This window comes from Nuphar pumila, chromosome 1 (assembly GCF_984573655.1).
Source record: "Nuphar pumila chromosome 1, dmNupPumi1.hap1.1, whole genome shotgun sequence".
Classification (NCBI taxonomy): domain Eukaryota; kingdom Viridiplantae; phylum Streptophyta; class Magnoliopsida; order Nymphaeales; family Nymphaeaceae; genus Nuphar; species Nuphar pumila.
Window position 1 is genome coordinate 151,037,481 of NC_143249.1, and position 288,358 is coordinate 151,325,838.

Sequence of the window (288,358 nt, forward strand, 5' to 3'; positions counted from 1 at the left end):
CATCATCTTTGCCATCATCTTCTGAAATAGGCCGTACATAACGGGATCAACATCATCCCCTTTGTTCTGACTCTGTCCTCTGGATGCCCGAGGAGAATCCATTCCTTCTATTTTGCTGTCGTTGTGCTGAGGAATTATTTCCTTTCCAGTTCTGGTTTGGACCATTCTGACAATGCCAATGTTTTCTGTGGAACAAAGGAAAGGTTAGAATGTGAAAAAATATTTTTTTTTAAAACAAAATTTTGAGAGAAGAAAAGAATGGAGGACTTGGCAGACAATTTTAAAAGGTTATCCCATTACTAGGGATTGGGTCATCACAAGATTTACGACAATTGTGTCATCATTTTCATGACAACTGAAAATTGTGTCTTGTTACCTAGGCGAGGTCGTCAACCATGATAAAATATATTGAAGAAGAATAAGAGAGACATTTAAAAAGAATGCCCCATTACCAGGGATGAGGCCGTCACAAGAACCACGACCATTTATGCTATAAAATGAGTAAAAGAATAAAATTTGGCCCAAAACGCTTTTCAGTGGAACAAAAAGAAAACTTTGTTGATAATAGATTCAAAGACAAAGAGAGGGTGGACAGACAGTTTGCCACCACTCTTGATATTCAGTAGTTTGAACACCCCAAATTTTTTAAAATTTTGTAAATATTCCCTTTTTTTTTTCCTCTGGTCTCTATTTTCTGAGTGAATCGAGTCATTTTCACTCAAAATTCCAGTTTATTTCTCAGATTTACTGGAATCAAATCCATTTTCTATGTCTAACTCGATTTGGGATCCAGATCCAGTGTCAAAATCCGAATCTGAGCCCTGTTAGACAACTTTTCAAGATTTGAATTACAAAAATATCAAAATAATTTCTGAAAGGCTCAGACAGTCCATCTGATATCCATTTGGATCCACTGCTTTGTATTTCTTGATTCAAGGTTCAAAGCTTGAATATTTCCTCAAAATCCAGATCTGAACCCATTTTTTAAAGAAATCTTCAAAATTTCAAACCCAAATTCTCAGAAAACACTTCTTTTGTAAATATTTTTAAAAATTTCACAAAATTTGTTTAAAATCTTTTAGTTTTTAGAGTTTTATTTCAAAAACACAAAAAAATATAGAAAATATGAAGAAAAGAACAAAAAATAAAAAAAAAATACAAAAGAATGGGTTAAAACCCCCTTTTTGAAAACCATCTTTTTGCTTAAAAACCACCTTTTAGAAAACTTCTTCAAAGGAGCCCTTCTTCCAAATTTTCCTTAAAATTTTTGGACCTGGGCAGAGAAATCCTTAACGGCCTCTTCTTCCTTCTCTCCCGATCATGGTCTCTCTCTCTCTCTCTCTCTCTCTCTCTCTCTCTCTCTCTCTCTCTCTCTCCCGGAAGCTCTCGATCAATCCACCCTCCATCGGCTGCTTCCTTTAGGCCTCATCCGCCCATCACCAACTGTCTGCCTTCTTCTTCTCTCCCGTTTATCTCCAATGGCTTCTCTCTCGATCACGAGCTCTTTCTCTCTCGCTTGCTCGATCCACCATTCGATCGACATCCATCAGCCTCAACCATCGATACCTAACTACCCCTTCTCGATCCTTCTAAGGCTTATAAAAACAAAGCATCGGGGAAGGGGAGAGGATCAAATTTTTTTTGTTAACCACATCCATTAGATCGGTTTTCCACCCCATCTCCCTCGAGTCAATCGTCTTCAATTCTCTCTTGCATTTTCCCTCTCCTTTTGGTGCTCTCCAATCAGCAGGAAGATCCATCTGCCCCTGGTACCTCCCTTTAGATCAATCGAAGGTCGACCACCATTCAGGAGAATCACGGTAAGTGATCGTCATCTCTCCCCTTCTTTGATGTTCTGTAAAAAATTTCCTTTACAGTATTCCTTCTTTTCGTTCCTCTTCATTTATTTTTTTATTTATGAAAAGCACTAGTGGTGGCATCGACCTGCATATAGTAGGACTGATCCCCTTATCGCTACAGCAATGGAATAGCTTCGTTCCAACATGATTTATTTTCATCTTCTTTTGTATTTTACGTTTTTGTGTATTTCAATTTATAGTTTATTTTGGGTTTATGTTCTTTCCTTTGTTTTACTACGATTTCCTGTTTGCATCTGAACTTCTGATTCCTTTTAGATAATTGGCTAGTATTTTGATTCAATTTTCTGTTTATATCTGTTGATTTTCGATCCCCACCTTGCCTATGATTCAATCTCTGGTTTGCAAAACATTGCCTCATTCTCGTTTGCTTATGTGTTTTCCCTGCATCGTTATTGCAATTTCATTGTACTTGCATATCGTTTCTTTTGCTTCTCAACCATTATATGCATATTCTGCACGATGGATCAATAAATTCATGTCATGTTGTTGTATGGTTCCTCTGCGCCTTCACCATCTCATTAGCTATACCCTTGTGTTAACACCACAACATCCGATACTCAGCATAACATGGCATTTCCCAACAGCACTTAAATCAACATGGCATTAGATCTCCCACTGAGCGATGGTGTTTGAATCCTAACAGGAGATTGCTGAGAGGTTTGAAGAGAGGTAGATGTCGTCTATAGTTCAGAGACTTAGTAGATGTTGTTGGTCTTCGATATATTGAAAGATATAGCCCTGATAACAAATCCTGGACTCCTGAATTTCTCTAGATCTTATCCAAGTTCGATAAAATTTGGAAGGAAGGGTTGTATCTTTAGTGAATATACCTTGACCCTTGCTGCTAAAGGATTTTTAAGGCACACTTGAGATTCAAGGTTACACAATATCAAATTCGGACCACCTATGCAAAAGCCACTCATCGTAAGTCGGTTTGTGGGCATTGATGCTGAAAGGGGAATCCCTTGATCTGTTAATACCATCTTGGGATTATTGTGAAAATATCAGAAAGCCTGATACAAGGTAAATCCATGGCACAATGAATGGCCATCTTGCAGAGAATTGATTTATCGATTGACCCTGTAGTGTTGGATATCCTTTGTTTGTGCAACGAACTTCCTGTTTGTGCAATGGATTTATAATGCTGGCTCCTTTCTGTCCATCTCCTCTGAAATCTAGCATGTTTTGTTTATAAATAAATTGTTTGATCTAATGTGAATCCCTGCTTTGCGGTGAGGTTTTATCTTGTTATCATGATTCGCCATAAAGACGTGGGTACTGCTGCTGCGGATCAAACCCATCTGTTGTTAATGCTGCTTACTATAGCTTCATACTGTAAACACCCCAAATTTTCACCCTCATCCAGTGTTTGTCCATTTCATAAGTCATTACAGATCATTGCATGTCATTGCATGTATTCTGCATAGCATTGCATGTCATTGCATAGCATTGCAGGTCATTGCATCTCATTTTCGAGATCCAGCACTCCTATTTCAAAACATTCAATCCAGATTTGAATTTTAAAGCTTTTATTTCAAAATCAATTTCAAAACCTGGGTTTTTATTCAATACTCTGTCATTTTCCAACCCCAGGACTTTATATTTCGAAATATTTTCTCAAGGAAACAATCTGGATTCATTTCAAATTCAAATTTTAATCGATTTCAATTTATAGATGAAACCCATTGAGGTGGTGTCGCTTCTGAATTCCTCTATTCATCAAATTTCTCAAAATTTTGAAAGTTTCAGTCCTATCAGGACTCTGTCTTAGAGTCCTGATCCGGTCAAGAGTCTGTATTGAAGTCTGTTTTACTTCCATTTTTAATCTTTTTCGTTTGTTTTCGAAATTTAGGTCATTTTACAGAGTCCAGTTAGTTCAGGATTCTATTTTAGAGTTCGGTCGAGTTAGGAATCTAACCCTGACTGTGTTTTCTGACTTATTTCATCATTTCTTGATAAAATCTTTTGAAAATTCTTTCATTTGGCTGTTAAAATTTAAAATTTCAGAGTCCTAAGAGTTCAGGACTCTAACCCGGAGTTCCAGTTCGCATGAGACCCTATTTTCAAAAATCTTGAATTTCAAATGTCAATTTTAAGCCTTTTTCAAAGCCATTTTCAGTGTTTATTTCAAAATTTCTAAAACTCGATGTGGGCCCACTCAGTTGGCACCATATCCAGAGGAATTCTAATTCAGTTAGGATCCTATATCATTTCAAAAATTTTAATTTCAAAGTTTGCTTTTGAAAAGCTTTTGAAAACTCCTTCAATTTCAAGTTTTAAAATCGTTTTTTTTTTTGAAAAACTCAAGTAGGGCCCACTCGGGGTGGTGCCATATTCGAGTCAGTCCGGGCTAGACTAGGGTTAGTGGATGTCTTGGTTAGTGTTAGAGGTTTAGAAGAGTCAAAACCATTTTGAAAAAAACTCATTTTGAAAGTTAGTTTTTAAAACTAGTGTTTTTAAAGGTTTTTAAAGGTTTTTTTAAAAAAGCCAAATGTAGAAAATGCCAAGTGGCATTACATTTGGGGATTTTTTAGGAGAGTCTAGGGGTTAATTAGGTATTAAATAGGATAATTTAGGCTAGGGGTAGGATAGTCTTTACACCCCAAAATCGCCCCCCTTAGAAGAGTCCAATTTTTTTAAAACATTTAATTTTTAACCTAATTTTTTTTTATAAATAGAAGGCTATAGGGGGTCGATTTTCCCAATTGGCTTTCCTTTGGATTCTTGGAGCTTCTCTCTCCTCTCCAGCCCTTACTCCATTGCAGCAACCTCAAGGTAACTATTTTCTCTAATTTTTAGTTTTTATTTAATTTTTTTCATTGTTTTAAACATGATTTAGCCATTAGTACCATCATCTTCATAGATTAAACCATGGATTCAACCTCAAGAACCATCAAGAATCAGCAAGAACGATCCAAGAAGGTGATCCAACCCTGTTTTGGGTGATTTACAGAGATTTTAATCCATTAGAATTGATTTTAATATGATTCTTTGCATTAATAACCAATAAAATATATGATTTGCCCTTTTTAATGGGTTAAATCTATGTTTTAAAGGTGATATCAAATTCCAGCCATTGATTCCCTGTTTTTATTTTATTTTCATGGTTTCTTCATGTTTGTTTTACGTTATATAGCATAGAAATAATTTTTATTTACTGTTTTATGGTTTATTTTATTTATTTACATTAGTTAATGCATGGTTTTTTAAGTTTCTTAAATTTCTGTGTGTTCTAGGTTTAGAACAGTAAAGATGATGTTATTTCGGATGGAAGCACTTATTGTTTATTTCTGATTTTTTTATATGTGGTGCATGCATGAGTTATTGAGTTACTGTAGAAAAATCAGAGGTTTTGGATCTCGGGAACCCTGTCAAAAAAATCAGACATCAAATCGGGTTTTTAAAGTTTTAAAATCGTGGTTAAAATCAAGAAGGTAACTTGCTGTTATGATATTTCTCTCATTTTATATCCGATTTTAGATCTGTAAAGTGCTATGGATTCACATTGAGTAGATCTGTCTTCTGTGAAATTTTAGGATTTTTTAATCACTGTTTAGTATTTTTCCCATTTTAGAGAATCTGTTTTTAATTTTAAAACTCGTTAGGGTTTACCAAAACCCTAATCAGACTTGTGTTAGTCATAAATCCCAAACCACAGATCCGATTTTAGATCTGTAAAAAGTGAGTATTATTATTTTTCTATCTACTATTCACCATTAAAATTTCAGATATTTTTGTTTAGAATTTCTATTTATGTCTGTATTTTCAATCTGGAATAGCTGTTTTAATCCCTGTTAAGTGTGATATATTTTAGCTCAGATTGCCGGAAGGGTTTCTCACTAACCGCAGATGATTTTTCCGATATGTAAATTGGGAAATCTCTGTTTTCCTTCCTAGTTAGTCTCTGTAAAATTTCATAAATTTCCATGGAGATTTGACCCCTGGTTCAGGTCTTGGATTGAGACTGGTTGGTGAATTAGGTCAAAAATAGCATATTTTTAGGGTTTAATGCAATTTTCGGATTAATTTAATGTCAAAAAATTATTTTTATAATTCCAATTCGACATTAGGGTTATAACAAGTGCAGGTACCAATTTTTATGGATTTTGGAATCCATTTGATGGCTGAATTAAGCAAATTGCAAAACCAGGTTCCTGAAAGATCCAAAAACACTGCAAAAATCACAAAATTTGTGATATTATTGGATTTTCGTGCATAAGCATATATTTTTAGGGTTTAATCATGTTCATAATCATATTAGGATGCTTTAGGTTTAATTGTGTGCTCATTTGATTTCATTTAGTGCATAAAACCTAAGTTTTTACCAAAATCTATTTCTAAAAACCCTGATTTCAAGGCCATAGTCTTGCTATCGGGGGCAATTTGGTCATTTGACCTAAATTTCGAAATCCCTAACCCTAATTTCATATTTTTAATCATGTCATAGCATATTTGGTTTGAGTTTATTCTATTCAAATTTCAAAATTTGCATTTTATCAAAATATCTTTCTAAAAACCCTAATTTCAAGGCCATAGTCTTGTTATTAGGGGTATTTTGGTCATTTTGACCCCAATTTCGAAATTCCATATCTTCTCTTTCATATTTATTCAATTTTATTTCATACTTTATCATTTTTATTTAAGGGAATCAAGGAAGAGGCTTATATCTAGCAAAATCCAACAATTTCCTGATATTGTTGGATAAATCTAGAAAAGCCAACATATATTCATTAACCAAGTTCTCTAGTTTTGCAGGTACATTGAAGACTTTATTTTTCATGTATTTAAATTTCAATAGTGATGTAATTTGTAATTAAACTTTGGAATAAGAATTTATATTTCCTGCTTAGCTTAGGTTGCATTGCATATAGTTTATTTTCTTTTATAATGTTAATGTGTGATAGATGATGATTCATGCATATTCAAACTCACTATGGTCTACACGAATGGCACATGCACAAGCTTTTATGAAGTTTATAAACTTGGTGGAATTTGTATTTATGGCCATAGTCAGAATATGAATGATACTTAGATTTATGATCTTCACATTAGCCACATTCAGCCTACACTCTTAGGCTAACTTCAAAAATGCACTGCATTTCTCAAAAATACAAAAAGTATTTCTCAATTCCTCAAAATCATATTCATTCATTTCATGCATTTGCCAATTCCAATTCAAATTTCAATTCAAAGAAGTTCATTTTCTCAAAATCTCCTAAGTCTTATAGCAAAATCAATTTTCCCAAAGACATTGAATTTCAAAGGATATTTCAAGTATTTCCCAAGTTCCAAATTCAAATTTTCTAAGTTAGAATTTCAATTTCCAAGTTTGAATTAAGAGAAACCAAGTCTCTCAGAATCGATTTTCACCAAATGTCAAGGATTCCTCAAAATCGATTTTTATTTCTCTCAGAAGTATATTTCAAATCCCATTTCACGATTTCTCATGTGATATCATTTCCAAGATTTACATTTTCTAAAAATTTCAATCATTCAAAGCAAACATCATGTTTTCAAATATGCATTTTCGGAAAATTCATAGCACATGCCTGATTCTTTGTGCATTTAGAAATTAGAATATGATTTAGACAAGTTGAATAGAGTAGAGCATAAGATTGATCCTTGGTTTAATTACCCCTGTTAAAGGTGGCAAGAACGGTTGAACCTCGTACCGACAGGCGAGTCCCATTCAGCGGAATTTTCCCGCATTTTAAAAACGGAGGCGAGTTATTTTCAAAAACTTTTTCAAAGGTCAGTTTGATTTGCAAAAGTAAAAATTTTGCGATGATAACAGGTTTGGCGACCGTGATGGGACCTGTCTTTGCCTGATCAATTTAATGCTCTACTTAGTTCAATTTGTCAAAATCGATTTCCATGGAATATCAGCTTTGCTTTATGATATCATGTGAACCTAGGAGCCTAGACTTGAACCCAGCTGACATGGAATGCATATAGACTAGGTATGGTTTGGTAGGACCATATTGAGGAGAATTATTCATGCTCACATAGACTTAGGTCTAATACAACACTCCTCAATTTAGGAATTGTATGAAAACAATGTTTGCTTCTTCAAATATTTCAAAATTCTATCTCTTTAGGTTTTAGAGCCTTCTGATTTGATTGCATGTGCTCATGTTTTCAAAAATCACCCCACCTATATTGTCCCGGTCTTCACGTTGCTGGGCTCTCTTCCAGAACCATAGTTCGGGACAGAGCCTCACAACTGGGCCACCTATTTGGGTGAAAACCCCCCTGCCACGTACCAAGGGCCATAGTCCAACGTATATCGGCAGGTGCTCAAGGATGTTGGAAAACTTGAACCTAGAACCGAAGAAATTGATTTTATGCCACGTACATCGAGCCTTGGCTTGAGTATATAGGCATAACTGGATTGGATACAGATGATCTGAGCCTTAGAGTTAGGATTAAGGTCCCACAAGCCATTTCAAAATTTGTGCATCTAGAGTCAGCTTTTAGGGAATGCTGTTTATGCATACTTGTTTATGCAGAATTTGATTGAATATGTTATTTCCTTTTTATTTTCCATATTTTTCCCAATTTTCTAAAAATACTGGACGATTTTCTCAAAATTCCCCAATCTATGTCCATGTACTGTCCATGTTTTAAATCTTGGACGATTTTCCAAAATACTTCATTTTCCATTTATCTCTTCATATTTCATCAAACCCTGGACGATTTTCCAAATTTCCCTTCATTTCCTTCAAAACTCCAGGTGGTTTCCCATCTTTCCTGTCTTCTGGATCTCGAATTTCCTACTTTATTTTTATCCTGCCTGCATTTTCCTTAAAATTCCTGTATTTTCCAAGTCTTACTCCAATTTCCATGTCTTCCAGTCCGATGGTATCCAGTCAGCTTGATTCAGTCTTCCCTGAGGGTCACATCTCCTACGAGGTGCAACAAAGTCTTCCTGAACATCGAGTCCTCAGCACCGGATCCTTCTTTCCCCGGTGGTATTATTCATGGTTCAAGAACTTCTCTCGTATGTTTCCGGACCATCTGGACGAGTGTGGATTGGAACTGGCGTCCGCAGTGGGAAAGCAAACAGTCAACGGCAACTTGATTCATGCACTAGCAGAGCGGTGGAATCCGAGCACTTCTACCTTCTGGTTCCCATGGGGCGAGATGACGGTACTGATGGATGAATTTTCAGAGATTATGGGATTGCCCGAGCCAGTCGATCAGCCTGGAGATCCATTGGAGAAACAGTTTCTGATTAATGTTAAGGGTCTGGACCCTAAGGATGCCTTAGCTCGCATGACAGGACGCAAGTCTTGGCCATTGATTGAAGAAGATGGGAATGAATACGTGGACCTGCTCAAAATCTACAGACAGCATGGGACATTTGTGGAAGTCAGCTCGTTGTCCAGGACAGCTCGAGAGAGAATTCAGCACGCGATGGTTCTGTGCACTGTGGGATTGGCTTTCTTTCCCGACGGACGAAATTACATGGATATCAGAATAGTTCAGCTTCTAAGGAGATGGGGAAGTCGACAGACCAGCCGCCTCTCAACAGCCATGGCCGCACTCGCCTTTCTATACCGAGGGTTGACTCATTTCGCACTCGGAGAATCCATTCTAGTCAAAGGGTGCACCTATGCCTTGCAGTCTTGGTTCCTCCGACATGTGCCAGTCCGAGCCAGTTCCTTCAGATACAATGGTGAAAAGCTTCTTCCAGTTGCGCGATACCGGTTCTTGATCGACAACCTTCAGGAGGAAGAAGTCGTATGGGACTACTTTGATCGTCAGGAATCACCTCCCAGATACACTTATACTTATGGCAAGCGATTCAGACTACTTGGCCCGTTCTTCTGCGCATACTATCATCCCGAGCGGTGTGTCAGGCAGTTCTCTTAGAGGCAGAAGCACGTAGAGATTCGTCCACTAGCGGGGGTTCTGCCAGAATTCGATCTCGCATCAGATCAGTGGTCCGGAGCATACCATTCTGCCAGACATGGCTGGGATTCCTTTGTCAGTCTTACTATTTTTCCTGGTCCTCGTGTGTCTTCTGATTTTGTAGAGTGGTGGAAAATTGTTCGTCCCCCTCCCCTCTGTCAAGTGTATTATTGATAAAATCATGTTTTTCCCCTCAATAAAATTCTTTTACATTTCACTTTGGTTTGACGACCTCGCCTAGGTAATAAGGCATATTTTCAGTTGTTTATCTTGCAAAGAATAGCAACGCAATTGTCGTAATCCCAGCGACGACTCAATCCCTAGTAATGGGATATTATTTCAATTGTCTACCAAAATTCTCAACAAATATTTTCTTCCAAACCAAATTTCCTTCAGAAGCCTAACCATCAGTTCTGCCCTGCAGAGAGCATCAACAACATCCAAGAGAACATTTGCAATACCCGATGGTCAATACAAGATCCAGAAAGAAAACCACATCAGTTGAAGGTGTCGCATATTCAGTAGCTTCAGAAGAAGAGATGGACTCACCTCGATCAATCCAGAGTCAGGGTCAGCAGGCGGATGATGGCATCGATCCCCAAATGTATATCATGTTCAAAAAGATGATGACCAAGATGCTGGCAGAGCAAGCTGAGGCCAGTACTGAGCAAATTCAAACTAAACAGAAAGATAAGGGTCAGGCCGTCAAGAATGTGAAGATCAGCAAAAAGCAGAGTCGTCACGAGGAAATATCTGATGAGTCAGAATCAGCTGACGATGCTGACAAGGAATGTGAAAATAAATATGAATTCAGAAGGTCAACTCAAGGTCAGGGGTCAACTTACAAATCCAAGAATCAGTCTGTTGACGACCCTACGCAGTCACAACTGAAAGATGTGATGAAAATGGTTAAGGATCTGCAGGCCCGCGACAAGGGCAAGAAAATCTTCACCAGCGAAGACTTCTATGATGGATTGGATGGGGATGATGATCTCGATAACCTCCCCAAGAAATTCATTAAGTTTGATGGTTCGGGTGACCCAAAGGCGCATCTCGCCCTTTTCTTTGCAGAGTGTTCCAAGTTCAGGAGGAATAACAGCGCCTTATTTCTTTGTTTCCCTCGCAGTTTGGAGGGTATTGCAGCAAAATGGTATTCAGAGCATATTAATCCCATAGAGCTGAAAGAGTTTGATAAAGTGGTCAATTTGTTTATTGAGCGTTTTTTATTCAACGCTGAGGCACTCCCGACCCTCAGCCACCTCTGTGGTCTGAAACAGAGAGAAAATGAAAAGGCCCGAGATTTTATCCACCGCTGGAGGTCAGCTTGTAATAAAATGAGAGATCCCATATCAGAGGGGCATGCTTTGTCATTAATTCTAAGCAATTTCTCGCAGCCTCTGAAAGGCCTCATCTCCACCGCACCATCCAGAACCTTTATTGAATTAACAGAGCGAGCCGAATGACTCGAATTAAGTCTGGAGAATGGCTTCTATGAAGGTTTCACTTTCACCAAGAACAACGGCCAGAACGAGTCAAAGAAGAAGACTCACTTTACTAATTCTGTCAATAATAATAAATGGAATCATCGCAAGGGGCAGAATAGAGACTTCTGTTATGGGGCAGGAGGTTCAAACAGGAATGATCAGAAAGGGAAGTCGATCCCGCAATTCAATAATCCGCTTCAGCTGGAGCAGGGACCAAAACCCCGAGAAAAAGTGAAGCATGAATGATGGAGCTATGACAGAAAATTCACTCCATTAGATCAATCACTCGAGATTGTGCTCGAGTACATGTTGACCAAGGAGATGGTCAAGTTGCCAAGGCTGGCCGAACCTCCCGTTCCTATGGGAAAATTCAAAGACCAATTCTGCAAGTTCCACAGAACAGTGGGGCACAATACTGAGAACTGCTTTGTTCTGAAGAATATTGTTCAGGACCTTATTGATAAAAATCTTCTGGTAGAAGGCACGGAAGATGAAAATATAGATATTCTAAAAGAGCCATTTCCTCGTCATTCTACAGTAGTCATCACCGAACAGTCGTTTCAACCACAGGAGCATATCAGGCCATGCTCTGAAAATGACATGCAAGCTCAGCATCAAGTCCTGGTATTGCAGCAGGCTCGGGCCAAGGCCCAGAAGATGGACCTTATTTCAGCTTTCGGCAAATTGAAAGTGTCTGACAAGTCCGCTGGGATATCTCTCGAGGTAGCCAGAAGTATGCCATGGCTCCCTAAGCATCTCATTAAGTCCACCACAAAGAAAAGTGAGACATCAACTCTAAAGCCTATTACAGCATTATCAAATGTCTCAATTTTGGACTTAACTCAAGCCTCCGCCAAGCATCAGCAGGTGTTGAATGATCTACTACAAAAGATCAAGGTGAAACCAAGCACAACTCTTGAAGACATGGCCCATATAGTCAATCAGGCCATGACTAATGCTCTAGTTACTTTCTCCGATGAGGATCCCCCTAAACCTCATGTATTTCACAACAATGCCTTGTATGTTGTGGTTCGAACCAGAGGAATGACAGTTCCTCATGTGCTGATCGATGGAGGCAGCAACCTCAATATATGTCCGGAAATGACCGCCAAAGCTTTGGGCATAAAAGAAGAAGAATACATTCCATATCCAATCAACATTTATGGGTTTGACAATCATGGCCAAACAGCGAAAGGAAAAATATTCCTAGAGATCTTCATTGACTACTCGGTCCATTCAATTCTCTTTCACGTGGTCAATGTGTCGCCCACTTATAATATACTTCTCGGGAGACCATGGATCCACAACACAAACGCAGTACCGTCTACTCTGCATCAATGCATCAAGTGGTCAAAAGGTGGTATGATCACGACAGTCTTAGGCAAAGATCCGGAGCAGAGGCTAGCACAGCCCATGGTTCCCAGGCCCTCTTTCACTACTGATATCCCTAGCATTAGGGGTATTGAAGAGGTCAGCTTCGAAGAGGATTCAGGAATAATGCAGACGGCAGAGCAGCCCGAGCATACAGTGGCTGCGACCCGATGGGGAGGTCCACAGTTCTTTAAGATTGGAGGACGAATTGATTACAGCACTCTTAAGGGTCATCCCCTATTCTCCCAATTTATGAAGGCTAAAAAAGGATTTGATTTACTAGTAAAGCATGGCTACCAGCCTTTTCGAGGCCTAGGCAAAAATGAAGATGGTCGTCTTGAACCAGTGATTCCTCAGCACTGCCCTAAAAGAGCCGGATTGGGCTTTAATGGTCGAAGGTCTCAGAAAGGGACTGTTTTCATTAAGGGAGCACATTAGAAGAATTCCTTTGTCTTTCTTTTTCTATTCTGTTATCGGGATGATATCCCATTTCATTTTCATCATTGTCATTTTGATTAATTCTATCTTTCAATAAAGTTGCCAGTTTCCTTTGTCTATCTTGGTGCCATTTGTCTCTTTGTTCCTCAGTATTAAATCTTCACAAAATTGAAATCATTTTGCTCTTTTATCTTTCCAATTATTTTCAATAAAAGCAATTTATTTCATGATGAGCAATTTCCCTAAATCAATTTATCCTCCAATTTTCAGAATGTCTTCCCGATCTATCAAGAAGCTCGTCTTTAATCCAAAAGCTTGTTCGAAATCAGCAGTAATTCATCAGGTCAGAATAAGAGCAGAATGTAGTCAAACTGCAAAGCAGTCAGAAGAACCTGCAGAGTTCGATTCAGCTCTTCAGGAACTGCCAGAATTTGCATCGATTCAGAGGCAAGATGAGCCATCATCCTTAGTTCAAGATCCGACTGAGGATATCAATATCGGATCAGAAGACGATCCTAGAATTCTCAAAATTGGCAGTGGTTTGAGCCCAGGAGAGAAAGAAAGGCTCACTAATTTCCTCAAGCAGCATGAAGAAGTATTCGCATGGACTTATGAGGATATGCCAGGTTTAGATCCGAAATTGGTGGAACATCGCCTTGTCTTGAAGCCTGAGGCGAAACCAGTCAAGCAAAAGTTGAGAAAAATGGATCCTCGAATCAAGCAACAGGTCAAGGAAGGACTTGAGGATCTGCTTAAAGCAGGATTCATTCGAGCAATTGATTACCCGGATTGGTTGGCGAATATCGTAGCAGTTCCTAAGAAGAATGGGAAAGTGTGAATCTGTATCGACTTCCGTGATCTCAATAAAGCCACTCCGAAGGATGACTACCCGCTCCCAAACATTGATCTCCTAGTCGATAGCACAGCCGGGCATGCTATGTTTTCCTTTATGGATGGATACTCTGGATATAATCAAATCAAGTTGGCCGCTCGTGACCAATCCAAAACATCCTTTACCACGCCATGGGGCACTTTCTGTTATACAGTCATGCCTTTTGGGCTCAAGAATGCTGGAGCCACTTATCAGCGCGCTATGGCCGTTATATTCCATGATCAGATGCACAAAATCATGGATGCATATGTTGATGATATTCTAGTAAAATCCAAAGAAGAGGAAGATCACATCGAAGCTCTCAGTCAAGTTTTCAAGCGGCTCATTCTTTACAAGCTAAGACTCAATCCACAAAAATGTGTTTTTGGAGTCGAATCTGGCAAGTTGCTAGGCTTCTTAGTCAGCAAGAAGGGGATAGAGATGGATCCTGCTAAGGCCAAGGCTATCATTGGCATGCCGCCTCCGACTAATCTCAAAGAATTGCGTAGCCTTCAAGGACGCATGCAATCAATTCGGCGATTCATTTCTAATTTGGCCATGAGATGTGAGCCTTTCAATCATTTGCTCAGAAAAGGAGTGAAGTTTGAATGGGGACCAGAGTGTCAGCAATCGTTCGAACGCATCAAGAAATATCTTCTCAATCCTCCTGTTTTAAAGCCGTCAGAATTAGGGAAACCCCTATTGCTATACATTTCAGTTAATCAAGTTGCTTGCGGCGGATTCTTGGCACAATACGAAGAAGGCAGCTTGATAGAACATGCCATTTACTATGTGAGCAAGACCTTTATTGATTACGAGAAGAAATACTCTCAGATAGAGAAGACATGTTTAGCTCTGGTATGGATGTGTCAGAAATTGAGACATTATCTATTGGCGTCTGAAGTCAAGATTCTATCCAAATTAAATCCTCTCAAGTACGTTCTTGAACAACCATTTCTCAGCGGACGGATCGCCAAATGGCAAGTCCTATTAATGCAATACGACTTGCAATATGTCTCTCAGCAATCTATTAAAGGCCAAGCAATTGCAGACCAATTAGCAGATTTTCCTCTAGCAGAGGATGTTAAAGCTGAGGATGATTTCCTCGATGAGCGGATCTGCAATATTCAACAATCCCCAATTTGGAATTTATTCTTCGACGGTTCCAAGAATATGGCAGGCATAGGAATCAGAATTCTGCTAATTACACCAGAGAAGGAGATGATTCCCTTTTCTCTTAAACTGGATTTTCAGTGCACTCATAATATGGCCGAGTATGAAGCTTTGATACAAGGTCTGAAAATTCTACAGGACTTCAATGTCAAAAGAGTACATGCTTATGGCGATTCTTTGTTAATCGTCAATCAAGTTCTGGCCGAATGGCAAGTGAAAGATCAGAAACTACTTCCTTACCAGAAGATTGTCTCAGCTCTTGCCAACAAATTCGAAGAATTCCAAGTTTTTCATATCAAAAGAGATTTCAATCAAGTTGCAGACAGTTTAGCCAATCTGGGATCCATCATGTCTTTCAGGAGTGGAGAATCTTGTCGCTCATTTGAAATTGGCAGACTTGATCAACCCGCTTTCGTTCCAGTAGAGCAGATAAACCAGGCTGAGCAGAAGAAGAAGCCTTGGTATCATGATATCAAAAATTTCATTAAAACTGGCGAATTTTCTCCAGAATTATCAAAGAGAGAGCAACAAGCAATTCAACGCATGTCTGCTCGATATTTTATTCTTGCCAACGTCCTTTATCGTCGTGGATTCAGTTCTGAATATTCCAGATGTTTGGACGAAGAAGAAGCCAAAGAAGTCGTGCAAGAAGCACATGAAGGCATTTGCGGTGGCCATGTTGGCTATCAGACTCTCGTCAAACAAATCATCCGAGCAGGATATTATTGGAGAACTATGCAACAAGATTGCTATCGTTTTGTAAAGAAGTGCATTCAATGTCAGATGCATGCGCCTTCCATTCATGCGCCAGCGACATACTTGCAATCTGTCGTCTCGCCATGGCCATTTTCCATGTGGGCTTTCGATGTTGTAGGCCCCATCACTCCTTCAGCCTCCAATGGTTATAAATATTTTCTTGCCGCAATAGAATATTTTACTAAATGGGTAGAAGCAGTCACTCTACGCACAGTAGAAGGTCGGCATGTGGTTTCTTTCATCCATAAGAATATCCTTTGCCGCTTCAGTATACCGCATGATATTGTGTCGGATAATGGCAGTCATTTCAAGAATGAGAGAATGAGGACATTCTGCTCAAAATTCATCATCATTTTTCCGCTCCTTATTATCCTCAAGGGAATGGTCAGGCAGAGGCCACCAACAAGATTCTGATTCGAATCCTGAAGCGAACTTTAGAAACGGGCCGTGACTGGCATGAAAAGATTCATGACGCATTATGGGCATACAGAACCACCATTCGAACTCCAACGAATGCTACTCCGTCAGAACTTGTCTACGGAACTGAAGTAGTACTGCCTCTACATGTTCAGAAACCTGCTCTGAAATTTGCATCACTTCTAGAATTACCTCTTGATCAGTATCAGCAACAGTGACTGGTACAGCTTGATTTGCTTGATGAAAGAAGGCTCAGAGCAGCAGAGCATGCTCAATCCTATCGCCAGAGGATAGCCCGACAATATGCAAAATCTGTCATTAAGAGAAAATTTTGGGTCAATGATCTAGTGCTCAGATCAACAACTTATCTCAGGCATCGCCCGGGTGGCAAATGGTCGCCAAATTGGGAAGGTCCTTATGTTGTCAAAGAGGCACTACCTCGCAATTCATATCGACTCATCAATGCTGATGGAATAGAATTACCAGATCCCATCAATGCTCGACATTTGAAAAAATTCTATACTTGAACAATTCTCTATTCTTTGTAATCCTTCCAAATTTTCTTCAATAATGATCAAAATTCTTTTCCCAGTTACACTGGGGCATTTTAAAATTTTGTTTTTATCTACAAATATTCTGTATGCAGGCAGGATAAACAAATCTCTCATTTCACGCACTTGTGCACGCCTGTGCACCCATTTACATTCATTTGCATTTGCATGCATTCATTCACATTCGTCTGCATCAATTTGCATTAGCATCGATTACCCATTCAGGATAAGGGATAAATCCTGAGACCCCGACAGTTGTCTGAGTCGTCGTGAGGGTGAAGACTGAAAATTTTCCATCAAAATCAATTAGTAATTCTTCAGGATCCAGTGTTCGTGCTGGTAATTTTTCAAAAATCCAGTGTTCGTGCTGGTAAACTTTCAAAAATCCAGTGTTCGTGCTGGTAAACTTTCAAAATCCAGTGTTCGTGTTGGTAAATTTCCAAAACCCAGCGCTCGTACTGGTAACCTTTTAAAATCCAACGCTCGTACTGGTAACCATTTAAAATCCAGCGCTCGTACTGGTAACCTTTTAAAATCCAACGCTCGTACTGGAAATCTTTCAAAATCCAGCGCTCGTACTAGTAATCTTCCAAAATCCAGTATCCAAACTGGTACATTTTTAAACCAGTATGCATACAGGTATCTTTTCAAAATCGAGCACTCGTGTCATGTCAGTCGACCTCTTGAGTTCAGTCCTCGTGCTGATCACTCATCAAATTCCCAATTTCTAAATTTCCAATTTCCAATTTCCAATTATCAATTTCCAAATTTCAAATTTCCAATTTCCAATTTCCAATTTCAAATATCAAATTTCAAAATTCCAATTTCCAAAATTTGACCCTTTTGAGTCACCCAATACCAATTTCAATCATTTTCTCTTGCGAGAGACCCTTTGTATAGGGAGAGTTCGAGGGAGCTCGCTCTTTTCGCATGCTATCCAATTCGTTCACTTAGCTCCTTTTCAGGGAGAGTTTGAAGGGACTCGTGTCTTTGTGAACCGTTTGCAAAACAAAATTCCAAATTTCACAGAAGGAACCCTTTTTATAGGGAGAGACTCGACGGAGACTTGTTTTCCTTGTGGCCCCCATAATTTCAGACTAGGCCATTTCATCATGAAGGACCCTTTTTTCAGGGAGAGTGTGATGAACTCGTTCCTTCATGACCAATTTACCAACCTCACCAATTCCGGCCCCCTTTCCATAAGAGAAGCCTAATGTTAAGAAGTTTTGATGAAAGCTTAATTTCTCTTCGAAAGTTCGTTTTGCAAACACCTCCTCTTCAGGGAAGAGAGGAGTAATTCCCAATTCCAATTTCTAAATCTTCTCCTTTGGGGAAAGGAGAAGAGAGTTTTTGTCAGAGATGTGTTGCGTTGTGCTTCAAATGCTCGATTTCACAAAAGGATTTCAAGAAAGTTTTGCCAATTTGTCCTTAAATATTTGTTGATTTCAAAAATCTTTATTGCACAAAATTATTACTTCAAAATACCTCCATTATTACTTCCGAAAGGGTAATGCTTTCGCGAAAAAGGATTCAAAGTTCAAAATCTTTCTATTGGCCAACCAAAAGGATGAAGAATAAATTCTCGATATGGCCAGCAAAGAGAATTCAATGTTGTTGCAAAGCCATGAGTGATTGATATTGATCGCAGTCAATGGCACATTTTTAAAGACCATTCTTGAAAAATAAAGTAGTCGAAATATCCTGGATGATACAGAAAAATCCACTCAATTTTCATATCTCCTCAATCACCTAAGCTGCAATTAAATATCTGCAAAAGGGATCTCTCAATTGTCGTCAAGATGAAGGCGAATTAAGCGAGTCGACCCCCGGGGCCAAAGAAGATTTGGATCATCTTCAAGATGACGGAGTTTGTGACGGATCCTTCCAGGGAAAGTTCAGATCACCGTCGAGATGAAGGCGAGTGTGATGAGCCTACCGACAAACCCTAAAAGATATTTGATTCCAGCTATCATCAAGAGATTCCCAACCAATGAGCCAATAACTATCAAGATAATCCCTGAGAGAAAAGAAGGATCGGAACATCTCTGAGATGAAGGAGTTTGTGACGTACCCTTCCTAAGAAAAAAAGAGAGAAAAGTCAGGACATCTCCAGAATGAAGGATGATGTAATTCTCGAAAAATCCAAAAGAGCTCCAATCTGCTAAAAAAAAAAAGAGTGCAGAAAGATCATCATGAGAAAAGAATCCCAGGATATCAGACTGCCAAATTTATCAAGAATTTTCTTTAATTTTGTGAAATTCTTTTATCAATATTCTTTCACCAATAGCTCTCGCAATATCAAGAATATTTTCTTTCTCGTCCATATCAAGGAAATTGATAGCTTCCTTGAAAGAAAGCCAATCGCAAGCAATTTGAATTCGAATCTTGATTCTACAGAGTTAAGCTCAGTCGGAGGTAATACTTCAGGTAGAAAAGAGGAAATACTTTCAAAACAATGCGCATCACTTTCAATTATTTTGAATCAACAATAATTTTCAACATTTTGACAATATTTTCTAGCTATCCTGGCGTGAAGCGAGAGCTTGAGGTTCATCTTTGGCACATCCTGACATCAGTTGTTATCCCTTTTAGGACTTGAAAATGGGAGTTTTCAAGATTCCTTCCCTTCTTTGGTATAATCTGAGCGCACAGGCTCTCAGATTCGCACACTTCCCTGTGTCCCCACTGTCCCACCATAGACAGTCCAATTTCGGCTTGAGGTTAAGCCACCAATTCCAGCAAAAGGCAATTTCAAAAGTTAATTAGTCTCAGCAATGAGGCGCCCAAAATCAATCCCTTTTCAAACTTTAGGGACTCCAATTTCCTTCCTTTTGCAAAACCCTTATCGGATTCATTGTGCGGAAATCCGAAGGTTCCATCACGGTCTCTTCTTTCGAGGATTCCGTTCATTTTCTGCCCGATCAGGTTAAGGGTACAAACCTGAGCCTCCTTTGATGAGGTATTTCATTTTCTGCCCAATCAGGATAAGGGTACAAACCTGGGCCTCCTTTGATGAGGTATTTCATTTTCTGCCCAATCAGGTTAAGGGTATAAACCTGAGCCTCATTTGATGAGGTATTTCATTTTCAACCCGATCAGGTTAAGGGTACAAACCTGAGCCTCCTTTGATGAGGTATTTCATTTTCAACCCAATCAGGTTAAGGGTATAAACCTGAGCCTCCTTTGATGAGGTATTTCATTTTCAACTCAATCAGGTTAAGGGTATAAACCTGAGCCTCCTTTGATGAGGTATTTCATTTTCAACCCGATCAGGTTAAGGGTACAAACCTGAGCCTCCTTTGATGAGGTATTCTATTTTCATTTTCCGGTCAGGTTAAGGGTCAAACCTGAGCTTCGTTTCTACACGAGGTATTTTCTGTCCCATCCAGATTAAGGGCAAAACCTGAATCTCACTTCTTTTCGAAGTAAAATTTTCTCCTTATTCTTCATTTCATATCTATCATCATCAGTTGAACTAATTCTTTCATACCCAGTCAGATTCATCTAACTGGGGCATTTTTATGATCCAAATTTGGTGTGTTTTCTTTGCCACTAAGCTCGGCTTTCAACCGGCTTAGCAGCAAAGAGGGGCATCTGTAAACACCCCAAATTTTCACCCTCATCCAGTGTTTGTCCATTTCATAAGTCATTACAGATCATTGCATGTCATTGCATGTATTCTGCATAGCATTGCAGGTCATTGCATCTCATTTTCGAGATCTAGCACTTCTATTTCAAAACATTCAATCCAGATTTGAATTTTAAAGCTTTTATTTCAAAATCAATTTCAAAACCTGGGTTTTTATTCAATACTCTGTCATTTCCAACCCCAGGACTTTATATTTCGAAATATTTTCTCAAGGAAACAATCTGGATTCATTTCAAATTCAAATTTTAATCGATTTCAATTTACAGATGAAACCCATTGAGGTGGTGTCGCTTCTGAATTCCTCTATTCATCAAATTTCTCAAAATTTTGAAAGTTTCAGTCCGATCAGGACTCTATCTCAGAGTCCTGATCCGGTCAGGAGTCTGTATTGAAGTCTGTTTTACTTCCATTTTGAATCTTTTTCGTTTGTTTTCGAAATTTAGGTCATTTTACAGAGTCCAGTTAGTTCAGGATTCTATTTTAGAGTTCGGTCGAGTTAGGAATCTAACCCTGACTGTGTTTTCTGACTTATTTCATCATTTCTTGATAAAATCTTTTGAAAATTCTTTCATTTGGCTGTTAAAATTTAAAATTTCAGAGTCCTAAGAGTTCAGGACTCTAACTCGGAGTTCCAGTTCGCATGAGACCCTATTTTCAAAAATCTTGAATTTCAAATGTCAATTTTAACCCTTTTTCAAAGACATTTTCAGTGTTTATTTCAAAATTTCTAAAACTCGATGTGGGCCCACTCAGTTGGCACCATATCCAGAGGAATTCTAATTCAGTTAGGATCCTATATCATTTCAAAAAATTTAATTTCAAAGTTTGCTTTTGAAAAGCTTTTGAAAACTCCTTCAATTTCAAGTTTTAAAATCATTTTTTTTTGAAAAACTCAAGTAGGGCCCACTCGGGGTGGTGCCATATTCGAGTCAGTCCGGGCTAGACTAGGGTTAGTGGATGTCTTGGTTAGTGTTAGAGGTTTAGAAGAGTCAAAATCATTTTGAAAAAAACTCATTTTGAAAGTTAGTTTTTAAAACTAGTGTTTTTAAAGGTTTTTAAAGGTTTTTTTAAAAAAGCCAAATGTAGAAAATGCCAAGTGGCATTACATTTGGGGATTTTTTATGAGAGTCTAGGGGTTAATTAGGTATTAAATAGGATAATTTAGGCTAGGGGTAGGATAGTCTTTACACCCCAAAATCGCCCCCCTTAGAAGAGTCCAATTTTTTTAAAACATTTAATTTTTAACCTAAATTTTTTTTATAAATAGAAGGCTATAGGGGGTCGATTTTCCCAATTGGCTTTCCTTTGGATTCTTAGAGCTTCTCTCTCCTCTCCAGCCCATCCTCCATTGCAGCAACCTCAAGGTAACTATTTTCTCTAATTTTTAGTTTTTATTTAATTTTTTTCATTATTTTAAACATGATTTAGCCATTGGTACCATCATCTTCATGGATTAAACCATGGTTTCAACCTCAAGAACCATCAAGAATCAGCAAGAACGATCCAAGAAGGTGATCCAACTCTGTTTTGGGTGATTTATAGAGATTTTAATCCATTAGAATTGATTTTAATATGATTCTTTGCATTAATAACCAATAAAATATATGATTTGCCCTTTTTAATGGGTTAAATCTATGTTTTAAAAGTGATATCAAATTTCAGCCATTGATTCCCTGTTTTTATTTTATTTTCATGGTCTATTCATGTTTGTTTTACGTTCTATAGCATAGAAATAATTTTTATTTACTGTTTTATGGTTTATTTTATTTATTTACATTAGTTAATGCATGGTTTTTTCAGTTTCTTAAATTTCTGTGTGTTCTAGGTTTAGAACAGTAAACTATCGTCGGATATATCTATGTTCAAACACGCAGTATATGCGTTTTCAAAATGGTATCTCGCCCTAGTTCTTGGTTGAGCCCTTCAGAACACTTCGGTGTTCACCCGCTCGCCTCGTAACTATCGTTGGATACGGATCTAGGTGTATATCTGCTGATTCTGCCGACGCGTCCTATATCGCACAGGCTATGTAATTTACCTTTGCCGTCGCGTCGTATGATGCCAAGGCTCCCTGTTTTCTGCACTTCCGATTACTGTATTTCCGATTATGCATTTACTTACGCCGTCGCGTCGAACGATGCCAAGGCTCCTACTTTCTGCAATGTATTTACTTACGCCATCGCGTCGAATGATGCCAAGGCTTCTGCTTTGTTATATATGTAGAATATTTCATTCAGTTACACACCTTGAACAATAGTATATGCATTTCTTTACACCGCCGTTGTATAAAGCACAGGCTTCTGCTTATACTACATATATGGCGCATAAATGAGCGTTCAAATGGAGATCAACTCCAAATCGCCAATGCGATTCCCTGACTGTTCTTCGTTCAAGATTCTGCTTGACGAATGAAGCCCTTATTGGAAAGGCTTCGCTTTTTGGCAAAATGCTCTTTACGTAAAGACTAAGTCAATTACGTATGGCCTGGCTATGGCCAAGGGTTTCTGCAACCTTGATGGATGCAAAGTACGCACAACGGTGCGCATCCATTTCCCGAATTAAGCGTGGCGATTTCCTACCAAAGAAGGGAGATGCCGCTGAAATGGATAAAAGAAAAGCATGCTTTCTCCGTAAAAGAGAGGAAGTGCTGCTGAAATTTCTGAAGAAGCTAAGAATAGCTCAGAAAGAACATAGCAGGATACTCTGACATATAGCAGAGTGCTACCCAGTTCATGGTTTGCCCTCTACAACGTAGAAGGGTTCGTCGCACCACTGCCGGTAGAGCAGGGGAGGTGCTGACGAAATGGTCGGCAGAAGAGCTGCCGGAACCAATGGAATGGCATAATGATGTCCGTTGATGGAACGATGCCAGATTGGCTCATATCCTTGTGCCTGCAAGGGCACCTTGCTCGTAAGGGCCGTTGAGCCGGAGTAGAGGTTGCGCCTTGGCTAGGTTTGTACTCGTCGCGTAAAAATACGCCGAGTAGCCGATCTATTTAGATCGAGTCATATGCATGCTCATTGAGAACGGTTACACAACAAGACTCGTAATGGCCGAAGAGCCAGAGTGTGTTGTTTCCACCCAAAGAGGTGTGATGCTCGTGGTGGCCGAAGTGCCAAGAGCGGTGTTCTGCATGCATATGAATAAGACTTAAGGTCGCACATACCCCGCGGTTGAAAATCGTGTTAGGGGTACCCCCTCAGTAATGACTGTGTTGGGGCGGACTGAATGGGGTCGGGTACACACTCCCGTAGTGCTGAAAGCACGGGCTGCCTAAATGGCATGCAGATTCTGTCTAAGTAATTGTAAGACTGGCAGACCCCTTCAGGAATTATGCTCACTGTGGAATGACAGTGATGGTACAGCCTTAAGTGACATGTATTTTACTTTGGACCTGATAGAGTCCATGATGGCCTCAGTCACTCATGGGTTTTGGGGTCGTGGTTATCCTTAAGATCTAAGGATTGAACCCAACTACCGCAAGTAGAGGATGCATCCGAATATGGGCCTAGTAGGGTTCTCCCAGTTGAAACACACTGCCCTACTATGGATAGGGTCAACAGGCCTCTGGGGTATCTAAAATACATAAAATAATCAACCCCCAGAACGTCGCGTTGATGCCCGGACAATAGCTCTACCTGCGTACCAAAGGCGGGAGCGGTTAATTATCAAACAATGCATTAGTTCTAGGTACAGCGATGCTTTGAATGTATGAGTGGATGACGTGTTGAGTCAGTCCTGCATAACCTTTGTGAAGGTGTCATGTTTGGTATACTACTGGACCGACTGGGCGAAGACCCGTGTTGTATCCGCACGACTAAGCGAAACTCGAGGAGTTGTCCTTAGATGCGTGGGATACGGATGTGCCAAGTATGAAGACTTGAGCTAGACATCACTTTGAGACCCGAAAGAGGTCGTGGCTAAGTCGTGGAGACTTAAGCAGTTATTCAAATCACAGCCCTGAAAAGGCTTGCTCTAAGTCATGAAGACTCGAGCGGATGTTCAACTCATAGCCCTGAGGAGGCTCTTGCGATATACGCTAGGTCTTGGAGGCTTGAGCATCGTTATTGCGCATTGCGACCCTAAGTGGTCATTACCGTACTTGAGTTGAATGGATGTATGACTGTATGCTTACCAGACCATCTGTGGTTCTGACCCCGTTTTATGGGGATTTCAGGTGTTGTACCTACGTGGCGATATGCGGAGCAAGGCGGCATCGAGTTCCAGGGTTTCTCTAGACAGAGTTGTACTGCTTCCTTTTTATTGAACCTACACTGCTTTTTCTAAGCAGTAGTGTTGTAATAAACATGTGGTTTTAGATAAAATGGAACACTTTGGTGGTCAATGAGTTGCTTGGCCACATACCTGCAACGTGCTCGGAGTTTTCTAAAACTGACGACTCATTATCGTCTGATTCCGCTGCTAAAAGCTTTTGTAAGTTCCGCTGCAAAGAAAAAAAAAATTCATGAAAATTTTTAACTTAGCTTTGTTTTGGAAATCCGGGGCGTTACAGAATTGGTATCAGAGCATGAGTCTGAGAAACCTGGTTCAAGATCCGTCATGGTCCCGATATCGCACTGTAAGTATATGTTTTTATACTTTGGTTCTGATCTGGGTGCATCTTTGTATAGATGCAACTCATGACTCGCGTGGATACTGCTATCGCTGCAAGGTCATGCACGATGAGTGGATATGCCCGTATGAAGTCCAAGACTGCCAATACTGTGGCGAGGATGGGCATTCCGCCAACGAATGCCAAAGGAAATATACCGCCGATATAGGTCGGCGGGCATCAAAGGGTCTCAAGGATGAGACCTCGCGTGTCAGTGGACCGCATCACTCTAGTGTTGGGAGCAACCATACCCGAACATCTTCTGATGAATTACCAAGGTTGAGGGATTTTGATTTGAACTTCCCTGCGGAGGTCTATCACTCGCCAAGCTACCATCCGGCATCACATACGCCGAGCTTAAACGGCAGGAACAAAAGAGGGGATTCTTTCTGTTCGCCAATCATTATTCCAGACTCCCAGAGTCTTGATTTTGCTGACTGGGAAAGTGGACTGGAGTCCCTCATATATCCCCAATATTCGCTTGATAGTGCAGAAGTGCCGCCCAAGCCAAAGCTAGTAGTGCCTGCACCAAGGCCATGTGGCAATAGATGGACCTTTTGGAGTTCGTCTTCATCAAAGAAATCCAAGTCTTAAAGAGACTGGTGATGTTTTGGAGTCAGTAGACTCATGTATGTAGTTTCTCAATGCCTAAAGTCTGCCAGTGCGGCATGACGTTTTGTTTAAGGCGATGCTTGTGTAAATGTGATGTATATTAAGTAAATAAAGCTTTTACTTCCTCATATACATCGAGAAACTAAAAACAAGTGCTTGTGTGTGCATAGATAAATGGCTCCTACGACGAGGAGAACCATACCAAGCGAGGAGTCCCATACGCAAGGATTCCTGTTGGAGACACTCAACAACCTGGTTACCGCCATCCGTGAAACGAGGCCAGAACCAGTCGCACCACGAAACGAGCACCTGGGAGGAGTGACTTATGAGAAGTTTCTCAAGCTTGACCCGCCAATTTTTATTGGCAGAGTCGATCTTGAGCTCGCGGAGAGTTGGATCGAAGAGACACCTTCTCAGTACTGGGAGTACCAGCCTGTTGAGTCTCTCGGTGGAAAAATCCAACGACCAACCCCTTGAGAGTTTGGAAGTGGTACGGGAGTTTCCCAATGTATTTCCTGAGGAATTGCCAGGACTTCCACCACTTCGTGAGGTTGAATTTGGAATTCAATCCTTACCTGGAACAGCGCCGATATCCAAAGCCCTGTATCGAATGGCGCCAGCTGAACTCAGTGAGTTGAAGTGTCAGTTGGAAGAACTGATGGAACAAGGGTTCATCCGACCGAGTGTGTCACCGTGGGGAGCCCCAGTGCTGTTTGTAAAGAAGAAGGATGGATCCCTTCGGTTATGCATCGATTATCGGATGCTTAACCAGGCAACTGTAAAAAATAAGTACCCGTTGCCTCGGATTGAGGACTTATTCGATCAACTCAGAACAACGAGGGTGTTCTCCAAGATCGACCTCAGGTCTGGGTACCATCAGCTCAGAGTAAAGGAAGAGGATATACCCAAGACAGCCTTCAGAACGAGATACGGCCATTATGAGTTCGTAGTAATGCCCTTCAGACTCACTAATGCGCCTGCTGCCTTTATGGATCTAATGAACCGGATATTCAGACCATATTTGGATAGCTTTGTCATCATCTTTATTGATGACATTCTCGTATATTCTGAGAACAAGAAACAACACGTTGAGCACTTGAAAATCGTCTTGAAAACCCTTCAAGATAACCAACTCTATGCTAAGTTTTCAAAATGTGAATTCTGGCTAGACAAAGTGATGTTCCTTGGTCATGTGATCTCGAAAGATGGAATCGCAGTAGATCCTGCGAAGGTAGAAGCTGTGATGGACTGGAAGCAGCCAGAAAATATTACTGAGGTCCGTAGCTTCCTTGGACTTGCCGGATATTATCGGAAGTTCATACAAAACTTCTCCCGAATCGCCGTACCCATGACGAAATTACTAAAAAAGGGAGTCAAGTTTGAATGGACTGACCAGTGTAAGGAGTGCTTTGAGGTTCTCAAACAGAGGCTTACCACTGCCCCTGTCCTTACCTTACCGTCTGGTCAGGGAGGCTTCGTGGCTTATACCGATGCCTCGGGAACAGGTTTGGGTTGTGTGTTGATGGAGCATGGCAAAGTAATCGCCTATGCGTCACGACAGTTGAGGGTCCATGAGAAAAACTATCCAACCCACGATCTTGAGCTTGCCGCGGTAGTGTTCGCACTTAAAATTTGGCGACACTACCTTTATGGAGAGAAATTTGAGGTCATGTCGGACCATAAAAGCCTAAAATACCTCTTTTCTCAAAAAGAACTCAATATGCGGCAACGGCGATGGCTGGAATTCCTCAAAGACTATGAATTCACGCTTTCCTATCACCCTGGAAAGGCGAATGTTGTAGCAGATACCCTTAGTCGCAAGACTGTTGGCACTCTGGCCAACCTAACCGGACAATGGAAGTTGATGGAGGATTTCGTCAACTGGAAGCCATTTTTGGCTGATTCTAGCCGAATCCAAATGTCATGTTTGACGATCCACATTGAGTTCCTCGATCGCATCGTAGCCGAACAGTTCAAGGATCCCCAGTACTTGGAATTGAAAGCTCGTGCTGAAAAAGATGACACTTTCTTCCATTTGAAAGAAGATGGAGGAATATGGATGGAAGAAAGGATTTGGGTTCCAAATAACCCTGAGCTAAGACAGGAAGTACTCCAGGAGGCTCATAATAGCAAGTACACCATTCACCCTGGAGGTACGAAGATGTTCCGAGATTTGCAGAGGAAGTACTGGTGGAAGGGTATGAAGCGTGATGTGGCTACATTTGTCTCGAAGTGTTTGATCTGCCAGCAAGTTAAGATCGAACATCAGCGACCTGGTGGAAAGATGCAACGGATCGAGATTCCAGAATGGAAATGGGAAGGCATTACGATGGATTTCATCGTTGGATTGCCTCGATCCAAGAGACAACACGATTCGATATGGGTGATCGTGGACAGACTCACCAAGTCTGCTCACTTCCTGCCAATCAACACTCGATACTCAACTGAACGATTGGCAGAGATCTACATTCGGGAAATCGTTAGACTCCATGGAGTGCCGATTTCGATCATATCCGATCGTGACCCGAAGTTCACCTCTCACTTTTGGGAGCAGCTTCAGAAAGCCCTGGGGACGAAACTCGAGTTCAGTACAACATTCCATCCCCAAACAGATGGGCAATCAGAACGAATCATACAGACTCTTGAAGATATGCTAAGAGCCTGTATGCTGGAATGGAAAGGTGATTGGGATTCCCACCTAGCGTTGGCTGAATTTGCTTATAATAATAGCCATCACGCTAGCATTGGGATGGCGCCGTATGAAGCCTTGTATGGACGACCCTGTAGATCACCAATCCATTGGGGTGAAGTGGGTGAGCGAACCTTGGATTCGCCCATTGTGTTGCAGCATTATACTGAGCAAGTCCACATGATCAGAAAGAAGCTACTGACTGCTCAGAGTCGACAGAAGAGCTACGCCGATCAGCGGCGTAGGGAACTCACTTTTGCGGTTGGAGATAAGGTTTTTATCAAGGTCTCTCCAACCAAGAGTGTGTTTCGTTTTGGAAAGAAGGGGAAGCTCAGCCCCAGATTCGTTGGTCCCTTCGAAGTTTTGAGCCGAATCAGAGAGACTGCCTACCGAGTAGCATTGCCACCACAATACGCGCAAATATATGATGTATTTCACGTATCAATGCTTCGAAAGTACGTTCATGATCCTTCTCACGTCATTCAACATGAAGACATTGACATCCGAGAAGATATGACGGTAGAAGAAAGGCCAGTGGAGATCATGGACCGACGGGAGCAAGTGCTAAGAACGAAGGTCATCCCACTTGTTAAAGTGAGGTGGCAGCATCATGGAATCGATGATTGCACTTGGGAGCCTGAATCGGATATGCGGGATAAATATCCTGAACTCTTCACCTTGTACTCTTAGCTGAATTTCGCGGACGAAATTCCTTTAAGGGGGTAATGATGTAAGACCCGCAATTTTTCAGAAAATATCTGAATAAAATTCATGAGGCATTTACCGGTAAAAATAGCATTTCTTCTCAGAATGCAAAACAAATCAATTCCTGCGAGCCAATTATACTTAGGATATTCGTCGAATCGCGAATATATGCTCAAACACTCTAGAAGCCATAAGTTCCTACCTGAATGAAATCAAAGGATTCCTGCGAGCCAACTTTCTTAGTTACGTCAATACGAAGGGAATGGCGTACTCAGAATTTTTCAGAAAAAAATCGCCGGAAACCCGAAATTCTTGTGGGACCCACGGAAATATTGGTGGGACCCACAGAAATATTCCTCAGAAAATATCTGGTGGGACCCACAAAAATATCCCATGGAATATCCAAGTGGGCCCCACACCAAGGAACCTCTTGGAATTAAAAAGAAGCCAAGGGGGCAAGGGGGGGATAAAAATTCCCAAGAGGAGGTGGGCTTGGGCTATAAATAGCCCTCCCCACTCTCTCTCTTCTCATAAAAATCGACCCCCTCTCTCTCTCTCTCTCTTGCCTTCTCTCTCTCTCCTAAACCTCCCCTACCTAGCCTAGCCCACCTGAGCCCACCTGACCTGGTCTGAGTCTGCCTGACTTAGCCTGAGCCTGCCTGACCTGGTCCTAACCCACCTGACCTGGGTCTGAACCCACTTGACCTGGTCCAAACCCAGTTGACTTGACTTGAACCTAGTTGGGTTTAAAGTCAAAGTCAAAGTCCTTTTTAGTCCTGATTCCGGTTTGGGTTTCTGAACCCAGACTTAGCCTACTTGAGCTGAGTTCGAACCTGCTGAACCCAGTTGACTTGGATCGAACCCTGTCTGGTTCAAACCACTTAGGTTGAGTAGCTTGACCTGCTCTACCTCTTTCTCAACTAAGTCAGCTTCATCTGACTTAGTCTGACCTCTCGAAGGAAGGCTCGAAGCCAAAGAAGCAACCCGGAGCCGTTTCTTCCACGATTTGAAGTAAGTTCGCTTCGTTGATCCATCTCTCTCAAGTATTTGACTGTTTGTATATAGAATATACTTTTTGAAGTAGTATCTTGCTTTAGTTCTTGATTGAGCCCTTTTTGGACACTTCGGTGTTCACCCGCTCGTCTCGTAACTATCGTCGGACATATCTATGTTCAAACACGCAGTATATGCGTTTTCAAAATGGTATCTCGCCCTAGTTCTTGGTTGAGCCCTTCAGAACACTTCGGTGTTCACCCGCTCGCCTCGTAACTATCGTTGGATACGAATCTAGGTGTATATCTGCTGATTCTGCCGACGCGTTCTATATCGCACAGGCTATGTAATTTACCTTTGTCGTCGCGTCGTATGATGCCAAGGCTCCCTGTTTTCTGCACTTCCGATTACTGCACTTCCGATTATGCATTTACTTACGCCGTCGCGTCGAACGATGCCAAGGCTCCTACTTTCTGCAATGTATTTACTTACGCCGTCGCGTCGAATGATGCCAAGGCTTCTACTTTGTTATATATGTAGAATATTTCGTTCAGTTACACACCCTGAACAATAGTATATGCATTTCTTTACGCCGCCGCTGTATAAAGCACAAGCTTCTGCTTATACTACATATATGGCGCATAAATGAGCGTTCAAATGGAGATCAACTCCAAATCGCCAATGTGATTCCCTGACCGCTCTTCGTTCAATATTCTGCTTGACGAATGAAGCCCCTATTAGAAAGGCTTCGCTTTTTGGCAAAATGCTCTTTACGTAAAGACTAAGTCAATTACGTATGGCCTGGCTATGGCCAAGGGTTCCTGCAACCTTGATGGATGCAAAGTACGACAACGGTGCGCATCCATTTTCCGAATTAGGTGTTCTGCATGCATATGAATAAGACTTAAGGTCGCACATACCCCGCGGTTGAAAATCGTGTTAGGGGTACACCCTCAGTAATGACTGTGTTGGGGCGGACTGAATGGGGTCGGATACACACTCCCGTAGTGCTGAAAGCACGGGCTGCCTAAATGGCATGCAGATTTTGTCTAAGTAATTATAAGACTGGCAGACCCCTTCAGGAATTATGCTCACTGTGGAATGACAGTGATGGTACAGCCTTAAGTGACATGTATTTTACTTTGGACCTGATAGAGTCCACGATGGCCTCAGTCACTCATGGGTTTTGGGGTCGTGGTTATCCTTAAGATCTAAGGATTGAACCCAACTACTGCAGGTAGAGGATGCATCCGAATATGGGCCTAGTAGGGTTCTCCCACTTGAAACACACTGCCCTACTATGGATAGGGTCAACAGGCCTCTGGGGTATCTAAAATACATAGAATAATCAACCCCCAAAACGTCGCGTTGATGCCCGGACAATAGCTCTACCTGCGTACCAAAGGCGGGAGCGGTTAATTATCAAACAATGCATTAGTTCTAGGTACAGCGATGCTTTGAATGTATGAGTGGATGACGTGTTGAGTCAGTCCTGCATAACCTTTGTGAAGGTGTCATGTTCGGTATACTACTGGACCGACTGGGCGAAGACTCGTGTTGTATCCGCACGACTAAGCGAAACTCGAGGAGTTGTCCTTAGATGCGTGGGATACGGATGTGCCAAGTATGAAGACTTGAGCTAGACATCACTTTGAGACCCGAAAGAGGTCATGGCTAAGTCGTGGAGACTTAAGCGGTTATTCAAATCACAGCCCTGAAAAGGCTTGCTCTAAGTCATGAAGACTCGAGCGGATGTTCAACTCATAGCCTTGAGAAGGCTCTTGCGATATACACTAGGTCTTGGGGGCTTGAGCGTCGTTATTGCGCATTGCGACCCTAAGTGATCATTACCGTACTTGAGTTGAATGGATGTATGACTGTATGCTTACCAGACCATCAGTGGTTCTGACCCCGTTTTATGGGGATTTCAGGTGTTGTACCTACGTGGTGATATGCGGAGCAAGGCGGCATCGAGTTCCAGGGTTTCTCTAGACAGAGTTGTACTGCTTCCTTTTTATTGAACCTACACTGCTTTTTCTAAGCAGTAGTGTTGTAATAAACATGTGGTTTTAGATAAAATGGAACACTTTGGTGGTCAATGAGTTGCTTGGCCACATACCTGCAACGTGCTCGGAGTTTTCTAAAACTGACGACTCATTATCGTCTGATTCCGCTGCTAAAAGCTTTTGTAAGTTCCGCTGCAAAGAAAAAAAAAAAAGAAATTCATGAAAAATTTTAACTTAGCTTTGTTTTGGAAATCCGGGGCGTTATAATGAAAGTTTTAGAAGCTCCTGTAAAGTCAGCCCCCAAGTCAAAGGGAACTCCTGACTTCTTCAAGCAAATCATCAAACCCAGGCCGGAAGGTACAAGTCAGAAGCCTCTGACCACTCTATCCAATGTTTCCATCTTTGACTTGGCCAAGAATTCTAGCAAGCACCAGCGAGTACTGGATGATTTACTCCGGAAAATCAAAGTTAAGCCCAGTACCACTTCGTAAGACATGGCACAGATAGTGAATTCGGCCATGACCAATGCACCGATCACTTTCTCGGATGAGGACCTCCCAAAGCCTCATTCATTTCACAATAATGCTTTGTACATTGTCGTTCGAGTCAGGGGAATGACGGTACCCCATGTACTGGTCGATGGAGGCAGTAGCCTCAACATATGTCCCGAGATGACCTCAAAGGCATTAGGGATCAAGGATGAAGAATATATTCCAGATCCCATCACTATCTACGGGTTTGACAACCATGGTCAAACGACAAAAGGCAAGATATTTCTGGAAGTGTTTATCAACTATTCGGTGCATTCAATACTTTTCCACGTAGTTAATGTGCCACCCACCTACAACTTGCTGCTCGGAAGGACGTGGATTCATAATGCAAATGCAGTGCCTTCCACCCTACATCAATGTGTGAAGTGGTCAAAAGGTGGAATGATTACCACAATACTGGGAGAAGACCCCGAAGAAAGACTCCCGCAGCCCATGATTCCTCAGCCATCATTCAATGCGGATATTCCCAACATCAGGGAAAGTGAAGAGATCAATCTCGGAGAGAATCGAGAAATACTTCAGACATCATCAGAACCATCTCTGCACACGGTAGCCATGACCCGATGGAGAGGTCCTCAATTCTTCAAGGTCGGAGGCCGGATCAACTACAGTACCATTAAGGATCACCCGTTGTTTCCACAATTCATGAAGGCAAGAAAGGGATTTGATTTGCTTCTGAAACACGGTTATCAACCCTTCAAGGGACTCGGCAAAAATGAAGATGGCCGCATCGAGCCAATGATCCAGAAGCATCGTCCCCACAGAGCAGGACTGGGGTTCTCCAGCGAAAGCTCGCCAAAGAAGACGGTTTTTGTCAAAGGGGCACAATAAAGACCATTTGTTATTTCTTTCTATTCTTTTCAAAATAAATGTCTCATTTTATCAAATATCATTGATAAATTCAATTAATAAAATTCCAAGTTTCTTTGTCTATCTGGATGCCATTTATCCCCTTCTGTCTATATCTTCATTATAATTTTAAATACCATTTTATGCATAAGTCCTCTTCAAATGATTGCTTGTCTCGCGATAGGCCAATTTTATCTGAACCAAATCTCTTATCCAAATTTTCAGAATGACTTCTCGGACAATTAAGAAGCTCGTTCTCAATCCCATGGCTTTTCAGAAGTTGGAAACAATTCACAGAGTCAAAGCAAGCACCGAAGATGGCCAGATTGCAAAGCGATCAGATGATTGTGCAGAATATGATCAGTCTCTTCAGGAGTTACCAGAGTTCACCGCAGTTCAGAAGCAGGACGAACCATCTCCTCTAGTACAAGATCCGACTGAAGATGTCAATATCGGTTCAGAGGAAAATCCCAAAATTCTCCAGATTGGAACCAGTCTGAGTCCGGAAGAAAAGGAAAGGCTCATTAAATTTCTCAAGCAACATGAGGAAGTGTTCGCATGGACATATGAAGACATGCCGGGCTTAGACCCGAAACTAGTCAAACACCGTCTTGTTCTGAAGCCAGATGCTAAACCAGTTAAGCAGAAGCTGAGAAAAATGGATCCAAGAATAGAACAGCAGGTCAAAGAAGGACACGAAGATTTGCTCAAAGCAGGGTTTATTCGAGCTATTGACTACCCAGATTGGTTAGCCAATATCGTCATTGTCACAAAGAAAAGTGGCAAAGTAAGGATCTGCATAGACTTCAGAGACCTCAACAAGGCAACTCTGAAGGATGACTATCCACTTCCAAGCATCGATCTTCTAGTCGATAGCACGGCAGGACATGCTATGTTCTCTTTCATGGATGGATATTCCGGCTACAATCAGATTAAGTTAGCCGCCCACGACCAATCAAAAACTTCCTTCACCACGCCTTGGGGTACTTTCTGCTATACAGTTATGCCTTTTGGGCTCAAGAATGTCGAAGCAACGTATCAACGAGCAATGGCCGTTATCTTTCACGATCAGATGCGCAAAATCATGGATGCGTATGTTGATGATATCCTCGTGAAATCTAAAGAGGAAGAAGATCACCTCAAAGTGTTTGATCAAGTCTTTAAGCGACTTATTCTTTATAAGTTAAGGCTTAACCCGTAAAAGTGTGTTTTTGGAGTCGAATCAGGCAAACTGTTGGGATTTCTGATCAGCAAAAAGGGGATTGAAGTTGACCCAGCCAAAGCAAAGGCTATCATTGATATGCCACCCCTGAAAAATCTCAAAGAGTTGCGTAGCCTTAAGGGACGCATGCAATCAATTCGGTGGTTTATTTCCAACTTGGCGATGAGATGTGAGCCCTTCAACCACTTACTCAGAAAAGGAGTAAAGTTTGAATGGGGACCAGAGTGTCAGCAATCGTTTGATCGAATCAAGAAGTATCTTCTCAATCCTCCTATCTTGAAGCCGCCTGAATTGGGAAAACCTCTTCTGTTATACATCTCAGTCAATCAAGTCGCATGCGGCGGATTCTTGGCGCAATACAAAGAAGGCAGCCTGATAGAGCACGCCATCTATTATGTGAGTAAGACTTTCATAGATTATGAAAAGAGATACTCCCAAATAGAGAAGACCTGCCTAGCTCTGGTGTGGATGTGTCAGAAGCTAAGACACTACCTGCTAGCATCGGAAGTCAAAATCTTGTCCAAGCTCAATCCTCTCAAATATATCTTGAAGCAACCTTTTCTCAGCGGACGAGTCGCAAAATGGCAAGTCTTACTAATGCAGTACGACTTAGAATATGTTTCGCAGCAATCAATTAAAGGACAAGCAATTGCAGATCAATTGGCAGATTTTCCTTTGGCAGAAAAGGTGAAAGCCGAAGATGATTTCCCAGATGAGCAAATATGCAATATCCAGCAACATCCAATCTGGAATTTATTTTTCGACGATTCTAAGAATATGGCCGGAATAGGCATTGGAATCTTATTAATCACTTCTGAGAAAGAGATGATTCCATTTTCTCTCAAGTTAGATTTTCAATGTACCCACAATATGGCTGAATATGAAGCCCTGATTCAAGGTCTAAAGATTCTACTAGATTTCAATGTTAAGAGAGTGCATGCCTATGGCGACTCATTACTCGTCGTCAATCAAGTTCGAGCCAAATGGCAAGTCAAAGATCAAAAGCTATTTCTTTATCAGAAGATCGTTTCAACTCTTGTCAGCAAGTTTGAAGAATTTTAGCTCTTCCATATCAAGAGAGATTTTAATCAAGTGGTCGATAGTCTAGCCAGTTTAGGCTCCATTATGGCATTCAGAAATGGAAAATCCTGTCGCTCCTTCGAAATTGGCAGACTTGACCAACCTGCTTTCCTTCCAGCGGAACAGGTAAACCAGGCTGAGCAAAGGAAGAAGCCTTGGTATTACAATATCAAAACTTTCGTAGAAACTGGAGAATTTCCCTAGAACTCTCGAAGAAAGAGCAGCGAGCAATCCAGCGTATGTCTACTCGATACTTCATTTTGGCCAATGTCCTCTATCGTCGAGGATTCAGTTCAGAATATTCCAGATGTTTAGATGAAGACGAAGCCAAAGAAGTCGTGCGAGAAGCACACGAAGGCATTTGTGGTGGTCACATCGGCTACCAAACCCTTGTCAAGCAGATCATCAGAGCAGGTTATTATTGGAAAACTATGCAGCAAGACTGTTATCATTATGTGAAGAAGTGTGTGCAATGCCAAATGCATGCACCTTCTATTCATGCTCCGGCAACTTATTTACAGTTTGTTGTCTCTCCATGGCCATTTTCTATGTGGGCCTTCGATGTCGTAGGTCCCATCACTCCCTCAGCTTCAAATGGCCACAAATACTTCCTTGCCGCAACAGAATATTTCACCAAGTGGGTAGAAGCCATCACTCTTCGCACAGTTGAAGGCCGACACGTGGTCTCTTTTATTCACAAGAGCATCCTTTGCCGTTTCGGCATCCCGCATGACATCGTGTCAGATAATGGCAGTCATTTTAAGAATGAAAAGATGAAGACATTTTGCTCAAAGTTCAAGATCTATCATCATTTCTCTGCTCCGTATTATCCTCAAGGGAATGGTCAGGCAGAAGCTATCAATAAGATTTTAATTCGAATCTTGTAGCGAACTGTAGAAACAGGTCGTGACTGGCATGAAAAGATCCACGATGCATTATGGGCCTACCGGACCACTATTCGTACACCAACGAATGCTACTCCATCAGAATTGGTCTATGGAACAGAAGTAGTATTGTCGCTGCATGTTCAAAAACCCGCTTTGAAATTTGCATCACTGCTAGAATTACCTCTTGATCAATACCAGCAGCAACGACTGGTACAGTTAGACTTACTCGACGAGAGAAGGCTAAAAGCAGCAGAACATGCTCAATCCTATCGCCAGAGAGTAGCCAGGCAATACGCAAAGTCAGTCATCGAAAGAAGATTCAAAGTCAATGAGTTAGTGCTTCGATCCACAGCTTATCTCAAGCACCATCCTGGCAGTAAATGGTTGACAAATTGGGAAGGTCCATATGTCGTCAAAGAAGCATTACCCCGCAACTCATATCGGCTCATCAATGTCGATGGGGTAGAATCGCCAGATCCCATTAATGCTCGACACTTAAAAAAGTTTTATACGTGAAGCAATTATTCCTCCTTTGTAATCTTCCCGTTTTTTTCAAATAATGATCAAACTTTCTTTCCCAGTTACACTGGGGCATTTTAAAAATTTTTGTTCTATATGCAGGCAGGATAAACAAATTCCTCATTTCACACACTTGTGCATTCATATGCATCAATTCATATTCATTTGCATTCAACTGCATTAACAACAATCTGGTCAGTATTGGGATTTCAACAAACAGTCCCATCACAATTCCTAATGATTCAAAATTGGAAGATAATCACCAATACTGAACCAAAGCCCATCGATCGAACTGGTATTATTTCAAAATCCAGTGTTCAAACTGGTACATTTTCAAAATCCAACTTTTTGGAAAATCGAGTTCCGACTCAGGTTTTTACTCAAATTATCCTCCTTTGTTGATCCGGGTTCTGACTCGAGATCTCTTTATTTACTCGAGTCCTGACTCGAGCTCTTCATTCTCTTTGTTGATCCGGGTTCCGGCTCGTGATCTCTATATTTTATTCGAGCTCTGACTCAAACTCATTATTCTCCTTTGTTAATTCCAACCATTTCAATTATCAGGGTCTGTCAATTGCTCGAATTTGATATTTTGCCCTCCAAATTCTAATTTAAATCTTCAAATTAGGCAATTCTCCAATTCAGACCTTCGAGTCACTCAATTTCCAATTTTCGACCTTCGGGTCAATCAATTTCCAATTTTTGACCTTCGGGTCAATCAATTTCCAATTTTCGACCTTCGGGTCAATCAATTTCCAATTTTCGACCTTCGGGTCACCCAATTTCCAAATTTCGACCTTTGGATCACTCAATCTCCAAATTCTGACCTTCGAGTCACACAATTTCGACCTTTCGGTCAACCAATTCTCAATTTCGACCGTCAGGTCATCCAATTTCGACCTTCGGGTCATTCAATTTTCAACAACCAATTTTCCAATTTCCAATTTCGACCTTTGGGTCAATCAATCTCAATATCCAATCTCAATCATTTTCTCTTGTGAGAGACCCTTTTTAGGGAGAGTTCGAGGGAGATCGTTCTTTTCGCATGCTATCCAATTCGTTCACTTAGCCCCTTTTCAGGGAGAGTTTGAAGGGACTCACGTCTTTGTGAACCGTTTGCAAAACAATTTCCAATTTCACACAACACTTTTAAAAGGGAGAGGCTCGATGGAGACTCGCTTTTCTTGTGACCCCCCCAAATCTCTACTAGGCCATTTCGTCATGAAGGACCCTCTTTGCAGGGAGAGTGTGATAAACTCGTTCCTTTCATAGCCCAATTTTCAGACCTCACTATTATCGGCCCCCTTTCCATAAGAGAAGCCCTAATCTTAGGGAGCTTTGACGAAAGCTTAATTTCTCTTCGAAAGTCCGTTTTGCAAACACCTCCTCTTCAGGGAAGAGAGGAGTATTTTCCATTTCCCATTCAGGTAAGGGTTAAACCTGAGTCTCTCTTTTTGGGGAAAAAGAGAGGAGAATTTTCGTCACGGATGTATCGAGCCAGACTTCAAATACTCACTTTCACCAAGGATTTCAAGAAAACTTTGTCAATTTGTCAATCAAATTATTTGTTGATTTCAGAATCTTTATGAATCTTTACCTCAATTTACCTTCAGTATTACTTCCAAAAGAGTGAAGCTTTTGCGAAAAGAGATCCAAAATTCAAATTCTTTCTATTGGCCAACCAAAAGGATGAAGGATAAATCCTCGATATGGCCAGAAAAGAAGATTCAATGTTAGTGAAAAGTCATGGATGATTGACATTGATCGCAGTCAATGGCACATCTTTAAAGATTATTCTTGTAAAATGAGGCAGTGGAAATATCCTGAGTGCTAGAAAAGAGAGCATTTATCCAAGCCCTGTCTCCTCCAAATCACCTAAGCTGCAATTAAATATCTGCAAAAGGGATCTCTCACCTGTCGTCAAGATGAAGGCGAATTAGGCGAGTAGACCCCCGGGGCCAAAGAAGATTCGAAACATCTCCAAGATGACGGAGTTTGTGACGGATCCTTCTAGGGAAAGTCCAAAGCACTGTCGAGATGAAGACAGATGCGATGAACCTCTCGACAATCCCTAAAAGATACTTAATTTCAGCTATCATCCAAAGATCTCCAAACCCATCGTCCAAGAAGGATCAAAACATCTCCAAGTTGAAGGAGTTTGTGACGTACCCTCCCAAAAGAGAGAAAGAGAGAAAAAAAGAAAAAGAGAAAAAGTAAGAACATCTCCAAAATGAAGGAGAATGTAGCCAAAACCCAAGAGAGCCAAAAGAGTGCAGCAAGATTATCATGAGAGAAGCTCCCAGGATATCAAACTGCCACATTTATCAAAAATATTCTTTAAATTTGTGAAATTCTATTATCAATATCCTTTCATCAATTGCTTTCATAATATTAAATTCTCACTTTCCTGTTCATATCAAGGAAATTGATATCTTCCTTGAAGAAGGTCAATCGCAAGCAATTTGGATTTCCAATCTCGATTCTACGAAGTGAACCTTGTTTGGAGGTAATGCTTTAGGTGGAAGAGAGAGAATATCTTTGCAACAATGTGCAACATTTTCAAAAACTTTGAATCAACAACAAAATTCTCAATATTTTGACAATATTTTCTAGCTATCTTGACGTGAAGTGAGAGCTTGATATCTGTCTTTGATACATCCTGACACCAATTTTAAATCCCTCCTAAGGACTTGATTCCTTCACTTCTTTGAGAGCATAAACTCTCAGATTTGCACACTTCCCTGTGTCCCCACTGTCCCACCATAGACAGTCCCATTTCGGTTCGAGGTCGAACCACCAATCATTTTCCTGCAAAAGGCAATTTCAAAAGCTATTTAGTCTCAGCAATGAGACACCCAAAATCAATCCCTTTTCAAGCTTTAGGGACCCCATTTTCCTTCCTTTTGCAAAACCTCTGTCGGATTTATTATGCAAAATCTGAAGGTTCCATCATGGTCTCTTCTTTCGAGGAATCCATTCCATTTTCCGCCCAATCAGGATAAGGGTACAAACCTGAGCCTCATTCAAAGAGGTATTTCATTTTCCGCCCAATCAGGATAAGGGTACAAACCTGAGCCTCATTCAAAGAGGTATTTCATTTTCCGCCCGATCAGGATAAGGGTACAAACCTGAGCCTCCGTCGATGAGGTATTCCATTTTCTGCCAGATCAGGATAAGGGTACAAACCTGAGCCTCCGTCGATGAGGTATTCCATTTTCCTCCCGATCAGGATAAGGGTACAAACCTGAGCCTCATTCAAAGAGGTATTTCATTTTCCGCCCAATCAGGATAAGGGTACAAACCTGAGCCTCCGTCGATGAGGTATTCCATTTTCCGCACGATCAGGATAAGGGTATAAACCTGAGCCTCATCCAAAGAGGTATTCCATTTTCCGCCCGATCAGGATAAGGGTACAAACCTGAGTCTCATTTCGATGAGATATTCCATTCCCCAATCAGGTTAAGGGGCAAACCTGAGCTTCGTTCCATACGAGGTATTTCTGTCTCATCCAGGTTAAGGGCATAAACCTGAATTTCACTCTCATAGAATGAGTCTTTTCTCTTCATTTTTCGCTTCATATCTACCATCTTCCTCGGGCTAATTTCTTCATACCTAGTCAGATCCTTCTAACTGGGGCATTTTATATATAGCCCAAATTTGGTGTTTTTTTCTTTGCCACTAAGCTCGGCCACAAGCCGGCTTAGTAGCAAAGAGGGGCATCTGTAAACACCCCAAATTTTCACTCACCTTCCTGATATATCCATCAATCATCATATTTCAGTTCTTCAGAAGCAATGAAGGGCAAAATGGTCATTTTCCAAGATTGAACCTTGCAGAAAGCCCTAAATTCCATTCTCGAGTCTCAAAACCTCTCTATTTAGACTCAGAGACATCTTCAAATTATAAATCCTCCAAATCTCATGCTTAACCAGAAGTCAGAATTTTCAAATCCAAATTCAGAGTGACAACTTTGTAGGACATGTCTTTGCATAACATCGCATGAGCATTTCATATCACTACACTGCACAGCATGTCATTTCGAGGTCCAGAACTCTCGATTTCAAAATTGTCAATCCAGATTTGATTTCTAAACTTTTCAAAATAGATTTTAAAACCCTGGGTTTTCAAAATTATCAATTCTTCCCATTTTACCCCCAAGACCCCGAGATTACGAAAAATTTTCTCAAGAAAACAATCTGGATGGTTTTGACATTTTTAAAATTTTGCCAGTTGAAAAGGAAGGGACACAATTTCAAAATTCATAAGATCTTATTTCAAACTTTTACAAAAAGGCTCCGAATTTCCCTACTTCTTTCAAAATTTTGCCCTGAAGAACCATTTTCTTCCAAGTTTTGAAATCAAGCCAAATTTTGCTTCGTGTTTTTCCAAAACCAACCTACTATTATGAAAATTTCAAAAAAAATCCATTTGTGTTCCTATTTCAAATAAAGGACGTGGGACCCGCCTCGAGGTGGTGTCACACTCAAATTCTCAAAATTTTCTCTTATTTCCAAAATAGTGCCCATTCGAAAGTAGCACCGATTTATAAAACCTTGCTTTTAACTCAGTAAAATAATTAGTGGGCCCACGTAGGTGGCACCCCACTAAGACTCTTTGCCAAAAGAAAGAATTTTTTTTATTTATTGAGGTGGCACTACCAAACCAAAATCCATTTTTTTTTATTACTTTTCAGCCCCCAAAGAAAGCCACCGTGAAACCCTACCAAGATTTTCGTTCTTTACCTAAGTTTTTTTTTTATATATATACACTTCTGGAGAAAAGGATCCGCCCCACCCTTTTCAAATGGCGACATTTTTTGAATTTTTTTCAAAAGTTAGTTCTTTTTAAAACTTATCAAAACCTTGCACAACGGAGCCCGAGCTTTGGGCTGAAAAGGCGGAACCTCTTTTTTAAAAAGAGGGCTTAGGCCACCCGAAAAGAGGAGCTTGGATTTTTCCCTAACCCTTCAGCGCCCCCTTCTTCACGGATTCCCCTCTCGGCTAGCAGGAGAAGACGAACCCTATTTTGGAGGTCTCCCATCAGCCGGCAGGAAGCCAACGACTGCTTCCCCTTATCTCTGGAATCCTTCTGCTATCTCCCTCCATCAGGCCTCGTTCCCCTCACGGTTACTTGCTGTCGTCCTCTCTCCATGCAACACTCAGGGAGTTCGATCTAGTTGGGAGCAAAACAGAGGAAGAACCCTTTCTGTGCAATCCAGACTCGCCGAAGGTGCCATTACTTTCCTCTGGACATTCCTTATTGTCATCAAAGCAGTATTTTGCATTATCAATCTGCAGGCAGCAACAATTGATACGCATCATGCGATAGAAATGTCTCAACCCCTTTTCTTTTCTTTTTTCTACTGGCTACACCCCCTCCATCGTGTCCTTTTTTTTTGTTTTTTTTAATCCCTTTATCAGCAGCCTTGTTCTTCATTCATTTGTTCTTTAACAGCATGATATTATAACTCTGCACATTTTGCTTAAATTTGATGTGTTTCATAATCTCATAGGCTACTCAAACATCGGTATTCATATCCCTTTTGGTCGGCCGTTGAGCATCATCGATCTGCCCTGCTCACGTCTGTGGTTTGAGGGGGAGCATCAGATCTAATTTGCTGCATAATTGCAATCCTGTTCTGACTATCAGACCGACCTGTCTAAAAAAAAAAAAAGGGGCCTTGACTGACACCTGCAAATCTGCAAGCCATCTGTAGTGTATCATCAGATCGATCTACTCTGATCATGGCCTACATTTTCTTAAGTTTCTCTCAAGTCATCACCACACTCTCCTTGGTTAACATTCTCTCTTTGTATACCTTCTTTCCCCTGCACTTGCTACATACTCATTCTCCATGGTCATTTGCACATCTTTAATCATTTTTCCATTACACACCACCATCCGTGCACAGCATTTGCCCCACTTTCAATCCACATGTTTATTCACAGCGTGTATTTGCTCATTCATCATATTCTAGCACTGCATCTCTACATTAAATATTCTAATTTCCCATACATTGTACATGTACATGAGCTTTCCCACAGGTTGTGCATTGTCGTTGCTACCTCCTTTGCATCCTATCATCTATTTGTATTGCATTTCGATGGCTAACTACATTGCATGTCCTTGAGTGTTAACTCCATTACACTGCAACTCCATGAGTGCATCCATCTTACTTGTTCACTACTATGTAGAGCCGGTGAAACAAACTCTTCACCCTTTTCATGATCCGATATCAACGTTGATACTGAAAAGATGTCATCTTATGCTTACCTGGATAATATCCCTGGTTAAATAAACTGCTTACAAGATGTGATGAATAACCTGGCTTTGGAGGTCGGGCATAAGCATTTTAGATACTTTTCTTAACGCCTGTGTAAAACAGCAAAGGGGTATAGTCAGTTCCAGATTTTTTTTTTCTCTTTTTTTTTTTAGTTAGGATCAAGTAATGGGAATCTCATGACATCCAGTGGCTACATTGTTTGAGAAGTTGGGATCGAATGAAGAGGATTCAGAATTTAATGAAATTAAAAGAATGGGGTAACCTGTAGAGGAGCTTCCACTGTAGCAATGCAGTAGCTAACACATCCTGCATATCACCACTACACGAGTATGTTCATTTCCATACTCCTGTATCAACCACCACCTTCTATATTTCATAATGCCCATTAGTTGAAGTTTCAATAGTTTGTCATTGTATATATCCCTAGCATATTGTTTGAGGTCTTAGGGGTACACAGTTATATATATCTTATAACATGTGCACCCGAATTTCGATATGTACATCTGCTTATACATTCACTATATGCTGATATCTCTACATGTACATTAAAGTTTGATCATATAGACTGCGGCTGCAGATGTACACATATATTTTCATTTCAATAGGACATGCATTCATTTAGGAGAGTCTATATGTAACCTCTTAGGCATCCCCTCATAAAACATAAGCATTGGCATTCAACTGATTTCATTTCCCCCTAGTTTGAATAAGCATAGTATATAGGCCACACTTATGAAAAATTTAGCTAACTTAAGCATTGTAAGGCATATAGTCATTTTCATATGCATTTCATTCATGCTTTAGATATTATATTAATATATATATTTCCACTATAGTTCATGTATAATCATCTATAGGCAGAATTTTTTAATTTCTTGAATGTATATTTTTTTTTCTTTTCTTCTTTCTCTTTTTCTTTTTGTGCTAACTCACTTTTGCAGGAAAAACTTGAAGAATGCTGACTATTTTAATTCTATACTTCTTTTATTCATTTTGCCTTATGTCAAAAATTTAATAATTCAATTTTGAATAATATTTACTTTTACTGCTTAGATTAGGCTGCATCTCATATAGTTTGATTTCAGTAATATCCTGATTCTATGATGCCTATATCTCAATTTTTCAAAATTCACCGTGGATGAACACGAATGGCACATGCACCGACTCTTAGAGAGTTGATGAACTCGGTGGAGTCCATATTTACGGCCCTAGTCGGAATATGGATGAGACCCAGATCCATCATCTTTCTAGCAGTTACATTGAGCCTACACTCTTAGGCTATCTTAAAAATGCACATCATATTTTCAAACTTTCAAAATATTGTGAATTAACTCAAGAAAACTCTGAACATATTCATGGCCACAGTCAAAATATGTGAAAGGCTTTACTTTGGCTTAATCCACATTTTTCCAACAAAATTTTCAGAAATCTTTTCAAAGTGCATTCATTCATTCAAATCATTTGCATCATCTTTTTTTTTTCTCATGATTTTCTCAAGAAATTTTCACTTCATGGAATCGATTTCTCAAGAAACTATGATGATATTCGGAGTTGGATTTCCCAAATCAAAGTTTTCCCGTGATTTTCCCTGAAAATATTATTTTCTTAAAACCCTCTCAAAAGGAATTTCTCATCTTTCTCAAGAATCCAAGTTGATTTTCAGACATTTCAAAAGGCAATACTCTTAGGAATTCAATTTCCTAAGTTTTGAATTTCCTTCTCCAAAGATTTTTTCTATAAATCTTCTATCATTTTCTTAAGAAAATTCTCAAAGTCCGAGTTTTCCCGACAAGTGTTTTCCTTTTCAAATGTTCATCTTTTCTTAAGAATTCTTCCCATTTCCCTGAGAGTCTCATTTCTTCATGGTTTTCCAAATCTTTATAAACCTTCTCGATATTTCAAATCTTCTTCGTCTGAGTTTCCTGAGAGATTGATTTCCATCTTTTTCCTGAGAAATGCCTTTCAACTCCAAATGTTTTCTAAGCATGCATCATAGTTTTCCAACTCATGTTTTACCAAATCTCATAGCACATGCCTGAATTCTCTATGCATTTAGGATAGAACATAATTTCGATAAATTTACTAAGTCAAGCACAATTTTGGTCCTTGGTTTGATTACCCCTGTTAAAGGTGGCAGGAATGGTCGAACCTCGTACCGATAGACCGAGCCCCATCCTATGGATTTTCCCGCAATTTTCAAAACGGAGGCGAGTATTTCAAAACAATTTTCCAAAATCCTGTCAAGTTTGAAGCGCGAAAGCGTTTCCTTCTCTCTTCCGCAAGGAAGGGAAGACGGGGAAAAATTTCGCGACGATAATAGTTGGTAGCCATGTTTCATCAGAAGATCAAATCCCTTCTTGGCTTTTTCGAACTGAGAAAACAGAGGATGATCCTTGAGAGAAGCACAATTGAGGCGCCCTCCGAGCTTGTAGAAGTGAGGTCCTCGCCACTGAACCACTGTTGTAACATTCTCTGTTGGCTGGACTTCTTTCAGCTTGAGCATATTGTGAACACCCCCAAATTTTTTAAAAACTTTTTAAATATTCCCTTCTTGCCCCTAAATTCATTTTTTAGCAAAATGAGTCATTTTTAAATCTAAATTCTAGTTCATTTCTCAAGTTTTATTGAAATTAAATTCATTCTATATGTTTAAATTGATTTCGGATCTGGATCCATTGTCTATATCCAAATCTGAGTCTCATTGTCTAATTTTTAAAATTAAAATTATAGAAAATATAAAAAATAACCTTTAAATAGCTCGGACAGTCCATTCGACATCCGTTTGGATCCATCACATTGTATTTCTCGATTCGAGTGTCGAAACTCGAACATTTTCTCAAAACCTGGGTCAAAACTCCTTTTTCTGAAGAAATTCTCTCGAAATGGACTAAAATTCTCAGAAAAATACTTTTGTAAATATTTCTCAGAAAAATAAAAAAATTTAGTGTTTAAAACTTTGTTTTCTTTTAAAACCTTAGTTTTCTACTACAAAAATACAAAAAAAAATGGAAAAGCAATATGAAAATCAAAAATTGAGGAAAAGCAAATAGTTTTTAAAACTTGAAAATGGAAATTTTGCCAAAAACCTCATTTTGAGCCATTTTATAAAAATCTTAAAAAAAGGGGAATCCTTCTTTTGGAAATTTGAGAAAGGGGAAACGGCCACCTCCCGCATGATCCTCCCTCTCATTCCTACCCTCCATCTTCAACAACTTCTTCTCTGGGCCTTCCATCTTCAACCAATCTCCCGCACAAACTCTCGATTTCCCCTTTAAGAAGAAACCTCTGAGGCTCTTCAATGGATCCATGATTCACCTCTCCATCCGGCATCCTCTTCTTCATTTTTCTTCCCTTCTTCTATTTTTCTCTTTTGGGTTTCCTCTGGATTGGTTGAAGGAAGCATTCTCCACAGAGCAAGGCCACGGTATCATCAAGTTTTCATCAGCATCTCCTTCCCCCTTTCTTCAGAACCTCTGCAAATTAGGTAAGTTTTCCTCCCCTTTTTCTGATTTTTCCCTTTATTTTGCGGATCTACCATTGACGCATCATTGATGGTGTCGGTTTGCTTATCGCAATACCGACCCACCAAGTGCTACAGCCATAGGAATCAAGCGATTCCAACATTTTTTTCTTTCCTTCTTTGTTTTGATTTGTGGTTTTATTTTGAGTTACATTTTCAATATTCTGTGTTCTGCCTTACTATGTTTAAACTTCTGTATAAATTTTCGCTTTGAATCATGCCCTCCCTCTGTTCGCTACCTGTAGAGCCCTATCACTAAGGAATAATTGGAATCTCAAGTTTAGAAGCCACCCGATTGGTCTCGAATATAGTATTTATGGAGTCAGCTGCTCCTGTTAGGACATGCTGAAGGCTAAAGTCATCATAAATCAGCCTTAAAATTGATCCCAGGATGGAATAATGTCTCACGGTGCAGTCTTTCATGTTAAATTCACATCTGCATCCATCTTAAAGGTATGGCTAACTTCCATCAGACGCTCTCAACTTCAGTCAGGAGCAAGAGCCTCGAATGACTTTAGATATGGATCCCAAGTTCTCAATTGGATTTGTAGAGAATCACGAGTGCTCTCGAGCAATAAAGCAAAATCTCATTGAGCCAATGTCATTGAATTCTCCCTAGGTTCCCATAATTTTAATTTTCTTTTTGCTTTATTATATTTTTTTTTTCTCTTTGGCTCTGTTGTTTGTTCCCATCAAAGAAGCTCCCATCATAAAACATCGGCTGCTGTAAGTATATATATATATATATATTTTTATTTCTTGCTTTTCTATCATTTCTGTTTTTACTTTGATCGACTATCAATGGCCTCCTCATAACTTTGAGTTGCCCATTGTTAAATCTGTGTCTGTGCAGCATTGCTGGAACGTGAATCACTTTCTTTCCCTGCCATAGTTCATCTTTTTTTTTTTCCTTTCTTTTCACCTATAACTTCATCTGGTATAGCCTGCTATCTGGTAAGTTCTTAATCTTTTTGTTTTACACGTTCAATTTATGTTTTAAATCCCAACATACATTTGATGCTCAGTTTTAGTACAATGCTTTGTTTACCATGAAATCAACCAAGAGATGGTTGAGAAAGTGCTGGGTTTACTGGCATCCATAGTAAGATCTACTCAAACCCCTCCCATCTAGAAAGTTCTTCATACAGGTTTGTAAAACTGAGCATCAGGGATTCAGTGTTTTTGACTCTCTAAAGAGCCTGTATAATGCTGAAAGGAGAGAAAAGAAACAGGTCTTGATCAAAATTTACTAAAAAATTCTCTTGAGAATACAGAGACATGGTTACATTAAACATATTTTTGAGGGTGTTGAGGACAATAAAGCAGAACCAGCTGATTGCGGGAGTGAATAAAAACATCAGACAAGCGTGGAGAGATCAACTTTAGGTCTTTGATAATACAGAAGCATAGTTCATTCATTTGCATCACGTTAAAAACATCAATCATGGGAAGCATTGTCTGTTCGTTTATAAACAGCATAACCCAAATGGTTTTGCATCTGTTATCCCCCCCCCTTCATCACTTTCATCCATTGGCAAACTATGCTAATTTGTCTTCACTCATCTTCCAAACACTTTACACACACACTCAATGCATGTTCACATATATTCCCCTCTATACTCAGCATTCCTCTGTACGTATCCACAATCACCCTCTATTGCCTCTTTCAATACTTTTATCATCAGCAGCCACTTTCCCTGTTCATCATCTAACTATCCATCCTCTGTAGATATTTCTCCTGCCCAGCTATTACCTGTCACCATTGCTGCACTTGTCTCCAGCCATCACCCATTTCCACAAAATTGAAATCCCATCCACTCACTTATTTGTTAACCCAGCATTTGTCACTCTTCACACCCCTTGTAATGCCCTCCATTTTGCATCACACACCACTCTGTTATCCTGTAATCCATTCCATTTTTTTATCACCCAACGTACAGCAACATACCTGCCACTGCTGCACTTGCAGCAGCTTCTTGTTGCGTTCCATCAATACCTCTATCTCCATTACATATTTTCATTAACCCCTTTGCAACAGCATTGCGTTTACCCACTCAATACCCACTTTTATCTGCAAATCAATCCCCTGTGCATTGCTACAACAACATAACCCTCCATTTCATCCATTAGCACTTCACCTAATCATTGGTGTCACTCTACTTCATTCTCAAACACCATTATCCTGTGCATAGCCTCCATTCCTACCTGCAGAAACCCAATCATCATTGCTGTCACACACTGCTTACAGCAGCATTTCTTATCCATTGCCTTTCCAGCTTCCAGTTTCCCATTTCCTAACACATGTCTCCTTCACATATATTTACAGCAATGCTCATCACTTGCTGTAAAAAGTGTTCCTTACAGCAAGTGTTAAGAGTTGCTGAAAGTTTTTTTTTTGTTTTTTTACTTACAGTAATAAACTTGTCTAAACTGCCCCTTTCTCACCTCACATTCTCACTACCCCAACGTCCATTCATAATATTCATGTTTACCTATAGTTGCACCTATAGCCACTACAGTATGCCTTGTATTTGTGCTATAACACCATCTGCTGCTACACTTTTTTTTTTTTTTTTAGCTATCCACGTTTACCTATCTCCAATCCCTTTCAGCAATATATCTTCCCCCTACAGCAGCATATTTCACTTACCACCTAAGCACCATTCCACCCATTAGATTTTTTTTTTTTTTATGCTGATTTGATATGGCATCATCTCCCATTACAGCAAAGTTCTCACTTGCTGTACCTACACTGTTGACCCCTATCAGCCACCTCTCCACCATATCTCCCACAGCTCCATTAACTTCATCACTTCCCCTTCCTCTATTTTAGCACTTCAGTTTCAACATTGTTGTGCCCCCCCCACCTGCTGAAATACATTTGCAGTACTGTCCCCTGTATACCAGCTCCACACCTTGATTATACTTGCTGTTGCCACAGCCACAACACCATCTTCCCCTTGCATCTATATCCACTATATTGCAGCACTTCACCAATCACCTCTCATACCATCTGTAGTACCTCTTCTCCATTCACAGCTTCATTTGTCATATCATTTGGGCATTTACACCACTCATTTCACCAGAACATAACATTCACATCCTGCAACCCTTCATTTGCTACTGCACCTTCAACCCCTTCCATTTGCCTAGCTTCTCATGTCTCCATTTGTTTGACATTAGCACTTGCCATCTTCATGTTTACCTCACCAATACCATCATGCATATATGTATTTCACTAGCTGTATACTTGTAAATCCCCCTTTTGTAAATTAGTATTCTAAGGTATATGTTGGTATGGCATCTCTATCAGTATAAAGTGCGCACGTGGGTGTTTGAGTAGTTATGTTTTAGATTCAGAATGATGTAAACTACTTCTTATGTATATCTTTCGTCTTGTACTAACCCTGTTTTTTTTTCAGGAAAAATTATGCAATGTTATCCTCCTTCTGAGATTAGAAATTTTGTAATTGCAATGCAATTCGATGTAATAGATAGATCTTAATGAGAATTGTCATCTTGTTCTGCATTAGAATAGAATACATGAGCATAAACTTACTTGTTTGATATCATTTTTACTTTTATTTCTCAAATTCTCACAAATAGCTACACGAATGGCACGTGCACCATTTCGTAAGAGGTAAATTAATCCTAAGTTTATGATTTACATCAACGGCCATAGTCGGGATGTAAACAAGACTTAGGATTTTTATCTTTTACGAAATAACACTGGATCCATACTGGATCCGTTTTCAAAATTTATCATATTTTCCTTAAATATTTTCTTCTTTTATCAGAATTTAACTTAAAATTAATTCAAAATATATACCAATGACCATAGTCAGGGTATATTGAGAGTTAATTTCATTTTAAATTCTATAAAAGCACCAAATGTATTTCATTCTTCTCTTGAATTTAAAATATAGATTATTATATAATACATTCAATGACCATAGTCAAGGATGTATTATGTCTTCAATCTTGTTTTAATTCATTTAAAGAATGAAATAGCTTTTCAAAATTCAATTTCAAAGATTCTTTAAATTCATCATATAGGATAGGATTGCATCATATTTTCAAAATTTCCTTTTCAAAATTACAAGTGATTCTTCTTCTTCATTTCTCAGATCAAATCTTATTCAAATCCAATTCCATCTCATTTCAAGATTCAATTTCAAAGTCCAATTTGACTTTGAAATTCCAAAATCATCTTTATATTCAAACTTCAAATTTCCAAATTCAAAACAGATTTCAAAGTTCAAATTGACTTTAAAATTCCAAATTCATTTTATATTCAAAACTCCAATCAAAGTTCAATTTAACTTTGAGATTCGTGATTCATCTTCTGAACTTAACTCCAAATCCATTTTAGAATCCAGAATCCAACACTCATATTGGGTCTCAGACTTCAGATCCAATTCCTCCTAAGGATCCAGACTCCAATTTCACTTTGGGTCTTAGACTTCAGATCCAATTTCCTTATAGGATCCATAATCCAATTTCACCTTGGATCTCAGACTTCAGATCCAAATCCATCTTCGAATCCAGAGTCCAACTCTACATTGGATCTCAGACTTCAGATCCAAAATCCATCTTAGGATCAGGAACCCAATTCTACATTAGGATCTTAGACTTCAGACCCAAATCCATTCTACGATTCAGAACTCAAGTCCATCTTGGATTCCAAATCTCGGATCCCATTCTATTTAGGATCCTGAATCCAATTCCAAATTCTAGATTTCAATTCCATTTTTGGATCTGATCTGAATCCATTTCTATTCTTAAATACCATTTGATTTTCTCAGTCCATTCCAATTTCAAACTTCAAAATATAAATTCAATTCCATCTCAAGTATTCATTTCCTTTTTTAAATTCAAGTTCAAATTCAAAGTCTATTTCTGACTTTGAAACTTCATTTTCAAAGCTTTCAGTCATTCTTTCTCATTTATTCTCCCAACTCTGACTTACTTCAAAAACTTAGAACTTCTCTAATCTATCTCAAGTTCTAAAGTTAAATTCAACCATTTCTTCACTCTATTATCAAGTTCATCTCAGAATACTTGGAAATTTTCAAAAACATCTTTCAAAAGGAGCATACGTTCTTGCATTGCACAAGCATGATTTTTTGTGCATTTAAAGTTAGAATAAATTGTTAGATTATATTTAGGCAAAGCAAAAGGCATAAATTCGATCATTGGTTCGATTACCCCTGGTAAAGGCGCCAAGAACGGTCGAACCTCGTACCGACGAGCGAATCCCGTCTCTCCATCTTTCCCGCAAATTTTCAAAATGGAGGCAAGTTAAATTTCTAAATATTTTCAAATTAAGGTCAAGTGAGACCACGCAAAAAAAGTTCCTCTCTTCTTTTCTTTCTTTTCTTTTTTTTCTTCTCTCTTTCTTTTCTTTCTTTTATTCTTATCCCTTCAAAAAGGAGGAGAATAGAGGTTAGAAAAGGAAAGGAGAAGGAAGAGAGAGAGACCACAAAGAGAGGAAAAATTTTGCGATGACCACACATATCCAGACTTTCACTAAGATTGATTTCATTAACTTCCCGGATGCTTGGGATGTCAGCGGTGAAAGTAGGACAGGGAATCATCGGCTGCAGGAGTCTCTCCTCCGGATCTTCTCCCAGAACTGTGGTGATCATGCCTCCCTTCGACCATTTGATGCACTGGTGAAGGGTACAGGGGACGACATTGGCATTGCGGATCCAAGTGCGCCCTAGCATAAGATTGTATGTGGGTGGCACATTAACCATGTGAAATAACACTGTATGCACTGAGTAGTTGATGAAAATCTCAAGGAAAATCTTCCCTTTGGTTGTCTGCCCATGGTTGTCAAAGTCGTAGATTGTTATGGGATCCGGGACATATTCTTCTTCTCTTAGGCCCAGGGCCTTGGTTGTCATCTCCAAACAGATGTTGAGGTTGCTACCTTCGTCAACGAGCACATGTGGGACAATCATGCCCCTGGTCCACACCACTATGTAAAGAGCATTGTTGTGGAATGTATGAGGTTTTAGCAAATCCTTATCCGAAAAGGTTATTGGTACATTCGTCATGGCTTGGTTGACTATCTGCACCATGTCCTGTGAAGTTGTGTTGGGTTTGACTTTGATTTTTCTTAGTAGGTCATCCAAAACTTGCTGATGTTCCGGGGAGGCATGGGCCAAATCCAAAATGAAAATGTTTGATAGAGTCGTAATCGGTTTCTGAACTGACTCAGCACCTTTGCCCTTCTTGGAAGCTGACTTGATGAAGCGCTTTGGAAATCTAGGAGTCTGTTTGGCAACTTCTGCTGCTGCCTCTGTTGACTCACTAACTGCCTTCTTCTTGCTAAGAACTGAGATGATATCCACCCTCTTGGTGGAAGGTTGTGCTTGGCACAACACTAGGACCCGATGTTGATCCTGAATGTCCTAGCTGAAACATGGTTGAATATTGTTCTGAAGGAAAGTTGCTTATTCTGAAATGACTGAAGCTAAATGTTTTGGGAAAGGCTTGGACAAGATCTCAGGTTGCTCTTCATCCTCAATTAACAAGTTTTTGTCGATGCAATCATGGATTATGTTTTTTAGGACAAAATAGTGTTCCGTGTCATGTCCCATGGTTCGGTGAAATTTACAGAATTTCTCTTTCCACTTAGCCATAACAACTGGAGGATCAACCACCTTAGGGAGTTTGACCATCCCTTTTGACAACATATATTCAAGGATATCCTCGCGGGATTGCTCTAGAGCGGTGAACTCTCTGTCATAACTCCAACCATCGTGCTTTGGTTTCATTTGCTATTTTTCTTCAGGCTGTGGCACTAGCTGAACAGGCTGCGGCTTGACAAATTTTCCCTTCTGGGCTGTAGAGTTTGTTCTTTCAGCCTTAGAACTTCCTTAGTTTTTTCTTGTTTTTCTTGCCGCTTGCACCGCTGCTACTGCCTGAGATGTCTGCGGAGTAGGTAAAATGTGCCTTCTTCTTCTGCTCAGGGTTACCTCGAACAAGAGGATAACCTTCGTAAAGTCCATTTTCTAATCCCATTTCGAGCCATTCTGCTCGCTCAATTAGCTTGATGAATGACTTCATAGGAGAAGTGGAGATGAGACTCCTCAGAGGTTGGGAAACGTTATTGAGGATGATTTGCAAGGCATGCTCCTCTGGAATGAGAACTTTCATCTTGTTACAAATGCTTCTCCACCTGTGGATGAACTCTTCTGCTCTCTCGCTCTCATTTTGCTTCAGATTATACAAATGGTTGAGAGTGGGCGAGGCCTCAACATTAAACATGAAGCGCTCGATGAACAAGTTTACTACTTTATCAAACTCTCGTAGTTCGATAGGGTTGATGTAGTCTACATACCTCCTGGCTGTTGTGCGAGAAGCAGATGAACAAAGCCCTGTTGTCTTTTCTGAAGCGGCCGCATTCTGCATAGAACATGGCCAAGTGAGCTTTTAGATTGCCCGTTCCATCAAATTTGAGGAATTTACGAGGAAGATTCTCCAGATTATCATCCCCGTCGAGTCTATCGTAGAAATCTTTGTCAGTATAGGTCTGCTTGCCCTTACTCTTGGCTTGAATATCTTTGACTGCTCGAGTCACTTCCCTCAATTTCTCGCGCATTAGATCCTCTGCTGGGATCCTAAATTTGGGCTTGTTTATTGATTCAGGCTCTTCAGTAGCCATCTTCATGAACTATCGTGGAGGATTCTGACTGAAGACAAACTGCTCTTCCTCCTCTGACTCTTCTTCCTCTACTAATTTAGTACTTTCAGAAGTATTATCTGGCTGAACCTTCTTTCTGAAGATTCTGACCTGCTTTTTCACAACCTTCTTCTTCAGTTTGCTTTTAGGAATTGCCTTTTTCATACTGGCTTCGGCTTGCTCCAACATCATCTTTGCCATCATCTTCTGAAATAGGCCGTACATAACGGGATCAACATCATCCCCTTTGTTCTGACTCTGTCCTCTGGATGCCCGAGGAGAATCCATTCCTTCTATTTTGCTGTCGTTGTGCTGAGGAATTGTTTCCTTTCCAGTTCTGGTTTGGACCATTTTGACAATGCCAATGTTTTCTGTGGAACAAAGGAAAGGTTAGAATGTGAAAAAATATTTTTTTTTAAAACAAAATTTTGAGAGAAGAAAAGAATGGAGGACTTGGCAGACAATTTTAAAAGGTTATCCCATTACTAGGGATTGGGTCATCACAAGATTTACGACAATTGTGTCGTCATTTTCATGACAACTGAAAATTGTTTCTTGTTACCTAGGCGAGGTCATCAACCATGATAAAATATATTGAAGAAGAATAAGAGAGACATTTAAAAAGAATGCCCCATTACCAGGGATGAGGCCGTCACAAGAACCACAAACATTTATGCTATAAAATGAGTAAAAGAATAAAATTTGGCCCAAAACGCTTTTCAGTGGAACAAAAAGAAAACTTTGTTGATAATAGATTCAAAGACAAAGAGAGGGTGGACAGACAGTTTGCCACCACTCTTGATATTCAGTAGTTTGAACACCCCAAATTTTTTAAAATTTTGTAAATATTCCCTTTTTTTTCCTCTGGTCTCTATTTTCTGAGTGAATCGAGTCATTTTCACTCAAAATTCCAGTTTATTTCTCAGATTTACTGGAATCAAATCCATTTTCTATGTCTGACTCGATTTGGGATCCAGATCCAGTGTCAAAATCCGAATCTGAGCCCTGTTAGACAACTTTTCAAGATTTGAATTACAAAAATATCAAAATAATTTCTGAAAGGCTCAGACAGTCCATCTGATATCCATTTGGATCCACTGCTTTGTATTTCTTGATTCAAGGTTCAAAGCTTGAATATTTCCTCAAAATCCAGATCTGAACCCATTTTTTAAAGAAATCTTCAAAATTTCAAACCCAAATTCTCAGAAAACACTTCTTTTGTAAATATTTTTAAAAATTTCACAAAATTTGTTTAAAATCTTTTAGTTTTTAGAGTTTTATTTCAAAAACACAAAAAAATATAGAAAATATGAAGAAAAGAACAAAAAATAAAAAAAAAATACAAAAGAATGGGTTAAAACCCCCTTTTTGAAAACCATCTTTTTGCTTCAAAACCACCTTTTAGAAAACTTCTTGAAAGGAGCCCTTCTTCCAAATTTTCCTTAAAATTTCTGGACCTGGGCAGAGAAATCCTTAACGGCCTCTTCTTCCTTCTCTCCCGATCATGGTCTCTCTCTCTCTCTCTCTCTCTCTCTCTCTCTCTCTCTCTCTCTCTCTCTCTCTCTCTCTCCCGGAAGCTCTGGATCAATCCACCCTCCATCGGCTGCTTCCTTTAGGCCTCATCCGCCCATCACCAACTGTCTGCCTTCTTCTTCTCTCCCGTTTATCTTCAATGGCTTCTCTCTCGATCACGAGCTCTTTCTCTCTCGCTTGCTCGATCCACCATTCGATCGACATCCATCAGCCTCAACCATCGATACCTAACTACCCCTTCTCGATCCTTCTAAGGCTTATAAAAACAAAGCATCGGGGAAGGGGAGAGGATCAAATTTTTTTTGTTAACCACATCCATTAGATCGGTTTTCCACCCCATCTCCCTCGAGTCAATCGTCTTCAATTCTCTCCTGCATTTTCCCTCTCCTTTTGGTGCTCTCCAATCAGCAGGAAGATCCATCTGCCCCTGGTACCTCCCTTTAGATCAATCGAAGGTCGACCACCATTCAGGAGAATCACGGTAAGTGATCGTCATCTCTCCCCTTCTTTGATGTTCTGTAAAAAATTTCCTTTACAGTATTCCTTCTTTTCGTTCCTCTTCATTTATTTTTTTATTTATGAAAAGCACTAGTGGTGGCATCGACCTGCATATAGTAGGACTGATCCCCTTATCGCTACAGCAATGGAATAGCTTCGTTCCAACATGATTTATTTTCATCTTCTTTTGTATTTTACGTTTTTGTGTATTTCAATCTATAGTTTATTTTGGGTTTATGTTCTTTCCTTTGTTTTACTACGATTTCCTGTTTGCATCTGAACTTCTGATTCCTTTTAGATAATTGGCTAGTATTTTGATTCAATTTTCTGTTTATATCTGTTGATTTTCGATCCCCACCTTGCCTATGATTCAATCTCTGGTTTGCAAAACATTGCCTCATTCTCGTTTGCTTATGTGTTTTCCCTGCATCGTTATTGCAATTTCATTGTACTTGCATATCGTTTCTTTTGCTTCTCAACCATTATATGCATATTTTGCACGATGGATCAATAAATTCATGTCATGTTGTTGTATGGTTCCTCTGCGCCTTCACCATCTCATTAGCTATAACCTTGTGTTAACACCACAACATCCGATACTCAGCATAACATGGCATTTCCCAACAGCACTTAAATCAACATGGCATTAGATCTCCCACTGGGCGATGGTGTTTGAATCCTAACAGGAGATTGCTGAGAGGTTTGAAGAGAGGTAGATGTCGTCTATAGTTCAGAGACTTAGTAGATGTTGTTGGTCTTCGATATATTGAAAGATATAGCCCTGATAACAAATCCTGGACTCCTGAATTTCTCTAGATCTTATCCAAGTTCGATAAAATTTGGAAGGAAGGGTTGTATCTTTAGTGAATATACCTTGACCCTTGCTGCTAAAGGATTTTTAAGGCACACTTGAGATTCAAGGTTACACAATATCAAATTCGGACCACCTATGCAAAAGCCACTCATCGTAAGTCGGTTTGTGGGCATTGATGCTGAAAGGGGAATCCCTTGATCTGTTAATACCATCTTGGGATTATTGTGAAAATATCAGAAAGCCTGATACAAGGTAAATCCATGGCACAATGAATGGCCATCTTGCAGAGAATTGATTTATCGATTGACCCTGTAGTGTTGGATATCCTTTGTTTGTGCAACGAACTTCCTGTTTGTGCAATGGATTTATAATGCTGGCTCCTTTCTGTCCATCTCCTCTGAAATCTAGCATGTTTTGTTTATAAATAAATTGTTTGATCTAATGTGAATCCCTGCTTTGCGGTGAGGTTTTATCTTGTTATCATGATTCGCCATAAAGACGTGGGTACTGCTGCTGCGGATCAAACCCATCTGTTGTTAATGCTGCTTACTATAGCTTCATACTGTAAACACCCCAAATTTTCACCCTCATCCAATGTTTGTCCATTTCATAAGTCATTACAGATCATTGCATGTCATTGCATGTATTCTGCATAGCATTGCATGTCATTGCATAGCATTGCAGGTCATTGCATCTCATTTTCGAGATCCAGCACTCCTATTTCAAAACATTCAATCCAGATTTGAATTTTAAAGCTTTTATTTCAAAATCAATTTCAAAACCTGGGTTTTTATTCAATACTCTGTCATTTTCCAACCCCAGGACTTTATATTTCGAAATATTTTCTCAAGGAAATAATCTGGATTCATTTCAAATTCAAATTTTAATCGATTTCAATTTACAGATGAAACCCATTGAGGTGGTGTCGCTTCTGAATTCCTCTATTCATCAAATTTCTCAAAATTTTGAAAGTTTCAGTCCGATCAGGACTCTGTCTCAGAGTCCTGATCCGGTCAGGAGTCTGTATTGAAGTATGTTTTACTTCCATTTTTAATCTTTTTCGTTTGTTTTCGAAATTTAGGTCATTTTATAGAGTCCAGTTAGTTCAGGATTCTATTTTAGAGTTCGGTCGAGTTAGAAATCTAACCCTGACTGTGTTTTCTGACTTATTTCATCATTTCTTGATAAAATCTTTTGAAAATTCTTTCATTTGGCTGTTAAAATTTAAAATTTCAGAGTCCTAAGAGTTCAGGACTCTAACCCCGAGTTCCAGTTCGCATGAGACCCTATTTTCAAAAATCTTGAATTTCAAATGTCAATTTTAACCCTTTTTCAAAGCCATTTTCAGTGTTTATTTCAAAATTTCTAAAACTCGATGTGGGCCCACTCAGTTGGCACCATATCCAGAGGAATTCTAATTCAGTTAGGATCCTATATCATTTCAAAAATTTTAATTTCAAAGTTTGCTTTTGAAAAGCTTTTGAAAACTCCTTCAATTTCAAGTTTTAAAATCGTTCTTTTTTTTTAAAACTCAAGTAGGGCCCACTCGGGGTGGTGCCATATTCGAGTCAGTCCAGGCTAGACTAGGGTTAGTGGATGTCTTGGTTAGTGTTAGAGGTTTAGAAGAGTCAAAACCATTTTGAAAAAAACTCATTTTGAAAGTTAGTTTTTAAAACTAGTGTTTTTAAAGGTTTTTAAAGGTTTTTTTAAAAAAGCCAAATGTAGAAAATGCCAAGTGGAATTACATTTGGGGATTTTTTAGGAGAGTCTAGGGGTTAATTAGGTATTAAATAGGATAATTTAGGCTAGGGGTAGGATAGTCTTTACACCCCAAAATTGCCCCCCTTAGAAGAGTCCAATTTTTTTAAAACATTTAATTTTTAACCTAAATTTTTTTTATAAATAGAAGGCTATAGGGGGTCGATTTTCCCAATTGGCTTTCCTTTGGATTCTTGGAGCTTCTCTCACCTCTCCAGCCCTTCCTCCATTGCAGCAACCTCAAGGTAACTATTTTCTCTAATTTTTAGTTTTTATTTAATTTTTTTCATTGTTTTAAACATGATTTAACCATTAGTACCATCATCTTCATGGATTAAACCATGGATTCAACCTCAAGAACCATCAAGAATCAGCAAGAACAATCCAAGAAGGTGATTCAACCCTGTTTTGGGTGATTTACAGAGATTTTAATCCATTAGAATTGATTTTAATATGATTCTTTGCATTAATAACCAATAAAATATATGATTTGCCCTTTTTAATGGGTTAAATCTATGTTTTAAAGGTGATATCAAATTCCAGCCATTGATTCCCTGTTTTTATTTTATTTTCATGGTTTATTCATATTTGTTTTACGTTCTATAGCATAGAAATAATTTTTATTTACTGTTTTATGGTTTATTTTATTTATTTACATTAGTTAATGCATGGTTTTTTAAGTTTCTTAAATTTCTGTGTGTTCTAGGTTTAGAGCAGTAAAGATGATGTTATTTCGGATGAAAGCACTCATTGTTTATTTCTGATTTTTTTATATGTGGTGCATGCATGAGTTATTGAGTTACTTTAGAAAAATCAGAGGTTTTGGATCTCGGGAACCCTGTCAAAAAAATCAGACATAAAATCGAGTTTTTAAAGTTTTAAAATCGTGGTTAAAATCAAGAAGGTAACTTGCTGTTATGATATTTCTCTCATCTTATATCCGATTTTAGATCTGTAAAGTGATATGGATTCACATTGAGTAGATCTGTCTTCTGTGAAATTTTAGGATTTTTTGATCACTGTTTAGTATTTTTCCCATTTTAGAGAATCTGTTTTTAATTTTAAAACTCGTTAGGGTTTACCAAAACCCTAATCAGACTTGTGTTAGTCATAAATCCCAAACCACAGATCCGATTTTAGATCTGTAAAAAGTGAGTATTGTTATTTTTCTATCTACTGTTCACCATTAAAATTTCAGAGACTTTTGTTTAGAATTGCTATTTATGTCTGTATTTTCAATCTGGAATAGCTGTTTTAATCCATGTTAAGAGTGATATATTTTAGCTCAGATTGCCGGAAGGGTTTCTCACTAACCGGAGATGATTTTTCCAATATGTAAATTGGGAAATCTCTGTTTTCCTTCCTAGTTAGTCTCTGTAAAATTTCATAAATTTACATGGAGATTTGACCCCTGGTTCAGGTCTTGGATTGAGACTGGTTGGTGAATTAGGTCAAAAATAGCATATTTTTAGGGTTTAATGCAATTTTCGGATTAATTTAATGTCAAAAAATTATTTTTATAATTCCAATTCGACATTAGGGTTATAACAAGTGCAGGTACCAATTTTTATGGATTTTGGAATCCATTTGATGGCTGAATTAAGCAAATTGCAAAACCGGGTTCCTGAAAGATCCAAAAACACTGCAAAAATCACAAAATTTGTGATATTATTGAATTTTCGTGCATAAGCATATATTTTTAGGGTTTAATCATGTTCATAATCATATTAGGATGCTTTAGGTTTAATTTTGTGCTCATTTGATTTCATTTAGTGCATAAAACCTAAGTTTTTACCAAAATCTATTTCTAAAAACCCTGATTTCAAGGCCATAGTCTTGCTATCGGGGGCAATTTGGTCATTTGACATAAATTTCGAAATCCCTAACCCTAATTTCATATTTTTAATCATGTCATAGCATATTTGGTTTGAGTTTATTCTATTCAAATTTCAAAATTTGCATTTTATCAAAATATCTTTCTAAAAACCCTAATTTCAAGGCCATAGTCTTGTTATTAGGGGTATTTTGGTCATTTTGACCCCAATTTCGAAATTTCATATCTTCTCTTTCATATTTATTCAATTTTATTTTATACTTTATCATTTTTATTTAAGGGAATCAAGGAAGAGGCTTATATCTAGCAAAATCCAACAATTTCCTGATATTGTTGGATAAATCTAGAAAAGCCAACATATATTCATTAACCAAGTTCTCTAGTTTTGCAGGTACATTAAAGACTTTATTTTTCATGTATTTAAATTTCAATAGTGATGTAATTTGTAATTAAACTTTGGAATAAGAATTTACATTTCCTGCTTAGCTTAGGTTGCATTGCATATAGTTTATTTTCTTTTATAATGTTAATGTGTGATGGATGATGATTCATGCATATTCAAACTCACTATGGTCTACACGAATGGCACATGCACTAGCTTTTATGAAGTTTATAAACGCAAAAAGTATTTCTCAATTCCTCAAAATCATATTCATTCATTTCATGCATTTGCCAATTCCAATTCAAATTTCAATTCAAAGAAGTTCATTTTCTCAAAATCTCCTAAGTCTTATAGCAAAATCGATTTTCCCAAAGACATTGAATTTCAAAGGATATTTCAAGTATTTCCCAAGTTCCAAATTCAAATTTTCTAAGTTAGAATTTCAATTTCCAAGTTTGAATTAAGAGAAACCAAGTCTCTCAGAATCGATTTTCACCAAATGTCAAGGATTCCTCAAAATCGATTTTTATTTCTCTCAGAAGTATATTTCAAATCCCATTTCACGATTTCTCATGTGATATCATTTCCAAGATTTACATTTTCTAAAAATTTCAATCATTCAAAGCAAACATCATGTTTTCAAATATGCATTTTCGGAAAATTCATAGCACATGCCTGATTCTTTGTGCATTTAGAAATTAGAATATGATTTAGACAAGTTGAATAGAGTAGAGCATAAGATTGATCCTTGGTTCAATTACCCCTGTTAAAGGTGGCAGGAACGGTTGAACCTCGTACCGACAGGCGAGTCCCATTCAGCGGAATTTTCCCGCATTTTAAAAACGGAGGCGAGTTATTTTCAAAAACTTTTTCAAAGGTCAGTTTGATTTGCAAAAGTAAAAATTTTGCGATGATAAAAGGTTTGGCGACCGTGATGGGACCTGTCTTTGCCTGATCAATTTAATGCTCTACTTAGTTCAATTTGTCAAAATCGATTTCCATGGAATATCAGCTTTGCTTTATGATATCATGTGAACCTAGGAGCCTAGACTTGAACCCAGCTGACATGGAATGCATATAGACTAGGTATGGTTTGGTAGGACCATATTGAGGAGAATTATTCATGCTCACATAGACTTAGGTCTAATACAACACTCCTCAATTTAGGAATTGTATGAAAACAATGTTTGCTTCTTCAAATATTTCAAAATTCTATCTCTTTAGGTTTTAGAGCCTTCTGATTTGATTGCATGTGCTCATGTTTTCAAAAATCACCCCACCTATATTGTCCCGGTCTTCACGTTGCTGGGCTCTCTTCCAGAACCATAGTTCGGGACAGAGCCTCACAACTGGGCCACCTATTTGGGTGAAAACCCCCCTGCCACGTACCAAGGGCCATAGTCCAACGTATATCGGCAGGTGCTCAAGGATGTTGGAAAACTTGAACCTAGAACCGAAGAAATTGATTTTATGCCACGTACATCGAGCCTTGGCTTGAGTATATAGGCATAACTGGATTGGATACAGATGATCTGAGCCTTAGAGTTAGGATTAAGGTCCCACAAGCCATTTCAAAATTTGTGCATCTAGAGTCAGCTTTTAGGGAATGCTGTTTATGCATACTTGTTTATGCAGAATTTGATTGAATATGTTATTTCCTTTTTATTTTCCATATTTTTCCCAATTTTCTAAAAATACTGGACGATTTTCTCAAAATTCCCCAATCTATGTCCATGTACTGTCCATGTTTTAAATCTTGGACGATTTTCCAAAATACTTCATTTTCCATTTATCTCTTCATATTTCATCAAACCCTGGATGATTTTCCAAATTTCCCTTCATTTCCTTCAAAACTCCAGGTGGTTTCCCATCTTTCCTGTCTTCTGGATCTCGAATTTCCTACTTTATTTTTATCCTGCCTGCATTTTCCTCAAAATTCCTGTATTTTCCAAGTCTTACTCCAATTTCCATGTCTTCCAGTCCGATGGTATCCAGTCAGCTTGATTCAATCTTCCCTGAGGGTCACATCTCCTACGAGGTGCAACAAAGTCTTCCCGAACATCGAGTCCTCAGCACCGGATCCTTCTTTCCCCGGTGGTATTATTCATGGTTCAAGAACTTCTCTCATATGTTTTCGGACCATCTGGACGAGTGTGGATTGGAACTGGCGTCCGCAGTGGGAAAGCAAACAGTCAACGACAACTTGATTCATGCACTAGCAGAGCGGTGGAATCCGAGCACTTCTACCTTCTCGTTCCCGTGGGGCGAGATGACGGTACTGATGGATGAATTTTCAGAGATTATGGGATTGCCCGAGCCAGTCGGTCAGCCTGGAGATCCATTGGAGAAACAGTTTCTGATTAATGTTAAGGGTCTGGACCCTAAGGATGCCTTAGCTCGCATGACAGGATGCAAGTCTTGGCCATTGATTGAAGAAGATGGGAATGAATACGTGGACCTGCTCAAAATCTACAGACAGCATGGGACATTTGTGGAAGTCAGCTCGTTGTCCAGGACAGCTCGAGAGAGAATTCAGCACGCGATGGTTCTGTGCACTGTGGGATTGGCTTTCTTTCCCGACGGACGAAATTACATGGATATCAGAATAGTTCAGCTTCTAAGGAGATGGGGAAGTCGACAGACCAGCCGCCTCTCAACAGCCATGGCCGCACTCGCCTTTCTATACCGAGGGTTGACTCGTTTCGCACTCGGAGAATCCATTCTAGTCGAAGGGTGCACCTATGCCTTGCAGTCTTGGTTCCTCCGACATGTGCCAGTCCGAGCCAGTTCCTTCAGATACAATCGTGAAAAGCTTCTTCCAGTTGCGCGATACCGGTTCTTGATCGACAACCTTCAGGAGGAAGAAGTCGTATGGGACTACTTTGATCGTCAGGAATCACCTCCCAGATACACTTATACTTATGGCAAGCGATTCAGACTACTTGGCCCGTTCTTCTGCGCATACTATCATCCCGAGCGGTATGTCAGGCAGTTCTCTCAGAGGCAGAAGCACGTAGAGATTCGTCCACTAGCGGGGGTTCTGCCAGAATTCGATCTCGCATCAAATCAGTGGTCCGGAGCATACCATTCTGCCAGACATGGCTGGGATTCCTTTGTCAGTCTTACTATTTTTCCTGGTTCTCGTGTGTCTTCTGATTTTGTAGAGTGGTGGAAAATTGTTCGTCCCCCTCCCCTCTGTCAAGTGTATTATTGATAAAATCATGTTTTTCCCCTCAATAAAATTCTTTTACATTTCACTTTGGTTTGACGACCTCGCCTAGGTAACAAGGCATATTTTCAGTTGTTTATCTTGCAAAGAATAGCAACGCAATTGTCGTAATCCCAGCGACGACTCAATCCCTAGTAATGAGATATTATTTCAATTGTCTACCAAAATTCTCAACAAATATTTTCTTCCAAACCAAATTTCCTTCAGAAGCCTAACCATCAGTTCTGCCCTGCAGAGAGCATCAACAACATCCAAGAGAACATTTGCAATACCCGATGGTCAATACAAGATCCAGAAAGAAAACCACATCAGTTGAAGGTGTCCCATATTCAGTAGCTTCAGAAGAAGAGATGGACTCACCTCGATCAATCCAGAGTGAGGGTCAGCAGGCGGATGATGGCATCGATCCCCAAATGTATATCATGTTCAAAAAGATGATAACCAAGATGCTGGTAGAGCAAGCTGAGGCCAGTACTGAGCAAATTCAAACTAAACAGAAAGATAAGGGTCAGGCCGTCAAGAATCTGAAGATCAGCAAAAAGCAGAGTCGTCATGAGGAAATATCTGATGAGTCAGAATCAGCTGACGATGCTGACAAGGAATGTGAAAATAAATATGAATTCAGAAGGTCGACTCAGGGTCAGGGGTCAGCTTACAAATCCAAGAATCAGTCTGTTGACGACCCTACGCAGTCACAACTGAAAGATGTGATGAAAATGGTTAAGGATCTGCAGGCCCGCGACAAGGGCAAGAAAATCTTCACCAGCGAAGACTTCCATGATGGATTGGATGGGGATGATGATCTCGATAACCTCCCCAAGAAATTCATTAAGTTTGATGGTTCGGGTGACCCAAAGGCGCACCTCGCCCTTTTCTTTGCAGAGTGTTCCAAGTTCAGGAGGAATAACAGGGCCTTATTTCTTTGTTTCCCTCGCAGTTTGGAGGGTATTGCAGCAAAATGGTATTCAGAGCATATTAATCCCATAGAGCTGAAAGAGTTTGATAAAGTGGTCAATTTGTTTATTGAGCGTTTTTTATTCAACGCTGAGGCACTCCCGACCCTCAGCCACCTCTGTGGCCTGAAACAGAGAGAAAATGAAAAGGCCCGAGATTTTATCCACCGCTGGAGGTCAGCTTGTAATAAAATGAGAGATCCCATATCAGAGGGGCATGCTTTGTCATTAATTCTAAGCAATTTCTCGCAGCCTCTGAAAGGCCTCATCTCCACCGCACCATCCAGAACCTTTATTGAATTAACAGAGCGAGCCGAATGGCTCGAATTAAGTCTGGAGAATGGCTTCTATGAAGGTTTCACTTTCACCAAGAACAGCGGCCAGAACGAGTCAAAGAAGAAGACTCACTTTACTAATTCTGTCAATAATAATAAATGGAATCATCGCAAGGGGCAGAATAGAGACTTCTGTTATGGGGCAGGAGGTTCAAACAGGAATGATCAGAAAGGGAAGTCGATCCCGCAATTCAATAAGCCGCTTCAGCTGGAGCAGGGACCAAAACCCCGAGAAAAAGTGAAGCATGAAGGATGGAGCTATGACAGGAAATTCACTCCATTAGATCAATCACTCGAGATTGTGCTCGAGTACATGTTGACCAAGGAGATGGTCAAGTTGCCAAGGCTGGCCGATCCTCCCGTTCCTATGGGAAAATTCAAAGACCAATTCTGCAAGTTCCACAGAACAGTGGGGCACAATACTGAGAACTACTTTGTTCTGAAGAATATTGTTCAGGACCTTATTGATAAAAATCTTCTGGTAGAAGGCGCGGAAGATGAAAATATAGATATTCTAAAAGAGCCATTTCCTCGTCATTCTATAGTAGTCATCACCGAACAGTCGTTTCAACCACAGGAGCATATCAGGCCATGCTTTGAAAATGACATGCAAGCTCAGCATCAAGTCCTGGTATTGCAGCAGGCTCGGGCCAAGGCCCAGAAGATGGACCTTATTTCAGCTTTCGGCAAATTGAAAGTGTCTGACAAGTCCGCTGGGATATCTCCCGAGGTAGCCAGAAGTATGCCATGGCTCCCTAAGCATCTCATTAAGTCCACCACAAAGAAAAGCGAGACATCAACTCTAAAGCCTATTACAGCATTATCAAATGTCTCAATTTTGGACTTAACTCAAGCCTCCGCCAAGCATCAGCAGGTGTTGAATGATCTGCTACAAAAGATCAAGGTGAAACCAAGCACAACTCTTGAAGACATGGCCCATATAGTCAATCAGGCCATGACTAATGCTCCAGTTACTTTCTCTGATGAGGATCTCCCTAAACCTCATGTATTTCACAACAATGCATTGTATGTTGTGGTTCAAACCAGAGGAATGACAGTTCCTCATGTGCTGATCGATGGAGGCAGCAGCCTCAATATATGTCCGGAAATGACCGCCAAAGCTTTGGGCATAAAAGAAGAAGAATACATTCCATATCCAATCACCATTTATGGGTTTGACAATCATGGCCAAACAGCGAAAGGAAAAATATTCCTAGAGATCTTCATTGACTACTCGGTCCATTCAATTCTCTTTCACGTGGTCAATGTGCCGCCCACTTATAATCTACTTCTCGGGAGACCATGGATCCACAACACAAACGCAGTACCGTCTACTCTGCATCAATGCATCAAGTGGTCAAAAGGTGGTATGATCACGACAGTCTTAGGCGAAGATCCGGAGCAGAGGCTAGCACAGCCCATGGTTCCCAGGCCCTCTTTCACTACTGATATCCCTAGCATTAGGGGTATTGAAGAGGTCAGCTTCGAAGAGGATTCAGGAATAATGCAGACGGCAGAGCAGCCCGAGCATACAGTGGCTGCGACCCGATGGGGAGGTCCACAGTTCTTCAAGATTGGAGGACGAATTGATTACAACACTCTTAAGAGTCATCCCCTATTCTCCCAATTTATGAAGGCTAAAAAAGGATTTGATTTACTAGTAAAGCATGGCTACCAGCCTTTTCGAGGCCTAGGCAAAAATGAAGATGGTCGTCTTGAACCAGTGATTCCTCAGCACTGCCCTAAAAGAGCCGGATTGGGCTTTAATGGTCGAAGGTCTCAGAAAGGGACTGTTTTCATTAAGGGAGCACATTAGAAGAATTCCTTTGTCTTTCTTTTTCTATTCTGTTATCGGGATGATATCCCATTTCATTTTCATCATTGTCATTTTGATTAATTCTATCTTTCAATAAAGTTGCCAGTTTCCTTTGTCTATCTTGGTGCCATTTGTCTCTTTGTTCCTCAGTATTAAATCTTCACAAAATTGAAATCATTTTGCTCTTTTATCTTTCCAATTATTTTCAATAAAAGCAATTTATTTCATGATGAGCAATTTCCCTAAATCAATTTATCCTCCAATTTTCAGAATGTCTTCCCGATCTATCAAGAAGCTCGTCTTTAATCCAAAAGCTTGTTCGAAATCAGCAGTAATTCATCAGGTCAAAATAAGAGCAGAATGTAGTCAAACTGCAAAGCAGTCAGAAGAACCTGCAGAGTTCGATTCAGCTCTTCAGAAACTGCCAGAATTTGCATCGATTCAGAGGCAAGATGAGCCATCATCCTTAGTTCAAGATCCGACTGAGGATATCAATATCGGATCAGAAGACGATCCTAGAATTCTCAAAATTGGCAGTGGTTTGAGCCCAGGAGAGAAAGAAAGGCTCACTAATTTCCTCAAGCAGCATGAAGAAGTATTCGCATGGACTTATGAGGATATGCCAGGTTTAGATCCGAAATTGGTGGAACATCGCCTTGTTTTGAAGCCTAAGGCGAAACCAGTCAAGCAGAAGTTGAGAAAAATGGATCCTCGAATCAAGCAACAGGTCAAGGAAGGACTTGAGGATCTGCTTAAAGCAGGATTCATTCGAGCAATTGATTACCCGGATTGGTTGGCGAATATCGTAGCAGTTCCTAAGAAGAATGGGAAAGTGCGAATCTGTATCGACTTCCGTGATCTCAATAAAGCCACTCCGAAGGATGACTACCCGCTCCCAAACATTGATCTCCTAGTCGATAGCACAACCGGGCATGCTATGTTTTCCTTTATGGATGGATACTCCGGATATAATCAAATCAAGTTGGCCGCTCGTGACCAATCCAAAACATCCTTTACCACGCCAGGAGGCACTTTCTGTTATACAGTCATGCCTTTTGGGCTCAAGAATGCTGGAGCCACTTATCAGCGCGCTATGGCCGTTATATTCCATGATCAGATGCACAAAATCATGGATGCATATGTTGATGATATTCTAGTAAAATCCAAAGAAGAGGAAGATCACATCGAAGCTCTCAATCAAGTTTTCAAGCGCCTCATTCTTTACAAGCTAAGACTCAATCCACAAAAATGTGTTTTTGGAGTCGAATCTGGCAAGTTGCTAGGCTTCTTAGTCAGCAAGAAGGGGATAGAGATGGATCCTGCTAAGGCCAAGGCTATCATTGGCATGCCGCCTCCGACTAATCTCAAAGAATTGCGTAGCCTTCAAGGACGCATGCAATCAATTCGGCGATTCATTTCTAATTTGGCCATGAGATGTGATCCTTTCAATCATTTGCTTAGAAAAGGAGTGAAGTTTGAATGGGGACCAGAGTGTCAGCAATCGTTCGAACGCATCAAGAAATATCTTCTCAATCCTCCTGTTTTAAAGCCGCCAGAATTAGGGAAACCCCTATTGCTATACATTTCAGTTAATCAAGTTGCTTGCGGCGGATTCTTGGCACAATACGAAGAAGGCAGCTTGATAGAACATGCCATTTACTATGTGAGCAAGACCTTTATTGATTACGAGAAGAAATACTCTCAGATAGAGAAGACATGTTTAGCTCTGGTATGGATGTGTCAGAAATTGAGACATTATCTATTGGCGTCTGAAGTCAAGATTCTATCCAAATTAAATCCTCTCAAGTACATTCTTGAACAACCATTTCTCAGCGGACGGATCGCCAAATGGCAAGTCCTATTAATGCAATACGACTTGCAATATGTCTCTCAGCAATCTATCAAAGGCCAAGCAATTGCAGACCAATTAGCAGATTTTCCTCTAGCAGAGGATGTTAAAGCTGAGGATGATTTCCCCGATGAGCGGATCTGCAATATTCAACAATCCCCAATTTGGAATTTATTCTTCGACGGTTCCAAGAATATGGCAGGCATAGGAATCAGAATTCTGCTAATTACACCAGAGAAGGAGATGATTCTCTTTTCTCTTAAACTGGATTTTCAGTGCACTCATAATATGGCCGAGTATGAAGCTTTGATACAAGGTCTGAAAATTCTACAGGACTTCAATGTCAAAAGAGTGCATGCTTATGGCGATTCTTTGTTAATCGTCAATCAAGTTCTGGCCGAATGGCAAGTGAAAGATAAGAAACTACTTCCTTACCAGAAGATTGTCTCAGCTCTTGCCAACAAATTCGAAGAATTCCAAGTTTTTCATATCAAAAGAGATTTCAATCAAGTTGCAGACAGTTTAGCCAATCTGGGATCCATCATGTCTTTCAGGAGTGGAGAATCTTGTCGCTCATTTGAAATTGGCAGACTTGATCAACCCGCTTTCGTTCCAGTAGAGCAGATAAACCAAGCTGAGCAGAAGAAGAAGCCTTGGTATCAAGATATCAAAAATTTCATTTAAACTGGCGAATTTCCTCCAGAATTATCAAAGAGAGAGCAGCAAGCAATTCAATGCATGTCTGCTCGATATTTTATTCTTGTCGACGTCCTTTATCGTCGTGGATTCAGTTCTGAATATTCCAGATGTTTGGACGAAGAAGAAGCCAAAGAAGTCGTGCAAGAAGCACATGAAGGCATTTGCGGTGGCCATGTTGGCTATCAGACTCTCGTCAAACAAATCATCCGAGCAGGATATTATTGGAGAACTATGCAACAAGATTGCTATCGTTTTGTAAAGAAGTGCGTTCAATGTCAGATGCATGCGCCTTCCATTCATGCACCAGCGACATACTTGCAATATGTCGTCTCGCCATGGCCATTTTCCATGTGGGCTTTCGATGTTGTAGGCCCCATCACTCCTTCAGCCTCCAATGGTCATAAATATTTTCTTGCCGCAACAGAATATTTTACTAAATGGGTAGAAGCAGTCACTCTACGCACAGTAGAAGGTCGGCATGTGGTTTCTTTCATCCATAAGAATATCCTTTGCCACTTCGGTATACCGCATGATATTGTGTCGGATAATGGCAATCATTTCAAGAATGAGAGAATGAGGACATTCTGCTCAAAATTCAGAATTCATCATCATTTTTCCGCTCCTTATTATCCTCAAGGGAATGGTCAGGCAAAGGCCACCAACAAGATTCTGATTCGAATCTTGGAGCAAACTTTAGAAACGGGCCGTGACTGGCATGAAAAGATTCATGACGCATTATGGGCATACAGAACCACCATTCGAACTCCAACGAATGCTACTCCGTCAGAACTTGTCTACGAAACTGAAGTAGTACTGCCTCTACATGTTCAGAAACCTGCTCTGAAATTTGCATCACTTCTAGAATTACCTCTTGATCAGTATCAGCAACAGTGACTGGTACAACTTGATTTGCTTGATGAAAGAAGGCTCAGAGCAGCAGAGCATGCTCAATCCTATCGCCAGAGGATAGCCCGACAATATGCAAAATCTGTCATTGAGAGAAAATTTCGGGTCAATGATCTAGTGCTCAGATCAACAACTTATCTCAGGCATCGCCCGGGTGGCAAATGGTCGCCAAATTGGGAAGGTCCTTATGTTGTCAAAGAGGCACTACCTCGCAATTCATATCGACTCATCAATGCTGATGGAATAGAATTACCAGATCCCATCAATGCTCGACATTTGAAAAAATTTTATACTTGAACAATTCTCTATTCTTTGTAATCCTTCCAAATTTTCTTCAATAATGATCAAAATTCTTTTCCCAGTTACACTGGGGCATTTTAAAATTTTGTTTTTATCTACAAATATTCCGTATGCAGGCAGGATAAACAAATCTCTCATTTCACGCACTTGTGCACGCCTGTGCACCCATTTACATTCATTTGCATTTGCATGCATTCATTCGCATTCGTCTGCATCAATTTGCAGTAGCATCAATTACCCATTCAGGATAAGGGATAAATCCTGAGACCCCGACAGTTGTCCGAGTCGTTGTGAGGGTGAAGACTGAAAATTTTCCATCAAAATCAATTAGTAATTCTTCAGGATCCAGTGTTCGTGCTGGTAATTTTTCAAAAATCCAGTGTTCGTGCTGGTAAACTTTCAAAAATCCAGTGTTCGTGCTGGTAAACTTTCAAAATCCAGTGTTCGTGTTGGTAAATTTCCAAAAACCCAGCGCTCGTACTGGTAACCATTTAAAATCCAGCGCTCGTACTGGTAACCATTTAAAATCCAGCGCTCGTACTGGTAACCTTTTAAAATCCAACGCTCGTACTGGAAATCTTTCAAAATCCAGCGCTCGTACTAGTAATCTTCCAAAATCCAGTATCCAAACTGGTACATTTTTAAACCAGTATGCATACAGGTATCTTTTCAAAATCGAGCACTCGTGTCATGTCAGTCGACCTCTTGAGTTCAGTCCTCGTGCTGATCACTCATCAAATTCCCAATTTCTAAATTTCCAATTTCCAATTTCCAATTTCCAATTATCAATTTCCAAATTTCAAATTTCCAATTTCCAATTTCCAATTTCAAATATCAAATATCAAATTTCAAAATTCCAATTTCCAAAATTTGACCCTTTTGAGTCACCCAATACCAATTTCAATCATTTTCTCTTGCGAGAGACCCTTTGTATAGGGAGAGTTCGAGGGAGCTCGCTCTTTTCGCATGCTATCCAATTCGTTCACTTAGCTCCTTTTCAGGGAGAGTTTGAAGGGACTCGTGTCTTTGTGAACCGTTTGCAAAACAAAATTCCAAATTTCACAGAAGGAACCCTTTTTATAGGGAGAGACTCGACGGAGACTTGTTTTCCTTGTGGCCCCCATAATTTCAGACTAGGCCATTTCATCATGAAGGACCCTTTTTTCAGGGAGAGTGTGATGAACTCGTTCCTTCATGACCAATTTACCAACCTCACCAATTCCGGCCCCCTTTCCATAAGAGAAGCCTAATGTTAAGAAGTTTTGATGAAAGCTTAATTTCTCTTCGAAAGTTCGTTTTGCAAACACCTCCTCTTCAGGGAAGAGAGGAGTAATTCCCAATTCCAATTTCTAAATCTTCTCCTTTGGGGAAAGGAGAAGAGAGTTTTTGTCAGAGATGTGTTGCGTTGTGCTTCAAATGCTCGATTTCACAAAAGGATTTCAAAAAAGTTTTGCCAATTTGTCCTTAAATATTTGTTGATTTCAAAAATCTTTATTGCACAAAATTATTACTTCAGAATACCTCCATTATTACTTCCGAAAGGGTAATGCTTTCGCGAAAAAGGATTCAAAGTTCAAAATCTTTCTATTGGCCAACCAAAAGGATGAAGAATAAATCTTCGATATGGCCAGCAAAGAGAATTCAATGTTGTTGCAAAGCCATGAGTGATTGATAATGATCGCAGTCAATGGCACATTTTTAAAGACCATTCTTGAAAAATAAAGTAGTCGAAATATCCTGGGTGATACAGAAAAATCCACTCAATTTTCATATCTCCTCAATCACCTAAGCTGCAATTAAATATCTGCAAAAGGGATCTCTCAATTGTCGTCAAGATGAAGGCGAATTAAGCGAGTCGACCCCCGGGGCCAAAGAAGATTTGGATCATCTCCAAGATGACGGAGTTTGTGACGGATCCTTCCAGGGAAAGTTCAGATCACCGTCGAGATGAAGGCGAGTGTGATGAGCCTACCGACAAACCCTAAAAGATATTTGATTTCAGCTATCATCAAGAGATTCCCAACCAATGAGCCAATAACTATCAAGATAATCTCTGAGAGAAAAGAAGGATCGGAACATCTCTGAGATGAAGGAGTTTGTGACGTACCCTTCCTAAGAAAAAAAGAGAGAAAAGTCAGGACATCTCCAGAATGAAGGATGATGTAATTCTCAAAAAATCCAAGAGAGCTCCAATCTGCTAAAAAAAAAAAGAGTGCGGAAAGATCATCATGAGAAAAGAATCCCAGGATATCAGACTGCCAAATTTATCAAGAATTTTCTTTAATTTTGTGAAATTCTTTTATCAATATTCTTTCACCAATAGCTCTCGCAATATCAAGAATATTTTCTTTCTCGTCCATATCAAGGAAATTGATAGCTTCCTTGAAAGAAAGCCAATCGCAAGCAATTTGAATTCGAATCTTGATTCTACGGAGTTAAGCTCAGTCGGAGGTAATACTTCAGGTAGAAAAGAGGAAATACTTTCAAAACAATGCGCATCACTTTCAATTATTTTGAATCAACAATAATTTTCAACATTTTGACAATATTTTCTAGCTATCCTGGCGTGAAGCGAGAGCTTGAGGTTCATCTTTGGCACATCCTGACATCAGTTGTTATCCCTTTTAGGACTTGAAAACGGGAGTTTTCAAGATTCCTTCCCTTCTTTGGTATAATCTGAGCGCACAGGCTCTCAGATTCGCACACTTCCCTGTGTCCCCACTGTCCCACCATAGACAGTCCAATTTCGGCTTGAGGTTAAGCCACCAATTCCAGCAAAAGGCAATTTCAAAAGTTAATTAGTCTCAGCAATGAGGCGCCCAAAATCAATCCCTTTTCAAACTTTAGGGACCCCAATTTCCTTCCTTTTGCAAAACCCCTATCGGATTCATTGTCCGGAAATCCGAAGGTTCCATCACGGTCTCTTCTTTCGAGGATTCCGTTCATTTTCTGCCCGATCAGGTTAAGGGTACAAACCTGAGCCTCCTTTGATGAGGTATTTCATTTTCTGCCCAATCAGGATAAGGGTACAAACCTGGGCCTCCTTTGATGAGGTATTTCATTTTCTGCCCAATCAGGTTAAGGGTACAAACCTGAGCCTCATTTGATGAGGTATTTCATTTTCAACCCGATCAGGTTAAGGGTACAAACCTGAGCCTCCTTTGATGAGGTATTTCATTTTCAACCCAATCAGGTTAAGGGTATAAACCTGAGCCTCCTTTGATGAGGTATTTCATTTTCAACCCAATCAGGTTAAGGGTATAAACCTGAGCCTCCTTTGATGAGGTATTTCATTTTCAACCCGATCAGGTTAAGGGTACAAACTTGAGCCTCCTTTGATGAGGTATTCCATTTTCATTTCCCGGTCAGGTTAAGGGTCAAACCTGAGCTTCGTTTCTACACGAGGTATTTTCTGTCCCATCCAGGTTAAGGGCAAAATCTGAATCTCACTTCTTTTCGAAGTAAAATTTTCTCCTTATTCTTTATTTCATATCTATCATCATCACTTGAACTAATTCTTTCATACCCAGTCAGATTCATCTAACTGGGGCATTTTTATGATCCAAATTTGGTGTGTTTTCTTTGCCACTAAGCTCGGCTTTCAACCGGCTTAGCAGCAAAGAGGGGCATCTGTAAACACCCCAAATTTTCACCCTCATCCAGTGTTTGTCCATTTCATAAGTCATTACAGATCATTGCATGTCATTGCATGTATTCTGCATAGCATTGCATGTCATTGCATGTCATTGCATCTCATTTTCGAGATCCAGCACTCCTATTTCAAAACATTCAATCCAGATTTGAATTTTAAAGCTTTTATTTCAAAATCAATTTCAAAACCTGGGTTTTTATTCAATACTCTGTCATTTTCCAACCCCAGGACTTTATATTTCAAAATATTTTATCAAGGAAACAATCTGGATTCATTTCAAATTCAAATTTTAATCGATTTCAATTTACAGATGAAACTCATTGAGGTGGTGTCGCTTCTGAATTCCTCTATTCATCAAATTTCTCAAAATTTTGAAAGTTTCATTCCGATCAAGACTCTATCTCAGAGTCCTGATCCGGTCAGGAGTCTGTATTGAAGTCTGTTTTACTTCCATTTTTAATCTTTTTCGTTTGTTTTCGAAATTTAGGTCATTTTACAGAGTCCAGTTAGTTCAGGATTCTATTTTAGAGTTCGGTCGAGTTAGGAATCTAACCCTGACTGTGTTTTCTGACTTATTTCATCATTTCTTGATAAAATCTTTTGAAAATTCTTTCATTTGGCTGTTAAAATTTAAAATTTCAGAGTCCTAAGAGTTCAGGACTCTAACTCGGAGTTTCAGTTCGCATGAGACCCTATTTTCAAAAATCTTGAATTTCAAATGTCAATTTTAACCCTTTTTCAAAGCCTTTTTCAGTGTTTATTTCAAAATTTCTAAAACTCGATGTGGGCCCACTCAGTTGGCACCATATCCAGAGGAATTCTAATTCAGTTAGGATCCTATATCATTTCAAAAATTTTAATTTCAAAGTTTGCTTTTGAAAAGCTTTTGAAAACTCCTTCAATTTCAAGTTTTAAAATCATTTTTTTTTTTTAAAAACTCAAGTAGGGCCCACTCGGGGTGGTGCCATATTCGAGTCAGTCCGGGCTAGACTAGGGTTAGTGGATGTCTTGGTTAGTGTTAGAGGTTTAGAAGAGTCAAAACCATTTTGAAAAAAACTCATTTTGAAAGTTAGTTTTTAAAACTAGTGTTTTTAAAGGTTTTTAAAGGTTTTTTTAAAAAAGCCAAATGTAGAAAATGCCAAGTGGCATTACATTTGGGGATTTTTTAGGAGAGTCTAGGGGTTAATTAGGTATTAAATAGGATAATTTAGGCTAGGGGTAGGATAGTCTTTACACCCCAAAATCGCCCCCCTTAGAAGAGTCCAATTTTTTTAAAACATTTAATTTTTAACCTAAATTTTTTTTATAAATAGAAGGCTATAGGGGGTCGATTTTCCCAATTGGCTTTCCTTTGGATTCTTAGAGCTTCTCTCTCCTCTCCAGCCCTTCCTCCATTACAGCAACCTCAAGGTAACTATTTTCTCTAATTTTTAGTTTTTATTTAATTTTTTTCATTGTTTTAAACATGATTTAGCCATTGGTACCATCATCTTCATGGATTAAACCATGGATTCAACCTCAAGAACCATCAAGAATCAGCAAGAACGATCCAAGAAGGTGATCCAACCCTGTTTTGGGTGATTTACAGAGATTTTAATCCATTAGAATTGATTTTAATATGATTCTTTGTATTAATAACCAATAAAATATATGATTTGCCCTTTTTAATGGGTTAAATCTATGTTTTAAAAGTGATATCAAATTCCAGCCATTGATTCCCTGTTTTTATTTTATTTTCATGGTTTATTCATGTTTGTTTTACGTTCTATAGCATAGAAATAATTTTTATTTACTGTTTTATGGTTTATTTTATTTATTTACATTAGTTAATGCATGGTTTTTTAAGTTTCTTAAATTTCTGTGTGTTCTAGGTTTAGAACAGTAAAGATGATGTTATTTCGGATGGAAGCGCTCATTGTTTATTTCTGATTTTTTTATATGTGGTGCATGCATGAGTTATTGAGTTACTGTAGAAAAATAAGAGGTTTTGGATCTAGGGAACCCAGTCAAAAAAATCAGACATCAAATCGGGTTTTTAAAGTTTTAAAATCGTGGTTAAAATCAAGAAGGTAACTTACTGTTATGATATTTCTCTCATCTTATATCCGATTTTAGATCTGTAAAGTGATATGGATTCACATTGAGTAGATCTGTCTTCTGTGACATTTTCGGATTTTTTGATCACTGTTTAGTATTTTTCCTCTTTTAGAGAATCTGTTTTTAATTTTAAAACTCGTTAGGGTTTACCAAAACCCTAATCAGACTTGTGTTAGTCATAAATCCCAAACCACAGATCCGATTTTAGATCTGTAAAAAGTGAGTATTGTTATTTTTCTATCTAATGTTCACCATTAAAATTTCAGAGACTTTTGTTTAGAATTGCTATTTATGTCTGTATTTTCAATCTAGAATAGCTGTTTTAATCCCTGTTAAGAGTGATATATTTTAGCTCAGATTGCCGGAAGGGTTTCTCACTAACCGAAGATGATTTTTCCGATCTGTAAATTGGGAAATCTCTGTTTTTCTTACTAGTTAGTCTCTGTAAAATGTCATAAATTTACATGGAGATTTGACCCCTGGTTCAGGTCTTGGATTGAGACTGGTTGGTGAATTAGGTCAAAAATAGCATATTTTTAGGGTTTAATGCAATTTTCGGATTAATTTAATGTCAAAAAATTATTTTTATAATTCCAATTCGACATTAGGGTTATAACAAATGCAGGTACCAATTTTTATGGATTTTGGAATCCTTTTGATGGCTGAATTAAGCAAATTGCAAAACCGGGTTCCTGAAAGATCCAAAAACACTGCAAAAATCACAAAATTTGTGATATTATTGGATTTTCGTGCATAAGCATATATTTTTAGGGTTTAATCATGTTCATAATCATATTAGGATGGTTTAGGTTTAATTTTGTGCTTATTTGATTTCATTTAGTGCATAAAACCTAAGTTTTTACCAAAATCTATTTCTAAAAACCCTGATTTCAAGGCCATAGTCTTGCTATCGGGGGCAATTTAGTCATTTGACCTAAATTTTGAAATCCCTAACCCTAATTTCATATTTTTAATCATGTCATAGCATATTTGGTTTGAGTTTATTCCATTCAAATTTCAAAATTTTCATTTTATCAAAATATCTTTCTAAAAACCCTAATTTCAAGGCCATAGTCTTGTTATTAGGGGTATTTTGGTCATTTTGACCCCAATTTCGAAATTCCATATCTTATCTTTCATATTTATTCAATTTTATTTCATACTTTATCATTTTTATTTAAGGGAATCAAGGAAGAGGCTTATATCTAGCAAAATCCAACAATTTCCTGATATTGTTGGATAAATCTAGAAAAGCCAACATATATTCATTAACCAAGTTCTCTAGTTTTGCAGGTACATTGAAGACTTTATTTTTCATGTATTTAAATTTCAATAGTGATGTAATTTGTAATTAAACTTTGGAATAAGAATTTACATTTCCTGCTTAGCTTAGGTTGCATTGCATATAGTTTATTTTCTTTTATAATGTTAATGTGTGATGGATGATGATTCATGCATATTCAAACTCACTATGGTCTACACGAATGGCACATGCACTAGCTTTTATGAAGTTTATAAACTTGGTGGAATTTGTATTTATGGCCATAGTCAGAATATGAATGATACTTAGATTTATGATCTTCACATTAGCCACATTCAGCTTACACTCTTAGGCTAACTTCAAAAATGCACTGCATTTCTCAAAAATACAAAAAGTATTTCTCAATTCCTCAAAATCATATTCATTCATTTCATGCATTTGCCAATTCCAATTCAAATTTCAATTCAAAGAAGTTCATTTTCTCAAAATCTCCTGAGTCTTATAGCAAAATCGATTTTCCCAAAGACATTGAATTTCAAAGGATATTTCAAGTATTTCCCAAGTTCCAAATTCAAATTTTCTAAGTTAGAATTTCAATTTCCAAGTTTGAATTAAGAGAAACCAAGTCTCTCAGAATCGATTTTCACCAAATGTCAAGGATTCCTCAAAATCGATTTTTATTTCTCTCAGAAGTATATTTCAAATCCCATTTCACGATTTCTCATGTGATATCATTTCCAAGATTTATATTTTCTAAAAATTTCAATCATTCAAAGCAAACATCATGTTTTCAAATATGCATTTTCGGAAAATTCATAGCACATGCCTGATTCTTTGTGCATTTAGAAATTAGAATATGATTTAGACAAGTTGAATAGAGTAGAGCATAAGATTGATCCTTGGTTCAATTACCCCTGTTAAAGGTGGCAGGAACGGTTGAACCTCGTACCGACAGGCGAGTCCCATTCAGCGGAATTTTCCCGCATTTTAAAAACGGAGGCGAGTTATTTTCAAAAACTTTTTCAAAGGTCAGTTTGATTTGCAAAAGTAAAAATTTTGCGATGATAACAGGTTTGGCGACCGTGATGGGACCTGTCTTTGCCTGATCAATTTAATGCTCTACTTAGTTCAATTTGTCAAAATCGATTTCCATGGAATATCAGCTTTGCTTTATGATATCATGTAAACCTAGGAGCCTAGACTTGAACCCAGCTGACATGGAATGCATATAGACTAGGTATGGTTTGGTAGGACCATATTGAGGAGAATTATTCATGCTCACATAGACTTAGGTCTAATACAACACTCCTCAATTTAGGAATTGTATGAAAACAATGTTTGCTTCTTCAAATATTTCAAAATTCTATCTCTTTAGGTTTTAGAGCCTTTTGATTTGATTGCATGTGCTCATGTTTTCAAAAATCACCCCACCTATATTGTCCCGGTCTTCACGTTGTTGGGCTCTCTTTCAGAACCATAGTTCGGGACAGAGCCTCACAACTGGGCCACCTATTTGGGTGAAAACCCCCCTGCCACGTACCAAGGGCCATAGTCCAACGTATATCGGCAGGTGCTCAAGGATGTTGGAAAACTTGAACCTAGAACCGAAGAAATTGATTTTATGCCACGTACATCGAGCCTTGGCTTGAGTATATAGGCATAACTGGATTGGATACAGATGATCTGAGCCTTAGAGTTAGGATTAAGGTCCCACAAGCCATTTCAAAATTTGTGCATCTAGAGTCAGCTTTTAGGGAATGTTGTTTATGCATACTTGTTTATGCAGAATTTGATTGAATATGTTATTTCCTTTTTATTTTCCATATTTTTCCCAATTTTCTAAAAATACTGGATGATTTTCTCAAAATTCCCCAATCTATGTCCATGTACTGTCCATGTTTTAAATCTTGGACGATTTTCCAAAATACTTCATTTTCCATTTATCTCTTCATATTTCATCAAACCCTGGATGATTTTCCAAATTTCCCTTCATTTCCTTCAAAACTCCAGGTGGTTTCCCATCTTTCCTGTCTTCTGGATCTCGAATTTCCTACTTTATTTTTATCCTGCCTGCATTTTCCTCAAAATTCCTGTATTTTCCAAGTCTTACTCCAATTTCCATGTCTTCCAGTCCGATGGTATCCAGTCAGCTTGATTCAGTCTTCCCTGAGGGTCACATCTCCTACGAGGTGCAACAAAGTCTTCCCGAACATCGAGTCCTCAGCACCGGATCCTTCTTTCCCCGGTGGTATTATTCATGGTTCAAGAACTTCTCTCGTATGTTTTTGGACCATCTGGACGAGTGTGGATTGGAACTGGCGTCCGCAGTGGGAAAGCAAACAGTCAACGACAACTTGATTCATGCACTAGCAGAGCGGTGGAATCCGAGCACTTCTACCTTCTGGTTCCCGTGGGGCGAGATGACGGTACTGATGGATGAATTTTCAGAGATTATGGGATTGCCCGAGCCAGTCGGTCAGCCTGGAGATCCATTGGAGAAACAGTTTCTGATTAATGTTAAGGGTCTGGACCCTAAGGATGCCTTAGCTCGCATGACAGGATGCAAGTCTTGGCCATTGATTGAAGAAGATGGGAATGAATACGTGGACCTGCTCAAAATCTACAGACAGCATGGGACATTTGTGGAAGTCAGCTCGTTGTCCAGGACAGCTCGAGAGAGAATTCAGCACGCGATGGTTCTGTGCACTGTGGGATTGGCTTTCTTTCCCGACGGACGAAATTACATGGATATCAGAATAGTTCAGCTTCTAAGGAGATGGGGAAGTCGACAGACCAGCCGCCTCTCAACAGCCATGGCCGCACTCGCCTTTCTATACCGAGGGTTGACTCGTTTCGCACTCGGAGAATCCATTCTAGTCGAAGGGTGCACCTATGCCTTGCAGTCTTGGTTCCTCCGACATGTGCCAGTCCGAGCCAGTTCCTTCAGATACAATGGTGAAAAGCTTCTTCCAGTTGCGCGATACCGGTTCTTGATCGACAACCTTCAGGAGGAAGAAGTCGTATGGGACTACTTTGATCGTCAGGAATCACCTCCCAGATACACTTATACTTATGGCAAGCGATTCAGACTACTTGGCCCGTTCTTCTGCGCATACTATCATCCCGAGCGGTGTGTCAGGCAGTTCTCTCAGAGGCAGAAGCACGTAGAGATTCGTCCACTAGCGGGGGTTCTGCCAGAATTCGATCTCGCATCAGATCAGTGGTCCGGAGCATACCATTCTGCCAGACATGGCTGGGATTCCTTTGTCAGTCTTACTATTTTTCCTGGTCCTCGTGTGTCTTCTGATTTTGTAGAGTGGTGGAAAATTGTTCGTCCCCCTCCCCTCTGTCAAGTGTATTATTGATAAAATCATGTTTTTCCCCTCAATAAAATTCTTTTACATTTCACTTTGGTTTGATGACCTCGCCTAGGTAACAAGGCATATTTTCAGTTGTTTATCTTGCAAAGAATAGCAACGCAATTGTCATAATCCCAGCGACGACTCAATCCCTAGTAATGGGATATTATTTCAATTGTCTACCAAAATTCTCAACAAATATTTTCTTCCAAACCAAATTTCCTTCAGAAGCCTAACCATCAGTTCTGCCCTGCAGAGAGCATCAACAACATCCAAGAGAACATTTGCAATACCCGATGGTCAATACAAGATCCAGAAAGAAAACCACATCAGTTGAAGGTGTCGCATATTCAGTAGCTTCAGAAGAAGAGATGGACTCACCTCGATCAATCCAGAGTCAGGGTCAGCAGGCGGATGATGGCATCGATCCCCAAATGTATATCATGTTCAAAAAGATGATGACCAAGATGCTGGCAGAGCAAGCTGAGGCCAGTACTGAGCAAATTCAAACTAAACAGAAAGATAAGGGTCAGGCCATCAAGAATGTGAAGATCAGCAAAAAGCAGAGTCGTCACGAGGAAATATCTGATGAGTCAGAATCAGCTGACGATGCTGACAAGGAATGTGAAAATAATTATGAATTCAGAAGGTCGACTCAGGGTCAGGGGTCAGCTTACAAATCCAAGAATCAGTCTGTTGACGACCCTACGCAGTCACAACTGAAAGATGTGATGAAAATGGTTAAGGATCTGCAGGCCCGCGACAAGGGCAAGAAAATCTTCACCAGCGAAGACTTCCATGATGGATTGGATGGGGATGATGATCTCGATAACCTCCCCAAGAAATTCATTAAGTTTGATGGTTCGGGTGACCCAAAGGCGCACCTCGCCCTTTTCTTTGCAGAGTGTTCCAAGTTCAGGAGGAATAACAGGGCCTTATTTCTTTGTTTCCCTCGCAGTTTGGAGGGTATTGCAGCAAAATGGTATTCAGAGCATATTAATCCGATAGAGCTGAAAGAGTTTGATAAAGTGGTCAATTTGTTTATTGAGCGTTTTTTATTCAACGCTGAGGCACTCCCGACCCTCAGCCACCTCTGTGGCCTGAAACAGAGAGAAAATGAAAAGGCCCGAGATTTTATCCACCGCTGGAGGTCAGCTTGTAATAAAATGAGAGATCCCATATCAGAGGGGCATGCTTTGTCATTAATTCTAAGCAATTTCTCGCAGCCTCTGAAAGGCCTCATCTCCACCGCACCATCCAGAACCTTTATTGAATTAACAGAGCGAGCCGAATGGCTCGAATTAAGTCTGGAGAATGGCTTCTATGAAGGTTTCACTTTCACCAAGAACAGCGGCCAGAATGAGTCAAAGAAGAAGACTCACTTTACTAATTCTGTCAATAATAATAAATGGAATCATCGCAAGGGGCATAATAGAGACTTCTGTTATGGGGCAGGAGGTTCAAACAGGAATGATCAGAAAGGGAAGTCGATCCCGCAATTCAATAAGCCGCTTCAGCTGGAGCAGGGACCAAAACCCCGAGAAAAAGTGAAGCATGAAGGATGGAGCTATGACAGGAAATTCACTCCATTAGATCAATCACTCGAGATTGTGCTCGAGTACATGTTGACCAAGGAGATGATCAAGTTGCCAAGGCTGGCCGATCCTCCCGTTCCTATGGGAAAATTCAAAGACCAATTCTGCAAGTTCCACAGAACAGTAGGGCACAATACTGAGAACTACTTTGTTCTGAAGAATATTGTTCAGGACCTTATTGATAAAAATCTTCTGGTAGAAGGCGCGGAAGATGAAAATATAGATATTCTAAAAGAGCCATTTCCTCGTCATTCTATAGTAGTCATCACCGAACAGTCGTTTCAACCACAGGAGCATATCAGGCCATGCTCTGAAAATGACATGCAAGCTCAGCATCAAGTCCTGGTATTGCAGCAGGCTCGGGCCAAGGCCCAGAAGATGGACCTTATTTCAGCTTTCGGCAAATTGAAAGTGTCTGACAAGTCCGCTGGGATATCTCCCGAGGTAGCCAGAAGTATGCCATGGCTCCCTAAGCATCTCATTAAGTCCACCACAAAGAAAAGCGAGACATCAACTCTAAAGCCTATTACAGCATTTTCAAATGTCTCAATTTTGGACTTAACTCAAGCCTCCGCCAAGCATCAGCAGATGTTGAATGATCTGCTACAAAAGATCAAGGTGAAACCAAGCACAACTCTTGAAGACATGGCCCATATAGTCAATCAGGCCATGACTAATGCTCCAGTTACTTTCTCTGATGAGGATCTCCCTAAACCTCATGTATTTCACAACAATGCCTTGTATGTTGTGGTTCAAACCAGAGAAATGACAGTTCCTCATGTGCTGATCGATGGAGGCAGCAGCCTCAATATATGTCCGGAAATGACCGCCAAAGCTTTGGGCATAAAAGAAGAAGAATACATTCCATATCCAATCACCATTTATGGGTTTGACAATCATGGCCAAACAGCGAAAGGAAAAATATTCCTAGAGATCTTCATTGACTACTCGGTCCATTCAATTCTCTTTCACGTGGTCAATGTGCCGCCCACTTATAATCTACTTCTCGGGAGACCATGGATCCACAACACAAACGCAGTACCGTCTACTCTGCATCAATGCATCAAGTGGTCAAAAGGTGGTATGATCACGACAGTCTTAGGCGAAGATCCGGAGCAGAGGCTAGCACAGCCCATGGTTCCCAGGCCCTCTTTCACTACTGATATCCCTAGCATTAGGGGTATTGAAGAGGTCAGCTTCGAAGAGGATTCAGAAATAATGCAGACGGCAGAGCAGCCCGAGCATACAGTGGCTGCGACCCGATGGGGAGGTCCACAGTTCTTCAAGATTGGAGGACGAATTGATTACAGCACTCTTAAGGGTCATCCCCTATTCTCCCAATTTATGAAGGCTAAAAAAGGATTTGATTTACTAGTAAAGCATGGCTACCAGCCTTTTCGAGGCCTAGGCAAAAATGAAGATGGTCGTCTTGAACCAGTGATTCCTCAGCACTGCCCTAAAAGAGCCAGATTGGGCTTTAATGGTCGAAGGTCTCAGAAAGGGACTGTTTTCATTAAGGGAGCACATTAGAAGAATTCCTTTGTCTTTCTTTTTCTATTTTGTTATCGGGATGATATCCCATTTCATTTTCATCATTGTCATTTTGATTAATTCTATCTTTCAATAAAGTTGCCAGTTTCCTTTGTCTATCTTGGTGCCATTTGTCTCTTTGTTCCTCAGTATTAAATCTTCACAAAATTGAAATCATTTTGCTCTTTTATCTTTCTAATTATTTTCAATAAAAGCAATTTATTTCATGATGAGCAATTTCCCTAAATCAATTTATCCTCCAATTTTCAGATTGTCTTCCCGATCTATCAAGAAGCTCGTCTTTAATACAAAAGCTTGTTCGAAATCAGCAGTAACTCATCAGGTCAGAATAAGAGCAGAATGTAGTCAAACTGCAAAGCAGTCAGAAGAACCTGCAGAGTTCGATTCAGCTCTTCAGGAACTGCCAGAATTTGCATCGATTCAGAGGCAAGATGAGCCATCATCCTTAGTTCAAGATCCGACTGAGGATATCAATATCGGATCAGAAGACGATCCTAGAATTCTCAAAATTGGCAGTGGTTTGAGCCCAGGAGAGAAAGAAAGGCTCACTAATTTCCTCAAGCAGCATGAAGAAGTATTCGCATGGACTTATGAGGATATGCCAGGTTTAGATCCGAAATTGGTGGAACATCGCCTTGTTTTGAAGCCTAAGGCGAAACCAGTCAAGCAGAAGTTGAGAAAAATGGATCCTCGAATCAAGCAACAGGTCAAGGAAGGACTTGAGGATCTGCTTAAAGCAGGATTCATTCGAGCAATTGATTACCCGGATTGGTTGGCGAATATCGTAGCAGTTCCTAAGAAGAATGGGAAAGTGCGAATCTGTATCGACTTCCGTGATCTCAATAAAGCCACTCTGAAGGATGACTACCCGCTCCCAAACATTGATCTCCTAGTCGATAGCACAGCCGGGCATGCTATGTTTTCCTTTATGGATGGATACTCCGGATATAATCAAATCAAGTTGGCCGCTCGTGACCAATCCAAAACATCCTTTACCACGCCATGAGGCACTTTCTGTTATACAGTCATGCCTTTTGGGCTCAAGAATGCTGGAGCCACTTATCAGCGCGCTATGGCCGTTATATTCCATGATCAGATGCACAAAATCATGGATGCATATGTTGATGATATTCTAGTAAAATCCAAAGAAGAGGAAGATCACATCGAAGCTCTCAATCAAGTTTTCAAGCGGCTCATTCTTTACAAGCTAAGACTCAATCCACAAAAATGTGTTTTTGGAGTCGAATCTGGCAAGTTGCTAGGCTTCTTAGTCAGCAAGAAGGGGATAGAGATGGATCCTGCTAAGGCCAAGGCTATCATTGGCATGCCGCCTCCGACTAATCTCAAAGAATTGCGTAGCCTTCAAGGACGCATGCAATCAATTCGGCGATTCATTTCTAATTTGGCCATGAGATGTGAGCCTTTCAATCATTTGCTCAGAAAAGGAGTGAAGTTTGAATGGGGACCAGAGTGTCAGCAATCGTTCGAACGCATCAAGAAATATCTTCTCAATCCTCCTGTTTTAAAGCCGCCAGAATTAGGGAAACCCCTATTGCTATACATTTCAGTTAATCAAGTTGCTTGCGGCGGATTCTTGGCACAATACGAAGAAGGCAGCTTGATAGAACATGCCATTTACTATGTGAGCAAGACCTTTATTGATTACGAGAAGAAATACTCTCAGATAGAGAAGACATGTTTAGCTCTGGTATGGATGTGTCAGAAATTGAGACATTATCTATTGGCGTCTGAAGTCAAGATTCTATCCAAATTAAATCCTCTCAAGTATATTCTTGAACAACCATTTCTCAGCGGACGGATCGCCAAATGGCAAGTCCTATTAATGCAATACGACTTGCAATATGTCTCTCAGCAATCTATCAAAGGCCAAGCAATTGCAGACCAATTAGCAGATTTTCCTCTAGCAGAGGATGTTAAAGCTGAGGATGATTTCCCCGATGAGCGGATCTGCAATATTCAACAATCCCCAATTTGGAATTTATTCTTCGACGGTTCCAAGAATATGGCAGGCATAGGAATCAGAATTCTGCTAATTACACCAGAGAAGGAGATGATTCTCTTTTCTCTTAAACTGGATTTTCAGTGCACTCATAATATGGCCGAGTATGAAGCTTTGATACAAGGTCTGAAAATTCTACAGGACTTCAATGTCAAAAGAGTGCATGCTTATGGCGATTCTTTGTTAATCGTCAATCAAGTTCTGGCCGAATGGCAAGTGAAAGATAAGAAACTACTTCCTTACCAGAAGATTGTCTCAGCTCTTGCCAACAAATTCGAAGAATTCCAAGTTTTTCATATCAAAAGAGATTTCAATCAAGTTGCAGACAGTTTAGCCAATCTGGGATCCATCATGTCTTTCAGGAGTGGAGAATCTTGTCGCTCATTTGAAATTGGCAGACTTGATCAACCCGCTTTCGTTCCAGTAGAGCAGATAAACCAAGCTGAGCAGAAGAAGAAGCCTTGGTATCATGATATCAAAAATTTCATTTAAACTGGCGAATTTCCTCCAGAATTATCAAAGAGAGCAGCAAGCAATTCAACATATGTCTGCTCGATATTTTATTCTTGCCGACGTCCTTTATCGTCGTGGATTCAGTTCAGAATATTCCAGATGTTTGGACAAAGAAGAAACCAAAGAAGTCGTGCAAGAAGCACATGAAGGCATTTGCGGTGGCCATGTTGGCTATCAGACTCTCGTCAAACAAATCATCCGAGCAGGATATTATTGGAGAACTATGCAACAAGATTGCTATCGTTTTGTAAAGAAGTGCGTTCAATGTCAGATGCATGCGCCTTCCATTCATGCGCCAGCGACATACTTGCAATCTGTCGTCTCGCCATGGCCATTTTTCATGTGGGCTTTCGATGTTGTAGGCCCCATCACTCCTTCAGCCTCCAATGGTCATAAATATTTTCTTGCCGCAACAGAATATTTTACTAAATGGGTAGAAGCAGTCACTCTACGCACAGTAGAAGGTCGGCATGTGGTTTCTTTCATCCATAAGAATATCCTTTGCCGCTTCGGTATACCGCATGATATTGTGTCGGATAATGGTAGTCATTTCAAGAATGAGAGAATGAGGACATTCTGCTCAAAATTCAGAATTCATCATCATTTTTCCGCTCCTTATTATCCTCAAGGGAATGGTCAGGCAGAGGCCACCAACAAGATTCTGATTCGAATCCTGGAGCGAACTTTAGAAACGGGCCGTGACTGGCATGAAAAGATTCATGGCGCATACAGAACCACCATTCGAACTCCAACGAATGCTACTCCGTCAGAACTTGTTTACGGAACTGAAGTAGTACTGCCTCTACATGTTCAGAAACCTGCTCTGAAATTTGCATCACTTCTAGAATTACCTCTTGATCAGTATCAGCAACAGTGACTGGTACAGCTTGATTTGCTTGATGAAAGAAGGCTCAGAGCAGCAGAGCATGCTCAATCCTATCGCCAGAGGATAGCCCGACAATATGCAAAATCTGTCATTGAGAGAAAATTTCGGGTCAATGATCTAGTGCTCAGATCAACAACTTATCTCAGGCATCGCCCGGGTGGCAAATGGTCGCCAAATTGGGAAGGTCCTTATGTTGTCAAAGAGGCACTACCTCGCAATTCATATCGACTTATCAATGCTGATGGAATAGAATTACCAGATCCCATCAATGCTCGACATTTGAAAAAATTTTATACTTGAACAATTCTCTATTCTTTGTAATCCTTCCAAATTTTCTTCAATAATGATCAAAATTCTTTTCCCAGTTACACTGGGGCATTTTAAAATTTTGTTTTTATCTACAAATATTCCGTATGCAGGCAGGATAAACAAATCTCTCATTTCACGCACTTGTGCACGCCTGTGCACCCATTTACATTCATTTGCATTTGCATGCATTCATTCGCATTCGTCTGCATCAATTTGCATTAGCATCGATTACCCATTCAGGATAAGGGATAAATCCTGAGACCCCGACAGTTGTCCGAGTCGTCGTGAGGGTGAAGACTGAAAATTTTCCATCAAAATCAATTAGTAATTCTTCAGGATCTAGTGTTCGTGCTGGTAATTTTTCAAAAATCCAGTGTTCGTGCTGGTAAACTTTCAAAAAACCAGTGTTCGTGCTGGTAAACTTTCAAAATCCAGTGTTCGTGTTGGTAAATTTTCAAAACCCAGCGCTCGTACTGGTAACCATTTAAAATCCAGCGCTCGTACTGGTAACCATTTAAAATCCAGCGCTCGTACTGGTAACCTTTTAAAATCCAACGCTCCTACTGGAAATCTTTCAAAATCCAGCGCTCGTACTAGTAATCTTCCAAAATCCAGTATCCAAACTGGTACATTTTTAAACCAGTATGCATACAGGTATCTTTTCAAAATCGAGCACTCGTGTCATGTCAGTCGACCTCTTGAGTTCAGTCCTCGTGCTGATCACTCATTAAATTCCCAATTTCTAAATTTCCAATTTCTAATTTCCAATTTCCAATTTCCAATTTCCAATTATCAATTTCCAAATTTCCAATTTCCAATTTCCAATTTCAAATATCAAATATCAAATTTCAAAATTCCAATTTCCAAAATTTGACCCTTTGAGTCACCCAATACCAATTTCAATCATTTTCTCTTGCGAGAGACCCTTTGTATAGGGAGAGTTCGAGGAAGCTCGCTCTTTTCGCATGCTATCCAATTCGTTCACTTAGCCCCTTTTCAGGGAGAGTTTGAAGGGACTCGTGTCTTTGTGAACCGTTTGCAAAACAAAATTCCAAATTTCACACAAGGAACCCTTTTTATAGGGAGAGACTCGACGGAGACTTGTTTTCCTTGTGGCCCCCATAATTTCAGACTAGGCCATATCATCATGAAGGACCCTTTTTTCAGGGAGAGTGTGATGAACTCGTTCCTTCATGACCAATTTACCAACCTCACCAATTCCGGCCCCCTTTCCATAAGAGAAGCCTAATGTTAGGAAGTTTTGACGAAAGCTTAATTTCTCTTCGAAAGTTCATTTTGCAAACACCTCCTCTTCAGGGAAGAGAGGAGTAATTCCCAATTCCAATTTCTGAATCTTCTCTTTTGGGGAAAGGAGAAGAGAGTTTTTGTCAGAGATGTGTTGCGTTGTGCTTCAAATGCTCGATTTCACAAAAGGATTTCAAGAAAGTTTTGCCAATTTGTCCTTAAATATTTGTTGATTTCAAAAATCTTTATTGCACAAAATTATTACTTCAGAATACCTCCATTATTACTTCCGAAAGGGTAATGCTTTCGCGAAAAAGGATTCAAAGTTTAAAATCTTTCTATTGGCCAACCAAAAGGATGAAGAATAAATCCTCGATATGGCCAGCAAAGAGAATTCAATGTTGTTGCAAAGCCATGAGTGATTGATATTGATCGCAGTCAATGGCACATTTTTAAAGACCATTCTTGAAAAATAAAGTAGTCGAAATATCCTAAGTGATACAGAAAAATCCACTCAATTTTTATATCTCCTCAATCACCTAAGCTGCAATTAAATATCTGCAAAAGGGATCTCTCAATTGTCGTCAAGATGAAGGCGAATTAAGTGAGTCGACCCCCGGGGCCAAAGAAGATTTGGATCATCTCCAAGATGACGGAGTTTGTGACGGATCCTTCCAGGGAAAGTTCAGATCACCGTCGAGATGAAGGCGAGTGTGATGAGCCTACCGACAAACCCTAAAAGATATTTGATTTCAGCTATCATCAAGAGATTCCCAACCAATGAGCCAATAACTATCAAGATAATCCCTAAGAGAAAAGAAGGATCGGAACATCTCTGAGATGAAGGAGTTTGTGACGTACCCTTCCTAAGAAAAAAAGAGAGAAAAGTCAGGACATCTCCAGAATGAAGGATGATGTAATTCTCGAAAAATCCAAGAGAGCTCCAATCTGCTAAAAAAAAAAAGAGTGCAGAAAGATCATCATGAGAAAAGAATCCCAGGATATCAGACTGCCAAATTTATCAAGAATTTTCTTTAATTTTGTGAAATTCTTTTATCAATATTCTTTCACCAATAGCTCTCGCAATATCAAGAATATTTTCTTTCTCGTCCATATCAAGGAAATTGATAGCTTCCTTGAAAGAAAGCCAATCGCAAGCAATTTGAATTCGAATCTTGATTCTATGGAGTTAAGCTCAGTCAGAGGTAATACTTCAGGTAGAAAAGAGGAAATACTTTCAAAACAATGCGCATCACTTTCAATTATTTTGAATCAACAATGATTTTCAACATTTTGACAATATTTTCTAGCTATCCTGGCGTGAAGCGAGAGCTTGAGGTTCATCTTTGGCACATCCTGACATCAGTTGTTATCCCTTTTAGGACTTGAAAATGGGAGTTTTCAAGATTCCTTCCCTTCTTTGGTATAATCTGAGCGCACAGGCTCTCAGATTCGCACACTTCCCTGTGTCCCCACTGTCCCACCATAGACAGTCCAATTTCGGCTTGAGGTTAAGCCACCAATTCCAGCAAAAGGCAATTTCAAAAGTTAATTAGTCTCAGCAATGAGGCGCCCAAAATCAATCCCTTTTCAAACTTTAGGGACCCCAATTTCCTTCCTTTTGCAAAACCCCTATCGGATTCATTGTGCGGAAATCTGAAGGTTCCATCACGGTCTCTTTTTTCGAGGATTCCGTTCATTTTCTGCCCGATCAGGTTAAGGGTACAAACCTGAGCCTCCTTTGATGAGGTATTTCATTTTCTGCCCAATCAGGATAAGGGTACAAACCTGGGCCTCCTTTGATGAGGTATTTCATTTTCTGCCCAATCAGGTTAAGGGTACAAACCTGAGCCTCATTTGATGAGGTATTTCATTTTCAACCCGATCAGGTTAAGGGTACAAACCTGAGCCTCCTTTGATGAGGTATTTCATTTTCAACCCAATCAGGTTAAGGGTATAAACCTGAGCCTCCTTTGATGAGGTATTTCATTTTCAACCCAATCAGGTTAAGGGTATAAACCTGAGCCTCCTTTGATGAGGTATTTCATTTTCAACCCGATCAGGTTAAGGGTACAAACCTGAGCCTCCTTTGATGAGGTATTCCATTTTCATTTCCCGGTCAGGTTAAGGGTCAAACCTGAGCTTTATTTCTACACGAGGTATTTTCTGTCCCATCCAGGTTAAGGGCAAAACCTGAATCTCACTTCTTTTCGAAGTAAAAATTTCTCCTTATTCTTCATTTCATATCTATCATCATCACTTGAACTAATTCTTTCATACCCAGTCAGATTCATCTAACTGGGGCATTTTTATGATCCAAATTTGGTGTGTTTTCTTTGCCACTAAGCTCGGCTTTCAACCGGCTTAGCAGCAAAGAGGGGCATCTGTAAACATTCCAAATTTTCACCCTCATCCAGTGTTTGTCCATTTCATAAGTCATTACAGATCATTGCATGTCATTGCATGTATTCTACATAGCATTGCATGTCATTGCATAGCATTGCAGGTCATTGCATCTCATTTTCGAGATCCAGCACTCCTATTTCAAAACATTCAATCCAGATTTGAATTTTAAAGCTTTTATTTCAAAATCAATTTCAAAACCTGGGTTTTTATTCAATACTCTGTCATTTTCCAACCCCAGGACTTTATATTTCGAAATATTTTCTCAAGGAAACAATCTGGATTCATTTCAAATTCAAATTTTAATCGATTTCAATTTACAGATGAAACTCATTGAGGTGGTGTCGCTTCTGAATTCCTCTATTCATCAAATTTCTCAAAATTTTGAAAGTTTCAGTCCGATCAGGACTCTATCTCAGAGTCCTGATCCGGTCAGGAGTCTGTATTGAAGTCTGTTTTACTTCCATTTTTAATCTTTTTCGTTTGTTTTCGAAATTTAGGTCATTTTACAGAGTCCAGTTAGTTCAGGATTCTATTTTAGAGTTCGGTCGAGTTAGGAATCTAACCCTGACTGTGTTTTCTGACTTATTTCATCATTTCTTGATAAAATCTTTTGAAAATTCTTTCATTTGGCTGTTAAAATTTAAAATTTCAGAGTCCTAAGAGTTCAGGACTCTAACTCGGAGTTCCAGTTCGCATGAGACCCTATTTTCAAAAATCTTGAATTTCAAATATCAATTTTAACCCTTTTTCAAAGCCATTTTCAGTGTTTATTTCAAAATTTCTAAAACTCGATGTGGGCCCACTCAGTTGGCACCATATCCAGAGGAATTCTAATTCAGTTAGGATCCTATATCATTTCAAAAATTTTAATTTCAAAGTTTGCTTTTGAAAAGCTTTTGAAAACTCCTTCAATTTCAAGTTTTAAAATCACTTTTTTTTTTGAAAAACTCAAGTAGGGCCCACTTGGGGTGGTGCCATATTCGAGTCAGTCCGGGCTAGACTAGGGTTAGTGGATGTCTTGGTTAGTGTTAGAGGTTTAGAAGAGTCAAAACCATTTTGAAAAAAACTCATTTTGAAAGTTAGTTTTTAAAACTAGTGTTTTTAAAGGTTTTTTTAAAAAAGCCAAATGTAGAAAATGCCAAGTGGCATTACATTTGGGGATTTTTTAGGAGAGTCTAGGGGTTAATTAGGTATTAAATAGGATAATTTAGGCTAGGGGTAGGATAGTCTTTACACCCCAAAATCGCCCCCCTTAGAAGAGTCCAATTTTTTTAAAACATTTAATTTTTAACCTAAATTTTTTTTATAAATAGAAGGCTATAGGGGGTTGATTTTCCCAATTGGCTTTCCTTTGGATTCTTAGAGCTTCTCTCTCCTCTCCAGCCCTTCCTCCATTGCAGCAACCTCAAGGTAACTATTTTCTCTAATTTTTAGTTTTTATTTAATTTTTTTCATTGTTTTAAACATGATTTAACCATTAGTACCATCATCTTCATGGATTAAACCATGGATTCAACCTCAAGAACCATCAAGAATCAGCAAGAACGATCCAAGAAGGTGATCCAACCCTGTTTTGGGTGATTTACAGAGATTTTAATCCATTAGAATTGATTTTAATATGATTCTTTGTATTAATAACCAATAAAATATATGATTTGCCCTTTTTAATGGGTTAAATCTATGTTTTAAAAGTGATATCAAATTCCAGCCATTGATTCCCTGTTTTTATTTTATTTTCATGGTTTATTCATGTTTGTTTTACGTTCTATAGCATAGAAATAATTTTTATTTACTGTTTTATGGTTTATTTTATTTATTTACATTAGTTAATGCATGGTTTTTTAAGTTTCTTAAATTTCTGTGTGTTCTAGGTTTAGAACAGTAAAGATGATGTTATTTCGGATGGAAGCGCTCATTGTTTATTTCTGATTTTTTTATATGTGGTGCATGCATGAGTTATTAAGTTACTGTAGAAAAATCAGAGGTTTTGGATCTCGGAAACCCAGTCAAAAAAATCAGACATCAAATCGGGTTTTTAAAGTTTTAAAATCGTGGTTAAAATCAAGAAGGTAACTTGCTGTTATGATATTTCTCTCATCTTATATCCGATTTTAGATCTGTAAAGTGATATGGATTCACATTGAGTAGATCTGTCTTCTGTGACACTTTCGGATTTTTTGATCACTGTTTAGTATTTTTCCCTTTTTAGAGAATCTGTTTTTAATTTTAAAACTCGTTAGGGTTTACCAAAACCCTAATCAGACTTGTGTTAGTCATAAATCCCAAACCACAGATCCGATTTTAGATCTGTAAAAAGTGAGTATTGTTATTTTTCTATCTACTGTTCATCATTAAAATTTCAGAGACTTTCGTTTAGAATTGCTATTTATGTCTGTATTTTCAATCTGGAATAGCTGTTTTAATCCCTGTTAAGAGTGATATATTTTAGCTCAGATTGCCGGAAGGGTTTCTCACTAACCGGAGATGATTTTTCCGATCTGTAAATTGGGAAATCTCTGTTTTCCTTCCTAGTTAGTCTCTGTAAAATTTCATAAATTTACATGGAGATTTGACCCCTGGTTCAGGTCTTGGATTGAGACTGGTTGGTGAATTAGGTCAAAAATAGCATATTTTTAGGGTTTAATGCAATTTTCGGAATAATTTAATGTCAAAAAATTATTTTTATAATTCCAATTCGACATTAGGGTTATAACAAGTGCAGGTACCAATTTTTATGGATTTTGGAATCCATTTGATGGATGAATTAAGCAAATTGCAAAACCGGGTTCCTGAAAGATCCAAAAACACTGCAAAAATCACAAAATTTGTGATATTATTGGATTTTCGTGCATAAGCATATATTTTTAGGGTTTAATCATGTTCATAATCATATTAGGATGCTTTAGGTTTAATTTTGTGCTCATTTGATTTCATTTAGTGCATAAAACCTAAGTTTTTACCAAAATCTATTTCTAAAAACCCTGATTTCAAGGCCATAGTCTTGCTATCGGGGGCAATTTGGTCATTTGACCTAAATTTTGAAATCCCTAACCCTAATTTCATATTTTTAATCATGTCATAGCATATTTGGTTTGAGTTTATTCCATTCAAATTTCAAAATTTTCATTTTATCAAAATATCTTTCTAAAAACCCTAATTTCAAGGCCATAGTCTTGTTATTAGGGGTATTTTGGTCATTTTGACCCCAATTTCGAAATTCCATATCTTATCTTTCATATTTATTCAATTTTATTTCATACTTTATCATTTTTATTTAAGGGAATCAAGGAAGAGGCTTATATCTAGCAAAATCCAACAATTTCCTGATATTGTTGGATAAATCTAGAAAAGCCAACATATATTCATTAACCAAGTTCTCTAGTTTTGCAGGTACATTGAAGACTTTATTTTTCATGTATTTAAATTTCAATAGTGATGTAATTTGTAATTAAACTTTGGAATAAGAATTTACATTTCCTGCTTAGCTTAGGTTGCATTGCATATAGTTTATTTTCTTTTATAATGTTAATGTGTGATGGATGATGATTCATGCATATTCAAACTCACTATGGTCTACACGAATGGCACATGCACTAGCTTTTATGAAGTTTATAAACTTGGTGGAATTTGTATTTATGGCCATAGTCAGAATATGAATGATACTTAGATTTATGATCTTCACATTAGCCACATTCAGCTTACACTCTTAGGCTAACTTCAAAAATGCACTGCATTTCTCAAAAATACAAAAAGTATTTCTCAATTCCTCAAAATCATATTCATTCTTTTCATGCATTTGCCAATTCCAATTCAAATTTCAATTCAAAGAAGTTCATTTTCTCAAAATCTCCTGAGTCTTATAGCAAAATCGATTTTCCCAAAGACATTGAATTTCAAAGGATATTTCAAGCATTTCCCAAGTTCCAAATTCAAATTTTCTAAGTTAGAATTTCAATTTCCAAGTTTGAATTAAGAGAAACCAAGTCTCTCAGAATCGATTTTCACTAAATGTCAAGGATTCCTCAAAATCGATTTTTATTTCTCTCAGAAGTATATTTCAAATCCCATTTCACGATTTCTCATGTGATATCATTTCCAAGATTTACATTTTCTAAAAATTTCAATCATTCAAAGCAAACATCATGTTTTCAAATATGCATTTTCGGAAAATTCATAGCACATGCCTGATTCTTTGTGCATTTAGAAATTAGAATATGATTTAGACAAGTTGAATAGAGTAGAGCATAAGATTGATCCTTGGTTCAATTACCCCTGTTAAAGGTGGCAGGAACGGTTGAACCTCGTACCGACAGGCGAGTCCCATTCAGCGGAATTTTTCCGCATTTTAAAAACGGAGGCGAGTTATTTTCAAAAACTTTTTCAAAGGTCAGTTTGATTTGCAAAAGTAAAAATTTTGCGATGATAACAGGTTTGGCGACCGTGATGGGACCTGTCTTTGCCTGATCAATTTAATGCTCTACTTAGTTCAATTTGTCAAAATCGATTTCCATGGAATATCAGCTTTGCTTTATGATATCATGTGAACCTAGGAGCCTAGACTTGAACCCAGCTGACATGGAATGCATATAGACTAGGTATGGTTTGGTAGGACCATATTGAGGAGAATTATTCATGCTCACATAGACTTAGGTCTAATACAACACTCCTCAATTTAGGAATTGTATGAAAACAATGTTTTCTTCTTCAAATATTTCAAAATTCTATCTCTTTAGGTTTTAGAGCCTTCTGATTTGATTGCATGTGCTCATGTTTTCAAAAATCACCCCACATATATTGTCCCGGTCTTCACGTTGCTGGGCTCTCTTCCAGAACCATAGTTCGGGACACAGCCTCACAACTGGGCCACCTATTTGGGTGAAAACCCCCCTGCCACGTACCAAGGGTCATAGTCCAACGTATATCGGCAGGTGCTCAAGGATGTTGGAAAACTTGAACCTAGAACCGAAGAAATTGATTTTATGCCACGTACATCGAGCCTTGGCTTGAGTATATAGGCATAACTGGATTGGATACAGATGATCTGAGCCTTAGAGTTAGGATTAAGGTCCCACAAGCCATTTCAAAATTTGTGCATCTAGAGTCAGCTTTTAGGGAATGTTGTTTATGCATACTTGTTTATGCAGAATTTGATTGAATATGTTATTTCCTTTTTATTTTCCATATTTTTCCCAATTTTCTAAAAATACTGGACGATTTTCTCAAAATTCCCCAATCTATGTCCATGTACTGTCCATGTTTTAAATCTTGGACGATTTTCCAAAATACTTCATTTTCCATTTATCTCTTCATATTTCATCAAACCCTGGACGATTTTCCAAATTTCCCTTCATTTCCTTCAAAACTCCAGGTGGTTTCCCATCTTTCCTGTCTTCTGGATCTCGAATTTCCTACTTTATTTTTATCCTGCCTGCATTTTCCTCAAAATTCCTGTATTTTCCAAGTCTTACTCCAATTTCCATGTCTTCTAGTCCGATGGTATCCAGTCAGCTTGATTCAGTCTTCCCTGAGGGTCACATCTCCTACGAGGTGCAACAAAGTCTTCCCGAACATCGAGTCCTCAGCACCGGATCCTTCTTTCCCCAGTGGTATTATTCATGGTTCAAGAACTTCTGTCGTATGTTTCCGGACCATCTGGACGAGTGTGGATTGGAACTGGCGTCCGCAGTGGGAAAACAAACAGTCAACGGCAACTTGATTCATGCACTAGCAGAGCGGTGGAATCCGATCACTTCTACCTTCTGGTTCCCATGGGGCGAGATGACGGTACTGATGGATGAATTTTCAGAGATTATGGGATTGCCCGAGCCAGTCGGTCAGCCTGGAGATCCATTGGAGAAACAGTTTCTGATTAATGTTAAGGGTCTGGACCCTAAGGATGCCTTAGCTCGCATGACAGGATGCAAGTCTTGGCCATTGATTGAAGAAGATGGGAATGAATACGTGGACCTGCTCAAAATCTACAGACAGCATGGGACATTTGTGGAAGTCAGCTCGTTGTCCAGGACAGCTCGAGAGAGAATTCAGCAAGCGATGGTTCTGTGCACTGTGGGATTGGCTTTCTTTCCCGACGGACGAAATTACATGGATATCAGAATAGTTCAGCTTCTAAGGAGATGGGGAAGTCGACAGACCAGCCGCCTCTCAACAGCCATGGCCGCACTCGCCTTTCTATACCGAGGGTTGACTCGTTTCGCACTCGAAGAATCCATTCTAGTCGAAGGGTGCACCTATGCCTTGCAGTCTTGGTTCCTCCGACATGTGCCAGTCCGAGCCAGTTCCTTCAGATACAATGGTGAAAAGCTTCTTCCAGTTGCGCGATACCGGTTCTTGATCGACAACCTTCAGGAGGAAGAAGTCGTATGGGACTACTTTGATCGTCAGGAATCACCTCCCAGATACACTTATACTTATGGCAAGCGATTCAGACTACTTGGCCCGTTCTTCTGCGCATACTATCATCCCGAGCGGTGTGTCAGGCAGTTCTCTCAGAGGCAGAAGCACGTAGAGATTCGTCCACTAGCGGGGGTTCTGCCAGAATTCGATCTTCTTGGCCACTGATTGAAGAAAATGGAAATGAATATGTGAGCCTAATAAAGATCTACCGACAGTATGGGACATTCACAAAAGTCAGCTCGCTATCTAGAACAACTCAAGAGAGAATTCAGCATGCGATGGTTCTATGCACTGTGGGACTCGCTTTCTTTCTAGATGGACAGAATTATGTGGATGTCAGAATAGTCCAGCTTTTGAGAAGATAGGGAAGTCGACAGACCAGTTGTCTCTCGATAGCCATGGACGCACTTGCTTTTCTATACAGAGGATTGACTCACTTCACGCTTCGAGAGTGCATTTTAGTCGAGGGATATACCTACGCACTTCAGTCTTGGTTCCTCCAACATGTGCCGACCAGGGCTAGTTCGTTCAGATACAACAGCAAGGAGCTCCTTCCAGTTGCACGGTACCAATTCCCGATTGATCATCTGCAGGAAGAAGAAGTGGTGTGGGACTACTTTGATCGAGAGCTTTCACCTCCCAGATACACCTATGCATACAGCAAGAGATTCAAGCTACTTGGTCTGTTCTTTTGCACCTACTATCCTCCGGAGCGGTGTGTCCGACAGTTTTCTTAGAGACAGAAGCGCATAGAAATGCGGCTGCTATCAGGAGTTGTGTCAAAATTCAACCTTACATTAGCACAGTGGTCTAGAACATACCATTCTGTCAGATATAGCTAGGACTCTTTTGTTACTCTTCCACTTTTTCTCGGTCCTCGTGTCTCTACTGATTATAAAGAGTGGTGGCAAACTGTCTGTCCGCCTTCTCTATCTCAAGTTTATTATTGATGCAATCATGTTTTCCCTTCAATGAATAAAAATCTTGCAAATTCTTCAATTCTTGGTTTGACGACCTCGCCTAGGTAACAAGGTGTAATTTAAGGTTGTTTATTTTCTTTGCGAAGAAATGACAATGCAATTGTCGTAATCCCAGCGATGACTCAATCCCTAGTAATGGGATATTCTTTCAATTGTCTACCAAAATTTCTGAGCAAATATTTTCTTCCAATCAAAATCTCTCTCAAAAGCCTAACCATCAAGTTTGCTTTGCAGAGAGCATTTGCGATATTTAAATGGTTCAGACAAGGTCAGGAAAAAAAATTGCACCAATCGAAGGCATTGCATATTCAACAGCTTTAGAAGAAGAAATGGACTCACCCCGATCACTCAAAAGTCAAGGTTAGCAAGCAGATGATGGCATCGATCCCCAGATGTATGCCATGTTTAAAAAAATGATGACCAAGATGCTGGCAGAACAAGCTGAAGCCAGTACAAAGCAGACCCAGGTCAAGAAGAAGGCAAAAGGCCGGGTGGTCAAGAAAGTTTTGAAGGTAGCCAAGAAGCCTGTTCAGAATGCTCATACAACTGATGAGGAAGAATCACCGGAAAACACAAATGAAAAAATTAAAACTCAGCAGGTACTCTGCAGATCTACTCAAGGGCAGGGGTCAGCCCATAAATTTAAAGAGCAATCCGTCAATGACTCTGACCAGTCACAATTCAGAGATGTGGTCAGAATGGTTCGAGATCTGCAAACCCGTGACAAAGGCAAGAAAGTCTTCACCAGCGAAGACTTCTATGATGGTTTGGATGGGGACAACAATCTGGATAATCTCCCTAGGAAATTCATCAAATTCGATGGTTCTGGCGACCTTAAGGCTCATCTCGCCATGTTCTTTGCTGAATGCTCTAAATTCAAGCGAGATAATCGAGCTCTGTTTCTTTGTTTCCCTCGCAGTCTGGAGGGAACCACGACAAAATGGTACTCAGAGCATGTTAACCCGATTGAACTAAAAGAATTTGACAAAGTGGTAAACATGTTCATCGAGCGATTCCTCTTTAATGCCGAGGCACTTCCCACCCTCAGTCATCTCTGCGGCCTCAAACAGAGGGAAAATGAAAAGGCCAAATATTTTATCCATCGCTGGAGGTCAGCTTGCAACAAGATGAGGGACCCCATATCAGAGGGCATGCTTTGTCTTTAATTTTAAGCAATTTCTCACAGCCTCTAAGAGGTCTCATCTCTATTGCACCATCAAGAACATTTATTGAGCTAATGGAGCGAGCCAAATGACTCAAGTTGAACATGAAAAATGAAGTCTATGAAGGCTTCACATTTACTAAGAACAACAATCAAACTGAGCAGAAGAAGAAGGCTCACTTCACTCACTCTGTCAGAAATAATAATTGGAACCATCGCAAGGGATAGAACAAAGACTTCTATTATGGTGCAGGGGGTTCAAATCCCCACAAGAATGATCAGAAAAGAAAGTCCATCCCCCAATTCAACAAGCCGCTACAGTTAGAGCAGGGACCAAAGCCCCGAGAGAAAGTGAAACATGAAGGGTGGAGTTATGACAGGAAGTTCACTCTGCTGGACCAATCGCTTGAGACTGTGCTCGAGTACATGTCGACCAAGGAGATGGTCAAATTTCTTAGGCTAGTTGATCCCCATATGCCCATGGGGAAATTCAAAGATCAATTCTGCAAGTTTCACAGAACAGTAGGGCACAATACTGAGAATTGCTTTGTTCTCAAGAATATCGTTCAAGATCTTTTTGACAAAAATCTTCTGGTAGAGGGTGCTGAAGATGAAAACATGGAAATTCTGAAGAAACCATTTTCCCAATATTCTATAGTGGTCATCTCTGAGCAGCCTTTTCAGCCGCAAGAGCATAGCAGGCCATTGTAAACACCCCAAATTTTCACTCACCTTCTTGACATCGCCCTCAATCAGCACATTTCAGTTCTCCGGAATCAATGAAGGGCAAAATGGTCAATTTCTGAGTTTAGATCTTGCAGAAAGACTAAAATTTCATTCTTGAGCCTCAAAATTTCTATATTTAGGTTCAGAGACATCTTCAAATTGTAAAATTTCAAAATCCTTTTTCTGGACAAAAAGCTAGAATTTCCAAGTCCGAGCTCAGAGTGACATTTCATAGAACATGTCTTTGCATAGCATTGTATCATTTCACTGCATAGCATGACAGTTTGAGATCCAGAACTCCTGATTTTCAAAATTGTCCATCCAGATTTTATTTTTAAACCTTTTCAAATTGATTTTTAAAACCCTGGGTATTCAAAATTACCAAATTTTCCCATTTTACCCCCAGGACTTTGAATTACAAAAATTTTCTCAAGAAAAATAATCTGGATATTTGGATATTGATTTTAAAGATTTTATCTCAAAACTTTTTGCAGAAGATTTTAAATCTCTTTACAAATTTTTTTACTTTTATCCATATTTTTGCCTCAAAAAACCAATTTTTCCAAATTCTTGAAAACAAATAATGTTTTATCTCGTATTTTCAAATAAATGGAGCAGGACCCGCCTTTGAACTAGCATCATACTCAGAATCTCAGGTAAGTTGTTTATTCTCAAGCGGGACCCACCCGAAGTTCATACCAATTTGCAAATTTTTCTTTTTAATTTCTCAATATTTATTTATTTATTTTTAGTTAGTGGGCCCACACACATGTGGCACCCCAATTGAAAATAAAAGACTTGCAAAAACAAAACAAAACTTTAGTTTCAAAAGGATTTTAAAAGTGGATTGAGGTGGCATTTCCATAAAAGCCTCTCATTTATTTCATTATTCATTTTTTTTATTTTTTTTATTTTATTTCTTTTATTAATTTTGCTTACTTAAAATTGTAAAAGGAAACGACCCAAACAGCGCCACAGCCATATTTTCAAAAAAATTTCATTTTACCCAAAACTTAGGTAAATGAAGCACATTTTTTTGAAAAAAAAGGCAGGAGGCGCCCTTTTGAAAACGGCTACCTTTAAAGCTACAGTTTTAAAAAAAAAATTCAACGAAAGGTAACGGATTTTCAAAGGGGAAAGGAAGCTGGATTTTTTTGAAAGAGGAGGAAAATCTTTAAAAAGGGGGCTGGACCGATTGAAAAGAGAAAAAAAAAGATCGTGATTCTTGGTCTTCTTGGGTTTTTGCAGGAGTTTTCTTTCCAGCAGCAGAGGAAGCAGAGAGTGGGGAGCCTTTTTTTCATTCATCTCCAACCAACGTTTTGCCCCTTTCTTCAACCCATCCACTCCAAACCATTCTTCAGCCAACGTTTTGCCCCTTTCTTCAACACATCCACTCCAACCTATCATCTTCAGCCACAGCCCAGCCACGTCTTCATCCTGCCTTCAGCCCACCTGCAGAAGAAAAAGCCATCCAGCCAGTGCGTGGACCTTCTTTCAGCCCACCAACATACTGCCATCATTCTTCAGCAGCAGGGCATCTCCAGCAGCTGCCGCACATTCACCTCTACTTCCTTCAGCCAAAGCCCAGCGTGAACTCCATTCAATGTGAAGAATCAGGTCCTCTTCGCCTGTTGGGTGACCCCGTGAAGGGAACTGTTGAGAAATTAGTGGAAGAAACAGTTACTGAAAATCAGCATCTGAGACACCTGATAGGCATTTGTGAAGGTAATTTAGCATGATGTTTTTCTTCCTTGTTATTTTTCCTTCCACCACCGCCACTTGTGTTGGACATGCCTTTTGTTTGCTCCTCAATAACAGAGTGAGGAACTTTGCCAATCAAAGCCTCCAACCCAAATACAAAGTCAACCCTTATTGGACTATCAAAGAAAAACATCAAACCAATGTACTGTCATGTTTTCATAGACACTTCACTCCCTGCCTATTCTCAACCTCACCAATTTGATGAATTGTAGCTCACTTCTATCCAATCTATGATGAGTAATTTCAGTTTGTTGCATTAGATTTTGGCACAAATCCTTGAGATCTAATGTTTACCAATTATTTGGGTAGTACATAAATGTGATTGTTTTATGGATTTCTTATGAGTAAATGTGATTTACATACCCTGAAGTGAGTCCTATTGCATAACCGGTCTGCACTGAACATCAGTCTGTTAGAACAACCAAGTTAACCAACATGCTTGGTCATGTCGTGGTGACTTGAACAAGTCCACATGATAATGGAGTGATAAGGGCACATTTTTCCTTCTTTTGGAGCTTCTGCGTTGGTGATTTTGGCCATGGTTGATTGTTTTTTTTTTTCTTTATCTCTAAATTGTGCAGATAAATTTTGGCCAGGGTTGATTTTCATGTAATAATGCTGCTAATTTACTTTAAATCTCAAAATTTTGCAGCTCAAAGGTAAGTGGGTGAAACTGCTCTAAATGACGCAAGATCTAGATCTCATCAAATAATTAGGTTGATTGGTTGCCTTCCTTCAATTATGTGGTAAAAATTAAAATGGCTTTGTTGACTCCAGACTCAGCGAACTTTCTTTCATGTGATCTGCAGACTATTGAGAGTAGCCTCCATGCAAACTTAGGCTGTGTGAAAATCATTTCTTGCCATTAGCTATGTGAATGGCTGTGTGAAAATCATTTCTTGCCATTATCTATGTGAATGGCTGTGTGAAAATCATTTCTTGCCATTAGCTATGTGAATGGCTGTGTGAAAATTGTTTCTTGCCATTAGCTATGTGAATGGCTGTGTGAAAATCATTTTTTGCCATTAGCTGTGTGAATGGCTGTGTGAAAATCATTTCTTGCCATTAGCTATGTGAATGGTTGTGTGAAAATCATTTCTTGCCATTAGCTATGTGAAAGGGCTGTGTGAAAATCATTTCCTACAATTGATTTTGTAAATGGCTGTGTGTGTGAATGGTTTATGAAAGTCATTTCATACAATTGATTTTGTGAATGGCTGTATGAAAATCAACTATTTTGATTGCGTGAATGGCTTATGGAAATCATTTCCTGCATGTATCCATTTTTTTTTCTCTGCTGCAGGTGTACAGTCTTGATAATTAGTCATCTTCATGAACGGATATATCCATATCCGTTCTTGATCTATATACCATCTTTGGCATGCTTTGTTATTGGTATTTGGGGAAGCTCCATACCCATTTTTATTGAAAAATACATTATAATTTGAGAAATATGGCTTCGCGAAATCCCCTACAGAAACTGTATATACCTGTATTTTCTGATTTTACCCATTATATGGAATTTTCCTTTATATGTATATTCTCCTATTATAGATATATATATATTGATATGTATGTATATCTACCCATATGTATACGTATATATGTATATATATATGTATATATATATATATATACATATATATATACTTATGTATATATATATCCCTTCATGTGCATTGGATATCACATATATTTTTCTTTTTTCTTTTACTTTTTGCAAATATATCTTCATTATCATATATCATTTATCATAAATTCAAGTATTTTTATATCTACATGTATACCTTTGTTGTATATAATATATATATATATATATATATGTTCATTCCCTTGGTTATCTTGTCCTAACTCGCATTTTGCAGGAAAATCTAGAAGATGTTGATTCCTTGGCTCTATTTCATTTTTTTTTTACTTTATGTTATGCAATGTAACAATCCAATATAAACCTTGGAATAAGATTTACTTTTACTGCTTAGATTAGGCCGCATCTCATATAGTTTGATTTCAGTAATATCATGATTATATGATGCATACATCTCAATCTTTCAAAATTCACCGTGGATGAACACGAATGGCACGTGCACCAACTCTTAGAGAGTTAATGAACTTGGTGGAGTCCATATTTACGGCCCTAGTCGGAATATGGACGAGACCCAGATCCATCATCTTTCTACCAGTCACATTGAGCCTACACTCTTAGGCTATCTTGAAAATGCACCTCATATTTGCAATGTTTTCAAAATATTGTGAATTAACTCAAATAAACCCTGAATATATTCATGGCCACAGTCAGAATGTGTGAAGGATTTACTTTGGCTTAATCCACATTTTTCCAACAAAATTTTCAGAAATCTTTTCTAAAGTGCATTCATTCATTCAAATCATCTGCATCATTTGTTTTTCTCATGATTTTCTCAAGAAATTTTCACTTCATGGAATCGATTTCTCAAGAAACTATGATGATATTCGGAGTTGGATTTCCCAAATCAAAGTTTTCCCGTGATTTTCCTTAAAAAGTTATTTTCTTAAGATCCATTTTCAAAAGGAATTTTCATCTTTCTCAAGAATAAAAAGCTGATTTTCAAATATTTCAAAGATAAAATTCTCAGAATTTCAATTTCCTAAGTTCTAAATTTGCTTCTCCGATGAATTTTCCTATAAATTTTCTATTCTTTTCTTAAGAAAATTCTCAAAGTCCGAGTTTTCCCAACAAGTGCTTTCCTTTTCAAATGTTCATCTTTTCTCAAGAATTCCTTCCATTTTCCCGAGATTCTCATTTCTTCATGGTTTTCCAAGTCTTTCTAAACTTTCTTAAAATTCTCCTGAGATTCTTATTTCCTCATGGTTTTCCAAGTCTTTCTAATCTTTCTTAAAATTTTCCTGAGATTCTTATTTCCTCATGGTTTTCCAAGTCTTTCTAAGCTTTCTCAAGATTTTCCCGAAATTCTCATCTAAACTTTCTCAAGATTTTCTTGAGATTCTCATCTCTTCAAGATTTTCTAAGTCTTTATAAACTTTCCCGAGATTTTCAAACCTTCTTTGTCTGAGTTTTCCTGAGAGATTGATTTCCATCTTTTCTTGAGAAATGCTTTTCAATTCCAAATGTTTTCTAATCATACATCATATTTTCTAATTTACATTTTCCAAAATTCTCATAGCACATGCCTGAATTCTTTGTGCATTTAGGATAGAACACAATTTCGATAATTTTACTGAGTCAAGCACAATTTTGGTCCTTGATTCGATTACCCCTGTTAAAGGCGGCAGGAACGGTCGAACCTCGTACCGACAGGTCAAGCCCCATCCCATGGATTTTTCTGCAATTTTCATAATGGAGGCGAGTATTTCAAAACAATTTCCAAAATTCGGTCAAGTTTGAATCGCGAAAGCATTTCCCTCTCTCTTCCGCAAGGAAAAGAAGACGGGAAAAATTTCGCGACGAAAACAGGTTTGGCGACCGTGATGGGACCTGTCCTAGTCTGATTAAAATTATGCTTGACTTAGTTCAATTATTGAAACTGTGTTCACAAAATGTCAGCTCTTTACTTTTTATATCATGTGAGCCTAGGAGCCTAGATTCTGACCTAGCTGACATTGATTGCATATAGCTTAGGCATGGTTTGGTAGGACCAGATTGAGGAGATATTTTCATGCTCACATAGACTTAGGTCTAAACACAACTCTCCTCAATTTAGAATCTGAATGCAAACAATGTATGCTTCTTCAAAGTTTTCAAAATCTATCTCTCTAGGATTTAGAGCCCTCTATTTCTTGCATGTGATCATTTTCAAAACCTCAATTACCTATCATTACCCGGTCTTCACGTTGCTGGGCTCTCGTCCAGAACCCTAGTTCGGGACAGAGCCTCACAACTGGGCCAATTATTTGGGTTAACACCCCCCTACCACGTACCGCGGGCCACAGTCCGAAGTATATCGGTAGGCGCTCAAGGATGTTGGAAAACCTTACCTTAGAACCGGAGTTGAAATTATATGCCACGTACCTCGGATTTCGATTCGGGTATATCGGCATAACTGGATTGGACAAAGATGATCTGAACCTAGAGTTAGGATTAGGGTCCTACAACTGTTTTCAAAATGATGCATCTAGAGTCAGCCTTTTTAGAGAATGCTGAATGTGCATAAATGTTTGTGCAGGATGTGAGTTTGTATGCTACTTTTATTTCCCTCATATTTCCCCAAAAATATTTTTCCAAATATCCATATTTCTCACCTTTTCCTTCATTTTCTCAAACCCTGGATGACTTTTTAAAATATCGTATTTCTTTCAAAACTCCAGGTGATTTTCCATTCTCCCTTTCTACTGGATCTCGAATTTCCAGTTGCATTTTTATCCTGCCTGCAATTTTTCAAAATCATATATTTTCTCTCATTGGATTTTCAATTCTTTTGTCTATTTGCAAAAATTCTTCACCTTATTGTCCTCTTGCATACCTTGATTATTGCGGTGGAAATTGTTTACCCACTTGCCTTCTCCTTATTCTAAATCCGTTTGCGGATTGTTTTCCAAGAGATATTTCTTTCCTTCAAAATGGTGTTTTTCCTCATGGTTGACGACCTCGCCTAGGTAACAAGGCACAGTTTCCGTTGTTATTTCTCTTACAAAGAATGACAACACAATTGTCGTGATTTCAGCGGCGACTCCATCCCTAGTAATGGGATATTCTTCCAATTGTCTACCATATCGTCAATAATCATTTTTTTTTCCAATCCAAAGTTCCCTCAGAGTCTAATCAAGACTTCATCCTGCAGAGAGCATCCGCAGCATTTGATGGTTCGAACAAGGTCAGGAAGAGGAACTGCATCACCACAGTACTCCTCAGCCTCAGAAGAAGAGATGGGCTCCCCGCGACCCGTCAGAAGTCAAGAACAGCAGCAAGAGGACGATGGCATAGACCCTCAGATGTATGCGATGTTTCAGAAAATGATGAAGAGGATGATGAATGAGCAGGCTGGCACCAGCTCAGACAAAAATCCATTCAGTCAGAATATTAGAGATCGTGTGGCCAAGAAATCAACCAAGGAGCATGTTTAAGATACTTCGGACGAAGAAGAATCAGCAGATAATACCGAGGAAGAATGCGAGATCATTCATGGAGCAACTCGCAAACCAAAGGTCCAAGCAATAGAAAAACCGCTTCAAGCACAGTTCAAAGAAATGGCCAAAGTTGTTAAAGACCTGCAAGCTCGCGACAAGGGCAAGAAAGTCTTCACTAGCGAGAACTTCTATGATGGCCTAGAAGGAGATGAAGATCTGGAAAATTTGCCTCGTAAGTTCATCAAATTCGATGGTTCTGGTGATCCCAAAGCCCATCTCGCCATGTTCTTCGCCGAATGCTCCAAATTCAAGAGAGACAATAGGGCCCTATTTCTCTGTTTTCCTCGTAGCCTAGAAGGCACTGCCGCCAAGTGGTACTCTGAGCATATCAATCCAATCGAGCTGCGAGAATTCGATAAGGTGGTCAACCTATTCATTGAGCGATTTCTGTTTAATACTGAAGCGCTCCCAACATTGAGCCATCTCTGCAATCTAAGGCAGAATGAAAAAGAAAAAGCAAGGGACTTCATTCGCAGATGGTGAGAGACCTGCAACAAAATGAGGGATCCTATATCAGAGAGGCATGCTTTATCGCTGATCCTGAACAACTTCTCACAACCTTTGAGAAGTCTTATCTCCACCTCGCCTTCCAAGTCTTTCATAGAGCTTACTGAACGAGCTGAGTGGCTCGAGATGGGGTTGGAGAACGGTGTCTATGATGGTATCACCCTCGTCAAGAACAATCTAGATCCAAAGAAAAAGGCAAATTTCACCTCCTCCGCCAACATCAGCCGCAATGATAACAGAGGTAGTAAGGGCAACCATGCGGATCGAGAGGAAAGACAAAATAGCAAGCTATCTCAGCCCAACTTTCCACAAAAGGAAAAGATAAAGCGTGAAGGTTGGAGTAATGATCGTGTGTTCACTCCTCTCAAACAAACACTCGAAGAAGCCCTTGAATTCATGCTGACTAAGGGATTAGTGAAGCTCCCAAAGGCCACAACTCCTCCCACCATCATGGGAAGGTTCAAGAATCAGTTTTGCAAGTTCCATCGGGCAGTGGGGCATGACATCGATCATTGTTTTGTTTTCAAAAATATTGTTCAGGATTGCATTGACAAGAGCCTCCTTGCTGAAGATGAAGAAGAAGACGAGTTGGCCATCTTGACCAAGCCTTTCCCAGATCATTCAGAAAATTGATGATGCCAAAGTTTCCTGCTTTCTTCCTTTCGTTTTGCCAGTCAGCTCGTAGGGGCAAGTCCGCCCAGTTTTGCAACCTTTTGGTCGAGTGCTTATAAATGTGCAATCTTTTGTTATCAGTTTTGCTTATCAATAAAATCTCAATTTTCTTCATCCAATACTTCTTTCTTTTGCACCATTAGGGCACCTGTTTTCGTTTTAAAGAATCTTCTTTGCCCATTCTTTTCAAGATGAGGGGCAATCCCAACATCATCCATGAGAGAAATGAAATTACCTATGAGGGTTTTTTAAAATCGTGAAATTTTGAAAATTTTCTACAAACATCTTCGTCATGATCACCCAAAAGTTTAATATTTCGGTTCAATCTTTTTCAAAAATTCAACCATCGCGGTGATCTTCTTTTCTTAAATTGGTTTCGAACCATTATCTTTTGAAATCAACCCTTTTGTTGATTTTCTTTTCCAAAATTATTGTTAAACCAATTCGTTTTCAAAATCAACCCTCATGATGATCTCTCTTCAAAATCAACCCTCGTGTTGATTCCCCTTTCAAAGATCAGTTCTCACACTGATCATTCTTCAAAATCAACCTTGCAGTTGATTTTCTTCCCAAAATGATTTCTCACTTGCAAAATAACAGTTTCCTTTTACTTTAAAGATCCCATGTGCAAACACTTTCTCACTTCTCATTTTGCTTTTATCATTTCAAAGGGATAATATAATTATGTTTCCTTTCCTCAATTTTTAAGCATCAATAAAATTTGCCAATAGTTTGGCACCATTTTATTTGTGTCTCTTTCCTTTTCACAATATGTCTCTTGTGAGAAATGACCTTGAGGATGTCTCTCAATCAAGAAGCATGTCACCTTATTCCTCGATCATCCTTCTTTGTATTCAAAATCTTCCTCCCTAGTTACACTGGGGCATGTTTTTTTAAAAAAAATCTATCTTTACCTCAAAACATCCTGTATGCAGGCAGGATAAACCAATCTCTCATTTTGCATGTATATGCACCCACTTGCATTAGTTTTGCATTCATTTACATTTTATGTGCATTTGCATTAAATTTGCATCCATTTTTTATCCCCTTCAGGTTAAGGGATAAACCTGAATCATTTTCCATGATTTTTCAATTTCTATTCATATCCCCGTTCAGGATAAGGGGTTAATCCTGAAAATCAGACCACATACATCTAAATATGATGGTCTTTTTCATTGCAAATCAAGTAATCCAGTCCTCGAACTGGCCATTCTTAAAACTTTCAATCCCAGCTCTCGCACTATTGATTTTCAAAAAATCAATCTTCTGATTAAAGATTTTCCTTTGAGATTCGAGCCCTGACTCAAACTTTCCAGCTTTCCTTTGAAGATTTGAGTTTTTAACTCAAGTCTTCTTTCCTTCAAAATCTAAACTTTCCAATTTCCTTTTGAGATTCGAGCCCTGACTCGAATTTACCTGCTTTCCTTCGAAGATTTGAGTTCTAACTCAAGTTTTCTTTCCTTCAAAATCTGAACTTCTCAGTTTTCCTTTGAGATTCAAGCCCCGACTCGAACTTTCCAAATTTCCTCTGAATATTTGAGTTTCGACTCAAAAATCTGAATTGACCTAGTTTTTCCTTTTAATATTTGGGTTTTGGACCCAAACTTTATCTTCTTAGAAACCAAACTTCCTAGCTTTCCTTCGAAGGCTCGAGTTTTGACTTGAATCTTCCAGCTTTCCCTGTAAAACCTGAGTCCTGATTCGGATGGTCTTTCAAAACCAACTTTTGAGTTAGGCTTACCTTCAAAATCCAGTATTATGCTAGGACTTACCTTCAAAATTCCAACTTTGTATTGGATTTACCTTCAAAATTGAGTACCATCGTCATGGATGTGTCAACTCGGATGTCAAGCGATTTCTTTTACTAAGGATTTCAAGAACACTTTGTCAATTTGTCAATTAATTACCTGTTGATTTCAGAATTTTATTGCATAAAATTTTACCTCAGTTTACCTTCAGTATCACTTCCAAAAAGGCAAAGCTTTTGTGAAGAAGGATTCAAAATCCAAATTCTTTCTATTGGCCAACCAAAAGGATGAAAGATAAATCCTCGATATGGCTAGAAAAGAAGATTCAATGTTTTGCAAAGCCATAGATGATTGATATTGATTGCAGTCAATGACACATTTTTAAAGACCATTCTTGTGAAAATGAGGCAATGGAAATATCCTGAGCGCTAGAAAAAGAGAGAATTCATCCAAGCCCTATCTCCTCAAAATCACCTAAGCTGCAATTAAATATCCGCAAAAGGGATCTCTCACTTGTCGTCAAGATGAAGGCGAATTAAGCGAGTAGACCCCCGGGGCCAAAGAAGATTTGAAACATCTCCAAGATGACGAAGTTTGTGACGGATTATTCCAGGGAAAGTCCAAAGCACTGTCAAGATGAAGGCAGATGCAATGAACCTCCCGACAATCCCCAAAAGATATTTAATTTCCGCTATCATCCCAAGATATCTAACCCCGGAACAAAGAAGGATCGAAACATCTCCAAGTTGAAGGAGTTTGTGACGTACCCTTCCCAAAAAGAGAGCAAGAGAGGAAAAAGAAAGAGAGAAAAAGTCAGAACATCTCCAAAATGAAGGAGAATGTAGCAAAAACCCAAGAGAGCCAAAAGAGCGCAGGAAGATTATCATGAGAGAAGCTCCCAGGATATCAAACTGCCACATTTATCAAGAATCTTCTTTAAATTTGTGAAATTCTATTATCAATATCCTTTCATAGATTGCTTTCATGATATCAAATTCTCCTTCCTGTTCATATCAAGGAAATTGATAACTTCTTTGAAGAAGATCAATCGCAAGCAATTTGGATTCCAAATCTTGATTCTATGAAGTCAATCCTGTTTGGAGGTAATACTTCAGGTAGAAAAGAAGGAATATTTTCACAACAATGAGCATCATTTTCAATTACTTTGAATCAGCAAAATTTTCAACATTTTGACAATATTTTCTAGCTATCTTGACGTTAAGTGAGAGCTTGATGTCCATATTGATGTATCTTGACCCCTTTGAGAGATTTTCCTTTATCATCTTTCACGTTGTTGAAAGATTAGCCTTATCTCCGAAAGGATAGCCTTTATCATCTTTCACGTTGTTGAAAGATTAGCCTTCTCTCCGAATGGATTACCCTTATCATCTTTCGCGTTGTCGAAAGAATTGCCTTATTCCTTTGGATTGCCTTTATCATCTTTCACATTGTCGAAAGAATCGCCTCGTTCCTTTAGATTACCTTTGTCATCTTTCGTGTTGTCGAAAGACTCGCCTTATTCCTTTGGATCGCCTTTATCATCTTTCGCATTGTCGAAAGAATCGCCTTGTTCCTTTGGATTATCTTTGTCATCTTTCGCGTTGTCGAAAGAATCGCCTTGTTCCTTTGGATTACCTTTATCATCTTTCGCATTGTCGAAAGAATCGCCTTGTTCCTTTGGATTGTCTTTGTCATCTTTCGCGGTGTCGAAAGAATCGCCTTTCTCCTTTGGATCGCCTTTGTCATCTTTCGCATTGTCGAAAGACTCGCCTTATTCCTTTGGATCGCCTTTGTCATCTTTCGCGTTGTCGAAAGAATCGCTTTGTTCCTTTGGATTGCCTTTGTCATCTTTCGTGTTGTCGAAAGAATTGCCTTATTCCTTTGGATTACCTTTGTCATCTTTCGCGTTGTCGAAAGAATCGCCTTGTTCCTTTGGATTACCTTTGTCATCTTTCGCGCTGTCGAAAGAATCGCCTTGTTCCTTTGGATTGCCTTTGTCATCTTTCGCGTTGTCGAAAGAATCGCCTTATTCCTTTGGATTGCTTTTGTCATCTTTCTCATTGTCGAAAGAATCGCCTTATTCCTTTGGATTACCTTTGTCATCTTTCGTGTTGTCGAAAGAATCGCCTTGTTCCTTTGGATTACCTTTGTCATCTTTCGTGTTGTCTAAAGAATCGCCTTGTTCCTTCGGATTACCTTTTGTCATCTTTCACGTTGTCGAAAGAATTGCCTTATTCCTTTGAATTACCTTTGTCATCTTTCGCGTTGTCGAAAGAATCACCTTGTTCATTTGGATTACCTTTGTCATCTTTCGCGTTGTCGAAAGAATCGCCTTGTTCCTTTGGATTACCTTTGTCATCTTTCGCGGTGTCGAAAGAATCGCCTTTCTCCTTTGGATTGCCTTTGTCATCTTTCGTGTTGTCGAAAGAATCGCCTTATTCCTTTGGATTACCTTTGTCATCTTTCGCGTTGTTGAAAGAATCACCTTGTTCCTTTGGATTACCTTTGTCATCTTTCGCGCTGTCGAAAAAATCACCTTGTTCCTTTGAATTGCCTTTGTCATCTTTCGCGTTGTCGAAAGAATCGCCTTATTCCTTTGGATTGCCTTGGTCATCTTTCGCGTTGTCGAAAGAATCGCCTTGCTATTTTGAATTGCCTTTCATCATCTTTCGCATTGTCGAAAGAATTGCCTTTCTCCTTTGGATCGCCTTTGTCATCTTTTGCATTGTCGAAAGAATCGCCTTGTTCCTTTGGATTGCCTTTTGTCATCTTTCGCATTGTCGAAAGAATTGCCTTGTTCCTTTGGATCGCCTTTTGTCATCTTTCGCATTGTCGAAAGAATTGCCTTGTTCCTTTGGATTGCCTTTTGTCATCTTTCGCGTTGTCGAAAGAATCGCCTTGTTCCTTTGGATTGCCTTTTGTCATCTTTCGCGTTATCGAAAGAATCGCCTTGTTCCTTTGGATCGCCAACGTTCATCTTTCGCAGTGCCGAAAGAGTTGCCTTATTCTTCGTTGGAAAAATTGCCTTATTCATCTTTTGCATTGTCAAAAGAGTTGCCTTACTCTTCTCTGAAAGAGTTTGCCTTGTCTGTCTTTCGCGTTGCCGAAAGAGTTACCTTATTCTCGTCAAAAGATTGCCATATCCATCTTTCACGTTGTCGAAAGAGTCGTCTTACTCCTTACCTTATTCATATTTCACAATGATGAAAAATTCACCGGATCATCTTGATCATTTTCCAAAATTGCCTCTTACAATTCCATTTCCATCGCCTCATTCATCTTCAAGAAAAGTTGTCTTCTTCACCTTCCAAAATTCCATTTTCCGCCCAATCAGGTCAAGGGTACAAACCTGAGTCTCATTTCGATGAGATATTCCATTTCCCAATTAGGTCAAGGGTTAAAAACCTGAGCTTCGTTCCATGCGAGGTATTTATGTCCCATCCAGGTTAAGGGCAAAAACCTGAACTTCGCTCTCACAGGGCAAATCTATTTTCTCTTTATTCTCCATTTCATATCTACCATCTTCCTCGGGCTAATTTCTTCATACCCAGTCAGATCCTTCAAACTGGGGCATTTTTATATAGCTAAAATTTGGTGTGTTTTCTTTGCCACTAAGCTCGACCATAAGCCGGCTTAGTAGCAAAGAGGGGCATCTGTAAACACCCCAAATTTTTACTCACCTTCTTGACATCGCCCTCAATCGGCACATTTCAGTTCTCCGGAATCAATGAAGGGCAAAATGGTCAATTTATGAGTTTAGATCTTGCAGAAAGTCTAAAATTTCATTCTTGAGCCTCAAAATTTCTATATTTAGGTTCAGAGACATCTTCAAATTGCAAAATTTCAAAATTCTTTTTCTGGACAAAAAGCTAGAATTTCCAAGTCCGAGCTGAGAGTGACATTTCATAGAACATGTCTTTGCATAGCATTGCATCATTTCACTGCATAGCATGACAGTTTGAGATCCAGAACTCCTGATTTTCAAAATTGTCCATCCAGATTTGATTTTTAAACCTTTTCAAATTGATTTTTAAAACCCTGGGTATTCAAAATTACCAATTTTTTCCATTTTACCCCCAGTACTTTGAATTACAAAAATTTTCTCAAGAAAAACAATCTGGATATTTGGATATTGATTTTAAAGATTTTATCTCAAAACTTTTTGCAAAAGATTTTAAATCTCTTTACAAAATTTTTTACTTTTATCCATATTTTTACCTCAAAAAACCGATTTTTCCAAATTCTTGAAAACAAATAATGTTTTATTTTGTATTTTCAAATAAATGGAGCAGGACCCGCCTTTGAACTAGCATCATACTCAGAATCTCAGGTAAGTTGTTTATTCTCAAGCGGGACCCACCCGAAGTTCATACCAATTTGCAAATTTTTCTTTTTAATTTTTCAATATTTATTTTTAGTTAGTGGGCCCACACACATGTGGCACCCCAATTGAAAATAAAAGACTTGCAAAAACAAAACAAAACTTTATTTTCAAAAGGATTTTAAAAGTGGATTGAGGTGGCATTTCCATAAAAGCCTCTCATTTATTTCATTATTCATTTTTTTATTTTATTTCTTTTATTAATTTTGCTTACTTAAAATTGTAAAAGGAAACGGCCCAAATGGCGCCACAGCCATATTTTCAAAAAAATTTCATTTTACCCTAAACTTAGGTAAATGAAGCACATTTTTTTGAAAAAAAAGGCAAGAGGCGCCCTTTTGAAAACGGCTACCTTTAAAGCTACAATTTTTAAAAAAAAAATCAACGAAAGGTAACGGATTTTCAAAGGGGAAAGGAAGCTGGATTTTTTTGAAAGAGGAGGAAAATCTTTAAAAAGGGGGCTAAACCGATTGAAAAGAGAAAAAAAAAGATCATGATTCTTGGTCTTCTTGGGTTTTTGCAGGAGTTTTCTTTCCAGCAGCAGAGGAAGCAGAGAGTGGGGAGCCTTTTTTTCATTCATCTCCAGCCAACGTTTTGCCCCTTTCTTCAACCCATCCACTCCAAACCATTCTTCAGACAACGTTTTGCCCCTTTCATCAACACATCCACTCCAACCTATCATCTCCAGCCACAGCCCAACCACGTCTTCATCCTGCCTTCAGGCCACCTGCAGAAGGAAAAGCCATCCAGCCAGTGCGTGGACCTTCTTTCAGCCCACCAACAGACTGCCATCATTCTTCAGCAGCAGGGCATCTCCAGCAGCTGCCGCACATTCACCTCCACTTCCTTCAGCCAAAGCCAAAGCCTAGCGTGAACTCCATTCAACGTGAAGAATCAGGTCCTCTTCGCCTGTTGGGTGACCCCGAGAAGGGAACTGTTGAGAAATTAGTGGAAGAAACAGTTACTGAAAATCAGCATCTGAGACACCTGATAGGCATTTATGAAGGTAATTTAGCATGATGTTCTTCTTCCTTGTTATTTTTCCTTCCACCACCGCCACTTGTGTTGGACATGCCTTTTGTTTGCTCCTCAATAACAGAGTGAGGAACTTTGCCAATCAAAGCCTCCAACCCAAATACAAAGTCAACCCTTATTGGACTATCAAAGAAAAACATCAAACCAATGTACTGTCATGTTTTCATAGACACTTCACTCCCTGCCTATTCTCAACCTCACCAATTTGATGAATTGTAGCTCACTTCTATCCAATCTATGATGAGTAATTTCAGTTTGTTGCATTAGATTTTGGCACAAATCCTTGAGATCTAATGTTTACCAATTATTTGGGTAGTACATAAATGTGATTGTTTTATGGATTTCTTATGAGTAAATGTGATTTACAGTCAATGTGTTTGTATACCCTGAAGTGAGTCCTATTGCATAACCGGTCTGCACTAAACATCAGTCTGTTAGAACAACCAAGTTAACCAACATGCTTGGTCATGTCGTGGTGACTTGAACAAGTCCACATGATACTGGAGTGATAAAGGCACATTTTTCTTTCTTTTGGAGCTTCTGCTTTGGTGATTTTGGCCATGGTTGATTGTTTTTTTTTCTTTATCTCTAAATTGTGCAGATAAATTTTGGCCATGGTTGATTTTCTTGTAATAATGCTGCTAATTTACTTTAAACCTCAAAATTTTGCAGCTCAAAGGTAAGTGGGTGAAACTGCTCTAAATGACGCAAGCTCTAGATCTCATCAAATAATTAGGCTGATCGGTTGCCTTCCTTCAATTATGTGTTAAAAATTAAAATGACTTTGTTGACTCCAGACTCAGTGAACTTTCTTTCATGTGATCTGCAGACTATTGAGAGTAGCCTCCATGCAAACTTAGGCTGTGTGAAAATTATTTCTTGCCATTAGCTATGTGAATGGCTGTGTGAAAATCATTTCTTGCCATTAGCTATGTGAATGGCTGTGTGAAAATCGTTTCTTGCCATTAGCTATGTGAATGGCTGTGTGAAAATCATTTCTTGCCATTAGCTATGTGAATGGCTGTGTGAAAATCATTTCTTGCCATTAGCTATGTGAAAGGGCTGTATGAAAATCATTTCCTACAATTGATTTTGTAAATGGTTGTGTGTGTGAATGGTTTATGAAAGTCATTTCATACAATTGATTTTGTGAATGGCTGTATGAAAATCAACTATTTTGATTGCGTGAATGGCTTATGGAAATCATTTCCAGAATGTATCCATTTTTTTTCTCTGCTGCAGGTGTGCAGTCTTGATAATTAGTCATCTTCATGAACGGAAATATCCATATCCGTTCTTGATCTATATACCATCTTTGGCATGCTTTGTTATTGGTATATGGGGAAGCTCCATACCCATTTTTATTGAAAAATACATTATAATTTGACAAATATTGATTCGCGAAATCCCCTACAGAAACTGTATATACCTGTATTTTCTGATTTTACCCATTATATGGAATTTTCCTTTATATGTATATTCTCCTATTATAGATATATATATATTGATATGTATGTATATCTACCCATATGTATACGTATATATGTATATATATATATATGTATATATGTATATATATATATACATATATATATACTTATGTATATATATATCCCTTCATGTGCATTGGATATCACATATATTTTTCTTTTTTCTTTTACTTTTTGCAAATATATCTTCATTATCATATATCATTTATCATAAATTCAAGTATTTTTATATCTACATGTATACCTTTGTTGTATATAATATATTTATATATGTTCATTCCCTTGGTTATCTTGTCCTAACTCTCATTTTGCAGGAAAATCTAGAAGATGCTGATTCCTTGGCTCTATTTCATTTTTTTTTTTACTTTATGTTATGCAATGTAACAATCCAATATAAACCTTTGAATAAGATTTACTTTTACTGCTTAGATTAGGCCGCATCTCATATAGTTTGATTTCAGTAATATCCTGATTATATGATGCATACATCTCAATCTTTCAAAATTCACCGTGGATGAACACGAATGGCACGTGCACCAACTCTTAGAGAGTTAATGAACTCGGTGGAGTCCATATTTACGGCCCTAGTCGGAATATGGACGAGACCCAGATCCATCATCTTTCTACCAGTCACATTGAGCCTAGACTCTTAGGCTATCTTGAAAATGCACCTCATATTTGCCATGTTTTCAAAATATTGTGAATTAACTCAAATAAACCCTGAATATATTCATGGCCACAGTCAGAATGTGTGAAGGATTTACTTTGGCTTAATCCACATTTTTCCAACAAAATTTTCAGAAATCTTTTCTAAAGTGCATTCATTCATTCAAATCATCTGCATCATTTGTTTTTCTCATGATTTTCTCAAGAAATTTTCACTTCATGGAATCGATTTCTCAAGAAACTATGATGATATTCGGAGTTGGATTTCCCAAATCAAAGTTTTCCCGTGATTTTCCTTAAAAAGTTATTTTCTTAAGATCCATTTTCAAAAGGAATTTTCATCTTTCTCAAGAATAAAAAGCTGATTTTCAAATATTTCAAAGATAAAATTCTCAGAATTTCAATTTCCTAAGTTCTAAATTTGCTTCTCCGATGAATTTTCCTATAAATTTTCTATTCTTTTCTTAAGAAAATTCTCAAAGTCCGAGTTTTCCCAACAAGTGCTTTCCTTTTCAAATGTTCATCTTTTCTCAAGAATTCCTTCCATTTTCCCGAGATTCTCATTTCTTCATGGTTTTCCAAGTCTTTCTAAACTTTCTTAAAATTCTCCTGAGATTCTTATTTCCTCATGGTTTTCCAAGTCTTTCTAATCTTTCTTAAAATTTTCCTGAGATTCTTATTTCCTCATGGTTTTCCAAGTCTTTCTAAGCTTTCTCAAGATTTTCCCGAAATTCTCATCTAAACTTTCTCAAGATTTTCTTGAGATTCTCATCTCTTCAAGATTTTCTAAGTCTTTATAAACTTTCCCGAGATTTTCAAACCTTCTTCGTCTGAGTTTTCCTGAGAGATTGATTTCCATCTTTTCCTAAGAAATGCTTTTCAATTCCAAATGTTTTCTAATCATACATCATATTTTCTAATTTACATTTTCCAAAATTCTCATAGCACATGCCTGAATTCTTTGTGCATTTAGGATAGAACACAATTTTGATAATTTTACTGAGTCAAGCACAATTTTGGTCCTTGATTCGATTACCCCTGTTAAAGGCGGCAGGAACGGTCGAACCTCGTACCGACAGGTCGAGCCCCATCCCATGGATTTTCCCGCAATTTTCAAAATGGAGGCGAGTATTTCAAAACAATTTCCAAAATCCGGTCAAGTTTGAATCGCGAAAGCATTTCCCTCTCTCTTCCGCAAGGAAGGGAAGACGGGAAAAATTTTGCGATGAAAACAGCCATGCTCTGAAAAAGATATGCAAGCTCAACATCAGGTCCTTGTGTTGCAGCAGGCTCAGCCCAAAGCTCAGAAAATGGACCTTATTTTAGCCTTTGGCAAAATGAAGGTATCTGCAAAACCTGCCAAAGCATCCTCTGAGGCTACTAATGGAATTCTTGAATTCCTCAAACACTTCATCAAGATTGCCCCAAAGAAAAATGAGACATCAACTCAAAAGCTGATAATTGCCTTGTCTAATGTCTCAATTTTGGATCTAGCTCAAGCTTCCGCCAAGCATCAGCAAGTATTGAATGATTTGCTACGGAAAATCAAGGTGAAACTGTAAACACCCCAAATTTTCCTCATCCATTCTCAAACAACCCTCCTCGTGCAGTGCCAACCCTGTTAGGTCAGTGTAGGAGTCAAACCCCGAGTCAAATTTAGAAAATCACCATTTTACCCACTTTCATTAAGAAAATTACCATTTTACCCCTAGGTCATCCCAGACCCCAGTCAGTTGGAGTCAACCAAGCTTATTGGTCAGTTCATAACAGTTAAAATATCAGTCATTTCAAGCTCATCTGAGCTCACTGTGAGAATGCCATTTTCATTTCTGACAATTCCTTCCAAAATGGGATCATTTCTCACTCAAATTCAAGCTAATTGTCTCTGAATCAGTCATTCACAGTCAGTCATATTCCTTAAAGTCTAGCTTGAGCTTACCGGGAGTTCAAGTGCTCCAATTTCAGTTCAAAACCATTTCCAAGTATCTAGGAGCCCATTTTAGCCCATTTGAGCTCTTTCAGCTGAAATTGAGCTGAGTCCAGTCGATTGAGCTAGTGTTCGAACTTCAATTTTAGTTCATGTCAGTATTACTGATCTTTAACCCAGCTCAAACCCAACTCAGATTCGTAGTTCACTTCACTCCAGTGACCATTCCGCACCATTTCTCTAAGAATGGAAGCTTTTCTTGAAAATTTAGTCGGAAAGGTCAGTTGAGTCAGTGTCTGGTCGGTTCACTTGAGTTTTGAAACTCTAAAACCCAGCTCATTTCAGTTCAATTCAGCTCAGACCCTAATTTTCAGTGTCACTCTAGCTCGTTAGGGCCTGAAAACCATTTCTTCAACTATTTTGCAAATTTTATCAATTTTAATGCTTTTTAAACTACTACAGCTGCCAATCGGGGTCTAACATCCAAAATTCTTCATTCAGGGTCTGCATTTCGCATAACATTTTATGTCATTTCTCATCATTTCTCAGCATTTCATAACATTTCATCACATTTCATTTCATTTTCGAAGTCCAGAACTTCAGTTTTATAAATTTCAATCCAGATCGAGTTTTAAAAGTTTTCAGAAATCAATTTCAAACCCCGGGTTTTTAAAATTGACATTTTTACCCTCGGGAGTCTAAATTTGAAAATATTTTCTCAAGAAAAACAATTTGGATTTATTTCAAACTCAAATTTTCAAATTCTACACTGGATTTGCTTCGCAACGAGGTATTGAACTTCAAATTTCGAGCTCGTTTCAAAAACTGCCAAAAATAGCTCATTTCGTCTGAGAATTTTCTGAAAAGACTATTTTACCCCTCTAATCATCAAAATGGATTTCGAAAGTGGAATTGGGACCCGCTCTGAGATGGCTCATCTATTTGCATTTGTCTTTTAATTTATATATATATATATATATATATATATATATATAAAATAAGAAAAGTTTATTTTATTTTACAATTTTTTTATTTTATTTTTATTTATTATTTAGTTTTTTTTTAGGTAGGACCCACAAGGGGTTCGACCCCCCTAGCCCCTCTCTTCCTCTCCATTTCCTTTCTTTCTTCTTCTCCTTTCCTTTTCCTTTTTTTTTTCTTTTCTTTCCTTCCTTCTTTCTTCTTTTCCTTCTTTCTTTCTTTTCTTCCTTTCTTCTTCTTCTTTCTTTTCTTTCTTTCATTCTTTCTTTTTCTTCTTTCCTTCCTCCTTTCTTTCTTCTCTAGCATAGAGCTCCCCTTCCTTTTCTTCCTTTCTCTCTTCTCTCTTCCCCCTTTCTTTCCTTTTCTCTCTTCCCTTTCTTTCCTTCCTTTCCCTTCTTTCCTTCTTCTCTCTCTTTCCAATTCCCTAAAAGCCCTACGGCTGGACCCATTCACGGTGGTAGCTTTTCCCCTTTCATTAACTCCTCTAAACCCTAACTTCATCTCCAATTAAGACCTAAGTTTGGGTTTTAATTGGGGGAAGACACCATACGGCTGCCCATCCATCTCCCACGCCTCCCTCTCTCATCTCTCTCTCTTTGCTGCCTATTGACTGCAGCCTCTCACCTTCAAACACCCCCATCAACAACCTCCATCTCCAGCCATTGAAGCTCCACCAAGCTTCCACAACTCCAGCCGTTGCAGCAGCTTCCTCCATCGGTTCAACGCAGCACCTTCAACACAACTCCAGCCACCCCTTTCACACCCAGCAGCTGCTCCACAACCATACCAGCTCCGTTGCAGTCTCCCATCCCTTCCAACCATCTTCTTTCATTTCCAGCAGTCACTTCAATCATCACAGCACCACCACCTCGACTCGGCGTCTTCAAGCACAATCGATCCACCACCTTCTTCCTTCATCCGGTCTGCTCAGCTCCAACCAATGGCTCCAAGCAGATGCCTCTTCACCAACTTTCAAGCAACCGTAGCCATTTCCTTCAACCACTGTTGCAGCCCACCTTCGAACCCCCCCCCCCCCCATCGGCGGCAGTAGATCAGTTGTGGAAAAAGGGTAATCCAAGGCCCACCTCAGTTGCAAAACTCCTCAACCGATCCAAACACTTTCCCTCCAAGGTGAGAATCTTCATTTATTTTAAAACTTATTCTTCTAAAATCGCATGATATCACTCATATCATTTTTTTTTAGGATACGATCCTTAAACTAAGCTTTCGTGTACATGATGTGAAATCAATTTCAAATTGAATCTATGATAGTGTAAGGATTTCTTTGGTGATTTTGAATGATAGAAATAGGAAAACTTACATCTTATGTGTTCGAGCTACTTAAGTGGTGAGATCCATCAACTTAATGGAGCGGATCCCACTCACCAATAGCCAACTTCAAAATTGATCATACCCCTGTCATTTATCATTTTATTTTCGTTATCATGTAGTTTTTATGTTGTATTTAGAGAAATTTTCAATTTCATGAGCATTTAATGTAGTTTTATTGATATTTAATTTAGGTTTGATTTATGCATCAAGTCCAATTATGATCTTATATGTAATTTTCCATTAAAAAATCCCAAAAAAATGTGTAATAGTCTTATTCATTGGCCTTTGTTTTCATGCCAAAATTTTGATTCAATTTGGGTTTCGGAATTCTCTCAAACGAATCGAATCCCAAATCGGGATTCTACTCCCCTGAAAATTCCAAATCTCCCTTTAGCAGACAAAAACCTCCGGGATCTCCTAGATGGAAGATTTGAATCTCCCCCTAAAAATCACAGTAGATTCATGGTGGAATCTACTAATTGTTTGCAAATTTTGAGATCTTTACAAGTAGATTTGACCTTTGTCAAAAATCGATTTTTCCATACCCTTGGGAAAACCTCGATTTTTCCTTGTCAGGGTATAGACAGACCCTAACGTGATGTTTCCGCTCAACCCGTAGCCCGGATGTGAAAACTTTCAACACGAAAGTTGTTCCTAACTCTGTTTTTTGTCATTTTCCAAAATTTGGGAATTTTTAGGATTATTCCAGTATTTTTCCTGAATTTATCTTTTATGTCTGACAGATTCCAATATCCAGAAATTCCAGAGATTTAGGTATCTGATAACAGTGTGCCCATTTCCAAACCATAATCTCAATACTGTAAAAAGATAACATTTTTCTCTGTCTGTCAAGGACATTTTCTAACAATTTCAGCCATTTTCCCATCTGTCTTATATTTTTCCCACATTTTCTCTCAAAACCTATCTGTTTGTCCTAAATCCTAGAGTCGCCGGATTCCGATCCCATTTGCCGGAGTTGTATAGCTTCGACCATAGGTCAAAACCAGAATGTGTAAAAGGAAAAAATCCTTGCCTAACTGTCCTCTGTCACCCCATAAAATTTGGGAAATTTTTATGGAAGTTTGATATCCAAAATTCCATTTTGAATCAACATTTTAGGCAAAATTTCGATTTTTTAAGATTTTTAGCTATTTTCTATATTAAGAAAATAACAAAACAAAAGAATTTCGAGATTCATTCTGTTTTTAGGGTTAGTCTAAGTTTACATGCTAAATTTGGCTCAATTCCAAGTTCATTTGCTTTATATGTTAGTTTATTTTTAAATTCAGAGGTGAAAATCTAGTTAAATTCGATAATTTGTGATATTTTTGCTATTTTAGGGTTTTTATCATGTAAATAAGCATGTCATGTCATATTAGGGTTAATTCAATCTCGTTTGCATTTCAATTTTCCATTTTTACAAAATTTATTTCAGAAAACCCTAGTTTCAAGGCCATAAGTCTGGTTATCAGGGGCATTTTGGTCATTTTGACCATAATTTCGAAATTTCAATCTTTAATTCCATAAATTTTCATGCATATCATCATATTTCATCATATTATGTTTGATTTATTTCATTTTATTTTCAAAATTCCAAAATTTACAAAAATTCTTTTAGAAAACCCTGATTTCAAGGTCATTAGGGGCATTTTGGTCATTTTGACCCCAATTTCGAATTTCCAAGCTTATTTTCGAAATTTATTCATTATTTCTCATGTTTATATCAAAGGGGGTATGAATTTGGGTTTATATATGAATAATATCCGATAATTTCTAATATTTTTGGATAAATTCAGAAAAACCTACATTTTTGTGCTAACATGTTTTCTAGTTTTGCAGAAACATCCAAGAAGAAGACTTAGCTTTATTCTTTTATTTTTATTAAATATAAAGATATAATAATTTGGAATAAGAATTTACATTTCTGCTTAGAATAGGACTGCATTGCATATAGTTTAATTTCTGCAAATTCTGATATTTGATCCATCATTCATGCACATTTTTTAAAATCACTATGGTTGACACGAATGACACGTACACAAGCTCTTATGGAGTTTATAAACTTGGTGGAATTTGTATTTTTGGCCATAGTCAGAATACGAATGAAACCTAGATTTATGATCTTTGTATTAGCCACATTCAGCCTCCACTATTAGGCTAACTTCAAAAATGCATTGCATTTCTCAAAATTTCAAAGGGATTTCCCAATTCCTCAATGAAATATTTTTCAAATTCATATTCATTCATTCAATTTGCATTAATTTCAAATCATTTTCCAATTCCATTTTAGAAAAATCAATTTTCTCAAAATTTTATAAGTCTTTCTCAAGATTTGATTTTCTCAGTATTCTGAATTTTCAAATGAAATTTCAAAGTATTTCGCAAGTTCAAAACCATGATTTTCCAAAAATTTTACATTCTCAATTTCATTTTTAAATCCCAAAATCGATTTTCTCAAAAACTTTGAATTATTTCTGAAATTGATTTTCCTAGAATTCCCAAATCCTATTCAGAAATCGATTTTCTTAGAAAAAGCTATTCCAATTCCAAAAATCATTTCCTCAGAGTTTCCATTTTCTTGATAATCCATTTTCCAATGAACTTTCTTGATTTTCCCAAAATTCTCAAATCTATTTCCTTAGAAAAGCAATCCAAATCTTAAAATCAATTTTCCCAAAGTTTAAGTTTTCCTGAGAATTCATTTTTCAATGAAAATTTATAATTTCCAATGAAATTCAATGATTTTCTCAAGAATTCTATTTTCAAGTACTTTTCCAATCATTTTCCAAGGACATCTTCAAGTTTTCAAAGCAAACATTATATTTCTCAAACTTGCATCTTTTCAAAATTCCATAGCACATGCCTGTTTCTCAGTGCATCTTAGGAAAATAGAGCATAATTTAGATAATTTAACTTAGTCAAAGCACACATTTGATCCTTGGTTCGATTACCCCTAGTAAAGGTGCCAGGAACGATTGAACCTCGTACCGACAGGCGGATCCCATTCCACGGAATTTTTCCACAAATTTTCAAAACGGAGGTGAGTAATTTTCAAAACCAATTTCCAAAACTTTGGTCGAGTTTGACTCGCAGGATCGTTTCTCCCACTCTCGCAGAGGGAGGGAGGAAAAATTTTGCGATGATAACAGAAACCGAGCATAACTCCCAAAGACATGGCCTAGATAGTCAATCAGGCCATGACAAATGCTCCCATTACTTTCTCAGATGAGGATCTCTCTAAGTCTCATGTATTCCACAACAATGCCCTGTATGTTTGATTTGAACCAGAGGAATGACTATTTCTCATGTACTGGTAGATGGAGGCAGCAACCTCAACATATGCCCAGAGATGACAGCCAAGGCTTTGGGTATCGAAGAAGAAGAGTACATCTCGGACCCAATCACCATTTACAGGTTCAATAATCATGGCCAGACTGCAAAAGGAAAAATATTCCTACAAATCTTCATTGATTACTCAGTCCATTCAGTTCTCTTCCACGTGGTCAATGTGCCGCCAACGTACAATCTATTGTTGGGACGACTGTGGATTCACAACACGAACGCGGTGCTGTCTACTCTGCATCAGTGTGTCAAGTGGTCAAAAGGTGGAATGATCACAACAGTCTTGGGCAAAGATCCGGAACAGAGGCTAGCACAACCCATGGTTTCTAGACCCACTTTCACCACTGATATCCCTAGTATTAGGGGCATTGATGAGGTCAATTTTGAAGAGAAATCGGAAATACTGCAGATGGCAGAACAATCAGAGCATACCGTGGCCATGACCCGATGGAGAGGCCCATAGTTCTTTAAGATCGGACGACGAATTGACTACCACATATTCAAGGATCATCCTCTGTTCTCCCAATTTATGAAGGCCAAAAAGGGATTTGATCTTGTAGTGAAACATGGCTATCAACTTTTTCAAGGCCTGGGCAAGAATGAAAATGGTCATCTCAAGCCAGTAATTCCTCAGCACTATCCTCAAAGAGCCGGGTTGGGCTTCACTAGAAAAAGATCTCAAAAGGGCACTATTTTCGTCAAAGGAACTCACTGAGGGCATCTGCTTGTCTTTTCATTTCTATTCTTTTGTTTCCGCACTGGGATGATATCCCGTTTCATTTCAATAATTGTCATTTGATCAATTCTATCTTTCAATAAAGTTGTAAATTTCCTTCATCTATCTGGATGCCATTTGTTTATTTACTTCTCATTATCAAATCTTTGCAAAATTGCCATTATTTTGCTCTTTTATTTTTCTAATTATTTTCTCAATAAAAGCAATTTGTTTTATAATGGGCGATTTCCCTGAATTAATTTATTCTCCAATTTTCAGAATGTCTTCCCGATCTATCAAGAAGCTCGTTCTTAATCCAAATGCCTTTTCGAAGCTGGCAGTGATTCATCAGGTTAAAATAAGAGCGGAATGCAGTCAGGCTATAAAGCAGTCAGAAGAAGCTGCAGAGTTTGATTCAGCTCTTCAAGAATTACCAGAGTTTGCATCAATTCAGAAACAAGATGAGCCATCATCCTTAGTTCAAGATTCGACTGAGGATATCAATATCGGTTCAGAAGACAACCCCAAGATTCTCAAAATCGACACCAGTCTGAGTTCGAAAGAGAAGGAAAAGCTCACCAATTTTCTTAAGCAACATAAGGAAGTATTTGCATGGACATATGAAGATATGCCAGGCTTAGATCCCAAATTAGTCGAACATCGCTTCATTTTGAAACCAGGTGTTAAGCCAGTCAAGCAGAGATTGAGAAAAATGGATCTCAGAATAGAACAAGTCAAAGAAGGACTCAAAGATTTGCTCAAAGCAGGATTCATTCGAGCTATTGACTATCTAGATTGACTAGCAAATATTGTCATTGTTCCCAAGAAGAATGGTAAAGTTCGAATTTGCATCAACTTTAGAGATCTCAATAAAGCAACTCCTAAGGTTGATTATCCGCTTCCTAATATTGATCTTTTGATCGACAACACAGCGGGTCACGCCATGTTCTCTTTTATGGATGGATATTTCAGATATAGTCAGATCAAGTTGGTCGCTCGCGATCAGTCCAAGACATCTTTTACTACTCCTTGGGGCACTTTCTATTATACGATCATGCTATTTGAGCTTAAGAATGCTGGAGCCACTTATCAGCGGGCTATGGCCATCATTTTCCATGATCAGATGCATAAAATCATGGATGCATATGTTGATGATATTCTGGTGAAATCCAAAGAAGAATAAGATCACATCGAAGCTCTCAATCAGGTTTTCAAGCGGCTCATTGTAAATACCCCAAATTTTCACCCTCATCCAGTACTTACATTTCATGTGTCATTGCATATCATTACATGCATTCGGCATACCATTTCATTGCATTGCATGGCATTACATGTCATTACATCTCATTTTCAAGATCCAACACTCTTGTTTTCAAAATATTTAATCCAGATTTGGGTTTTTAAAACTTTTCTTTCAAAATCAATTTAAAAAACCTGGGTTTTTAATCAACATTATGTCATTTGCCAACCCCCAGCACCTTATATTTTGAAGTGTTTTCTCAGAAAACAATCTGGATTCATTTCAAACTCAATTTCAATTGATTTCAATTCTCATGTGAGGCCCATTTAGGTGGTGTCGCTTCTGGATTCCTTTAATTATCAAAATCTCAAAAATTTTAGAGTCCTAGTTGAATCAGGACTCTGTATTTTCATCTTTTTGAATCTTTTTAAAACACCATTCTGATATTAAACCAGTTATGGTCATATCCCTTGTCCATTTTCTCCATTTTGGCCAAAATCTTAGAGTCCTAGTTGGATAAGGACTCTGATCCTTATTTCAATTTTGAAAGAATCTTTCAAAAATCTTTCCATCTATCAAAATTGTTACACTTTTATCAAAGAATTTCAAAATTCTGAGGTTTTATCCCAGAGTCCTGATCAAATCAGGACTCTACCCCAGAGTCCTGATCGAATCAGGACTCTATCCAAAATTGGTTTTCATACTTCATTTTTACTAGTTTTCAAAAGCTTTGCCCAAATTTCATCATTTGCTTATCAGAAAACCAAAATTCTTAGAGTTCTGATCAAATCAGAACTCTTTCTCAGAGTCCTAATCAGATCAGGACTCTGAACCAAAACTTCAATTTTATCCTGTTTTTAACTATTTTTCAAAATTCTCTCATTTGTTTTCTCAGAAAATCCAAAAATTTGAGAGTCTTAGTTCAATTAAGACTCTGTCCCCAGATTCTCAGTTGAATCAGAACTCTGTTTTATTTCAATATTTGCTATTATTTTCATTGTTTTCATAAGTCCTTTCATCTGTTTTTCAGAAAAATACCAAAAAAATCTAGAGTTTTAGTCCGGTCAGGACTTTGTCCCGGAGTCCTAATCAAGTCAGGAGTCTGTTTTAAAGTTTATTTTTACTTCCATTTTCATTTATTTCCGTTTGTCTTCAAAAATCAGGTCATTTTGTAGAGTCCAGTTAATTCAGGACTCTATTTCAGAGTTCTGATCGAGTTAGGAGTCTAACCCTGACTGTATTTTCTGAATTGTTTCACCATTTTCGATAAAATCTTTTCAAAAATTCCTTCATTTGGCTTTTAAAACCCAAAATCTCATAGTCCTAAAAATCCAGAACTCTAACCCAGAGTTCCAGTTCGCCTGAGACTCTATTTTCAAAGATCTTGAATTTCAATTATTGATTTTAACCTCTTTTCAAAGTTATTTTCAGTGTTTATTTCAAATTCCTCAAAACCTGAGTTGGGCCCACTCAGTTGGTGCCATATCCAGAGGAGTTCTGACCCAGTTGGAACTCTATGTCATTTCAAAACTTTGAATTTCAAGTTTACTTTTGCAAATCTTTTGAAAATTTTCTCAATTTCAAGCTTTAAAATCGTTTTTTTTTTAATTCAAGTCGGGTCCACTCGAGGTGGCACCACATTTGAGAAAGTCAGGGCTAGACTAGGGTTAGTCAGTGTCTTGGTTAGTTTTAGAAGTTTAAAAAAGTCAAAATCCATTTTGAAAAACCCATTTGAAAATTTAATTTTAAATTGTTGTTTTTAAAAGTTTTAGTTAAAACTTTAAAAACCCAATGTGGAAAAACGCCAAGTGGCGCCACATTTGGGGATTTTTTAGGTTTATCTTGGGGCTAATTAGGACTTAATTAGGATAATCTAGGCTAGGGGTAGTTAGGTAACTCCACCCAAAATCCCCCCCCCCCTTTTAGAAGTCCAAATTTTTTAAAAGTCGTAATTTTTAACCTAATTTTTTATTATAAAAAGGAGCATAAGGGGGGTCGATTTTTCCAGCTCTTCTCTTGAGGATTCTTGGAGCGTCTCTCTCCTCTTCAACCCTTCCTCCATTGCTGCAACTCCAAGGTAATTATTTCTTTTAATTTCTTTAGTTTATTTAATGCTTTTATTGATTTAAACATCAATTTAGCCATTGGCACCTACCCTTGCATGGATTAAACCATGGATTCAAGTTCAAGAACCTCAAGAACGGTCCAAGAAAGTCATCTAACTCTGTTTCATTGTATTTACAGGGATTCTAATCCGTTAGAATCGAGTATTGTATCGATTTTCATGTTATTAACCAATAAATCATGAGATTTACCCTTTTAATAGGTTAAATCCATGGTTTTAAAGGTAAAATCGAATTCCAGCCAATGATTCCCTGTGTTTATTTATTTTATTTGCTTATTTATGTTTATTACATGTTTTCCAGCTTAGAAATCAATTTTATTTTATTGTTTTGGTATTTTCCTTATTGTTTTCATTAATTAATGCATGGTTTATTAGGTTTTATTAAATTTCTGTGTGTTTTTAAGCACATATCAACAAAGAATATGTTATTTTGTATTGAAGCATTCACTGTAAATTTCTGATTTTTTTTATATGTAATAAATGAATATGTCAGTGAACTACTGTAAAAAATTCGGATGTTTTGGGATTCAGGAACTCTGTCAGAAAAATCAGACATTAAACCATGATTTTCAATCTTTAAAATCGTTGTTAAAATTCAAGAGGTAACTTGCAGTTGTCATATTTCTCTCATCTGATATTCGATTCGAGATCTGTAAAGTGAAGTGGATTCCTATTGATGTGAGCTATTCATTGTGAAATTTTGATGATTTTTAGTTTCTGTTTAGTATTTTTCTTATGTCAGAGACTCAGATTTAAAATTTAAAACTCGTTAGGGTTTACCAAAACCCTAATCAGACGTGTGTTGCTCATAGATCCCAAACCATAAATCCGATTCATGATCTATAAAAAAGGAGTTTTATTATTTTTCTGTCTACTGTTTACTGATAAAATTTCAGAAATTTCAGAGACTAAAAGCTTTGGAGCTGCATCAACACACTTTTCGTGAAGATGTGACTCAACAACTATCTTCGATTCAGAAAGAGATTACTTCAATCAAGGATTTGCTCAACTCACTTTTCTGAACTTTGTTGTCTAAACTTTCATACTTTATGGGTTGTAATATTTTAAACTTGTATCTCTATTTTGCTTATGCTATTTCTGCCCTTACTCTTTTTTATTCTGAGAAAGGGGGAGAAAAAGATAAAAGATAGCATTAAATTGAATTTGCAGGAGATCTTGCAAGAAAAAAAAATCTCATATAGAGAAAAAGATAAAATGCATGAAGTAATGATGAATGGAAATGCAAACCAATCAATATGTGATATATGTGCTTTGAAAGTACTAACTTTTAATGTTTTGCAGCATATTGATAGGGGGAGTAAAATCTCCATCTATGCATCTAAATGCTTCATCTTTGATTAAGTTTGTCATTATCAAAAAAGGTGGAGATTGTTACGACAATGAAGCCATACATGATACTTTAAGTACAAGGTTTTGATGATGAGCAAGTAGAATCAACTGCATTTCAGCTAAGGCTATGAAAAAATTGAAGAATTCGATGAAGAATCTTTGAAGACTAGTGTGCAAATGTTTAATTCATTAAAAGTCTTAGATTCTTGTAAGAGCCTTACTTAGAGTGCATATTTAGGTTGCATTTCACCTTAAAAGTCTTTAGAAAAACTTTTCTAAAAGAAACCCTCTTGAAAATCTTTTTAGAAAACTCTTTTCTTAAATTTTCATGTTTATTCTGTCATTTGCCAACCCCCAGGACCTTATATTTTGAAATGTTTTCTCAGAAAACAATCTATATTTGTTTTAAACTCAATTTTCAACTGATTTCAATCCTCAGGTGAGACCCATTTAGGTGGTGTCACTTCTGGATTCCTTTATTTATCAAATTTCTCAAAAATTTCAGAGTCTTAGTTGGATCAGGACTCTATCTTTTTATCTTTTTAAAACATTTTCAAAACTCCATTTTGATTTTAAACCAGTTATGGTCATATCCCTTGTCTGTTTCCTCCGTTTTGGCCAAAATCTTAGAGTCCTAGTTGGATCAGGACTCTTTTTCCAGAGTCCTAGTCGGATCAGAAATCTACTTTTTACTACCTATTTTTGGAGAAAGTCTTTCAAAATCTTCCATTTTGGCCAAAATCCCAGAGTCTTAGTTGGATTAGGACTCTTCTTCAAGAATCCCAGTCGGATTAGGACTCTTCTTCAGAGTTTCAGTCGGATTAGGACTCTGTCGTTTGTCACTATTTTTACCTATTTTTAACCAAATCTTTCAAAATGAGTCAAAAACTCAAAGTTTTAGTCAAAACAGGACTCTGTTTAGAGAGTCCTAGTTGGATCAGGACTCTGATCCTGATTTCAATTTTGAGAGAATCTTTCAAAAATCTTTCCATCTATCAAAACTATTACACTTTTATCAAAGAATTTCAAAATTTTGGGATTTTATCCTAGAGTCCTGATAGAATCAGGACTCTATACAAAGTTTGTTTTCTCACTCCATTTTCACTGATTTTCAAAATTTATGTTTAAATCTCATCATTTGCTTATCAGAAAACCAAAAAATCTTAGAGTTCTGATCGAATCAGGACTCTTTCTTAGAGTCCTAATCAGATCAGGACTCTGAACCAAAACTTCAATTTTATCCTCTTTTTAATTGTTTTTCAAAATTCTCTCATTTCTTTTCTCAGAAAATCTAAAAATCTGAGAGTTCTAGTTCAATTAGGACTCTGTCCCCAGAGTCTCAGTTGAATCAGAACTCTATTTTATTTCAATATTTGTTATTGTTTTCACTATTTTCACTATTTTCACAAGTTCTTTTATCTGTTTTTCAGAAAATACCAAAAAAAGCTAGAGTTTCAGTCCGATCAGGACTCTGTCCCAGAGTCCTAATCCAGTCAGGAGTTTGTTCTAGAGTCTGTTTTTGCTTCCATTTTTACTCTTTTTCATTTATTTTTCAAAAATTAGGTTATTTTGTAGAGTCCCAGTTGATTCAGAACTCTATTTCAGAGTTTCGGTTGAGTTAGGGCTCTAACCTTGACTGCATTTTCTGTCTTATTTTACAATTTTTTGATAAAATCTTTCAAAAAACTCCTTCATTTGGCTTTTAAAATCCCAAAATCTCAGAGTCTTAAAGTTTCAGGACTCTAGCCTGTAAACACCCCAAATTTTCACTCACCTCTCCAACATTTCCACCAAGCATCAGCATCCAGCCTTTGAAATCGCCGGAGGGCAAAATGGTCATTTTCTGAGCCCGGACTTTGCAAAAGTCTAAATTTCGTTTGCAACTCTCAAAATTTCTCTATTTTCAGCTCAGATGTTCAAAATTTTATTCCGGACAGAAGACAGGAATCTCCAAAGCCCAATTCAGGATTACATTTTATATGACATGTCATTTCATAGCATTGCATGAGCATTTCATATAACTGCACTGCACAGCATGTCATTTCGAGGTCCAGAACTCTTGATTTCAAAATCTTCAATCCAGATTAAAATTTTGACTCTTTTCAAAATTGATTTCAAAACCCTGGGTTTTCAAAAGTATCAATTCTTTCCACTTTACCCCCATGACTGTAAATTTCAAAATAGTTTCTCAAGAAAACAATCTGGATAGTTTTCAATATGGATTTCAGCCACTTCAACTCAGATTTTGCCCTTTTGTCAGCTATTTCAACTATCATTCTTTTACAAAATTGCCCTACAGGGGCCAACATTTTCCAAAAATTCTGGTTTTACCAATTAGCCCAAATTTTACGAAAATTCCAAAAAGAGGTTGTTGTCTTGTCCTTATGTCACTTGCAGTGTCCTTATGTCACTTGAAGTGTGTCTCTTGCAGAGGACACATGTCAATCTCTCATTTCCTCAGAAAAAGTAAATGCCACGTGTCATTTCCTACTCTCTTCAGAGAAAGCTAAAATTCAAACATTCAAATCCCTCCAGAGGTGGCGCAAATCCTGAACTTCACCTTTTTTATTTTGTCTCAGATGGCGCCACATGGCTTGGAACTCCTTCTCTCCCCTCTGCCACATGTCATTCTCTGCTTCTTTCAGAAAAAGCAGGATGACACATGTCTTTCCCCTACTTTTACCAGAAAAGTAGATGACACGTGTCATGTCTAGCTTCCTTCAAAAAAGTAGAAGACACATGTCACCCTTGGCTTTCTTCAGAAAAAGCAACTATTCAAAGATTTGCAGACAAGAGCTAGGTGGCGCAAATCCTAGAGTTCTACCTTTTTCTACTTTGTCTATGAGGGCGCCACATGTTCCTTGCTTTTCCCTCCTGCCACATGGCATTGTATGAGCCACTCTGAGGAACTGCCACATGTCCATCCTCCATTCCTCCAAAGCCAACTGCCCCATTTGAAATTCAAATCACCTTCTGAGGTGGCGCCATTTTAGAAGGCTTCTCCAAACAGCTGACACTTGTCTGCCACATGTCCAGACCTCCTTGCATCAGAAAAAGTAGAAAACCCCCCCTTTGAGGTGGCGCATTTTGCTTCTTCCATCCCTGTTCTCCTGCCACATGGCAGTGTGGAGCAACTTGGAGGTGGCGCCACATGTCAGCCTCTCCTTTCCTGCAGAAAAGTAGAATTTGAATTCCTCTGAGGTGGCACAGTCTGCTTCTTCCACTCCTGTCCTTCTGACATGTATCAAGAGCTTCCAGAGGTGGTGCCACATGGCATGCTCCTACTGTTTCCAACTTTACACCTCAAACCTCCTTTTGATGTGGCGCCAATTCAGAGCCCCACTTGGCTTCATTTCTTTTAATTATTTTATATTTTAATAAAAATAGCCCCATGAGGTGGCGCCACCTAAGGGCTCCCTACAAAAGGCAAATTTTGAATTTCAAACCCCAGGTAGCACCCTCTGAGGTGGCGTCATCTGGGAGCTTTTTTGCAGAGAAAATCAAGCAAACCCAATTTTGAAAATTTTCAAATTCTGCTGAGATGTCTCACCCACAAAATTTCCCATTTTATTTTCTCAAAAAATCAAAATAGCACCCCTGAGATGGCGCCACATGGAGGGCTCAGATTGAGCCTGTTTGAAATTCAAATTTTTCAGAGAAATTCTATAAAAAAAAGGCTCCACGCCCAGCCTAAGAGAGCTCCTTTTGGACTTTGAAATTCAATCTAGCTTTTCTTCAGAACCCGATTTTGAACTTTGGAATTCACGCCCCCTTTGGGCTCAGTGGAGAAGGTGCAGTGAAGTACCTACATTGTTCGTGCTATGGCCAATCTGATTCAAGCATGGGTCGATCTTCGGGAATCATCCGAAGCCTGGATCGAAGGACGAACGAAGCCATTGGTAGCTGTCCCTTTCAAGAGTTTCAAAGCTGCATAACAAAGCAAGGTGCACCTCTTTTCCTCTTGATTTCATATCACGATTTGATTCGGGAGTCGTTTGAAGAAAGAGCTCATCCGAGGGATGGATTGAGCTATTCTCATAAAATGACATATATAAAAATACATTATTATGCTTCCTTGATGATTTTTAGCATTCATTCATCTAGCTAGATTTAATTTGCATTTTATTTCGTTAATTTAGCATGTTTCATGAGTTAATTAGGATTAATTTAGCATTTATTTCAATTCTGCTCAATTTTAGTAGTTCTCTGTTTTTGTCAGTCAGTCCACATGTCATTTCATGTGTTTATTTTTCATTAAAAATTCTAAAAAAATCATGAACTGCGCCCTTAGTTGTCCCTAGAAATGTGCCAAAAATTCAAAAGCATTTTAATTCGTTTACTACGGTAAACGTTCAAAAAGTTGAGTCGGGTTTTATTACCCGGGATGCATTTTAAATTTTTAGTTCCGACTTGTAAAATCGAGAGCCCCCTCATAAGAGATTCGATTTTCGATCCGAAAGATGTTTTGAACTCGGGAGGATGTCTAGTTTTTAACCTGATTTTCTCAAATTTTTCTTATTTTGTTTAATGTCTGACAAAAATCCGAGAGTTCGGGACACGTGTCAGAGCCTGATTTGGGCCTCGGAGACTTTGGATCGACTTAGGTCGATGGGTTCTCTTTGGGTATTGCTCCAAATCCGAATCTGTAAAAAGTGAATATTATTTCCGAGATGTCCTCTGTTTGAATCGGAAAGCCTGTAATTTTTAAAACAGCTGTGATATCTGCTTCGGATTTTTCTTGTCAGTCACTTGTTTGGTCACATTTGATTATTCTGTCGATTTCGGAACAAAAAGTTATATTTTTATCTGTGTTTCGGTCGATCAAATGCTAAATTCATGAACATAAAAGTTGTCCCTGTAGGTGTCGTTAGTAGCTCTGTTAAATATCAGAAATTTTCATAGCTGTTTTCTATTTTTTTAGCATTGTTTATTAGATTTGGTTGATTTTACCTCTGTCAGAACCAAATCCCTGTTACCGAATTCACCATGGCTCAAAGCCCGAAGCTGTAAAAACCAAAAATGTTCCATTTCGGGTCCTTTAGCAGTCTGAAAAATATCAGAAGTTTTCATGGTGTAAATTTTGAATTATCATATTAAGCATTGCATTTGGTTCGGGTCCATAGGCAAAATCTATCCCTTTTAGGACTTTCTTAAAATTTTAGCATTTAAATCATATCATTTCATGATTTTAGCATTCTAGGCTGTTTATCAGAGTAGGTAAATGCTTCATACCGAATTTCGTGTAATTTGGAATTCATTTGAGGCTTGATTTAGCCATATCATCAAAACAGGGCACCGCGGGACCCGGATCCAAGCGAAAAACAAGCAAAATTCGTTATTTTGGATAAATTGCAAAATGTCAAATTCTGATTTTACAGTCCTAATGTGTTTAGCAGCATGTCATCATATCTCATTATGCATTTCATCATCATTTGATTCAATTTGAATTTCGAAATATCAATTTTACCAAATTTTCCTTCAAAAAAACCTGATTTTAAAGGTATAACTTTATAATTAGGGGTATTTTGGTCATTTTGACCACCATTTCGAATTTCAAACTATTTTCTACTAAATTTATTGCATTTTCATCATTTCAAATATCAAGGAAGTATGAGAATAGGGTTTATATCCAATTAAATCAAATAATTTCATAATATTATTGGAAAATCTTGGAAAAACCCACATATTTGAGCTAACCCTATTTCAAGTTTGGCAGGGACATTCAAAAGAAGGAACTGAAGTCTGCAATTTCTTTTATTTCATTTATTTAGTGATGTAATAATGTAAATTTTGGAATAAGATATTTAATTTTCTGCTTAGACTAGGATGCATATCATATAGTTTAAATTCATGCAATATCCTATTTCTATGATTCATGCACATTTTATTTCAAAAGCACTATGGATGTTCACGAATGACACGTGCACCAACTCTTAGCGAGTTGATGAACTCGATGGAATCCATATTTACGGCCCTAGTCGGAATATGGACGAGACCCAGATCCATCATCTTTCTACCAGTCACATTGAGCCTACACTCTTAGGCTATCTTAAAATGCACACCATATTTCCAAACTTTCAAAGCATTGTGCATTAAATCAACTAAACTCTGAACATATTCATGGCCACAGTCAGAATATGTGAAGGATTTATTTGGACTTAATACACATTTTTCCAACAAATCTCTTAGAAAATCTTTCAAAATGCCTTCATTCACTCATATCATTTGCATCATGAAATCATTGGTTTTCCCATGATTTTCTTAAGAAAACTTCATTCTCAATAAATCGATTTCTCAAGAAACTCTAAGGATTTTCTAAAATCGGTTTTCCCAAGTCAAGTTTTTCCACAGTTTTCCATGGAAAAGGTTATTTTCTCAAGATTTTCAAAAGAAGTCTCTCACCTTTCTCAAAGATCAAAAATCGATTTCCAAGTATTTCAAGGGTAAGATTCCCAGAATTTCAATTTCCCTAGTTCAGTTTTTCTTCTCCAATGAATTTTCCTATAAATTTTCCATCATTTTCCTAAGAAAATCCTCAAAGTCAAAGTTTTTTTGAGAAGTGTTTCCCTTTTTCAAATGTTCACCTTTTCTCAAGAATCACTTCTATTTTCCCGGGATTTTCAACCATTCATGATTTTCCCACATCTTTATGAACTTTCTCGTGATTTCAAAAACCCTTTTTCATCTGAGTTTCCTTAGAAATTGACCTTTTCCTTGAGAAATATCTTTCAACTCCAAAGGTTTTCTGAGCATACATCATATTTTCCAACTGGCATTTTACAAAATTTCATAGCACATGCCTGAATTCTCCGTGCATTTAGGATAGAACACGATTTTGACAATTTAACTAAGTCAAGCACAATTTTGGTCCTTGGTTCGATTACCCCTGTTAAAGGCGGCAGGAACGATCGAACCTCGTACCGACAGGTCGAGCCCCATCCCATGGATTTTCCTGCAACTTTCAAAATGGAGGCGAATATTTCAAAACATTTTCCAAAATCTAGTCAAGTTTGAATCGCGAAAGCGTTTCCCTCTTTCTCTTCCGCAAGGAAGGGAAGACGAAAAAAAAATTGCGACGAGAACAGGTTTGGCGACCGTGATGGGACCTGTTCTCGTCTGGTCAAAGTAGTGCTTGACTTAGTTCAATTATTAAAACTGTGTTCTAAAAATGTCAGCTCTTTACTTTCTGATATCATGCGAACCTAGGAACCTAGATTCTGACCTAAATGACATTGACTGTATATAGACTAGGCATGGTTTGGTAGGACCAAATTGAGGAGATACTTTCATGCTCACATAGACTTAGGTCTAAATACAACTCTCCCCAATTTAGGATCTGAATGCAAACAATGTATGCTTCTTCAAAGTTTTCAAAATCTATCTCTCTAGGATTTAGAGCCCTCTATTTCTTGCATGTGATCATTTTTTCAAAACTCCCTTACCTATCATTACCCGGTCTTCACGTTGCTGGGCTCTCTTCCAGAACCCTAGTTCGGGACAGAGCCTCACAACTGGGCCAATTATTTGGGTTAACACCCCCCTACCACGTACCGCGGGCCACAGTCCGAAGTATATCGGTAGGCGCTCAAGGATGTTGGAAAACCTTACCTTAGAACCGGAGTTGAGATTATATGCCACGTACCTCGGATTTCAATTCGGGTATATCGGCATAACTAGATTGGACAAAGATGATCTGAACCTAGAGTTAGGATTAGGGTCCTACAACTGTTTTCAAAATGATGCATCTAGAGTCAGCCTTTTAGGGAGTGCTGAATGTGCATAAATGTTTGTGCAAGATATGATTGTATATTATTTCCTCAATTCTTTATATTTCCCAATGATTTCCAACTCATTAGGCCTTTTTCAAAATATCCTTATTTTCCACAAGGTCTTTTTCTCAAACCCTGGATGATTTTCTCAAATATCCAATTTCTTTCAAAAGTCCAGGTGATTTTCTATTCTCCCGTTCTACTGAATCTCGAACTTCCAACCTTATTCCAATCATGCCTGCAAATTTTTGAAATTTCAAATTTTGCTAGTCTTCAAAAACTTCTTTTTCGTTATATCTTCCAAATTTTGTCCAAAATTTTGTTTGTCATTTCCTTCCAAGATTACCTGATTCCATCATTTGTTTTTCTCTCAAGATTGTTGCTTTCAAAATTCTTTTTTTTTTCATCATGCTAAACATCCCATGTGGTTCTGCAGAGGGCATTGGCATAGTTGTGTGATCCTGACAAGATCAAAGACCGCGCTACTTCAGCACATTAGTTACAGACAGTGAGTGAGAAATGGATTCCATAAAGTCTGTCAAAGAGGGAGCTCAGACCATCAAGGAGGAGATTGATCCCGCTATATATCGGTTGTTCAAAAGAATGATGATTGAGATATTATCCGAGCAAGCTGAAGCCAATTTTGGAAAAGTTCCTATTAAAGAAGAGGCATCCATCACCATCCCTATGAGCATCATTGGAGACCACAACAAGGCAACCAGTGCTAAACCCAGCAACAACAAAAACAGAGGCAGTCAAAGCAACAAGTTAGAAGAGTCTAAAGATCTGAAAGAAAAGTATTCTAGAATCCAGAATAGACCTTTTCAATCCAGCCCTCAGCAAAAGGAAAAATATCAAGGAAAACCAAAGCACGGAAACTGGAGCGGCGATCGAGATTTCACTCCTATAGACGAGCCACTCGACAAAGTCTTTGAATACATGTTGGTTAAGGGATTAGTCAGGCTCCCAAAAGTCACAGATTCTTCCCCTATCATGGGAAGATTCTTGAACCAGTTTTGCAAATTCCATCGGGCAGTAGGGCATGACACTGATCGATGTTTTGTCTTCAAAAACATTATGCAAGACTATATTGATAAGAACCTCTTTGTTGAAAGCAGAGAAGAAGAACATCCAGTAGCCCTAACCAAGCATGTTCAGTCCAATTCCCAGAAAGAAGTCAAAGAAGTCAGCATTCAACAGAAATCCAGCAATCCAAAGAAGATAAAGCATGATGGTTGGAGTTATGATCGCGAGTTTACTCCTTTAGGTCAGCCAATCAAAGAAATTCTTGGATATCTGCTCGCGAGGAATATGATCAAACTTCCAAGGATTGTGGATCCTCCCGTCACCATGGGGAAATGAAAAGATTGTTTCTGCAAGTTCCATCGGGCAATGGGGCACGATACTGAACGCTGCTTCATTCTCAAAAATATTGTACAGGACTACATCGATAAAGAGCTTTTGGTGCTGGAAGAAAGAGAGGGACGAGTTGCAGTCCTGACCAAGCCTTTCCCAGATCACTCGGAAGAATGTCAATGCCAATGCCAATGCCTTCTCATTTTGTCATATTTATTTTTGTCAGGACGATATAAGTCCTAGTTGTTTTCCTTTTTCAAGCTGTCATCCCTTTTAAGGCATCAATAAAATCATCAACTTTTCTCATTTAATTATGACATTCTTTTTTTGGTTGTTCTGTTTACACTGGGGCATCTTTTTGAAAATTTGTTTTCAAACATTCTGTATGCAGGCAAGGTCAAATAAAATCTCTCACCATTCATTTACACTTCATTTGCATTTCAGGTGCAAGTGCATTGCATTTGCATTAACTATGCACCCAATTCCAGTTCCCATTCAGGATAAGGGATAAATCCTGAGACTATGAAGGATTTCTCATCCTAATCATCAATCTCTGACTCTAGTTTACAATCTCTGTTGATTTCTCCTCAAAATTTTGCAGATAGAATCCTCTTTTCAAAAATCCAGTTCCTGCACTAACAATTTGCAAAATTTTGATCTCCTAACTGGGTTCTCCTCTGAAGATCTGAATTACGATCCAACTTTCAAGTTGGTCCATATTTTTTCTTTAAAAAACCGAGTTCCGACTCGGGTTTTCTTTCAAATTATTTTGAAAAACCGAGTTCCGACTCGGATTTTCCTTCAAATTATATTTTCTTTGAAAAACTGAGTTCCGACTCGGATTTTCCTTCAAATTATATTTTCTTGGAAAAACCGAGTTCCGACTCGGATTTTCCTTCAAATTATATTTTCTTTGAAAAAACGAGTTCCGACTCAGGTTTTCCTGTAAATCATCTTTCTTTTGTTGATCCGGGTTCCGACTCAAGATCTCTTTATTTATTCGAGCTCAGATTCGAGCTCTTCATTTTTCTTTTGTTGATCCGGGTTCCGACTCGAGATCTCTCTATTCATTTGAGCTCAGATGCGAGCTCTTTATTTTCATTTATTGATCTGAGTTCTGACTCGTGATCTCTCTACATCATTCGAGCTCAGATTCAAGCTCTTTATTTTCAATTGTTGATCCGGGTTCCGACTCGAGATCTCTCTATTTATTTGAGCTCTGATTTGAGCTCTTCATTTTCCTTTGTTGACCCGAGTTCTGACTCGTGATCTCATTATCTTATTTGAGCTCTGATTTAAGCTCCTTCATTTTCCTTTGTTGATCCAAGTTCCGACTCGTGATCTCATTATCTTATTCAAGCTCAGATTCAAGCTCTTCATTTTTCTCTGTTGATCCGAGTTCCGACTCATGATCTCAATTACCTTACTCGAGCCTTGACTCGAGGTCTTCATTTTCTTCTGTTGATCCGGGTTCCGACTCGTGATCTCTGTATTTTATTCGAGCTCTGACTCAAACTCATTATTCTCCTTTGTTAATCCAAGTCATTTCAATCATCAGGGCCTGTCAATTGCTCGAATTTGATATTTTGCCCTCCAAATTCCAATTTAAATCTTCGAATCAGGCAATTCTTCAACTTTGACCTCCGGGTCACCCAATTTCCAATTCTCAATTTCAATTACCAATTCCCAATTTTCGACCTTTGGGTCAATCAATTTCCAATTTTCGATTTTCGGGTCAATCAATTTCCAATTTTCGACCTTCGGGTCACCCAATTTCCAAATTTTGACCTTTAGGTCACTCAATTCTCAATTTCGACTTTCGAATCACACAATTTCGACCTTTTAGTCAACTAATTCTCAATTTCGACCGTCAGGTCATCCTATTTCGACCTTCGGGTCATTCAGTTTCCAGCAACCAATTTTCCAATTTCGACCTTTGGGTCAATCAATCTCAATATCCAATTTCAATCATTTTCTCTTGCGAGAGACCCTTTTTAGGGAGAGTTCGAGGGAGCTCGTTCTTTTCGCATGCTATCCAATTTGTTCACTTAGCCCCTTTGAGAGAGAGTTTAAAGGGACTCGCGTCTTTGTGAACCGTTTGCAAAACAATTTCCAATTTCATACAAGGAACCCTTTTAAAGGGAGAGGCTCGACGGAGACTCGCTTTCCTTGTGACCCCCCCCCCCCAATTTCACACTAGGCCATTTTCATCATGGAGGACCCTCTTCTTAGGGAGAGTGTGATGGACTCGTTCCTTTCATGACCCAATTTTCAGACCTCACTATTATCGGCCCATTTTCATAAGAGAAGCCTAATATTAGGGAGCTTTGACGAAAGCTCAATTTCTCTTCGAAAGTTCATTTTGCAAACACCTCCTCTTCAGGGAAGAGAGAAGTATTTCCCATTTCCCATTCAGGTAAGGGCTAAGCCTGAGTCTCTCTTTTTGGGGAAAAAGAGAGGAGAATTTTCGTCACAGATGTATTGAGCCGGATTTCAAATACTCACTTTCACTCAGGACTTCAAGAAAATTTTGTCAATCAAAGTATTTGTTGATTCCAAAATCTTTATTGCACAAAACTCTATTTACCTTTAGCATTACTTCCAAAAGAGTGATGCTTTTGCGAGAAGAGATTCAAATTTCAAATTCTTTCTATTGGCCAACCCAAAAGGATGAAAGATAAATCCTCGATATGGCTAGAAAAGAAGATTCAGTGTTATTGAAAAGCCATAGATGATTGATATTGATCGCAGTCAATGGCACATCTTTAAAGACTATTCTTGTAAAGACGAGGCAGTGAAAATATCCTGAGCGCTAGAAAAGAGAGCATTCACCCAAGTCCTATCTCCTCCGAATCACCTAAGCTGCAATTAAATATCCGCAAAAGGGATCTCTCACCTGTCGTCAAGATGAAGGCGAATTAGGCGAGTAGACCCCCGGGGCCAAAGAAGATTCGAAACATTTCCAAGATGATGGAGTTTGTGATGGATCCTTCCAGGGAAAGTCCAAAGCACTGTCGAGATGAAGGCAGATGCGATGAACCTCTCGACAATTCCTAAAAGATATTTAATTTCAGCTATCATCCAAAGATCTTCATACCCATCGCCCAAGAAGGATTGAAACATCTCCAAGATGAAGGAGCTTGTGACGTACCCTTCCAAAAGAGAGAAAGAGAGGAAAAACAAAGAGAGAAAAAGTCAGAACATCTCCAAAATGAAGGAGAATGTAGCCAAAACCCAAGAGAGCCAAAAGAGTGCAGAAAGATTATCATGATAGAAGCTCCCAGGATATCAAACTGCCAAATCTATCAAGAATCCTCTTTAATCTTGTGAAATTCTATTATCAATATCCTTTCATCAACTGCTTTCACAATATCAAATTCTCTTTCCTGCTCATATCAAGGAAATTGATAGCTTCCTTGAAGAAGGTCAATTGCAAGCAATTTGGATTTCAAGTCTCGATTCTACGAAGTGAACCTTGTTCGGAGGTAATGCTTTGGGTAGAAAAGAAAGAATATCTCTGCAACCATGTGCAACATTTTCAAAAAATTTGAATCAAGAGCAAAAATTTCCAACATTTTGACAATATTTTCTAAGCTATCCTGACGTGAAGTAAGAGCTTGATGTCCGTTTTCGATGCATCTTGACACCAATTTTAAATCCCTCCTAAGGACTTGATTCCTTCCCTTCTTTGAGAGCATGAACTCTCAAATTTGCACACTTCCTTGTGTCCCCACTGTCCCACCATAGACAGTCCCATTTCGGTTCGAGGTCGAACCACCAATCATTTTCTCGCAAAAGGCAATTTCAGAAGCTGATTTTAGTCCCAGCAATGAGACGTTCAAGATCAATCCCTTTTCAAGCTTTAGGGACCCCATTTTCCTTCCTTTTGCAAAAACCCTGTCGGATTTATTGTGCAAGTTCCGAAGGTTCCATCATGGTCTCTTCCTTCGAGGATTTCATTCATTCTTCCGCCTGATCAGGTTAAGGGTACAAACATGAGCCTCAATCAAAGAGGTATTTCATTTTTTTGCCCGATCAGGTTAAGGGTACAAACCTGAGCCTCCTTCAAAGAGGTATTTCATTTTTCGCCCGATCAGGTTAAGGGTACAAACCTGAGCCTCAATCAAAGAGGTATTTCATTTTTTCGCCCGATCAGGTTAAGGGTACAAACCTGAGCCTCCTTCAAAGAGGTATTCCATTTTCTGCCCGATCAGGATAAGGGTACAAACCTGAGCCTCGATCAAAGAGGTATTTCATCTTCCGCCCGATCAGGATAAGGGTATAAACCTGAGCCTCAATCAAAGAGGTATTTCATCTTCCGCCCGATCAGGATAAGGGTACAAACCTGAGCCTCCGTCGAAGAGGTATTTCATCTTCCAACCGATCAGGATAAGGGTACAAACCTGAGCCTCCGTCGAAGAGGTATTTCATCTTCCTCTCAATCAGGTTAAGGGTACAAACCTGAGCCTCATTCAAAGAGGTATTTCATCTTCCGCCCGATTAGGTTAAGGGTACAAACCTGAGTCTTGTTTCAATGAGATATTCCACTCCCCAATCAGGTTAAGGGCCAAACCTGATCTTCGTTCCATGCGAAGTATTTCTGTCCCATCCAGGTTAAGGGCAAAAAACTGAACTTCGCTCTCATAGAGCAAATCTTTCATCTTCATTCTTCATTTCATATCTACCATGATCACCGGGCTAATTTATTCATACCCAGTCAGATCCTTCTAACTGGGGCATTATTTTTATATAGCCCAAATTTGGTGTGTGTTTTTTTGCCACTAAGCTCGGCCACAAGCCGGCTTAGTAGCAAAGAGGGGCATCTGTAAACACCCCAAATTTTCACTCACCTCTCCAACATTTCCACCAAGCATCAGCATCCAGCCTTTGAAATCGCTGGAGGGCAAAATGGTCATTTTCTGAGCCCGGACTTTGCAAAAGTCTAAATTTCGTCTGCAACTCTCAAAATTTCTCTATTTTTAGCTCAGATGTTCAAAATTTTATTCCGGACAGAAGACAAGAATCTCCAAAGCCCAATTCAGGATTACATTTCATATGACATGTCATTTCATAGCATTGCATGAGCATTTCATATCACTGCACTGCACAACATGTCATTTCGAGGTCCATAACTCTTGATTTCAAAATCTTCAATCCAGATTAAAATTTTGACTCTTTTCAAAATTGATTTCAAAACCCTGGGTTTTCAAAAGTATCAATTCTTTCCATTTTACCCCCAAGACTCTAAATTTCAAAATAGTTTCTCAAGAAAACAATCTAGATAGTTTTCAATATGGATTTCAGCCACTTCAACTCAGATTTTTCTCTTTTGTCAGCTATTTCAACTATCATTCTTTTACAAAATCGCCCAACAGGGGCCAACTCTTTCCAAAAATTCTTGTTTTACCAATTAGCCCAAATTTTATGAAAATTCCAAAAAGAGGTTGTTGTCTTGTCCTTATGTCAATAAAGAAGCAATGTGGGACCCACACTGAGGTGGTGTCACATAGGCTTTTCTTTTGAAAAACCTGAATTTTGAAAAAAACCCAAAAATATAGGAGCCTTGTCCCCTGGATTGGCGCCACTTGTCTTTTCTCTCTCCTCCCATTTATCTGCCCAGTGTAAGTGTGGGGCTACCTTAAGAAGCCACCACATGTCATTAGACACCCTCTTCATTCCATGCCATGTGTCAATGTCCACCATCTTCACCCTGCGCCATTTGTCATTCCATAGATCACCCTGAGATGCCAAGTGTCATGTGTTGTCCTGTCTAGAAAAAGTAAGGTTTGTCTCCTCTGAGGTGGTGCCACTTGAAGTGTGTCTCCTGCAGAGGACACATGTCAATCTCTAATTTCCTCAGAAAAAGTAAATGCCACGTGTCATTTCCTACTCTCTTCAGAGAAAGCTAAAATTCAAACATTCAAATCCCTCCAGAGGTGGCGCAAATCCTGAACTTCACCTTTTTTATTTTGTCTGAGATGGCGCCACATGGCTTGGACCTCCTTCTCTCCCCTCTGCCACGTGTCATTCTCTGCTTCTTTCAGAAAAAGCAGAATGACACATGTCTTTCCCCTACTTTTCTCAGAAAAGTAGATGACACGTGTCATGTCTAGCTTCCTTCAAAAAAAGTAGAAGACACATGTCACCCTTGGTGCCACTTGAAGTGTGTCTCCTGCAGAGGACACATGTCAATCTCTAATTTCCTCAGAAAAAGTAAATGCCACGTGTCATTTCCTACTCTCTTCAGAGAAAGCTAAAATTCAAACATTCAAATCCCTCCAGAGGTGGCGCAAATCCTGAACTTTACCTTTTTTATTTTGTCTGAGATGGCGCCACATGGCTTGGACCTCCTTCTCTCCCCTCTGCCACGTGTCATTCTCTGCTTCTTTCAGAAAAAGCAGGATGACACATGTCTTTCCCCTACTTTTCTCAGAAAAGTAGATGACACGTGTCATGTCTAGCTTCCTTCAAAAAAAGTAGAAGACACATGTCACCCTTGGCTTTCTTCAGAAAAAGCAACTATTCAAAAATTTTCAGACAAGAGCTAGGTGGCGCAAATCCTGGAGTTCTACCTTTTTCTACTTTGTCTATGAGGGCGCCACATGTTCCTTGCTTTTCCCTCCTGCCACATGGCATTATAGGAGCCACTCTGAGGAACTGCCACATGTCCATCCTCCATTCCCCCAAAGCCAACCGCCCCATTTGAAATTCAAATCACCTTCTGAGGTGGCGCCATTTTAGAAGGCTTCTCCAGACAGCTGACACTTGTCTACCACATGTCCAGACCTCCCTGCATCAGAAAAAGTAGAAACCCCCCCCCCCCTTTGAGGTGGCGCATTTTGCTTCTTCCATCCCTGTTCTCCTGCCACATGGCAGTGTGAAGCAACTTGGAGGTGGTGCCACATGTCAGCCTCTCCTTTCCTGCAGAAAAGTAGATTTTGAATTCATTTGAGGTGGCACAGTTTGCTTCTTCCACTCCTATCCTTCTGACATGTGTCAAGAGCTTCCAGAGGTGGTGCCACATGGCATGCTCCTACTGTTTCCAACTTTACACCTCAAACCTCCTTTTGAGGTGGCGCCAATCCAGAGCCCCACTTGGCTTCATTTCTTTTATTTATTTTATATTTTAATAAAAATAGCCTCATGAGGTGGCGCCACCTAAGGGCTCCCTACAAAAGGCAAATTTTGAATTTCAAACCCCAGGTAGCACCCTCTGAGGTGGCGTCATCTGGGAGCTTTTTTGCAGAGAAAATCAAGCAAACCCAATTTTGAAAATTTTCAAATTCTACTGAGGTGTCTCACCCAAAAAATTTCCCATTTTATTTTCTCAAAAAATCAAAATAGCACCCCTGAGATGGCGCCACATGGAGGGCTCAGATTGAGCCTGTTTGAAATTCAAAATTTTCAGAGAAATTCTATAAAAACAAGGCTCCACGCCCAGCCTAAGAGAGCTCCTTTTGGACTTTGAAATTCAATCTAGCTTTTTTTCAGAACCCGATTTTGAACTTTGGAATTCACGCCCCCCTTGGGCTCAGTGGAGAAGGTGCAGTGAAGTACCTACATTGTTCGTGCTGTGGCCAATCCGATTCAAGCGTGGGTCGATCTTGGGGAATCATCCGAAGCCCGGATCGAAGGACGAACGAAGCCATTGGTAGCCGTCTCTTTCAAGAGTTTCAAAGCTGCATAACGAAGCAAGGTGCACCTCTTTTCCTCTTGATTTCATATCACGATTTGATTCGGGAGTCATTTGAAGAAAGAGCTCATCCGAGGGATGGATTGAGCTATTCTCATAAAACGACATATATAAAAATACATGATTATGCTTCCTTGATGATTTTTAGCATTCATGCATCTAGCTAGATTTAATTTGCATTTAATTTCGTTAATTTAGCATGTTTCATGAGTTAATTAGGATTAATTTAGCATTTATTTCAATTCTGCTCAGTTTTAGTAGTTCTCTGTTTTTGTCAGCCAGTCCACACGTCATTTCATGCATTTATTTTTCATTAAAAATTCTAAAAAAATTATGAAATTTGCCCTTAGGTGTCCTTAGAAATGTGCCAAAAATTCGGAAGCATTTGAATTCGTTTACTATGGTAAACGTTCAAAAAGGTGAGTCGGGTTTTATTACCCGGGATGCATTTTAAATTTTTAGTTCCGACTTGTAAAATCAAGAGCCCCCTCACGAGAGATCCGATTTTCGATCCAAAAGATGTTATAAACTTGGGAGGATGTCTAATTTTGAACCTGATTTTCTCAGATGTTTCTGATTTTTTGTAATGTCTGACAAAAATCCGAGAGTGAGGGACACGTGTCAGAGCCTGATTTGGGCCTCTGATACTTTGGATCGACTTAGGTCGATGGGTTCTCTTTGGGTATTGCTCCAAATCCGAATCTGTAAAAAATGAATATTATTCCCGAGATGTCCTCTATTTGCATCTGAAAGCCTGTAATTTTTAAAACCGTTGTGATATCTGCTTCAGATTTTTCTTGTCAGTCATCTGTTTGGTCACATTTGATTGTTCTGTCGATTTAGGAATGAAGAGTTATATTTTTATCTGTGTTTCGGTCAATCAAATACCAAAGTCATGAACATGAAAGTTGTCCCTGTAGGTTTCGTGAGTAGCTATGTTAAATATTAGAAATTTTTATGGCTGTTTTCTATTTTTTAGCATTGTTTATTAGATTAGGTTGATTTTACCTCTGTCAGAACCAAATCCCTGTTACCAAATTCACCATGGCTCAAATCCCAAAGCTGTAAAAACAAAAAATGTTCCATTTCAAGTCCTTTAGCAGTATGCAAAATATCAGAAGTTTTCATGGTGTAAATCTTGCATTATCATATTAAGCATTGCATTTGGTTCAGGTCCATAGGCAAAATCTATCCCTTTTAGGACTTTCTTTAAATTTTAGCATTTAAATCATATCATTTCGTGATCTGTAGCATTCTAGGATATTTATCAGAGTAGGTAAATACTTCATACCGAATTTCGTGTAATTTGGAATTCATTTGAGGCTTGATTTAGCCATATCATCAAAACAGGGCCCCGCGGGACCCGGATCCAAGCGAAAAACAAGCGAAATTCGTTATTTTGGATAAATTGCAAAATGTCAAATTCTGATTTTACAGTCCTAATGTGTTTAGCAGCATGTCATCATATCTCATTATGCATTTCATCATCATTTGATTCAATTTGAATTTCGAAATATCAATTTTACCAAATTTTCCTTCAAAAAACCCTGATTTTAAAGGTATAACTTTATAATTAGGGGTATTTTGGTCATTTTGACCACCATTTCGAATTTCAAACTATTTTCTATTAAGTTTATTGCATTTTCATCATTTCAAATATCAAGGAAGTATGAGAATAGGGTTTATATCCAATTAAATCCAATAATTTCATAATATTATTGGAAAATCTTGGAAAACCCCACATATTTGAGCTAACCCTATTTCAAGTTTGGCAGGGACATTCAAAAGAAGGACCTGAAGTCTGCAATTTCTTTTATTTCATTTATTTAGTGATGTAATAATGTAAATTTTGGAATAAGAGATTTAATTTTCTGCTTAGACTAGGATGCATATCATATAGTTTAAATTCATGCAATATCCTGTTTCTATGATTCATGCACATTTTATTTCAAAAGCACTATGGATGTTCACAAATGGCACGTGCACCAACTCTTAGCGAGTTGATGAACTCGGTGGAATCCATATTTACGGCCCTAGTCGGAATATGGACGAGACCCAGATCCATCATCTTTCTACCAGTCACATTGAGCCTACACTCTTAGGCTATCTTAAAATGCACACCATATTTCCAAACTTTCAAAGCATTGTGCATTAAATCAACTAAACTCTGAACATATTCATTGCCACAGTCAGAATATGTGAAGGATTTATTTGGACTTAATACACATTTTTTCAACAAATCTCTTAGAAAATCTTTCAAAATGCCTTCATTCACTCATATCATTTGCATCATGAAATCATTGGTTTTCCCATGATTTTCTTAAGAAAACTTCATTCTCAATAAATCGATTTCTCAAGAAACTCTGAGGATTTTCTAAAATCGGTTTTCCCAAGTCAAGTTTTTCCATAGTTTTCCATGGAAAAGGTTATTTTCTCAAGATTTTCAAAAGAAGTCTCTCACCTTTCTCAAAGATCAAAAATCGATTTCCAAGTATTTCAAGGGTAAGATTCCCAGGATTTCAATTTCCCAAGTTCAGTTTTTCTTCTCCAATGAATTTTCCTATAAATTTTTCATCATTTTCCTAAGAAAATCCTCAAAGTCAGAGTTTTTCTGAGAAGTGTTTCCCTTTTTCAAATGTTCACCTTTTCTCAAGAATCACTTCTATTTTCCTGGGATTTTCAACCATTCATGATTTTCCCACATCTTTATGAACTTTCTCATGATTTCAAAAACTCTTTTTCATCTGAGTTTCCTAAGAAATTGACCTTTTCCTTGAGAAATATCTTTCAACTCCAAAGGTTTTCTGAGCATACATCATATTTTCCAACTGGCATTTTACAAAATTTCATAGCACATGCCTGAATTCTCTGTGCATTTAGGATAGAACACGATTTTGATGATTTAACTAAGTCAAGCACAATTTTGGTCCTTGGTTCAATTACCCCTGTTAAAGGCGGCAGGAACGGTCGAACCTCGTACCGACAGGTCGAGCCCCATCCCATGGATTTTCCCGCAACTTTCAAAACGGAGGCGAGTATTTCAAAACATTTTCCAAAATCCGGTCAAGTTTGAATCGCGAAAGCGTTTCCCTCTTTCTCTTCTGCAAGGAAGGAAAGACGAAATTTTTTTTGCGATGAGAACATAGCCCAGAGTCCTAGTTCACTTAGGACTTTATTTTCAAACCTTTGAATTCCATTTGTTGATTTTAACCCCTTTTCAAAGCTATTTTCAGTCTTTATTTCAAAATTTTCAAAACTTCGATATTGGGCCCACTCAGTTGGTGCCATATCCAGAGGAGTTCTGACTCAGTCAAGACTCTGTACCATTTCAAAACTTTCAATCTCAAAGTCTACTTTTGAATCTCTTTTGAAAAAACTCTCAATTTCAGGTTTTAAAATCGTTTTTGAAAATTCAAGCGGGGCCCACTCGGGGTGGCGCCACATTTGAAAAAGTCAAGGTTAGACTAGGGTTAGTCATTGTTCTATTTAGGTTAGGGGTTTAGAGGAGTCAAAATCAATTTTGAAAATCCATTTTATTTAAGTTTTAAACCATTGGTTTTTAAAGGTTTTAAATTCAAGTTTTAAAAACCAAATGTGGGTCCATACTAGGTGGTGCCACATTGGGACTTTCTAGGGTTTAATTAGGGTTTAGTTAGAATTCATTTAGGGTTAGGAAACCACAAAAAAATCGTTGCCCTTAGTGGATTTATTAAAAAGAGTCCTAAAAAAAAGAAAAACCTCTTAATTAACCCTAATTAAGTGACTTTTTGAAAAACTATAAGAAGGGGTCTTTAGAGGGGTTAGAGAGAGCTCTTTTTTTTCTCAAATTTTCATGGCTTCTCTCTCCTCTCCAGCACCTCCACCTTCTTTCATTGCAGCTGCAGCCCCAAGGTGAGTTATTTAATATTATTTTATTATTTTTATTAGTTTTTTATGATTTTATATTAGATTTCACCATTGGCACCTCCCCTTTCATGGATTAAACCATGGATTCAACCTCAAGAACCTAAGGTTCAATTCAAGAAGATGATCTAACCCTATTCCATGCTGTTTTCATGATTATAATCCATTAGAATAATTTATTGCATTGTTTTTTATATTCTTAACCAAGAAAACATGAGATTTATCCGATTAAATGGATTAAATCCATGGTTTCAAGGGTAAAAGCAATTCCAGACATGGATTCCCTGTGTTTTATTTATTTATTTAGCATTTTAGTGTTTATTACATGTATTCCATCATTAAAATCAAATTTTTTTGCTGTTTTGATAATTTTTTATGGTTTTTCATGATTAAATCGTATTTTTTTAGTGTTTCCTAGATTTCTGTAGATTTTAATTTCAAATCAGTAGAAAGCATGTTAGTTTATATTGTAATACTGGTTAAAAATTATTGATTTTTTTATATGTAATACACGGATATGTCAGTGAACTACTGTAACAATTTCAGATGTTTTGGGATTTCGAAACTCTGTTAAAAAAATAAAAGATTAAACCGTGATTTTCAATCATTTAGAATCGTTGTTGAAATTCATATGTAAATTGCAGTTGTGTTATTTCTCTCATTCAATATCTGATTCGATATCCGTAAAGTGAAGTGACTTCATATTGATGTGAACTATTTACTGTGAAATTTTGATAATTTTTTGCCTCTGTTTAGTATTTTTCCTCTATCATAGAATCAGATTTAAAATTTAAAACTCGTTAGGGTTTACCAAAACCCTAATCTGACTTGTGCTGATCATAGATCTCAAATTGTAGATCCGATTCAAAATCTGTAAAAATAGAAGTTCATTATTTTTATGTCTACTATTCACTGATGAAATTTCAGAATTTTTTTATTAAGTTTGTTATTTATTTCTGTATTTTCAATCGGAAGTACCTGTTTTAACCAATTTTATATTCATTAAATTTTAGTCCAGATTGCCGGAAGGGTTTATCCCTCATCGAAGATGATTTTTCCGATTTGTAAAAAGGATATTCTCTGTTTTTCTGTCTAGTTTACCTTTGTAAAATTTCCGAAATTATATGGTGGTTTGATCCCTGATTCGGGTCTAACTTTGAAGCTGGTCTGTGACCATGGACAAAAATAGCTTATTTTAGGGTTTTAATGCAATTTTCAAGTTGGAATAATGTCAAAAATATATTTTTATAATTTCAATCTGATTTTAGGGTTATAACAAGTGCAGGTGACAATTTTTATGAATTTTAAAATCCATTTGATGCTTGAATGGATCAAATTGCAAAACAGGGTACCTGCAGGGTCCAGAAACATTGCCAAAATTGTGATTTTTGTGATATTTCTTGATTTTCGTGTATAAGTTTATGTTTTTAGGGTTTTTTCATGTTTATAATCATATTAGGATGCTTCATGATCAATTTTGTGCTTATTTGACTTCATTTAAACCCTAAACCCAAAGTTTTTACCAAAATTTATTTCAGAAAACCCTGATTTCAAGACCATAGTCTTGCTATCTAGGGCATTTTGGTCATTTGACCTCAATTTCGAAATTCTAAACCCTAGTTTTCATATTTTTAATCTTTCCCTATCATTTTTGGTTTAATTTATCCTTATTTGAATTTTTAAACTTGCATTTTACAAAATATCTTTCTGAAAACCCTAATTTCAAGGCCATAGTCTTGCTATCAGGGGTATTTTGGTTATTTTGACCCCAATTTCAAATTTTCAAATCTCATCTTTGTTATTTATTTAGTTTTATGTCATATTTCATTAAGTTTATATCAGGGAATCATGGAAAAAGGCTTATATCTAGCAAAATCCAATAATTTCCAGATATTGCTGGATAAACCTAGAAAAGCCAACATATCTTCACTGATCCATTTTTTTAGTTTTGCAGAGACATTGAAGACTTTATTTTCAGTCATTTAAATTCAATTAGTGATGTAAATTGTAATTAAATTTGGAATAAGAATTTCAATTTCTGCTTAGATTAGGATTTGCATTGCATATAGTTTTAAACTTTGATATATAACTGCTATGTATGCAAATTCATTCACATTCTTTACAAATTCACCATGGTCTACACGAATGGCACGTGCACTAGCTCTTATGGAGTTGACAAACTCGGTGGAATTTGTATTTATGGCCATAGTCAGAATACGAATGAGACCCATATTTGTGATATTCGTATTAGCCACATTTAGCCTACACTTTTAGGCTAACTTCAAAATGCACTGCATTTCTCAAAAATACAAAAGGATTTTCTCAATTCCTCAAAATCATGACTTTCAAATCCATACTCATTCACTTCATTCATTTGCATATCCCAATTCCAATTCCAAGAAATCGATTTTCTCAAAATTTTCTAAGTTTTATACAAAAATCGATTTTCTCAAAAATATTGAGTTTTCAAAGGATATTTCAAGTGTTTCTCAAGTTCGAAATTCGATTTTCTAAGTTATATTTTCAATTTCAAAGTTTGAATTCAGAGAAATCAAGTTTTTTCAAAGTTATTCCAAATTTCTTAGAATCGATTTTCACAAAACCCTTATATTTCTTCAGAAATTGATTTTCACTTTCTCAAAAACATTCTCTCAATCATGATTCACGATTTTCAAAGGACTTATTTTCCAAGATTTTTCCAAGTATTTCAAATCTCAAAGCAAATATCATGTTTTCAATCTGCATTTTCAGAAAATTCATAGCATATTCCTGATTCTTTGTGCATTTAGGAAATAGAACATGATTTAGACAAGTTGAGCAAAGCTAAGCACACAATTGATCCTTGATTCAATTACCCCTGGTAAAGGCGCCAGGAACGGTTGAACCTCGTACCGACAGGCGAGTCCCATTCTTCGAAATTATCCCGCATTTTAAAACGGAGGCGAGTTATTTTCAAAATCTTTTTCAAAGGTCAGTTTGACTTGCAAAAGTAAAAATTTTGCTATGATAACAGGGAGGGGAAAAATTTTGCGATGATAACACTAGTCGATCCCCCTGTGCCCATGGGGAAGTTCAAAGATCAATTCTGCATACTGAGAACTGCTTTGCTCTCAAGAACATTGTTCAAGATCTCATCGACAAAAATCTTCTGGTAGAGGGTGCCGAAGATAAAAACATAGAAATTCTGAAGAAACCATTTTTCCATCACTTCACAGTGGTCATCTCTGAATAACCCTTTCAGCCACAGGAGCATATCAGGCCATGCTCTGAAAAAGATATGAAAGTTCAACATCAGGTCCTTGTGCTGCAACAGGCTCAGTCCAATGTTCAGAAAATAGATCTTATCTCAGCCTTCGGTAAGATGAAGGTATTTGCCAAGCCCGCTGGGGCATCCCCTAAGGTGGCCAGAAGAATGTCATGGTTCCCCAAAAGTTTCATCAAGCCTGCCCCAAAGAAGATTGAGACACCTGCACAAAAGTCAATAACTGCCTTGTCCAATGTCTCAATTCTGGATCTAGCACAAGCTTCCGCCAAGCATTAGCAAGTATTGGATGATCTATTACGGAAAATCAAGGTGAAACCAAGCATAACTCTTGAAGACATGGCCCAGATAGTCAATCAGGCCATGACAAATGCTCCAATTACCTTTTCAGATGAGGATCTCCCCACGCCTCATGTATTCCACAATTGTGCTTTATACATTATGATTAGAACAAAAGGGATGACGGTTCCTCATGTGCTGATAGATGGAGGTAGCAGCCTCAATATATACCTGGAAATGACAGCCAAAGCTTTGGGTATCATAGAAGAGGAGTACATCCCAGACCCAATCACCATTTATGGGTTCGATAATCATGGCCAGACTGCAAAAGGAAAAATCTTCCTACAAATCTTCATTGATTATTCTATCCATTCAATTCTCTTTCATGTGGTCAATGTGCCGCCAACATACAATCTATTATTGGGACGACCATGGATCCATAACATGAACGCAGTGTCGTCTACTCTACATCAGTGTGTCAAATGGTCAAAAGGTAGGATGATCACAACAGTCCTGGGCGAGGATCCGGAGCAGAGGCTAGCACAACCCATGGTTCCCAGACCCACTTTCACTACCGATATCCCTAGTATCAGGGGAATTGACGAGGTCAGTTTTGAAGAGAATTTGAGAATACTGCAGATGGTAGAACAACCAGAGCATACAGTGGCCATGACTCGATAGAGTGGACCACAATTCTTCAAGATTGGAGGACGGATTAATTACAACACAATCAAGGATCATCCCATATTTCCCCAATTTATGAAAGCCAAAAAGGGATTTGATCTGTTAGTAAAGCATGGCTATCAACCTTTTCAAGGTCTGGGAAAGAATGGAAATGGCCGCCTCGAGCCAGTAATTCCTCAGCATTATCCTTAAAGAGCCGGATTGGGTTTCACTGGCAAAAGATCACAGAAGAGCATTGTTTTTGTCAAAGGAACGAACTGAGGGCATCTGCTTGTCTTTTCATTTCTATTCTTTTGTTGGGATGATATCCCATTTCATTTTCATCATTGTCATTTGATCAATTCAATCTTTCAATAAAGTTGCAAGTTTTCTTTGTCTATACGGATGCCATTTGTCTCTTTACTCCTTATTATCAAATCTTTGCAAAATTGCCATTATTTTGCTCTTTTATTTTTCCAATTATTTTCTCAATAAAAGCAATTTGTTTTATGATGGGCGATTTTCCTGAATCAATTTATTCTCCAATTTTCAGAATGTCTTCCCGATCTATCAAGAAGCTCATTCTTAATCCAAATGCCTTTTCAAAGCCGACAATGATTCATCAGGTCAAAGTAAGAGCAAAATGCAGTTAGGTTACAAAGCAGTCAGAAGAACCCACAAAGTTTGATTCAGCTCTTCAAGAATTATCAGAATTTGCATCAATTCAGAAAAAAGATGAACTCTCATCCTTAGTTCAAGATCCGACTGAGGATATCAATATTGGATCAGAAGATGATCCCAAAATTCTCAAGATTGGCAGTAGTTTGAGCTCGGAAGAGAAAGAAATGCTCACCAATTTTCTCAAACAGCATGAAGAAGTGTTTGCATGGACTTATGAACACATGCCAGGTCTGGATACCAAATTGGTTGAGCATCGCCTCGTCCTAAAACCAGATGCCAAGCCAGTTAAGCGTAAATTGAGAAAGATGGATCCCCGAGTGAAACAACAAGTTAAGGAAGGTCTGGAAGACCTACTAAAAGCAGGGTTCATTCGAACTATTGACTATCCAGTTTGGTTGGCAAATATTGTTGTTGTCCTAAAAAAGAATGGCAAAGTTCAGATTTGCATCGACTTTAGAGATCTCAATAAAGTGACTCCCAAGGATGATTATCCGCTTTTTAATATTGATCTTTTGATCGATAGCACGGCGGGTCACGCCATGTTCTCTTTTATGGACGGATATTCCAGATATAATCAGATCAAGTTGGCCCCTCGTGATCAGTCCAAGACATCTTTAATTATATAAAATTAAATTAGATATGAAGTCCAAAAACTTATACGGTCATGCCATTTAGGCTTAAGAATGCTGGAGCCACTTATCAGCGTGCTATGGTCGTCATTTTCCATTATCAGATGCACAAAATAATGGATGCATACATTGATGATATTCTGGTAAAATCCAATAAAGAAGAAGATCATGTCGAAGCTCTCAATCAAGTCTTCAAGCGGCTCATACTTTACAAACTAAGACTCAATCCGCAAAAATGTGCTTTTGGAGTTGAATCTGGTAAGTTGTTAGGTTTTTTGGTCAGCAAAAAGTGGATAAAAGTGGATCTCGCTAAGGCCAAGGCCATCATTGACATGCCGCCCCCGACTAACCTCAAAGAATTGCGTAGCCTCCAGAGACGCATGCAATCAATTTGGCGATTCATATCCAATTTGGCCATGAGATGTGAGCCCTTTAATCATTTACTCAGAAAAGGAGTAAAGTTCGAATGGGGGTCAGAATGTCAGCAATCATTTATGCGTATCAAGAAATATTTGCTCAATTCTCCTATTTTAAAGCCGCCAGAATTGGGAAAACCCCTACTGCTATACATCTCAGTTAATCAAGTCGCCTGCGGTGGATTCTTGGTGCATTATGAAGAAGACAGTTTAATAGAGCATGCCATTTATTATGTGAGCAAGACCTTCATCGATTATGAGAAGAAATACTCTCATATAGAGAATACATGTCTAGCTCTAGTTTAGATGTGTCAGAAGTTGAGACATTATTTGTTGGCATCTGAAGTCAAGATTCTATCAAAATTAAATCTTCTTAAGTATATTTTAGAACAACCATTTCTCAGCGGACAGATTGCAAAATGGCAAGTCCTATTGATGCAGTATGATCTGAAGTATGTCTCCCAGCAATCTATCGAAGGCCAAGCAATTGCAGACCAATTGGCAGACTTTCCTTTAGCGGAGGATGTTAAAGTCGAGGATGATTTCCTCGATGAACGGATCTACAATGTTCAGCAATCTCCAGTGTGAAATTTATTCTTCGATGGTTCCAAGAATATGGCAGGCATAGGAATCAGGATTCTGCTAATCACACTGTGAACACCCCAAATTTTTCAAAATGATGTAAATATTCCCTTTTTGCCCTTGACCCAATTTTCTGAGCAATCGAGTCAGTTTAAAATCTAAATTCCAGTTATTTCCCAGATTTCATTAAAATTAAATTCATTTTTATACATCTGACTCAGTTTCGGATCCGGATCCATTGCCAAAATCCAAATCTGAGCCTCATTGTCCAATTTTCAAATTGAAATCATAAAAATACCAAAAATAGTTTTTGGAATAGCTCAGACAAGTCCATTCGGCATCCGTTTGGGTTCATTGCTCGATATTCCTCAATTCGAGGTTAAAAACTCGAAAATCTTCTCAAATTTTGAACCCAAACTCATTTTCTGAAGAAATCAAACCAAAATTTAAGAAAACCCCTCTTTTTGTAAATATTTCCCAAAAATACAAAAAAAAATATAGTTTTGTCTCTAATACTGCTTAGGTTTTAGCATTTTATTTCCAAAAATAACAAAAAAAAATCAGAAAAGACCGAGAAAAGAACAAAGAAAAAAATCAAAATAATAAAATTGCAAAAAAATGGCTTTTAAAAACCCATTTTTAGAAAAGTTTTCTTTAGAAGACCCTCTTTTGAAAAATTCAGAAAAGCCCCTCGTAAACAAACCCCCTTTCACAAAACCACCCTCCAAAAGCTTCCCCCCATCACACCCCTTCCAGAGCCATCTTCCCCATCAAGTTCCTTCACCCCTCATCTACCAACGACATCTCCCCCCTAAGCCCTTTATCGCCAACGGCCCAGCCTCGCACGCTCCCGTTGTAATCTTTCCTTCTTCAACCCTCTGATCGCCTCATCTTCTTCTCCACCGCCCATCCACCTTCATCCAATTCTCAACCATAGATCACCAACTAAATCCTCCCCTTCCCGATCCTTCTTCGCCCTCTTTAAAAGGAGGTGCGAAAGGGAAGCTACGGGGAATCACTCTCGCATCCACTTTCTGCCTCTTCATTATATCGATCAACATTGTCGCCTCTCTTTTCCTCAGTTCCCTTTTTACTTTCTCTATCCCCTTTTTTTCGACATTACTAAAGAAAAACCGGCCCTACAGGAAAGCCAACTCCATCCAGGTTTCCCCTTTGATCATCAAAGGAGCTTCCAGTCTCAACACTAACAGCAAGTCATAGAAATGTTCAGAAATTGTTGAATTTCTTTAGATTTAGGATTTTACCATTTCTTTTTTTCCAGAACCTGTAATAGCTAGATATAATGAGAATTTACATTCTAATACTAGATTAGAATGTATGAGCATACATATCTCAGGAATTGTTCATTTTTATCTCATTTTTTTTCTTTTATTGCAAAATTCCACAAATGGGAACACGAATGACACATGCACCATTCTAATAGGAGGTGATTAATCCTAAGTTGATGATTTGCATTAATGACCATAGTCATGATGTGAACAAAACTTAGGATTTTCATCTTTTATGGAATAACATTGGATCCTCTTCAAAAATCATCATATTCTTAAATATTTCTTCTTTTATCAGAGTTTAACTTAAAATTAATTCAAAATATATATCAATAGCCATAGTCAGGATATATTGAGAGTTAATTTCATTTTAAACTCTATAAAAGCACAAAAATATGTTTTATTCTTCACTTGAATTCAAATATAGATTATTATATAATACATTCAATGACCATAGTCAGGAATGTATTATATCTTCAATCTTATTTCAATTCATTTTAAGAATGAAATACATTTTTCAAAATTCAATTTCAAATTCTTTTCCATTCATCATTTAGAATAGAATTATATCATATTTTCAAAATTCCTTTCTAAAAAACCCAAGCGGTTTTGAGTATCTTCTTCAAATCAATCCTTATTGATAGGTTCAAAATCAAATTCTATCTCATTTTTAAGATTCAAAATTTGATTCCAAAGTCCAAATTGACTTTGAAATTTCAAATTCATTTTTTGTACTTCAATTCCTAAATTCAAAATTCAAACTTCAAAGTTCAAATTAACTTTGAAGTTTCTGATTATCTTCTGATTTCAAATTCAAAATCAAGTTTATTTTCTTATCTTCTCAATTCAAAATCAAAGTTTGAGGTTGATCCTCGATCTCAAAATTCAATTCTTCTTCTAAAGTTTTAAATTCAATCTGGGTTTTCAAAACCCAGACCCATCTTCAAAAGTCCCATTTGGACTTTCAAATCCACATCCAAAGTTAGAACCCAATCCCAAGTTGAATCTAGATTTCCAGATGCAATCTCCACTTTTGGATCTCGAACTTCAGATCCAAATTCCATTTTAGGATCCAGAATCCAATTCCATCTCGGATCTCAAACTTCAGATCAAATTCTATCCTGGATCTCAGATCTTGGATCCAATTTCATTTAGGATCCAGAATCCAACTCCATCTTGGATCTCAGACTTCAGATCCAAATTCCATTTTAGGATCCAGAATCCAATTCCATCTTGGATCTCGGACTTCAGATCCAAATTCTATTCCAAACTTCGGATCCAATTCCATTTAGGATCTTAGAAATCAACTTCATTTTGGGTCTCAGACTTCGGATCCAAATTCCATTTAGGATCCTAGAATTCAACTTCATTTTGGATCTCAGACTTCAGATCCAAACTCTATTTAGGATTCCAGAATTCAACTTCATCTAGAATTCCAGACTTCATTTCCAAATTCCAAAAAACCAATTCCATTTCTCATATCTCATCTAGATCTCTTAAAACCAATTCTATTTTTCAAACTCAATCTGGATTTCTCAAGTCCCATTCCGATTTCAAAATTCGAAATTGAAATTCAATTCCATCTCAAAATATCCATTTCCTCTCCTAAATCCATGTTCAAAATTCTAAATTCAAAGTCCATTTCTGACTTTGAAACTTCATTTCCTTTTCTTTTATCTTAGCTTCAAATCATTCTTTTCAAAGTCAAGATTTATTTTCCCAGCTCTGATTATTTCAAAAACTTAGAACTTTAAATTTCAATTTCTAAGTTAGAAACCATTTCTTCACTTTGTTATCAAATTCATCTTAGAAACACTTAGAGATTTCTAAAATCATTCTTTTTCAAAAGAGCATACATCCTTGCATTGCACAAGCATGATTGTTTGTGCATTTAGACTTAGAATAAATTCTTAGATAATCTTTAAGCAAAGCAAAAAGGCATAAATTCGATCCTTGGTTCGATTACCCCTGGTAAAGGCGCCAGGAATGGTCGAACCTCGTACCCACGAGCGAGCCCCATCTCCCAAGTTTCTCGCAAATATTTCAAAACGAAGGCGAGCAATTTTCTAAATATTTTCAAATCAAGGTCAAGTGAGACCTTCGCAAAAGACTTCATCTTTTCTCTTCTTTTCTTTTCTCTTCTCTCTTCTTTTGTCTTTTATTTTCTCCCTTCAAAAAGGAGAAAATAGAGGTTAGAAAGGAAAAGAGAAGGAAGAGAGAGAAAGATAACAATGGAAAAATTTTGCGATGATCACAGGTTTGGCGACCGAGATGGGACCCGTCTTTGTCCGGTCAAATTTTTGCCTTTTGCTTTGCTTTTATATTATCTAAGTCTTTATTCTACAAATGTCAGCTTCATTTTTTATGCAAACCTTAGGAGCCTAGACTCTGTCCTAAGCTGACATAATGCATATAGGATTTAAGTATGGTTTGGTAGGAGCATATTGAGGAGATTATTTCATGTTCACATTAGACTTAGGTCTGAAATACAACTCTCCTCAATTCTAGGAATTTAATGTGAACAATGTATGCAAGTGTATGCTTCTCTTCATTTAAAATCTATCTCTTTAGGACTTGCATTAGAGCTTTCTGGTTTTATCTGCATGTTGATCATGTTTTTGAAAACATCTCTAGCTATATTGCCCCGGTCTTTACGTTGTTGGGCTGTCTCACTGAACCATAGTTCGGGAGAGAGCCTCACAACTGAACCACTTATTTGGGTTTGCGCCCCCCTACCACGTACCTAAGGGCCATAGTCTGAGGTATATCGGTAGGCGCTCAAGGATGTTGGGAAGCCTTTACCTTAGAACCAGAGAAATATTTCTATGCCACGTACTTCGAGCTTCGGCTTGAGTATATCGGCGTACCTTGATTGGAATCTGTTATCATCGCAAAATTTTCCCCTTCTTTGCGAGAGAGAAACGAATTTCGCGAGTCAAACTCGACCAAAGTTTTGAAAATGGTTTTGAAAATTACTCGCCTCCGTTTTAAAAATTTGCGAGAAAATTCCGTGGAATGGGATTCGCCTGTCGGTACGAGGTTCAACCGTTCCTGGCACCTTTACCAGGGGTAATTGAACCAAGGACCAATTATGTGCTTTAACTTGACTCAAATATCTAAATTATGCCCTATTTTTCTAGAATGCACAAAGAATCAGGCTTGTGCTATAAAATTTTGAAAATAATGCAAGTTTGAGAAACATGATGTTTGCTTTGGAAAATTGAAATATGCTGGAAAAATGATTGAAAAAGTACTTGAAATTGGGATTCTTGGGAAAATCATTGAAGTTCATTGGAAATCAGAAATTTGCATTGGAAAGTGATTTCTGAGGAAAACTTAAAAATCTAAGAAAATTGGTTTTGAGATTGGAAACTTGGAATTGATTTTATGAGAAATCGGATTTGAGAAATGCTGGAAAAATCAGGAAATTCATTGGAAAAGGATTTCTGAAAAGGAAAATGAATTCTCAGGAAAACGGGAATTCTGAGAAGATGGATTTCTGAAAACTTGGGATTTTGAAATTTTAGAATTTAAAAGCATAGGAAAATCTTGATTTGAACTTGGGAAATGCTTTGAAATGTCATTTGAAAAACTTAGGATTTTGAGAAAATCAGAACATGAGAAAGACTTGGAAATTCTTGAGAAAACTGATTTTTTTTTTAAATTGAAATTGGAAAATGAATTAGAAAACAATGCAATTTGAATAATATGAATGAATGAATATGAATTTGAAAAGGGAACTTCATTGAGGAATTGGGAAATCCTTTTAAAACTTTGAGAAATGCAGTGCATTTTTGAAGTTAGCCTAAGAGTGTAGGTTGATTGTGGCTAATATGAAGATCATAAATCTTGGTTTTCTTCATATTTTGACTATGGCCATAAATACAAATCCCACCGAGTTTATAAACTCCATAAGAGCTTGTGCACGTGCCATTCGTGTAAACCATAGTGAATTTGAAATAATGTGCATGAATCATACATCACATATTGAAATTTACATAAATTAAACTATATGCAATGCAACCCTATTCTAAGCAGAAAAGTAACTCTTATTCCAAATATTACATTGATTTTTACATTGAACTGAAATAAAAGAAAAAAAAGTTAAATCTTCTTCTTGAATGTTCCTGCAAAACTAGAAAACAAGGTTAGCACAAAAATGTAGGTTTTTCTGAATTTATCTGAAAATATAGGAAATTATCAGATATTATTCAGATATAAACCCAAAATCATACCCCCTTTGATATAAACATGATAAATAATGAATAAATTTTGAAAATAAACTTGAAAATTCGAAATTGGGGTCAAAATAACCAAAATACCCCTGATGACCTTGAAATCAGGGTTTTCTGAAAGAATTTTTGTAAATTTGAAAATCAAATGAAATAAATCAAACATAATATGATGAAATATGATGATATGCATGAAATTTTGGAGAATTAGAAATTGAAATTTCGAGATTTAGGTCAAAATGACCAAAATACCCCCGATAACAAGACTATGGCCTTGAAACAAGGGTTTTCTGAAATAAATTTTGCAAAATTGAAAAATATAAAATGCAAAGGATATTGAAATTAACCCTAATATGATTCTACATGCTTATGTACATGATAAAAACCCTAAAATGGCGAAAATATCATAAAATATCGAATTTAACCTGATTTTCGCTTCTGAATTTAAAGATAAACTAACACATTGAGCAAATGAACTTGGAATTAAACCAAATTTGGCATGGACACCTAAAATAACCCTCGAAACATAATGGGGCTCTAAAATCTAATTCTTTTGTATTTTTAAATATGGAAATTGAAATAAAAACCCTAAATTTTGTGATTTATGCCTAAAATGGTGATTCTAAAGGGGATTTAGGATATCAAATTTCCATAAAAATTTTCCAAATTTTATGAGGTGACAAAGGACAAAAAGAAAAGTATTTTTGCCTTTTACACTTTCTGGTTTTGACCTATGGTCGGAGCTGTGCCACTCCGGCAAGTCGGATCGGAATCCGGCGACTCTAGGATTTAGGAGAAACAGATAGGTTTCGGTAGAAAACATGGAACAAATGAAAGACAGATGGGAAAAAGACTGAAATTATGGGAAAATGTCCCTGACAAATGGAGAAAGATTTTATATTTTGATACCATTGGGATTCGGGTTATGGTTTGGAAAAAGCCACACTATTATCAGAGACCTAAATCTCTGAGATTTCTGGACATTGGAATCTGTTAGACAGAAAGGGAAAATCCGGGAAAAATAATGAAACAGATCCAAAAATTCCTAAATTTTGGGAAATGACAGGAAAACATGTTAGGAACAACTTTCATGTTGAACGTTTTTTCATACGGACTACGGATTGAACAGACTCGGTGCATTAGGGTTTGTCTATACCCTGACGAAAGAAAATCAAGATTTTCCCAGGGGTCTGAAAAATCCGATTTTTTACAGAGAGTAAAACTAACTGGAAAAACTTCAAAATTTCCAGATCATCAGTAGATTTGATTAGAAATCCACTGTGATTTTTGGAGGATGATCCGGATCTCTCACAAGGGTGGTGCCGGAGGTTCTTGTCTGCCAAAGCAGAATTTGGAATTTCCAGGGGGTTAAAACCCCAATGTCAATCTTTTATTTTTTTATGAAATTCCGAATTTCAAGATAATCCAATTTTTTTACATAAGTTTAATGACACATAAATATAAAGATCATAAAATCTACAAAATTTATTGATGAATGAATCTATGCAAAATAACATCTAGATCATACCTATAACTGAAAACTTATATATTCTAAACTAAATGTTAACAAAAACCACACAAAGTGAATAAAATGAATAATGAAAATGAATTAAATGCATTACTTAAATATGAAACTACATGGAATATGAGAATAAAATAAATTTGACAGGGTATGATCCATTTTAATGTTGGCTATTGGTGGTAGAGGGATCTGATCCATTTATCGGATGGATTACCTCATTTGCATAGCCTTGTCATAACAAAACCAATATTTCACATTGTTCAAATCCATAAAGCAAGGTCTCTTACCAACGTAAATCCAGTTTTAATTAGTTTCACATGGTATTCATAGCCTAACACAAAAAAAACTCATGTTAGCAAGAAAAATCCTCCAAATAATAAAAGGGATAGGCATTGTACCTTGAAAGCCTTGCTTATTTACATCAGTTGGAATGAATGCAAACGGAGGAGTCAGCTGCTTGGGCTGAAGCAACTTATCCTTGTTGGAGGCTGCCAATGGTTGAAGATGAACTGCAACAAGTGAAGTGGTTGGAAGTACTGCTTCAATGGTGTTGTAGGCACCGGCTGGAGATACTTCAACGTTGGAAAAGGTGGAGCTGCAAGGTTGTTTGCTATGGAGGCTATTGGCTGGAACAATGGTTGATGGTTGTTGTGTTGGAGGTGAATGGTTTGGTTGTTGTGTTGGAGGTGAATGGTTTGGTTGCAAGGATGGACCGGCTGCAGGTGGTGGCATGCTGGAGGTGCTCCTGTGGAGGGGCTGTGTAATGGCTGTATGGTGGGCGTGGATGCAGCAGGTGGCTGCAACTGGAGAGGATCTGCCCCTTTGTTGATGGGCTGGAGCTTCGATGGTGGCGCGCCGGCTGGAGTGGATGGTGGTGCGCCGACTGGAAGTGGTATGGCTGGAAGACCTCTTATGTGGTGGCTGCAGCTACTACAAAGGGAGGTGAGTTGCTGTGTAATGAGAGAGAGAGAGAGAGAGAGAGAGACGTGAATGAAAAACTATGTCCAGCCGAATGGCTTCCTTTTTTTCTTCTTATGACAACTTAGGTTTTGATAAAAATCAAAACCTAAGTTTCTAATATTGTTTCATGAAACAGCCTACGCTGAATTGGCTGTAGCCATTTGGTTTTTGAAAAAGATGGAAAGGAGGTAAAGAAGAAAGGGGAAAGAAGGAAGGGAAGGAAAAGGAAAGAAGAGGGGAAGAAAGGAGAGGGAAAGAAGAAGAAGAAGGGGCAGGATAGGGGTATACGTGAATGGAGAAAGAGGAAAGGAGGAAAGAAAGAAAGAAAGAAAGAAAAAGAAAGAAAGAGGGAAAGAAAAGAAATAAAATAAAAAATAAAAAAAAAGAAAATGGAGGAAAAAGAAGAAAGGAAGTGGGCTGGAGGTTTGGGCGACCCCCTCGTGGGTCCCACCTCTCTAAAAAAAATAAAAAAATAAAATAAATAAAAATCAATAAAAACAAAAATAAATAAATAAAAAGAAACATCTTTTTTTTTTAATAAAATAGAAATGTAAATGAATGGGCCATCTCAGAGCGGGTCCAAATTTTGATTTTGAAATTCATTTTGACGATTAGAGGGGTAAAATAGTCTTTTCAGAAAGTTTCCAAACGAAACGAGCTATTTTTGGCAGTTTTTGAAACAAGCTCGGATTTTGATGTTCAATACCTCGTTACGAAGCAAATTCAATATAGAATTTAAAATTTAATTTTGAAAGAAATCCAGATTGTTTTTCTCGAGAAAATACTTCCAAATTTATTTCCAGACGAAACGAGCTATTTTTGGCAGTTTTTGAAACGAGCTCGGATTTTGAAGTTCAATACCCCGTTGCGAAGCAAATCCAGTGTAGAATTCAAAAAGTTGTGTTTGAAATAAATCCAGATTGTTTTTCTTGAGAAAATACTTCCAAATTTATTTCCAGACGAAATGAGCTATTTTTGGCAGTTTTTGAAACGAGCTCGGATTTTGAAGTTCAATACCCCGTTGTGAAGAAAATCCAATATAGAATTGGAAATTTTAATGTTGAAAGAAATCCAGATTGTTTTTCTTGAAGAAATACTTCCAAATTTATTTCCTGACGAAATGAGCTATTTTTGGCAGTTTTTGAAACGAGCTCGGATTTTGAAGTTCAATACCCCGTTGCGAAGCAAATCCAGTGTAGAATTCAAAAATTTGTGTTTGAAATAAATCCAGATTATTTTTCTTGAGAAAATATTTCCAAATTTAGACTCTTGGGGGTAAAAATGTCAATTTTGAAAAACCTGAGGTTTGAAATTGATTTATGAAAACTTTTAAAACTCAATCTGGATTGAAATTTATAAAACTGGAGTTCTGGATTTCGAAAATGAAATGAAATGTGATGAAATGTTATGAAATGCTAAGAAATGATATGAAATGATGAGAAATGACATGCGAAATGCAGACCCTGAATGAAGAATTTTAGATGTTAGACCCCGATTGACACTTGTACCAGTTTAAAAAGCATAAAAACTGATAAAATTTGCAAAAAAATGGTTGAAGAAATGATTTTCGAGCTCTTCCAAGCTAGAGTGACACTGGAAATTAGGGTTTGAGCTGGATTAAACTGAAATGAACTGGGTTGAGCTGGGTTTTAAAGTTTTAGAACTCAAATGAACTGACCAGACACTAACTCAACTGACCTTTCCGACTTAATTTTCAAGAAAAGCTGCCATTTTTAGAGAAATGGTACAGAATGATCATTGGAGTAAAGTGAATTACGAACCTGAATTGGATTTGAGCTGAAACAAAAGTTACTAATACTGAAATGAACTAAAATTGAGGCTCAAACACTAGCTCAACTGACTGAACTCAGCTCAATTTCAGCTGAAAGAGCTGGAACGGGCTAAAATGGGCTCCTGGACACTTGGAAATGATTTTGAACTGAAACTGAAGCATTTGAACTTCTAGTGAGCTCAAGGTAGACTCTGAGGAATATGACTGACTGTGAATGACTCACTCGGAGACAATTGGCTTGGATTTGAGTGAGAAATGATCTCATTTCTGAGGAAATGATCCTATTTTGGCAGGAATGGTCAGAAATTAAAATGACTTTCTCACTGTGATTTTAAATGAGCTCGAAATGACTGATATTTTGACTGTCCTGAACTGACCAATGAGCTTGGTTGACTCCGACTGACTGGGGTCTGGGATGTCCTAGGGGTAAAATGGTAATTTTCCTAATGAAAAATGGGTCAAGTGGTGATTTTCTGAAACTGACTCGGGGTTTGACTCCTATACTGACCTGACAGGGTTGGCACTGCCCGAGGAGGGTTATTTGAGAATGGATGTGGAAAATTTGGGGTGTTTACAGATGCCCCCTCTTTGCTACTAAGCCGGCTTGAAGACGAGCTTAGTGGCAAAGAAAACACACCAAATTTGGGCTATAAAAATGCCCCAGTTAGAAGGATCTGACTGGATATGAAAATATTAGCCCTGATGAAAATGGTAGATATGAAATGGAGAATAAAGAAAAAAAAATTTACCTCAAAGAAGTGAGATTCAGGTTTTGCCCTTAACCTGAATGGGACAGGAAATACCTCGTGTAGAAACGAAGCTCAGGTTTAACGCTTAACCTGACCGGGAAATGAAATACCTTATCAAAATGAGGCTCAGGTTTAACCCTTAACCTGATCGGGAAATGAAATACCTCCTTAGAGGAGGCTCAGGTTTGTACCCTTATCCTGATTGGGTGGAAAATAAAATACCTCATCAAAGGAGGCTCAGGTTTGTTCCCTTATCCTGATTGGGCAGAAAATGAAATACCTCATCAAAGGAGGCTCAGGTTTGTACCCTTATCCTGATTGGGCAGAAAATGAAATACCTCATCAAAGGAGGCTCAAGTTTGTTCCCTTATCCTGATTGGGCGGAAAATGAAATACCTCATCAAAGGAGGCTCAGGTTTGTACCCTTATCCTGATTGGGCGGAAAATGAATGGAATCCTCGAAGGAAGAAACCATGATGGAACCTTCGGATTTCCGCACAATGAATCCGATAGGTGTTTTGCAAAAGGATGAAATTGGGGTCCCTAAAGATTGAAAAGGGGTTTGATTTTGGGCGCCTCATTGCTGAGACTAAATAACTTTTGAAATTGGTGACCTTTTGCGAGAAAATGATTGGTGGCTTAACCTCAAGCCGAAATTGGACTGTCCATGGTGGGACAGTGGGGACACAGGGAAGTGTGCGAATTTGAGAGCCCATGCGCTCAGATTATACCAACAGAAGGGAAGGAATCTTGAAAACTCCCGTTATCAAGTCCTTAAAAGGGATAACAACTGATGTCAGGATGCGCCAAAGATGAACCTCAAGCTCTCGCTTCACGCCAGGATAGCTAGAAAATATTGTCAAAATGTTGAAAATTATTGTTGATTCAAAGTAATTTAAAATGATGCACATTGTTTTGAAAATATTTCCTCTTTTCTACCTGAAGTATTACCTCCGACTGGGCTTAACTTCGTAGAATCAAGATTCGAATTCAAATTTCTTGCAATTGACTTTCTTTCAAGGAGGCTATCAATTTCCTTGATATGAATAAAAAAGAGAGTATTCTGGATATTGTGAAAGCAATTGGTGAAGGAATATTGATAATAGAATTTCACAAATTTTAAAGAAGATTCTTGACAGATTCAGCAGTCTGATATCCTGGGATTTTTTTTCTCATGATGATCTTTATGCCCACTTTTTTTTTTTTTGGCAGAATTAGAGCTCTCTTAGGCTTTTGGGAATTTTATTACATCATCCTTCATTTTGGAGATGTCCTGACTTTTTCTCTCTTCTTTTTTTTTGGAAGGGTACGTCACAAACTCCTTCATCTTGGAGATGCTCCGATCCTTCTTTTTCTCTCAGGGATTATATCGATGGATGGTTATTGGCTCATTGGTTGGAAATCGCTTGATGATAGCAGAAATTAAATATCTTTTAGGGTTTGTCGAGAGGCTCATTGCAGTCGCCTTCATCTTGACGGTGCTCTGAACTTTCCCTGGAAGGATCCGTCACAAATTCCGTCATCTTGGAGATGATTCAAATCTTCTTTGGCCCCGGGGGTCTACTCGCCTAATTCGCCTTCATCTTGACGACAATTGAGAGATCCCTTTTGTAGATATTTAATTGCAGCTTAGGTGATTGAGGAGATATAGGGATTTAATGGATTTTTCTGTATCACCCAGGATATTTCGACTGCTTTATTTTCCAAGAATGATCTTTAAAAATGTGCCATTGACTGTGATCAATACGGATCACTTATGGCTTTGCAACAACATTGAATTTCCTTTGTTGGCCATATCGAGGGTTTATTCTTTATCCTTTTGGTTGGCCAATAGAAAGACTCTGAATTTTGAATCCTTTTTCGCGAAAGCTTTGTCCTTTTGGAAGTAATACTGAAGGTATTCTGAGGTAATGTTTTTGTGCAATAAAGATTTTGAAATCAACAATTATTTAATGACAAATTGGCAAAATTTTCTTGAAATCCTTTGTGGAAGCGAGTATTTGAAGCACAATGCAACGCATCCATGACAAAAATTTTCTTATCCTTTCCCCAAAGGAGAAGATTCAGAAATTAAAAATAAGAATTACTCCTCTCTTCCCTGAAGAGGAGGTGTTTGCAAAACGAACTTTCGAAGAGAAATTAAGTTTTCGTCAAAACTTCATAACATTAGGCTTCTCTTATAGAAAGGGGGCCGGTAATGGTGAGGTCGGTGAATTGGTCATGAAGGAGCGAGTCTATCACACTCTCCCTAAAAAGAGGGTCCTTCACGATGAAATGGCCTAGTACGAAATTATGATTACAAGGAAAGCGAACTTTTGTCGAAGCTCTCCCTGAACTAAGGGTTCCTTGTATGAAATTGGAATTTTGTTTTGCAAACGGTTCACATAGACACGAGTCCCTTCAAACTCTCCCTGAAAAGGGGCTAGGTGAACAAAAAATAGCATGCAAAAAGAATGAGCTCCCTCAAACTCTTCCTGTAAAAAGGGTCTCTCGCAAGAGAAAATGATTGGAATTGGTATTGGGTGACCAAAAGGGTCGAAATTGGAAATTGAAATTTTGAAATTTTGAAATTTTGAAATTTTGAAATTTTGAAATTTAATATTTGAAATTGGAAATTAGAAATTAGAAATTTGGAATTTGGAATTTGGAATTTGGAAATTGATATTTGGAAATTGAAAATTGATTGACCCGAAGGTCGAAATTGGAATCTACTGACCCAAAGGTCGAATTTGAAATTTTGACAATTGGTTGACCTGGAGGTCGAAATTGGAAATTTGGAAATTGATTGACTCGAAAGTCAAAATTAGAATCTATTGACCCAAAGGTCGAATTTGAAATTTTGACAATTGGTTAACCTGGAGGTCGAAATTGGAAATTTGGAAATTAATTGACCCGAAGGTCAAAATTAGAAATTTGGAATTTGGTTGACCCGGAGGTCTGAAATTGGTAATTGGGTGGCCCAAGGGCCGAAATTGGAATTGGAAATTGGAAATTTTGAAATTGATTGACCCGAAGGCCAAAATTGGAATTGATTGACCCAAAGGTCGAAATTGGAAATTGAGTGACCCGAAGGTCAAAATTAGAGATTTGGAATTTAGAAAATTGGAAATTGGATGACCTGGAAGTCAAAATTGAGAATTGGCATACTGGGAAAAATATGTGTTCAATAGGAATTCAATCTAAGAACGACATTGGTTCTGTTGAGAACGACATTGGTTTACTGGGAACGACATGGGTTCAATAGGGATTCAGCCTAAGAACTATCAATTCCATAGGAATTTAACCTAGGGATCACAGTCTAAGAAGTAAGGATTCAACTTGTGAGCTTTGAATGGACGAGGTGCTAAACTGGGTTTTAAGGGAAGATTCGAATCAGAATTTAAATCTTCAAGGAAAAACTAAATGAATTGGGTTTTGAAAGAAAATTCAAGTCGGAACTCTAATTTTCTAGACCAATTCTAGACATTTGAATTGGATTTGAAAGAAAATTCGAGTCGGAACTCTAATTTTCTAGACCAATTCGGAAGGAAAAGAAAACTCGGGTCGGAACTCGAATCTTCGAAGGAAAACTAGATCCATTGTGGAAGGAAAAGAAATTCGAGTCGGAACTCGAATCCTGAAGGAAAAGTAGATCAATTAGAAGGAAAGGAAATTCGAGTCGGAACTCGAATCCCGAAGAAAAACTAGACTGATTAGAAGGAAAGAAAATTCGAGTTGGAACTCTAATTTTCTAGACCAATTCGGAAGGAAAAGAAAACTCGAGTCGGAACTCGAATCTTCAAAGGAAAACTAGATCCATTGTGGAAGGAAAAGAAATTCGAGTCAGAACTCGAATCCTAAAGGAAAAGTAGATCAATTAGAAGGAAAGGAAATTCGAGTCAGAACTCGAATCCCGAAGGAAAACTAGATTAATTAGAAGGAAAGAAAATTCAAGTCGGAACTCGAATCCCGAAGGAAAACTAGACTGATTAGAAGAAAAGAAAATTCAAGTCGGAACTCGAATTCCTAAGGAAAACTAGATTAATTAGAAGAAAAGAAAATTCGAGTCGGAACTCGAATCCCGAAGGAAAACTAGATTAGCATGGATTAAATTTGAAAACATTAACCAGTAAACCAAATTTAGAAAGTTTGACCTATAACAATTGGATTTTGAAATATGTACCAATAACAATTGGATTTTAAAAGATGTACCAGTGTGAATACCGAATTTTGGAAATGAACCAGTATAAGTACTGGATTTTGAAAATGGATCAGTACAAATACTGTTTTTGGAAGAATTACCAGTAGGAACACTGGATTTTGAAGATTTACCAGCACAAACACTGGATTTAGAAAAGTTTACCAGCACGAACACTGGTTTTTGAAAATCTTACCAGCATGAACACTGGATTTTAAAAATTTACCAGCACGAACACTAGATTTAGAAAATTTTACCAGAACGAACACTGGTTTTTTAAAATCTTACCCAACTGATTTTGATGAGAGATTTTCAATCTTCATCCTCACGATGACTTAGACAACTGTTGGGGTCTCAGGATTTATCCCTTATTCTGAATGGGTAGTTCAGGTTTATTCCTTAACCTGAAGGGGAAGTTAATTTGATGCAAATGCAAATTGATGCAGATGAATACAAATGAATGCACGTAAATGCAAATGAATGCAAATGTATGCAAAATGATGTAAATGAATGCACATGTATACAAAATGAGAGATTTGTTTGATCTTGCCTGCATACAAGATGTTTTGAAAACAATTTTCAAAATAATGCCCCAGTGTAACTGGGAAAGAAGAATTTGACCATTATTTAAGAAAATATATTGAGGAATTACAAAGGATGGAATAAAGGATTTAAGTATAGAAAATTTTTAAATGTTGAGCATTGATGGGATCTGATAATTCCACACCATCGGCATTGATGAGCCGATATGAGTTACGATGTAATGACTCTTTGACAACATAGGGACCTTCCCAATTTGGCGACCATTTGCCACCCAGGCGGTGCTTGAGATAGGCCGTTGATCTGAGCACTAGATCATTGACTCAGGATTTCCTTTCAATGACAAATTTTGCATATTGTCTAGCTACCCTCTGCCGATATGATTGAGCATACTCTGCTGCTCGGAGTCTTCTTTCATTGAGCAAATCAAGTTGTACCAGTCGTTGCTACTGATACTGATCAAGCGATAACTCCAGTAGTGATGTGAACTTCAAGGCAGGTTTTGAACATGTAGAGGCAATACTACTTCAGTTCCGTAGACAAGTTCTGACAGAGTAGCATTAGTGGGAGTTCGAATGATGGTTCGGTATGCTCACAATGCATCATGGATCTTCTCATGCCAGTCACAACCTGTTTTCAAAGTTCGCTCCAAGATTCTAATAAGAATTTTATTGGTGGCCTCTGCCTAACCATTCCTTTGAGGATAATAAGGAGCGGAGAAATGATGATTGATTTTGAACTTCGAACAGAAAGTTCTCATTTTCTCATTCTTGAAATGATTGCCATTATCTGACACAATATCGTGCGGTATGCCAAAACGACATAGGATATTTTTGTGGATGAACGAGACCACATGTCGACCTTCTACTATGCGTAGAGTGATAGCTTCGACCCATTTAGTAAAATATTCTGTTGCGACAAAAAAATATTTGTAGCTGTTTGAAGCAGAAGGAGTGATGGGGCCCACAACATCAAAGATCCACATAGAAAACGACCATGGAGAGATAACAGATTGCAAATATGTTGCTGACGCATGAATGAAAGGTGCATGTATCTGGAATAGAGCACACTTCTTCACAAAATGGTAGCAATCTTGTAGCATAGTCTTCCAATAATATCCCGCCCAGATGATTTGCTTGATAAGAGTTTGGTTGCCGACGTGACCACCGCAAATGCCTTCGTGTACCTCCTGCACGACTTTTGCTTCATCTTCGTCTAGGCATCTGGAATATTCAGAATTGAATCCACGATGATAGAGAACATCGGCGAGAATAAAATATCGGGCAGACCCGCGCCGAATCACTTATTGCTCTTGCTAGTGATATTCTGAGAGAAGGAGACTGATGTCTTCTCCTTGATGAGAGCTTTCTGAGACTGTCTTCAGCTTTCTCAGACATCATCCTAATCATCATTTTCTTGAACATATGATATGTAGCAGGATCAATGTCATCCCTATCATTCAGACTCTGTCTTCTGGTAGATCTTGGAGAATCCATTTCTTCTTGCCTGCTTCTAAAATCAATGATGCCCTGATACAGTGGTGTCTGAAATTCCACTAGAGGGGGGGTGAATAGTGAAATACGATGCAGATCGATAAAATAAAAATATAAGGCAATAAGGCACAACACAATAAACACAGAATTTATACTGGTTTGGTCGAGTTACTGACCTACATCCAGTCTCCAAGTAAAACACTTGAGCCTTCCACTATAAAATCCGTGTTACGGGATAATTAGTACAACACCCTCTTCCTCAGAGGTCTACTTCTCTCAACAGAGAAGGGAAACACCCTCTTCCTCAGAGGTCTACTTCTCTCAACAGAGAAGGGAAACACCCTTTTCCTCAGAGGTCTACTTCTCTTAACAGAGAAGGGAAAACACCCTCTTTCACAGAGGTCTACTTCTCTCAATAGAGAAGGGATACAACAGAGATCAGAAAGTTACAACACTTTCTTATAGAACTTTCAGAATGATATGCAGAGTATGAATGCACGTATAAAGATTCTCAGAATGATCTTTTTCTTTTCTTACACACTCTTGTATTTTTCTGAGAGCTTTTCTTGACTTTTTCTCTTTCTTTTTCTAAGCTCTTTTTTTAGAGTGTCGAGCAAGAATTTTTCTCGTTGAAAGCTTGCTTGTCTTTTCACACTGTTGTGTTTGTATATATATAGTCTTTAGAAAACTAGTCGTTGTCTTTTTGAAATGATTGTCCTTTTGGGATATGAAAAGTCAGGTCATTTCAAAAACAACTTAGTGTGAAAAAGATAAGTGTACTATATTGCTTTTTCAAGAAGTCTTCTTTCCATATAAAGCATTTTTGGAGTACACTATTCGTTGGTGTATTTTAAATGAGTTATTCTTTGTATTAGGTCTTTTCTCATAATAAATGTTCTGTAGTATTTTTGAACGTTGAAGTGTAGTTTATCATGTAGTTTTGTCTTTACTCAATTTAATGGTTTGTAGTACATTGAACGTTGGAATATATTCTATCATGTAATTTTGTCTTTACTCAATTTAATGAATATTAGTATATTAATATTGTTCTTACAAGTCGTCACTTATAATAAATGTATGTAAGTGTGATAAATGTTTGTTGAGTACTTTATTTATAAATGGTCATTTCTTAAAAGCTTTTTGGAATAGCATTTAATGTTTACAGAAAGAATGATGACTTTAAGTAAGTCGACATTCTTGAGTGTGGGTTTTATTTATAAATAAATAGTCATTTCTCAAATGCTTTTTGAGGTGACATTTAATGCTTAAAGAAATAAATGGTCATTTCTTATTTTAATAAAATAATATTTATTTTCTCAAATCGTCAATTCTAAAATGAATGGTTGTGAAGTACACTAAATGCTTGAGTAATACTTATATTACAAATAGTCATTTCTCAAATAAATGCTTGTGTATTATCTTTTCATAATTTGTCTTTTCTTACATAAATGTTTATGTATTATGAACCAAAATTTCTTACGTAAAAATTTGTGTATTATGAACTAATGTATTTTGTATTTTCTTACATAAATGCTTATGTATTATGAACCAATACATCTTTTCACATTTTGTCTTTTCTTACATAAATGCTTATGTATTATGAACCAATACATCTTTTCACATTTTGTCTTTTCTTCATAAATGCTTATGTATTATGAACCAATACATCTTTTCACAATTTGTCTTTTCTTACATAAATGCTTATGTATTATGAACCAAAATTTCTTACGTAAATGTTTGTGTATTATGAATTAATTCATTTTGTCTTTTTCTTTCATATTTGAAATCATTAGCTTTTATATCTTTTCAAGTTGTCTTTTTCATAAATGCATGTTAGAAGGTACAATTAATGCTTTTGAAATCATGAGCTATTATATCTTGTCAAAATGACTTTTTCATAAATGCTTGTAAGAAAGTAAAATTAATGCTTTTGAAATCATGAGCTATTATATCTTGTCAAAATGACTTTTTCATAAATGCTTGTAAGAAAGTACAATTAATGCTTTTGAAATCATCAGCTATTATATCTTGTCAAAATGTCTTTTTCATAAATGCTTGTAGGAAGTACAATGATTTGTTTCAAAAAGGTGTTTTTGAAATGCTACAATATACATAACGTATCCTTTTATAAAAGCTTAACTTTTTGTAAACAAATGGCTTGTATGATTTCAAAGCATATAGTCTAATATGAAATATGCATGCTTCTGAAGGTTCTGTTACATATGACTCTAAAGAAGAAAAAAATCTTCATCTTGAGGTAGCCGATCTTCTTGGATAATCTTTATGAATGTATGGCCCATCAAGCTTTTTCTTCAAAGTAGTATGATTGCATCAAATAGTTGCACTTGATCAAGTTGTCTTCACTCTTCTTTAAGTGAAATAACCTTGCATCAAATACTCGTTAAATACATAGCACATCATATCCAGTCATAATATAACATATTCAGTTTCACATATGAAAGCATATCATATTTATCATATCTCATGAAAGCATATCATGTATTTATCATGTATCATATATATGCATCATGAAAGCATATCATATTTATTATGTATCATCAAAACATAGTTTCTCAACATTCTCCCCCTTTTTGATGATGACAATATATGCTCCCCCTGTCAATAAGCCATATATATTATGATGATTTAAATATGATATCAGAAATAAAAAATGCATAGAAATAGTAATCATAAAAAACACCAGAATTAACATAAAAAAGTTTGTGTATACTTCATGTGTATGAGATAAAGAGTTAAATGTTTTTCTCCTACATAGGAGAGGTAGGTTTTCTCTCCCCCTTTGTCATTGACAAAAAGGAGGGATCAGAGTCGAAGAGGTAATATTATAGACCAGGTTGAAGCAAGTTGAGAGTTGAAGACAACAAGTTAAGAAATGGATTTCAAAAAATACATGGGGCGATTCATTGTTTTGAGACAGAGTAAAGAAGGAAGTGAGCTCAATTCATGTGAGAGAGATGAATAGAGATAAAGTCAAGCTGAAAAGACATAATGAGAAATTTTAAGTTGGGCGTATGAAGAGAGTGATGACAGACATGGATTTTCAAATAAGACATGGATAGAGAAGAGGACAAAAATAATTAATGAGTGATATGAGATGAAAGAGATAAAGAAATGTCATGATTGCTTATTTAATATATAAATAGTTTTTATGGATAGACATGAAAGGAAATAGGTCATAGGGTGATCATGTGATGTGTACTTTGAAAGATATGACATTTTTGAAAGAAAAGAATGACTTAAAAAATGTGTCATGATTAATGTGTTTTCATATTTGTAATTTTTATGAGTATACATAAATATGAGAAGGACACACTTTGACTTTGAATAGTGGTAAGAGAGATGATGAGACAAAAAGAGAAAGAGTCAAAAATATTTTTGAAAAAAATAAGAATTGATAAATGATAGATTAAAAAATAAGAATAGACATGGAGGAGTCAGATTCAAAAAATCTAAAATATATAATAAAAAAAATGTATTCGAGAGATGAAATGAGGAGACAAAAGATATTCATGAGTGAAGAGTAATAATTGCTTATATAAGAAGTATTTTTATGGATATGCGTGGAAGGAGTAAGAGTAGACATAAAGAAAAGTGAGATGACATATATGGATTTTCGAGTAGGATAGGAATAAAAAAAAACAAGAAAAAATTCATGATTGATATGAGATGAAAGACATAAAATATGGTTATGATTGACATGAATTAATGTTTATTTGATAAACATATTTTTAAAGAAACTCGATTGGAGGAAGTTCATATTTTTTAGAGAATAAAGTTAAGTTTTAAACTAGTAAAGGAGTCAAAATCACGGATTGAAAAGAATGGAGGCTCAATTCGTATGAGAGAAAGAGAGAGAAGGATGGTACTAAAGGTACTAATGAAAAGAACATTTAATAATTAAAAGATAAGATGAAAGACAAGTTTGTCGAGAAGGAGTCTTTTTATGGATTTTTTTTTATAGAAAAGTGTGAAAGATGATAGGACAAAAAGTAGATTGTACTTTAAGAGATAGAAAAAAAATGACATAAAGTCTTTGTTTTCAAGGTAACATGTGATGTACGTGAATACATGAAGGACCTTTTTTTTTTTTTAACTTTGAAAAAGGTGGTGAATGAGATGAAGACAAAATAAAAATAATAAGAAAGATAAACACTCGATTATGATAAAAAATAATTTGTAAATGAAACCAAGATTTGACATAAAGTGAATTTACCATTCAGCTTTGGTTAAGATGAATTTTGTCAAGTAAAGATTATATTTTAATATTTTATAAAGGTGAACTCGAGTAGACTCATTTTTCTATATTTTAATTAGTCATATGAATTAATTTTATAAATCACTTAATTTACATATTCCTAAATCTCTTCTAATTCTTACTAAGTCTTTATTTTTTAAAGGTTTAGTGAAAATGTTTGCTAATTGTTTATTAGTGGGTATAAATTCCAGTTTGATTATATTGTTTAGAACTTGTTCTCTTAAAAAGTGGTGTCTAATTTGAATGTGTTTAGTTCGAGTGTAAAATAGAAAAGTTTTAAGTCTAGTACCACGCATGAGGTGCTTGTTTTAATCCATATAAAGCACGTTTTAGTTTAAAAACATGATCAGAAAATTGTTCATTTTCAAAACCTAGAGGTTGTTTTACATAAACTTGTTCATTTATAAAGCCATTTAAAAAAGCACTTTTAACATTCATTTGATATAGTTTAAAATCCATATAGCTTGCATATGCTAAAAACATTCTTATAGATTCAAGTCTAGCAACAAGAGCAAATGTTTTATCAAAGTCAATACCTTCCTCCTAATTGTATCCTTGAGCCACTAGCCTTGCCTTGTTTCTTACAACATTACCTGATTCATCCAGCTTATTTCTAAAGATCCATCTTGTCCCAATGATTTGATGATCTTTTGGTTTTGGTACAAGATCCCACACATCATTTCTTTAGAACTGGTTAAATTCTTCAGTCATTGCTAGCATCCAGAACTCGTCTATGATGGCTTCATCAATCTTTTTAGGTTCAAGTTGAGAAATGAAGGCCATATTTGCAATATGTTTCAGCTGAGCTCTAGTTTGAATCCCCTTGGTCAGGTCTCCCAAAATTTGCTTTTGAGGATGATCTCTGATTTCAGCAAATGTTCTTTAATGATCATCTTCATTAGATTCATCTGTGTTATCTAAAAGAAAATCTGTACTTTCAAGATCATCATCATTAGTCTTATTATGAACAGATTGACCAATAGAAACTGACATGCATAGATTCTTCAATAGTATTAGTACTCTTATTGAAAACTCTGTATGTTTTACTATGAATTGAATATCCTAGAAATATGCCTTCAACAGATTTATCATCAAATTTATCAAGGCTATCTTTTGTGTTTCGGATAAAGCATTTGCACCCAAAGACTTTAAAGTAGTCTATTCTTGGAGTTCTGTCATAGAATAATTCATAGGAAGCTTTATTCAACAAAGGTCTAATAAGTACTCTATTTGAAATATAGCATGCAATATTAACAATTTTATCCCAAAAATATTTAGCAAGATTGTTATGTTGAAGCATAGTTCTAGTAGATTCTTGAAGGGTTCTATTCTTTCTTTCTACTACACTATTTTGATGTGCAGCTCTAGGAAAGGCAAAGTTATGAGAAATACTATGCAAGTTAAAAAAAGATCATTATCAAATTCTCCTCCATGGTTACTACGAATTTTAACAATTGTAGAGGATTTTTTATTTTGTAATAAAATTTCAAATTCACAAAACGTATCACTTTTGTTTTTCAAAAATATTACCCAAGTGAATCTTGAGTAATCATTAACAATGACAAAAACATATTTATTATGATTAAGACTAGCTACCCTAGAAGGACCAAAAAGATCCAGGTGGAGAAGCTCTAAAGATCTTTTACTTGACACAACATTATTTGATTTGAAGGATGATTTTGACAATTTTCCTAATTGACAAGCATCACAAAAAATAGTCTCTTTTAAATGGTATTTTAGGTAACCCACGAACCAAGTTATTTTTAGCCATTTCAGAGATATATTTAAAGTTAACATGTCCCATTCTTATATGCCATAATTTTTGAGAGCCATTATTTGCTTATGAGAAATGTTCAGTAATGTTATCTAAGTATAATTCATATACATTATTTTTCTTTATACCTTTTAAAACAATATTTTCATTTGTATCCACTATGAGGCATGCATCATGTTTAAAACTGACATTATATCCTATGTCACACATTTGATTGATGCTTAAGAGATTGTGTTTTAAACCTTTAACAAGGAGAACGTCTTTGATAAGAGGTTTATCGATATTATCAATATTGCCAATACCAATTATCAAACCTTTGTTGTTATCTCCAAAGGTGACGGTTTCTCCTTCTTTATGATGAAGAACAGTAAAAAGATCTGGATGTCCTGTCATATGTTTTGAACATCCACTGTCTGATATCCATCTGTTCTTTTTCAATGCCTGCAATAGATCAAGTAGAAACTCTTTTTGGTACTCGATCGGGTCCTTTTTTGTTAGATTTTGGAACCCATATCCACTTTGATTTGGGTTTATCTATAATCTTAGAGGAGTGCATGGAATTGAAATTATAATACTCTTGCTTAGGTTCAATAGAACCTTTGACAAAAGTGGTATTTTGATTCGTACAAGAAGGTTTACTATAATGAGAGTAACTAATACCATTCTTGTAAAAAGAGAATTTTTTAGAGGAAAGAAGTTTGTCCAGGTTCTCTTTTCCTTTGGTAAACTTGAAAATTGTTTTCATAAGGTTTTCAGTTTTACTTTTTAATTTTGAAATTTCTACTTGAAGATTTTTAGTCTTGAAGCTAGTAGAAGTGATTTCAGAAGTGAGCATAAAATTTTTCTTTTTCAACTCAAAATTTTCAATACTGAGTTTTTCATTTTTCTGAGAAAGCTCCAAATTCTCGGATTTTAAAACTTTGTTTTTGAGAATTATTTTTCTGGATTCTTCAAAAAGTTCTTGAAAAGCATTTTGAAGTTCTTCAAAAGAAAAGTCAGAAGTTTCACTTACAGAGCTTTCTTCTACCATGAAGCACATGTTTGCAGTTTCAGCTTCATCATCACTTGACTCTTCACTGGTGGATGGTTCTGAATCATCCCATTGAGCATGTAGAGCCTTTTTCTTGAAGAACCTCTTCTTTGGTTCCTCGATTTTGGATTTTCTTTTTAGGAGAGGACAGTCACGTCTTACGTGAGCTGGCTTGTTGCATTGATAGCACATAGTCTCTTCTTTTTTATCTTGCTTTTCTTTGAGCTTTTTGGAAAACCTATCCTTTCTCATGAAGCGTTGAAATCTTCGGGTAAGAAGAGCATTTTCAGAATTTTTTTCTGAATCATCACCCTCTGAGAGAGTTGGGAAGGCAAGATTTTTTTGTGTAGGTTGTTCTTCTTCCCTTCTTTCTTTCATATAGACTTCATAGGCCATAAGATTTCCTATTAAGTCATCCAAGGTGAGTTTGGATAGGTCTTGGGCTTCTTCAATGGCCGTAGTCTTTTTCTCCCAATCTGAAGTATGAGATCTCAACACCTTTTTTACCTTGTCAGTCTGGGAATAAATTTCTCCCAGTGATTTAAGATCATTTGTGATGTTGGTGAATCTTGTGAACATTTCAGTAATGGTTTCATCTTTGATCATTCTGAATAGTTCATATTTACAAACCAAAGATGAGATCTTGGCTTCTTTTACTCTGTTTGTTCCTTCATAAATAACTTTCAGAGAGTGCCAAATATCATGAGCAGAATCACAAATGGATATTCTGTTAAATTCATTTTGGTCTATGGCACAGTATAGAGAATTCATGGCTTTTGCATTTAAGTTTGCCATTTTTCTTTCTTCATCAGTCCATGAAGAGTAGTCTGATGTAGGAGAAGAATATAGATATTCTACGATATTCCATACAGCAAAATCTACAGACTTGAGAAATATGATCATTCTACATTTCCAGTAGCCATAGTTAGTGCCATTAAAAAAAGGAGGGCGAGATGAGTGTTGACCTTCGATGTCACGAGCATAAGAGGTTGATGCCATTTTTGTGCTGAAAGACTTGTTATGTCGAAACCAGCAGAACCTGCTCTGATACCAAATGAAATTCCACTAGAGGGGGGGTGAATAGTGAAATACGATGCAGATCGATAAAATAAAAATATAAGGCAATAAGGCACAACACAATAAACACAGAATTTATACTGGTTCGGTCGAGTTACTGACCTACATCCAGTCCCCAAATAAAACACTTGAGCCTTCCACTATAAAATCCATGTTACGGGATAAATAGTACAACACCCTCTTCCTCAGAGGTCTACTTCTCTCAACAGAGAAAGGAAACACCCTCTTCCTCATAGGTCTACTTCTCTCAACAGAGAAGGGAAACACCCTCTTCCTCAGAGGTCTACTTCTCTCAACAAAGAAGGGAAAACACCCTCTTTCACAGAGGTCTACTTCTCTCAACAGAGAAGGGATACAACAGAGATCAGAAAGTTACAACACTTTCCTATAAAACCTTCATAATGATATGCAGAGTATGAATGCACGTATGAAGATTCTCAGAATGATCTTTTTCTTTTCTTACACACTCTTGTATTTTTCTGAGAGCTTTTCTTGACTTTTTCTCTTTCTTTTTCTAAGCTCTTTTCTCAGAGTGTCGAGCAAGAATTTTTCTCGTTGAAAGCTTGCTTGTCTTTTCACACTGTTGTGTTTGTATATATATAGTCTTTAGAAAACTAGTCGTTGTCTTTTTGAAATGATTGTCCTTTTGGGATATGAAAAGTCAGGTCATTTCAAAAACAACTTAGTGTGAAAAAGATAAGTGTACTATATTGCTTTTTCAAAAAGTCTTCTTTCCATATGAAACATTTTTGGAGTACACTATTCGTTGGTGTATTTTAAATAAGTTATTCTTTGTATTAGGTCTTTTCTCATAATAAATTTTCTATAGTATTTTTGAACGTTGAAGTGTAGTTTATCATGTAGTTTTGTCTTTACTCAATTTAATGGTTTGTAGTACATTGAACGTTGGAATATATTCTATCATGTAATTTTGTCTTTACTCAATTTAATGAATATTAGTATATTAATATTTTTCTTACAAGTCGTCACTTATAATAAATGTATGTAAATGTGATAAATGTTTGTTGAGTACTTTATTTATAAATGGTCATTTCTTAAAAGCTTTTTGGAATAGCATTTAATGTTTACAGAAAGAATGATGACTTTAAGTAAGTCGACATTCTTGAGTGTGGGTTTTATTTATAAATAAATAGTCATTTCTCAAATGCTTTTTGAGGTGGCATTTAATGCTTAAAGAAATAAATGGTCATTTCTTATTTTAATAAAATAATATTTATTTTCTCAAATCGTCAATTCTAAAATGAATGGTTGTGAAGTACACTAAATGCTTGAGTAATACTTATATTACAAATAGTCATTTCTCAAATACATGCTTGTGTATTATCTTTTCATAATTTGTCTTTTCTTACATAAATGTTTATGTATTATGAACCAAAATTTCTTACGTAAAAATTTGTGTATTATGAACTAATGCATTTTGTATTTTCTTACATAAATGCTTATGTATTATGAACCAATACATCTTTTCACATTTTGTCTTTGCTTATGTATTATGAACCAATACATCTTTTCACATTTTGTCTTTTCTTCATAAATGCTTATGTATTATGAACCAATACATCTTTTCACAATTTGTCTTTTCTTACATAAATGCTTATGTATTATGAACCAAAATTTCTTACGTAAATGTTTGTGTATTATGAATTAATTCATTTTGTCTTTTTCTTTCATATTTGAAATCATTAGCTTTTATATCTTTTCAAGTTGTCTTTTTCATAAATGCATGTTAGAAGGTACAATTAATGCTTTTGAAATCATGAGCTATTATATCTTGTCAAAATGACTTTTTCATAAATGCTTGTAAGAAAGTAAAATTAATGCTTTTGAAATCATGAGCTATTATATCTTGTCAAAATGACTTTTTCATAAATGCTTGTAAGAAAGTACAATTAATACTTTTGAAATCATCAGCTATTATATCTTGTCAAGATGTCTTTTTCATAAATGCTTGTAGGAAGTACAATGATTTGTTTCAAAAAGGTATTTTTGAAATGCTACAATATACATAACGTATCCTTTTATAAAAGCTTAACTTTTTGTAAACAAATGCCTTGTATGATTTCAAAGCATATAGTCTAATATGAAATATGCATGCTTCTGAAGGTTCTGTTACATATGACTCTAAAGAAGAAAAAAATCTTCATCTTGTGGTAGCCGATCTTCTTGGATAATCTTTATGAATGTATGGCCCATCAAGCTTTTTCTTCAAAGTAGTATGATTGCATCAAATAGTTGCACTTGATCAAGTTGTCTTCACTCTTCTTTAAGTGAAATAACCTTGCATCAAATACTTGTTAAATACATAGCACATCATATCCAGTCATAATATAACATATTCAGTTTCACATATGAAAGCATATCATATTTATCATATCTCATGAAAGCATATCATGTATTTATCATGTATCATATATATGCATCATGAAAGCATATCATATTTATTATGTATCATCAAAACATAGTTTCTCAACAGTGTCTTCTTGCTTGATCTGATCTGAACCACTTGAAAATACTGATATTCTCTGCAGAATGTGATGAATGATTAAATTTTGATGATGAAAATTCGAGATAGAAATGAATATAGGAAAAATATTTGATGAGAATTTGGTAGATAATTGGAAGAACATTCCATTACTAGGGATTGGGTCACCGCTGGAGTCACGACAATTGTGTTGCCATTCTTTGTGAGGAGAATGAACAACTGCAAATATGCCTTGTCACCTAGGCGAGGTCGTCAAACCATGAAAATTGAAGGATTTTTTTATTGAAGGAAAAATTTGATTGCATCAATAATAAACTTGGGAAAGAGGGGGTGGACAGACAATTTGCCACCACTCTTTATAACTAGCAGAGACACGAGGACCAGAAAAAAGTGGAACAGTAACAAAAGAGTCCCAGCCATATCTGGCAGAATGGTATGTTCCAGACCACTGCGCTGATACAAGGTTGAACTCTAGCATAACCCCTGATAGTGACCGAGCTTCTACGCGCTTCTGTCTCTCAGAGAATTGTCTGATGCATTACTCTGGATAGTAGTAGGTACAGAAAAATGGACCAAGCAACTTGAATCTCTTGCCATATGCATAGGTGTATCTGGGAGGTGATAATTCTTAATCAAAATAGTCCCACACCACTTCTTCTTCCTGCAGATAATCGATCATGAATCGATACTGCGCAACTGGAAGAAATTCATTGTTGTTGTATCTGAACGAACTAGCTCTGGTTGGCACATGCTAAAGGAACCAAAACTGAAGAGCATAGGTACATCCCTCGACTAAGATGGACTCTCCAAGTGTGAAGCGGGTCAGTCTTCTGTATAGAAAAGCAAGCACGACCATAGCTATCGAGAGACGGCTGGTCTGTCGACTCCCCCATCTTCTCAGAAGCTGAACTATTCTGACATCCACATAATTTTGTCAATCTGAAAAGAAAGCAAGTCCCACAGTACACAGAACCATCGCATGCTGAATTCTCTTTCGAGTTGTCCTGGATAGCGAGCTGACTTCTGCAAATTCTCTATACTGTTGGTAGATCTCGATCAGGCTCACGTATTCATTCCCGTTTTCTTCAATCAGTGGCCACGACTTATATCCTGTCATGCGAGCTAAAGCGTCTTTAGGGTCTAGCCCTTGACATTGATAAAAAATTGCTGCTCCAATGGATCTCCAGGCTGACCTGCTGGCTCGGGCAGTCCCCTGATCTCTGAAAATTCGTCCATCAACAGGGTCATCTCGCCCCACGGGAACCAAAATATGCAAGTGTGCGGATTCCACCGCTCTGCCAATGCATGGGTCAGATTGTCGTTGACTATCAATTTTCCCACTGCAGATGTCAGTTCTAACCCACAGTCGCTGAAATAGTCCGAAAACATACGGAAGAAGTTTTTGAACCAAATATAGTACCACTGGGGGAAGAAGGGTCCGACGCTGAGAGCTTGATGCTCGGGAAGACTTTGTCGCACCTTGTAGGAGATGTGACCCTCAGGAAAGACAGAGTCGAACTGACTGAATGTCATTAGACTGAAAGATAGGAAGATTGGAATTAGACTTTGAAAAAAATACAAGAATTTTGAAAATTGAAGGCAGGATAAAGTGAAATGCTGAAAATTTGAAGTCCAGAGGAACGAAAGAATGAAAAATCACCTGGAGTTTTGAGGAAAAGGTGGATAATTTGGAAAATTTGTCCAGGTTTTTTTTTAGAAAAAGGAGATATTTCACAAAAGATGGAAAATGAGGTATTTTGGAAAATTGTTTGGTATTTTGAAAAAATTGGGAAAAATATGGGAAAATAAGACGAAAATGAATAACATACATTCAATCATAAACAATTATGCACATACAATAATCCCTAAGAAGCTGACTCTAAATGCATTGATTTTGAAAGAGCTTTAGGACTCTAATCCTGACTCTAGGCTCAGATCAACTGTGTCCAATCATGCTATGCCGATATACTCGAGCCGAGGCTCGATGTACGTGGCATAAAAATCATCTTCGGGTCTAAGCTTGTGTTTTCCCAACATTCTTGAGCGCCTGCCGATATATGTTGGACTATAACCCTTGGTACGTGGCAGGGGGGCGTTAGCCCAAATAAATGGCCCAGTTGTGAGGCTCTGTCCCGAACTATGGTTCTGGAAAAGAGCCCAGCAACGTGAAGACCGGGTAGACATAGGTGGGGTGGTTTTTGAAATATGATCACATGTAGGCAAACAGAGGGCTCTAAGTCCTAAAGAGATAGAATTTTGATTTTTTTTGAAGAAGCAAACATTGTTTTCATACAATTCCTAGATTGAGGAGTGTTGTATTTCAGACCTAAGTCTAAGTGAGCATGAATAATTCTCCTCAATATGGTTCTACCAAACCATGCCTAGTCTACATGCAATTCATGTCAGCTGGGTTCAAGTCTAGGCTCCTAGGTTCACATGATATCAGAAATTAAAAGCTGACAGTTCATAGAGCACAATTTTGATAATTGAGCTAAGTCAAAGCACATAATTGATCAGACGAAGACAGGTCCCATCACGGTCGCCAAACCTGTTATCATCGCAAAATTTTCCCCCTCCTTTGCGAGAGAGAAACGAATTTCGTGAGTCAAACTCGACCAAAGTTTTGAAAATGGTTTTGAAAATTACTCGCCTCCGTTTTAAAAATTTGCGAGAAAATTCTGTGGAATGGGATCCGCCTGTCGGTACGAGGTTCAACCGTTCCTGGTGCCTTTACCAGGGGTAATTGAACCAAGGACCAATTATGTGCTTTAACTTGACTCAAATATCTAAATTATGCCCTATTTTCCTAGAATGCACAAAGAATCAGGCTTGTGCTATGAAATTTTGAAAATAATGCAAGTTTGAGAAACATGATGTTTGCTTTGGAAAATTGAAATATGCTGAAAAAATGATTGAAAAAGTACTTGAAATTGGGATTCTTGGGAAAATCATTGAAGTTCATTGGAAATCAGAAATTTGCATTGGAAAGTGATTTCTCAGGAAAACTTAAAAATCTGAGAAAATTGGTTTTGAGATTGGAAACTTGGAATTGATTTTATGAGAAAATGGATTTGAGAAATGCTGGAAAAATCAGGAAATTCATTGGAAAAGGATTTCTGAAAAGGAAACTGAATTCTCAGGAAAACGGGAATTCTGAGAAGATGGATTTCTGAAAACTTGGGATTTTGAAATTTTAGAATTTTAAAGCATAGGAAAATCTTGATTTGAACTTGGGAAATGCTTTGAAATGTCATTTGAAAAACTTAGGATTTTGAGAAAATCAGATCCTGAGAAAGACTTGGAAATTCTTGAAAACTGATTTTTTTGAAATTGAAATTGGAAAATGAATTCGAAAACAATGCAATTTGAATAATATGAATGAATGAATATATATTTGAAAAGGGAACTTCATTGAGGAATTGGGAAATCCTTTTAAAACTTTGAGAAATGCAGTGCATTTTTGAAGTTAGCCTAAGAATGTAGGTTGATTGTGGCTAATATGAAGATCATAAATCTTGGTTTTCTTCATATTTTGACTATGGCCATAAATACGAATCCCACCGAGTTTATAAACTCCATAAGTGCTTGTGCACGTGCCATTCGTGTAAACCATAGTGAATTTGAAATAATGTGCATGAATCATACATCACATATTGAAATTTACATAAATTAAACTATATGCAATGCAACCCTATTCTAAGCAGAAAAGTAACTCTTATTCCAAATATTACATTGATTTTTACATTGAACTGAAATAAAAGAAAAAAAAGCTAAATCTTCTTCTTGAATGTTCCTGCAAAACTAGAAAACAAGGTTAGCACAAAAATGTAGGTTTTTCTGAATTTATCCGAAAATATAGGAAATTATCAGATATTATTCAGATATAAACCCAAAATCATACCCCCTTTGATATAAACATGATAAATAATGAATAAATTTTGAAAATAAACTTGAAAATTCGAAATTGGGGTCAAAATAACCAAAATACCCCTGATGACCTTGAAACCAGGGTTTTCTGAAAGAATTTTTGTAAATTTTGAAAATTTGAAAATCAAATGAAATAAATCAAACATAATATGATGAAATATGATGATATGCATGAAATTTTGGAGAATTAGAAATTGAAATTTCGAGATTTAGGTCAAAATGACCAAAATACCCCCGATAACAAGACTATGGCCTTGAAACAAGGGTTTTCTGAAATAAATTTTGCAAAATTGAAAAATATAAAATGCAAAGGAGATTGAAATTAACCCTAATATGATTCTACATGCTTATGTACATGATAAAAACCCTAAAATGGCAAAAATATCATAAAATATCGAATTTAACCTGATTTTCGCTTCTGAATTTAAAGATAAACTAACACATTGAGCAAATGAACTTGGAATTAAACCAAATTTGGCATGGACACCTAAAATAACCCTAGAAACATAATGGGGCTCTAAAATCTAATTCTTTTGTATTTTTAAATATGGAAATTGAAATAAAAACCTTAAATTTTGTGATTTATGCCTAAAATGGTGATTCTAAAGGGGATTTAGGATATCAAATTTCCATAAAAATTTTCCAAATTTTATGGGGTGACAAAGCACAGAAAGAAAAGGATTTTTTCCTTTTACAACTTCTGGTTTTGACATATGGTCGGAGCTGTGCCACTCCGGCAAGTCGGATCGGAATCCGGCGACTCTAGGATTTAGGGGAAACAGATAGGTTTCGGTAGAAAACATGGAACAAATGAAAGACAGATGGGAAAAAGGCTGAAATTGTGGAAAAATGTCCCTGACAAACAGAGGAAGATTTTATATTTTGATACCATTGGGATTTGGGTTATGGTTTGAAAAAAGTCACACTATTATCAGAGACCTAAATCTCTGAGATTTCTGGACATTGGAATCTGTTAGACAGAAAGGGCAAATCCGGGAAAACTAATTAAACAGATCCAAAAATTCCCAAATTTTGGGAAATGACAGGAAAACATGTTAGGAACAACTTTCATGTTGAACGTTTTTTCATACGGACTACGGATTGAACAAACTCGGTGCATTAGGGTCTGTCTATACCCTGACGAAAGAAAATCAAGATTTTCCCAAGGGTCTGAAAAATCCAATTTTTTACAGAGAGTAAAACTAACTGGAAAAACTTCAAAATTTCCAGATCATCAGTAGATTTGATTAGAAATCCACTGTGATTTTTGGAGGATGATCCGGATCTCTCACAAGGGTGGTGTCGGAGGTTCTTGTCTGCCAAAGCAGAATTTGGAATTTCCAGGGGGTTAAAAACCCAATGTCAATCTTTTATTTTTTTATGAAATTCCGAATTTTAAGATAATCCAATTTTTTTACATAAGTTTAATGACACATAAATATAAAGATCATAAAATCTACAAAATTTATTGATGAATGAATCTATGCAAAATAACATCTAGATCATACCTATAACTGAAAACTTATATATTCTAAACTAAATGTTAACAAAAACCACACAAAGTGAATAAAATGAATAATGAAAATGAATTAAATGCATTACTTAAATATGAAACTACATGGAATATGAGAATAAAATAAATTTGACAGTGTATGATCCATTTTAATGTTGGCTATTGGTGGTAGAGGGATCTGATCCATTTATCAGATGGATTACCTCATTTGCATAGCCTTGTCATAACAAAACCAATATTTCACATTGTTCAAATCCATAAAGCAAGGTCTCTTACCAACGTAAATCCAGTTTTAATTAGTTTCACATGGTATTCATAGCCTAACACACAAAAAACTCATGTTAGCAAGAAAAATCCTCCAAATAATAAAAGGGATAGGCATTGTACCTTGAAAGCCTTGCTTATTTACATCAGTTGGAATGAATGCAAACGGAGGAGTCAGCTGCTTGGGCTGAAGCAACTTATTCTTGTTGGAGGCTGCCAATGGTTGAAGATGAACTGCAACAAGTGAAGTGGTTGGAAGTACTGCTTCAATGGTGTTGTAGGCACCGGCTGGAGATACTTCAACGTTGGAAAAGGTGGAGCTGCAAGGTTGTTTGCTATGGAGGCTATTGGCTGGAACAATGGTTGATGGTTGTTGTGTTGGAGGTGAATGGTTTGGTTGCAAGGATGGACTGGCTGCAGGTGGTGGCATGCTGGAGGTGCTCTTGTGGAGGGGCTGTGTAATGGCTGTATGGTGGGCGTGGATGCAGCAGGTGGCTGCAACTGGAGAGGATCTGCCCCTTTGTTGATGGGCTAGAGCTTCGATGGTGGCGCGCCGGCTGGAGTGGATGGTGGTGCGCCGGCTGGAAGTGGTATGGCTGGAAGACCTCTTATGTGGTGGCTGCAGCTGCTACAAAGGGAGGTGAGTTGCTGTGTAATGAGAGAGAGAGAGAGACGTGAATGAAAAACTATGTCCAGCCGCATGGCTTCCTTTTTTTCTTCTTATGACAACTTAGGTTTTGATAAAAATCAAGTTTCTAATATTGTTTCATGAAACAGCCTACGTGAATTGGCTGTAGCCATTTGGTTTTTGAAAAAGATGGAAAGGAGGTAAAGAAGAAAGGAGAAAGAAGGAAGGGAAGGAAAAAGAAAGAAGAGGGGAAGAAAGGAGAGGGGAAGAAGAAGAAGGGGCTGGATAGGGGTATACGTGAATGGAGAAAGAGGAAAGGAGGAAAGAAAGAAAGAAAGAAAGAAAAAGAAAGAAGAAAGAAAGAAAAGAAAGAAAGAGGGAAAGAAAAGAAATAAAATAAAAAAGAAAAAAAAAGAAAATGGAGGAAAAAGAAGAAAGGAAGTGGGCTGGAGGTTTGGGCGACCCCCTTGTGGGTCTCACCTCTCTAAAAAAAAAAAAAAAAAAATAAATAAAAATCAATAAAAACAAAAATAAACAAATAAAAAGAAACATCTTTTTTTTTTTAATAAAATAGAAATGTAAATGAATGGAACATCTCAGAGTGGGTCCAAATTTTGATTTTGAAATTCATTTTGACGATTAGAGGGGTAAAATAGTCTTTTTAGAAAGTTTCCAAACGAAACGAGCTATTTTTCGCAGTTTTTGAAACGAGCTCGGATTTTGAAGTTCAATACCTCGTTGCGAAGCAAATTCAATATAGAATTGAAAATTTTAATTTTGAAAGAAATTCAGATTGTTTTTCTCGAGAAAATACTTCCAAATTTATTTCCAGACGAAAGGAGCTATTTTTGGCAGTTTTTTAAACGAGCTCGGATTTTGAAGTTCAATACCCCGTTGCGAAGCAAATCCAGTGTAGAATTCAAAAAGTTGTGTTTGAAATAAATCCAGATTGTTTTTCTTGAGAAAATACTTCCAAATTTATTTCCAGACGAAATGAGCTATTTTTGGCAGTTTTTGAAACAAGCTCGGATTTTGAAGTTCAATACCCCGTTGTGAAGAAAATCCAATATAGAATTGGAAATTTTAATGTTGAAAGAAATCCAGATTGTTTTTCTTGAAGAAATACTTCCAAATTTATTTCCTGACGAAATGAGCTATTTTTGGCAGTTTTTGAAACGAGCTCGGATTTTGAAGTTCAATACCCCGTTGCGAAGCAAATCCAGTGTAGAATTCAAAAATTTGTGTTTGAAATAAATCCAGATTATTTTTCTTGAGAAAATATTTCCAAATTTAGACTCTTGGGGGTAAAAATGTCAATTTTGAAAAACCTGAGGTTTGAAATTGATTTATGAAAACTTTTAAAACTCAATCTGGATTGAAATTTATAAAACTGGAGTTCTGGACTTCGAAAATGAAATGAAATGTGATGAAATGTTATGAAATGCTAAGAAATGATATGAAATGATGAGAAATGACATGCGAAATGCAGACCCTGAATGAAGAATTTTAGATGTTAGACCCCGATTGACACTTGTACCAGTTTAAAAAACATAAAAACTGATAAAATTTGCAAAAAAATGGTTGAAGAAATGATTTTCGAGCTCTTCCAAGCTAGAGTGACACTGGAAATTAGGGTTTGAGCTGGATTAAACTGAAATGAACTGGATTGAGCTGGGTTTTAAAGTTTTAGAACTCAAATGAATTGACCAGACACTGACTCAACTGACCTTTCCGACTTAATTTTCAAGAAAAACTGCCATTTTTAGAGAAATGGTATGTAATGATCACTGGAGTAAAGTGAATTACGAACCTGAACTGGGTTTGAGTTGAAACAAAAGTTACTAATACTAAGATGAACTAAAATCGAGGCTCAAACACTAGCTCAACTGACTAAACTCAGCCCAATTTCAGCTGAAAGAGCTGGAACGGCTAAAATGGGCTCCTGGACACTTGGGAATGATTTTAAACTGAAACTGAAGCATTTGAACTTCTAGTGAGCTCAAGGTAGACTCTGGGGAATATGACTGACTCGGAGACAATTGGCTTGGATTTGAGTGAGAAATGAGCTCATTTCTGAGGAAATGATCCTATTTTGGTAGGAATGGTCAGAAATAAAAATGACTTTCTCACTGTGATTTCAAATGAGCTCGAAATGACTGATATTCTGACTGTCCTGAACTGACCAATGAGCTCGGTTGACTCCGACTGACTGAGGTCTGGGATGTCCTAGGGGTAAAATGGTAATTTTCCTAATGAAAAATGGGTCAAGTGGTGATTTTTTGAAACTGACTCGGGGTTTGACTCCTACACTGACCTGACAGGGTTGGCACTGCCCGAGGAGGGTTGTTTGAGAATGGATGTGGAAAATTTGGGGTGTTTACAAAATCAGATGATCTGAACCATAGAGTTAGGATTAAGGTCCTACAAGCCATTTCAAATATTGCATTTAGAGTCAGCCTTTAGGGAGTGTTGTGTGTGCATCCTTGTTTGTGCAGCTTTGATTGTGCGATGTTTCCTTGTATTCTTCTATATATCAAACCTCTTTTTCAAAAAACCCTGGGTATACTATTCAAAATTCCCTCTTATCTTTCAAAAACCCCAGGTGTATATTTTTCCTTTACCTACATTATTTTCTCTTTTATGTCAATTTTTTTCTAAAAACCCTAGGAATCCCTTTTTCTAAATTCCCTTGATCTTTTAAAATTTCTGAGATTTGTGTTTATCCTCTTTCATCAAGAGTCTATCTGTAAGTCCTGCATCCTATCTAATTCTCTTCTTCTTTGCCTCAGTATCATTCTAATGGCGTCTGAGTCCCTCGACGTTGTTTTTCCTAGAGATCATGTCTTCTATCAAATAAGGGATAGAACCCCGGATCTTCGGGTTATCCAGTCTCATTCATTCTTCCCTCGGTGGTACTATTCTTGGTTCACCACCTTCTCGCGTATGTTCCCAGACCACTTGGATGATTGTGGATTGGAGATGACATCGGCAGTGGGTTAGCGAACCATCAACGACAGTCTGATTCAAGCTATGGCAGAACGGTGGAATCCACGTACCTGCACATTTTGGTTTCCATGGGGAGAGATGACTTTGCTAATGGATGAATTCAGTGACATCATGGGATTGCCAGAACCAGCGGGTCAGCCGGACGATCTAGTCAAGCAGCAGTTCCTGATCAATGTCAAGGGGATAGATGTTCGAGAAGCATTAGCCAAAGCAACATGGAGCAGATCTTGGACTCTCACTAAGATCAACGGAAGTCAATGCATCGATCTGTTCGGATTCTATCGCAAATATGGAGCCTACGAGGAAGTTGAAACCTTGTCCCAAGCAGCGAAAGAAAGAATCCAACATGCCATGGTCCTATGCACAGTGGGATTAGCGTTCTTTTAAGACGATCAGAATTTCATCGATGTCAAAGTCGCCCAACTCTTTCGAAGATGGGGAAGCAAGCAGACCCGTCAACTTTCAGTGTCCATGGCAGCTTTACCCTTTCTCTACCGAGGCCTAGCTTGTTTCACCCTTAGAGAAACCATTTTGGTGGAAGGATGCACTTATGCTCTGCAGTCATGGTTCCTGCGACACGTATCATCGAAGGACAGTTCCTTTTGGTTCAACAGCAAGAAGCCGAAGTCTGCCGTTCAGTATCGAACTTTCATTGAGAGTCTGCATCAGGAAGAGATCCTTTGGGATTACTTCGACAGGAAAGAGTCAGTTCCTCGCTACACTTATGCTCGTAGCAAGCGTTACAGATTGCTTGGTCCTTTCTTCTGTGTCGACTATCAGCCAAAGAGGTGTCTCAGATAGTTCTCGCAGCGGCAGTTTCGTGTCAACACTCGCTTCTCGACGGGCCACATGCCAGAATTCGATTTGCAGTCGGATCAGTGGTCTGAAGCAAACCATGTAACCAAGTACACTTGGGACTCCTTCATTCCTTTGTCTATATTTCCTGAACCTAATGTATCTTCTGAATATCGAGAATGGTGGCAAATTGTCTGCCCGCCTTCTCTTTGTATTTGAATTTTGTCATCAGTAAAGTTCAACTTTTGTTAAAAAGCTCTTTTTAGGCCAAAAAAAATTTTTCTTTTTCTTTTTATGGCATAGATGTTCACGATTCTCGTGACAACCTCATCCCTATTGATGAGACATTCCTTCCATTCTTCTTCAAATATCTCTTATCATAATAGACAACCTCGCCTAGGTAACAAGGCACATTTTCTGCTATCACGAAGTGGTAACGCAATTATCACAAGTATTGTGGTGACCCGATCCCTGGTGATGGGTGTAAACACCCCAAATTTTCACCCTCATCCAGTGCTTACATTTCATGTGTCATTGCATATCATTGCATGCATTCGACATACCATTTCATTGCATTGCATAGCATTGCATGTCATTACATATCATTTTCGAGATCCAACACTCCTGTTTTCAAAATATTTAATCCAAATTCGAGTTTTAAAACTTTTCTTTCAAAATCAATGTTAAAACCTGGGTTTTTAATCATCATTATGTCATTTGCCAACCCCCAGGACCTTATATTTTGAAGTGTTTTCTCAGAAAACAATCTGGATTCATTTCAAACTCAATTTCAATTGATTTCAGTTCTCAGATGAGGCTCATTTAGGTGGTGTCACTTCTGGATTCCTTTATTTATCAAAATCTCAAATTTTTAGAGTCCTAGTTGGATCAAAACTCTGTATTTTCATCTTTTTGAATCTTTTTAAACACCATTCTGATTTTAAACAAGTTATGGTCATAACCCTTGTCCATTTCCTCCGTTTTGGCCAAAATCTTAGAGTCCTAGTTGGATCACGACTTTTTTTGCAGAGTCCTAGTCGGATCAAAACTCTACTTTTCACTACCTTTTTTTACCTGTTTTCGGAGAAAACCTTTCAAAATCTTCTGTTTTGGCCAAAATTTCAGAGTCTTAGTTGGATCAGGACTCTTCTTCAAGAGTCCAGTCAGATCAGGACTCTTCTTCAGAGTTTTAATCGGATTAAGACTCTAATCTTTTACAGCTATTTTATCCATTTTCAATCAAATCTTTCAAAATGAGTTAGAAATTCAGAGTTTTAGTCAAAACAGGACTCTGTTCAGAGAGTCCTAGTTGGATCAGGACTCTGATCCTGATTTCAATTTTGAAAGATTTTTTCAAAAAACTTTCCATCTATCAAAACTGTTACAATTTTATCAAAGAATTTCAAAATTCTGAGGTTTTATCCCAGAGTCCTGATCAAATCAGGACTCTACCCCAGAGTCCTGATCGAATCAGGACTCTATCCAAAATTGGTTTTCATACTTCATTTTCACTGGTTTTCAAAAGCTTTGCTTAAATTTCATCATTTACTTATCAGAAAACCAAAAATTCTTAGAGTTCTGATCGAATCAGGACTCTGAACCAAAACTTCAATTTTATCCTATTTTTAACTGTTTTTCAAAATTCTCTCATTTGTTTTCTCAGAAAATCCAAAAATCTGAGAGTCCTAGTTCAATTAGGACTCTGTCCCCAGAGTCTCAGTTGAATCAGAACTCTATTTTATTTCAATATTTGTTATTGTTTTCACTGTTTTCACAAGTTCTTTCAACTGTTTTTCAGAAAAAACCAAAAAAATCTAGAGTTTCAGTACGATCAGGACTCTGTCCCAGAGTTCTAATCCAGTCAGGAGTCTGTCTTTAAGTCTGTTTTTACTTCTATTTTCATTTATTTTCATTTGTTTTTCAAAAATTAGGTCATTTTGTAGAGTCCAGTTAATTCAGGACTCTATTTCAGAGTTTTGATTGAGTTAGGAGTCTAACCCTAACTGTATTTTCTGACTTGTTTCACCATTTTCAATGAAATCTTTTCAAAAACTCCTTCATTTGGCTTTTAAAACCCAAAATCTCAGAGTCCTAAAAATCCAGGACTCTAACCCAGAGTTCCAATTCGCCTGAGACTCTATTTTCAAAGATCTTGAATTTCAATTATTGATTTTAACCTCTTTTCAAAGTTACTTTTAGTGTTTATTTCAAATTTTTCAAAAACCTGATGTGAGCCCACTCGATTGGCGCCACATCCAGAGGAATTCTAACCCATTTGGAACTTTATGCCATTTCAAAACTTTTAATTTCAAGCTTACTTTTGGAAATCTTTTGAAAATTCTCTCAATTTCAAGTTTTAAAATCATTTTTGAAAATTGAAGTGGAGCCCACTTGAGGTGGCGCCACATTTGAGAAAGTCAGGGCTAGACTAGGGTTAGTCAGTGTCTGGGTTAGTTTTAGAAGTTTGAAATAGTCAAAATCCATTTTGAAAATCCATTTTGAAATTTGATTTTTAAACTATTGTTTTTAAAGGTTTTAGTTAAAACTTTAAAAAACAAATGTGGAAAAATGCCAAGTGGCACCATATTTAGGGGTCTTTAGGATTAGTTAGGAGTTCAATTAGGTGTCAATTAGAGTTAATTAGGTCAAGGGCATATAGGTAACTCCACCCAAAAATTGCCCCCCTCTTTAGAGTCTAAATTTTTTAAAATTCTCAAATTAAAACCTAATTTTTTATTATAAAAAGAGGCTATAGGGGGGCCGATTTTTCAAGTCTCTCTCCTTTGGATTCTTGAAAATTCTCTCTCTTCTTCAGCCCCTCCTCCATTGCTGCAACTCCAAGGTAATTAGTTCTTTGATTTTTCTTAGTTTTAGTTAATGTTTTATTGATTTAAGCATGGATTTAGCCTTGGGCGCCTCTCCTTATGTGGATTCAACCATGATTCAACCCCAAGAACCATCAAGAACGGTAAAAGAAGATGATCTAACATGGTTTCACTGTTTTTACAGGGATTATAATCCATTAGAATCGATTATAGCATCAATCTTTATATTATTAACCAATAAAACATGTGATTTACCCTTTTAATGGGTTAAATCCTTGATTTTAATGGTAAAATCAAATTCCAGCCATGGATTCCCTGTTTTTATTTATTTATTTTACTTAGTTATGTTTATTACATGTGTTTTAACATAGAAATCCATTTCGTTTTACTGTTTACCATTTTTTATTATTGTTTTCATTAGTTAATGCATGCTTTATTAGATTTTATTAGATTTTTGTGTGTTTTAAGCTTAGAACAGTAAAGAGCATGCTATTTCGGATTGAAATATTCACTGTTAATTTTTTCTTTTTTTACATGTGATACATGGATGTGCAAATAAACTACTGTAAAAAAATCAGAGGTTTTAGGATTCGGGAACTCTGTCAAAAAAATCAGACATTAAACCGTGATTTTCAATCTTTAAAATCATTGTTAAAATTCAATAGGTAACTTGCAGTTGTGTTATTTTCCTCATCCGATATTCGATTCAAAATACGTAAAATGCAGTGGATTCCTATTGATATGATATATTTACTGTGAAATTTTGATAATTTTTTATCTCTGTTTGGTATTTTTCCTCTGTCAGAGAATCAGATTTAAAAGTTAAAACTCGTTAGGGTTTACCAAAACCCTAATCTAACTTGAAATGATCATAGATCTCAAACCATAGATCCGATTCATGATCTATAAAAAAGGAGTTTTATTATTTTTTTGTCTACTATTTACTTATAAAAGTTTAAATTTTTTTGCTTAAGTTTGCTATGTGTTTCTGTATTTTCAATCCGAAGTAGCTGTTTTAACCCCTGTTAGATTTGTTATATTTTAGTTCAGCTTGTCGGAAGGGTTTCTCCCTAACCGGAGATGGTTTTTCCAATCTCTAAAAAGAAAAAATTTTGTTTTTATGTTTAGTTTTTCTTTGTAAAATTTTAGAAATGTTCATGGAGATTTGACCCCTGATTCGGGTCTAACATTGCAACTGGTCTGTAACCAAGGGTAAAAATAGCTTATTTTAGGGTTTTAATGCAATTTTCGAGTTGGAATAATTATAAAAATATATTTCTACAATTTTAATATGATTTTAGGGTTATAATACATATAGGTGACAATTTTTATGAAATTTGGAATTCATTTGATGATGGAATAGATCAAATTGCAAAACAGGGTACCTGAAAGATCCAAAAACACTGCCAAAATTGTGATATTTGTGATATTGCTTGATTTTCGTATGAAAGTTCATAGTTTTAGGGTTTGTTTATGTTTAAAATCATATTAGGATGTTTCATGTTTGATTTTATGTTTATTTCCATCATAAATCTAAGGTTTTTATCAAAATCTATTTCAAAAAACCCTGATTTCAAGGCCATAGTCTTGCTATCAGGGGTAATTTGGTCATTTGACCCCAATTTCGAAATTCAAAACCCTAAATTTCATATTTTTAATCATTTCATATCATACTTAGTTCAATTTATCCTTATTTGAAATTTAAAAGTTGTATTTTACAAAATAGCTTTCTGAAAACCCTGATTTCAAGGCCATAGTCTTGCTATCAGGGGTATTTTGGTCATTTTGACCCCAATTTCGAAATTTCAAATTCCATTTTCATATTTATTCCATCTTATTTCATATTTTATTAAGTTTATATAAGGGAATCATATGGAAACTGGCTTATATCTAGCAAAATCCAGTAATTTCTAGATATTACTGGATAAATCTAGAAAAGCCAACATATTTTCACTAACCAGTTTTTCTAGTTTTGCAGGAACAATGAAGACTTTATTTCCCTTTATTTCCTGTATTTAAATTTGATTAGTGATGTAAATTGTAATTAATTTTGGAATAAGAATTTCAATTCCTGCATAGAATAGGATGCATTGCATATAGTTTTAAACTTTGATATATAACTGCTATGTATGCCAATTCATGCATATTTTTACCAATTCACTATGGTCTACACGAATGGCACGTGCACTAGCTCTTATGGAGTTGACAAACTTGGTGGAATTTGTATTTATGGCCATAGTCAGAATACGAATGATACCCAGATTTGTAATCTTCGTATTAGCCACATTCAGCCTACACTCTTAGGCTAACTTCAAAATGCACTGCATTTCTCAAAAAAATACAAAAGGATTTTCTCAATTTCTCAAAATCAAGTCTTTCAAATACATATTCATTCATTTCATTCATTTGCAAATTCCAATTCCAATTCCAAGAAATCGATTTTCTCAAAAATTTCTAAGTCTTATTCTAAAATCCATTTTCTCAAAACTCTAAGTTTTCAAATGACATTTCAAGTATTTTTCAAAGTTCAAAATTCGATTTTTCAAGTTATAGCTTCAATTTCCAAGTTCTAAGAAATCAATTTTTTCAAAGTTTTTTGAAATTCCTCAGAATCGATTTTCACAAAACTTCAAGATTTCTTCAAAAATCGATTTTCACTTTCCTTAGAAATATTCTTTCACTAAGCTCATGCTTTTCCAAGTGTTATCTTTTCCAAGAATCTCCAAATATTTTCCAATATTCAAAGCAAGCATCATATTTTCAAATATGCATTTTCAGAAATCCATAGCACATACCTGATTCTTTGTGCATTTAGGAAATAGAACACAATTTAGACAAGTTGAGCAAAGTTAAGCACACTCTTGATCCTTGGTTCAATTACCTCTGGTAAAGGCACTAGGAACGGTTGAACCTCGTACCGACAGGCGAGTCCCATTCCTCGGAATTATCCCGCATTTTAAAACGGAGGCGAGTTATTTTCAAAATCTTTTTCAAATGTCAGTTTGACTCACAAAAGTAAAAATTTTGCGATGATAACAGGTTTGGCGACCAAGATGAGACTTGTCTTTGCCTGATCAATTGTGTGCTTGACTTAGTTCAAATTGTCAAAATCGTGTTCCATGGAATGTCAGCTTTTATTTCATGATATCATGTGAACCTAGGAGCCTAGACTTGAACCCAACTGACATGGATTGCATGTAGACTAGGTATGGATTTGGTAGGACCATATTGAGGAGAATTATTCATGCTCACATAGACTTAGGTCTAATACAACACTCCTTAATCTAGGAATTGTATAAAAACAATGTTTGCTTCTTCAAATATTTTAAAATTCTATCTCTTTAGGACTCAAAGCCCTCTGTTTGCTTGCATGTGCTCATGTTTTCAAAAACCACCCCACCTACTTTTACCCGGTCTTCACGTTGCTGGGCTCTCTTCCAAAACCATAGTTCGGGACAGAGCCTCACAACTGGGCCACTTATTTGGGCTAACACTCCCTGCCACGTACCAAGGGCCATAGTCCAACGTATATCGGCAGGTGCTCAAGGATGTTGGAAAACTTGAACCTAGAACCAGAGAAATTGATTTTATGCCATGTATATCGAGCCTCGGCTTGAGTATATAGGCATAGCATGATTGGACACAGATGATCTGAACCTTAGAGTTAGGATTAAGGTCCTACAGCTATTTCAAAACTTGTGCATCTAGAGTCAGCTTTTAGAGAATGTTGTATGTGCATACTTGTTTGTACATGATGTGATTGAATGTCAGTTTTTTTTATTACGTTTTCCCATAAGTTTTCTAATATACTGGATGATTTTAAAAAATCTCAATTTTTTCCATCTGTTTCCATATATACTATCTAAAAAACCTATTTTATTCAAACCTTGGACATTCAAATTCTCCTTTATTTTCCTCAAAACTCCAAGTGATTTTCCATCATTTCGTTCTTCTGGATCTCGAATTTCCTGCTTTATTTTTATCCTACCTGCAATTTTTCAAAAGTCCTATATTTTCCTGAGTCTTATTCCAAATTTTTCATGTTTTCCAGTCTATTCTGATGGCATCCAGTCAACTCGATTCAGTCTTTTCTGAGAGTCGCATCTCCTATGAGGTGCGACAAGGTCTTCTAGAGCATTGAACTCTCAGCACCGGATCCTTCATTCCTCGGTTGTGCAATTCATGGTTCAAGAACTTCTCTCGTATTTTCTGGACCATTTGGACGTGTGTGGATTGGAACTGACATCCGCAGTGGGAAAACAGACAGTTAACAACAATTTGATCCACGCACTGGCAGAGCGGTGGAATCTGAGCATTAGTACCTTCTGGTTCCCATGGGGGGAAATGACTTTATTGATGGACGAATTCTCAAAGATTATGGGATTACCTGAACCAGTTGGTCAGCCTGGAGACCCATTGGAGAAGCAATTTTTGATTAATGTCAAAGGTCTAGATCCCCAAGATGCTTTAGCTCGCATGACAGGACGCAAGTCTTGGCCATTTATCAAGGAGGATGGAAATGAATATGCAGACCTGCTCGAAATCTACAGACAGTATGGAGCATTTGCGGAGGTCAGCTCCTTGTCTCGAACAGCTCGAGAGAGAATCCAGCATGCGATGGTCTTATGTACTGTGGGATTAGCTCTCTTTCCAGATGGACAGAATTACATGGATATCAGGATAGTTCACCTTCTGTGAAGGTGGGGAAGTCGACAGACCAGCCGCCTCTCTATGGACATGGCCGCACTCGCTTTTCTATACCGAGGGTTAACCCGTTTCACACTTGGAGAATCAATTCTAGTTGAAGAGTGTACCTACGCATTGCAATCTTGGTTCCTCCGGTATGTGCCAGCCCGAGCCAGCTCATTCAGATACAATGGTGAAAAGCTTCTTCCAGTTGTACGATACCGGTTCTTGATCGATAACCTTCAGGAGGAAGAGGTCGTATGGGACTACTTTGATCGTCAAGAGTCACCTCCCAGATGTACTTATGCATACTGCAAGCAGTTCAGGCTACTTGGCTCATTCTTCTGTGCATACTACCATCCAGAGCGGTGTGTCAGACAGTTCTCTTAGAGACAGAGGCACATAGAAATTCGCCCACTATCAGGAATCTTGCCAGAGTTCGATCTCACATCAAATCAGTGGTTTGGAGCATACCATTCTGCCAGACATGGCTGGGATTCTTTTATTACTCTCACTATTTTTCCTGGTCCTAGAGTGTCCTCTGATTATCAGGAGTGGTGGAAAATTGTTCGACCCCCTCCCCTTTGTCAAGTTTATTATTAATAAAATCATATTTTTCCTTTCTCCAATAAAATTCCTTTAATTTTTCATCCTATCTTGGTTTGACGACCTCGTCTAGGTAACAAGGCATATTTTTCAGTTGTTTATTTTTTGTAAAGCAATGACAACGCAATTGTCGTAATCCTAGCGACGACTCAATCCCTAGTAATGGGATACTCTTTCAATTGTGTACCAAAATTCTCAGTAAATATTTTCCTCCAATCAAAATTTCTTTCAAAAGCCTAACCATCAATTCTGCCCTGCAAAGAGCGTTAGCAACCTCCAAAGAGCTTTCGTGACATTCAAATGGTTCAGACAAGGTCCGAAAAGAAAACCGCACCAGTCAAAGGCATGGCACACTCAACAGCTTCAGAAGAAGAGATGGGTTCCCCGCATTCCGGCAGAAATCAAGGGCAGCAGGTTGAGGACGACATTGATCCTCAAATGTATGCCATGTTCAAGAAAATGATGACTAAAATGCTGGCAGAGCGAGCCAAAGCCAATGCAGAGCAAAACCAAGTTAAGCAAAAGGCAAAAGGCCAGACAATGAAGGAGGTCTCGAAGGAAGCCAAGAAGTCCATTCAGTATGCTGATTCGACCAATGAAGAAGAATCAGCGAAAGATTCAGATGAAGAGTTCGAGACTCATCAGACATTCCGCAAAACTACACAGGGGCAGGGGTCAGCCCATAAATTCAAAGATCAGTCTATCAGTGACTCTGACCAGCCACAATTCAAAGATGTGGTCAAAATAGTTCGGGATCTGCAGGCCCGCGACAAAGGAAAGAAGGTCTTCACCAGCGAAGACTTCTATAACGGTTTGGAGGGAGACGACAATCTGGATAATCTCCCTAAGAAGTTCATCAAATTCGATGGTTCTGGTGATCCCAAGGCACACCTCGCCATGTTCTTTGCTGAATGCTCTAGATTCAAGCGAGACAATCAGGCGCTTTTTCTTTGTTTCCCTCGCAGTCTGGAGGGAACAACAGCTAAATGGTACTCAGAGCATGTTAACCCAATTGAACTAAAAGAATTTGACAAGGTGGTAAACATGTTCATTGAGCGATTTCTCTTTAATGCCGAGGCACTTCCCACCCTCAGTCATCTCTGCGGCCTCAAGCAAAGAGAAAATAAAAAGGCTAGAGATTTCATTCATAGCTGGAGGTCATCTTACAATAAGATGAGAGACCCCATATCAGAGGGGCATGCTTTGTCCTTAATTCTGAGTAATTTCTCGCAACCTTTGAAAGGCCTCATCTCCATCGCACCATCCAGAACATTTATTGAGTTAACAGAGCGAGCCGAATGGCTCGAGTTAAGTATGGAAAACGGTTTCTATGAAGGCTTCACTTTCACTAAGAACAACAACCAGAACGAGCAGAAGAAGACTCATTTCACTCACTCTGCCAGAAATGATAAATGAAATCATCGCAAGAGGCAGAACGGAGATTTTTGTTATGGGGCCGGAATTTCAAACAAGAATGATCAGAAAGGGAAGTCGATCTTGCAATTCAACAAGCCACTTCAGTTAGAACAGGGACCGAAACTCCGAAAGAAAGTAAAACATGAAGGATGGAGCTATAATAGGAAGTTTACTCCACTGGATCAATCACTCGAGACTGTGCTCGAGTACATGTTGACCAAAGAAATGGTCAAATTGCCTAGACTGGTTGATCCCCCTGTGCCCATGGGAAAATTCAAGGATCAATTTTGCAAATTTCACAGAACAGTGGGGCATAATACTGAGAACTGCTTCGTTCTCAAAAATATTGTTCAGGATCTCATTGACAAGAATCTTCTGGTAGAGGATGCCGAAGATGAAAATATGGATATTTTGAAGAAACCATTTCCCCATCATTCTACAACAGTCATCTTTGAACAAGCTTTTCAACCACAAGAGCATATCAGACCATGCTCTAAAAAGGATATGCAAGCTCAGCATCAGGTCCTTGTACTGCAGCAGGCTCAGTCCAAAGCTCAGAAGATGGATCTTATCTCAGCCTTTGAAAAAATGAAAATATTTGCCAAGCTCGCGGGGGCATCTTCTGATGTAGCTAAAAGAATGCCATGGTTCCCCGAACACTTTATTAAGCCCGCCCCAGAGAAAAATGAGACATCTGCACAAAAGCCGATTATAGCATTATCCAATGTCTCAATTTTGGATTTAGCCCAAGCTTCCGCCAAACATCAGCAAGTATTGGATGATCTATTACGAAAAATCAAAGTAAAATCGAGCACAACTCCTGAGGACATGGCCCAGATAGTCAATCAGGCCATGATGAATGCTCTAATTACTTTCTCAGATGAGGATCTCCTAAAGCCTCATGTATTTCACAACAATGCTCTGTATGTTGTGATTCGAACCAGAGGGATGACAGTTCCTCATGTGCTAATAGATGGAGGCAGCAGCCTCAATATATGCCCGGAAATGACAGCCAAAGCTTTAGGCATCAAAGAAGAAAAATACATCCCAGACCCGATCACCATCTACAGGTTCGACAATCATGGCCAAACAGCGAAAGGAAAAATCTTCCTAGAGATTTTCATTGATTACTCGGTCCATTCAGTTCTCTTTCATGTGGTCAATGTGCCACCTACCTATAATCTGCTCCTCGGAGACCATGGATCCAAAACACGAACGCGGTGCCATCTACTCTGTATCAGTGTATTAAATGGTCAAAAGGTGGTATAATCACAACAATCTTGGGCGAAGATCCGGAGCAGAGGCTGGCGCAGCCCATGGTTTCCAGGCCCACTTTTACTACTGATATCCCTAGCATTAGAGAGATTGAAGAGGCCAGTTTTAAAGAAGATTCAGGAATACTACAGATGACAAAACAACCCGAGCATATAGTGGCTACGACTCGATGGGGAGGCCCACAGTTCTTCAAAATTAGGGGACAAATTGACTACAACACTCAAGGATCATCCTCTATTCTCCCAATTTATGAAGGCCAAAAGAGGATTTGATCTATTAATTAAGCATGGCTATCAGCCCTTTCAAGGTCTAGGCAAAAATGGAGATGGTCGTCTCGAACCTGTGATTCCTCAGTACCACCCTAAAGGAGCCAGATTGGGCTTTAATGGCAGAAGATCTCAAAAGGGCACTGTTTTCATCAAGGGAACATATTAAAATAATCTGCTTGTCTTTTCATTTCCATTCTTTTGTTGGGATGATATCTCATTTCATTTTCATCATTATCATTTGATCAATTCAATCTTTCAATAAAGTTGCAAATTTCCTTTATCTGTCTGGCTGCCTTTTGTCTCCATACTGCTTATTATCAAATCTTTACAAAATTACCATTATCTTGCTCTTTTATCTTTCCAATTATTTTCTCAATAAAAACAATTTGTTTTATGATGGGCGATTTCCCTGAATCAATCTATTCTCCAATTTTCAGAATGTCTTCCTGATCTATCAAGAAGCTCATTCTTAACCCAAATGCCTTGTCAAAGCCAGCAGTGATTCGTCAGATTAAAATAAGAGCAGAAAGTAGTCAGAATACAAAGCAGTCAGAAGAACCCGTAGAGTTTGATTCAACTCTTCAAGAACTACCAGAATTTGCAACAATTCAGAAACAATATGAGCCATCATCCTTAGTTCAAGATCCGACTGAGGATATCAATATCGGATCAGAAGATGATACTAAAATTCTCAAGATTGGCAGCAACTTGAGTCCGGAAGAGAAAGAAAGACTCATCAAATTCCTCAAGCAACATGAAGAAGTGTTTGCATGGACGTATGAAGATATGCCAGGTCTGGATACCAAATTGGTTGAGCATCGCCTCGTTCTAAAATCAAATGTCAAGCCAGTTAAGCAGAAGCTGAGAAAGATGGATCCCCTAGTGAAACAACAAGTTAAGGAAGGTCTGGAAGACCTACTCAAAGCAGGGTTCATTCGAACCATTGACTATCCAGATTGGCTAGCAAATATTGTCGTCGTTCCCAAGAAGAATGGCAAAGTTCGAATTTGCATCGACTTCAGAGATCTCAATAAAGCAACTCCTAAGGATGATTATCCGCTTCCTAATATTGATCTTTTGATTGACAGCACGGCGGACCACGCCATGTTCTCTTTTATGGACAGATATTCCGAATATAATCAGATTAAGTTGGCCACTCGCGATCAGTCCAAGACATCTTTCACTACTCCTTGGGGCACTTTTTGTTATACAATCATGCCATTTGGGCTTAAAAATGCTGGAGCCACCTATTAGCGTGCTATGACTGTTATTTTCCATGATCAGATGCACAAAATCATGGACGCATATGTTGATGATATTCTGGTAAAGTCCAAAGAAGAGGAAGATCACATCGAAGCTCTCAATCAAGTTTTCAAGCGACTCATTCTTTACAAGCTAAGACTCAATCCACAAAAATGTGTCTTCGGAGTCGAATCTGGCAAGTTGTTAGGCTTTCTAGTAAGCAAAAAGGGGATAGAAGTGGATCCCGCTAAGGCAAAGGCTATCATTGGCATGCCGCCCCCGACCAATTTCAAAGAATTGCGTAGCCTTCAAGGACGCATGCAATCAATTCGGCGATTCATATCCAATTTGGCCATGAGATGCAAGCCGTTCAATCATTTGCTCAGAAAAGGAGTGAAGTTCGAATGGGGACCAGAGTGTTAGCAATCGTTTGAACGCATAAAGAAATATTTGCTTAACCCTCCTGTTTTAAAACTGCCAGAATTAGGGAAACCCCTACTGCTATACATTTCAGTCAATCAAGTTTCTTGCGGCGGATTCTTGGCACAATACGAAGAAGGCAGTCTGATAGAGCATGCCATTTACTATGTGAGCAAAACCTTCATTGATTATGAGAAGAAATACTCTCAAATAAAGAAGACATGTCTAGCTCTGGTTTGGATGTGTCAGAAATTAAGACACTATCTGCTGGCATCTGAAGTCAAGATTCTATCCAAATTAAATCCTCTCAAGTACATTCTAGAGCAACCATTCCTCAGTGGACGGATTGCCAAATGGCAAGTTCTGTTAATGCAATATGATCTGGAGTATGTCTCCCAGCAATCTATTAAAGGCCAAGCAATTGCAGATCAATTGGCAGATTTTCCTCTGGCAGAGGATGTTAAAGCCGAGGATGATTTCCCCGATGAGCGGATCTGCAATATTCAACAATCCCCAATTTGGAATTTATTCTTCGACGGTTCTAAGAATATGGCAGGCATAGGAATTGGGATTCTGCTAATCACACCAGAGAAGGAGATGATCCCTTTTTCTCTCAAACTGGATTTTCAGTGCACTCACAATATGGCAGAGTATGAAGCTTTGATACAGGGTCTGAAAATTCTATAGGACTTTAATGTCAAAAGAGTGCATGCTTAGGGCGATTCTTTGCTCGTCGTAAATCAAGTCCTAGCCGAATGGCAAGTAAAGGATCAGAAATTACTTCCTTATCAGAAGATCATCTCAGCTCTTGCCGACAAATTCGGAGAATTCCAACTTTTCTATATCAAGAGGGACTTTAATCAAGTTGCAGACAGTTTAGCTAATCTGGGATCTATTATGTCTTTTAAGAGCGGAGAATCTTGTTGCTCCTTTGAAATTGGTAGACTTGATCAACCTGCTTTCGTCCCAGTAGAGCAGATAAACCAGGCTGAGCAAAAAAAAGGCCCTGGTATCATGACATCAAGAATTTCATTAAAACTGACGAATTTCCTCTAGATCTCTCAAAGAAAGAGTAGCGAGCAATTCAGCGCATGTCTGCTCGATATTTTATTCTTGCTGACGTCCTCTATCGTTGTGGATTCAGTTCTGAATATTCTAGATGTTTGGACGAAGAAGAAGCCAAAGAAGTTGTGTAGGAAGCACATGAAGGCATTTACGGTGGTCATGTTGGCTACCAAACTCTTGTCAAACAAATCATCCGAGCAGGATATTACTGGAGGACCATGCAACAAGATTGCTATCGTTTTGTGAAGAAGTGTGTTCTAATGCCAAATGCATGCACCTTCTATTCATGCGCCAGCGACATACTTGCAATCTATCGTCTCACCATGGCCATTTTCCATGTGGGCTTTTGATGTCGTAGGCCCCATTACTCCGTCTGCCTCAAATGGTCACAAATATTTTCTTGCCGCAACGGAATATTTTACTAAATGGGTAGAAGCAGTCACTCTACACACAGTAGAAGGTCGACATGTGGTCTCATTCATCCACATGAATATCTTATGTCGTTTCGGCATACCACATGATATTGTGTCAGATAATGGCAATCATTTCAAGAATGAGAGGATGAGGACTTTCTGTTTGAAGTTCAGAATTCATCATCATTTTTCTGCTCCTTATTATCCTCAAGGGAATGGTCAAACAGAGGCCACCAATAAGTTTCTGATTCGAATCCTGGAGCGAACCTTGGAAACAGGCCGTGACTAGCATGAAAAGATTCATGATGCGTTGTGGGCATACAGAACCACCATTCAAACTCTAACTAACGCAACTTCGTCAGAACTTGTCTACAGAACTGAAGTAGTACTGCCTCTACATGTTCAGAAACCTGCTCTGAAATTTACATCACTTCTAGAATTACCTCTTGATCAGTATCAGCAACAACGGCTAGTACAACTTGATTTGCTAGATGAAAGAAAGCTCAGAGCGGCAGAGCACGCTCAATCGTATCGTCCAAGGATAGCCAGACAATATGCAAAATCTCTCATTGAAAGAAAGTTTCGAGTCAATGATCTAGTGCTCAGATCAACAACTTACCTCAAACACCACCCGGGTGGCAAGTGGTCACCCAATTGGGAAGGTCCCTATGTTGTCAAAGAGGCATTACCTCGTAACTCATATCGGCTCATCAATGCTGACGAAGTGGAATTACCAGATCCCATCAATGCTCGACATTTGAAAAAATTCTATACTTAAATCATGTATTATCCTTTGTAATTCCTCCAAAATTTTCTTCAAATAATGATCAAATTCTCTTTTCCCAGTTATACTGGGGCATTTAAAAAAATTTGTTTTTATCTATAAAAGCCCTGTATGCAGGCAGGATAAACAAATCTCCTATTTTACACACATGTGCACTCATGTTATATCATGTTCATATCCGCATACATCTGCATTCATCGGCATCAGTATTCATTGGCAGACTTCTGCATCAAATTCATTGCCCATTCAGGATAAGGGATAAACCCTGAGACCCCAACTAGCATTCTCATTATAATTCCCAAATACTTTGAGAGCATAGACCTCTTTTAAAATTTCAAGTATCAATCCAAAGCTCGAGCTGATATATCTTTCAAAACCCAGTGCTCGAACCAGTATATTTTCAAAGTCCAATGTTTACACATTTTCAAAAACCAGTATTCATATTTCGGCCTTCAGGCCATCCAATTTCCAATTGCGAACTTCAGGTCAATCAATTTCCAATTTCCGATTTCCAATTTCCAATTTCCAATTTCTAGATTCAAAATTTCAATTTCCAATTTTCCAATCTCCAATTTCCAAATATCAATTTCCAAATGTCTAATATCAAATTTCAAATTTCAAAATTCAAATTTCAAAATTCAAAATTTCAAAACTTCAAATTTCAATTTCGACCTTTTGGTCACTCAATGCCGATTTCAATCATTTCTCTTGCAAGAGACCCTTTGTACAGGGAGAGTTCGAGGGAGCTCGTTCTTTTCGCATGCTATCCTTTGTTCACTTAGCCCCTTTTCAGGGAGAGTTTGAAGGGACTCATGTCTATGTGTACCGTTTGCAAAACAAAATTCCAAATTCATACAAGGAACCCTTAGTTCAGGGAGAGATTCGACGGAAGTTCGCTTTCCTTGTGACCGCAATTTCATACTAGGCCATTTCATCATGAAGGACCCTCTTTTCAAGGAGAGTGTGATGGACTCGTTCCTTCATGACCAATTCACCAACCTCACCATTACCGACCCCCTTTCCATAAGAAAAGACTAATGTTAGGAAGTTTTGACAAAAGCTTAATTTCTCTTCGAAAGTTCGTTTTGCAAACACCTCCTCTTCAGGGAAGAGAGGAGTAATTCCTATTTCCAATTTCTGAATCTTCTCCTTTGAGGAAAAGAAAAGAAAATTTCTGTCATGGATGAGTTGCGCTGTGCTTCAAATGCTCGCTTTCACAAAGGATTTCAAGAGCATTTTGCCAATTTATCATTAAATATTTGTTGATTTCAAAAATCTTTATTACAAAAAAATTATTACTTCGAAATACCTCCAGTATTACTTTCGAAAGGACAAAGCTTTCACGAAAAAGGATTCAAAATTCAAAATCTTTCTATTAGCCAACCAAAAGGACGCAGAATAAATCCTCGATATGGCCAGCAAAGGAAATTCAATGTTGTCGCGGAGCCATAAGTGATCGATATTGATCGCAGTCAATGGCATATTTTTAAAGATCATTCTTGGAAAATAAAGCAGTCGAAATATCCTGGGTGACACAGAAAAATCCATACAATCTCCATATCTCCTCAATCACCTAAGCTGCAATTAAATATCTGCAAAAGGGATCTCTCAATTGTCATCAAGATGAAGGTGAATTAGGCGAGTAGACCCTCGGGGCCAAAGAAGATTTGAATCATCTCCAAGATGATGGAGTTTGTGACGGATCCTTCTAGGGAAAGTTCAGAGCACCGTCAAGATAAAGACGACTGCGATGAGCCTCTCGACAAACCCTAAAAGATATTGAATTTTTGCTATCACCAAGAGATTTCCAACCCATGAGCCAATAACCGTCAATATAATCCCTGAGGCAAAGAAGGATCAGAACATCTCCAAGATGAAGAAGTTTGTGATGTACCCTTCTAAAAAGAGAGAAAAAGCTAGGACATCTCCAAAATGAAGGATGATGTAATGAATTCCCCAAAAAAGCCAAAAGATCCAATTCTGTGGAAAAAAAGAAGAAGAGTACAGGCAGAAAGACCATGCTGAGAAAAGAATCACAGGATATCAGACTGCCGAATCTATCAAGAATCTTCTTTAATTTTGTGAAATTCTATTATCAATATTCTTTCACCAATGGTTTTCGCAATATCAAGAATACTTTCTTTTTTGTTGATATCAAGGAAATTGATAGCTTCCTTGAAAGAAAGCCAATCGCAAGCAATTTGAATTCGAATCTTGATTCTACGGAGTTAAGCCCAGTGGGAGGTAATACTTCAGGTAGAAAAGAGGTAATATTTTCAAAACTATGTGCATCATTTTCAATTATTTCGAATCAACAATAATTTTCAATATTTTGACAATATTTTCTAGCTATCCTGACGTGAAGCGAGAGCTTGAGGTTCATCTTTGGCGTATCCTGACATCAGTTGTTATCCCTTTTAGGATTTGATAATGGGAGTTTTCAAGATTCCTACCTTTCTGTTGGTATAATCTGAGTGCATGGGCTCTCAGATTCGCACACTTCCCTGTATCCCCACTGTCCCACCATAGACAATCCAATTTTTGCTTAAGGTTAAGCCATCAATCATTTTCTCGCAAAAGGCCACTAATTTCAAAAGTTATTTAGTCTCAACAATGAGGCGCTCAAAATCAAACCCATTTTCAAGCTTTAGGGACCCCAATTTCATCCTTTTGCAAAACCCCTATCGGATTTATTGTGCAAAATCCGAAGGTTCCATCACGGTCTCTTCTTTCGAGGATTCTGTTCCATTTTTCGCCCGATCAGGATAAGGGTACAAACCTGAGCCTCATTTGATGAGGTATTTCATTTTTATGCCCGATCAGGTTAATGGTACAAACCTGAGCCTCCTTTGATGAGGTATTTCATTTTCATGCCTGATCAGGTTAAGGGTATAAACTTGAGCCTCCTTTGATGAGGTATTTCATTTTCATGCCCGATCAGGTTAAGGGTATAAACCTGAGCCTCATTTGATGAGGTATTTCATTTTCATGCCCGATCAGGTTAAGGGTATAAACCTGAGCCTCCTTTGATGAGGTATTTCATTTTCATGCCCGATCAGGTTAAGGGTATAAACCTGAGCCTCATTTGATGAGGTATTTCATTTTCGCCCAATCAGGTTAAGGGTACAAGCCTGAACCTCATTCTGATGAGGTACTTCATTTCCCGATCAAGTTAAGGGTCAAACCTGAGCTTCGTTTCTACACGAGGTATTTTCATCCCATCGAGGATAAAGGTAAAACTTGAACTTCAATCTCGCAGAATGAATAGCTTCTTCTTTATTCTTCATTCCATATCCACCACCATCATCTGAATTAATTCTTTCACACCCAGTCAGACTTATCTAACTGGGGCATTTTTATAGTCCAAATTTGGTGTGTTTTCTTTGCCACTAAGCTCGTCTTCCAACCGGCTTAATAGCAAAGAGGGGCATCTGTAAACACCCCAAATTTTCACCCTCACCCAGTGCTTACATTTCATGTGTCATTGCATATCATTGCATGCATTCGACATACAATTTCATTGCATTGCATAGCATTGCATGTCATTACATCTCATTTTCGAGATCTAGTACTCCTGTTTTCAAAATATTTAATCCAGATTCAAGTTTTAAAACTTTTCTTTCAAAATCAATGTTAAAACCTGGGTTTTTAATGAGCATTATGTCATTTGCCAACCCCCAGGACCTTATATTTTGAAGTGTTTTCTCAAAAAACAATCTGGATTCATTTCAAACTCAATTTCAATTGATTTCAGTTCTCATATGAGGCCCATTTAGGTGGTGTCACTTCTGGATTCCTTTATTTATCAAAATCTCGAAATTTTAGAGTCCTAGTTGGATTAGGACTCTGTATTTTCATCTTTTTGAATCTTTTTAAAACACCATTCTGTTTTTAAACCAGTTATGGTCATAACCCTTGTCCATTTTCTCCATTTTGGCAAAAATCTTAGAGTCCTAGTTGGATCAGGATTTTTTTCCAGAGTCCTAGTCGGATCAAAACTCTACTTTTCACTACCTTTTTTTTACCTGTTTTCGGAGAAAGCCTTTCAAAATCTTCTGTTTTTGCCAAAATTTCAGAGTCTTAGTTGGATCAGGACTCTTCTTCAAGAGTCCAGTCGGATCAAGACTCTTCTTCAGAGTTTTAATTGGATTAGGACTCTAATCTTTTACAACTATTTTATCCATTTTCAATCAAATATTTCAAAATCTTTCAAAATGAGTCAGAAATTCAGAGTTTTAGTCAAAACAGGACTCTGTTCAGAGAGTCCTAGTTGGATCAGGACTCTGATCCTGATTTCAATTTTGAAAGATTTTTTCAAAAAACTTTCCATCTATCAAAATTGTTACAATTTTATCAAAGAATTTCAAAATTCTGAGGTTTTATCCCAGAGTCCTGATCAAATCAGGACTCTACCCCAGAGTCCTGATCGAATCAGGACTCTATCCAAAATTGGTTTTCATACTTCATTTTCACTGGTTTTCAAAAGCTTTGCTTAAATTTCATCATTTACTTATCAGAAAACCAAAAATTCTTAGAGTTCTGATCGAATCAGGACTCTTTCTCAGAGTCCTAATCAGATCAGGACTCTGAACCAAAACTTCAATTTTATCCTATTTTTAACTGTTTTTCAAAATTCTCTCATTTGTTTTCTCAGAAAATCCAAAAATCTGAGAGTCCTAGTTCAATTAGGACTCTGTCCCCAGAGTCTCAGTTGAATCATAACTCTATTTTATTTCAATATTTGTTATTGTTTTCACTGTTTTCACAAGTTCTTTCAACTGTTTTTCAGAAAATACCAAAAAAATCTAGAGTTTCAGTCCAATCAGGACTCTGTCCCAGAGTCCTAATCTAGTCAGGAGTCTGTCCTAGAGTCTATTTTTACTTCTATTTTCATTTATTTTTATTTGTTTTTCATTTTGTAGAGTCCAGTTAATTCAGGACTCTATTTCAGAGTTCTGATTGAGTTAGGAGTCTAACCCTGATTGTATTTTCTGACTTGTTTCACCATTTTCGATGAAATCTTTTCAAAAACTCCTCCATTTGGCTTTTAAAACCCAAAATCTCATAGTCCTAAAAATCCATGACTCTAACTCGGAGTTTCAGTTCGCTTGAGACTATTTTCAAAGATCTTGAATTTCAATTAACCTCTTTTCAAAGTTATTTTCAGTGTTTATTTCAAATTTTTCAAAAACCTGATGTGGGCCCACTCAATTGGCGCCACATCCAGAGGAGTTCTAACCTAGTTGGAACTCTATGCCATTTCAAAACTTTTAATTTCAAGCTTACTTTTGGAAATCTTTTGAAAATTCTCTCAATTTCAAGTTTTAAAACCGTTTTTGAAAATTCATGTGGCGCCCACTCGAGGTGGCGCCACATTTGAGAAAGTCAGGGCTAGACTAGGGTTAGTCAGTGTCTGGGTTAGTTTTAGAAGTTTGAAATAGTCAAAATCCATTTTGAAAATCCATTTTGAAATTTGATTTTTAAACTATTGTTTTTAAAGGTTTTAGTTAAAACTTTAAAAACCAAATGTGGAAAAATGCCAAGTGGCACCACATTTGAGGGTCTTTAGGATTAGTTAGGAGTTCAATTAGGTGTCAATTAGAGTTAATTAGGTCAAGGGCATATAGGTAACTCCACCCAAAAACCTTCTCCCTCTTTAGAGTCCAAAATTTTTAAAATTCTCAAATTAAAACCTAATTTTTTATTATAAAAAGAGGCTATAGGGGGGACAATTTTTCAAGTTTCTCTCTTTTGGATTCTTGGAGCTTATCTCCCTTCTCCATCCCTTCCTTCATTGCTGCAACTCCAAGGTAATTAGTTCTTTGATTTTTCGTAGTTTTAGTTAATGTTTTATTGATTTAAGCATGGATTTAGCCTTGGGTGCCTCTCCTTATGTGGATTCAACCATGATTCAACCCCAAGAACCATCAAGAACGGTCCAAGAAGATGATCTAACATGGTTTAACTGTTTTTACAGGGATTCTAATCCGTTAGAATCGATTATAGCATCGATCTTCATATTATTAACCAATAAAACATGTGATTTACCCTTTTAATGGGTTAAATCCTTGATTTTAAAGGTAAAATCAAATTCCAGCCATGGATTCCTTGTTTTTATTTATTTTTTTTACTTAGTTATGTTTATTACATGTGTTTTAATATAGAAATCCATTTTGTTTTACTGTTTACCATTTTTTATTATTGTTTTCATTAGTTAATGCATGCTTTATTAGATTTTATTAGATTTCTGTGTGTTTTAAGCTTAGAACAGTAAAGAGCATGCTATTTCGGATTGAAATATTCACTGTTAATTTTTTATGTTTTTATATGTGATACATGGATGTGTAAATGAACTACTGTAAAAAAATCAGAGGTTTTGGGATTCGGGAACCCTGTCAGAAAAATCAGACATTAAACCGTAATTTTCAATCTTTAAAATCGTTGTTAAAATTCAATAGCTAACTTGCAGTTGTGTTATTTTCCTCATCCGATATCCGATTTGAGATCCGTAAAATGCAGTGGATTCCTATTCATATGATATATTTACTGTGAAATTTTGATAATTTTTTATTTCTGTTTGTTATTTTTCCTATGTCAGAAAATCAGATTTAAAAGTTAAAACTCGTTAGGGTTTACCAAAACTTTAATCTGACTTGTAATGATCATAGATCTCAAACCACAGATCCGATTCATGATCTGTAAAAAAGGAGTTTTAATTTTTTTTTGTCTACTATTTACTTCTAAAAGTTTAGAAATTTTTTATTAAGTTTTTTATGTATTTCTGTATTTTCAATCCGAAGTAGCTGTTTTAACCCCTGTTAGATTTGTTATATTTTAGTTCAGATTGTCAAAAGGGTTTCTCCCTAACCGGAGATGGTTTTTCCAATTTGTAAAATGGAAAATTTCTGTTTTTATGTCTAGTTTCTCTCTGTAAAATTTCAGAAATTTTCATGGAGATTTTACCCCTGATTCGGGTCTAACATTGCAACTGGTCTCTAACCAATGGTAAAAATAGCTTGTTTTAGGGTTTTAATGCAATTTTCGAGTTGGAATAATTATAAAAATATGTTTCTGAAATTTCAATCTGATTTTAGGGTTATAATAAGTGTAGGTGCCAATTTTTATGAAATTTGGAATTCATTTGATGCTGGAATAGATCAAATTGCAAAACAGGGTACCTGAAAGATCCAAAAACACAACCAAAATTGTGATATTTGTGATATTTCTTGATTTTCGTATAAAAGTTCATAGTTTTAGGGTTTGTTCATGTTTAAAATCATATTAGGATGTTTCATGTTTGATTTTATGTTTATTTCCATCATAAATCTCAGGTTTTTATCAAAATCTATTTCAGAAAACCCTGATTTCAAGGCTATAGTCTTGCTATCAGGGGTAATTTGGTCATTTCACCTCAATTTCGAAATTCAAAACCCTAAATTTCAAATTTTTAATTATTTCATATCATACTTAGTTCAATTTATCCTTATTTGAATTTTTAAAGTTGTATTTCACAAAATATCTTTCTGAAAACCCTGATTTCAAGGTCATAGTCTTGCTATCAGGGGTATTTTGGTCATTTTGACCCCAATTTCAAAATTTTAAATTCCATTTTCATATTTATTCCATCTTATTTCATATTTTTTTAAGTTTATATAAGGGAATCATATGAAAAATGGCTTATATCTAGCAAAATCCAGTAATTTCTAGATATTACTGGATAAATCTAGAAAAGCCAACATATTTTCACTAACCAGTTTTTCTAGTTTTGCAGAAACATTGAAGACTTTATTTTCCTTTATTTCCTATATTTAAATTTGATTAGTGATGTAAATTGTAATTAATTTTGGAATAATAATTTCAATTCCTGCATAAAATAGGATGCATTGCATATAGTTTTAAACTTTGATATATAACTGCTATGTATGCCAATTCATGCATATTTTTACCAATTCACTATGGTCTACACGAATGACACGTGCACTAGCTCTTATGGAGTTGACAAACTTGGTAGAATTTGTATTTATGGCCATAGTTAGAATACGAATGATACCCAAATTTGAAATCTTCGTTTTAGCCACATTCAGCCTACACTCTTAGGCTAATTTCAAAATGCACTGCATTTCTCAAAAAAATACAAAAGGATTTTCTCAATTCCTCAAAATCAAGTCTTTTAAATACATATTCATTCATTTCATTCATTTGCAAATTCCAATTCCAATTCAAAGAAATCGATTTTCTCAAAAATTTCTAAGTCTTATTCTAAAATCGATTTTCTCAAAACTCTAAGTTTTCAAATGACATTTCAAGTATTTTTCAAAGTTCAAAATTCGATTTTCCAAGTTATAGCTTCAATTTCCAAGTTCTAAGAAATCAAGTTTTTCAAAGTTATTTGAAATTCCTCAGAATCGATTTTCACAAAACTTCAAGATTTCTTCAAAAATCGATTTTCACTTTCCTTTCACTCAGCTCATGCTTTTTCAACTTTTATCTTTTCAAAGAATCTCCAAATATTTTCCAATATTCAAAGCAAGCATCATGTTTTCAAATATGTATTTTTAGAAATCCATAGCACATGCCTGATTCTTTGTGCATTTAGGAAATAAAACACAATTTAGACAAGTTGAGCAAAGCTAAGCACACTCTTGATCCTTGGTTCAATTACCCCTGGTAAAGGCGCCAGGAACGGTTGAACCTCGTACCGACAGGCGAGTCCCATTCCTTGGAATTATCCCACATTTTAAAACGGAGGCGAGTTATTTTCAAAATCTTTTTCAAATGTCAGTTTGACACGCAAAAGTAAAAATTTTGCGATGATAACAATGGGATAACCTGTTTATGTAGCGCCCCCAGAATTTCCCGACTTGTAAAAATTCCTTGAATTTAGGGTAAACTTTTTTTTTTTTTTTTGAAAATCAGATGCGAGAGTGCGGAAGAAGCCAAAAGGGAAAACAAGTGGAAAACCCTGGACGACCACTAGAGGTGTGAAACAACATTTAAATGAAACAACTTTTATTAAATACATCTTTACAAAATTGTACAACCAATCCCTTTTTCAAAAACACTGCCAGGATCCAACAGGTGAGGTTCAGAAGTGTGGGTTCTGAGTCCGCTGCAGCACACCGAGCTCCATCGCACGCCTAAGCAAAAACATGTATCCCCATAAAACGGGGTCAGTACTCTTTCGAGCTGGTGAGACAAACCAAGCACGATATACCAAAAGTGTGGAAATCGAAAGCAAGCTATTCATACAAGACAACATGATTATCTTACAATACTTGAGCAATTACAGCATGAGCAAGTATAAAACTACACATGGATCTACGAAAGACTGCAACTAGCATGAATCAATGCAAGTAGGCAAAGTATAAGCAATTCACATCAAGTAGTTCGGTATGCATCAAGGAACATAAAACTCTACACAGTTTATAACATTGTAATGTGGTATGCATCACAGAACATAAATACTAATGTAACAATACAAAAGACTGTGATATGCAAATAGATGTGTCATCGTGAACTGTGCACAATTACAAGTTGGCAAGAATGTGCAACGTGCCATAAGTGCGAGAACTAGCTAAGCAACAATACAAAACATTGCATGTTATGATGAGACAGTTAGAAACATTTTGCCACGGTAAAGCGTGACTCACAAGCTGTGCCAAAGTTCCAAAAATCATGCATTACAACCATATGCGAGCTCATCTCGCCAAGTGGGGCCATTGCCCGCAACCAGACTCGCCAAGGAGTTCTAGAAGTTTCACAAGACCAATATATCAAACATGTATCTTGAGAATCCCTACGTACTTAGGGAAATACATGTAATTTCCAACATAATTATACCTTCAATTATCACCAATGTGAGCATATGATTGTATTAATTAGTGCAACACTTACATGCTTAGGGGTGTGTGGCCGTGTACATACCATTTAAACACATTCACCAACCACGTCACAACTACATGTTAATACATTCAATTAAATCTATTTTCGTGTCGTGCCTCGTAAGACAAGGGAAAAACCGTATTCATTTATTACAATTGACCTATGCCATAGATTCCTCTATTAGGTCAAGACCTCATTTTGCTTAAAAGCGCTCAATACGGTGTAAAACCTTATTTTTATAAAAGACATCTAACGAGGTATCATTGCGAGCATTGCAAACATTTGCGTTCTATGCTAAAGCGTACATATGCATGAGGTACGCATCCACACTACCCATATTGATGGGTTTATCAAATTATTGTGCAATCATAAGCATATTTACATAAGTTGCAACGGACAACATACATTCAATGCACAAGCTGTGAATAGTCGAACCACTTAGAGCACTCATTGGGGTATTGGACCCCGCTCCAAACACATGCTTGCAGCCCTTTTTGGCTGCAGCTCGGAGATTGCTAACAATGCTAAAAGTACAATGATAACGAAGGAAAAATACATAAAAATTTGCTTGGGTTGACGAGCACAGATCATTTATGATACGACAAGTCAAAACTATCATGTCCTTGGGGTATTGGACCCCGTGCTGCGAGTGCACATGCAGCCGCATGGGCTGCAGCCCGAAACCTCACTATCAATGCTAAAGGTGTGGCGAAAGGAAGGTGACAGCAACGAGCATACTGCTGGTGCTGCACCACCAGGACCAACAACGCGGGTCAAGGGGAGGCTACTTGCTGGTCCCAGGTCTGGACTGACTGGTCCAGACCCACCAAACGGTTCCACTCAGACCTGACAAGGTCTGGACCATGTGTTCAGACCTCCCGAGTCTTGGCTACCAACGAGGGAAGAGGCGCATACCAACCAGCTTGCACCCGGTTGCAGCCCAACTACTCCAATGTCGCAGCAGTCCGTGAGGAACCAGCCAACATCGAGGGGAGGGGTGCAGGCCCAGCTGCCTGCACTCAGCTGCAGCCTAAACACGTCAAGGCTGCAGCAAGGTTCAAAACATATCCGAAGCAAAGGGCTAAGTGCCCTAACTACCGAACTGGGTTCGGCCAGCCCTATGACAGGTTTGGACCGAGTTTGGTCCAGACCATGTCAGGCCGAACAGGGTAACCGAACCCCATAGCCACAACATGGGCTCAGCTTAAGGGCGTCACCAACAAACGGGAAGAGAAAAAGGGTGCCCAGGCTGCAGAAATTTCTGGACGCCCAAACAGGGACAAAGGGTGGAAGAAACGAGTGGGGCTCAGCCCAACCTACCCCGGGCTGACCCAACTGCAAACGGTCTGGGCTAACCCTGCTGGAACGTCCAGCAACAGGAAAATAATCAATGGTACAGGTGTTATGGTCAAAGGACAAAAAATGAAGTGCGCAACGCAATGGTGCGATTCCACCACAGCTCGGCCCGTTTAGCCCAAGCCAGCAGCACCCAAAATGGGGCTAACCTGAATGGATGGGTTTGCTGGACATGTGCCATCCGTGGCCTCCTCGCCAACGAAACAAAGCATTAGAAAAGCCTTGCTGCTAAAAACTAAACCATGCAAGAAACAAACTTGAAGCTTTTAAGGAAAATGCAAGGCTAAAACATTTTCTTGTAAACACATTTTACCAATGCTAAAACAAGGTTTAAAAAGTACCAATAAGCGCGCAAACACGAAGAACCGTATGGCCTTAAGCTATAATGCCAATATTACATGAGGAAAAAGCTTAAAAACGTACTTAACCGAACATTCATAATGCATGCCACCCATTTCGTAAAACACATAAACGAGAAATGAGAAAAAAATGGAAATGCTCAAATTGCAAGCCAAAGTAGAACCTTGCTCAAACGAAATCCAAAATAGGCATAGGGAAGGAGGTGTCTCACCTTCACGGCTTTACAATGGAGGAAGAGGTGTTCACGGTTGGAGCTGCTCCACACCACACTCACAAACTCACTCTCAAACTCTCTCTCTCACTCGGTTTTGGAGAATAAGGGGAAGAGAGAGAGGTTCCTCCAAAGAAAATCGCCCAAGGGAGCTCTCCTCTCTCTCTTCAATGCTTAAGTAGGTAGGGCTAAATGGAATGGATGAATGAGATTGAAGGAGGAGTGATAGACAGCTGGGGTGCTCTACGCCCCCCCATGGCCAGCCCACACCCAATGCATGTCCATCTTTTGAAATTTCTAAAAAGCTTTTAAAAAATGCCATTGTCTTGCCTTTATAAAAGCCTTTAAAACTTATAATTTTTACATGGGCTGCCACTAAGGCTAGCTAATCGACTTTCACCATTTGAATTAGCTCAAAATCATTTCAAAAATACCATGGGGCACCAGCCCCATGCTTTTTTATGTGAAAAGACGCCCCCCATAATGAGCTCTAGGCTTCATTATGAGGGTTTTAAAAAGAACACTGGCCAACCATGGCCTTCTTTTCCAAAACCATGCAATTTCTTTCAAATGTGCCATCCAGCTGGGAAACCTTGACCAGCTGGTCAACTAAGTCTAAAATGGTCCTCTAGAGGGTACGCCCAAAGGGTTTGGGTCCTCTAGTTGACCCGGATCCAAATCCAAAATTGCCACATGTTCTTATTTCAAAACAACACTTATTTAATGCATTTAAATACTAAATAAATTTCAACAACTCATTTAGTTCTCTATAACACCTCAATTAACATGAAATGGTCAATGCCTCTCAAGAAAATTTTCATCCGTTTGCGAGAATTAGGCGTATTACGATTCAGGTCTAATCGTAGATCAAAACTCATAATTCACATGCACTGACGAGGTTTTTACATCGTATAGGTCCCAAATTCAGGGACAAACCATAAAAATATATTATAAATTAACCCTTAAATTTTTAGAAGCTAATTCATCCAAAATTAGGCACTTCTTACTTACACAGTATATTTACGCGATTTTCGGGTCGCGCGTACAAAGCCAAAATATAAAGCACAGTCAATTCAAATGAAATCACGTGCTATATCTCGTAAATACACAAAAGCATACATTTTCAACTCAAATCAAACAGTAAAGTCCTCAGAAAATTCGCGGGTCTTACAGTTTAATTGTCTATCAATTCCTCCATTCTCGTCTTTTCTTAAAAGACTGTGTTTTCAAAAAGTTCTTCCATGCTCTAACCATTCCGTTATTCTGCAGAAATCATTGTCATTGTCAGAATGGTTCAGACAAGAGCCGAAAAAGAGATAGCATCTCAGCACAGCGACAGCGAGATTGAAGCAATGGACTCCCCCAAGTCAGCCAGAGAGCAGAGTCAGAGCAAAGGCGATGACATCGACCGCGCTATGTATGGACTGTTCCAGAAGATGATGGCCAGAATAATGTCAGAACAAGCTGAGGCTAGTTTGAAGAAGGTCGTTCCAAAGGGCAAACCAAAGAAGAAAACTGTGAGAAAGCCAGTCAGGATTGTCAGAAAGAAGGTTCAGCCTGACACTACTTCTGCGGAGTCCGAATCAGCCGAGGAAGAATCAGAGGAAGAAGAGCAGTTTGTCTACAGTCAGAATCCTCCGCGGCAGTTCGCGAAGATCACCGCAGAGCCTGAATTCGTGAATAAGCCTATTCCAGTTGAGGATCCAATGCACGAGTAGATGGGAGAAATGACTCGGGCAATTAAGGACATCCAGGCCAAGAGCAAGGGTAAACAAACCTATTCTGGTGAAGATTTCTATAACGGTCTAGACGGAAATGACAATCTGGAAAATCTCCCCCACAAGTTCCTCAAGTTTGACGGAACAGGCAATCTCAAGGCTCATTTGGCCACGTTCTACGCAGAATGCGGTCGTTTCAGGAAAAACGACAGGGCATTGTTCATTTGCTTTCCCCGCAGCCTAGAGGGAACAGTGGCCAGGTGGTATGCGGACCACATTAACCCTATCGAACTACGAGAGTTCGATAAAGTTGTGAACCTATTCATTGAGTGCTTCATGTTCAACATCGAGGCCTCACCAACCCTCAATCATCTATAAAATTTGAAGCAGAATGAGAATGAGAGAGTCGGAGAATTCATCCACAGGTGGAGAAGCACCTGTAACAGAATGAAGGTTCTCATCCTAGATGAGCACGCCCTGCAAATTATTTTGAACAACTTTGCTCAGCCTCTGAGGAATCTCATTTTCACATCTCCTACCAAGTCGTTTATTAAGCTGATTGAGTGAGCCGAGTGGCTCGAGACAGGACTGAATAATGGCTTATATGAAGATTACCCTTTCGTCCGAGGGAATCCTGAGTAGAAGAAGAAAGCAAACATTGCTTATTCCACAAATTTCTCAGACCACAGCAGCAGTTCTGGCAGCAAGAAGAACAGGAAAAATCGCAACAAGAATTTCGGACACTCCAGGGCCAAAAAAACAAACTCTGCAGCCTAGAAAGGGAAGTTTGTTAAGCCACACCCCATCCAGTCAGCGCCGCAGCCAGAAGCGAAACAGCAAGAGAAGCCAAAGCATGAGGGATGGAGTTATGATCGGGAATTTACAGCTCCGGAGCAATCCCACGAGGACATCCTGGAATACAAGTTGTCCAAAGGGATGGTCAAACTCCCTAAGGTCACGGAGCCTCCTGTTGCTATGGGCAAATGGACAGACAAGTTCTGCAAATTTCACCGGACTGTCGGACATGACACTGAGCACTGTTTTGTCCTTAAAAACATCATCCAGGACTGTATTGACAAGAATTTGTTGATCGAGGATGAGGACGAAGAACAACCGGAGATCTTGTCCAAGCCTTTCCCTAAGCATTTTGCCTTAGTGATTACAGAGCAGACGTTTTCTCTTCAAGACAGCATCCGACCGTGTTCCAGCCAGGACATTCAGGATCAACATCAGGTCCTAGTCCTTCGTCAAGCACAATCTTCCGCCAAGAGGGTGGATATTACTACATTTCCTAGCAGCAAGAAACCAACTAAGGAGTCAGCAAAGGTGACAACAGAGATTGCCAAGCTAATCCCCAGGATCCCGAAGCGCTTTATCAAGGCAGCTTCAAAGAAAGGAGAGACTTTAGGGCCAGTATAGAAGCCAATCACTGCTCTATAAAACATCTCTATCCTGGATCTGACCCATGCTTCGCCTAAACACCATCAAGTGCTAGAAGATCTGCTAAGAAAGATCAAAGGTAAAACCTAGCACAACTCCGCAGGACATAGCTCAAATCGTCAACCAGGCCATGACCAACGCACCCATTATATTTTCGGATGATGATTTGTCAAAGCCTCACTCATTCCACAATAATCCTTTATACATAGTGGTGCGGACCAGGGGCATGACAGTCCCTCATGTGCTTCTTGATGGAGGCAACAACCTCAACATCTGTCCAAAAATGACAGCCAGGGCCTTGGGCCTGAAAGAGAAAGAGTACACCCCAGATCCCATAATGATCTATGGTTTTGACAACCACGGGCAGACAGCCAGGGGGAAGATCTTTCTTGAAATCTTTATCAACTATTCAGTGCATACCGTGCTTTTCCACGTGGTGAATATGCCGCCCACGTACAACCTTCTGTTGGGGCGCACTTGGATCCACAATGCCAATGCCAATCCTTCAACCCTACATCAATGCATCAAATGGTCGAAAGGGGGCATGATTACCACAGTTCTAGGAAAGGATCCGGAAGAGAGACTCCCGCAGCCAATGATTCCTCGTCCTACTTTCACTGTCGACATCCCGAGCATCCGAGAAGTCGATAAAATCAATTTGAGTGAAAGCCTGGACATGTTGAAGTTGAAAGAAGTTCGGCCGTCAGAAAATGTCACTGCAATGATCCAGTGGCAGGGACCTCGATTCTTCAAGCTAGGTGGGCATCTCGATTGCACTTCATTCAAGGATCATCCTTTGTTTCTTCAATTCTCAAAAACTAAGAAAGGGTTTGATCTTCTGATGAAACATGGCTACCAGCCCTTGAGGGGCCTTGGTAAGAATGGGGATGGCATTCTGGAGCCGATCATCCCCGCTAGGCATGTCACCGGTGCAGGTTTGGGTTTCACAGGTCAATCGTCCGGCAGAAAAACCACCTTTGTCAAGGGAGCAGAATGAAGAAGACAATGCCAGTATTTTCTGCTTTCTTTCTTTATGTCATCTTGTAGGGGCAAGTCCACCCCAGTTTTCCTTTCTTCATCAAACAATCGTCTGTAAATATCAAATTTTGTTCAATCAATGAAATTTTGGTTTCCGCTTCTCATTTTGGCGTACATGATTCTTTGCTTATATCTTTTTCTATGTCATCATTCTCTATCTGTACAAAAGGCTATTTTTAAATATCTTACCTTTTTCTCAAAGACCTTCTTTGCGCTTTTCAGAATTGCTAGAATCATGGCTCTTAAATCGTTCAAAAGGCTCGTTATTAATTCCAATCTTTCTCAAAATAAATCCAAACCAGCCAGAATCTGCAAGGCAAAAGCAGGGGCAAAGGTCAGCAAAGTGGCAAGGCAAATCGAAGAATTGGCAGAGTTTGATTCAACGATTCAAGAATTGCTAGAATTTGCCAGTATCCCGAAGCAAGATGAACCATCGCCATTGGTTTAGGATCCGACAGCGGATGTCAATATTGGTTCAAAAGATGATCCGAAAATCCTCAAAATTGGTTCTAGCCTAAGTTCAGATGAGGAGAGGCTCATCCATTTCCTCAAACAGCATCAAAAAGTCTTTGCTTGGACTTATGAGGATATGCCAGGCTTAGATCCCAAGTTAGTCGAGCATCGTGTCGTGCTGAAGACAGACTGCAAGCCAATCAAGCAGAAATTGAGGAAAATGGATCCCCGAGTAGCACCACAAGTTAAAGAAGGACTTCAGGAGTTGTTAAAGGCAGGATTCATCCAGACAATTAAGTACCCAGATTGGTTGGCGAACATCGTGGCAGTTCCCAAAAAGAATGGCAAAGTTCGGATATGCATTGATTTCAGGGATCTGAACAAAGCCACCCCAAAAGATGATTATCCACTTCCCAACATCGATCTTTTGATCGATAGCACGGCGGGCCATGTCATGTTTTCCTTTATGGATGGATACTCAGGCTATAATCAGATCAAACTGGCCGTTCGTGACCAGCCAAAGACTTCTTTTACTACGCCATGGGGCACTTTTTGCTACACTGTCATGCCGTTCGGGCTCAAGAATGCTGGGGCGACCTATCAAAGAGCTATGGTAGTTATTTTTCATGACCAGATGCACAAAAACATGGATGTCTATGTGGATGACATCTTGGTCAAATCCAAAAAAGGAGAGGATCATCTTGATGCTCTCGGCCAAGTCTTTGAAAGACTTATCCTCTACAAGTTGAGACTCAACCCGCAGAAGTGTGTCTTCGGAGTAGAGTCAGGCAAACTGCTAGGCTATATGATCAGCAAGAAAGGCATAGAAGTAGACCCCGCCAAGGCAAAGGCAATCATTGATATGCCACCTTTCACCAATCTTAAAGAACTGCGAAGCCTTCAGGGGCGCATTCAGTCTATTTGGCGCTTCATCTCAAATTTGGCCATGAGATACGATCCCTTCCATCACTTGTTGAGAAAAGAAGTGAAATTTGAGTGGGGACCAGAATGTCATCTCTCATTTGAGCGCATCAAGCAGTATCTTCTCAATCCACCAGTTCTGAAGCCTCCAGAACTAGGGAAGCCACTTCTCTTATATATTTCTGTCAATCAGAATGCTTGTGGCGGATTTCTTGCACAGTATGAGGAAGGCAACCGGATAGAACACGCCATCTACTACATAAGCAAGACTTTCATCGACTATGAGAAAAGATATTCTCAGATGGAAAAGACATGTCTAGCCTCAGTATGGATGTGTCAGAAGCTAAGACATTATCTGATGGCCTCAGAAATCAAAATTTTCTCAAGACTCAATCCTCTCAAGTACATCCTTGAGCAACCTTTTTCTTACTGGGCGGATTACAAAATGACAGGTCCTCCTGATGCAGTACGATTTAGAATATGTTTCTCAGAAGTCAGTCAAGGGTCAGTCCATCGCAGATCAGTTGGCAGATTTTCCGTTGACAGAAGAGATCAAGGTGGAAGACGATTTTCCTGATGATCGAATTTGCAATATTCGAGAGTCCCCGGTTTGGACCCTTTTCTTTGATGGAGCTAGAAACATGTCTGGCATAGGGATTGTGATCTTATTGATCACTCTCGAAAAGGAGATGCTCCCTTATTCCCTCAAGCTCAGCTTTCAATGTACTCACAACATGGCCGAGTATGAAGCTTTAATACAAGGCCTCAAAATTTTGCAAGACTTCGGCGACTCATTGCTTGTTGTTAGCCAAGTTAAGGCTGAATGTTAAGTCAAGGATTCAAAGTTGATTCCCTATCAAAAGATTGCCTTAGCTCTCATAGGCAACTTTGAAGAATTTCAGCTCAACCATGTCAAGAGGGAATACAACCATATAGCCGATGGTTTGGCCTGTCTTGGCTCTATTTTGTCGTTCAAAGACAGTGAATCCTGTCGTTTCTTCGAGATTGGCAAACTTGATCAACCTGCCTCCATCTCAGCTGATCAAGTAAACCAAGTCACTCAGAAAGAGAAGCCTTGGTATCAAGACATCAAAAACTTTATTGAAACCGGTGAGTTTCCATCGGAAATGCCAAGAAGGGAGCAGCGTGCGATCCAACGCATGTCGGCTCGTTATTTCATCGTTGCCAATACTCTTTATCATCGTGGCTTCAGTTCTGAGTATGCTAGATGCTTAGACAAAGACGAAGCCAAGGAAGTTGTCCAAGAGGCACACGAGGGAATTTGTGGTGGTCACGTCGGCTATCAAACACTCGTCAAGCAAATCATCCAGGCAGGGTATTATTGGAAAACCATGCAGCAGGATTGCCATCATTTTGTAAGGAAGTGCGTAAATTGTCAAATGCACGAACCTTCCATCCATGCGCCAGCCGCATATTTGCAGTCTGTGGTTTCCCCTTGGCCTTTTTCGATGTGGGCCTTCAACGTGGTAGGCCCTATCACTCCTTCAGCTTCTAATGGCCACCGATATTTCCTCGCAGCTACAAAATACTTCACCAAATGGGTCAAAGTTGTAACTTTGCGAATAGTGGAAGGCCGACACGTGGTTTCTTTTATTCATAAGAATCTTCTTTGCCGCTTTGGCGTCCCGCATGATATTGTGTCAGACAATGGTAGTCACTTCAAGAATGAGAGGATGAAGACCTTCTGCTCGAAGTTTAGGATTCATCACCACTTCTCATCTCCTTATTATCCTCAAAGGAATGGCTAGGCAGAGGCCACCAATAAGATTTTGATCTGCATTCTAGAAAGAACTGTGGAAACGGGCTGTGATTGGCACGAGAAGATGCATGATGCACTCTGGGAGTACCGAACCACCATTCGGACCCCAACCAACGCTAGGCCTTCGGAGCTTGTTTATGGAACGAAAGTAGTATTACCTCTTCACGTTCAGAAGCCCACACTCAAGTTTGCGTCACTCATTGAACTCCCGCTTGATCAATATCAGCAGCAAAGGTTGGTACAACTAGATTTGCTAGATGAGAAAAGACTCAAAGCAGCAGAGCACGCTCAAGCCTATCGTTAGAGGATAGCTCGGCACTACGCCAAGTTCGTTATTGAGAGAAGATTCTGAGTTAATGATTTGGTGCTCAGATCAACAGCTCATCTCAAGCATCGGCCGAAGGGCAAGTGGTCACCTAATTGGGAATGCCCTTAAGTGGTTAAGGAAGTGCTGCCTCGCAATTCCTATCGTCTGATCAACGCAGATGGGGTGGAACTGCCAGATCCTATCAATGCTCTACATTTGAAAAAATTTTACACTTAAATTGTTCATCCTAGCCTTTTGTACTCCTCAAAAGTCTTTTGCAATAAAGCAATAATCTTTTATCAAATTCTCACATTCTTCTCCACAATACTGGGGCATTTTTATTTGGATCTATACTTGTCTTCCTTCATCATATGCAGGCAGGATCAGATGAACTTTTTTTCTAAAAATCTTATCAATTTTCAGTAAATCTTATCCTTATTAATTGTATTCATTTTATTTTTTAATTTAATCAAATTTTCATCAATTTATTGTCAATTTTATCACTTTTGTCAAAGTTTTATCAAGTTTTATCAATTTTACTATTTTTTATCAAACTTTATAAACCCTTTCAGGTTAAGGGATAAACCTGCTGCCTCGTTTCAATGGGGTATTTCCCTTTCAGGTTAAGGGATAAACCTGAACCTCATCCCGCGAGGTCCTTTGTTTTCTTTCAGGACAGGGGATAGTCCTAAAATCTTTTTCATCAATTTTCCTCAAAATTCTGCCTATTTCTACCAATCCTTTTCAAATTTTTATAGTCAATTTCATTAATTCTTCTCTTTTCTTAATTTTTTATCCTTTGTCTATCCCTATCAAACTTCTCTGATTTTGTCAAATTCTCTTCAGGATCAGGGATAATCCTGAAAACCATCCTAAATAAAACTCGAATCTCAGGCCATCTTGGGGCGAGGATCTTGAATAAGTTTCTCATCCTCGTCGTCGGAATCTATTCATGCTTTTTGTCAATCCTTCCAAAATCCGACTCTTGGGTAGGAATCATTTCCTTCCCATCTGAGTTCCGACTCAGGTTTTTGTTTTCATTTCATTTTTTATCATTATTTTGAAGATCCGGGTTCTGACTCGGGTTTTCCCTTTTTGTGTCGTTTGAAGTTTTGAGTTCCGACTCGAACTTCCTATCAGATTCAATGCTTGTGTTGGAAACGATCGTTCCTTTGAAGATTCAAATTTCTCAAAACTCGAGTCTTCCATTTTTTTTTATTATTATTATTTTGAAGATCCAGGTTCTGACTCAGGTTTTCTCTTTTTTTTTGTATATTATTATTTTCGGAGTTTCGAGTTCCGACTCGAACTTTCTATCGGATTCAACGCTCGTATTGGAACCGATCGTTCCTGTGAAAATTCGAGTTCTCAAAACTCGATTTTCTTATTCATTCTTTTATTTTAAAAAATTGGGTTCCGACTCAGGTTTTCCCTTTTGTATATATTCCTATTTCCGTAGTTGCGAGTTCCGACTCGGGCTTCCTTTTAGATCCGATGTTCGCATTGGACCAAATGTTACGTCGAGAATTTGACTTCTCAAACTCGATTTTCTCATTCATTCTTTTATTTTGAAAAACCGGGTTCCGACTCAGATTTTCTTTTTTGTATATATTCCTATTTCCGGAGTTGCGAGTTCCGACTCGGGCTTCCTTTTGGATCCGATGTTCGCATTGGACCAATTGTTACGTCGAGAATTTGAGTTCTCAAACTCGATTTTCTCATTCATTCTTTTATTTTGAAAAATCGGGTTCCGACTAGGGTTTTCCCTTTTGTATATATTCCTATTTCCGGAGTTGCGAGTTCCGACTCAGGTTTCCTTTTGGATCTGATGTTCGCATTGGACCAATTGTTACGTCGAGAATTTGAGTTCTCAAACTCGATTTTCTCATTCATTCTTTTATTTTGAAAAACCGGGTTCCGACTCGGGTTTTCCCTTTTGTATATATTCCTATTTCTGGAGTTGCGAGTTCCGACTCGGGCTTCCTTTTGGATCCGATGTTCGCATTGGACCAATTGTTACGTCAAGGATTCGAGTTTCTCAAACTCGATTTTCTCATTCATTCTTTTATTTTGAAAAACCGGGTTCCGACTCGAGTTTTCCCTTTTATCTTCCATTTTTGCGATTCTGAGTCCGACTCGGATTACCCCCTCTTGATCCAATGCTCGTATTGGACCAAAGTTTTTCTTACATCCTCTTTCAGGTTAAGGGACAAACCTGAACTTCTTCTTTCAGGTTAAGGGACAAACCTAAACTTCCCTTTCAGGATAAGGGATAATCCGGAAACACGGACAATCATTCTCGCTCAATTCTAAAGTATCTTAGAACGTCGGTCTCTTTTTCAAATCTTCATTGAAAAACCAGTGCTCGTATTGGTGCATTTTGAAAAACCAGTGCTCGTACGGGTGAATCTTCAAAACCCAGTGCTCGTACTGGTATGCAATTTCAAAAATCCAATGCTCGTACTGGTATACACTTTCGAAAACCCAGTGCTCGTGCTGGTGTGCATTTTTGAAAAACCCAGTGCTCGTACTGGTGTGCACTTTTCGAAAACCCAGTGCTCGTACTGGTATGCAATTTCAAAACCCAGTGCTTGTACTGGTGTGCAGTTTCGAAACCCAGCGCTATTACTGGGGCATTTTTGAAATCCAGTGCTCGTACTGGTGTGTTTTCAAAACCCAGTGCTCGTGCTGGTACATCTTCAAATCCAGTGCTCGTGCTGGTACATCTAGCGCTCATGCTAGTGTTTGGCTGACTGATCAGTTAGCTCTCTAGGTTCAGTCTTTGTACTAACCAATCATCAACAATTCAAGCTCTAAATTCTCAATTTCAACCTTCGGATTACCATTCTATCAAAAAAGCAATCTTTTTTTCTCTTGCGAAGGACCCTCTTCAGGGAGAGTTCGAGGGAGCTCATTTCCTTTCACATACAACCATCTTTCGTTCGTAAGAACCCTTTTTCAGGGAGAGTTTGAAGGGACTCGTTTTTTTCGCGAACAGTTTGCAAAACAACAACCAACTTTACACAAGAGAACCCCTTTTCCAGGGAGAGCTTTGACGGAAGCTCGTTTCTTTTGTGGCCCCCATTTTTCTCATATTTGGCCAAACCCCTTCACAAAGGACCCTCTTCTAGGGAGAGTGTGATGGACTCGTTCCTCTGTGATACTTTGTCAACTTCGTTTTTCGGCCGCCTTTCTATAAGAGAAGCCTAGAGATAGGGAATTTTGACGAAAACTTAATTTCTCTTCAAAAGTTCCGTTTTGCAAACACCTCCTCTTTGGGGAAGAGAGGAGTATTTCCAACTTCCCATTCAGATAAGGGCTAAGCGTGAGTCTCTCTTTTTGGGAAAAAAGAGAGGAGAATTTTGTCACGGACGTGTCAATTCGATATCAAGTAATTTCTTTCATCAAGGATTTCTAGAATACTCTGCCAATTTGCTATCAAAAGTCATTTGTTGATCTCAAAGCTTTCATCGCATAAAGAATTACCTCAAGCTACCTTTAGTATTATTCTAAAAGAGCAAGACTTTTGTGAAATAAGAACTGAATTCAAGTTTTTTTTGTTGGTCAACCAAGAGGATGAAGAAAAATCTTCGATATGACCAACAAAGAAAAATTCAATGATGTTGAAAATCCATAAGCGAACTGATATTGATCATAGCTATGACACATTCTTAAAGATCATTCTTTTGGCAGTAAGACAGTGGAAATATCCTAGGTAGTAAAAGAACCTACCCAATCCATATCTCCTCAGTCATCTAAGCTGCAATCAAATATCCGCAAAAGGGATCTCTCAATTGTCGTCAAGATGAAGACGAATATGCGAGCTAGACCCCCGGGGCCAAAGAAGATTTTGATCATCTCCGAGATGAAAGAGTTTGTGATGGATCCTTCCAGAGAACGTTTTGAGCACCGTCAAGATGAAGGCGACTGCGATGAACTTCCCGACAAACCCTAAAGGATATTTGATTTCTGCTATCATCTAGAGAGTTTTGACCAATGAACCAATATCATCAAGCCTAATTCCTGAGAAAGAAAAAAAGAAGGATCGAAGCATCTCCAAGATGAAGGAGTTTATGACGTACCCTTCCCCAAAAAAGAGAGAAAAGTCAGGACATCTCCAAAATGAAGGATGATGTCAAAGCCCAAGAAATCTCCGAATTCAAAAGAGTGCAAAAAGATCATCATGGGAAAAACCCCAGGATATCAAACTGCCTGAAGCTGTTAGGAATCATCTTTATCTATATGAAATTCTTTCATCAATATCTTTTCACTCAAGTGCTTTTATGAAGCTAAGAATATTTCCTCTCTTTTCATATCAAGGAAATTGATATATTCCTTGAAGAAACTCAGCAGCAACAAAATTTGAATTTGATTCTTGATTCTACAAAGTTAGCCCCATTGGAGTTAATACTCTAGGTAGAAAGAGGTGATATTTTCACACACATATGCACAATTCAATCATCCTGAATCAACTACAATTTTTGGCATCTTATTGGCAATATTTTCTCGTTATCCCAACATGAAGCACAAACTTGACGTTCGTCTTGACGTATCCTGACGTCATCCCTCATTAGGACTGAAAAGTTCTTTTCCTTTCGTCTGATCTGAGCGCTCTCAGATTCACACGCTTCCCTGCATTCCTCACTGTCCCGCCATAGACAGTTCCCGCTCAGGATAAGGGTTAAACCTGAACTTTCTGCAAAAGGTCTGTTATTGTCAAAAGCTATTTTCAGTCTCAGCAATTAGGCGCCCAAGAACAACCCCTTTTCAAGCTTTAGGGAGCCACATTTTCATCCTTTTGCAAACCTCTCTTGGACTTGTTGTGCGAAGTCTAAAGGTCCCATCACAGTTTCATCGCTCTTCGAGGAATCTGTATCCATTCAGGCTAAGGATTAAACCTGTTACCTCGCTCCTCGAGGTATCACCCAAACCTTCTGCGAGAGGTTGTCTATTTTTAGAAAGTTGATTTAGTCTCAGCAATGAGATGCCTCAGATCATCCCTTTTCCAAGCTGTAGGGAATCCTTTGTTTTTCTCTTGTCGCAAACCCCTTTTGGATTTGTTCGTCCAGACTCCGAAGGTCCCATCATGGACTCTTTATTCAAAGATTACGTATGGTCGCCCCCTTCAGGTTAAGGGTTAAGCCTGAACCTCGCCCCACGAGGTATCTTCCGTTCAGGTTAGGGTTAAACCTGAATCTCGCTTCAACTAGATAGCCTTTCTAGTCCAACCACGTTTTCTTCATTCGAGGATTCTGTGCGGTTTCCCACTCAGGTTAAGGGTAAAACCTGAATCTCATTTTGGCGATGAATTTCTTTCTGTCCCATCACGGTTTCTTTGTTCGAGGATTCTGTAGGGTCATCCCTTTCAAGACAAGGGTTAAGCCTGAACCTCGCTCCACGAGGTACCTTCCGTTCAGGTTTGGGTTAAACCTGAACCTCGTTTCGACAAGGTAATCCTCCCATCCCATCATGGTTTTTCCCCACAAAGGAATCCATGCTCTATATATATCCATCCGGGAAAGGATCATACTTGAGTTTCATCTCACGAGGCATTTCTTTCAAAAATGTCCCATCAAGGTCCACTTATATTCCTTTCCCCATTCAATTCATCTTGATATATCTTCGTTCAATCCAGGTTAAGGGCTAAACCTGAGTCATTCCAAAAGGCTGATCTTGTCTCACCCATGAGACTTGATCAAAATTCTTATCTTTCACCATTTTGGGATCTTTACCCAAAGTCCCATCGCGATTTCCTTATTTTTTATTATTCAGTCATATCAGTTTTGAGGATTTCGTCCCCCCAGAACCATTCAAAATAAGGTTTTAAGCCTAAAAAGCCATGTTTTCGAAGTAATTCTTCCATACCCAGTTCGGGTTGGCTAACTGGGGCATTTTTCGAAATTTGGAATGTTTCTTTGCCACTAAAATCAGCTTTCAACCAACTTAGTAGCAAAGAGGGGCATTTGTGAACACCCCAAATTTTTCAAAATGTTGTAAATATTCTCTTTTTGCCCTTGACCCCATTTTCTAAGCAATAGAGTCAGTTTAAAATTTAAATTCCAGTTATTTCTCAGATTTTATTAAAATTAAATTCATTTTTATACATCTGTCTCAGTTTCAGATCTGGATCAATTGCCAAAATCCAAATCTGAGCCTCGTTGTCCAATTTTCAAATTAAAATCATAAAAATACTAAAAATAGTTTTTGGAATAGCTCGGACAAGTCCATCCGGCATTCGTTTGGGTTCATTGCTCGATATTCCTCAATTCGAGGTTAAAAACTCGAAAATCTTCTCAAATTTTGAATCCAAACTCATTTTCTGAAGAAATCAAACCAAAATTTTAGAAAACCCCTCTTTTTGTAAATATTTCCCAAAAATACAAAAAAAAATATAGTTTTGTCTCTCGTACTGCTTAGGTTTTAGAATTTTATTTCCAAAAATAAAAAAAAAAATCAGAAAACAACAAAGAAAAAAATCAAAATAATAAAATTGCAAAAAAATGGCTTTTAAAAACCCGTTTTTAGAAAAGTTTTCTTAAGAAGACCCTCTTTTGAAAAAATCGAAAAAGCCTCCCCGTAAACAAACCCCCTTTCACAAAACCACCCTCCAGAAGCTTCCCCCCATCGCACCCCTTCCAGAGCCATCTTCCCCATCAAGTTCCTTCACCCCTCATCTACCAACGGCATCTCCCCCGTAAGCCCTTCATCTCCAACGGCCCAGCCTCGCACGCTCCCGCTGTAATCCTTCCTTCTTCAACCCTTCGATCGCCTCATCTTCTTCTCCATCGCCCATCCACCTTCGTCCAATTCTCAACCATAGATCGCCAACTGAATCCTCCCCTTCCCGATCCTTCTTCGCCCTCTTTAAAAGGAGGTGTGAAAGGGAAGCTAGGGGGAATCACTCTCGCATCTGCTTTCTGCCTCTTCATTATATCGATCAACATTGTCGCCTCTCTTTTCCTCAGTTCCCTTTCTACTTTCTCTATCCCCTTTTTTTCGACATTACTGAAGAAAAACTGGCCCTACAGGAAAGCCAGCTCCATCCAGGTTTCCCCTTTGATCATCAAAGGAGCTTCCAGTCCCAACACTAACAGCAAGTCACGGTAAGACCTCATCCCCTTCCTTCCTTTTCTTCTTTGCATCATTCATTTCTTTTTACTGCATTTCCCTTTACTTTGTTTTGTTTTGTTTTTCTTTCTTACTCTTTCGTTATTTTCCTTCTTAGTTTTATTTATTTCTTTATCTTGAGTTTATTAATGCACTCTCTGTAACATCGGTTTGTATATAACAAACCGAGTTACAGATAAGCAAGATCAAGAGGAATAATCTTGTTCCAACATTTTTTTCATATTTCTATTTTGTTTACGATTTTAATCTTGATTCTCGAATTCAGTAATTTGATAAGATTCATAGGAATCCCAGTTTAACCTACCTGCTAGTCCTCAGTTTTATTTCTGCTTTGATTTCCCATTTATGTTATCTGTTTCCATTTTCATTATCTACATTTCTCATGCTTATATCCGATTTTCGCTTGTTTACCTTGATTTTCTGATTACATCAAAATCTTGATCCCGTCGCTATGGATCAGCTTGGATTTCAATTCTTGATTATGTGTTTTCCTTTTTCTATTGGTCGTAATCCGCTATGCACATATTTTCCTTATTTATCTGGTTTAATCGCATCCTTAGTATGCATTTTGTCTTCTGTTCATAATACCTAACCTCTTTTGATTGCATCTAAGTTTCATTAGATATGGCATTCCTATTTAGCATCATCCATTTCCATCTTGTTCATTTGGTTTCGCTTACCTATTTGCCAGTATTTTCTCTGTTTTATATTTTCCTCATTTGTGCTGTTGATCCATATCTTTTGGCTGTTATTAATCTGTTTATATCATTTTTTTTGTTATTCTGTAATAGCGTACCGATGCTAGCATAACAATCATATCAATTCTATGTGATACTTGGTTCTGCACACTGGATCCTGATTGTCTTCTGCAATTTTGTGAATGTTGTTAGATGCTTCATATTTGAGTAATGCTTTCTCTCGATCTCAAACGTTTTGCTCAGTCCCACTGATTTATCTTGTATCATACATGATGATCAGTTTCTCATAACTGCTTCTACAGATCATCTATTGGGGTTTTATGGCTTGGCTAAAAAAAAAAGAAAGGGAGAAATAATTGATAGGAAAAGGGAGCCACAAAAATCCACTTCCCTTAAAATCAGAGCCCTTGTTGGTTTTATCATTCACTTTATTTTCTCCATTATCTTGCTTTATTGGATATGTGTTGAGTGTTACTGATTCTTGAGTTTAATTTCAGAAAACCAGTATGTTCTTACTGCAATACGTGAGTAAGTTCTGGTTACCTTGAGAGAAAAATGCAGTTAATCTATGCACCTTTGGTCTTGAGAGATGTTTGCCCACCTGATCAAGCAACCCTTCCTGGGAAAATGAAGGATGATTCCCCTTTGGGGCTTGAGAAGATCAGGTGTTCTGTTGATTGGAGTCACTGGACCCCTTTTTAACAGAAGTCATGCCTGATGCAGATCACCCGGTGGTCATTCGTGAATCTGGATAAGTAAGAGAGGATTTTGCTGATTAAGGGAATCCCACAATAGCCATTGTGGATGTTGATGCTGCCTATAGAAGTTCATTAGAAGTACATACATTCATGTAGCTATTTGTTACTTTTAACATCTTTTCGGGTTTCAATGAAGATGAGCTTAGCAAACTTATAATTACAGTGGTCCTCTGCATTTTAGCTTCACAATCAATCATCGATGGTAATTGTGAACACCCCAAATTTTTCAAAGTTTTGTAAAAATGACCCTTTTTTGCCCCTGACTCTATTTTTTTTTAGAAAATCAAAGTGATTTCAAAGCTAAATTTCAGTCTTTCTTCAGATTTATGGATTAAATTCCACATTGATATATTCAAATTCAACTCCGGGTCTGAACTCAGTATTTTAAATCCAAATCTGAGCCCCGTTGTCTGATTTCCAAAATAAAATCACAAAAATACCAAAAAATGATTTTGAAAGGCTCGAGCGGCGCATCCGACACTCTGTTGGATCCTCGGCCCTATATTTTTCAGTTCAAGGTTGTAAACCTCAAATATTTCTCAAAAATTTGGACATAAATCCACTTTCTGAAGAAATTTCCTCAAAAATAGCTTTTAATTCTCAGAAAAACTCCCTTTTGTAAATATTTTACAAAAACACCAAAAAAAAATAGTTTCAATCCTTGTTTTCTCACAAAATTTAGGATTTTATTTCAAAAATACAAAAAAATTGAAAAATAAACTAAAAAACCAAAAAATTTGGAAAAAAATTACAAGGAAAAAGAATGATTTTTTCAAACTTTTGAAGCCATTTTACCAAAAACCTCAACTTAAACCACTTTTCAAAAATCTTTCTAAAAGAGGACCACCTTTTTGAAAAATTGGAAAAATTTTAATGAACTCTTCCTGCGCTTTTTTCCTTCTCTCTCCATCGTTCGATCTGCAACAACAGGCTTTCCTCTCCACCCTCAATCCTCAACTGACCTTCCTCTTCTCGAGCCCTCCATTCCCTCTTTAAAAAGAGGCATCCAAGCCTCTTCGAGGGCATCCACTTCATCCCGAGCAATATCGATCCCATTTCGTCTCTCTGGCATCGTGATCTTCTTCCTCTCCTTCTTCAAGGTTACCTTCAGAATATAGCAAGCAATCCTTTCTGGTCGACTGGAGAAGATTGATTCAGCCTTAAACTTCAAAGAAAACAGCACCGTTTGATCAATCAAAGCACAGTTTCATTACGGTGAGTTCCCTATCTCCGTTCCTTCATTTTTTATTTTTTTTAGATTTTCCTGTTAAGCTTCTTTCTTCTTCAATTCGACCCTTCTTTTTATGCACTATCGAGGGCATTGATTTGTTTCTTGCAAACTAAATCTCTCTTCTGTGCAACAATAAATGGAATCTCATAATTCCAATATATTTTTCTTTTTTTTCTTTTTCTTTTTTAATGCCTCATCGTTCTGTATTTGGCTTCTACATCTTTCTGTTTGAATTGGGGATGGTTCGACCCCGACTGCTGAATATCTGTCGATCACCCAGCATGAAGAGCTACATGACCAAACCACGTTCCAAAGTTCTATGGGCAACATTCTACCACCAATAACCATGATGTTGGAGGGAAAATTACAATCGATTTCTGAATGAATTTCAAGTTCTATCTTGAAAAGGAGGACAATCAAATATGTGCTTCAGTAGGTAAGATGGGAGCATCAATTGTGGGAAGGGGTATATTCAAGAAGCGTCATATATCAAAATCTCCTTTATATAAAACAAAGAACTCATGAAGCCACGGCTCCCCTGTTATCAATGTCATGCAACTTGATAACTGCAGATGAACTAGACCTCTCCATTAAAGCAACATAGAGAAATGAATAAGGTGTAACAGATGAGTTTTCCCCAAGATCTCTTCAGACATTGTGATTTTTTTTTTTTTGAAATAAACGAGATTCTTATCACTCAGGATGTTAAGATGTGTTGTTATGATATGAGAAATTCTATGGAAAGGGGAAGCAAGTGCTAAATGCTTAAACTAGTTTGCTGGATATTTATTACATTTCACTGTACCCATGCTGCATTACATGCATCGGCTTCATCATCCAAAATCAGATTCATAGCATTCTTTTGTTTTATCTTGTTTTCAGTTTATCTTCATTCATCATATCTAACCTCTTTCCATGTCCACTTCGTCGCATGGCCAGATGCTTGGCCAACTTTTAGTTAAAACCTTCTGAAGGTCAAGAATTTGAAATCGTTGGTCCAGGCTTCGCAGGATATAAGGCAAAAAATTCATATTACTGATTCAGAGTACTCTCTTGGAAATCATTGAAGTCCTTCAAGCCCCGATTTCTAAACAGGTCGAGTTCAACTTCAAAGATATCAGTTGGGCTTCTCTTGGCAAAAGCATTGGCATCCAACCCTTTCAAGCCTCCAATGACAGTCGGACCCTGTCTTCAATTTTAGCCATAATAGCTGAAAACTGGACATCAGCGATTCCATTTGCGGCAACTTTTTCCTGCACATCTTGCAGAAACTGCAAAACAGGTTTTCGGTTTACCTTACCTGGTTCATGCAAGACCCTGGCAGATAACTGTCAATCAGAAAAGACCCCATTACAATAGTCGTTGGTAAGGAAAGCTCTGTATGAGTGTTGTTTTATCCATAGTAACCTTTACAGCACTTCACTGTAGGACTTCCACACTATGTGCACCAATACACCAATCTGCTGTCTATCACCTTCCATTTCCCTCCAGTTACATTAGCTACTCACCCATGCCTATCATTTCCTTCATTGCTTAAATCAACATACATTTACCTGATATTTAGTTGCTTCATCTGCATTTTTTTTTTTAGATTCATTGCTTGATTAACAATGGTTTACTACCATTCTCCATGCATACCTGTGTATATTTGACCCCATTGTGTATATGTCCATAGCATTTTGTTGCCTCAACATCACTTAGCACATTTTTTTTATTTTTCACCATCATATAATACACCTGTTGTCTGGACTAATTCTGTAAAATGCACTGTAGCACTCACTCCACTTTCTACAGACCAATATATTTCCATTGCACATCTTAGGCAGTCATTTCCATTTCCCCCATACCCCATCTCCCATGGTGTGCACACACAGTGTGTGCACACCTTATGTGTTGCTACCCATTCACAATGTCATATGCACTGCCACACTCTCCAACACTTCCACAGCCTTCCACCTCATCATAGCAGTACAGGGCATCATACAGAATTTGCATTAAGGTTGATAAGCCCTGCATATTCATCATCCACAGATTTTAGTTGAATTGAATGACTGTTGTATTTCATTACATATGGTGTTAACATGTTCTTGGTGTCCACATTGCATGTACACTTATGACACCCTTCTCACTGTGACACCTACAATATATTGGTTCACTATCATTCCATCTTACTGCTGAAATACTCACTGCTACCCAGCCTCTGTTTTCACACATTCTGACTACCAGCATACAATCTCCAGCCATATTTTGTCGATTCCCTGCATATGCATTATACCCAGTATTGCTGTAATTACAGTGATATCACCATCTGTCAACTGTTGCATGAATCCCATGATAATTCTAAAGGATTTGGCAGCTTACCTTTCATTATGCCCCCATCTCATTGCTGATCATCTTCAGCAAAACTCCCTCATAGTACATCCTGTACATACACAGGAAATTATCTTCAGCCCTCATCAGCACTACTATTATAATATGCATATATATCTAGTTCCAGTATTAGGCACTGCATATGTCTGCCAACCATTAATTCATCTCCTTTCTTATGTCATGTATATCCATATATATGGATACATACATATATACCTATATATATATAATATATACATGTATATATATATATATATATATATACGTATAATCATATATATCATTCCTTTTGTCTTTTCATCACTCATATGAATATTTTGTAGATATCCATATGATATATGTGATTTTCCTTCTCTTTTCATTACTAACACGGTTGTTTTGCAGGAAATATGTGGATAAAGTTATTATTTAAAATTGTAAATTTAATTTTATGAGTTGTAATAGCTAGACTTTAATGAGAATTTACATTTCTTGCTTTAGGTAGAATGGATGAGCATTATAAACATCATAAATTGCTTGTTTTCATGCATTTTTGCCTTCATTCCTCAAATTCTCACAATGGTGAAACACGAATGACACGTGCACCATTTCGTAAGAGGTAATTGATACTAAGTTGATGATCCACATCAATGGCCATAGTCAGGGTGTGGACAAAACTTAGCATTTTTATCTTTTACAAAATAACACTGGATCCACACTGGATCCATTTGTCAAAATTCATCATATTTTCCTAAAATATTTTCTTCTTTTATCAGCATTTAACTTAAAATTAACTCAAAATATATACCAATGGCCATAGTCAGGGTATATTGAGGGTTAATTTCATTTTAAATTTTATAAAAGCACCAAATAGGTATTTTATCCTTCATTTGAATTTAGATATGACTATTATATAATACATTCAATGACCATAGTCAGGAGTGTATTATATCATTAATCTTATTTAAAATCATTTGAAGAATGAAATATAATTTTCAAATCCAATTTCAACTTATTCAAATTCATTCATCATATAGGATAGAATTGTATCATATTTTCAAAATTTCCTTTTCAAAATTCCAAGTGATTCTTCTTCTTCCTTTCTCAGATCAAATCTTATTCAAATCCAATTCTATCTCATTTCAAGATTCAAAAATTCAATTTCAAAGTCCAATTTGACTTTGAAATTCCGAAATCATTTTATATTCAAGCTCCAAAATTCTAACCCAAATACAAAATTCAATTTCAAAGTCCAATTTAACTTTGAAGTTATCTTCTGATCCTCTTATCTTCAATCAAAGTTTGGATTTGAATCTCAAAACTTGAAATTTTAAATTTAATCTGGGTTTTCAAAACCCAGATCCGTCATTAAAGGTCCCACTTTGGGCTTTCAGAATCCAAATCTAAAATTAGATCCTAAATCCCAACTTGGATCCGGATTTCCAAGTACAACTCCACTTTGGATCTCAGATTACAAATCCAAAATCCATTATAGGATCCAGAACCCAATTCTACCTTGGATCTCAGACTTCAGATCCAAAATTTTCTTTAGGATCCAGAATCCAATTTCACCTTGGATCTCAGACTTCAGATCCAATTCTATTCTAGGATCCAGAACTCAATTCCCCTTTGGATCTCAGATTTCAGATCCAAAATCCATTCTTTAGGATCTAGAACCCAATTCACCTCGGATCTCAGATTCAGATCCAAAATTCATCTTAGGATCCAGAATCTAATTCTACTTTGGATCTCAGACTTTAGATCCAAATCCATTCTGGGATCCAGAATCCAATTCTACTTTGGATCTCAGACTTCAGATCCAATTCCATCTTAGGATCCAGAGTCCAACCCTATCTTGGATCTCAGATTTCAGATCCAAATACCATCTTGGATTCCAAATCTTGAATCCAATTCCATTCAAAATTCCAAATCCAAATTCCATTTTAATTCCAATCCTTAAAACCAATTCCATTTCATTCCAGATTTCAAATCAAGTTCCCATTTCAGATCCTAAATTCAAAATTCAACTTTGAACTCTATTCAGAATCCAGATCTTGGATTTGGATTTCGTCTTGAAATTCCAACTTTTAAATCAATTCCATTTCTCAATTTTATTCAGATTTCCCAAATTCCATCTTTCCTTCTGATTCAATTCCATTTTCATTTCTATTCTGATTCAAAGTCCATTTATGACTTTGAAAATTCCTTTCTTCTTCTTTTATCTCAAAACTTCAAAATCATTTTCCAAAATCCAGATTTATTTTCCCAAGCTCTTGATTATTCTAAAAACTTAGAACTTTAATCTTAAGTTCTAAGTTAGAAATCATTTCTTCACTTTATCAGATTCATCTCAGAAACACTTGGAAATTCTTCAAAACATTTTCAAAAGGAGCATACATCTTTGCATTTCGCACAAGCATGATTCTTTATGCATTTAGACTTAGAATAATTTCTTAGATAAATTCTTAGCAAAACAAAAGGCATAAAATTCGACCCTTGGTTCGATTACCCCTGGTAAAGGCGCCAGGAACGGTCGAACCTCGTACCGACGAGCGGATCCCGTCTCCCTGTTTTCTCGCAAATATTTCAAAAACGAAGGCGAGTTATTTCAAAAAAAATTCAAAATTAAGGTCAAGTGAGACCCGCAAAAGAATTCCTCTTCTTCTTTTCTCTTCCCTCTTTCTTTCCGTTATTTATTTTTTCCCTTCAAAAAGGAGGAAATAGAGGTTGGATAGGAAAATTGAAGGAAGAGAGAGAAATACACAAGAGAGGAAAAATTTTGCGATGACCACAGTAATCCTTTGGATATTCAGTAGCCACTGTTTACAATGCCTTTCCATCTCAGGTGTATTCTGTACCAGGTATTCAGATAATGTCTTATGTCACATTATGTTTGCATTTTCATGTTATTTCTTCATTCATGTTCATTTGGTTCATCACATCAATTTCTGCTCACATGCCTTGTCAATATCATTTTCCTTATAATATCAATGTTTCAATAATTAGCCTTATGATTCACATAGATTGATTATGAAAGGGACTTATGATAAGTTGTAATAATAAATCTGGTTCACCGAGAATGCAAATATGATAGTCAATCTGATCTGTTGCAATAACATGTTCGGTTTGTTGCAAAAAAAAATATTCTGAACTGTAGGTTTGATTTATTGAGAGAATAGGTTGGGATAACAGGCCTGATTTACTGTGAAAAGGTTCACGGTTACATCTCTGTAGCCTCCTTATGTTCATTGCCACCCACTTACATAAGCATTTACCCATCGTGTTTCTCACATCAGTGTGTCCATCTCCACTTATCATCACTATCCCATCGTCAATTGTTCCTTCACTACACTGTTCACAATATGCTCACAGCATCTTACTGCCAACGCATCTGCGTATTCACTTGTATGTTCCCAAAACCTACCAAAATATCATCACCGGTTCATGGCTAGCATGAGTCCACCAGGAATCAGACTGATTAATAGAGGCCGGAATAAAGAATCTCCAGTGTGTTCCAACAATCTCCATCATCTGCAAATTAGTTGGGAACCACCTTCAGAGTCTAAATTTGTCGGGAAATGTATGATAAGATGAGATATTCAGATGCCCTGTGGATTCAAAATCAGGATTTTGGATTCATTGAAAAGCTTATAAACTGCCAAATTTGAATCAAATACTCTGTCAGTTCAAAATCAGTTTTTTTTTTCTAATTGTGAAATTTGCACGTCACCACCATATATATATATATATATATATATCTATACTGGATCAGTTCTCTGTTTTTTTTTTAGCACCCTGCTGCACTTGGCATTCATGTTTCATCACTGTAATCTAATTGAATCACTGCACTTTCATTATAACTCACATACCACACATCATTCTACTTCCACTTTTGCATCAGCCCATTCACCATCACTGCACAACATGCTTACTATAAAGATTTTTTTTTTGTGTCTTCTTCATATCCTGTATATAGGTTAGTATATATTGCATTTTATATCTTGCAATTCACCATTGTCATCCCATAACATCTCATTTATATTTTTTCATCTTCCATTACACTTGTGATTACCAGATCATTACACACTGATGATCTTCACTTGCTCTGCTGAAATAACTCACTGATGTTGTCTTTCACAAACCACTATATGAATGCCATTTTGCTAGGTTTGGTAGTTGATATGAAAGTGGTCTGTTGTTACTATATATTTGTTGCTTGACAGTCACACTAGGATCAGCCTGTTACTTTGCACTTGTCTCCAGTTGCACCATCTCACTGCCATAGCTCCATAGGCACTTACTATCCCCTGCACTATTCACTATCCACAACTACGTTGTGCACATCACCTCACCATCAACATTTGTGCTCCTATATATTTCCACCATACCATGGTATCTTCTTCATAAGCATCCTTCATCTGCATAAAACATAAACACCTTAGGCAAGTACATATAGATTTGCATATGCCTCTATTATACATGCATTCTCTCATTAATTATACTTAGATGTACATATACATGCAATTTCCATGTTAGTATAAGTGTAGTAATTAGCACATATATGTCTCTCATCAATGTAGACATCTCATCTAGCCATAGGCCTATGGATTTTTGACATAACATTTTCCACTATTCGGCATTTTTGCTTATGCTAACCTTGTTTTTGCAGGAAAAGTTTAGAAATTGTTGAATTTCTTTAGATTTAGGATTTTACCATTTCTTTTATTCCAGAACCTGTAATAGCTAGATATAATGAGAATTTACATTCCAATACTAGATTAGAATGTATGAGCATACATATCTCAGGAATTGCTCGTTTTCATCTCATTTTTTTTCTTTTATTGCAAAATTCCACAAATGAGAACACGAATGGCACGTGCACCATTCTAATAGGAGGTGATTAATCCTAAGTTGATGATTTGCATCAATGACCATAGTCAGGATGTGAACAAAACTTAGGATTTTCATCTTTTATGGAATAACATTGGATCCACACTAGATCCTCTTCAAAAATCATCATATTCTTAAATATTTTTTTCTTTTATCAGAGTTTAACTTAAAATTAACTCAAAATATATATCAATGGCCATAGTCAGGATATATTGAGAGTTAATTTCATTTTAAACTCTATAAAAGCACAAAAATATGTTTTATTCTTCACCTGAATTCAAATATAGATTATTATATAATACATTCAATGGCCATAGTCAGGAATGTATTATATCTTCAATCTTATTTCAATTCATTTTAAAAATGAAATACGCTTTTCAAAATTCAATTTCAAATTCTTTTCCATTCATCATTTAGGATAGAATTATATCATATTTTCAAAATTCTTTTCTCAAAAACCCAAGCGGTTTTGAGTATCTTCCTCAAATCAATCCTTATTGATAGGTTCAAATTCAAATTCTATCTCATTTTTAAGATTTAAAATTCGATTCCAAAGTCCAAATTGACTTTGAAATTTCAAATTCATTTTTTGTACTTTAATTCCTAAATTTAAAATTCAAACTTCAAAGTTCAAATTAACTTTGAAGTTTCTGATTCATCTTCTGATTTCAAATTCAAAATCAAGTTTATTTTCTTATCTTCTCAATTTAAAATCAAAGTTTGAGGTTGATCCTAGATCTCAAAATTCAATTCTTCTTCTAAAGTTTTAAATTCAATCTGGGTTTTCAAAACCCAGACCCATCTTCAAAAGTCCCATTTGGACTTTCAAATCCACATCCAAAGTTAGAACCCAATCCCAAGTTGAATCCAGATTTCCAGATGCAATCTCCACTTTTGGATCTCAAACTTCATATCCAAATTCCATTTTAGGATCCAAAATCCAATTCCATCTCGGATCTCAGACTTCAGATCCAATTCCATCCTGGATCCCAGATCTTGGATCCAATTTCATTTAGGATCCAGAATCCAACTCCATCTTGGATCTCAGACTTCAGATCCAAATTCCATTTTAGGATCTAGAATTCAATTCTATCTTGGATCTTGGACTTCAGATCCAAATTCCATTCCAAACTTCAGATCCAATTCCATTTAGGATCTTAGAAATCAACTTCATTTTGGGTCTCAGACTTCGGATCCAAATTCCATTTAGGATCCTAGAATTCAACTTCATTTTGGATCTCAGACTTCAGATCCAAACTCCATTTAGGATTTCAGAATTAAACTTCATCTAGAATTCCAGACTTCATTTCCAAATTCCAAAAAACTAATTCCATTTCTCATATCTCATCTAGATCTCTTAAAATCAATTCTATTTTTCAAACTCAATCTGGATTTCTCAAGTCCCATTCCGATTTCAAATTTTGAAATTGAAATTCAATTCCATCTCAAAATATCCATTTCCTCTCCTAAATCCAGGTTCAAAAGTCTAAATTCGAAGTCCATTTCTGACTTTGAAACTTCATTTCCTTTTCTTTTATCTCAGCTTCAAATCATTCTTTTCAAAGTCAAGATTTATTTTCCCAGCTCTGATTATTTCAAAAACTTAGAACTTTAAATTTCAAATTCTAAGTTAGAAACCATTTCTTTACTCTGTTATCAAATTCATCTTAGAAACACTTGGAGATTTCCAAAATCATTCTTTTTCAAAAGAGCATACATCCTTGCATTGCACAAGCATGATTCTTTGTGCATTTAGACTTAGAAAAAATTCTTAGATAATCTTTAAGCAAAGCAAAAAGGCATAAATTCGATCCTTGGTTCGATTACCCCTGGTAAAGGCGCCAGAAACGGTCGAACCTGGTACCGATGAGCGAGCCCCATCTCCCAAGTTTCCTGCAAATATTTCAAAACGAAGGCGAGTAATTTTCTAAATATTTTCAAATCAAGGTCAAGTGAGACCTTCGCAAAAGAGTTCCTCTTTTCTCTTCTTTTCTTTTCTCTTCTCTCTTCTTTTCTGTCTTTTATTTTTTCCCTTCAAAAATGAGAAAATAGAGGTTAGAAAGGAAAAGAGAAGGAAGAGACAAAAAGATAACAAGAGGAAACATTTTGCGATGATCACAGGTTTGGCGACCGAGATGGGACCCGTCTCCGTCCGGTCGAATTTTTGCCTTTTGCTTTGCTTTTATATTATCCAAGTCTTTATTCTACAAATGTCAGCTTCATTTTTTATGCAAACCTTAGGAGCCTAGACTCTGTCCAAAGCTGACATAATGCATATAGGATTTAAGTATGGTTTGGTAGGACCATATTGAGGAGATTATTTCATGTTCACATTAGACTTAGGTCTGAAATACAACTCTCCTCAATTCTAGGGATTGAATGTGAATAATGTATGCAAGTGTATGTATGCTTCTCTTCATTTAAAATCTATCTCTTTAGGACTTGCATTAGAGATTTCTGGTTTTATCTGCATGTTGATCATGTTTTTGAAAACATCTCTAGCTATATTGCCCCGGTCTTTACGTTGTTGGGCTATCTCACTGAACCATAGTTTGGGAGAGAGCATCACAACTGAACCACTTATTTGGGTTCGCGTCCCCCTACCACATACCTAAGGGCCATAGTCCGAGGTATATCGGTAGGTGCTCAAGGATGTTGGGAAGCCTTTACCTTAGAATCAGAGAAATATTTCTATGCCACGTACTTCGAGCTTCGGCTTGGGTATATCGGCGTACCTTGATTAGAATCATATGATCTGAACCATAGAGTTAGGATTAAGGTCCTACAATCCATTTCAAATATTGCATTTAGAGTCAGCCTTTAGGGAGTGTTGTGTGTGCATCCTTGTTTGTGCAGCTTTGATTGTGCAATGTTTCCTTGTATTCTTCTATATATCAAACCTCTTTTTCAAAAAATTCTGGGTATACTATTCAAAATTCCATCTTATCTTTCAAAAACCCCTGGTGTATATTTTTTCTTTACCAACATTCTTTCCTCTTTTATGTCAAATTTTCTCTAAAAACCCTGGGAATCCCTTTTTCTAAATTCCCTTGATCTTTTAAAATTTCTAGGATTTGTGTTTATCCTCTTTCATCAAGAGTCTATCTGTAAGTCCTGCATCCTATGTAATTCTCTTCTTCTTTGCCTCAGTATCATTCCAATGGCGTCTGAGTCCCTCGACGCTGTTTTTCCCAGAGATCATGTCTTCTATCAAATAAGGGATGGAACCCCAGATCTTCGGGTTATCCAGTCTCATTCCTTCTTCCCTCGGTGGTACTATTCTTGGTTCACCACCTTCTCGCGTATGTTCCCAGACCACTTGGATGATTGTGGATTGGAGATGGCATCGACAGTGGGTAAGTGAACCATCAACGACAGTTTGATTCAAGCTATGGCAGAACGGTGGAATCCACGTACCTGCATATTTTGGTTTCCATGGGGAGAGATGACTCTGCTTATAGATGAATTCAGTGACATCATGGGATTGCCAGAACCAACGGGTCAGTCGGACGATCCAGTCGAGCAGCAGTTTCTGATCAACGTCAAGGGGATAGATGTTCGAGAAGCATTAGCCAGAGCAACAAGAAGCAGATCTTGGCCTCTCACTGAGATCAACGAAAGTCAGTGTATCGATCTGTTCAGACTCTATCACAAATATGGAGCCTACGAGGAAGTTGAAACCTTGTCCAGAGCAGCAAAAGAAAGAATTCAGCATGCCATGGTCTTATGCACAGTGGGATTAGCGTTTTTTTCAAGACGATTAGAATTTCATCGATGTCAGAGTCGCCCAACTCTTCCGAAAATGGGAAAGCAAGCAGATCTGTCAACTTTCAGTGTCCATGGCCGAGGCCTAGTTCGTTTCGCCCTTGGAGAAACCATTTTAGTGGAAGGATGCACTTACGCTCTGCAGTCATGGTTCTTGAGACACATATCATCGAAGGCCAGTTCCTTTAACTTCAGCAACAAGAAGCCGAAGTTTGTCGTTCAGTATCGAACTTTGATTGAGAGTCTGCATCAGGAAGAGATCCTTTGGGATTACTTCGACAGGCAAGAGTCAGTTCCTCGCTACACTTATGCTCATAGCAAGCGTTACAGATTGCTTGGTCCTTTCTTCTGTGTCGACTATCAGCCAGAGAGGTGTCTCAGACAGTTCTCGCAGCGGCAGTTTCGTGTCAACACTCGCTTCCCGACGGGCCACATGCCAAAATTCGATCTGCAGTCGAAACAGTGGTCTGGGGCATACCATGTAACCAAGTACACTTGGGACTCCTTCATTCCTTTGTCTATATTTCCTGGACCTAATGTATCTTCTGAATATCGAGAATGATGGCAAACTGTCTGCCCACGTTCTCTTTATATTTGAATTTTGTCATCAATAAAGTTCAACTTTTGTTAAAAAGCTCTTTTCAGGCCAATTTTTTTTTTTTTGTTTTTATGGCATAGATGGTCACGATTCGTGTGGCGACCTCATCCCTAGTGATGAGACATTTCTTCCATTCTTCTTCAAATATCTCTTATCATGATAGACGACCTCGCCTAGGTAACAAGGAACATTTTTTGCTATCACGAAGTGGTAACGCAATTATCACAAGTATTGTGGTGACCCGATCCCTGGTGATGGGATAACCTGTTTAATTGTCTATTAATTCCTCCATTCTTGTCTTTTCTCAAAAGATTGTGTTTTCAAAAAGCTCTTCCACGCTCTAACCATTCCCTTATTCTGCAGAAATCATTGGCATTGTCAGAATGGTTCAGACAAGAATCGGGAAAGAGACAACACCTCATCACAGCGACAGCGAGATTGAAGCAATGGACTCCCCCAAGTCAGTCAGAAGGCAGAGTCAGAGCAAAAGCGATGACATCGACCCCGCTATGTATGGATTGTTCCAAAAGATGATGGCCAGAATGATGTCAGAACAAGCTGAGGCTAGTCTGAAGAAGGTCGTTCTAAAGGGCAAACCAAAGAAGAAAGCTGTGAGAAAGCCAGTCAGGATTGTCAGAAAGAAGGTCCAACCTGACACCACTTTTGAGGAGTTTGAATCAGCCGAGGAAGAATCAGAGGAAGAAGAGTAGTTTGTCTATAGTCAGAATCCTCCGCGGCAGTTCACGAAGATCACCGCAGAGCCTGAATCCGTGAATAAGCCTATTCCAGTTGAGGATCCAATGCACGAGCAGATATGAGAAATGACTCGGGCAATCAAGGACATCCAGGCCAAAAGCAAAGGCAGGCAGACCTACTCCGGTGAAGATTTCTACAATGGCCTAAACGGGGATGACAATCTGGAGAATCTCCCTCACAAGTTCCTCAAGTTTGACGGAACAGGCAATCCCAAGGATCATTTGACCACATTCTACGCAGAATGCGGTCATTTCAGGAAAGACAACAGGGCACTATTCATCTGCTTTCCTCGCAGCCTAGAAGGCACAGCGGCCAGGTGGTACGCAGACCACATCAACCCTATCGAACTACGAGAGTTCGATAAAGTTGTATACCTATTCATCGAGCGCTTCATGTTCAACATCGAGGCCTCACCAACCCTCAATCATCTATACAATTTGAAGCAGAATGAGAATGAGAGAGCCGACAAATTTATCCACAGATGGAGGAGCACCTGTAACAAGATGAAGGTTCCCATCCTAGAGGAGCACACCCTGCAAATTATTTTGAACAACTTTTCTCAGCCTCTGAGGAATCTCATTTCCACATCTCCTGCCAAGTCATTCATCAAGCTGATTGAGAGAGCCGAGTGGCTCGAGACAGGACTGGATAATGGCCTATATGAGGGTTACCTTTCGTTCGAGGGAATCCTGAGCAGAAGAAGAAAGCACATGTTGCTTATTCTACAGATTTTTTAGGCCACGGTAGTAGTTTTGGCAGCAAGAAGAGCAAGAAAAATCACAATAAGAATTCAAGGTACTCCAAGGCCGAAAGAACAAACTCTGCCGCCCAGAAAGGAAAGTTTGTTAAGCCACAACCCGTCCAGTCAGCACCGCAGCCAGAAGCGAAACAGCAAGAGAAGACAAAGCATGAGGGATGGAGTTATGATTGGGAATTCACAGCTCTGGAGCAATCCCGCGAGGACATCCTGGAATACATGTCCAAAGGGATGGTCAAACTCCCTAAGGTCGCGGAGCCTCCTGTTGCTATGGGCAAATGGACAGACAAGTTCTGTAAATTTCACCGGACTGTCGGACATGACACTGAGCATTGTTTTGTCCTTAAAAACATCATCCAGGACTGTATTGACAAGAATTTGTTGATTGAGGATGAGGACGAAGAACAGCCGGAGATCTTGTCTAAGCCTTTCCCTAAGCATTTTACCTCAGTGATTACAGAGCAGACGTTTTCTCTTCAAGACAACATCCGACCGTGTTCCAGCCAGGACATTCAGGATCAACATCAGGTCCTAGTCCTTCGTCAAGCACAATCTTCCGCCAAGAGGGTGGATATTACTACATTTCCTAGCAGCAAGAAACCAACTAAGGAGCCAACAAAGGTGACGGCAGAGATTGCCAAGCTAATCCCCAGGATCCCGAAGCGCTTTATCAAGGCAACTTCAAAGAAAGGAGAGACTTCAGGGCCAGTACAAAAGCCAATCACTGCTCTCTCAAACATCTCTATCCTGGATCTGACCCATGCTTCGCCTGAAAACTATCAAGTGCTAGAAGATCTGGTAAGAAAGATCAAGGTCAAACCTAGCACAACTCTGCAGGACATGGTTCAAATCGTCAACAAGGCCATGATGAACGCACCCATTACATTTTCGGATGAGGATTTGCCAAAGCCTCACTCATTCCACAATAATGCTTTATACATAGTGGTGCAGACCAGGGGCATGGCAGTCTCTCATGTGCTTGTTGATGGAGGTAGCAGCCTCAATATCTGTCCAGAAATGACAGTCAGGGCCTTGGGCCTGAAAGAGGAAGAGTACACCCCAAATCCCATAACGATCTATGGTTTTGACAACCACGGGCAGACAGCCAGGGGAAAGATCTTTCTTGAAATCTTTATCAACTATTCAGTGCATACCGTGCTTTTCCACGTGGTGAATCTGCCCACGTACAACCTTCTGCTGGGGCACACTTGGATCCACAATGTCAATGCCATTCCTTCAACCCTACATCAATGCATCAAATGGTCGAAAGGGCGCATGATTACCACAGTTCTAGGAGAGGATCCAGAAGAGAAACTTCCGCTGCCAATGATGCCTTGTCCTACTTTCAATGTCGACATCTCGAGCATCCGGGAAGTCGATGAAATCAATTTGAGTGAAAGCCTGGACATGTTGAAGTTGAAAGAAGTTCGGCCATCAGAAAATGTCACCGCAGTGATCCAATGGCAGGGACCTCGATTCTTCAAGCTAGGTGGGCGTCTCGATTGCACTTCATTCAAGGATCAACCTTTGTTTCCTCAATTCTCGAAAACTAAGAAAGGGTTTGATCTTCTGATGAAACATGGCTACCAGCCCTTGAGGGGCCTTGGTAAGAATGGGAATGGCATTCTGGAGCCGATCATCCCCGCTCGGCATGTCACTAGTGCAGGTTTGGGTTTCACAGGTCAATCGTCCGACAGAAAAAACACCTTTGTTAAGGGAGCAAAATGAAGAAGACAATGCCAGTGTTTTCTGCTTTCTTTCTTTATGTCATCTTATAGGCGCAAGTCCACCCCAGTTTTCCTTTCTTCATCAAACAATCGTTTGTAAATATCAAATTTTGTTCAATCAATGAAATTTTGGTTTCCTCTTCTCATTTTGGCGTACATGATTCTTTGCTTATATCTTTTTCTATGTCATCATTCTCTATCTTTGTACAAAAGGCTATTTTTAAATATCTTACCTTTTTCTCAAAGACCTTCTTTGCGCTTTTCAGGATTGCTAGAATCATGGCTGTTAAATCGCTCAAAAGGCTTGTTATCAATTCTAATCTTTCTCAGAATAAATCCAAACCAGCCAGAATCTACAAAGCAAAGGCAGGGGCAGAGGTCAACAAAGTGGCAAGACAAATCAAAGAATTGGCAGGGTTCGATTCAACGATTCAAGAATTGCCAGAATTTGCCAGTATCCAGAAGCAGGATGAACCATCGCCATTGGTTCAGGATCCGACAAAGGATGTCAATATTGGTTTAGAAGATGATCCGAAAATCCTCAAAATTGGTTTCAGCCTAAGTTCAGATGAGAAGGAGAGGCTCATCCATTTCCTCAAACAGCATCAAGAAGTCTTTGCTTGGACTTATGAGGATATGCCAGGCTTAGATCCCAAGTTAGTCGAGCATTGTCTCGTGCTGAAGACAGACTGCAAGCCAATCAAGCAGAAAATGAGGAAAATGGATCCCCGAGTAGCACCACAAGTTAAAGAAGGACTTGAGGAGTTGTTAAAGGCATGATTCATCTAGACTATTGAGTACCCAGATTGGTTGGCGAACATCGTGGCAGTTCTCAAAAAGAATGGCAAAGTCCGAATATGCATTGATTTCAAGGATCTGAACAAATCCACCCCAATAGATGATTATCCACTTCCCAACATTGATCTTTTGATCGATAGCACGGCGGGCCACGCCATGTTTTCCTTTATGGATGGATACTCAGGCTATAATCAGATCAAACTGGCCGCTCGTGACCAGTCCAAGACTTCTTTTACTACGCCTTGGGGAACTTTTTGCTACACTGTTATGCCGTTCAGGCTCAAGAATGTTGGGGCGACCTATCAAAGAGCGATGGCAGTTAATTTTCATGACCAGATGCACAAGAACATGGATGCCTATGTGGATAACATCTTGGTCAAATCCAAAGAAGGAGAGGATCATCTTGAAGCTCTCGGCCAAGTCTTTGAAAGACTTATCCTCTATAAGTTGAGACTCAACCCGCAGAAGTGTGTCTTCAGAGTAGAGTCAGGCAAACAGCTAGGCTATATGATCAGCAAGAAAGGCATAGAAGTATATCCCGCCAAGGCAAAGGCAATCATTGATATGCCACCTCTCACCAATCTTAAAGAACTGCGAAGCCTTCAGAGGGCATTCAGTCTATTCGGCGCTTCATCTCAAATTTGGCCATAAGATGCGATCCCTTCAATCACTTGCTGAGAAAAGAAGTGAAATTTGAGTGGGGGCCAGAATGTCAGCTCTCATTTGAGCGCATCAAGCATTATCTTCTCAATCCACCAGTTCTGAAGCCTCCAGAACTAGGGAAGCCACTTCTCTTATATATATTCTGTCAATCAGAATGCTTGTGGCGGGTTTCTTGCACAGTATGAGGAAGGCATCCGGATAGAACACGCCATCTACTACATAAGCAAGACTTTCATCGACTATGAGAAAAGATATTCTCAGATGGAAAAGACATGTGTAGCCTTAGTGTGGATGTGTCAGAAGCTGAGACATTATCTGATGGCCTCAGAAATCAAAATTTTGTCAAGACTCAATCCTCTCAAGTACATTATTGAGCAACCTTTCCTTACTAGGCGGATTGCAAAATGGCAGGTCCTCCTGATGTAGTACGATTTGGAATATGTTTCTCAGAAGTCAGTCAAGGGTCAGTCCATCGCAGATCAGTTGACAGATTTCCCGTTGACAGAAGAGATCAAGGCGGAAGACGATTTTCCCGACGATCGAATTTGCAATATTCGGTTGTCCCTAGTTTGGACCATTTTCTTTGATGGAGCTAGAAACATGTCTGGCATAGGGATTGGGATCTTATTGATGACTCTAAAAAAGGAGATGCTCCTTTATTCCCTCAAGTTCAACTTTCAATGTACTCACAACATGGCCGAATATGAAGCTCTAATACAAGGCCTCAAAATTTTGCAAGACTTCAATGTCAAGAGTGTACATGCCTTCGGCGACTCATTGCTTGTTGTTAGCCAAGTTAAGGCTGAATGGCAAGTCAAGGATTCAAAGTTGATTCCCTATCAGAAGATTGCCTTAGCTCTCATAGGCAACTTTGTGGAATTTCAGCTCAACCATGTCAAGAGGGAATACAACCATATAACCGATGGTTTGTCCTGTCTTGGCTCTATTTTGTCGTTCAAAGACAGTGAATCTTGTCGTTCCTTTGAGATTGATAGACTTGATCAACTTGCCTTAATCTCAGCTAAGCAAGTAAACCAAGCCACTTAGAAAGAGAAGCCTTGGTATCAAAACGTCAAAAACTTTATTGAAACCGGTGAGTTTCCATCGGAAATGCCAAGAAGGGAGCAACGTGTGATCCAACGCATGTCGGCCCGTTACTTCATCCTTGCCAATACTCTTTATCGTTGTAGATTTAGTTCTGAGTACGCTAGATGCTTAGACAGAGACGAAGCCATGGAAGTTGTCCAAAAGGCACACGAGGGAAGTTGTCAAGCAAATCATCCGGGTAGGGTATTATTGGAAAACTATGCAGCAGGATTGCCATCATTTTGTAAGGAAGTGCGTAAAATGTCAAATGCATGCACCTTTCATCCATGCGTCAGCCGCATATTTGCAGTCCGTGGTTTCCCCTTGGCCTTTTTTGATGTGAGCCTTCGACGTGGTAGGCCCTATCACTCCTCCAGCTTCTAATGGCCACTGATATTTCCTCGCAGCTACAGAATACTTCACCAAGTGGGTCAAAGTTGTAACTTTGCGAATAGTGGAAGGCCGGCACGTGGTTTCTTTTATTCATAAGAATCTTCTTTGCCACTTCGGCGTCCCGCATGATATTGTGTCAAACAATGGCAGTCACTTCAAGAATGAGAGGATGAAGACCTTCTGCTCGAAGTTTAGGATTTATCACCACTTCTCAGCTCCTTATTATCCTCAAGAGAATGGCCAGGCAGAGGCCACCAATAAGATTTTGATCCGCATTCTAGAAAGAATTGTGGAAACGGGCCGTGATTGGCACGAGAAGATGCATGATGTACTCTAGGCGTACCGAACCACCATTCGGACCCCAACCAACGTTACGCCTTCAGAGCTTGTTTATGGAACGAAAGTACTATTACCTCTTCACGTTCAGAAGCCCGCACTTAAGTTTGCGTCACTCATTGAACTCCTGCTTGATCAATATCAGCAGCAGAGGTTGGTACAGCTAGATCTGCTAGATGAGAGAAGACTCAAAGCAGCAAAGCACGCTCAAGCCTATCGTCAGAGGGTAGCTTGGCACTACGCCAAGTCCGTTATTGAGAGAAGATTCTGAGTTAATGATCTGGTGCTCAGATTGACAGCTCATCTCAAGCATCGGCCGAAGGGCAAGTGGTCACCCAATTGGGAAGGCCCTTATGTGGTTAAGGAAGCGCTGCCTCGCAATTCCTATCGTCTGATCAACGCAGATGGGGTGGAACTGCCAGATCCTATCAATGCTCTACATTTGAAGAGATTTTACACTTAAATTGTTCATCCTAGCCTTTTGTACTTCTCAAAAGTCTTTTACAATAAAGCAATAATCTCTTATCAAATTCTCACATTCTTCTCCATAATACTGGGGCATTTTTATTTGGATCTATACTTGTCTTCCTTTATCATATGCAGGCATGATCAGACGAACTCTTTTTCTAAAAATCTTATCAATTTTCAGTAAATCTTATTCTTATTAATTGCATTCATTTTATTTTTCAATTTAATCAAATTTTCATCAATTTATTGTCAATTTTATCACTTTTGTCAAAGTTTTATCAAGTTTTATCAATTTTACTAAATTTTATCAAACTTTATAAACCCTTTCAGGTTAAGGGATAAACCTGATGCCTCGTTTCAATGGGGTATTTCCCTTTCAGGTTAAGGGATAAACATGAACCTCGTCCCGTGAGGTCTTTTGTTTTCTTTCAGGACAGGGGATAGTCCTAAAATCTTTTTCATCAATTTTCCTCAAAATTTTGCCTATTTCTACCAATCCTTTTTCAAATTTTTATTGTGAATTTCATTAATTCTTCTCTTTTCTCAATTCTTTATCCTTTGTCGATCCCTATCAAACTTCTCTGATTTTGTCAAATTCTCTTTAGGATCTGGGATAATTCTAAAAACCATCCTAAATAAAACTCGAATCTCAGGCCATCTTGGGCCGAGGATCTTGAATAAGTTTTTCATCCTTGTCGTCAGACTCTATTCATGCTTTTTGTCAATCCTTCCAAAATCCGACTCTTGGGTAGGAATCATTTCCTTCCCATCTGAGTTCTCACTCAGGTTTTTGTTTTCATTTTATTTTTATCATTTTTTTGAAGATCCGGGTTCCGACTTGGGTTTTCCCTTTTTGTGTTGTTTGAAGTTTTGAGTTCCGACTTGAACTTCCTATCGGATTCAACGCTTGTGTTGGAAACTATCATTCCTTTGAAGATTCAAATTTCTCAAAACTCGGGTCTTCCATTTTTTTTTATTATTATTTTGAAGATCCGGGTTCTGACTCGGGTTTTTTATTTTTTTTGTATATTATTATTTCCGGAGTTTCGACTCGAACTTCCTATCAGATTCAACGCTCGTGTTGGAACCGATCGTTCCTGTGAAAATTCGAGTTCTCAAAACTCGATTTTCTTATTCATTCTTTTATTTTGAGAAACCGGGTTCTTACTCGGGTTTTCCCTTTTGTATATATTCCTATTTCCGGAGTTGCGAGTTTCGACTCAGGCTTCCTTTTGGATCCGATGTTCGCATTAGACCAATTGTTACGTCGAGAATTCGAGTTCTTAAACTCGATTTTCTCATTCATTCTTTTATTTTGAAAATTCAGGTTCCGACTCGGGTTTTCCCTTTTGTATATTTTCCTATTTCTGGAGTTGCGAGTTCCGACTCGGGCTTCCTTTTGGATCCGATGTTCGCATTGGACCAATTGTTACGTCGAGAATTCGAGTTCTCAAACTCGATTTTCTCATTCATTCTTTTATTTTGAAAAACTAGGTTCCGACTCAGGTTTTCTCTTTTGTATATATTCCTATTTCTGGAGTTGCGAGTTCCGACTCGGGCTTCCTTTTGGATCCGATGTTTGCATTGGACCAATTGTTACGTCAAGGATTCAATTTTCTCAAACTCGATTTTCTCATTCATTCTTTTATTTTGAAAAACCGGATTCCGACTCGAGTTTTCCCTTTTATCTTCCATTTTTGCAATTTCGAGTCCGACTTGGATTCCCCCTTCTTGATCCAATGCTTGTATTGGACCAAAGTTTTTCTTACATCCCCTTTCAGGTTAAGGACAAACCTAAACTTCCCCTTTCGGGTTAAGGGACAAACCTGAACTTCCCCTTCAGGATAAGGGATAATCCTAAAACACCGACATTCATTCTCGCTCAATTCTCAAGTATCTTAGAATGTCGGTCTCTTTTTCAAATCTCCATTGAAAAACCAGTGCTCGTACTAGTGCATTTTGAAAAACCAGCGCTCGTACGGGTGCATCTTCAAAACCCAGTGCTCGTACTGGTATGCAATTTCAAAAATCCAGTGCTCGTACTGGTATACACTTTCGAAAACCCAGTGCTCATGCTGGTGTACATTTTCAAAAAACCCAGTGCTCGTACTGGTGTGCACTTTTCGAAAACCCAGTGCTCATACTGGTATGCAATTTCAAAACCCAGTGCTCGTACTGGTGTGCAATTTTCAAAACCCAGTGCTTGTACTGGTGTGCAGTTTCGAAACCCAACGCTCTTACTGGGGCATTTTTGAAATCTAGTGCTCATACTGGTGTGTTTTCAAAACCCAGTGCTCGTGATGGTACATCTTCAAATCCAGTGCTCGTGTTGGTACATCTAGCGCTCGTGCTAGTGTTTGGCTGACTGATCAGTTAGCCCTCCAGGTTCAGTCTTTGTATTAACCAATCATCAACAATTCAAGCTCTAAATTCTCAATTTCAACCTTCGGATTACCATTCTATCAAAAAACAATCTTTTTTTCTCTTGCGAAGGACCCTCTTCAGAGAGAGTTCGAGGAAGCTCGTTCCTTTCGTATACAACCATCTTTTGTTTGTAAGAAACCTTTTTCAGGGAGAGTTTGAAGGGACTCATTTTCTTCGCGAACAGTTTGCAAAACAACAACCAACTTTACATAAGAGAACCCATTTTCCAGAGAGAGCTTCAACGGAAGCTTGTTTCTTTTGTGGCCCCCATTTTTCTCATCTTTGGCCAAACCCCTTCACAGAGGACCCTCTTCTAGGGAGAGTGTGATGGACTTGTTCCTCTTTGATACTTTCTCAACTTCGTTTTTCGGCCGTCTTTCTATAAGAGAAGCCTAGAGATAGGGAGTTTTGACAAAAACTTAATTTCTCTTTGAAAGTTCCGTTTTGCAAACACCTCCTCTTTGGGAAAGAGAGGAGTATTTCCAACTTCCGATTAAGGTAAGGGCTAAGCCTGAGTCTCTCTTTTTGGGAAAAAAAAGAGGAGAATACTCTGCCAATTTGATATCAAGTAATTTCTTTCATCAAGGATTTCTAGAATACTCTCTCAATTTGCTATCAAAAGTCATTTGTTGATCTCAAAGCTTTCATCGCAAAAAGAATTACCTCAAGCTACCTTTAGTATTTTTTTCAAAAAAGCAAGACTTTTGCAAAATAAGAACTGAATTCAAGCTTTTTCTGTTGGTCAACCAAGAGGATGAAGAAAAATATTCGATATGACCAGCAAAGGAAAATTCAATGATGTTGAAAAGCCATAAGCGAACTGATATTGATCATAGCTATAGCACATTCTTAAAGATTGATCATGCATATAATTCAGGGTTTATTAACTTTTAAATATGCATGATTTTATAAAATAATGTTTCAAAAACCCAATTTTATGTTAGTTTTTGAGTAAATGTGCTAAAATGATTTAAAAATAGAAAATGCATGAAAAATAGTTTTATTTTATATTTTTATACATATTTTAGTTTTTGTTATATTCATAGTAGTTTAGTGTTAGTTTTCAATGAAAAAAAAAATAGAGAAAATAGTTTTATATTCATTTTAAGTGTTTGTTTTTTTTAGAAAAGAAAAAAATATATAGTTAGATTAGTTTTTGAAGTTTCTTTATAAATAAATAGTTTTGTTTTTGAAAATTTTCATAATAAACCGATTTATACGGTTTTCTTGACTTTTGAAAATAAAAATGAAAAAAAATATAATAATAAAAACAAACCATTGCATGGTTTGTAATTTTTGAAAACTAAAGGAAAACTGGAAAAAAATAATAATAATACAAACCAGCGTGAACCAGTTTGTATTTCTAATAGAAAATTGAAAAAAAAATAATAATAAAAACCAAACCGGTTGGAACCGGTTAGGAATTTTTGAAACTGAATATTTTTTGTTACAAACCGGTTCCAACCGGTTTGAACTCTTTTAAAAACCCCAAAAAACGTAAAAACCAGGCGCCTCCTCCCATTCATGCCTGAACTCTCCTCCTTTCCCCTCTTTCCCTCTATTCCCTTTCTTCTCTCCTTCCTCCACCATCGCTGGTGGTTACTCCCCTTCCCTACCTTCCCTTTCTCCCTCTTTCTCTGTCAAATCCGGCAACCGTTGGTGGTGAAGCTTCAGTCCGGCGACGGCGTGGTGGTGGAGGTCGCCACATTCTCCCCTAACCCCTCTAAGGTTCACGGTAAGTTTCGATTCCTCCTCTTCTTCTTCAGTTCTTCTTCTTCATCCGAATCTTCTTCTTCTTCTTCTTCCTCCGATTCTTCTTCTTCCTCTGATTTCTCTTCTTCTTCCGATTTCTTTTTCTTCTTCTTTTTCTTCCGATCTTCTTCTTCTTCTTCTTCCAATCTTCTTCTCCTTCTTCTTCTCCTTCTTCTTCTTCTTCTTCTTCTTCTGATATTCTGCTGCTTCTTCTTATTCCATTAATTCTGTATAAAACAGAATAAATAAATAAAAAAATAAAAAACAAAAAAAACAAGAAAAACAAAATAGCAGTGTATGTTTCTTTCTTTTTCCAATTTTCAGATTCGATTCTTTGAATTTTTCTGTTTTTGCTATTCTGAATTTCCTGATTTTGTGTTAGTTCATTTTGTTAGTTTTTAAATTTGATTTCTGATTTTTTCTGCGTGAATTTCAATATTGTTTCTTTGCTTAGTTCATATCCAGATTTCATTTCGTTTTTCATTTTCTGATTTAATTTTTTGTTTTTCTTCTTTGATTCCACTGTTTTGCAGTCGTTAATTTCCTGCTTACTTTCTTTTATTCTTTGTTTGTTTTGGTTATTATTTCTGGTATCATACTTCATGTTCTGCATTATTCAATTTGTTTTGTTCATGTGTTGTTTTTACATTCTGTTTCATTCATCACATTAATATCCTGCAGATTCGATTTGACTTCATTGTTTTTCTGTTTTGTTTTTCACATATTAATTTTCTGTTTTTCATGCTTTAGTATCATGTATTCATTAAATTTCTGTCGATCAAAGTGTTAGATGTATGTATGTTCATTTACTGAATTTCATTTTTCTGTTTCTTCATTTAGTTTTGTTATGTTTCTCATTCATTGCATGTTCTTGTTTTCTGAAGTTTTCTTGTTATTCAATTAATTTCTAGTTTGTTTTAAAACAATTCATTTCATTTTCTTTCTTTTATTAAGTAAGCATTAGTTATTAGTTAAGTAACTGTTAGTTAATTGTTTTGTAATTTGTTAGTTGTTAGTAGATTTAATTAGAATTAGTTTTTAATTGTAATTAGTCATTTAGATGTCTTTTCTGATTTCTTTCTTATTTCTAGCATTGAATTAGTATAAATTGTGTTTAGTATAGTTTTTACTTCTTTCTCTTGTACTGCTCGTGTTCATTTTATTTGTGCAGGATAGCACAGACTGGAGCGGAAATGATTACGTGGCACGAAGTACGAAGAGTAGAAACTTCTTTTTACTTTTCAGTTTAGAATTAGGAATTTAATTGGGTTTGTAAATATTGCACTTCTCTTAGAAACTTCTCTTTTTTACTTTTCACTTGACGCCCTCTGCGAAGGGTATTCATTTGTTGTAATAGTTAGTTGTTTTACTTTTCTTAAACATTTTACATTTCAATAATTCGGCAATAAAGATTAGTTTAGATTTGTGTACTTGAATACGATATATTCCCGTTCCCTGAGTTCGACCCGGTCTCATCCACTAGTGAGAACCGGTTTTTATTATTTGATGTATGGTTTTCACATGTTTTTCATATAAAAATCTTTTCAAAATTACAACGATTTAAAAGAAGACATCAAATTTTTGGCGCCGTTGCCGGGGAACGGCGTAATATTAGTATTCACTTTATTGCCTAGTGTTTGTGTTGCATTTAGGTTTAGAACCACGTATGTGCATATCTTAGAGACGAGCTTACTTTTCTGCACAGCCCACCTATTAGGATCCCCCTTAGAGGTGACTGTGTACGATTGGTACCGTACACATAAACTTCATATTTCTTTGCATAATCTCTGTTATGTGTAACTGCGTGGTGTTTGTTTAGTTTTTGTTGTTTTTAGTCTACTCGCTTTGTGGTTTGCGTGGTTTGGCCGCTTAGTACATTAGTTAGGTAGAAAACCCAAAGTTAGGACGTGTGCTACACCGGTCTACTCTAAGGTGTACGCAATGGCTGACGATCATCAATTGATCCATCCTTTGAGGGAGTATTTCATGCCAAATACGTATACTCCCGCCTCCTGCATCACGAGACCTGATGTAGGAGCGAACCATTTTGAGATTAAGGCCAGTGTGATTCAAATGTTACCTTCGTTTTATGGCCTTAGCAATGAGGACCCATATCCTCATCTCGACGAATTCCTTGAGATTTGCTCGACTGTGCGAATCAATAACTTTGGAGATGATGCTATGCGGTTGTCTTTGTTTCCGTTCTCTCTCAAAGATAAAGCCAAGCACTGGCTAAAATCTCTTGAGACGGTTCGTATTACTACTTGGGAAGGAATGCAAAAAGAATTTTTAAAAAAATATTTCCCAATTGGTAAAACGAATCAGTTTCGTAAAGCTATAACCAGTTTTTCTCAAATTGAGGGAGAACAATTTCACGAGTCTTGGGAGAGATTGAAAGATCTTCTCCGCAAGTGTCCCCATCACCAGGTGCCTCGTTGGCAGTTGGTGCAGTATTTTTATGACGGGCTTACTGAAAAGCATCGTCAAATGGTTGATTCGTCTTGTGGGGGCACTTTTATGCTCAAAAGTGAGGACGAGGCATGGTCTCTATTCGAGACCTTGAGTGAAAACACGATGCATCATAACTTGTCTTCACGACTCGATAGGACTACATCTCTGTCTAGTGGTCCTAGGAAGGTTGGGATTTCCAAAGTTGGGTCCGAGTTAGAATTGCGTACCAAGGTTGACCAATTGACTAGGAAGTTAGATCAATTCCTAGCCAATTCTTCAAGAAATCCAATAGAAAGAGTGTGCAAGCTATGTGCTAGCCCTGCACACTGTGTTTCAGATTGTCCGGCAGCACCATTATATCCTGAATTCGTTCAGGAACAGGTGAATGCTGCCCAAGGTTTCGCTAAAACCATGCCTGATTCATTTACACCATCATATACCCCAAGTTGGCGAAACCAATCCATCCCTCTATCCCATCAGCCCTCCCAGACACAGTATAGACCCAGTAACCCTTCACAAAGATACTCGCATCCCATTTTTCCACAGGTTCATCCCTCAGCCAAACCTCTTTATACTCAACCCCATCCTCATGAGCCTTCATTTAGTCAATCTTTCCAAGATAGGATATTACAAGTTTTGAGCTCCCATACGCAGTCAATAGCCAAGCTAGAGACTCAAATGGGACAGTTGGTTGAGACCTTGAGTAGGCAAAGCCAGGGGAACCTTCATAGTCAGTCTGTTGTCTCAAAGGGAGAGAATTCCATGTCATTTGACTTGCAACCCACCGATTCACATCATGAGCAAGTCAAATCTATTACATCCCTTTAGTATGGGAAGGCGTGTCACTCCACTCAGGAATCGACTCATGAACCTCATATCATTTCTGCTGACGAGTCGGTCTCCATGATACCTCAACAAAAGGGGCCTTACTCACAGCATACATTTTCATCATATAAAGCCCCATTTTCTCAGCCTTTAGGATCACCAATTTTTACTAAGCAAGAGGTGCAGATGCAGAAGGTGCTTGACCAAGTCAAGCCAGATCATATTCACCACTTGTCTGAAGTTGCATTCATTGATACTCGGTCGGTCCTGGACTCTCATTTCTTGACCAGTCTTTCAGATGAGACTAATCTCTGTTCTTCACGTCGAGAGAGTTATGATTCTACAATTAGAGGTAGACGGGATGGAAACACAGTGCGTAGTGTCACAGATGACACTCTTTTCTTCATAGAGCCTCATTGAGTGATACTTCATGTCCATTGATCTCATGGACGATGAAGGTTTTTCCTGGGATCCGTCTGGCTAGGGACGTGAAACTTAGCGCTTTATGGGAGGCAACCCATATTCTGTACAGTATTACATTTGTTGTTAGGATTTGTAGATTTCATTTGGTTTTATTTTTCGTTTTCTATCTTTTCTATGAGTTTCATGTTTTGTCATGTATACATTGCATTCATTACATTCATTACATTTATAGAACGTATATTTTTAATTCATGTCAGGTTATTCTACTCTTTTTCCTCATTTATTTCCTCTCATGTGCATTCACTTAGTTTCATATAAGCATGGGGGAGTGCCACTGGGACAGTGTCATTCAAGCATGGGGGAGGGTGTAGAGTGCACACCTTGATATTTCTCTCATGAAAAGTAGATTTTTAAAGAAAGAGTTTGAACTTATATGAATGTTATTTCAAATCTGATGTTTTTAGAGGATTTTTAAGCCCCACGAAATTTTTTCTGACATAGATCTAAAAATTATGGTTGTTTATGCGGATTTCGAAGAAATGATGATAAATACATGTTAGAATTTATTTTGAATCATAAATATGAATATGCACAGTTCTATTTTTGAAAAACTAAGCAAATGAACAAAAGCGTAAAAATGAGCTCAAAAGAAAAAAAAATAGCATGTGTTAGGTTGTTTGGATAATTCCGCAATCTAGGTAGATGGAACTTAGATGTAAGTTGAAACTTTTAATTCCATTTCGAAAAGGAGAGTGGAAAACTTCGTGATCCTAAGTAACTGAGAACAGATACAAGTTGAAATGTTTGACTCTCACGTTATAAAGGTGAATGAAGGAAGTCACTTTTATGTCTTAGTTGATATCTTTTGGTATGTATTGAAAAAGTTTAGAAGATATTAACATTGCACAAGGCATAAAAGCAGACCACACGCAAGCTATAAGAGAAGAATGAATACGCAAAAAGAAAAAAAGAGAGAAAAGAGCTTAAAAAGAAAGAAAAGTTCAGTGCTTAGAAGTGCGATTGAGAAAACCTGTGCAGAAAACATATGAGTGAGGATAAGTAAATAATAATATGTTTTTATTGGATTTTCTAAGAATAAAACATAAATAATTGTGATATTTAGAAAAGTGAAAGAAATTCTTTTCTGTGGTGGTATATAAAAGACTCTAATTATGTTTTGATTTTGAAATAACAGGAAATATTTGTGAAAACAAAGTTTTTGATTACCTACTGATTGTGAGGATGTGTAATATTATGCATACATGACAGAGATGTTTGTGGGTAGCATCACTGCAAACCCTCACGAGACCTTACTCGTCCACTGGGGTAACCCAGGGGTTGAAAGGGCTTGTTGCATGAGATAAATGCAACCGTGATTCCTACGAAAGTGAGTAAGGTGATAGTTTGATTTCTTGCATTTTTCTAGTTTGCTCGAAGACTAGCAAAACATAAGCATGGGGGTATTTGATCATGCATATAATTCAGGGTTTATTAACATTTAAATATGCATGATTTTATAAAATAATGTTTCAAAAACCCAAATTTATGTTAGTTTTCGAGTAAATGTGCTAAAATGATTTAAAAATAGAAAATGCATGAAAAATAGTTTTATTTTACATTTTTATACATATTTTAGTTTTTGTTATATTCATAGTAGTTTAGTGTTAGTTTTCAATGAAAAAAAAAATAAAAAAAAAATCAGAGAAAATAGTTTTATATTCATTTTAAGTGTTTGTTTTTTTTAGAAAAGAAAAAAATATATAGTAGATTATTTTTTGAAGTTTCTTTATAAATAAATAGTTTTGTTTTTGAAAATTTTCATAATAAACCGATTTATACGGTTTTCTTGACTTTTGAAAATAAAAATGAAAAAAAAATATAATAATAAAAACAAACCATTGCATGGTCTGTAATTTTTGAAAACTAAAGGAAAACTGGAAAAAAATAATAATAATACAAACCAGCGTGAACCGGTTTGTATTTCTAATAGAAAATTGAAAAAAAAATAATAATAAAAACCAAACTGGTTGGAACCGGTTTGGAATTTTTGAAACTGAATATTTTTTGTTACAAACCGGTTCCAACCGGTTTGAACTCTTTTAAAAACCCCAAAAAACGTAAAAACCAGGCGCCTCCTCCCATTCACGCCTGAACTCTCCTCCTTTCCCCTCTTTCCCTCTATTCCCTTTCTTCTCTCCTTCCTCCACCATCGCCGGTGGTTACTCCCCTTCCCTACCTTCCCTTTCTCCCTCTTTCTCTGTCAAATCCGGCAACCGGTGGTGGTGAAGCTTCAGTCCGGCGACGGCGTGGTGGTGGAGGTCGCCACATTCTCCCCTAACCCCTCTAAGGTTCACGGTAAGTTCTGATTCCTCCTCTTCTTCTTCAGTTCTTCTTCTTCATCTGAATCTTCTTCTTCTTCTTCTTCTTCTTCTTCTTCTTCTTCTTCTTCTTCCTCCGATTCTTCTTCTTCCTCTGATTTCTCTTCTTCTTCCGATTTCTTTTTCTTCTTCTTTTTCTTCCGATCTTCTTCTTCTTCTTCCAATCTTCTTCTCCTTCTTCTTCTTCTTCTTCTGATATTCTGTTGCTTCTTCTTATTCCATTAATTCTGTATAAAACAGAATAAATAAATAAAAAAATAAAAAATAAAAAAAACAAGAAAAACAAAATAGCAGTGTATGTTTCTTTCTTTTTCCGATTTTCAGATTCTATTCTTTGAATTTTTCTGTTTTTGCTATTCTGAATTTCCTGATTTTGTGTTAGTTCATTTTGTTAGTTTTTAAATTTGATTTCTGATTTTTCCTGCGTGAATTTCAAATATTGTTTCTTTGCTTAGTTCATATCCAGATTTCATTTCGTTTTTCATTTTTTGATTTAATTTTTTGTTTTTCTTCTTTGATTCCACTGTTTTGCAGTCGTTAATTTCCTGCTTACTTTCTTTTATTCTTTGTTTGTTTTGGTTATTATTTCTGGTATCATACTTCATGTTCTGCATTATTCAATTTGTTTTGTTCATGTGTTGTTTTTACATTCTGTTTCATTCATCACATTAATATCCTGCAGATTCGATTTGACTTCATTGTTTTTCTGTTTTGTTTTTCACATATTAATTTTCTGTTTTTCATGCTTTAGTATCATGTATTCATTAAATTTCTGTCGATCAAAGTGTTAGATGTATGTATGTTCATTTACTGAATTTCATTTTTCTGTTTCTTCATTTAGTTTTGTTATGTTTCTCATTCATTGCATGTTCTTGTTTTATGAAGTTTTCTTGTTATTCAATAAATTTCTAGTTTGTTTTAAAACAATTCATTTCATTTTCTTTCTTTTATTAAGTAAGCATTAGTTATTAGTTAAGTAACTGTTAGTTAATTGTTTTGTAATTTGTTAGTTGTTAGTAGATTTAATTAGAATTAGTTTTTAATTGTAATTAGTCATTTAGATGTCTTTTCTGATTTCTTTCTTATTTCTAGCATTGAATTAGTATAAACTGTGTTTAGTATAGTTTTTACTTCTTTCTCTTGTACTGCTCGTGTTCATTTTATTTGTGCAGGATAGCACAGACTGGAGCGGAAATGATTACGTGGCGCGAAGTACGAAGAGTAGAAACTTCTTTTTACTTTTCAGTTTAGAATTAGGAATTTAATTGGGTTTGTAAATATTGCACTTTACGCCCTCTGCAAAGGGTATTCATTTGTTGTAATAGTTAGTTGTTTTACTTTTCTTAAACATTTTACATTTCAATAATTTGGCAATAAAGATTAGTTTAGATTTGTGTACTTGAATACGATATATTCCCGTTCCCTGAGTTCGACCCGGTCTCATCCACTAGTGAGAACCGGTTTTTATTATTTGATGTCTGGTTTTCACATGTTTTTCATATAAAAATCTTTTCAAAATTACAACGATTTAAAAGAAGACATCAAAGATCATTCTTTTGGCAGTAAGACAGTGGAAATATCCTGGGCAGTAAAAGAACCTACCCAATCCATATCTCCTCGATCATCTAAGCTGCAATCAAATATCCGCAAAAGGGATCTCTCAATCGTCATCAAGATGAAGACGAATATGCGAGCTAGACCGTCGGTGCCAAAAAAGATTTGGATCATCTCCGAGATGAAAGAGTTTGTGATGGATCCTTTCAGGGAACGTTTTGAGCACCGTCAAGATGAAGGCGACTGCAATGATCTTCCTGACAAACCCTAAAGGATATTTGATTTCTGCTATCATCTAGAGAGTTTTGACCAATGAACCAATATCATCAAGCCTAATTTCTGAGAAAGAAAAAAAGAAGGATCGAAGCATCTCCAAGATGAAGGAGTTTGTGACGCACCCTTCCCCGAAAAAGTGAGAAAAGTTAAGACATCTCCAAAATGAAGGATGATGTAAAGGCCCACAAAATCTTCATGATTCAAAAGAGTGCAAAAAGATCATCATAGGAAAAGCCCCAGGATATCAAACTGCCCAAAGCTGTCAGAAATCATCTTTATCTATGTGAAATTCTTTCATTAATATCTTTTCACTCAAGTGCTTTTATGAAGCTAAGAATATTTCCTCTCTTTTCATATCAAGGAAATTGATATCTTCCTTGAAGAAACTCAACAACAACAAAATTTGAATTTGATTCTTGATTTTACAGAGTTAGCCCCATTGGAGTTAATACTCTAGGTAGAAAGAGGTGATATTTTCACACACATATGCACAATTCAATCATTCTGAATCAACTACAATTTTTGGCATCTTATTGGCAATATTTTCTCGTTATCCCAACATGAAGCAAGAACTTGACGTTCGTCTTGACGTATCCTGACATCATCCTCATTAGGACTAAAAAGTTCTTTTCCTTTCATCTGATCTAAGCGCTCTCATATTCACACGCTTCCCTGCGTTCCCCACTGTCCCACCATAGACAGTTCCCGCTCAAGATAAGGGTTAAACCTGAACTTTTTGCAAAAGGTCTGTTATTGTCAAAAGCTATTTTCAGTCTCAGCAATGAGGCGCCCAAGAACAACCCCTTTTTAAGCTTTAGGGACCCCCATTTTCATCCTTTTGCAGACCCCTCTTGGACTTGTTGTGCGAAGTCTAGAGGTCCCATCACAGTTTCCCCGCTCTTCGAAGAATCTGTATACATTCAGGCTAAGGATTAAACCTGTTACCTCGCTCCTCGAGGTATCACCCAAACCTTCTGCGAGAGGTCATCTATTTTTAGAAAGCTGATTTAGTCTCAGCAATGAGACGCCCCAGATCATCCCTTTTCCAAGCTTTAGGGAATCCTTTGTTTTTCTCTTCTCGCAAACCCTTTTCGGATTTGTTCGTCCAGACTCTGAAGGTGCCATCATTGACTCTTCATTCGAAGATTCCGTATGGTCGCCCCCTTCAGGTTAAGGGTTAAGCCTGAACCTCGCCCCACGAGGTATCTTCCGTTCAGGTGATAGCCTTTCTAGTCCCACCATGGTTTCTTCATTCGAGGATTCCGTGCGGTTTCCCACTCAAGTTAAGGTTAAAACCTGAATCTCGTTTTGGCGATGAATTTCTTTCTGTCCCATCACGGTTTCTTCGTTCGAGGATTTTGTAGGGTCCCCCCTTTTAGGATAAGGGTTAAGCCTGAACCTCGCTCCACGAGGTACCTTCCGTTTAGGTTTGGGTTAAACCAGAACCTCATTTCAACGAGGTAATCCTCCCATCCCATCATGGTTTTTCCCTACAAAGGAATCCATGCTCTATATATATCCATCCGGGAAAGGATCATACTTGAGTTTCATCTCACGAGACATTTCTCTCAAAAATGTCCCATCAAGGTCCACTTATATTCCTTTCCCCATTCAATTCATCTTGATATATCTTCGTCCCATCCAAGTTAAGGGTTAAACCTGAGTCATTCCAAATGGCTGATCTTGTCTCACCCACGAGACTTGATCAAAATTCTTATCTTTCACCATTTTGGGATCTTTATCCAAAGTCCCATCGCGATTTCCTCATTTTTTATTATTCAGTCATATCAGTTTTGAGGATTTCGTCCTCCCAAAACCATTCAGTATAAGGTTTTAAGCCTGAAAAGCCATGTTTTCGAAGTAATTCTTCCATACCCAGTTCAGGTTGGCTAACTGGGGCATTTTTCAAAATTTGGAGTGTTTCTTTGCCACTAAGCTCGGCTTTCAACCGGCTTAGTAGCAAAAAGGGGCATTTGTGAACACCCCAAATTTTTCAAAATGTTGTATTTATTTCCTCTTTGCCCTTGACTTCATTTTCTGAGTAATCGAGTCAGTTTAAAATCCAAATTCCAGTTATTTCTTAGATTTTATTAAAATTAAATTCATTTTTATACATCTGACTCAGACTTCAGATCCAAATTCCATTTAGGATCCTAGAATTCAACTTCATTTTGGATCTCAGACTTCAGATCCAAACTCCATTTAGGATTCCACAATTCAACTTCATCTAAAATTCCAGACTTCATTTCCAAATTCCAAAAAACCAATTCGATTTCTCATATCTCATCTAGATCTCTTAAAACCAATTCTATTTTTCAAACTCAATCTGGATTTCTCAAGTCCCATTCTGATTTCAAATTTCGAAATTGAAATTCAATTCCATCTCAAAATATCCATTTCCTCTCCTAAATCCAAGTTCAAAAGGCTAAATTCGAAGTCCATTTCTGACTTTGAAACTTCATTTCCTTTTCTTTTATCTCAGCTTCAAATCATTCTTTTCAAAGTCAAGATTTATTTTCCCAGCTCTGATTATTTCAAAAACTTAGAACTTTAAATTTCAATTTCTAAGTTAGAAACCATTTCTTCACTCTGTTATCAAATTCATCTTAGAAACACTTGGAGATTTCCAAAATTATTTATTTTCAAAAGAGCATACATCCTTGCATTGCACAAGCATGATTCTTTGTGCATATAGACTTAGAATAAATTCTTAGATAATCTTTAAGCAAAGCAAAAAGGCATAAATTCGATCCTTGGTTCGATTACCCCTGGTAAAGGCGCCAGGAACGGTCGAACCTTGTACCGACGAGCGAGCCCCATCTCCCAAGTTTTCTGGAAATATTTCAAAATGGAGGTGAGTAATTTTCTAAATATTTTCAAATCAAGGTCAAGTGAGACCTTCGCAAAAGAGTTCCTCTTTTCTCTTCTTTTCTTTTCTCTTCTCACTTCTTTTTCTATCTTTTATTTTCTCCCTTCAAAAAGGAAAAATAGGGGTTAGAAAAAGAAAAGTGAAGGAAGAGAGAGAAAGATAACAAGAGGAAAAAATTTGCGATGAACACAGGTTTGGCGACCATGATGGAACACGTCTCCGTCCGGTCAAATTTTTGCCTTTTGCTTTGCTTTTATATTATCTAAGTCTTTATTCTACAAATGTCAGCTTCATTTTTTATGCAAACCTTAGGAGCCTAGACTCTGTCCTAAGCCGACATAATGCATATTGGATTTAAGTATGGTTTGGTAGGACCATATTGAGGAGATTATTTCATGTTCACATTAGACTTAGGTCTGAAATACAACTCTCCTCAATTCTAGGGATTGAATGTGAATAATGTATGCAAGTGTATGCTTCTCTTCATTTAAAATCTATCTCTTTAGGACTTTCATTAGAGCTTTCTCGTTTTATCTGCATGTTGATCATGTTTTTGAAAACATCTCTACCTATATTGTCCCGATCTTCACGTTGCTGGGCTGTCTCACTGAACCATAGTTCAAGAGAGAGCCTCACAACTGGACCACTTATTTGGGTTTGCGCCCCCCTACCACGTACCTAAGGTCCATAGTCCGAGGTATATCGGTAGGCGCTCAAGGATGTTGGGAAGCCTTTACCTTAGAACCAGAGAAATATTTCTATGCCACGTACTTCGAGCTTCGGCTTGAGTATATCGGCGTACCTTGATTGGAATCAATTGATCTAAATCATAGAGTTAGGATTAAGTTCCTACAAGCCATTTCAAATATTGCATTTAGAGTCAGCCTTTAGGTAGTGCTGTGTGTGCATCCTTGTTTGTGCAGCTTTGATTGTGCGATGTTTTGTTGTATTCTTCTATATATCAAACCACTTTTTCAAAAAACCCTAGGTATACTATTCAAAATTCTCTCTTATTTTTTAAAAACCCCAGGTGTATATTTTTCCTTTACCTACATTCTTTCCTCTTTTATGTCAAATTTTCTCTAAAAACCCTGGGAATCTCTTTTTCTAAATTCCCTTGATCTTTTAAAATTTCCGGGATTTGTGTTTATCCTCTTTCATCAAGAGTCTATCCATAAGTCCTGCATCCTATTTAATTCTCTTCTTCTTTGCCTCAGTATCATTCTAATGGCGTCTGAGTCCCTCGATGTTGTTTTTTCCAGAGATCATGTCTTCTATCAAATAAGGGATGATACCCCAGATCTTCGGGTTATCCAGTCTCATTCCTTCTTCCCTAGGTGATACTATTCTTGGTTCACCACCTTCTCGTGTATGTTCTCAGACCACTTGGATGATTGTGGATTGAAGATGGCATCGGCAGTGGGTAAGCTAACCATCAACGGTAGTCTGATTCAAGCTATGGCAGAACGGTGGAATCCACATACCTGCACATTTTGGTTTCTATGGGGAGAGATGACTCTGCTAATGGATGAATTCAGTGACATCATGGGATTGCCAGAACCAGCGGGTCAGCCGAATGATCCAGTCGAGCAGCAGTTCCTGATCAACGTCAAGGGGATAGATGTTCGAGAAGCATTAGCCAGAGCAACAGGGAGCAGATCTTGCCCTCTCACTGAGATCAACGGAAGTCAGTGCATCGATCTGTTCGGACTCTATCACAAATATTGAGCCTACGAGAAAGTTGAAACCTTATTCCGAGCAGTGAAAGAAGGAATCCAGCATGCCATGGTCCTATGCAATGTGGGATTAGCGTTCTTTCAAGATGATCAGAATTTCATCGATGTCAGAGTCACCCAACTCTTCTGAAGATAAAGAAGCAAGCAGACCCATCAACTTTTAGTGTCCATGGCAGCTTTAGCCTTTCTCTACCGAGGCCTAGCTCGTTTCGCCCTTGGAGAAACCATTTTGGTGGAAGGATGCACTTACGCTCTGCAGTCATGGTTCTTATGACACGTATCATCGAAGGCCAGTTTCTTTTGGTTCAGCAGCAAGAAGCAGAAGTCTGTCGTTCAGTATCGAACTTTGATTGAGAGTCTGCATCAGGAAGAGATCCTTTGGGATTACTTCGACAGGCAAGAGTCAGTTCCTCGCTACACTTATGCTCGTAGCAAGCGTTACAGATTGCTTGGTACTTTCTTCTGTGTCGACTATCATCCAGAGAGGTGTCTCAGACAGTTCTCGCAGCGGCAGTTTCGTGTCAACACTCACTTCCCGACGAGCCACATGCCAGAATTCAATCTGCAGTCGGATCAGTGGTCTGGGGCATACCATGTAACCAAGTACACTTGGGACTCCTTCGTTCCTTTGTCTATATCTCCTGGACCTAATGTATTTTCTGAATATCGAGAATGGTGGCAAATTGTCTGCCCACGTTCTCTTTATATTTGAATTTTGTCATCAATAAAGTTCAACTTTTGTTAAAAAGCTGTTTTTAGTCCAAAAATAAATTTTTGTTTTTGTTTTTATGGCATAGATGGTCACGATTCTCGTGACGACCTCATCCCTTGTGATGATACATTCCTTTCATTCTTCTTCAAATATCTCTTATCATGATAGATGACCTCGCCTAGGTAACAAGGCACATTTTCCGCTATCACAAAGTGGTAACGCAATTATCACAAGTATTGTGGTGACCCGTTCCCTGGTGATGGGATAATCTGTTTAATTGTCTATCAATTCCTCCATTCTCGTCTTTTCTCAAAAGACCGTGTTTTCAAAAAGCTCTTTCACGCTCTAACCATTCCCTTATTCTGCAGAAATCATTGGCATTGTCAGAATGATTCAGACAAGAGCCGGGAAAGAGACAACACCTCAGCACAGCGACAACGAGATTGAAGCAATGGACTCCCCCAAGTCAGTCAGAGGGCAGAGTCAGAGCAAAGACGATGACATCGACCCCGCTATGTATGGACTATTCCAGAAGATGATGGCTAGAATGATGTCAGAACAAGATGAGGCTAGTCTGAAGAAGGTTGTTCCAAAGGGCAAACCAAAGAAGAAAGTTGTGAGAAATTCAGTCAGGATTGTCAGAAAGAAGGTCCAGCCTTTCACCACTTCTGAGGAGTCTGAATCAGCCGAGGAAGAATTGGAGGAAGAAGAGCATTTTGTCTACAGTCAGAATCCTCTGCGGCAGTTCACAAAGATCACCGCAGAGCCTAAATCCGTGAATAAGCCTATTTCAGTTGAGGATCCAATGCACGAACAGATGAGAGAAATGACTCGGGCAATTAAGGACATCCAGGCCAAGAGCAAGGGTAAACAAACCAATTCTGGTGAAGATTTCTATAACGGCCTAGACGGAGATGACAATCTGGAAAATCTCCCCCGCAAGTTCCTCAAGTTTGACGGAACAGGCAATCCCAAGGCTCATTTGGTCACGTTCTACCCAGAATGCGGTCGTTTCAGGAAGGACAACAGGGCATTGTTCATTTTCTTTCCTCGCAGCCTAGAGAGAACAATGGCCAGGTGGTATGCGGACCACAATTACCCTATCGAACTACAAGAGTTTGATAAAGTTGTGAACCAATTCATCGAGCGCTTCATGTTCAACATTGAAGCCTCACCAACCCTTAATCATCTATACAATTTGAAGCTGAATGAGAATGAAAGAGTCGGCGAATTCATCCACAGGTGGAGAAGCACCTTTAACAGAATGAAGGTTCCCATCCAAAAGGAGCACGCCCTGCAAATTATTTTGAACAACTTTGCTTAGCCTCTGAGGAATCTCTTTTCCATATCTCCTGCCAAGTTGTTTTTTAAGCTGATTGAGCGAGCCGAGTGGCTCGAGACAGGATTGGATAATGGCTTATATGAAGGTTACCCTTTCGTCCGAGGGAATCCTGAGCAGAAGAAGAAAGCACACGTTGCTTATTCTACGGATTTCTCTTACTACAATAGCAGTTCTAGCAGCAAGAAGAACAAGAAAAATCACAACAAGAATTCTGGACACTCTAGGGCCGAAAAAACAAACTCTGCAGCCCAGAAAGGGAAGTTTGTTAAGTCACACCCCGTCCAGTCAGTGTCGCAGCCAGAAGCGAAATAGCAAGAGAAGCCAAAGCATGAGGGATGGAGTTATGATCGCAAATTCACAGCTCTGGAGCAATCCCGCGAGGACATCCTGGAATACATGTTGTCTAAAGGGATGGTCAAACTCCCTAAGGTCGCAGAGCCTCCTGTTGCTATGGGCAAATGGACAGACAAGTTCTGCAGATTTCACCGGACTGTCAGACATGTCACTGAGCACTATTTTGTCTTTAAAAACATCATCCAGAACTGTATTGACAAGAATTTGTTGATCGAGGATGAGGATGAAGCACTACCGAAGATCTTGTCTAAGCCTTTCCCTAAGCATTTTGCCTCAGTGATTACAGAGCAATTCTCATTTTCTGTCTTTTATTTTTTCCCTTCAAAATGGAGAAATAGGGGTTAGAAAACCTGTGATCATCACAAATTTTTTCCTCTTGTTATCTTTCTCTCTCTTCCTTCTCTTTTCCTTTTCTAAACCCTATTTCTCTTTTTTGAACGGTGAAAATAAAAGACAGAAAAAGAAGAGAGAAGAGAAAATAAAAGAAGAGAAAAGAGGAACTCTTTTGCGAAGGTCTCACTTGACATTGATTTGAAAATATTTAGAAAATTACTCGCCTCCGTTTTGAAATATTTGCGAGAAACTTGGGAGATGGGGCTCGCTCGTAGGTACAAGGTTCGACCGTTCCTGGCGCCTTTACCAAGGGTAATCGAACCAAGGATCGAATTTATGCCTTTTTGCTTTGCTTAAAGATTATCTAAGAATTTATTCTAAGTCTAAATGCACAAAGAATCATGTGTGTGCAATGCAAGGATGTATGCTCTTTTGAAAAAGAATGATTTTGGAAATCTCCAAGTGTTTCTAAGATGAATTTGATAAAAGAGTGAAGAAATGGTTTCTAACTTAGAAATTGAAATTTAAAGTTCTAAGTTTTTGAAATAATCATAGCTGGGAAAATAAATCTTGACTTTGAAAAGAAAGATTTGAAGCTGAGATAAAAGAAAAGGAAATGAAGTTTCAAAGTCAGAAATGGACTTCAAATTTAGACTTTTGAACCTGGATTTAGGAGAGGAAATGAATATTTTGAGATGGAATTGAATTTCAATTTCGAAATTTGAAATCGGAATGGGACGTGAGAAATCCAGATTGAGTTTGAAAAATAGAATTTGTTTTAAGAGATCTAGATGAGATATGAGAAATGGAATTGGTTTTTTGGAATTTGGAAATGAAGTCTGGAATTCTAGATGAAGTTGAATTCTAGAATCCTAAATGGAGTTTGGATCTAAAATCTGAGATCCAAAATGAAGTTGAATTCTAGGATCCTAAATGGAATTTGGATCTGAAGTCTGAGACCCAAAATGAAGTTGATTTCTAAGATCCTAAATGGAATTGGATCCGAATTTTGGAATGGAATTTGAATCTGAAGTCTGAGATCCAAGATGGAATTGAATTCTGAATCCTAGATGGAATTTGGATCTGAAGTCTGAGATCCAAGATTGAATTGGATTCTGGATCCTAAAATGGAATTTGGATCTAAAATCTGAGATCCAAGATGAAGTTAGATTCTGGATCCTAAATGAAATTGGATCCAAGATCTGGGATCTAGGATGGAATTGGATCTGAAGTATGAGATCCGAGATAGAATTGGATTCTGGATCCTAAAATGGAATTTGGATCTGAAGTCTGAGATCCAAAAGTGGAGATTGCATCTGGAAATCTGGATTCAACTTGGGATTGGGTTCTAACTTTGGATGTGGATTTGAAAGTCCAATTGGGACTTTTGAAGATGGGTCTGGGTTTTGAAAACCCAGATTGAATTTAAAACTTTAGAAGAAGAATTGAATTTTGAGATCCAAGATCAACCTTAAACTTTGATTTTGAATTGAGAAGATAAGAAAATATACTTGATTTTGAATTTGAAATCAGAAGATGAATCAGAAACTTCAAAGTTAATTTGAACTTTGAAGCTTGAATTTTGAATTTAGGAATTGAAGTACAAAAAATGAATTTGAAATTTCAAAGTCAATTTGGACTTTGGAATCGAATTTTGAATCTTAAAAATGAGATAGAATTTGAATTTGAACCTATCAATAAGGATTGATTTGAAGAAGATACTCAAAACCGCTTGGGTTTTTTATTAAGGAATTTTGAAAATATGATATAATTCTATCTTAAATGATGAATGGAAAAGAATTTGAAATTGAATTTTGAAAAGCGTATTTCATTCTTAAAATGAATTGAAATAAAGTTGAAGATATAATGCATTCCTGACTATGGTCATTGAATGTATTATATAATAATCTATATTTGAATTCAGGTGAAGAATAAAACATATTTTTTTGCTTTTATAGAGTTTAAAATGAAATTAACTCTCAATATATCCTGACTATGGCCATTGATATATATTTTGAGTTAATTTTAAGTTAAACTCTGATAAAAGAAGAAAATATTTAAGAATATGATGATTTTTAAAGAGGATCCAGTGTGGATCCAATGTTACTCCATAAAAGATGAAAATCCTAAGTTTTGTTCACATCTTGACTATGGCCATTGATGCAAATCATCAACTTAGGATTAATCACCTCCTATTAGAATGGTGCATGTGCCATTTGTGGAATTTGCAATAAAAGAAAAAAAATGAGATGAAAACGAACAATTCCCGAGATATGTATGCTCGTACATTCTAATCTAGTATTGGAATATAAATTCTCATTATATCTAGCTATTACAGGTTCTAGAATAAAAAAATGGTAAAATCCTAAATCTAAAGAAATTCAAAAAATTTCTTAACATTTCTGTGACTTACTGTTAGTGTTGGGACTAGAAGCTCCTTTGATGATCAAAGGGGAAATCTGGATGGAGCTGGCTTTCCTGTAGGGCCGGTTTTTCTTCAGTAATGTTGAAAAAAAAGGGGATAGAGAAAGTAGAAAGGGAACTGAGGAAAAGAGAGGCGACAGTGTTGATCGATATAATTAAGAGGTAGAAAGCGGATGCGAGAGTGATTCCCCCTAGCTGCCCTTTCGCACCTCTTTTTAAACAGAGCGAAGAAGGATCGGGAAGGGGAGGATTCAGTTGGCGATCTATGGTTGAGAATTGGATGAAGGTGGATGGGCGGTGGAGAAGAAGATGAGGCGATCAGAGGGTTGAAGAAGGAAGGATTACAGCGGGAGCGTGCGAGGCTGGGCCGTTGGCGATGAAGGGCTTAGGGGGGAGATGCTGTTAGTAGATGAGGGGTGAAAGAACTTGATGGGGAAGATGGCTCTAGAAGGGGTGCGATGGGGGGAAGCTTCTGAAGGGTGGTTTTGTGAAAGGGGGTTTGTTTACAAGGGGGCTTTTCCGAAATTTTTCAAAAGAGGGTCTTCTAAAGAAAACTTTTCTAAAAACGGGTTTTTAAAAGCCATTTGTTTGCAATTTTATTATTTTGATTTTTTTCTTTGTTCTTTTCTCGATCTTTTCTTCTTCTTTTTTTGTTATTTTTGGAAATAAAATTATAAAATCTAAGCAGTACGAGAGACAAAACTATATATTTTTTTTGTATTTTTGGGAAATATTTACAAAAAGAGGGGTTTTCTAAAATTTTGGTTTGATTTCTTCAGAAAATGAGTTTGGATTCAAAATTTGAGAAGATTTTCGAGTTTTTAACCTCAAATTAAGGAATATCGAGCAATGAACCCAAACGGATGCTGGATGGACTTGTTCGAGCTATTCCAAAAACTATTTTTGGTATTTTTATGATTTCAATTTGAAAATTGGACAACGAGGCTCAGATTTGGATTTTGGTAATGGATCTGGATCTGAAACTGAGTCAGATGTATAAAAATGAATTTAATTTTAATAAAATCTGAGAATTAACTAGAATTTAGATTTTAAACTGACTCGATTGCTCAGAAAATGGGGACAAAGGAAAAAAGAGAATATTTACAACATTTTGAAAAATTTTGGGTGTTCACAGATGCCCCTCTTTGCTACTAAGTCGGTTGAAAGCCGAGCTTAGTGGCAAAGAAACACTCCAAATTTTGAAAAATGCCCCAGTTAGCCAACCTGAACTGGGTATGGAAGAATTACTTCGAAAACATGGCTTTTCAGGCTTAAAACCTTATCCTGAATGATTATGGAGGGAAGAAATCCTCAAAATTGATATGACTGAATAATCAAAAATGAGGAAATCGCGATGGGACTTTGGGTAAAGATCCCAAAATGGTGAAAGATAAGAATTTTGTTCAAGTCTCGTGGGTGAGACAAGATCAGCCTTTTGGAATGACTCAGGTTTAGCCCTTAACCTGGATGGGACGAAGATATATCAAGATGAATTGAATGTGAAAAGGAATATAAGTAGACCTTGATGGGACATTTTTGAGAGAAATGCCTCGTGAGATGAAACTCAAGTATGATCCTTTCCTAGATGGATATATATAGAGCATGGATTCCTTTGTGGGGGAAAACCATGATGGGATGGGAGGATTACCTCATCGAAACGAGGTTCAGGTTTAACCCAAACCTGAACGGAAGGTACCTCGTGGAGCGAGGTTTAGGCTTAACCCTTATCCTGAAAGGGACGACCCTACAGAATCCTCGAACGAAGAAACCGTGATGGGACAGAAAGAAATTCATCGCCAAAACGAGATTCAGGTTTTACCCTTAACCTGAGTGGGAAACCGCACGAAATCCTCGAATGAAGAAACCGTGGTGGGACTAGAAAGGCTATCTAGTTGAAGCGAGATTCAGGTTTAACCCTAACCTGAACGGAAGATACCTCGTGGGGCGAGGTTCAGGCTTAACCCTTAACCTGAAGGGGGCGACCATACAGAATCTTTGAATGAAGAGTCCATGATGGGACCTTCGGAGTCTGGATTAACAAATCCGAAAGGGGTTTGCGAGAAGAAAAAAACAAAGGATTCCCTAAAGCTTGGAAAAGGGATGATCTGGGGCATCTCATTGCTGAGACTAAATCAGCTTTCTAAAAATAGACGACCTCTCGCAGAAGGTTTGGGTGATACCTCGAGGAGCGAGGTAACAGGTTTAATCCTTAGCCTGAATGGATACAGATTCCTCGAAGAGCGGGGAAACTATGATGGGACCTCTAGACATCGCACAACAAGTCTAAGAGGGGTTTGCAAAAAGATAAAAATGGGGGTCCCTAAAGCTTGAAAAGGGGTTGTTCTTGGGTGCCTCATTGCTGAGACTGAAAATAGCTTTTGACAATAACAAACCTTTTGCAGAAAGTTCAGGTTTAACCCTTATCCTCAGCGGGAACTGTCTATGGCGGGACAGTGGGGAACACAGGGAAGCGTGTGAATCTGAGGGCGCTCAGATCAGACGGAAGGAAAAGAACTTTTCAGTCCTAATGAGGGATGACGTCAGGATACGTCAAGACAAACGTCAAGTTCTTGCTTCATGTTGGGATAACGAGAAAATATTGCCAATAAGATGCCAAAAATTGTAGTTGATTCAGGATGATTAAATTGTGCATATGTGTGTGAAAATATCACCTCTTTCTACCTAGAGTATTAACTCCAATGAGGCTAACTCTGTAGAATCAAGAATCAAATTCAAATTTTGTTGTTGTTGAGTTTCTTCAAGGAATATATCAATTTCCTTGATATAAAAAGGGAGGAAATATTCTTAGCTTCATAAAAGCACTTGAGTGAAAAGATATTGATGAAAGAATTTCACATAGATAAAGATGATTCCTGACAGCTTCGGGCAGTTTGATATCTTGGGGCTTTTCCCATGATGATCTTTTTGCACTCTATTGAATCATGGAGATTTCTTGGGCTTTTACATCATCCTTCATTTTGGAGATGTCATGACTTTTCTCTCTTTTTCGGAGAAGGGTACGTCACAAACTCCTTCATCTTGGAGATGCTTCGATCCTTCTTTTTTTTCTTTCTCAGGAATTAGGCTTGATGATATTGGTTCATTGGTCAAAACTCTCTAGATGATAGTAGAAATCAAATATCCTTTAAGGTTTGTCGGGAAGTTCATCGCAGTCGCCTTCATCTTGACGGTGCTCAAAACGTTCTTTGAAAGGATCCATCACTAACTCTTTCATCTCAGAGATGATCCAAATCTTCTTTGGCCCCGGGGGTCTAGCTCGCATATTCGTCTTCATCTTGACGACAATTGAGAGATCCCTTTTGCGGATATTTGATTGCAGCTTAGATGACTAAGGAGATATGGATTGGGTAGGTTCTTTTACTGCCCAAGATATTTCCACTGTCTTACTGCCAAAAGAATGATTTTTAAGAATGTGCCACAGCTATGATCAATATCAGTTCGCTTATGGCTTTTCAACATCATTGAATTTTCCTTTGCTGGTCATATCGAAGATTTTTCTTCATCCTATTGGTTGACCAACAGAAAAAGCTTGAATTCAGTTCTTATTTCGCAAAAGTCTTGCTCTTTTGGAAATAATACTAAAGATAGCTTGAGGTAATTCTTTATGCGATGAAAGCTTTGAGATCAACAAATGACTTTTGATAGCAATTTGGCAGAGTATTCTAGAAATCCTTGATGAAAGAAATTACTTGATATCGAATTGACACGTCTGTGAGAAAATTCTCCTTTTTTTCCCAAAAAAAAGAGACTCAGGCTTAGCCCTTACCTGAATGGGAAGTTGGAAATACTCCGCTCTTTCCCAAAGAGGAGGTGTTTGCAAAACAGAACTTTCGAAGAGAAATTAAGTTTTCATCAAAACTTTCTATCTCTAGGCTTCTCTTATAGAAAGGCGGCCGAAAAAAAAAGTTGAGAAAGTATCACAGAAGAACAAGTCCATCACACTCTCCCTAGAAGAGGGTCCTTTGTGAAGGGGTTTGGCCAAAGATGAGAAAAATGGGGGCCACAAAAGAAACGAGCTTCTGTCGAAGCTCTCCCTGGAGAAGGGGTTCTCTTGTGTAAAGTTGGTTGTTGTTTTGCAAACTGTTCGTGAAGAAAACGAGTCCCTTCAAACTCTCCCTGGAAAAGGGTTCTTACGAACGAAAGATGGTTGTATGCGAAAGGTACGAGCTCCCTTGAACTCTCCCTGAAGAGGGTCCTTCGCAAGAGGAAAAAAGATTGTTTTTTGATAGAATGGTAATCCGAAGGTTGAAATTGAGAACTTAGAGCTTGAATTGTTGATGATTGGTTAGTACAAAGACTAAACCTGGAGGGCTAACTGATCAGTCAGCCAAACACTAGCACGAGCACTGGATTTGAAGATGTACCAGCATGAGCACTGGGTTTTGAAAACACACCAGTACGAGCACTGGATTTCAAAAATGCCTAATAAGAGCGCTGGGTTTCGAAACTGCACACCAGTACGAGCACTGGGTTTTCGAAATTGCACACCAGTATGAGCACTGGGTTTTGAAATTGCATACCAGTATGAGCACTGGGTTTTCGAAAAGTGCACACCAGTACGAGCACTGGGTTTTTCGAAAATGCACACCAGCATGAGCACTGGGTTTTTCGAAAATGCACACCAGCATGAGCACTGGGTTTTCGAAAGTGTATACCAGTACGAGCACTGGATTTTCGAAATTGCATACCAGTACGAGCACTGAGTTTTGAAGATGCACCCGTATGAGCACTGATTTTTCAAAATGCACAAGTACGAGCACTGGTTTTTCAATAGAGATTTGAAAAAGAGACCGACGTTCTAAGATACTTGAGAATTGAGCGAGAACGATTGTCGGTGTTTCAGGATTATCCCTTATCCTGAAGGAGAAGTTCAGGTTTGTCCCTTAACCTGAAAGGGGAATTTCAGGTTTGTCCTTTAACCTGAAAGGGGATGTAAGAAAAACTTTGGTCCAATACGAGCATTAGATCAAGAGGGGGAAATCCGAGTCGGACTCGGAATTGCAAAAATGGAAGATAAAAGGGAAAACTCGAGTCGGAACTCAGTTTTTCAAAATAAAAGAATGAATGAGAAAATCGAGTTTGAGAACTTGAATTCTCGACGTAACAATTGGTCCAATGCAAACATCGGATCCAAAAGGATGCCCGAGTCGGAACTCGCAACTCCGGAAATAGGAATATATACAAAAGGGAAAACCCGAGTCGGAACCCGGTTTTTCAAAATAAAAGAATGAATGAGAAAATTGAGTTTGAGAACTCGAATTCTTGACGTAACAATTGGTCCAATGCGAACATCGGATCCAAAAGAAAGCTCGAGTCAGAACTCGCAACTCTGGAAATAGGAATATATACAAAAGGGAAAACCTGAGTTGAAACCCGGTTTTTCAAAATAAAAGAATGAATGAGAAAATCAAATTTGAGAACTCGAATTCTCGACATAACAATTGGTCCAATGCGAACATCAGATCCAAAAGAAAGCTCGAGTCGGAACTCGCAACTCTGGAAATAGGAATATATACAAAAGGGAAAACCCGAGTCGCAACCTGGTTTTTCAAAATAAAAGAATGAATAAGAAAATCGAGTTTTGAGAACTCGAATTTTCACAAGAACGATCGGTTCCAACACGAGCGTTGAATCCGATAGGAAGTTCGAGTTGGAACTCGAAACTCCGGAAATAATAATATACAAAAAAAGAGAAAACCCGAGTGGAAACCCAGATCTTCAAAATAATAATAATAAAAAAAATGGAAGACCTGAGTTTTGCGAAATTTGAATCTTCAAAGGAATGATCATTTCCAACACAAGCGTTGAATCTGATAGGAAGTTCGAGTCAGAACTCGAAACTTCAAACGACACAAAAAGAGAAAACCCGTGTCGGAACCCGGATCTTCAAAATAATGATAAAAAATGAAATGAAAACAAAAACCTGAGTCAGAACTCAGATAGGAAGGAAATGATTCCTACCCAAGAGTCGGATTTTGGAATGATTGACAAAAAGCATGAATAGATTCTGACGACGAGGATGAGAAACTTATTCAAGATCCTTGACCTAAGATGGCCTGAGATTCGAGTTTTATTTAGGATGGTTTTCAGGATTATCCCTGATCCTGAAGAGAATTTAACAAAATCAGAGAAGTTTGATAGGGATCGACAAAGGATAAAGAATTGAGAAAAGAGAAGAATAAATGAAATTGACAATAAAAATTTGAAAAAGGATTGGTAGGAATAGGCAAAATTTTGAGGAAAATTGATGAAAAAGATTTTAGGACTATCCCCTGTCCTGAAAGAAAACAAAGGACCTCGCGGGATGAGGTTCAGGTTTATCCCTTAAACTGAAAGGGGAAATACCCCATTGAAACGAGGCATTGGGTTTATCCCTTAACCTGAAAGGGTTTATAAAGTTTGATAAAATTTAGTAAAATTGATAAAACTTTGACAAAAGTGATAAAATTGACAATAAATTGATGAAAATTTTCTTAAATTAAAAAATAAAATGAATGCAATTAATAAGGATAAGATTTACTGAAAATTGATAAGTTTTTTAAATAAAAAGTTCGTCTGATCCTGCCTGCATATGATGAAGGAAGACAAGTATAGATCCAAATAAAAATGCCCCAGTATTATGGAGAAGAATGTGA